Source organism: Dendropsophus ebraccatus, chromosome 12 (genome assembly GCF_027789765.1).
Source record: "Dendropsophus ebraccatus isolate aDenEbr1 chromosome 12, aDenEbr1.pat, whole genome shotgun sequence".
NCBI classification, from domain to species: Eukaryota; Metazoa; Chordata; class Amphibia; order Anura; family Hylidae; genus Dendropsophus; species Dendropsophus ebraccatus.
In genome coordinates this window covers 38,379,182-38,667,539 of record NC_091465.1, presented here as the reverse complement: position 1 = coordinate 38,667,539, position 288,358 = coordinate 38,379,182, and the positions used below count along the sequence as shown (strand labels likewise).

The window sequence follows — 288,358 nt, the reverse complement described above, 5'->3', positions numbered from 1 at the left end:
GAATCAACAAACTCCATACTGATTGTGGTCAGAACACAAGCTAAGCATATACGTCAATGGGGCTTACAATGTGTAGAAGAAACCAGCTATTTCCTCAACTTACATAACTGGGGTTTTTAAGAATCCATCTTAAAGGGAACCTGTCAGCTGTTTTAATAAATGATTGTATTCCCCAAGAATCAACAATGCTGGAAAACCTTTAAGGCCCTAATACACCAAGCAATTATCAGCCGTATTCAGCCGATAATTGCTATGTGTAATAACTCCTGTTAAAAGACAAAGATCAGCTGAAGATGTTGGCTGATCTTTGTCCTTCAACATGTTGAAAGATTCTTGAATGATAACAATGGTAATGACATTATCTCCTATGGGCTCCCTGGGAGATCTTTAGCCCCCCAGCTCTGACCCACTTGCTGCCAGCACAAGCAATAGCGGCGGCAGCGAGCAGGGAACGAGGAGCAAGCGAGCGCTGATCAGACAGGTCAGCACTAGCTTAAAGGGGTATTCCCCCCAAAAGAAAAAAAAATGTAATGCCCCCAAACCTAGCTATTCTTACTCACCAAGTCCCCCCGAGTATTTTGAGCCGTCTCCCATCTTTCTAGCTGCTGCCGTTCCTGAGTTACAAGTTTTTCTAAAACATGGTCTATAATCAAGATAGGAAACTACATTTCCCATCATGCAATGCTTATGTCTGATGATGAAGTAGCAGAGCTGAGATGGTGATGGCTTAGCAGAACTGAGATGATGATGGCGGCGTAGCAGAGCTGAGATGGTGATGGCATAGCAGAGCTGAGATGGTGAGACAGTGTAGCAGAGCTGAGATGGTGATGGCATAGCAAAGCTGAGATGGTGAGACTGTGTAGCAGAGCTGAGATGGTGAGACGGTGTAGCAGAGCTGAGATGGTGAGATGGCATAGCAGAGCTGAGATGGTGAGATGGCATAGCAGAGCTGAGATGGTGAGACGGCATAGCAGAGCTGAGATGGTGAGACGGCATAGCAGAGCTGAGATGGTGAGACGGCATAGCAGAGCTGAGATGGTGAGACGGTGTAGCAGAGCGGAGATGGTGAGATGGCGTAGCAGAGCTGAGACGGTGAGACGGTGTAGCAGAGCTGAGATGGTGAGACGGTGTAGCAGAGCTGAGATGGTGAGATGGCATAGCAGAGCTGAGATGGTGAGATGGCATAGCAGAGCTGAGATGGAGAGACTGTGTAGCAGAGCTGAAATGGTGATGGCATAGCAGAGCTGAGATGGTGAGATGGCATAGCAGAGCTGAGATGGTGATGGCATAGCAGAGCTGAGATGGTGATGGCATAGCAGAGCTGAGATGGTGATGGCATAGCAGAGCTGAGATGGTGAGACAGTGTAGCAGAGCTGAGATGGTGAGACAGTGTAGCAGAGCTGAGATGGTGAGACAGTGTAGCAGAGCTGAGATGGTGATGACATAGCAGAGCTGAGCTGAGATGGTGAGACGGTGTAGCAGAGCTGAGATGGTGATGGCATAGCAGAGCTGAGATGGTGATGGCATAGCAGAGCTGAGATGATGAGACAGTGTAGCAGAGCTGAGATGGTGATGGCATAGCAGAGCTGAGATGGTGAGACAGTGTAGCAGAGCTGAGATGGTGAGATGGCATAGCAGAGCTGAGATGGTGATGGCTTAGCAGAACTGAAATGATGATGATGGCGGCGGAGCAGAGCTGAGATGGTGATGGCATAGCAGAGCCGAGATGGTGAGACTGTGTAGCAGAGCTGAGATGGTGAGATTGTGCAGCAGAGCTGAGATGGTGAGACGGTGTAGCAGAGCTGAGATGGTGAGATGGCATAGCAGAGCTGAGATGGTGATGGCATAGCAGAGCTGAGATGGTGAGACAGTGTAGCAGAGCTGAGATGGTGAGATGGCATAGCAAAGCTGAGATGGTGAGACGGTGAGACGGTGAAGCAGAGCTGAGATGGTGAGACGGTGTAGTAGAGCTGAGATGGTGAGACGGTGTAGCAGAGCTGAGATGGTGAGACGGTGTAGCAGAGCTGAGATGGTGATGGCATAGCGCAGAGCTGAGATGGTGAGACAGTGTAGCAGAGCTGAGATGGTGATGGCATAGCAGAGCTGAGATGGTGATGGCATAGCAGAGCTGAGATGGTGAGACAGTGTAGCAGAGCTGAGATGGTGAGATGGCATAGCAGAGCTGGTGAGACTGTGTAGCAGAGCTGAGAAGGTGATGGCTTAGCAGAACTGAGATGGTGAGACAGTGTAGCAGAGCTGAGATGGTGATGGCATAGCAGAGCTGAGCTGAGATGGTGAGACAGTAGCAGAGCTGAGATGGTGATGGCATAGCAGAGCTGAGATGGTGATGGCATAGCAGAGCTGAGATGGTGATGGCATAGCAGAGCTGAGATGATGAGACAGTGTAGCAGAGCTGAGATGGTGATGGCATAGCAGAGCTGAGATGGTGAGACGGTGTAGCAGAGCTGAGATGGTGAGACGGTGTAGCAGAGCTGAGATGGTGAGATGGCATAGCAGAGCTGAGATGGTGAGATGGCATAGCAGAGCTGAGATGGAGAGACTGTGTAGCAGAGCTGAAATGGTGATGGCATAGCAGAGCTGAGATGGTGAGATGGCATAGCAGAGCTGAGATGGTGATGGCATAGCAGAGCTGAGATGGTGATGGCATAGCAGAGCTGAGATGGTGATGGCATAGCAGAGCTGAGATGGTGATGGCATAGCAGAGCTGAGATGGTGAGACAGTGTAGCAGAGCTGAGATGGTGAGACATTGTAGCAGAGCTGAGATGGTGATGACATAGCAGAGCTGAGCTGAGATGGTGAGACAGTGTAGCAGAGCTGAGATGGTGATGGCATAGCAGAGCTGAGATGGTGATGGCATAGCAGAGCTGAGATGATGAGACAGTGTAGCAGAGCTGAGATGGTGATGGCATAGCAGAGCTGAGATGGTGAGACAGTGTAGCAGAGCTGAGATGGTGAGATGGCATAGCAGAGCTGAGATGGTGAGACTGTGTAGCAGAGCTGAGATGGTGATGGCTTAGCAGAACTGAGATGATGATGATGGCGGCGGAGCAGAGCTGAGATGGTGATGGCATAGCAGAGCCGAGATGGTGAGACTGTGTAGCAGAGCTGAGATGGTGAGATTGTGCAGCAGAGCTGAGATGGTGAGACGGTGTAGCAGAGCTGAGATGGTGAGATGGCATAGCAGAGCTGAGATGGTGATGGCATAGCAGAGCTGAGATGGTGAGACAGTGTAGCAGAGCTGAGATGGTGAGATGGCATAGCAAAGCTGAGATGGTGAGACGGTGAGACGGTGAAGCAGAGCTGAGATGGTGAGACGGTGTAGCAGAGCTGAGATGGTGAGACGGTGTAGCAGAGCTGAGATGGTGAGACGGTGTAGCAGAGCTGAGATGGTGAGACGGTGTAGCAGAGCTGAGATGGTGATGGCATAGCGCAGAGCTGAGATGGTGAGACAGTGTAGCAGAGCTGAGATGGTGATGGCATAGCAGAGCTGAGATGGTGATGGCATAGCAGAGCTGAGATGGTGAGACAGTGTAGCAGAGCTGAGATGGTGAGATGGCATAGCAGAGCTGGTGAGACTGTGTAGCAGAGCTGAGAAGGTGATGGCTTAGCAGAACTGAGATGGTGAGACAGTGTAGCAGAGCTGAGATGGTGATGGCATAGCAGAGCTGAGCTGAGATGGTGAGACAGTAGCAGAGCTGAGATGGTGATGGCATAGCAGAGCTGAGATGGTGATGGCATAGCAGAGCTGAGATGGTGATGGCATAGCAGAGCTGAGATGATGAGACAGTGTAGCAGAGCTGAGATGGTGATGGCATAGCAGAGCTGAGATGGTGAGATGGCATAGCAGAGCTGAGATGGTGAGACTGTGTAGCAGAGCTGAGATGGTGATGGCTTAGCAGAACTGAGATGATGATGATGGCGGCGTAGCAGAGCTGAGATGGTGATGGCATAGCAGAGCTGAGATGGTGAGACTGTGTAGCAGAGCTGAGATGGTGATGGCTTAGCAGAACTGAGATGATGATGATGGCGGCGTAGCAGAGCTGAGATGGTGATGGCATAGCAGAGCTGAGATGGTGAGACTGTGTAGCAGAGCTGAGATGGTGAGATTGTGCAGCAGAGCTGAGATGGTGATGGCATAGCAGAGCTGAGATGGTGAGACAGTGTAGCAGAGCTGACATGGTGATGGCATAGCAGAGCTGAGATGGAGAGACTGTGTAGCAGAGCTGAAATGGTGATGGCATAGTAGAGCTGAGATTGTGAGATGGCATAGCAGAGCTGAGATGGTGAGACAGTGAAGCAGAACTGAGATGGTGATATGGCATAGCAGAGCTGAGATGGTGATGGCATAGCAGAGCTGAGATGGTGATGGCATAGCAGAGCTGAGATGGTGAGACGGTGTAGCAGAGCTGAGATGGTGATGGCATAGCAGAGCTGAGATGGTGAGACAGTGTAGCAGAGCTGAGATGGTGAGACAGTGTAGCAGAGCTGAGATGGTGAGATGGCATAGCAGAGCTGAGATGGTGAGACAGTGTAGCAGAGCTGAGATGGTGATGGCATAGCAGAGCTTAGATGGTGAGACAGTGTAGCAGAGCTGAGATGGTGATGGCATAGCAGAGCTGAGATGGTGACAGTGTAGCAGAGCTGAGATGGTGACAGTGTAGCAGAGCTGAGATGGTGAGACGGTGTAGCAGAGCTGAGATGGTGAGATGGCATAGCAGAGCTGAGATGGTGAGACAGTGTAGCAGAGCTGAGATGGTACCAGCCGCAGTGACTGCAGGTGATGAGGGACAGTGAGCCGCGGGCAACCGGGGGGGGAAACAATTGATGAACGGAGGGGGGGCCGCCGGTAAGCGCTGCGGGCGAACGCCCAGCAGCCGCAAGTGATGGGGGACAGTGAGCCGCGGGGCCGCCGGCAAGTGCCGCGGGCGAGCGGCTCAGAGAAATTGAAAACCGGGGGGGGGGGGGGGGTTGCTGCCGGGGAATCACCGCGAGCAATTGATGGACGGGGGGGGGGGGGGCGGGGGGGGGAGGGGGTAGATGGGGTAGGGGTGACAGTGAGTGACGGGACAGTGACGGGGGACAGTGAGCCGCGGGGCCGCCGGTGAGCGCTTACCGGCGGCCCCGCGGCTCTCAGCAATTGAAGGATGGGGGGCTGCCGGGAAGCGCCGCGGGCGAGCGGCTCGGAGCAGTTGACGGAGGGGGGGGAGGGAGGGGTGACGGGTCACAGTCAGGAGGTGAGCTCTGGGGCTGGGGGGGCACATGGTACCGGTGACTGGGGTGGCTGCTGTTAGAGAAGGAGTCAGTGACAGTTGCACTGATTGATCACCGTCTCCCTCTCTAACAGCAGCCACCGCCGTCCTCCTTCACTTCAGATTGGCTGGATTAGAAGCGCTAACCCGGCCCATTGAAGAGAAGGAGGACACGTGATGCCGTCTCGGAGGGTCGGGGCAGGAGCAGGGAGCGTGTCGGAGTGGACTTAGAGCTGATGATTATATGCAATCCGTGGGGGTGGGGGCACCTAGATAACAGCAAAACTGTGCAGAATCCTTAATAACTTTATATTGGAAAGATGGAAAGCTACGGGTGGGCAACGTATTAATGCAAAAATAATTTGGAGGGGGGGGGGAATACCCCTTTAAGGGGATTATCGGCCGTATTCGGCCTATAATTGTCTTGCGTAATAGAAGGCAACGATCAGCCGATATGTACGATGTTGGCTGATTGTTGTCTTTCAACAAATTGAAAAAAAAAAAAAATACCGCCGCTACCTTCTATGGGCTGCCCGGACAATGTAGCGATCACCCTGGCAGCCAACCTGGCTCTTACCTGCTCGCTGTCAGCTCGAGTATTAGCGCCGGCAGAGAGGGGGAACGAGAATCAAGCGAGAATCTTTACTCCTCACCATGGTCCCATGTAATAGGGGCTTTACTTATAGCTCTGTGATGTGCCGTTCCTGTGTTATTCTAACTATATAGTTATGACAGGATAACTATCTGGGTGTTACCAGTTTAGGGGGGGGGGTTCCTATACAGTCCTGCAGTGTAATACTCTATTCAGCCAATGTTTTTGTTTTAACATAAAATGAGATATAACCACTGGCAGACATCTCTCACATGGAAACAAAGGATCAGTCATGGATCAGAGGAGACCATGCCCAATCCTTGTCTCCTGTGTTGTCTGACTGCTCCCATACACAGATTAGCCATAGGATCGGCCCACATTTCTTATATGTATAAGGTCAGCTCTCTAACCTTGCCCCGCCACTGTGACAGCCGCATAGCATAAATCAGTGATATACAGCAATTGAACAATACATTCTCAGGGTAATCGTCTTTGCTAGGAATGACTAAAAATACCACTGAAAATCAAGCTGTGGACAAATATATGTAAAACATGAGTCAAGACAGGTACAGCAGGCTGGATAGCACATGGGTGTGTAACATAGCTTGCCTATAGGCACCGATGAGAAGTTGTCATGTGACATCAAATCAGATGCCGCCAGCTACACCCAGCCCAAGACAAAAGTTTGTCAGCCTCATTGAGTCCATACAAGTCCAATGCAAACATGTCCTAAGCAAAAAAAGGAGAGACATTGCCCTTCCATGATCTGCACAGTCATCTCCTGTGGTTGTGAACACTCAACCACCACCCTCGCTAATGTTGGTCATACACTTTAGATAAACCTCATCCAAATCCATCTTATGTGTATGGAGGCCTTTCATGACAGACACTGAGACGCTATATGAAATTTAAATACAAACAAAATGCCATTGATGGGCAATCCAGACTTCACCCCAGGTCTTGATGTGGTGACCTTCTTGTCCATACAGCCAGGCCTTGTTTTAGAGATGTGACAACGGCCCCAGCACCAAAGCCCTATGAAACCTTAGTCCCAACTACGGACAGGTCTCCGGCCACAGAATTACAGTACAAACAGCTTTTTCTTATTGCAACTGCATAGAGCACTTATGGATTTTGAGGAACTCTGTATAAGAAGCACACCACCACAACATACAATACTGAATATACACTATACTCCTTTTCTCCTCTAAACCTGCGGTTCCTGCTTATAAGAAAGGATGGGAAAAGGAACTTAATCGAATGTTCTTCACTCCAGAGTGGGATATATAAGTCCTCAATCTCTGTTAAGTATCAGAAGACAAATTACAAGGTATTATCTAGTTGATATTGGGTCCCAACTCTTTTACATTCTTTGTAACCCAGCCTACTAGAAAGGAATTGGCGTTGCGAGATAGCTCGAAGCTTTATGGCATATATTTGGTGGGAATGTTCAAGCTTGCAGCCATTTTGGGAAAAAGGTCATTGATCTCCTAAAACATATACTACTGTACAAGTGAGCAACGAACCAGGGGTACTGGTACTGTCCATCCTTCTGGAAAAAGTAAAGGTCCTTAATACGCTTTCGATTATCCACAGCTCGCTCAGTGATCCCTAGGCGGTGGACGAGCAAAGAGGCACCAACTGTTGTAGAATGGCTTAGAGAGGTTATGAAGATTCAACATGTGGAAGAGTTTAGGGCTGAGATACACAACAACCCCGGCCCTGTAGTGAAGCTGTGGCTGCCATGGTAAGCTTTCTTGGACACCCCCCTAGTACTGTAGTCTTAAGGTTTGAGGGCTCTACCAGAGTCGTTTTTCAATATCTTTATGTAATTAATGTTATCTCTTCTCACTTATCTCTTCTTGAGGACCGCTTTGGCATCCCCCTCCATACTCCCTTTCCCTCTCCCTTCCTAGTTAGACATTTTAATGCAGAGACTTTTGCGTTGGAGCTTCTTAGGCGCTTATGTGAGGTCTCATGATTTGAAACTTACAATACAATACAATACTTATATACCTTATTATATACTTAATGCTTAAATAAATAAAGAAAGAAAAAATACAAACAAAATGCAGTGCTTACCAAGAGCATACAAAGTGAATAAAAAAAAAAAAACACCCCATTCAACATAATGCACTATTAACAAATGTGAGCGTTAAACACACCATAACCAAGTGTAACAAAGCCTCATATTAGCTGTGCTGGAAAAAAAAAAACAGAGAAGAAAAATTTCACCTACGTAACAATGTTTATCACTGCTAAAAAAAAAAAAAAAAAACTAAACAAAGAAAAAAAACGTTCCTTCTGAAGGTTGACCAATTGTGATGTGCATGCATATCTGTGTCATTTGCACACCTCCCCGGGCTTAGCATTCACACCCCATTCTGGAATGAAGACCACAGGTCTTAAAGGCATTAAATGATAGAATTGATTGGGGGGGGGGGGGGGGGGGGGCAGAATTTGAGCGAAGCAATAATACTAAAAAGGGGCACCAAAAGGAAACCAGAAGCTGAGACAAACGCTGGCCTCATTCTTCACCAAGGGCAGCCGTATTAAACACTCAGTTATTTTGGCATTCATTATTACTTGAACTTGTCCCCCAGATTCAGGGAGAAAGGCATGACCGTAACTCCGCAGCTTCTGCCAACTTACACAGTCAAGCTTCCAGATGGCATCTGTAGGCTAGGCAACCAGGCTGGCAGCTGAACAAGAAAGCCTTACCTCACAGTAAGTGCTGTAATCCCAGAGATGGGGCAGGAAAATATCACAAGTTCATGGTCTACAAAGTGTGGGATTTTACAGGGGGCCTTAGGCGATGATATAAGTGACCAAATGACAGATTGCATTCGGTATAACCTGTCCTCACGAGACACGCACAGATGTGGGCGACACTGAGTAGGTTCTTATAAAGCAGATACTTAAGTGTCTACAGAATAGAAACCCTTTCATAAGATTCTCCTAATATAGTCTCCACTATGTTCACAGACAGACATAAATAAGTATTTTGGCATCAAAAACTCAGATGACAATCAAATAGCTCCTCTGAAGTAGTTTCCATCTAAAAAGGGCCCCTAGATGAGTTACCTGAGAAAACAGAGCTCTCTTTGATGGTGAAGTACTGCTGAGCTGACGCTACCCTGTCGGAGCAGTACCAAACCGACTTTCCTATGTCATTTCACTTTCCTGGTATACAGGGGTTATCCAGAATTAGAAAAGGCATGTCTTCTTTCTTGTAAAAACAGCACTAACCTAGTCCTCAGGTTGTGCGTGGTACTGCAATTCAGCTCCATTAACTTTAATAGAACCGAGCTGCAAAACCTACACAAAACCTACACCCAAACTGAGGTTAGGAGAGGGTCTGTTTCTGGAAGAAAGCAGCCATGTTTTTCTAAGCTTGGATAACCCCTTTAAGTGTATTGGATGTGGCCTCCTCCCACACCTCATTTATCATGCTCGCAGGCGCAAATCATGACGCAAATCTACACCTGCTGCCATCAATAGTATTTTTTTTACTCAGGTTCTTCGCAGTGGTATTAGTTTGTAGATCTCCTATAACATGCCTCATTGCAGCTATCTAGCCTATCTGCCTGCCCTGCAGAGTAACACATGGTGGGTCCAGTTGTACCGGCCTCCATGCAGGCTAACTGCACTCCCCAATTTCACCTCCAGGGGACTGTCTACACTCTCTAGGATCGGCACCAAACCTCTGCTAATTAAAGGGATACTCCACCTATGTCTACCTCTGCAGAAGCATATAGTGTTACTTACCCATCTGCCCAAGATCTGAAAGCACCAAACATCCATTTGTTTCGTGGGTATTTAATCCCATGCAACAGTCTTCAATCACACGGCTGTAAGAACCCCCGATGTGCACCAAAATGAGGTTGATGTCCATTATAGGAAAGCAGGCAAACTGTTCCAAAAACTTTTTTTTTCTGAAAGGCTTTCCGGATTTCTTCAGATGGGATCTAATCCTAGTAATCCCCTGTGCCAAGACCATCACCAATTGGCAGAACGAAAGGGCAACAGTGCTCGGCTGAGTGCAGTGCCTGTTCATGCCTGCTAGGAACACTATATAAGTTCATAGACAGTCCATAAACTTTCGATTGTTTTCCTTTGGATCTATACATTGCTCCATGCAGAGCTGAACAGTGATGAGCAGACACAAACAGGCACAGCGCTCCGCTTGGACCTCCAGCAATCAAAAACTCTGACATGACGTTCTGACGTCAGTAGTTTTTGAAAACTTTAGGTACCTTTAAAATGGGTTGTCTGTTATGAGAAAACTTCTTTGTCTAAAGTGTTTTTCTAGGACTTTTATATAAATGGTCTTTCCTTATGCTGCGTTTACACAAAGCGATTAATTCGCCCAATCAATCTTTTAACGATTTTAAAGCAACAATTTGGTTTTTATAACGATCAGCGTTTAGACAAGCAAATCATTAGAAAAGTCATTATTGCGATCGTTTTTAAGATCGCTTAAGCCCATCTCACACATAGGGTGAATCTTTTAAAGACTGAATTTTTAGCGAACGACCAACAACGATTTGAGAACATGTTGAAAGATCACTATGAACGATTTCTCGCTCGTCACTTGATCGTTCGCTGTTTTTACACGAGCCAATTATCGCTCAAATGCAATCGTTATTGCAAAAATTCAAACAATAATCATTCCATGTTAACGCACCATTAGAAGTAGAACCCTGGGGGCCAGACACCTGATAGCCCCACTCATCTAGTAACTGAATAGCCTGCAGCTCAACAGTGTCCAAGTCATCGTTTACCAGGCATAGCGCCATACACTTTTATGTGGCTGTTCCTGGTAAAGCACCACTGTCCCATTCAATTGATTAAAGGGGTTATCCAGCACTACAAAAACATGGCCCCTTTTCCCCCTCTGTTGTCTCCAGTTCAGGTGCGGTTTGCAATTAAGCTCCATTTACTTCAATGGAACTGAATCCCAAACCCCACCCAATCTGGAGACAAGAGGGGAAAAGTGGTCATGTTTTTGTGACGTTGGCCCTTTAAAACTAAGCTGAAAGTTGGACCCCATTAATCTAAAAAAAAAAGACCATTAATATATAAGTCCCAGAAACCCCCTTTAGATATTTTACCCTTTAGTGGTGCCATTCATAGTACTCTGACAAAGCTGAAAAAGAAAGTGGATGCCACAGTCGTAGTCACCGGATCAATATTTTTTAATAGTACAAGGAAGGAGAAGGTACTAAGGCTTAACCAGTCAGGAATTCACTAATGATTCATACAATTGGCATTGCTCAATAGCATAACACATTGTATAAGACATCATGCCACCTTATCTGATAATCTATGATGGTGGTAAAATTGTTATGAACATTGACTTGTTTAACCTGATATAAGTAGGATGTGCTCATCTTCCTCTCCCTGGGTCTATGATATTTTGCACGTATATAACCAATCTATGGTAATGATAAAGGGTAATGCATCAGGCAGCCTTAGGATGACATTCAGCGAATAGGTCATTTCCATAGTCAGAATAGGTGAGCAGTGAACTATGGCACTTCCCATTCATGCAGTGACCTGGCCTAGTCTAGAGTGTAACATCAGGTATTTAACCCCTTAAGGACCGGGCCAATTGTCACTTTTGCCTTTTCGTTTTTTCCTCCTCGCCTTCTGAGAGCCATAACTCTTTTACTTTTCCACCTACAGGGCAATGTGAGGTCTTGTTTTTTTTTAGGAACAGGTGTACTTTGTAATGGTATCTTTCAATCTGCCATAAAATGAATGACAGAACCCCCAAAATATCATTTATGGGGTGAATTTGGGTAAAAAAAAAATATGATTCCACAAATTTTGGGGGGTTCCATGTTTACGTATGAATTTTTATGGTAAAACTGGCATGTTTTTCTTTATTCTATAGGTCGGTCTGAACACAGCGGTATGCAGGTTTACTAGGTTTTCTAATGTTTTACTATTAGTATTAGCAATAAAACTTTTTTTTTATTGCAAATAGGTAATGTTTAAAATGGCCGCATTGTGACTCTTAGGGTGCCTTCACACCTACCGGATCCGTAGCAGATCTCACTTCTGTGGATTCGCAGCGAGATCAGCTGCGGATCCAGTACCATTGATGCCTATGTTAGCACATACCCGCAGCGGGATTGACATCCCGCTGTGACTATGTGCTTTAACCCCCTGGTGCCCACAGCCCCGCCGCTCGCATTAGCCCCGCCACAGGCATCCTCTATCCCCGCCTCTATCATCACCGCTGCCCGCATCCTCCATCCCGGCCCCCCCATCATCCCCGCCGCCCGCATCCTCCATTCTCCCCGCCGCCCGCATCCTCCATCCCTACCGCCCGCATCCTGCTGCCCGTCGCCGAGAGCATATACATTACCTGCTCGGCGGCGCGGCTTCAGTGAGGCTCCCGGCTCCAGTCCCGCTCAGCCAATCAGCGCACGGCAACACTGATCGGCTGAGCGGGATCGGGAGCCTCACTGCAGCCGCGCCGAGGAGCAGGTACTGTATGCTCTCGGCGACGGGCAGCAGGATGCGGCCAGCGGTGCTGATAGGGGGCCGGGATGGAGGATGCGGGCGGCGGTGCTGATGGGGGCGGGGATGGAGGGTGCGGGAGATGATGGGGGGCCGTGATGGAGCATGCGGGCGGCGGTACTAATGGGGGGCCGGGATGGAGGATGGCGGCAGCCGGGCTGATGGGGGGCCGGGATAAAGGATGCGGGCGGCGGTGAGGATAGAGGCGGGGATAGAGGATGCCGGTGGCGGGGCTAATGCGAGTGGCGGGGCTGTGGGCGCCAGGGGGTTAAAGTACATAGTCACAGCGGGATGTCAATCCCACTGCGAGTATGTGCTAACATAGGCATCAATGGTACTGGATCCGCAGCTGATCTCGCTGCGAATCCGCAGAAGTGAGATCAGCTACAGATCCGGTAGGTGTGAAGGCACCCTTATAGTGTTTTTATTTTGTCACCTACAGGGTTGTATAGGGCATCTAGATCAGACGTAGCATTTACTTTTTATTAATTTTTTTTTTTATACCTAAAGTGTAATTTAAAAAAGTAATCTCTGCGTTTTATATACCGCTTTTTGTTCACGACGTTCACTGTGCGGGAATAATATTGTTTTATTTTAATAGATCGGACAATTACGCACGCTTATTATATGCTAATTGACTATTATTTTTATGGGTTTTATGTATAAAATGGGAAGGGGGGTGATTTTCACTTTTATTGAGCGAGGAGCATTGGGACATTTTTGAAAACTTTTATTTATTTTTTTGTTTTTACATTTTTTAAATCCTCTTAGGGGACTTTTACATCAATTCATTAGATTTCATACACTGATCACTGCTATGCCAGCAGGGATCAGTGTTATCTGTGATCTTCTGATAGAGCCTGCCTGTGGCCTGTGGCAGACTATATCAGAAGATCGGACTGCACGGAGGTATGGAGTAGACCTCCGGCAGTCGGACAGTGTGATCATGACCCCCGCAGACACGCTGCAGGGGTCCCGATATGTAAGTGACAGGAGATGCCTAATCTGAAGGAGGCGGGACCCGTATGAAGTCCGTTCGGATCCCGCCTCCTTCACTGAGTGGCTGAGCAGCTCTGAGACGTAGCGTCTCGGGCGGCGTCAGACTCCAGGAAGCGGTCGGGAACCGGGCACCGGAGCGCCGTGATGCGGGACCCGCCGCTGGAACCGGGGAGGTAAGTGGACGTCTTTTATTTCAGCCACCTCCTCCCCGGTCTTCCAAAAAAAGTGCCCCCACACTGGAGTACCCCTTTAATGGTAGGCACCCGCAACATTGCGGTCGCCCGTCATTGAGGGTGAGGCCCTGGTTGCAAATAGCAGCCAGTCCTCACCTGCTATGGAGCGAGCTCAGCTCCTGAGCCGGCTCTATAGCCCGGGACCACGCCAGGGCGTACATTTACATCCTCCTGTCTTAAAGCCCAGGCAGCGGGAGTGTAAATGTACACCCGTGGTCCTCAAGGGGTTAAAGGAGGAGTCCAGGGTCAGATTTTTTATTTTTTAAGAGACAGGGAGGAGGGGAACTCTTTTGAAAAATAAGTCTGACCCCAGACTTTTGTTGTGAGGTTTGAACCTTAAAGCGTAACTGTCATTTCAGGGTCATTTTTCTGAAAACATTAAATATCAACAGTACAAGTGATTTTAAGAAATTCTGTTATACGTTTTATTTACTAAAAGAGTTTCCTTCTGTACTGAAAAAGCAATCTCCCAGCCTCCCCCCTCACATCAGAACAAGAAGGATTTCTGTCTACATTATGTGGCTATGGAGAGGGGAGGGGCTGTTAGGAGTGACTGAGCACGGAGCAGTCCTGCACAGCACAACACCCTGCAATCTTCTCTCAATAAGTTCATAGATAAGCACTGACCTTTCTGACACCTGAATCCTGCGGTTTAGGTGCCCCGAGAGTCTAGAAACAGCTGTCCTTCATGTCACCTCTTCCTGCTCCCTCATCTCCCTCAGCCCCTCCCCCCTTCATAGGCTTACAATGGAGAGAGCAGAGCCTGTCTTCACTGGCTTCTCTGTAATGAAGACGTGTTTGCCTGATAATGCACAGATAAGAAGTCAGGGGGGAGGCTGGGAGATTGCTTCTTGAGTACAGAAGGAGGCTTTTTTGGCTGATGAAACCTATTACAGAGTTTCTTAAAATCGCTTATACTACTGATTTCTGCAATAAAAAAAAACATGACAGTTACGCTTTAAAGGGAACCTGTCACCCCCCGTACCGGGGTGACAGGCTCCCGACCCCCCGTTAGAGACCCCTATACTTACCTCATCCCGCCGGGTCCCGCTTCTGGATTCGGTCGGGTCCCGGAGATCTCAGCCGCTGCAGCCCGGCGCGCGCGCTGAGAGATGAGTCCAACACCCATAGAGAATGACAGGAGAGTCCAGCGCTCCGTCATTCTCTATGAGCGTTGGACTCATCTGTCAGCGCGCGCGCCGGGCTGCAGCGGCTGAGATCTCCGGGACCCGACCGAATCCAGAAGCGGGACCCGGCGGGATGAGGTAAGTATAGGGGTCTCTAACGGGGGGTCGGGAGCCTGTCACCCCGGCACGGGGGGTGACAGGTTCCCTTTAAGGGTAGCTTCAAATGTACCGCTTCGCTGCCGATTTTACGCAACAAAATCGCAGATCCGCCCCGAGATTTTAGATGCAGAAAAATCGCATGAATTGACCTGCGTATTATGTGCGTAATTTACGCTGCGTTTTTTATATATACATAATACGCAGGTCAATTCATGCGATTTTTCTGCATCTAAAATCTCAGGGCTGTTCTGCGATTTTCTTGCATTTTGCGTGCATAAAAACAGCAGCGATACGGTACGTGTGAAGCTACCCTCAAAATGTACAGAACAACAAGCTACAAGGAAGACGATAGCCTGAAACTCAGAGCACTCAGAAACTCAGATCAACTTACAGTCAGACAAGGAAGCAGGCGGTGTTATTTATCACAGCTTTTGCATATTATAGAAAGGTAGCATGAAGCTAGACCTCACAGGTTGGAATGAACTAATGATACAATACAACTGTTAAACAAAATTAGCTCCAAGCACTTATGCGTTTCCCACAGTACATACTTTCTCTGGTTCCTTACATGTTCTGGGAGTGTGGTCGCGAAATCTTGCACAAAGGATCACCTTACATTACCATAAGCTAAGAGCTGTGTACGATGCCGTGCCTGCTGCTGGTAAAACTTATGCTCCGTTTACACGGACCGATAATTCGCCCGATCGTACGATTAGCGATTTCGGAGTATTTTTTTTTTTTATAACGATCAGCGTTTAGACGAAACGATATATCGTATGGAAAAATTCTTCGGCGTAATTCATTCGGCGGAATGCGGAATCAGCCGGCCCATAGAATGGAGTCTATGGAGCCGACGGAATTCCGTGGAATTTATCCGTGAGAATTCCTCAGTGTGAACCCACCCATACATTATATAGTAAAGTAGTTGTCAGGGGAGCAGAAGGTGGCTGAAGTTTCCTTCTCCTCGTCACTCACTTTCTCCATCTCAGAAGTCTTCTGGAATGTAGAGGGGGCAAGTGCGTATCCTAATTATTGTATGGGGGGCAAAACCATGCCTATATACCATGTCATCGCAACATCAGGGACATTGTGCAGCTATTGGACATGGCGTTTAGATTAAAGATGAGTGGACCGGATTAGTTTTGCTTCGTACAAAGCAAAACCGATCTGCGCTAGTATCCCTGAGGCTGGCGGCTCCGTGCAGAGGGAGGATACCGCCTTGAAAACACGGACACAGCCATAGCCATAACTGTATCTATGTTTTTCAAGCATTTTCCAGGCAGTATCCTCCCTCTGCACAGATTGTTTTAGCTTCTAACTAATCTGGTTCACTCATCTGTAATTATGATGATTGGCCCCATTATTTTTTACTTTAAGGGTATAAACACACACACCGTATACGCAGCGTATTTACTGCTGCGATACGCAGCAAATACGCAGCAAATACGCAGCAGATTGGATCTAAATAACTGAACACAGCATCAAATCTGCACCATCAAATCTGCTGCAGATCTGCTGCGTATACGGTGTGTGTGTTTGTACCCTCACGCTGCATGAATGACAAGTAATTGGGGGGGGGGGGGGGGGGGGGGGGGGGGGTTTCTCTGGTGGCTTCTGCCTTCCTTGCATTTGATTCTCCGCGGTAGCAGAAGTTGGATGCTGCCCTATAGAGTCCTGAAAAACACTGATACAGTCATACAGGCATATCGTATTTTTGCAGCCAAGGGGAACCAAATGCTGAGCGTTGGGAGAACATTGCCAAACCCAAACAGTTTGACAGGTCGACTCAACACTAAAGATAATCACTTTTCATGTGCCCTAATGGGACATATGGGAATCATAGAGGAGGGCTCTCCCTTTCAGGACTTCCTTCTACTATCCAGAATAAAAAGCCACTAACAGAGTGGTAGTCATAGTGGAGGACCTGCTGGCCATTCATTCCTTAGATCGGAAGGTCTGGCATGTAATACTCTGTATCCCTTTCAGTGCATTCTCCATGAGTACGGCTGGCCTCAGCTTCCTGCCAGTAAGAACAGCTGATGGCCTGGGATTTCAGAGATTGGAAGCAAACAGGAGCGACTAAACAACAAATGCTCAAAAACCCACACAGTGTTAGTGACTTTACATCTAGTATTACTCCCCGAGTCTAAAGTCTTAGATCAAATTCTGATTGATGGAAGCAACTGCTCCCTACAGTGATGGGTCATATAAGGGTCTGAAAAAAAAAATATTTTGCTAAACAGCATTTTTATCTCAATTTCCTAGTGGGTCAGATAGTATATGTGGGGGGGGGGGGGGGGTACCCATTGACATATTAGCCCTTGTACACTGCCTAATGCTGCGTTTACACGGAGCGATAATTTGCCCGATTGTACGATTAATGATATCGAAAGAACAATGTTTTTTAGAACAATCAGCGTTTAGACGGAACGATATATCCTACGGAAAAATCGTTTTGCGATCGCTTAAGCCTATCTCGCACATTGGTAAAATCGGTGAACGACTGAACGATTTTCGATTTTTTTTTTTACGAACAACGATTTTAGAACATGTTGTAAGATGAAAATGAACGATTTCTCGCTTGTCGTCTGATTGTTCGCTGCGTTTACACGTACGATTATCGTTCGAATTCGATGTTCCCTAGAGACGTAGGCAAAAACAGAACACCACACATGACCCTAGAGACATGTCCGAAGTCGTAATCAGTCAAAGCCTAGGTGTTCACTCCACAAATTTTTTATACAATGTTTATCAGTACGTAAATGGTGCTGTCAATAGGTTACATTTGTCTCACAAAAAACAAGCCCTCGTACAGCTAGGTCAACGGAAAAAATAAAAATGTTATTGGACAGTTATTGGATGGAAAAAAAAATAAAATGGACACACTAAGATTGTCTGCGTTCTTCAAGGGTCACTGTTAAAAAGAACTTTTGACGTGTCATCAGGCATGTTAAAAGTTTTTGATCGCAGCGGGTCTCAATGCTGACACCCACTGCAATCATGAGTTATAGATGGAGAGAGATGCAGTAGCCATGTCCTTCCCTCTCCAAAACGGCCAATTCTGACATTGTAAGTCTGTGAGGCTACATTGTTGGAAATTGTGGCCAGCCAGGGGGAGGATTTGGCTGTGGACACATTCTCTCCCCGGCTATATCTCCTGATCACAGCAGGTGTCAGCAGCGAGACCTGCTGCGATCAGTAACTTTTGACATGCCTGATGAAATAACCAAGCAAAAGAAGATCCAAGAGCACCTGGGTAACTAAGTACACATAGGCCTTTTATGTAGTCTGGGGGATGCACGTTGGAGAGTCCACTATCCCAGGAGGGGACACAGCAACAACTTGAGAAGCATCAGGAAATCTGGTGCATATGGAGAATACATCTACAGAGCCCAGTCAGGTGGTTACACTGTGGATTCGGGTTCTCCTGCTGGATAGACTCGCGTACACTTATTCCATAGAGAAGTGTCCAGTAAAGAAGAAAGCAATGAAACCTATCCCATCCGGTATGTGCAGCAGTGCACCCAGTCTATAGGAATACACAGACCTATCAGGGGAGATAACACAGCTAGAAGTAGTCACTCCCACACTGAGGAAACTCCCGGAATATCTACAGAGGCTTGTTCTTCAGGTGTTTCTATAACTGCACCCACAAGAGTTTCATATAACCAACCTCTTATTTAAAAGGACTGGTCAGCTACACAAAGCGTTCAATAGACGTCCCCACAACCGGAATCTCCACTTATCCAGAAGCCATAGAGGTCTAAGGCCGGGTGAGAGAAGTGGGAGCAAGGGTTCAACCATGTCCACAAAGCAGAAGATATCGGATTCAACAGTTTAAAGGGGTATTCCAGCATTAAGCATATGTTGCTGTGCCAGGATTAAAAAAAAAAAAAAAAAAAAAAAAAAAAAAGGAGTAAAATTTAAACTTTAATGGTGCGTTCACACCTACAGGATCTGCAGCTGATTTCATTTAAATAACTGAACACAGCATCAAGTCTGCTGCAGATCTGCTGCAGATCCTGTAGGTGTGAACGCACCCTAAGTGTGCGTTTACACCTACAGGATCCACAGCAGATTTGATGCTGTGTTCAGTTAATTAAATGAAATCTGCTGCGGATCTGCTGCGGATGCGCAGCAGAAAATCAGCTGCAGATCAGGTAAGTGTGAACGCACCATTAGGGTGCGTTCACACCTACAGGATCTGCAGCAGATTTGATGCTGTGTTCAGTTATTTAAATGAAATCTGCTGCAGAAAATCAGCTGCAGATCCTGTAGGTGTGAACGCACCATTAAAGGGAACCATTCACCCCGTGGCCCCCGGCAGAAACTGACATACAGTGACATAAAGGTCAACATACTTACCACATCGCTCCCGGTCCCGTCCCGGATCCCGTTGTTGACACGGAGAAATCGCCGATTCTTCTTCTCCCGCCCATTATGGTAATGAGCTGAGATGAGTCCAACGTCCATAGGAAACGACGGACGAGTCCAACTTATTCATGAGGTCCTCTTCTCGTCGCCGCCCATCCACGCCTCCTGGAACCTGATTGACGTCTTCAGTCTTCTGCCGAATTCCCGCGCAGGCGCCGCTGTGATGGTCTCGTCACCTCTTCTGCGCCCGCGCGGTAAACAGGATACGGTCTTCGAGTAAATCGGCGCACGCGCAGTAAACAGTGAAGCTGCGGAGCGGCTTCAATTGTGAACTGCGCATGCGCCGAAAACGACTGTCACGGCGCCTGCGCGGGATCCGGCGAGAAGAAAGAAGACGAGGAGGAAGAGGACCTGGAGTCAATCAAGTGTCGGAGGCGGGGAGAAGGCTGGACTTCGGACCCGGCGGCGCTCATTACCATAATGGGCGCGAGAAGAAGAATCGCCGATTTCTCCGTGTTAACAACGGGCTTCGGGACGGGACCGGGAGCGATGTGGTAAGTATATTGACCTTTATGTCACTGTATGTCAGTTTCTGCCGGGGGCCACGGGGTGAATGGTTCCCTTTAAGGGGTATTTTCATAATATTTTCAAATCAACTGGTGTGAGAAAGTTATATAGATCTGTAATGGTGCGTTTACACAAAACAATAATTGGCCCGATCGTACGATTAACGATGTCGGAGTAGCGATTTTTTTAGACGGTTTAGACGGTACGATATATCGTACGGAAAATCGTTTTGCGATCGCTTAAGCCTATCCCACCCATTGGTTAAATCGGCGAACGACTGTTCACACGGAACAATCTGCGAATTTTTTTGCGAACGACGATTTGATGACATGTTGAAAGATCAAAATGAACGATTTCTCGTTCGTCGTTTGATCGTTCGCTGCGCTTACACATACGATTATCGTTCAAATTTGAACGTTATCGCGCAAATTCGCACGATAATCATTATGTGTAAACGCACCTTAAATGACTTCTATAAATGCCGGGTATATACCATAATAACCAGAAGCCCCCCCCCCATGTCTGCCATCTAGTGATGGGATCACAGTTACAGCACAATAGGCACCTCCATAATACCATCTGTGTACCTTTTTTTTATTAGATTACACCCCACAAAAAAGGTTAAAAAATTCTCACTACATTGTATGGTGCTATAAAAAAAACCTGATAAAACGCAACTCATCCCTCAGAAAACGAGCCCCAAGTCAATGGAAGACTGAGAAACAGTTATGATTCTGCGACAATAGTGATCATAGATGGATATAAATGTCGGTTCTCAATTAATTAATTTTAATAGGAAAATGATAAATCTGCAGCGTGTGAACAGACCCAGCAGCATAGAAGTGTACAAAACGTTTTACACGCGTACAAGGTGCTGCCCAAGTGTCAGGAGCTCTCCGTCTTTTCCCCCATTAGAAGCAATGCAGTTTCCCAGAAGCGCAACAGGTGCACAACAAGTAACCGGAGCGGCAGCTGAGTGCCCCGTACACACACAGCCCCCGGTACCGGGCTATACTTACTGCGGGGCCCAGAAGTGTTTGCCGCTGCTGTTCCCCATCTCGTCCCGGACACCTCCATAGAGCGCCCAGCAGCAGCTTCCTGGTCTGTACTTGGCCCGGAGGGACAGGGGGCGGAGTCTGTCAGGTGAGACTGACAGATGCCCCACATTGTGCCGCTCAGTGATTGTACTGAGGGGCGTGACCTGGAAGGTAGGTGTGGGCGGGGACACGCAAATTAAACCCTGAGGTGGGCGGGGCCTCTTAGTTGGCTGTGGGCGGGGTGACGAAATTTACCGCTAATGTGCTGTTATTTGATTTTTGTGTGGGGCGGGGCGTTAGGTGGTGAGGGCGGGGCGTTAGGTGGTGAGGGCGGGGATAGGCAAATCTCTACTTATGTGTCGCTATTTGATTTTTTTCAGGTGGGGCGGGGCGTGTCAGGTGGTTGGGGGCGGGGTTTTACAGAGAACCGAGTGCTTAGTGTACACTGAGAAAGAAAACGGAAAGGAATGTACTAGAAATGTACACAGCAGGGTGAGCTGTAGTAGTGATAATACTATAGGATAATAGACATCAGCCAGGATTAGAAACAGCGCCACTCTTGTTCTCAGGCTGTTTGTGGTATTGCAGCTTAGTTCCATTGAAATTAATTGACAAGATTCTGAGGATAAAGCAGTGGCATCGCAGGCAAGTGATATCCATTACCCAGCTACAGCTCCCATCACCTGTTCATACTATAAGCAGATGATGGGAGCTGTAGTTCAGTGTATATGCGGCGGATCGGCGGGCTTACTGTGATATCCTAATGTATTGAATGAATACATTTATGCAATACTTTGGGAAGCAGGGACACTTGGTCCCCAAAGTATTTCATAGATGTATTTATTCAATAAAGCACTGTACACTACACTACATTACATTACATAGAAATCCATAGAAACAATAAAGTCCCATAGACTTCTATATAGAGAGCGCCCCCTGCTGGACACTCCATAGGAATTACACCTTTCGTCGTGACGTGACTGGATCTGAGAGAATTCTAACACTTCCTGATCTACTAAATTAAGGGAAATAGCCCTATATGTGCACTTCCCATAATTAATGTACATTAGAAATTTGTAACAACATATCAAAATTTAATTTTGGCCAGACTTCTCCTTTAAGCAGGTGGAGGTTTTTATGGACTGTGCAAAATTTTATGGTTGTTGCGCGAAAATCATCATTAGACGAAAGTGCTTTTATACATCTTGCAAAATTTATTGCACAATTTATGCGTTTTTTGCAGTCCGTTTTTTTTTCATCCTTTTTTGCAACAAAAAAATGAATTGAAAAACGGATCAAAACGCATCTCTTTTTAGTTTACACAAAAATGCGTTCAACCACTGTATTTGTGTACGCTAAAAAAAATGATGCATTTTTATCCGGGTTTTTTATTATGCCTCCATTTTGATCAGTTTTTCCCTTAGGGTAGCTTCACACGTACCGGATCTGCAGCGGATTTCAGGCTGCGAGTTTGCACCGAAATCCGCTGCAGATCCTGTACTGTGAAGCTGAATCGGTCCCATACATGCAGCGGATCCGCTGCATGTATGGGACCCGGCCCCTTTAACCCTCCCCGCCACCGCCCGCCCGCCCACAGCCCTCAGCCCCGGCCCCCTCGCTCCCCATCAGCCAATCAGTGCTGCCTGATTGGCTGATGGGGAGCGAGGGGAGCCGGGAGCGTTGCACACAGCCGCGGCACCTAGCAAGTTATGTATGCTCGGGCCGGGGCTGAGGGCTGTGGGCGGCCGGCGGCGAGGGGGTTAAAGGGGCCGGGGCTGCGGGCGGCCGGAGGCAGGGGGGTTAAAGGGGCCGGGTCCCATACACGCAGTGGATCCGCTGTGTGTATGGGACCCATTCAGCTCCACAGTACAGGATCCGCAGCGCATTTCGCTGCAAACTCGCAGCGTGAAATCCGCTGCGGGTCCGGTACGTGTGAAGCTACCCTAATGGAAAAACTGATCAAAATGGAGGAACACTAACGCTTGCTTTTTTCCTCATCCATTTTGCAAAAAACGAATGGGAAAAAAAAATGGACTGCAATAACACAGTGTGAATCCAGTCTAAAACAGCTTGGCTACAAAGCTACGCTAGGGGAGGATTTTGCGCACAAAAAAATGAAAATTTACACTTGACAAATCTAATGAAAACTAGTTATTAGAACAACCCCCTCCCCCTTGCATACATTGAAAAGTATTGATGTAAAGTAGTAGCGCAAAACCCCTAATAAGTCTTGGACAGGAATTTATGAAGTGCACAAAATCTCCTTATTAGCAAAAAAAAAAACAACAAAAAAAAACCTAATGATAAATTGATAAATCTCCCCCATGTTTGTTAAAGAGAACCTATCATCTAAATTTCACTGTCCCTAATATTAAAGTATATCTTTCCCTAAGTCTATCTATGAAGATACAGACTGCCTTTGCAGTCTGTATCTCATGCCTTACCTACTCTTTCGTATCTGTGTAAGCAAGGCCGGGCGCCGCCATCTTGATGACGTCATTTGCGTTCCACCGTTGGAACGCAAGTTACGTCATCAAGATGGCGGCGCCTGGCCTTGCTTGCACAGAAACAGAGGATTAGGTAAAGTAGAAGATACAGACTGTAAAGGCAGTCTGTATCTTCATGAAGTCTATTTATGAAGATACAGACTGCCTTTGCAGTCTGTATCTTATGCCTTACCTAATCCTCTGTTCTGTGCAGCAAGGCCGGCGCCGCCATCTTGATGACGTAACTTGCGTTCCAGCGGTGGAACGCAAAGACGTAATCAAGATGGCGGCGCCGGCCCTGCTGCACCGGCACAGAGTAGTAGGTAAGGCATAAGATACAGACTGCAAAGGCAGTCTGTATCTTCATAAATAGACTTCATGAAGATACAGACTGCCTTTACAGTCTTATACTTTACCTAATCCGCTTGTTTGGTGTAGCTAGGCCGGGGGGGGGCGCCATCTTGAAGACGTGACTTGCGTTCCAGCGGTGGAACGCAAGTGACGTCATCAAGATGGCGGGCCCCCACCGGCCTTGCTGCCGCTCTGCATGACGGGAGTTTCCTGTCTCGCGCCGGCTCTTTTGAAAAGAGCCGGCGCGAGGCAGGAAAGTAAAACAGAAATATTTAAAAAACGCAGCTTTAAAATTAATTAATTATATTTACAAATATTGTTAAAATTAGGATTTACATCTAATTAGGGAATAAAAAAAAAATTCATTTTCGCCCGTGATTGGTTCTCTTTAACCCTTTAAGGACATGGCCCATTTTCGTTTTTACGTTTTCGGTTTTTCCTCCTTGTGTTTAAAAGGCCATAGCACTTGCATTTTTCCACCTAGAAACCCACATGACCCCTTAATTTTTGCGTCACTAATTGTACTTTGCAATTACAGGCTGAATTTTTGCATAAAGTACACTGCGAAACCAGAAAAAAATTCGAAGTGTGGTGAAATTGAAAAAAAAAAACGCATTTCTTTTATTTGGGGGAAATGTGTTTTTACGCCATTCACCCTGGGGTAAAACTGACTTGTTATGCATGTTCCACTAGTCGTTACGATTAAAACGATATGTAACATGTATAACTTATATTGTATCTGATGGCCTGTAAAAAATTCAAACCGTTGTTAACCAATATACGTTCCTTAAAATCGCTCCATTCCCAGGCTTATAGCGCTTTTATCCTTTGGTCTATGGGGCTGTGCGAGGTGTCATTTTTTGCGCCATGATGTGATCTTTCTATCGGTACCTTGATTGCCCATATACGTCTTTTTGATCGCTTTTTATTACATTTTTTCTGGATTTGATGCGACCAAAAATGCGCAATTTTGCACTTTGGGATTTTTTTGCGCTGACGCCGTTTACCGTGCGAGATCAGGAATGTGATTAATTAATAGTTCGGGCGATTACGCACGCGGCGATAGCAAACATGTTTATTTATTTATTTATTTGTTTACTTTTATTTAAAACCTGGGAAAAGGGGGGTGATTCAGACTTTTATTAGGGGAGGGGGCTTTTTACTATTAACAACACTTTTTTTTTTTTTTTTACACATATACTAGAAGCCCCCCTGGGGGACTTCTAGTATATACACTTGGATCTCTCATTGAGATCTCTGCAGCATAGATATGCTGCAGAGATCCATGAGATCGGCACTCGTTTGCTTTCGGCTGCTGCAGCCGGAAGTAGACGAGTGCCGAGCCGAGGACGGCGCCATCTTGGACGCGTCCCCGGCCGGCATCAGTAACGGAGATCGCTCCTCCGGGACAAGGTCCCGGAGGAGCGATCTCCCCCACTAGACACCAGGGAAACGTTGCCTCCGGTAATCGGAGGCAGCTGTCAACTTTGACAGCTGCCTCCGATTAGCTAATTAGCGGGCACGGCGATCAGACCGTGCCCGCTAATAGCGGCGGTCCCGGGCTACACGCGGCACCCGGGATCGCGGCACTTCAAAGCGGGGCCGCCGCGCGGCCCCGCTTTGAAGTGCAAGTGAGGACATAGGACGTACCGGTACGTCCTATGTCCTTAAGAGGTTAAGTAAAACTGGTTCAGTCGCCCCTAGCAACCAATCAGATTCCACCTTTCATACCTCACCGACTCTTTGGGGGAAAAAAGGTGAATTGGTTGCTAGGGGCAACTGAGCCAGTCTCACTTTACACCATGTTTGATAAACCTCCCCTAATGTGTTTAGATTTTTCAGATTTCCATCAGCGGCTTCTCATTTAACTCAGCAGACAAAGCCGAATCCCCAATAACTTGGTTGAAAAATTTGGTATTTTTTGTGTCTATCACTCACTGCTGCTGAATTCATGGGGGTATGAATTGGCCTAGGCCGAAATATACCCCGGGGTATAAAATAGCCTAGGCCAAAATATACCCGGGTTATAATCTAGCCTAGGCCATTTTAACCCCGGGTATAGTCTGGGCTGGGGGTATACTCTGGTCTGTTACACCGGATTTGTCCTTTAAGTTATTCCTCTGCTTCAAAACAAAGCTATACTAACTTGTATCCAGGTCCAGTCCCCTAAAGGCAGCTTTTTAGTCTAAACACATGAAATCCTGGCATAGTGTCACAGCTCAATGTGTCCGTCAGTCAAATGACTGCCTTCTCTGTGACCTGGGAAACACAGGAACAGACAGAACACAAGAAAGGAAAAAAAAAGTTATAATGACAGGTAATCTCTCAGGCTGGGTTCAGACTACGTATATTTCAGACAGTATATTTCAGTCAGTATTGCAACCAAAACCAGGAGTGGATTAAAAACACAGAAAGGATCTGTTCACACAATGGTGAAATTGAGTGGATGGCCGCCATATAACAGTAAATAACGGCCATTATTTCAAAATAACAGCCGTTGTTCTAAAATAACAGCAAATATTTGCCATTAAATGGCGGCCATCCACTCAATTTCAACATTGTGTGAACAGATCCTTTCTGTGTTTTTAATCCACTCCTGGTTTTGGTTGCAATACTGACTGAAATACACGTAGTGTGAACCCAGCCTAAGTGTGGCAAACATAGAAGAATAATAGCAATATGTGATTTCATGCAGCACTTATGAGGAACATAAATACTTGTTCAATGGACAGAGAATTTAGTATATTATACACACAGATTTGTAGCAATCATGCTTTCATTTACCAATATGTAACATGCCAGAGCTCTGAAAGTGCAAATCAGGGGTGAAAATAAAGTGACAAATCTTATAGACTACTTCCTTGTTTAGTGACATTTACCATCACAACCTCTCCTGCCTAAAGTATGCATGACTAGGTAAACTAGAATGCACCATGGCCTACACCTGCTATTGTAATTGTACTGTATACTGTTATGTACACTATTAGGAGCTATAACAAGAGGTTTGGTGACCTCTAGTGGCAGCAAACCAGTATAACAGAAGCATGAGAATTTTTTTTATTAAATGTGTTTCCTAATAATGCTAGAAAGGTAGACTATGGATTACTTATGGGTGATGTTTGACCCCATGCAGATCCTAGAATAAAGGAGCCTTAAAGGGGTTTACCAACAATCTTTTTAAATTGGAGTCACTGTGCTTTACAGTATCAACTAGCATACTCACCAGCTCTGATCCCCCACAGCTGCACGCTGGCAGTTCTGGCTCCTTACTGCTTCACATTTTGGGCCCTTTTACACAGAAAGATTATCTGACAGATTATCTGCCAAAGATTTGAAGCCAAAACCAGGAACAGACTATGAACAGAGATCAAGTCATACATGAAAGCCTGAGATTTCTCCTCTTTTCAAATCCAGTCCTGGCTTTGGCTTCAAATCTTTGGCAGATAATCTGTCAGATAATCTTTCTGTGTAAAAGGGCCCTATCTCATCAACATCATTATCATTATCTCAACATATCTTATGATGTGCTGACACTGCAGGACAATCCAGCTTAGGCAATCACTGGCCACAGAAGTAAGAGCACTATGAGTATTTGAAATGCATTGTTTTTTGCTATGCAATCTAACTGGCTTTATATGTATGCAAATGAGCTAGAAGTCACCAGCCTGTTTGCAGCACTGGAGAGGTTAATGGCTATACTAAAGATGTGCCCAAAATCCTGTTTACACATCGTGTCTGCCCGTGGGCTTACTTTGATATGCAGATTTATACTGGCAGGTCCACTTTAGGGCTACGTTCCACAACAGGATTTCGCAGCCATCATCCATTTCGCAGCCATTATCTGCGGCCGCCGTTACCAATATTATAGAACAAAAGAAAAAATTGGTCAGCTCTCCTACAACACCATTCACACTAGGCAGGAGCACGTTGCTATGGCTGAAACTGCAAACACACAAAAACACACAAAAATGCAACAGTTCACTGCAATGGCAAGATACAGACCCACTACAGACATGAAAATAGTTAAAAGCAGACAACCCCCAACTACCAAAAAAATTTCCACTCATAATCTGCCATGCTGCAAGGGCTGCAGGGGACATGCTGTGCAGCCATTTCCGATGGGAGTGGCTAGTCAGCGTATTTTGTGAAAATGATGACTTCGGCGGACAGCAGGGAATCAGCAGTTTGGGGCAGATGAGTATACAACAATGTTATGTCCCCCGCAGCCCCAGCAGTGTTTATGTCAGATAACCTCTTTAATATCATCATGCATTTGATTCTGAGGAGCCCCGTGAAACCAGCCCAACAAGGTAGGCTGTAAATAATACATTATATATACAGTGGTACCTTGGTTTAAGAGTAACTTGGTTTAAGAGCGTTTTGGTTTAAGAGCTCACAGTTTTTCAAAATTGTGACTTGGTTTAAGAGCATTGCTTTGGTGTAAGAGCTCCCTGTACTGGGTGGGAGGGGGAGTGGAGGAGGGGCATAGCCTGCATAGCGGGGTCTACAGCACTGTACTCTGACCCTGGAAGTCTCCCTCACCTTCCAAATCATAGCAGATCCACTTCAGGCTGGGGCTCACATCAGGGGACAGGACTGTGGAGGTAATCTCTCCATAGCTGTAACCCCTCTCTCCCCAGACAGAGAGTGCTGTATGTATGTGCCCACATCTGCCCTGCTCATTGCTTCCTGCTCCCTGCAGTCTCTGTCAGCCCTTGTGTTTCCCATCCTCTCCATTACTGTACAGTAACTTATAATATCACATATTCTGCTGTTTATAAATGTTTGTTTCATTTGTTTAACATGTTATTCAGAATAATAAATCATTATATTTGGGGTGTGGAACCAATTGTTTGCATTTCTATAATTTCTTATGGGAAAATTTGCTTTGGTTTAAGAGTGGTTTTGGATTACAAGCGCGGTCCCGGAACGAATTATGCTCGTAATCCAAGGCACCACTATATATATATATATATATATATATATATATATATATATATATGTAGAATCACTGATAAATCACTGATAAATGTCTGATATATAAGCAGTATATATAGAGGTCATCCGACATGGAGAGAGAGGAGCGGCTGCACATCACACCTATGGCTGATACTAATGCTGCTAAGCCTATTTTAAAAACCAACTTCAGGATGTTGGAATATGAATTGATCAAGCCATATCGCCCCGTCTACCAACGTGCAGGTCTCCTTGTTCACACGGGTCCTTACGCTAACTCCACACCGTGTCGGTCAGTGACCGCCACCCCCGCAAAGCGTGCACATATATAGAGGTCATACCGTCTCACCTGTTGATACATCCAGCGGATGTATCTTATTTTGCTGTTAGAATCACAAATACGGTCGTGCACCCTCATGCCACCTCTCATTCATTCTCTGAGATGGGACCTGCAGCTGTCTGACATTCATAGTGTATCCTGTGAATATAAAAAGAACTTGGGGATCGTGATGGACAGTAAAGGTGTTCTTTTATTAATGCCAGGCAGCATCAGTATCCATCAAAATGATTCTAGAGGTGTGTCATCATCATATAGATTGGTCAAAGACAGATGGGCGTGAACTTAATTTTAATAATGGGAATGAATTGATTATACAGTCAGGGGGTGCGTATTAGGCATGTGTGGAGGGCCGCTGACGGCTCTACTACTTGGCCAGGGATGTTGTATGTCGTGACGCCAGTGCTAGTCCAGCACACAGGTGTGATGTTGATACCTGTTTGTTTTCTATGGCCAGTAGTGTTCCCCAAATGGTCGGTAACCTGCCAAGCTGTAATGGGTCCCTTAGGCTCTTGTCACAGCAGCTTACCCACCCGGAATGTCGGTACTGTCACCCACTGAAAGAGGATAAAAATAACCCAAGGTGTGTAGTTGTGTGTGTGTATAGGTGCAGGTGCGGACAGAGGATGACAGAGTCCCGTTAGTATAAAAATATAACAGCTTTACTGTAAGGCTTTTCAGTATAACAGTACACGTTTTCAGACAATAATCTTGACAAACTTAAATGCTTGACCTTAGTGCTTGAAGGAGGTGCTTGAGAGAAGTAAGAGATAGATGTAGTTAGTTGTAGCTGTGCTGGTAGAGTGAAGAGTAGCACAGAGGAGAGGAGTTTGCCAAAGGAGCCCAAACCCAGTGTAGCGGTGTAATCTGCAGTTCCTAGTGTGGGCTAGGGTGTTCCTTGGTGGCTTCTCTCCCTTACGGTTGCTTTCATAGAGAATATAGCTTTATCTGAGCTTGGTTGCTGTCAGGGGTCCTGGCATAAAGCCAGGCCCTGGATTAACTACAGCAGGAACTGTCTTGTGTGTCCTTTCTCACTGAGAATCTCACCAGAGAAAACTCCTCCTACAGGAGCCTTCTGTATGCCTGCCTGTGAGTGGTGGGCATGAGTGTACACAGGAGAAAGAAGATAGATGATAGGTAGAAAAGAAAAGGGCAACTCCTATTGGTCAGCATGGAACACTTGGTATATATAAAACATTAACCCATTACTCACTTCAGCTGTGCAACACATATAAGAATGCAAAATACTGGTTCCTAGTGGGGAAACTTAATACTCCATCCACCACTTAACCTGAGAGAGAAAGAAAATTTTTTGACAGGTGCATAGAAGAAGAGGAAACACCAGTGGTGGGATACCACACATGCACACTCCTCAACGTGTAGTCACGCCCCCAGCTAATATTCAACACCCATCTGACTATTAACTGAATTGTCAGACAAATTATAAACCCACATATCTCAGGAACCGAAGGGGGTATCAAGAAAGTGTAAAAGGTGTGTAATCAGGACACCCTAAGCCATTTCATGATAATAACTCCTAATATTTGTGGGGTTGGCTACTGGTCCTTTTAAACTGGACTGGGTTTAGGGTGGGTAACCTTAGTACTTAAAGGGGAACTCCGGGCAGCCTTGTTAAAAAAAAAATTCTTACTTATGTCCCTCCTGACCTTCTTCATGTGCTTTTACAGAAGTCCTGCTCCTTTGATGCAGTTTTTGGCCTTGCTCCAGATCTCTAGCTGATACTACATTTCCCAGTAGTCTTTGCGGTGCACGCACAGAACATTCTGTTCTTCCACCGACATAACCACGCCCCTAGTGCCAATGGCCCACCCCTCTTCCCATACCCTCCCGCCCCCTGAGACATCTTCATTCTCAGTCTGTGTTTAGCAAACAAACTGAATGTTAAACGGAGGTCACATTATAAGAGGAGGGGGGGGGGGGCACTGTTCCACCACAGCCACTGATTCGCTGAGCTGGACAGTAGTGACCCAGGAGCCAGAGAAGCAAGCGGGAGTGCAGATACCCTTACTTTAAAGTGTCACTGGTGTTTCATTTTTTTGTATTTGGGTTTATTAGGCAAATATGCCATTATCTGCATTTAAAAAGACTTTCCCCAGGTCTCCCCCCCCCTCTCCTCTCTCTTATTCACTGCTCATTATCAGGAAATCTCGACTCTTTTACATCAGTCGGGCCCTGTCTGTTCTGTGGAGGGGGGAGGAGGAAGGGAGGAGGGAGATTAGTCAGCAGCAGAGAGCAGAGAACAAAGGATTACACAGCGGGACCTGTAGGGAAGCTGCTATTCAGAGGTCAGACTGGTGATGTAGCTGTAAATTAACTCTTTGTTGTCCTATTTTGGTGCCTCATCTTCCTTCTCCCCTCTCCATAGAGAACAATGAAGACAGGGGGGAGAGCTTCAAACTGCTTTTTGATGATAAAAATGCATTTTTCGGCTAATAAACTCAAATACAAAGTTTCTTACCATTGCCTGTACAAGTTTATATGACTGAAACTTTAAATTTTTTTGACATGTATGTAGAAAAGTTTTGATACAGCAGAGACAGGTGTACACTAAAGGTGTTCCCTTTCAGCCCTGTCCATGAGACTGAGACAGACGTCTATAAAAAGTCTATGGAGTTTGCCTCTGATGCTTCTCCTAGCTCAACCTGAACACCACAACCAACATGATATTTGCTCTTGCTTCTTTTTGCTCATTTCAGTAGAAAACTTCTTCTTTTATAAGAAACATCTTCTCACCTAGCGTTGAACATTATGGGAACTGGCTGGTTCAACTAATATTGAAGGATTTACTTTAAGATTAAGTTAATCTATTCTCAGCGTTTCTGGCCATTAATTGCAGCCACAGAAATAATAAATTTAACCGGTTCTTTATCTAACTATTCAGGAAAGGAAAACAAAGAATCTCTTATAATCACATATGAAGAAGAAAATGAAAAGGGAACAACTCTGATCAGAGAAGATGTCCCCTGTGAGTCACTTGATATAACTGCACTGTAATCTATATGGTGTACAGAACCTGTGTAAGGCTGGGGCTTCCTCTATATGACCGTATTAGGTGATATCGATCTTTGTACAGTGGATTTTATTCAGTAGCAGTGGTGGCATCAGTCAGTATGTGGTGGTAATATTGTACTGTGTTTCATTGGTTTAGTATACAAGATGATGTGGTCATGATGTGGTGGTAACATTTGCCCCTTGAATACTGGTATTACTGGTAATATTGGTCTCAATGTACAGGATTTGGTCAGTAAGAGTATGGTGGTAATATGTATGGTGATAATATTCTCTTCCTATATACTATTATTAATAATATCGGTCTTGGTATACAGAATTTGGTCAATAACAGTATGGCTGTAATATGTGTGGGGATAATATTCACTCTCTATATACTGGTGTTATTTGTTTCTATATGACTTTTGTATGTAAGTATACAGTGTTATCATGCAAAGAAAATTGTTTTATGGCCGTTTACACAGGCCAATTATTGGTAACAAGCGCGCCTAGAAAGCCTATTCAGCCAATAATCGGTCCATGTAAAAGTGCCTGAGATTAGCCGACAAGGAAACATCCCTTGAATTTCCAGGGAATGTATCTTGAATTCCCTGGAAGATCCCGGCCGCAGATTCCCGGGAGCGCAACTATGCACCCGGGATCGCAGGCATCGCACTGGAGTGAGCGGCTTTCGGACCGAAAGCCTGAAAGTTCCGCTCATCTTTACCAGCGAGATCTTAGTGGCAAGTTGCCTCTCTATTAATATACATACAAAAATGTACATAATGTTGTGTGCACTTGTACTTGCACAGTGAGGATATTGTCATAGATTCGGTGTACATCACCCTTAGTTCTTGTTACTGCTTTAGTTCTCGTTACTGTGACATATCAAGTTATAAGCTTCATCCTCACCCATCACCGCCACACATTATTCATCATCCAATGTCGCCCATCATCCATTACCAATCATTCATCACCTATCATCAATCGACATCACCCGTCATCCATCACCAATCACCCATTGTTGGGACTAGAGATGAGCGAAGCAGCTGAAATATCGTTTTGTGAAGTTCACAAATTTTGGGTCTGATTCGCGAATCACATGCAAATGAATGCTGGTGGATCAGCAGCGTAAAATAACACTTTCTCCCTGGACAGCAGTAGACATTCTAAAGCGACAGCCCCAGCAGGGTCAATGTCTTAGTCTTAGCAGGCTCTAATACAGACACCTGGATGAGGCAGCGGTAGCACTCGGACTCTCTTTGACCCTGAGGGGCCAAGAACAGGCACGGGGAGGTGGCAGCGGCAGTACTCGGCAGCGCTCGTAGGCCCTGGGGGGCCTAGCACAGACAGTTGAGGGTGGTAACATTAGTGGGACTTTCCTTTTTTCTAGAAAATATACAAGAAAAGAATGAAAGCCCCAAATGAATAGACATACAGAACCTATATATATATATTTTAACATGTAAAATTACTATAATTCGACAGTTGAGCTGAATGGGCCAGCCAACTGAGAAAATAGAAATAAAAACCTAGTCAATTGCGATACACTAAAATAGACCAGAAAACCCCACCCGTAAAAGCATCGACCATGTGATGGAGAATGGAATTGAGAAGAGGTCTAATTTAAGAAGGCTTTACACTGATTATATTAAATAAAAGAGTGGCAAATGCTCCAGCAACCTTAAAGCGACTCTGTACCCACAATCTGCCTCCCCAAACCACTTCTAGCATTAGATAGCTGCTTTTAATCCAATATCTGTCCTGGAGTCTATGTCAAATTGGCGTGGCCAAGAGTATGTGTACCCTAGGATTGCAACGCCCCTCTGTCCCTCCACCCCACCCTCCTCATCATTAGGAATGCCCCATGGCAGGATTTTTCTCATCCACAGAATTTTGCCTGCTTTATTTTTTTTTTATTGTTCTATTGTGACCCATGTGAAGTGCTCTAATCATATGGCTGCAGAATTACAACCAATTAGATCCACTCTGAGCTGGAAATTGCCCTATTGTGACATGCCCACAGTGTCCAAATAAACTACTTTTGGCTGATCCTATTATGACATGCCTACAGTGTCTTGACCACAGGCATAGGTAATGAATCAGAAAGCCTTCTGCCCCCGACATCTCAGAAAGCTTTTTATTCTGAGATGTGGGATCTCAGAAAGTGAGCGTTGGCAAGCAGAAGGCTTTAGCTCTCTTCTGCTCGTTTGACAACCCCTTTAAGGAGAGGATTTGTCTCCCCTATGCTGCTTCAAATATTCTTGAAAACCAAAATTCACATTAATGGTGCGTTCACACCTACAGGATCTGCAGCTGATTTTCTGCAGCAGATTTCATTTAAATAACTGAACACCGCATCAAATCTGCTGCAGATCTGCTGCAGATCCTGTAGGTGTGAACGCACCCTAAAGGAGTTGGCCACTTTATGGTAAAATTGTTCAGTGTACAGTATAGGGCTGGGTTCACACTACGTATATTTCAGTCAGTATTGTAGCCTCATATTGCAACCAAAACCAGGAGTGGATTAAAAACACAGAAAGGCTCTGTTCACACAATGGTGAAATTGAGTGGATGGCCGCCATATAACAGTAAATAACGGCCATTATTTCAATACAACAGCCGTTGTTTTAAAATAACAGCAAATATTTGCCATTAAATGGCGGCCATCCACTCAATTTCACCATTGTGTGGACTGATCCTTTCTGTGTTTTTAATCCACTCCTGGTTTTGGTTGCAATATGAGGACCACAATACTGACTGAAATATACGTAGTGTGAACCCAGCCTAAGTAGGCATACCCACAGCACTTACTGACACCAGCTCTCTGTGTACCTTATAGAGCTAAAATCAGACTCCCCTCCTCCAGGCTGTGCTGTTCTGCTCTGTAGTGAGTGTGTCCAAAAGATGTCCGACATGGAGGAGCATGTGACCATGCTCCGCCCCCCAGTGTCTACTACTAAGCCTGTATATGCTCATGAAGGACACTGGGGGCGGGGCATGGTCACATGCTCTTCCTTGTCACCATCTTATGGACAAACTCATCACAGAGCAGGACAGCCTGGAGGAGCAGAGTCTAATTTTAGCTCTATGAGGTACACAGGGAGCTGCTGTTAATATATACAGTGAGTACACTTACTAATACTGTATACTGAACAATTTTAAAGTGGCCAACCCCTTTTTAAATCAGTGCAATGTGGGGTAAAGATTACTTCACGCTTGAAGTTATTATTCCCTTTGAACTACCTCCCACTGCTCAGGAAGACATTGGACATGCTGCAAGCTTACTTAAGAAAATATCTGTCCTGGTTTGGATGAATAAATGTACTCAAAGTGGACATGCTGCCACATTTTTTGTATATATTTCAGACAGTTCCAATCTATGTTTCATCAAGCTATTGCAAACAACTACAATGAGTCGTAGTTCACTAGGTACGTGTAGGGCAATGGAAGGGCTAGGCTTTGCATTCAGACACTCGCTAAACCAAAGACCAAGGGAAGCACAGGGTTACCAGACTTGAAGTTGTATCGTGAGGCAGTGTTGTTCTCAAGGATCATAGACTGGACTCACAATGGGGCATCTAAGTTATGGGTGCCTTTAGAATCCTCAGGTTCTCCAGCAATTCGAGCCACTCTCTATGGCTAGCATTCCTTTTTTTCCCCTCTCTCTTAACATTACCTACCCTTTCACTATTTAAACTGTCTTTCTACTATTTTATGTTAACTTTGTAACCGTTCCATTTCCAATATATTTCTTTATATAAACGCAAATACATTCGGTGCCATGGTACTTTTTTTTTTCGAACCGGTTCCTGCGCACGGCGCCAGCCTATTCCCGAGCGCATGGCGCCAGTCTATTTCCGGCCAGGCATGAAGCACTGGGGATGGGCCTACCTGCCCCAGTGTAATGATCTCCCCTTCCCTCTATTGATTCTAATGGAACTGCATCACAGCGGGGAGGGGGTTGGCGGGAATGATCTATTCCCGCCGTGCGTGGGAATAGGGCTGCGGTTAAAAAAAAGGACTGCGTCACCTGCATCCCCACACCGGCGCCAGTCTGTTTTTGTAAAAAAAAACAAAGCGATGTACCTGGCCGTACATTCGCTTTAAAGCATCATATATGACTGTTCATTTTCCCTGCCTAATATAAACTGCAGGAATGGCTTCTATATTCAGAATACACGTTTTGCTGTAAGGTAAGGTAACAATTCTTGACAGCACCTTGACTTTGCCATCTTCTATCTATTACCTTCAAGAACATCTTGATTATAAACCTCAAAGAGCAGGTTGTGTCATACGTGTTTCTATTGTTCACTTACAACTGAGAATTAGAGATGAGCGAACCTTGCCGGATTTCTGGTTTGTATGAACCAGAAATTTCGGCGTCTAATTCCCTCTTTCTGCTCGCTCCGTGCAGCGGGTGGATACAGCGTAAGGAACGCCTAGAAAACTGGGATACAGCCAATGCCAATGGCTGTATCCCAGTTTTCCAGGCGTTCCTTATGCTGTATCCACCCGCTGCACGGAGAGAGCAGACAGCGGGAATCAGACGCCGAGATTTCTGGTTCACACGAACCAGAAATCCGGCAAGTTCACTCATTTCTACTAAGAATATGCAGAAGTTTCTGAAGATTAAAAAAAATAAAAAATTGGACCTTCCGGACAGCCATCATTATGTATACTAGTCATACATCACTGTATGGTAAACAGATAAACTATATAAAATGTATGCCTGCTATGCAGGTACGCCTACTGGACATTTGGTAAGTCTGGGTTTGACAAAATTTATTAAAATCTCCTAACTTCTCATAGTTTGTCTGTATTTTGGTGTCTGGTTGGATAAATGGGAATCTGGGTGATCTGTGAGTCCCACCATCATTGCCAAAAAGGAAAAACAAAGGCAGATCAGTCATTTGTTTGAGCAGCACCAGGGACATAAAAGAGACTATATAAACTGGCAGGAAAAGCGGACATTTGGCCCGACACCTGCATTCCTACGATATACAGAAGAAAAGAGGGGCTCTAGTCTGGATCTCTAATATGCTCAGTCAATTATAATTTCTGCTTAGAAAGCATGGCACAGGAACATAGAGGTCTGCCACGTTGGCTCACATAGTTTGGACTTGGCACTCTGATGAAAGGCTGTAATATTAAATAACATTTCAACACTCGGGAGGTAATTGGTAAAATACAGCCTTATTACAGCTTACACCCCAATGTGTCAGTTTTGTAGCCGAATCTCCTATTAGCCTTTTTTTTCCTATTTTTGGCAGTACACACATCCATTCTTCTGACTATTATGGAGAACACAGGAGGCCACATTCTGCACCTAGGAGGGTGTTCACATGACATATTTTGCTTTCTTGTAACCTATATGCAGGGAAACTCTCCTGATATACATAAATTGTACTGTAGGTTGCAACAGAAGCCTAAGAATTAGAGTGTACAGTATGTTGTTAAAGCCCCTGAAATACAAGGTGAATCTTTCTGTGAGGGTCTATTGTTAGATAGTAGCTAAAAGAGTGTGCTCATGGATTCCATCTGGCTGGTATACATTGATATAGTGCAGATAAAGATGTTAGGAATAACATAGCAAACTCCTCTGGATACTATTTTAGCCTATGGATGACTAATGGCAAGGTTTGTGTAGACGTGTCACTGGAGAAGTGTTCGAGGGGGTGTACATCTCACCTAGGTTACTTCATAGTGTGAGATGGTAAGTCCAGGATGGATCTGTTACTCAGCAGTGCTATGCTGCTGAGCTATTATTTACTGTTGCCGGGCCTGGATTTACATGGAATCGCAGGTAGGTTTTGGTAGTGGGACTTGCCATCCCCTTCCCCTCGATCCAGTTCAGGTGTTGGGATCAGGTGAGCTCTGACCCTAATCAGCCTGAGAAGGTAAAAGCTCACACAGTGTGCAGGTGGTTGCTCTCAGCCAGTGAACAGCCTGTGTGTGTTTGGTGGAAGCTGTGAATGCAGCAACTGCTGGAGCTTATATACACCCTGCGATATCAAGGTGAAAGATGCACTGTGATCAAGTGTCAGATAGGTGAGAAGACCTGTTAGTAAGCGCCCAGACGGGCAAGACCTTTTGTTTGTTTTTGTTCTTAAAAAGCGCTGTGTTGCTGTATTTCTGTTTGCTGGACTGTTTATGCTGCAAATAAACGCCAAGCTGTTATTTTACAAGTCCAAGTCTGCTGTGAACTGTGTCCAAACACACCATCCCCCGGGAAGATCCCTACAATTTGGTATCTATCACAGGCATCCTTGAATGTTCAGATCTCCACTGATCGCTAGTTAGAGCCAGGAGAGGTGCGTGACCGAGCGCTGCTCTCCCAGCCTTATTGCAGATGGGCTCTGTAGATTTACTGATTAAAGACCCTATTACCCTCTGTGAAATAGGGGTGGCAGCAGCAGACCACCGCTATCCTCTATGGGCTGCCCAGATGATCTAGTGATCACCCGGGCAGCCCCCCAGCAGCTCCCCGCAGCCTCCCCTGCACTTGCCCGCTCGCTGCCGCCGTGTTTAATAGCAGTGGCAGCGAGAGGGGAACGAGGAGCAAACAAGCGCTTGTTTGCTCCTCAGGTTGCCCCATGTAGGGGCTTTAGGCTATGTTCACACGCAGTATTTTTGCTCAGTATTTTGGTCAGTATTTTTTAACCAAAATAAGGAGTGGATTGAAAACACAGAAAGGCTATGTTCACTATAAAATCTGTGTCCTGCTGCAAGATGAGGAGCACAGGAAGACAAGTGCTCAGCTGAGTGCATTTCCCATCTTGTTCTAGCAATCAGTGCAGTTCTATACTCTCAGACCCCGACTGATCCAAACTTTTGACATGTATGGACAAAATGCCAAACGTTTGTTTTTTTAGTAATGCTTTAATAGCAAATTTTAGACATTCAGCAACCCTCCAGGGCATTACTACCAGATCCTAGCAGCAGGTAAGGGGCTTATGATAATATATTTATTTATTTGTATAGTGCCAACAGATTCCTCAGCGCTTATAATAATGACTGTAGCTGATAATCATGACTATAGATGAACAGGGACCATGTAAAGGACATTGCACCTTGCACATTATGACTATATTCACACAATGTATATTTTCATAAAATCACAGCCGTGATTATTACAAAAATATGTTACCTCTCCATCAATGGAATCCCGGATGGAGCTCCGGCTCCAGTCGGGATCCCTAGCGGCGCTGCAAACAACTGACATCTTAGTTTTCGGCTGCAGCCCCAAGCTTCATAGCGTGCAGTGGGGAGTTCTGATGCATCAGAACTCTGCGGCCGAAAAGATCATCCAGCCAGTACTGCAGTACCAGCCGGGATGATCTTTTCAGAGACCGCCCGCTCTGTGACCCGGCCGGGTCACAGAATGGCCGGTCTCTTACAGCATGTGAACATAGCCTCTCTGCATTGTGGCAGCCATTCTTCCAATAACTTTATGCAGTGACATTTCTAGGTGCAATATCACTGCACTGTAATGTCTCTATTATATCATAGCATCCAAATACTCATACAACAAATAGTCATTTTTTTTTTTTTTTCTATAATGGAAGTCAATTGGAAAAATGGATGCACACTAATGCATACGTTTTTGCATGTATTTAAGTAAATAACTCAATTTATATAGCGCCAACATATAGTTGGCGCTATATAAACAGCGGGTCTGATCTGTGCCATACTGCGCAGGTGCAGAAAGCCTCAAACTCATTGCTGGAGGTCCGGCAATGAGTTCAAGGCTATTTTGTACCTGCGCGGACCGGACCCGCTGTACTGCGCATTAGCAGCACAGAAAGAAGGTAGGCGTGTTGATGTTAGGGACAGCATGCCTCTCGGTGACGTTGCCACAATTATGCAGGCTAATCATGCCCAGAGGAGTGTGATTACTGCTCCGGAACGCCCAGGGGACCGTGACTACTTGCCGAAGCTCACCGCCAACCGTGATTACTTGGGGGCAATTTACATACAGGGCGCCAACTTTATAAAGTAAGTTTTCGGACTCTACACTCCAGGGACGGGGGGTGTAGAAGCATGTTTGGGCAGTGTGCTGGGTGCTGCTACAGCACACTCCCATAGCGTTATAGCCGTTTTTTAAGTGATTGGTTCTCTTTAAGATGTCCCTTTTATTCTTCATTTATCTACAATTTGGAACATAATGTTCAATTCATACAGAAAGATATATATGATCAAAGTTCATACAGTGATACCACCTCCTGGCTGTTCTACATATTACTACCACTAGATGTAACTAAAGATCCTATAGAAGATCTATGGAATGGGGGACTGGTGTGTAAAGATACAGGACGGCTGTGATGTCGCTAGTGTTGTGTACGTGTCATATATAAAGAATGCAAAGTAATCTCAATAAAATGCCATGACCCCGGCCCTGTGTATGCCAGCAGACAATCAGAGCCCAAACAGCTGCCTGCTTATTTATACCCACTACGCAGCAGTAGGTACCAGGTCAACCGGACACAAATATGGCCTCTGATTTATGGCAATGCCAATAAAGTGTTTTTCAGAGAATTTAGAGGAATTATTAATTATTTATTAATTCATGAATAATTATTCTAAGATATACAGTAGTAGACCAAATGTCTGTGTAGTAAACTTTACTAAGCACAAGCAGTGGATATGCCTTTATAACTCATATTCCTCATGTATACATGACCTTAGGGCCGCTCCCATGTGCAACCGTTTCATCGTTTTTCCTTGTAAGAAACACTATGAATTTTATGTATTTTACATTATGTGTATACAAGCATTTTTTTATTTATTTTTTTAGAAGGGAAAAAAAAGAGGAAGAAGGAGAAGAATGCCACAAAAATATTGGACACACATATTAATGTATACTTATTCGGAGAACTCATTTTTCTTTAAAGAATGGAGACAAAGGGGTTGTCCAGAGAAAATCTTTTTCTTTCAAATCAACTGGTTTCAGAAGGTTATCTAGATTTGTAATTTACTTCTATTTTAAAAATCTCAAGTCTTCTCATACGTATCAGCTGCTGTATGTCCTGCAGGAAATGTTTCCTTTTCAGTCTGATACAGTGCTCTCTGCTGACATCTCTGTCTGAGGCTGGAATTGTCCAGAGCAGTAGCAGATCCGCATGGAAACCTTTCCTGCTCTGGACAGTTCCAGTCTCAGACAGAGGTGTCAGCAGAGAGCGCTGTGTCAGGCTGAAAAGAAAACATTTCCTGCAGGACATACAGCAGCTGATAAGTATGGGAAGACTTGAGATTTTGCAAATAGAAGTAAATTACAAATCCATATAACTTTCTGAAACCACTTGATTTGAAAGAAAAAGATTTTCATCGGAGTATCCGTTTAATGCAAAATTAAAACAAGTCAAGTCCAAGATTCATGGAAACTCTTAATCCAAATGATTCAATTTCACATAAATAGACTGCAGTGTCTATCCCCTTCCCAATCCTACCTTTCTTTCCTGACTTCCGAGGAAAGTAAAATTCCAATCACAGTAATAAAAGATGAGGCCCATGGAGAGCCTTGTTTAAAGGGGTTTCAAATCAAGCACTGTCAGAATGTTAGCTAGATTTGTAAAATATTGCTATTTAAAAATCTCAATTCTTCCAGTATTTTTTCAGTCTGATACAATGCTCTCTGTATGTGTCAGGAATTGTCCAGAGCAGGAGAGGTTTTCTATGGGCATTTGCTACTTCATTGGACAGGTCCTGTCACGGACAGAGGTGGCAGTAGAGAGCATGGTGTCAGATAGGAAAGTATACACCACTTTTTGCAGAGCATACATCAGCTGATAAGTACTGGAAGACTTGACATTTTTTTTTAAATAGAAGTATTTTACAAATCTGTATAACTTTCTGATACCAGCTGGCTTAAAAAACAAACATTCTTTTCCTGTGGAGTACCCCTTTATCATTATGTTCTAGAATTATTCAGTATCATTGAATATTATATGATGCTCAGATAAATTTATAGGAAAGTTACATGCCTCATGGGTGGAGTGGTATTGCTTTCAGCTTCCAGAAAACCAAGCTACAAGGTTATATCAACAAATGATGCTGAGGCAGATGTTAAAAGTGAAACCATTTCACACAGGTCTATTTTAAGTTAAACTAGAAATCCAGGTGTATGGCGGGATCCCAATAGTTATATATAAAGCGCCTTGGTGGGCAAACAACATTCCTGTCTCTTTATAGAACTGGCTGAGTGTCCGGTGTTTTGAGCCAGGGGTCGGGACACTGCCCACGTTTTTCTGGCTATTTATAAACCTAATGAAGAGAAGATAGAGGAGAGAGAATAAAAATAATCAGGACGATGTAGAATAACTTCAGGGAATTGCAGTTGGCTCCATTAGACCCCCAACAATCTAGCAAAGTGCTATCACTTTTTGTGATGAGAATACACCTTAAGGGTACAAACACACACAACGTATACGCAGCAGATCTGCAGCAGATTTGGTGGTGCAGATTTGATGCTGTGTTCAGTTATTTAGATCTAATCTGCTGCGTATCGCAGCAGTAAATACGCTGCGTATACGGTGTGTGTGTTTGTACCCTAAGGCTGGGTTCACACTATGTATATTTGAGGCTGTATTTGTGAGGCTGTATAGCAACCAAAACCAGGAGTGGATTGAAAACACAGAAAGGCTATGTTCACATAATGTTGTAATTGAGTGGATGGCCGTCATTTAATGGCAAATTTTTGCTGTTATTTTAAAACGGCTGTTATATTGAAATAATGGCAGTTATTTACCGTTATATGACGGCCATCCACTCAATTTCAACATTATGTGAACATAGCCTTTCTGTGTTTTCAATCCACTCCTGGTTTTGGTTGCTATGAGGACCTGACTTGAGGACCAAATACTGCCTGAAATATACAGTGTGTGAACCCAGCCTTTGGGTGCATTCACACCTACAGGATCTGCAGCAGATTTGATGCTGTGTTCAGTTATTCAAATGAAATCTGCTGCAGAAATTCAGCTGCAGATCCTGTAGGTGTGAACGCACCATTAATCTTTTCCGGACTCATGGTAAATGTATTGAGTATTATGTCAAGTAATATATCATTTTACTTCACTGTTTTATACAATTTCACATTACTTTCTATATTTTAGATTAGGATTTTGTCTTGCTTAAAGGAGAACTCCGGCCAAAATCAATTTTTTAATATGTTATTTCATAGGCAAAGTTATACAAATTTCTAATATACACTAATTATGGGAATTGCATGTATAGTAATATTTCCCTCAATTTAGTAGATCAGGCAGGTTTCAGCTTCTCTAAAAAAAGTGATGTCACGACCTGGTCCATACCAGAAGTGTCCAGCGGGGGGCACAGTATATGTAAACATTATTTGTAAAAAACTTTCGGCACAAAATTTAGCTACCCGCACCCCGCCCAGCTCGCCTCCCAACCTCCCCCCTCCCGGCCATGACAGGAGCCTGTAGTGCAACCATCCACCAAAGCCCCCCAAACCCTCCCCGGGCCACCCAATCACACCAGAAAGTGTTAACCCTGTCCTGTGCAGCGGGCTGAACACTCCTCTACCGTGTTCCCTCTGCCTTCTTCTGGTGTAAGGGTTTGAGGGTCTTTGGGGGATGGTTGCACTACAGCTCCTGTTAGGGCGGGGGGTTGTGTGGCGAGCTGGGGGAGCCGGGTAGCTGAATTTTGTGCCAAAAGCACAGGAAAGGCCCTGTTATTTTTTACATGTGATGTCTACATATCCTGCGCCCCCTGCTGGACACTTCTGGTATAGGCCGGTTCTTGAAGTCACGTTTGTTTTAGAGAAATTGAAGCCTGCCTGATCTAGTGCATTTCCCATAATTAGTGTATATTAGGGATTTTTCTAACTTTGCTTATGAAATAACATATTAAAAAATAGATCTTGGCTGAAGTTTTCCTTAAGTGTTGTGCTTCCTTGGCTTATGCTGCTCCCTTGTGTCTACTTTTATATAGATCTAATACATTATATCACCAAATACTTTGAACAGTACAACAGTACAAGAACAGGCCAGCATCTTTGTAGGAAACAATGTCTCCTCTGTTGCACGAGTTTGTTTATTTCTGTACCCACAGCGCATTCCATGTGGACAGACATCCCAATGTCATACGCAGCTTAACACTTGCAGGGCCACGTCCATGTAACAAAGCTTACTGTACAGGGCTCCAGATGGCGACCAAAATGGTCGCCAATGCGACCGACATTTTGCAAATGGCGCCCAGATTTATTAATCTGGGCGCCATTTGCGACTGGCCCCGGCGGCGGCGCGCTGTCTCTTTAAGATGCGCGGCTGCCGGGGGTGTCCCATCCTATCCCCGGCAGCGCGGCGCATCAGTGAGCTGCCTGGGGCCCTGACTTCCGGCACAGGAAGCGCACGTCAGAGACGCTTCCTGTGTCAGAAGTCACAGCCCCGGCGTACAGGGAGCTCACTGACGCGCCGCGCTGCCGGGGATAGGATGGGACACCCCCGGCAGCCGCGCATCAGCCGGGGACAGCGCCCGAAGAAGAAGAGGATCGCCGGGGGAGCGGGTTGTCAGGTGAGTTTGTGTGTTTGTTTTTTTTTAAATATTGCTTAGCATAGAGGAAAGGGGGGGGGGCATCTATAATGGGGGGAGAAGAGGGGCCATCTTCAAGGGGGGAGAGGGGGCCATCTTCAAGGGGGGAGAGGGGGCCATCTTCAAGGGGGGGAGAGGGGGCCATCTTCAAGGGGGGGAGAGGGGGCCATCTTCAAGGGAAGGGGGGGAGGAGAGGGGGCCATCTTCAAGGGAAGGGGGGGAGAAGAGGGGGCATCTATAATGGGGGGGGGGAAGGGGGCATCTATAAGGGGAGGGGGTATCTATAAGGGGGGGAGAAGAGGGGGCATCTATAATGGGGGGGGGAGAGGGGGCATCTATAATGGGGGGGGGAGAGGGGGCATCTATAATGGGGGGGGAGAAGAGGGGGCATCTATAATGGGGGGGGAGAGGGGGCATCTATAATGGGGGGGAGGAGGGGGCATCTATAATTCGGGGGAGGAGGGGGCATCTATAATAGGGGTAGAGGGGGTCATCTATAAGGGGAGGGGGCCATCTATAATGGGGGGGGAGAGGGGGCATCTATAATGGGGGGGGGGGGAGAGGGGGCATCTATAATGGGGGGGGGGAGAGGGGGCATCTATAATGGGGGGGGAGAAGAGGGGGCATCTATAATGGGGGGGGAGAGGGGGCATCTATAATGGGGGGGAGGAGGGGGCATCTATAATTCGGGGGAGGAGGGGGCATCTATAATAGGGGTAGAGGGGGTCATCTATAAGGGGAGGGGGCCATCTATAATGGGGGGGGAGAGGGGGCATCTATAATGGGGGGGGGAGGAGGGGGCATCTATAATGGGGGTAGAGAGGGTCATCTATAAGTGTAGGGCAAACTGGCTGCAGACACTGGGAGATAGATATATGCACAATTATTATTATCAGGGCCCCTCAGGTGTCTGTATTGTAGGGGGTCACTTGCATTAGTCACTAGGTGAGAGATATATCTATCTATATACACATCTTGTGGGGGGTGGTCACTATGGCTGCAGTCATAAGTCTAGCTCAGTATGTATAGACTGTTGCAAGCTTTTAAAGGGAACCTGTCACCCCCGGTGTCGGGGTGACAGGCTCCCAACCCCCCGTTAGAACCCCCTTTACTCACTTAATCCCGCCTGGTCCAGCTTCTGAAGATGGTCGGGTCACGGAGATCTCAGCCGCTGCAGCCCGGCGCGCACACTGAGAGATGAGTCCAACGCTCATAGAGAATGACAGAGCGCTGGACTCTCCTGTCATTCTCTATGAGCGTTGGACTCATCTCTCAGCGCACGCCGGGCTGCAGCGGCTGAGATCTCCGTGACCCGACCATCTTCAGAAGCGGGACCCGGCGCGATGAGGTGAGTATAGGGGGTTCTAACGGGGGGTTGGGAGCCTGTCACCCCGGCACGGGGGTCGACAGGTTCCCTTTAAGTTCAAGTTCAGAAGAGTAAGCCTCATTAAAAGGCTAGCCAAGTGCAGCTGAAGTACTGAGTCAGACTGTATATGGTTGTCAGACTGGATATGGTTGTCAGACTGGATATGGTTGTCAGACTGGATATGGTTGTCAGACTGGATATGGTTGTCAGACTGGATATGGTTGTCAGACTGGATATGGTTGTCAAGTTGCAAGTTTCCATGTTGAACGTTTTCAAACTAAGAAAAGAGAGAATCTAAAGGAGGAGGAGGCTGCTGCGGCCTCTGCACACAGTAAAGGAGGAGGAGGCTGCCGTGGCCTCTGCACACAGTAAGTCCCATAACATTAATTTTACATGGTTTCAAATGTTGGCGACCAAATATTCTATTTGGCGCCTAAATTTTTCAGGTTAGGAGCCAATGGCTCCTAGGTAAATTTTTTAGTCTGGAGCCCTGCTGTAATGACAAAGTTACTCATTCTAAACACAATACTATTAAAATCCCATCACTAGAGATCAATTCTATAAGGTTAAAGTAAGGAACTGTATATTTTACTTCAATTTGTTTTACTTCCCAGGAGGACTTATCTTACTAGCATTAAAGTGTACCTGTCAATTAAAAAAAAACAAAAAAACTTTTGACATGTCATAGAGACATGTCAAAAGTTTTAATAGATTGGGGTCTAGACCCTGACAGATTATAAGAATGAGTAGAGAGAAGTGCATGGTCAAGCGCTTCTCTCTCCGCTCTCTGTGCATGTGACATAAGATGGTCTGACTTTCATTAAGAGTCCATCTTGGTCACAGAAAACTTTGTGAGCACTAACCCACACATATCTTCTTAAGCAAAGTTTTTTGGCCAAACATCAGCCCAGATCTGACACTTCCCAAATAACTAATATTACCATTGAAGAGAAGGAAGAGATTTTATACCATCAGAGATTTTAGACTATATGAGACATCTGATGGTGATTCCATCAAAGGGTTTTGTAAAGTGTTTTCACCAGTGAGATGCTGGGAGAACTGTGTGAGGACCCAAGATTTGAGATGTCACTGGAATGATATCTACAGTGTTGGAGTCTATAGTATACTGTATATTTATGCTAACATTAAAGTGCTGAAGCTGCCACCTTTAAGGTACGTTCAAACCTACCGGATCCGCAGCGTATTTTCTGCTGCGAATCCGCAGCAGATCCGCGGCAGATTTCATTTAAATAATTGAACACAGCATCAAATCTGTGCGTTCACACCTAGAGGATCCGCAGCAGATCTGCAGCAGATTTGATGGTGCAGATTTGATGCTGTGTTCAGTTATTTAAATGAAATCTACTGCGGATCTGCTGCAGGAAATTAGCTGCGGATCCGGTAAGTGTGAACGTACCCTTATTATGGGGACTGTATGACTGAAGTTTATGGGGGGCTCTTGACTCTCTCCCAAAAGATGATGGAGAGAAGATGTGGGAGAAAATTGTATGATAGAATACTTTAACATAAAAGAAATGTCAGTGATAGGTGCTCTTTAGGTATTTTAAAGTGTAGTTAGGAGGATAGAATATTAAAGAGATATTAAACTTTGACTCTGTTGCTGCCCTGGTGGAGAACATACCAAATGGCTATACTACCTTTACACGCTCCCCCACTGTCCACCTACATCATCTTAAGGTCTCAAACAATTCCAAGACAGACTCGTCTTGGCGGTGGCTGAACCAATCACTGACTGAGACGGGATAGCGCCATGGACAGTGATTGAATGAGCGAGCTGTCACTGACAAGATAATTCTTTCCCAGGAGTGGAGGCAGGATCGTTAGCCAAGACCTGAAGATGACACAGGAGGACACCGGGGGAGCGCAGAAAGGTAAGTATAGCATGTCTGCTATGTTCTCTGCCAGGGAATCAACATATTAAAAGTTTAAATTGGGCGGAATACCCCTTTAACTTAATGCTTATCTACCATCAGAATATCTTGCATTGTGTAAAAGGAAAGTATTTTAACAAAATCCATCTATACTGGGAAAAGGGCAAATTCTTCCCAGTGGGTTACTTTCTGCCATCCTGATTTTTTTTTTTTTTTTGTATAATATATGGTAATATAAAAAAACTGAAAAATTTAATTACAGCCATGCATATTGCAGAGTGAGTACAAATCTCGATATACGAAATAATAACAGATATTCCAACACTCTCGAAGAGGAAGAAACTGGTAACTCTTACAATGTATAAGTATAGAGCAAGTATGTAATAGCAAAGCAACGCACTGAAACACAAAGCAACACACTGTGTGCAGGACAGACAGAGAGGTCACAGTACATTCCCCATCCCACTTTATATAATGTAGACCCACAGAAGGGACATGGGCCAGAGTGGGATTATTCAGGAGCAGTGCAGAAGGAATAGGCTGCTCTCTGTCTGGGATCACATTATCAGCTGTCGGATCTCGGAATGAACTCATCTCTTGTCATGTCGCAGTACAGTAGCTGAAATGATTCTCCTGTCTCTTAATCCAATGTGCACAGACCAGGGAGAGACAATCAGCACCTCTACTTGCTGATCCAATGACTTGCTAGCAGAACAGAAGATGTGTCATTGCTCATATCCTCTATCTATCTAGTGAATGGGATCAGGCAAGCGTGTTGGGATAATGAAACCATCTGACAGCATTTATTCCAGAAAGTTCAATGTTGGGGTGCCTGGGAGGAGCACAAGAGCCACTGCTCTGTATATAAGGCCTTATAGTTTGTTGGGTGAATCCAAACCTGAACAGTTCTGCCTGACAGCTAGCACAAGACACCTGAGGAAAATGGATGTGACTATCCAACATCCCTGGTTCCGCCGTCAATTTTTCTCCGTCTTTGGACCAAACAGGATGTTTGAACAAAGTTTTGGGGATCACCTTCAAGAGGGCGATCTGTTTCCAACGGTGCTGTCCCCATTTTACTTCAGATTTCCTTTCCTCAGACTTCCATCCTGGATAGAAAGCGGCTTATCAGAGGTAACTAACTAGCTGTGTGTTTCATTTGTCACTTCTTTAGGCTATGTTCACACATCGTATATTTTCGTAAAATCACGTCCGGGAAGATCTTTTCAGAGACCGTCCGTTTTGCGTGACCCAGCCGGGTCACGGAACGGTCAGTCTCTTACGCTACGTGAACATAACCTTATAGCGTCATATCTATAGAATTCACTCCCTTGTTACAGAACTACAACTCCCAGCATGCCCTCAAAGCCAAAGACTAGTTATAGTTGTGTAACATGCTGGATATGGTGCTGGTGGATGCAAAACCCATCACATCTACACTTTAAGGCAATGACAATGTGAAAAATATAAACTTGTTAGTCTTATTTCCATTCAGAAAAAAGGAATTTAATAATGAACAAAATTATAGGACAGTCTACTAAGTGTTTACTAGCGTAAAATAATGACACATACTGGAACATACCTTTGCCTACTGCGCCTAATAAATAACAATATTCCCTATAATAAGGTCATTTGGCGGATACATAGAATTAGAAATGCATTGGTTCTGCGTTGGCTATGTGACTGTGTTAGGCTAGGTTCACACAATGTAAAAATAAGGGCAAAATACAGCTGTATTTGGATAAGTACAGACATATTTTGCCTTTAGTTTTACATTGTGTGAACATAGCCTTAAAGTATAGTCAGAGAAAGATCTATGTATAGATGACATATATAGTCATCTATACATAGATCCCTACAGACATACATCATGTCTGTGGATGGTTTGTAAACAACAGTGACCTGACCCTACCTCCCCTAGTATAAAAATACTTTCCATTCTATTTGAGAAGGTTAAACTTTATATACCTTCTCCTTAACTATATTATAGCTTTTTATCTGTTGTATGTGAACTTGATAGCAAGCATTTAGCTTTGCATTACATATACTGTAAAACGTTTGTATTATTTATTATCAGTGTATGGTGGTTTGACTGTGACATTTCTTGCAATTCTTATATATATTGAAATCTCAGTATTATTGGAGACTGCATATTATTTGAGCACTATATGTGGACAGTGTATAGCACTATTATCTTGCCACTTTATGACAGTATGCCTAAATACTTTAATGAGAGTGACGGATTGCTATAAACTCCTCTAAAAGGCACCTATAGTTTAGGGAGACCACCCCATGTGTATCCTCTGGTGTCTCCACTAATTCCGGAAAGGTTGAGAGTGAGACTGGTTGGACACCCTATACTTGTAAAAATTCAAAAATCTATTATACTGGATTGCACATTTCTACTGGAAGTCAAGGAAAGTTTTTTTTTTTTTTTTGTTTTTTTTTTTAATACCTTGGAAAAGATTTGATATCTTTAGTAACCCCCTTGGCCTGACAGTCATGGGGTGTATCCCTCCATGCCCACTAACTCTTTAGAGTAGAGCCATATCTTCTGTATGAGGTGGAGTTGATGGGTGTATAGTCAACAATTGCTGAGCTTCAGTGGATTCCAAGAGACACAAGAACCCAAAAATATATACATTTAGTCTAACAATCATGAAAGACTGTATCGCCTGCTCCTAACCCCTAAGAGGTAACAAAATAATATAACCAGAGGCTGCAAAATAGGGGCAGCCCCACTTTTCTAGTTGCCCAGGGCCCCATTTATGTTACATTGGCCCTGAACATCCTTTAGCTGTTCACTAACCCATCTACCAGTTCTCTGCTTTCAATACTTTAGGTTATTTCTTTTTTTGTCTAGTTCTGATCAGTAAGACTTCTTATGACTTTATATCTGACCTCTTCACACCTGAGCCTTGTTCTGGTCCCAGTGTGGGCACAAAAGTACCATCTAATCCTACAGTAATAAATCTGTTGCCACCCAGAAAATCCCTTATTAATATGTACGTATCCCATTACGGCAAGCGGGTATAACCTTACACTGGCACTCAACAACACACCCAAAAATATAATTTGTTTTCCCGATTAAGCTGAGGAACATGATCTGCCCTACAGTAAGGTCACAGGATATTGTATTATGCAATAATCCTTGGTTTGGGATATAGTTATATCCTCTTGGAAACAGGAGGCGTGGGTTTAGGGGATAGTGCAATGTCCTCTAGCAATGTGCACAGTTGTTGGATGCAAATATTTTTTACTACTTTTTGTCTTTTTGGGGATTGAAGAAGAGTCCATGTTGGGGGAAGGGGGGGGGGAGCAGTGTTTCCTTTGGATAGATGTAAAGTGTTTCATTATAGAGCTCCTATAGTAAAATATGGTGATGTTGCTAGATCTATCACCAGGATATCCCTGTAGACAAATCATGAGACTGCTTATTACTGAACAAGTAATAATAGGCCAAAGGAATTCAGTCACTTTTTGCATTATGCAAATGTATTGGATGGGATTATATACAAGTAAGAGCTCTGATTCCTTTATTACATAATAAATATTCTTGTTCTTCCAGTTGTGTATTCAGTACCAAGCATAGCCAGCAGCCCCCGAGTCATCACATTACCAGTGCGCAAACAATGAAACAGTCATAACTCCTGGACAATGGCCTTTGTGTAACACACTAATGGTTTGTGCTACCACTGACAAATACCGGGCTTGTCTGATACCTATGGGGGTCTGGGGTAATGAAGGTGTAACACAGGGTATAGTGATGGGGGTTACTTAGATACAGGTGGCCTGGTCTGATAAATTAATGTGTTTATAACATAATCTGAGGAATGGCTAAGTGTGATAGAGGGAGCCCCATACCTGTCTTACCACTGCTGTCGCTACTGATAACTCTGATCCCAGCCACAGTGTCAGCTATAAAACAGATGGCGTCTACTGTTCTGTTCAGTGTCCCTGATCGTATTAAGAGCAGAGTGCCTCCCACATTCATAGTGCCCCCAAAATACCTGTGCCAATAATGCCCCCAATGTTAATAGTACACACATAGTACCACAGTACCCTCAGTAGGCTCCAACCAAAAACCCCTTACATACTTACCTTACCCAACCCCATGTGACACCTAACATTGATGACTTCAACAGTCTAGGTCTAGGAGATGTAATGATGTCATCATGTCTATGCTAGTTTCCAGCACCAGTTGGTTGATTCCTACGAAAGTGAATGGTGGGACTGGTCACAGTTAGGGAGAGGGTCTTCTACTATTCTTATCTGCATCCTAAAGATGTAGTTTAATTTGGAAATAGCGCTTGCTGGAGACTTTGGGCATCCAAAAAAATCTGAGGCATGAGTTTGGAATGCCCAGACACCCCTATATATGACTATAGCGACCACATTCATAATTTTATAGTGATTCATCTGCTGTTAATTAAACCTCTTCCATTGTTTTCAACAGCTGAGACTGGAAAAGGACAAGTTTTGTGTTAACCTTGATGTGAAACATTTCTCCCCTGAAGAACTGAAAGTGAAAGTGGTGGGAGATTTCATTGAAATCCAGGGAAAACATGAGGAGCGTCAGGTAATAATCATTGAAATGGTAAAGAAAACTATCCTACCAAGTTTGGAGGTGTAGGAATTCCCTGATTGTAAACTTCTTTATTAGGCTGCGTGCACATGTAGACTAGCAGAAGATGATTTATAAGTGCAATAGCAACCAACTGCCTTTCATTTTGTAGAAGCCATTTGGTTCATGAGATTAATTACGTGACTGGTTCCAGTTGCTCAATTGTTCCACCATAATCCGAGATACATGTTTCCTGAGATACATTTTCTATATACAGATTTTCTTGCCCTTATAGAAGGGTAGATACGGCTGATCTTTCTGGTTACATCCTAAGGCTGGGTTCACACTATGTATATTTGAGGCTGTATTTGTGAGGCTGTATAGCAACCAAAACCAGGAGTGGATTGAAAACACAGAAAGGCTCTGTTCACATAATGTTGTAATTGAGTGGATGGCCGCCATTTAATGGCAAATATTTGCTGTTATTTTAAAACAACGGCTGTTATATTGAAATAATGGCCGTTATTTACTGTTATATGGCGGCCATCCACTCAATTTCAACATTGTGTGAACAGAGCCTTTCTGTGTTTTCAATCCACTCCTGGTTTTGGTTGCTATGAGGACCTGACATGAGGACCAAATACAGCCTGAAATATACATAGTGTGAACCCAGCCTAAAGGAATTAAAATATAGTGATGCCTTGGATTACAAGCATAATTCATTCCGAGACCGTGCTTGTAATCCAAATACACTCTTAAACCAAAGCGAAATTTTCCCATAAGAAATCATTGAAATGCAGACAAATGGTTCCACACCCCAAAAATAATGATTTTATATTCTGAATAACATGTAGAACAGATGAAACAAAAAATGAGAAACAGCTGAATATGTGATATTATAAGTTACTGAACAATATAGCAATCAGCGTGTAAAGTATAATGTATAGTAAATGCGTAAACCTGATAACGTAATAGCAGTTTGTAAATACTGGATGGAACTGCAGGTCCCCATAATGCAGTAGCGTAGTACAACAGGCTAGAATAGAGAAGCAGGGCTGCTGTCAGAGGTCTGTGTGGTCACATGACAGCAATGGGGAAGGGGTATGTTCAGCATGGACCAAATCAGGACTGACAGAGACTGCAGGGAACATGCAGGAATGAGCAGGACATATGTGGGCACATACATGCAGCTCTCTGTCTGGGGAGAGAGGGGTTACAGCTATGAAGAGATTACCTCCACAGTCCTGTCCCCTGATGTAAGCCCCAGCCGGAAGTGGATCTGCTATGATTTAGAAGGTGAGGGAGACTTCCTGGGTCAGAGTACAGAGCTGTAGACCTCGCTATGCAGACCATGTCCCTCCCCCACTCGCCCTCCCACCCAGTACAGGGAGCTCTTAAACCAAAGCAATGCTCTTAAACCAAGTCACAATTTTGAAAAACTGTTAGCCCTTCTTCCAAAACGCTCTTAAACCAAGTTACCACTGTATATAGAAGTGTATATATAGAGCTTTACCAGTCGTCTAGGGCAGTAGTTATAGCCCAAGGCAATTATAAGTATTAATAGATATAACGTATTACAGTTAGCAAGCTGATGATTAAAGGGAACCTGTCACCCTAGATTCTGACGCTGAGCCCGCCCGACCCCCAGTGCAGCCCCGGATACTTACCCTTTGCTGCAAGTCACGCTCCTGGACCGGTCCCCGGCCGGAGATATCTGCGCCAGAGGGTGAGAGCGTGCTGTATGCAAATTACATGAGATGAGTCCGATGCCCATAGAGAATGACTGGAGCCGTCATTCTCTATTATCGTCGAACTCATCTCTGGAGCACGCGCGCATGGCTGCCGACAGCGATATCTCTGTCCCGGGACCGGGTCCAGGAGCGTGACTTGCAGGAAAGGGTAAGTATCTGGGGCTGCGCCAGGTGACAGGTTTCCTTTAAGGCTGGGTTCACACTGCATTTTGCAGTCTGTTTAACATATCTGTTTTATGGGAAAAAGCGGATGCAAAAACAGATTGTTTGGATCAATTTTCCTTTTGAATTCTATTATAACAAAAAAAATATATATTTTTCTGTACGTTAAGCGTAACAATTTAAAAACTGATCCACTAAATGGACTGCATAAACGCAGTTTGAACCCAGCCTAACTCAAAGGTTTTTAAAAAGCTTCAAAACTATTAACATTGCTACTGGTTATCCTCCCTTTTCCCAGGATGAGCATGGCTATGTTTCCAGAGACTTCCAACGAAAATATAAAATCCCAGCAGACGTCGATCCCCTCTCCATCACCTCATCCTTGTCCCCAGATGGAGTCCTGACTGTAACTGGACCAAGGAAAATGGCCGACGTTCCTGAACGCTCCATCCCCATCACCCGTGAAGAGAAGGTGGCCATTGGTGCTGCCATCAAGAAGTAGAATCTCTCAGCATTTTCCGCAAGAGAAGATACCTTTTCACCCTGCCAGAGAGAGTGCGCGCGTACTACACTGCTACATGTATTTATTTGTGCTGTCCTGTGACCAAATCAAATTACTAATGCAAATAAAAGCAAGGAGAAGCATCGGCATGTGTTTCAATGATAACCCTCTGTACTCATTTACTTACGGACGCAGAATGTTTTACGCTTAAAGGAGTTTTTCAGCATTAGAAAAACATGGCCACTTTCTTCCAGAGACAGCTCCACTCTTGTCCACCATTTGGGTGCAGGTTTTGCAACTCCAGTTACACTGAAGTGAATGGAGCTTAATTGGAAACCACACCTGAACTGAAGACAAGAGTCATATAGGGAAAGATTTATCAAACATGGTGTAAAGTGAAACTAGCTCAGTTGCCCCTAGCAACCAATCAGATTCCACTTTTCATTCCTTATAGACTCTTTGGGAAATGAAAGCTGGAATCTGATTGGTTGCTAGGGGCAACTGAGCTAGTTTCACTTTACACCAGGTTTGATAAATCTTCCCCATTGTCTCTAAAAGAAAGTAGGCATGTTTACCTAATGCTGGATAACCCCTTTAAATATCTTTTGCATTATCTTGTCCAATTCCGCTTTAGCTCACAATATGACAAGACAAATTTTGGGATTTCCATTCAACCAATAACAACTCAGAAGCCATAAAAGAGAGAGGAGAGGTGGCAATTTATTTTTTAGAGTGCCGTCAATCCGCTGCGGATCCATTGCCAGTTCTTTTCTATAAGAATACATACTGGCAGTGGTATTGAAATCCCGCCGCAAGTATGTAAGTTAAAGGACAAGTGCCTTGAAAAACTTTTTACCAGTAATTGAAGCACATTACAAAGTTATATAACTCTGTAATGTGCTTCAATCACCTATCTGCCTCCCTTTCCTGTCTTTTTCCCCCTCCACCCCCCAATTCCACTGTGATTGTGTATCCCCGTAGAAAAAAACTGGCAATGGACCCACAGCGGATTTCACAGTGAATTTGCAGTGTGAAATCTGCTGCAAATTTGGTATGTGTAAAGCTACCCTAAATCTAATCCCTACTATTCCAAGTACTTTGGGAGGATTTAAGGTGATTGTTTACCTTAAAGGCATCTCCTATAGAAACAATAGCACACCTATCTCTAGTTTGTGTGTGGTATTGCAGCTTAGTTGATTGACGTGAATCGAGCAGAGTTGCAATACCACACAAAAACTTAGGACAAGTGGGGCACTGTTTTGGGGGAAAAGCAGATATGTTTTTCTCATCATGGGTATCTAATTTAAAGGGGCTTTCTGTATAAACTGAAAACAAATGTTGCAAATAGGTTTGGACAGACCTCGAGATTCACTTATTTCTAATCACAACCGATTTAGGAGAGTTATTTAATCCAAAGTTATAATGTGTTTATATAATACACTAATTGTTTAATACAAGATCTAACATGAGTCTAGTAGAATACTGTACAAGAGTAGCTTGCAATTCATGGATGGCACAGATAGTCATAATGTTCCTTCCAGTACTGCAATACTACATAGGAACTTGATGCTTTAGTCTTCTGATAGAAAAGAGATATAATGTTGGTAACCTTGAGGCTGGTGTTAATATGCCCTAACAAGGGTAATATGTATGTTCTAAATTCCTGTTATTCTGGGTTGGTATTATAGAGCAATATAAACGAAATGATTCTATAAATTATAAGTAACAAGATTTCCATATTGTCTTCAATGAAGAAAATCAGGATGATGGCTAAGCGCTGCCATAGTCAATCATATAGCAGGATCTTTGCTGAGGTCTGTGTTGTGGTGGTATCAGCTCAGGTTGATGTCCAGGGAAAACATGCGGCTGTCTCTTTAAAACTTAAAAAAAAATGAAAAGAAATGAAAGTTTAGCTAGAGTTTTCATACCCATACACATTTATGTGATGTATAGTAGCTGTGTGTGCTGTATATTCTGCAGCCAAATATTCTGCAGCCATGGTTATTAGGATTAATGATGATGTGATTACTGCAAATGAAAAAAACATTATAAGTACAGTGCAGTGCTCCAAAGAGGAGTGAAAGTTATCATGGCATCTAACTATGGCAGGGCCTGTGGATGCAACACCATATTGCCATGCCATACCAAAAAAAGGCAGTCCGTTTCTGCAGATATGGTAAAGTTACCATTCTGTCCTATACATAGGTACACAACAATGTAAACCTTTGCAATAAGTAGAGCCCCTTTATGATCTCGGCCATATGGCCGTCCTTCTTTTCTCTATGTACACCATTGATCTCTATTAGTACAGTGATAGCTAGCGTGGTGTCCTTGTTCTGTACCTTGTCTCCCTTCAGAGCCACTGTTCCTTAGATACTCAGCGTTATATGATGTCTCAAAGTAGTGCGCATACTGAAAAAAAGAAACCAATTGATTAACAATTTTAAAAAAGTTGGATAAAGAAGAAAATCTGAGAAAACCTTATCTGATACTTCCAATGCAATGCTTACCTGATAACAAAACTGGCACTATATTTAGTCCAATTCAGTTTGATCTTTGATGCCACATGTGTAGTGATCAGATACAAATGTCATATAACACTTGCCAACTCAGTCACCCTAACGTGCAGTTAGACCATGGCGGCCATAAACGGGGCGCTGACAGATAGGGGGCGCTGGTGCACCCTCCGGACCTCACTCAGCCCCGTGCGTGCCTTTCGCCTGCACGCCCGCCCCATCATCTGCCCCTGCGCTCGGCCCATCACCTGCCACAATACCGCCCGCAGCTCTCTGGAAGATCCCCCAGGGCCCCCCCCCCCCTCCCCGGACCGCACCTCACCTCAGTGGCGTGCGCGCCAACCCCCCCCCGCGCCCCATCACCTGCTCAGATGACCCCTGCCTGCAGCTCTCCCCGGACCACGCTCAGCCGCCACCGCCAGGCCGCAGCCCCCGCACGCATCTTCTCTGCTGCGGGATCCTGTTCCGCGCAGGCTTGGGGAGAAGAGGAGAAGAGAGAAGGACCCCGCCGTATGCTAGGATGAGGTGAGTATAATGTGTTTTTATTTTCTTTTGTGTGTGTGTGTATTTAGCGGGGGCGGGGGGGGGGGGGGGGCAGTGTTGCTATAGGGGAAAACCACAAGGGGGTTTATTACTATTACTGTGGGGGGAGCCCTGGGGGGATTATTACTATTGGGGGGGGGGCAGTGGGGGGATTATTACTGTAAGGGGGAGCACTGGGGGATTATTTATTACTGTAAGGGGGAGCACTGGGGGGATTATTACTATTAGGGGGAGCCCTAGGGTATTATTTATTACTGTAAGGGGGAGCACTGGGGGGATTATTACTGTGAGGTGGAGCACTGGGGGGATTATTACTATTAGGGGGGAGCACTGGGGAGATTACTATTAGGTGGGAGCACTGGGGAGATTATTACTATTAGGGGGGAGCACTGGGGGAATTATTACTATTAGGGGGAGCACTGGGGGGATTATTACTATTAGGGGGAGCACTGGGGGGATTATTACTATTAGAGGGGAGCTCTGGGGGGGATTATTACTATAGGGACAGCACGGGGGGGGGGATAACTATTTGGGTACTGCACAGTGGGCATTATTATTATATAGAGGCAAAGAAGGGGGCATTATTACTATATGGAGGACACAGCAGGGGATCCTACCTACAGGGGGCAACCTACATACCTACTGACTTTACTGCATATGACACAAAGAAGTGGAAGTTGTTGTAAAAGTGCAGAGCCTAAGATGTTTGTCTGGCAGGTTCAGAAGAGAATTGTGACTGCAAGAAATCATCATGGGGGTCCGGGCCAGATGGAGGGGAAAAGTGACGCCCCACATCAAAGAAGACGTCACCTGTGAGTCACTGAATTACTTTTTTTTGCCTCAAGTAAAAAAAAAAGGTTGAATAACACGGCTCTATGCCATAATACACACACTGCTTCTCTATAGCAACAATCGCCTCCCCCCCCTTTACATTACTTAAAGGGGGGGGGGGGCGATTTTAGCAAGATTCGCCCTGTCGTCAAAATTACCTAGAAACGGCCCTGCGTATGGAGACTTATTTTCAACAAAGCTCCAGGGGGAAAAATACCCTGCCCTGTATTTATGAGGGATGAACCCGCCCGGCTGTCTACAGATGGGTGACTGCTCCCTTTTTGAGGAAATTCTGGTTTGGTTTATATGAGATACTTTTCTTCCTGTCGGAGGTGAGCCCATATGTAAGTTTCTGGAAACTAAAGCAAAATCTGTTTCAGGGCCGTCATATTCGAGCCATGGGATGTTCACTGGTAACAGTCTATTTGGGCCATGTTCTGGTCTATGTCTTCTTCCATAGAAATGCTTGGTACAGTTACAAATCAATCCATGCTATTTCACAGGTTTCTCTCAGTTTCTAATCATGCCCCCCACCCCAAAAAAAACAAACATAAAACCACTTTGGCAAAGAATAAATCATCAGTACCTGAGAAGGCAATGGTTTTCTTTCCTCCAGTTTACGCAGGTCATAACGTTCCTGATTCCAGTTTCCAATGAGAGTCTTGTTGCGGTAGGCGTCCTCTTTGGTTGTGCACCTCCATCCATACTGCTTGAACTTCGTCTCCGGTCTGAGATCTACCCACACCTCACCGTGTCCATCTGCTTTCAGATCAGAACCAAAATGTGACATTCTTCAAAAAGAACACAGGCTTAACGTTTTGGTATGTGTCTTTCTGACTATAGACATTACGGCATATACAGTACATATAACATAAAGGTCTGGTAAGTCATTGGACTTCCACATATCAGAGAAGTGGGGAGCACCAGGCTTGCATGCCATATGTGCAGCCGACTCTCCCTTCATTATTTACCTGGATACAGCCTCTTCCAATAAGTGGGGATCCCAGAGGTGACCCTAAGCATATGCCATAAATATTGATCATATACTGTAAGAATGAGGGTCTGCAGACTCATATACTGGAATGAGGGGCCCTATACTCTATATCAGGGGTAGGGAACCTTGGCTCTCCAGCTATTGCAAAACTACAACTCCCATCATGCCTAGACAGCCAAAGCTAAAGCTTTAAATAAAATAAAAGAGGATAGCGCTCCATAGCGCGGATCAAAGGTATAAAGACAGGGAGGAAACAGCGTATACGGAGACCCTCACCTGGTGGGGTTGTGCTATAGATAGAGGCACAACACTCATCAAAGCATGTATAAAAGACCGCAGCCACTCCCGCTATCCCAAGGGAATGATATACATAAAAAACCTCCAACACCACGAATCACGGATCAAGGGGCGCAGGTCCAGAAGGAAAAGACAAAGATGACGTGTAAAATAAATTTAATAAGACTCAACGCGTTTCGGAACCGCACCGTTTCCTTTCTTAAGAGTATGACTCTTGAGAAAGGAACCGGTGCGGTTCCGAAACGCATTGAGTCTTATTAAATTTATTTTACACGTCATCTTTATCTTTTTCTTCTGGACCTGCGCCCCTTGATCCGTGATGTTGGAGGTTTTTTATGTAAAGCTAAAGCTTTGGCTGTGCAGGCATGATGGGAGTTGTAGTTTTGCAACAGCTGGAAAGCCAAGGTTCCCTACCCCGGCTCCATATACTATGTCTGACCTATTCTGCTTTGCCAACAACCACCCACATGTCATGGGGCATTTCAGTGCTGATCAGGATACAGAACAGATGAAGGTTATATGACATATGGCTGGCTGCTCCGCCAGACCATCGATTGCATACAGTAAACTGGTTATGAACTATATTGTATCAGGAGTAGTTGTCCGGCTGTTCCCATCTGCATTGTGTTTTCTTTTTATCTTTTACATCAATAGTACCAGTCTCCCCAGTTTCCTGGCACTTTTTTTTTTAAACTGGGAAAAATAATTTTTTTATCTCCTAAGTTTCAATATATTCTAGCACCAGCTGATGGCTCATCATATGTTCTTATTATAATTATATATATATGTAACAAATATCTAATAACATAGAATCCCACAGACTAGTCATTCCCAATCTGTGTCCCTCCAGGTGGGGAGAGCTGCCATAGACTATGTACAGTATATAAGCGCTGGCTGAATAAATATACATACGCGAGTCTTTGCAGATGTTCGCAACTCCCGTTTGTTGATGCCCGTTGCTTAGTAACAGAACGTGACGTCACTAGTATGCGCCGCGGAACATGGGCGCTAGGCTGGGGAGAGTCACGTGGTTTTAGAAGTGAGCCGGCTCATGGTTGTCCTGCGATGGGGGCTTCACCGTGTGTCCGTGCCTGGAGCCGGGTGGATGGGAGATGGAATAATAACTGAGGACCTGAACACGTGATGGGTGAGTGACGTCACTGGGGAGCGGTGATCCCTGGGATCTGAGGACATTACAATTGACTTGTTGAATAGGAGGCAGCTGTGAGGGGCTGTGGTGTCCTGTATCAGAGCCTGGGTGTATGGGGCTGCTGGGAGGCAAGCACTGAGGTTACTGGACCAAATCACAGATCAGAAAGAAGAATGGTGTATTGTCTATGGGATTTAGCATTATACATTACACTATACCCCTGTATAGATATGGAGACAGTCAGTACAGACTTCAAACATATCCTTAAAGGGAACCTGACACATTGTTATAGAGCAGGAGGAGCCTAGAAGACAGGTATACTGAGATAGATAGATAGATAGATAGATAGATATATATATATATATATAGTTAAATAGTCAACTGGGTGGTTCTACTAAGTGATTGGCAGCTGTGTGTATAAGTGTGAAAGCTGTCAATCACTGAGCAGACCCACCCACTTGACTACTTAGCCCAGAATGAGCAGTGGTGTAAGTTCTACCTTTCTTTCTGTGGGTTTTCTCCAGGTACCCCAATTTCCATTTCCAAAATCATCCCTGTACAGCCCTGTAGCATATGTTGGATCTACATAAATGAATAAAATAAATGTTTTTTCAACCCGGATGCATAATCTGTAATATAAAGAATTCAAAAGGTATATACAAAAGACAACAAAATTCTCCTTAAAGTATATGTATATACTGTCACACAAACCCCACCAATATGATTGTGGGAAGCTCTGACTAATGAGACCAAAAAGTATTATCACCATAAGTCCCTGTTCGCACAGTCAGTCTTGTGTACAGTCATATAATGAATGGTAAATACGGTTTCCTAATGCCCAAAGATACCGACAGGCAGGTGCCTCAAAGGTATATATATCGGTAGGGCTATAACCAACCGTTTTCCACAATCTAGGACAAGAAAGTCACAACCATAATGCCAAATTGTCTGGCCCTGTCACCTGGCTATATATGACAATCGAGTCCCCTGTGCATATCACAACACCTAGCCCTACGCGTTTCACACACCCATATGGTGAGATCATCAGGGGCTGGACAGGTGGATATATACTCATATGCAAATAAAAATCAATGTGCAGTGCAAACATTTAATATGACACCACACATACATAACAAAAAAGGATGATGTAGGGCAGAGACCCCCGTAGCTGGGTACTCACTGAACCTTAAAAGTATAGCGTTCGCGGGTAAAGTCCTATGTTGGCAGTGGCTGACACAGGACGTTTATCCACGTAGTGCTATTGGTATATAGGTGAGAATTATTCCATCGATATCCCTACAGGTCTGGTCCTCCGCCCGGAGTTGTCATCCCCCGACTCTGCAGTGGCATTCTGCCACTGCAGAGTCGGGGGATGACAACTCCGGGCGGAGGACCAGACCTGTAGGGATATCGATGGAATAATTCTCACCTATATACCAATAGCACTACGTGGATAAACGTCCTGTGTCAGCCACTGCCAACATAGGACTTTACCCGCGAACGCTATACTTTTAAGGTTCAGTGAGTACCCAGCTACGGGGGTCTCTGCCCTACATCATCCTTTTTTGTTATGTATGTGTGGTGTCATATTAAATGTTTGCACTGCACATTGATTTTTATTTGCATATGAGTATATATCCACCTGTCCAGCCCCTGATGATCTCACCATATGGGTGTGTGAAACGCGTAGGGCTAGGTGTTGTGATATGCACAGGGGACTCGATTGTCATATATAGCCAGGTGACAGGGCCAGACAATTTGGCATTATGGTTGTGACTTTCTTGTCCTAGATTGTGGAAAACGGTTGGTTATAGCCCTACCGATATATATACCTTTGAGGCACCTGCCTGTCGGTATCTTTGGGCATTAGGAAACCGTATTTACCATTCATTATATGACTGTACACAAGACTGACTGTGCGAACAGGGACTTATGGTGATAATACTTTTTGGTCTCATTAGTCAGAGCTTCCCACAATCATATTGGTGGGGTTTGTGTGACAGTATATACATATACTTTAAGGAGAATTTTGTTGTCTTTTGTATATACCTTTTGAATTATTTTGGATACCTATTTTACTAATAGAAATAAAAGTTATATTTTAAAGCTTATCCTTCTTCAAATTTACACATTTATAGCGAAGGCTGCCTCTATATTGTGGTTGTGTACTTTAAATACACTACATCCCTTTAGTAATCTGTAATATAGCCACCTGAAAAGAACACCGGCAAGGTTTGTAACCCAGCTGTAGGCTATAGGAATACACAGCCACATTGGTCACACACACAAAGATGGAGCGACATCACACCTAATGTTAGTAAATGGGGTCGCATTGTGACAGCAACATAGCCTTACTAGGAATGGCACAGAGTATATGGGGCCCCCCTCCTGCACGGGCCCCATAGCAGCTGCTCACTCTGCCTCTATGGTAGCTACGCCACTGAGGAATGGTAGGAAGAAAAATCTGTTACTGGTCACATGCAACTTTGTTACCTGCGACCAAGCTATTTCAGTAACAGCCAAGTTGCAACTATAATAGAGTCATGTGACAGCAAGTTGCCGATATTTTGCACAAGATATTTGACAGTATAATATGTTCAAATGCAGCAAGCAATTTAAAAAAAATATCACATTAGATTCTTAACCCCTAAGTCTACACTACTGTATCCATTGATTTCTTTGTATATACTTTATACATGTTGCAGATCAAGATCCGCAGAAGAAGACCCTCACTATTCTGTTGGTGGGAGAGGGGAATTTCTCATTCTCTGCTTCCCTGTGTGACACCAGCCAGGACTGCCCTCTTATTACTGCCACCTGCTATGAGCCAGAAGATGTCGTGTGTAAACAGGATCTTACACGGGAAAATGTCCAGCACCTTAGAAGTAAAGGTAAGGTATATGGAACCTGGTTTATTGTCTGCTGGATTGCTTAGAGCAGGCATGGTTAACCTTGGCACTCCAGCTGTTACAAAACTACAATTCCCATCATTCCTTGACAGCCAAAGATATGGCTTGGGCTGCCAAGTTAGGATGGGAATTGTAGTTTTGCAACAGCTGGAGTGCCAAGGTCGCCATCACAGGCTTAGGCATTGTCCCGCCATAACATAATGCAGTGGTAAGGAACCTAGGCTCTCCAGCTGTTGCAAAACTACAACTTCCATCATGGCTGGACAGCCAAAGCTTTATGATGAAAGTAAGACTTCTTCTTGCTATATACTATAGGAGCTGTGGTTCACTTTGGGGTGGATGCTACAAAACTACATGAATACGTCTTTCTCACTCATCATCTTTATGACAAAATAATTTTCAACTTTCCTCATTGTGGGAGAAAGGCGGGAGTGAAGAAGAACAGAGATCTGCTGTCTAGTTTTTTTCACAGGTAAGTTACAAGGGTGATCTGCCTTTACAGGGAATTGTGTATTTGACTATCGCTTCTTTTCTCATTATGGTCAAAATTTATCTCCCCAATAATTGTGTATTTTAGATGCAGCATGAGAGTGTATCCACCATTATATATATATTGTTCCTGCTTTTTGTATTACAGCTGTGCAGATGTCCTTTCTTCGAAAGGAGAAATCCATGTGGCCTTATGCCAAGGACAAGGAGGCACTCCTGCTGATCAGCCTAAGAGGGAATGGCATAACAGCTGGCAAGTGGTTAACATGGCTGCGACAGCAGGGTTCATCCTGTCTTCAGTAGTACCGTTTGATTCTGATAGGCACTGCAGTTACCAAAGCACTGGGTACAGGTAATGGGATAGTCTGCTGCTTGTATACAGCATGTGTATCAACCTAAAGTTTCAGCAAATACAGAGTATTTATTACATACTAGTTCAACCATAGTGACTGGCACTATGGGTACAATGGATGTCTATGTGGGGTGACACGGTTTAACATTACTTCTCAAATAATCGTGGTGCTCCCTCTCGGGTGATTCTGCAGGACATGCACATAATCCGAGAGTAAATAGATGCATAGAGAGGGCACTCCCCCTAAGCTTGGCTTTATACGTACCGTATTGCAGCAGATTTTCTGCTGCAGATTAACAGCAGAAAATCTGCCGCGATACAGTACATGTAAAGCTATATGACTAAATGATTGAACTAATCATTAAATCCGCACTGTCAAATCTGCTGCGGATCCGCAGCATATTTGATGGTGCAGATTTAATGCTGTGTTCATTAATTTAGTCAAATCTGCTGCGGATCTGCTACGATACAGTACGTGTGAAGCTACGCTTAGTGTACAAACACACTGGGCGGATTCGTAGCGGATTTCTCTCTGCGAATTCACAGCGAGACCCCCTGCAGATCCCTGCCCTGTACACTTATGGGCAGACAAACTCGCAGCAGGATGGACATTCGGCTGCGAGTTTGTCAGCATCCCGCCCCGTTAACCCCCTGCCGCCGGAGCCTATACGTCACCTGGTCCCCACTCCAGCTTGCTTCGGGGCTCCCGGTGTCTTCATGTCCCGCTCAGCCAATCAGTGCGCTGCGGTGGGGCAGTGCACTGATTGGCAGAGCAGGACTTGCCAGGAACCCCCGAAGCAAGCCGGAGCGGGGAGCAGGGGATGTATAGGCTTCGGCGGCGGGGGTGTTTGTACCCTTATAGAACTATCTTTTATTTTCTTAGTTCATCACTTCATCTATAACATGCTGTAGAAGATGGCATGGACGCCAACACCTCTATAATTAAAACAATACAGCTTCTCTTTACCTGTTATGCTGAACTAAGTAGATAAAGGAATGTTCTATAAGGGTGAGTGCCCTCTCTATGCATCTATTTATTCTCAGATCATTACATACTAGCCTTCTCTCATTATAAAACACTTTCTTTATGTTTTCTTTTTGTTGTTGCTTTCTATTTTACTGCCTTCTGCTGTGTCCTGGCACCAGTGACGCCCATCACTGACGCTTTTCGGCAACTGATTTTTTATAACTGATTACAAGTCAGTCAGAACAGGCTCCAGGACACTGCAAGAGGCAGTAGAATAGAATCTAAACAACATTTTAATAAAAACCCACAGAAAAATAATAGAAATACATTTAAATATGTCCATAGCTCTTAAATATAATAATAAATATTATTTGTTTGCTGAAAACAGAATACCCCCAGTGTAAACATTTGTAAAATTATATATATATATATATATATATATATAGCTTTGATAAAGTTATGTTACTTTGTAATATAATGTCGTCATTAAAATAAATATATTTATATATTTAAATATATAATAAATATATTTGTGTGTATATATTTTTTATTTATATACTATTCTCCCATGAGTGGCAGCAGTAAGGGGCTCCCCAGGCTTCTCTACTGCCACCAACATTCGTGTTGAGAAGTGTAGGACTGTACAAGTCCTGGTTCCTGCTCCCCCGCTGTAATCAAGCACAGTTAGGAATAGAGCGCTCCCACATGTACTGTATATTCTTATGTATTAGAATATACAGTACGCTAGAGGCTGGCTGTCTGTAGCACTGTGTCCCTGGGAGTCTCTGCAGAGTGTATGGTCATTACTATGATTGCTCACCATAATAGAAGCACAAACAAGTGATAGTCATTCCTGTACCGGGGACACAGTGCTGCTGACAGTCAGCCTCCCTTAGGGCCCTATTCCACCGGACGATTATCGTTAGCATAATCGTTAACGATTAACGATCTCAAACGACCGCTATTGCGAAAGACCTGAAAACGTTCACTCATTTCCATGGAACGATAATCGTTACTTATGATCGTAATTGCGATCGTTTCTTCTTCCGTATTTATTCGCTATTGCGTTCGTATCTATTGCGAACGACCGAACGATGTCTTATTCAATGCGAACGATTTGCGAACGTTTTGCGAACGAGCAACGATAAAAATAGGTCCAGGTCTTATAAAGCGATCAACGATTTCTCGTTCGGTCGTTAATCGTTACTGCATTTCAACCGAACGATTATCGTTTAGATTCGAACGATTTAACGATAATCTGAACGATAATCGTCCGGTGGAATAGGGCCCTTAGTGTAATTAACTTATAACTATGGTTCTTTTATTCCTTTCAAGCCAAAACTAGCCTGGCCTTTGAGGGGTTAACGTTTCTTGCATCCTTTGTAGGAGCCAGGAGAAATCATTCCATGTGGTTGGAGCCTTGAATCACGTGTTCACCAGAAGTTTACCATTGGAGAACATTACAGCATTACAAGTAATCGATAGGTTAACGTCTGTCTCGGAGTCAACATACATTAATGCAGAAGTAAACAGGTGATGATATAAGCGGCTGTACTAAGGGATCTTCTCTAGTCACTAAAATGGATTGAGGGTGCACTTGTCACATGACCTGCATTGAAGTCAATGCTAACAAAGTTACATGTGACCTGCAACCAAAAATCAATCAAAGTTGACTTTTGTGTGACTGTCATTTTGCAGGTCTCATTGTGACCACAGAGTAGATTATTAGATGCAACATTGCAGTCTTCATGTAGCATCTTTAACGTTGTTCGCTGTGTAGCCCTGACCTAAGGAACTTTGGTGACTGTAACTAGTCGCTGCACAGTGTACCGTGTCCCTGAAAATAAGACCTAGTAGAGGTTTGGCTGAATTGCTAAATATAAGACCTCCTCCGAAAATAAGACCTAGCAAAGTATTTGGAAGCATGCCCACTAAACGGAGCCCCAGGGCATTCAGCTGTTATTCTTTTTAGCCCCGCGCTGTTGTCCCCTACATTCACTGTTCGTCGCAGAGCAGCTGCATGTAAGACACGAAGACCATCACCTGCCACCAACCTCGATGTTCCCTTCCGCAGCTGTCACTTGTAAATGTGCAGGCAAGGCATCAAGAGGCCTGCCTTCATCCATGTTTCCCCTATCGACAGGTCTGCCGTTATCCCATTGCCTGCCGCCATATCATACGCTGTCCCTGCTGTCCTGCATGGGTGTGCTGTGGTGAGCTCCCCCTCTTGGCTGCAAGCTGCCATACCATACGCTCTCCCTGCTGTGCTGTATGGGTGTGCTGTAGTGAGCTCGCCCTGGGGGCCGGAAGCCACCATACCATACGCTCTGTCCCTGCTGTGCATATGACAAGTGAATTCTTCTTCATGGAAAAATAAGACATCCCCTGGAAATAAAACCTAGCATATCTTTGGGAGCAAAAATTTATATCAGACTCAGACTGTAGTTTAGGAGATACGAGTTGAGCTTACTTGCCGTGAATAATGAGAACATTTGCTCTTAGATGTTGATAAATGAGACCCTTTTAAAATGTATCTTTTTCATCTTTCAGGGGTTTTCTAGGGAGAACATGTCATCCCATTAGTGTATTATATGAAGAACTGATAACCTATTGTGAACAGAGGCTTCGTGTGAACGTCTTACAAGACACCTTTCCCCTCATTTGTCATGGTGATCATGGTCCTCCATATTCAGCGTCTTGCTCCAACCTTTACTTTGTGACTCCTAATAAAGACCGAAGAGCAGCAGAAAGTGCTGGTGATTCCTGTAAGAAGCACCTATGTCCTCTTGAGAAAGACAATAGATCGGAAACTTCTTTGTCCAGTATCCATACCAATCATACCATGGGGCTGTATCACCTCAGACCGTCACTTACATGCTTCATAGATGATATTACTTGTGGTTTCAAACTGCGACCAGATCTTCTGACCATTGTGAGTGGACTTGTTTTCAGGAAGTGCTTAGTATCTCCCAGGACCATGCCGGTTTATCATGAGATGCTCATGTTGTTGGACTACAGCGGTGATACTCCTACAGCCCAGCTCCAGCTGTTAATGGACACTATTAAGTCTGCCATAGACACCATTACGGCAGCGGTCATCGCTGATACTACCAAAACTGTGACCATTCAGAAAATGGAGAAAAGTGAAGAAGAGTATACCATCACCATGTCACCTGCGGTTTGTGGTCAGATACTAGGGACTATTAAAGTGGTCGCTCCCAGGAATCAGTACACAAACTCTGGAGTTCTCGTAGCCGCTCTGAATTTAGATTTATTAGCCATGTGTCTTGTAGACATTGAAGACTGGCGCATGCTGTGGACGGAAGATATAAGATTCATTCAACAATTTCATCATCGGGTCTTAAAACCTTTCCAGAGCTTTTCTCTATATCCTCCATATTATGTTCACGATGTTAGTTTTTGGGTTGAGGATCACTCCATATTTAATGATCTGAAGTTTCACACCATAGCACAGCGAGTGTCCAAGGGAAACATTGTTGATATTCAATTACTGGACCAGTATAAAAATGTGGAAACTGGAAAAACTAGTCTGTGTTACCGGCTGAAATATCAGTCTTGTGATCGAGCCCTGAGTTATGGATCGGCACTGACAATGCAGCTACAGCTAAGAGACGAGCTGCACAGGAGATTACAGGTCATTCTCAGGTAGCATGATGAATGGAGCTGGTTCCACATCATGGACATACATTTCTTAAAGGGGTTATCCAGCGCTACAAAAACAGGGCTACTTTTCCCCCTCTCTTGTCTCTAGTTTGGGTGGGGTTTGGGACTCCAAAAGTTCCATTGAAGTAAATGGAGCTTAATTTCAAACCACACCTGACCTGGAGACAAGAGAGGGGGAAAAGTGGCCATGTTTTTGTAGCTCTGGATAACTCCTTTAAAGGGGTTTAACCTCTTTAAAGCTGTGAAAAAATCTGCTTAAAATAAACAGTAACTTATAATAAAAAAAGATCCCCCATTGTATCTATTAACCTTAGGCTCGGTTCACACTACGTTTTTGCAATCGTTTTTCTTTTGCATACGTTTTAGAAAAAAAACAGATGCATTTGTGTGCATCCGTTGTGATCCGTTTTTACACTGACTTCCATTCTAAAAAAAAGAAAGTGGATCAAAACGCATCCTTTTTTTTAACGTACACAAAAATGTGTCCAGCTACGTTTTTCGTACGTTAAAAAAAGATATGCGTTAGATCTGTTTTGATCCAGGACGACTCTGTTACAGGTATTCCATGCGAAACATGTAAATGCGGCCTTATACTACGTTTACACGGAACGAGGATTGGCTGAAGAGGCCGGGAATTTCGAACGCCCGCTACGCCGAGCAGGTAAGGTATGCTCGTGGCCCGAGCGGCGGGGGTGTCAATCGGAGCGGCTGGGGTGTCGATCGGAGCGGCTGGAGTGGCGATCGAGCCGACGCAGGGGGCTGCAGGATGCGTGGCCGGGCTGCGGGCGGCCGGACTTTTGCAACGACCGCTTACACGGAACGATCTGCAGATTTTTTGCAAACGATCAACGACGATTTGAGAACATGTTGAAAGATCAAAATGAACAATTTCTCGTTCGTCGTTTGATCGTTCGCTGCGTTTACACATACGATTATCGTTTGAATCCGACTGTTATTGTGCAAATTCGCACAATAATCGTTCCGTGTAAACGCAGCATTACTCATACGTTTTCAGCAGGAATAATAGAGGAACCTAACACAGGCTTCTGTGGGGTTGTACAATATATGAAAGATAAAAAAAAATGTACAGAATATGTAAATCATCTCTTTATAATAAAGATATTTTTAAACAGTTTTTGCTGTCTCTTTTTGTGAATCCATAGAAAAAGGAAATAAACATGAATCAGTCCAGTTTTCACAACAGTCACTTGATCAACTGTGCTAGGATACACATTTTTCTTGCGTTGTTTGGGTCAGTGCCACCTTCATATAATCATATATGTCATCATTTCAGAAAGTCCACCGACCTCTGTACCTCCAGCCGATCTCCATATCTGCCCCTGGCTTCTTTGTTATGAATACAGCTGCGGGTACGGCCATGACCTGCAGCTCTATTCATTCCTAATGAGCCACCGGAAAGAGCAAAGTAAGCACTATTCATAACACAAGATTTGTAAGAAAGATCACCGGCACTATTCCCTTTGTTGGCTTATGTGCAGTCAATTAGACATTTAATATGGGCTATGAGAATTGCAATGGAGGTGCTCCTCACAACAGAATCTTTTATCCAAACAGTCAAGTAGATAGAAAGCTGAGGCCACTCACCCATTAGTTGCAAAATACTTTATTCCAGAATGCGATTAAAATCTCCTTGATACATATCACTCTTGAGCAGACGCCATACCACTTCACAACATAGACATCAACATGATGACAATTTCACGCGCATGCGCGCTTCATCAGATGACTCCCTCTGATGAAGCGCGAAAGTGCGTGAAATGGCCATCATGCTGATGTCTATGCTGTGAAGTGGTATGGCGTCTGCTCAAGAGTGATATGTATCAAGGAGATTTTAATCGCATTCTGGAATAAAGTATTTTGCAACTAATGTGGATGAGTGCCCTCAGCTTTCTATCTACTTGACTGTCACTATTCATGACAAAGTCAGGCGTCCGATACAGAGATTGGCGGCAAGTTTATTTTGCCTTGCCAATCTCTTAAATTTAACTAGAGTCATTGTATTATAAGAAGCATTATATGGAACCCGATTCCCCTATGTAAGTTATCTTACAATAAATCAAATAAAGATGATTAAAGGAGAAGTCCGGGCAAATTGATTTTTTAACAAGTGCTGGGGAGGAAAAAGAAATAACATACTTTAACACTGGTGGCCATGTACCGCCGATTCCTGGTCTGAGCTGGACCCGGGTCCTGACATGTGCAGTCCACTACAGCAGCTGACTGGCTGAGCAGGTCGCACACATCATAACTCCACATGGTGCTGGAGTGGGGGAAGTAAGAGCATGTTATTTCTTTTATCCTCTCCATCCCCAGCACTTGTTAAAAAAATCGATTTGCCCGGGCTTCTCCTTTAAATGGGCACCATTACTTTGAAAAACTTTTCAGATGTCAAAAGTTTTAATCAGTTGTCACACATGTTCTAGTGATTTTTGACAAAAAAAAAAAAAGGAAAAATAAACACCCAGATAGAAAGGTCATATTGCTGCAAAACTCAGCATGCAGTTATGTCAGGCAAATATGGAAAGGATTACAGCTGTGGTTGCATAAAAAAACGAGGCGAGATTTAGTAACCAAAAAAGTGTTATTTTTTTGTGGAGAATAGACGTGAATAAATTTATTCGCAAATGGCTGTTTCGGAATTTTTTTTTTGCATCGGGACATTTTTGACCTGTTGCGCCAGGGGGGTGGAACGGGGGGGCGCTGATTCGGGGTCCGTTCAATTTATCATTTTTGTCACCGAAAAATGATAAGGAGACCTACGCCAGCTCTGAGTTGGCGTAGGTTTCCCTCCATGCGCACATGATTTATGTAGAGGCAGTGCGTCTCTACATAAATCAGTGTTGGTCAGTGCTGCAGGGACATATTTAAAGCGACTCTGTACCCACAATCTGACCCTCCCAAACCACTTGTACCTTCGGATAGCTGCTTTTAATCTAAGATCTGTCCTGGGGTCCGTTCCTCAGGTGATGCAGTTATTGTCCTAAAAAACAACTTTTAAACTTGCAGCCCCGTGCCCTACGACTGGGGCTCTAACTTTGCACAACCCCTGTGTCCCTCCTCCCCACCCTCTTCATCATTAGGAATGCCACTGAAACATTTTTTCCTGTCTGAACATTGCACAGGTGTCTTAACGATCCAGCCCATGTTCAGTATTCACACAGCTGATGAATAGGAGACAATCTGCCTGGAGCATTCCTAATGATGAGGAGGGCGGGGAGGAGGGACAGAGAGGTTGTGCCAGTATAATGCATATACAATCTAGGCCACGCCCGCTTGGCACGGGGCTGCCAGTTTAAAGTTGTTTTTTAGGACAATAACTGCATCACTGACTGAACGGACCCCAGGACAGATCTTGGTGTAAAAGCAGCTATCCGAAGGTACAAGCGGTTTGGGGGGGGGGGGTCAGATTGTAGGTACAGACAGGGCTGTATTTGCCACTAGGCACCCGTGGTCCGGTGCCTAGGGCGGCGCCCTGCAGGGGGCGGCACCCGCAGGACACATTTCTTTTATTTATTTAATTTTTTTTTTTTTTTTTTTTTTTTTTGCCGCCCCGCCGCTGACATCCGCGCCCGGGTGGTGCGGCGGGGGGGGTCTTGTGATCAGTCGGCCGGGGGATCAGTCGGGCGGCAGGTACAGAGGCAGGCTGGGAGGGAAGGTCCCCCTATGCAGGGCCGGCGTGAGCTTCCGGCATAGACTGTCACACAGGCCGGAAGCTCACAGTGCAGCCCCGCGATGCCCGAACTTCCCTGCTCAGCAGCGGCGTGATGACGTCACACGCTGGGACCTTCCTGGGACCTTCCTTCCCAGCCTGCCTTTGTCCCTGCCGGCCGGCTAATCCACCGCCCCCCCCCCCCCCCCCCCGCTGGTCCCTCTGCCCCCCTCCAGCTGATCCCTCTGCCATCCCCCCCCCCCCGCTGGTCCCTCTGCATCCCCCCCAGCTGGTCCCTCTGCCATCCCCCCCCCCCCACTGGTCCCTCTGCATCCCCCCCAGCTGGTCCCTCTGCCACCCCCCCCCCCCGCTGGTCCCTCTGCCCCCCCCCGGCTGCTCCCCTGCCACCCCAGCTGCCCTCCCATCTTCTCCCCCTGCTCCCCCTCCCCCTGTCGCCTCAGCTGCTCCCCCTGTTACCCAGCTTCTCCCCCTTTCCCTGCCACCCCTAGTTGCTCCCCCTCCCTGTCGCCCCAGCTGCTCCCCCTGTTACCCAGCTTCTCCGCCTTTCCCTGCCACCCCTAGCTGCTCCCCCTCCCCCTAGCTTCTCCCCCTGTTCCCCAGCTTCTCCCCTCCCTGTTAACCTGACTGCCCCCCCTGTCGCCCCAGCTGCTCCCCCTGTTCCCCAGCTTCTCCCCATTCCCCAGCTTCTCCCCCTGTCGCCCCAGCTTCTCTCCCTGTTCCCCAGCTTCTCCCCTCCCTGTTAACCCGACTGCCCCCCTGTCGCCCCAGCTGCTCCCCCTGTTCCCCAGCTTCTCCCCATTCCCCAGCTTCTCCCCCTGTCACCCCAGCTTCTCCCCCTGCCACCCCTAGCTGCTCCCCCTCCCCCTGTCGCCCCAGCTGCTCCCCCTGTTCCCCAGCTTCTCGCCCTCCCCCTGTCACCCCAGCTTATCCCCCTCCCCCTGCCACCCCATCTTCTCCCCCTGTCGCCCCAGCTTCTCCCCATTGCCCCAGCTTCCTTCATCGCCCCAGCTGCTCCCCCTGTTCCCCAGCTTCTCCTGCTCCCCCTGTCACTCCAGCTACTCCCCAGCTTCTCCCCCTCCCCCTATCACCCCAGCTGTTCCTCCTGCCATCCCCAGCTGCCTCCTTTCCCCAGTTACCCCCAGCTGCCTCCCTTCCCCAGTCACCCTGCTCTGCCCGCCTGCAGACCAGTTGTGGTCGGAGAAGTCTTCATGATGGCTGCGCCAGATGGAGAAGAAAGAAAAAAGTGAGCAACGGCAATCGGAGAAGACGTCACCTGTGAGTCATTAGTAACTGCACTGTAATCACTTCTATAGTGTGCAGAGCCTGTGTACCATTGGGGTCTAAATCGGTCAGTGTATGGTTTGCGGTAGTGTACTGACACAGCCCTGCGGTCACTACAGTACACTAGCACAAACTTTTAAACTAGAATGCAACTACAACAGCTGCAGGTACTAAAACTCCCAGCATATCCTGAGGGCTGCAGACTGTCAGTACATGCTGGGAGTTGTAGTGCCTGCAGCTGTTGTAGTTGGGCCCTAGGTGGCATATAAGAATACATAGATCTGTGGGGGCTCAGTGCAGGGAAGTGACCCCAGAACATCACTAATAGGGCATAGAACAACAACATCTCCCCCTATCCCCTATTAGTGATGTTCTGGGGTCACTTCCCTACACTGAGCCCCCACAGATCTATGTATTCTGATCTCCCACAAAGCATCCAGTGTATGATGCACCTAGGACCCAACTACAACAGCTGCAGGCACTACAACTCCCAGCATGTACTGAGTCTGCAGCCCTCGGGATATGCTGGGAGTTGTAGTGCCTGCAGCTGTTCTAGTTGGGTCCTAGGTGCATTATACGACATATAGGAATACATAGATCTGTGGGGGCTCAGTGCAGGGAAGTGACCCCAGAACATCACTAATAGGGGATAGGAGTAGATGTTGTTGTTCTATCCCCTATTAGTGATGTTCTGGGGTCACTTCCCTGCACTGAGCCCCCACAGATCTATGTATTCTGATCTTCCACCAAGCCTCCTAGGACCTAACAGCTGCATGCACTACAACTCCCAGCATGTACTGACAGTCTGCAGCCCTCAGGATATGCTAGGAGTTGTAGTACAGTGTAGACAGATGTATTGCTGGACCTTCAGGGCTGATGGTTGTCACCCACAGATTGCAGCCACCAGGAGACTCTGCACACAGTGATTTATTAAAGGGTTGTCCTCTCAGAGACTACAACTCCCAGCATACCCTGAGAGCTGTATAAATGGAGGGTGTTCTGAGATTTGTCACAGATACAGATAAATCCAGGAAAGGACGGGGTCAGCATGTCGCGTCTCACTGGTTCTATATTGGTGGGCCCCAGGTGCCCCAGTCCGACACTGGACAGAAGCTGTCCCCAAATTAAGTCCCCGCCCTCCTTCCTTCCTCCATCACGTCTGATGATGAGAAGAGCGGGCATCAAGCAAAAGGGCACCCCAGTACTACTGACAGTCGGGGGGTGCCGCTCAGTAGTACTGGGTGCTGGAGTGCCGGCCTGCCAGCTGTGCCAGGGTATACACCATGCATGTAACCTCGGCATGCAAAGTGCCTAGGGCAGCATGAACTCTAAATACAGGCCTGGGTACAGAGTCACTTTAAGCACAGCACAGAAAAAGCTGGACTATAAAAACACAGCACAGCCCTATAAAAAGTGCTCTCAGAGGCTACTTACGGGTAGTGTACCTCTTGGTATAAGAAGGGTGACTGCTAGACACTGGACTGAGAGAAGCAGAAGCCAGGGCTTGCTGGGAGTTGTAGTTTTACACCAGATCACAGGTCACAAAACACTGCCCTAATAGGACATAATATAGACAGGGTCTGTTCCACCCCTGCTAAGCATATATATAGGACTGCATCTTGGGATTTGTTAGACTAGCACTTGTTTTACATGTAAGCAAAGGGCTGCATGTAGAAATACAAAAAGTAGCATCCCTACATGCAGGAATCCATGTCTATTGTCTCCATACATAACATGCACACTGCTGTCTCCATCCAGCTGTCACCCACTCCGGGACACGTCATGCTACACAATCCTGACACACGCATGCGCACTAGGAAACGGTGGCGCCAGAAGTAAACATGGCGTCCGCCTGCTTCTCGGTGTTTACCCGTACGCGGAAGTGAGTTGTCTCGCCCTCACTAGCAATGGCGTCCAAGGGGGCTCGACAACGATGGAAAGGAACCGGTGGAGAGAGGGAGGAAAATAGCGGAAAACATAAAGAGGAGGGCCGGGGGACGGAGCACAGAGCTGAGTGAGGGCTGCTTCCTGTATAAACCGCATGTCTACTGTGGAGAGAGAGGAACTGCTGGCTGTAGTGTGTACGTGTGTACGATAGGGGGCGCCTCTCTGCATCCTGGTATATGGGCACTATGCCATAGTAATAGCAGTGCATGGCCCTGACAGCTGGGATAGGACCTGCATGGGGCAGGGATGGCTCCATGCCACTATGGCTGTACTCTCCATTGACATCAATGGCAGATGTGGTCATGTCAATTGGGCACATAATGAAAGAATGATGCCCATCTGCTGCGCGTGATGGGAGTTGTAGTTTTACTGCTATAAACTATGTTAGGATGAAGACCCCTGTAGCCTTAGTGCCCAGAAATCTCCAATTGGGCCTAATGTAATGTAATGTCTTAACTTAAAGAGCTACTCCAGCCATATATATATATATATATATATATATATATATATATATATATATATATGCCCCTGCATAGAAATTAAAGGGTTAGTTCACTAAAAATGTTTTCTTTTGAATCAACTTGTGCCAGCGATTTGTAATTTACTTCTATTAAAAACTCTCCAGTCTTCTAGTACTTATCAGCTGCTGGATGTCCTGCAGGAAGTGGTATATTCTCTTCACTTCTGACACAGTGCTCTCTGCTGCCACCCCTGTCAATGACAGGAACTGTCTAGAGTAGTAGCAAATCTCCATAGAAAAACCCTCCTGCTCTTCAGATTGGAAAGAGAACAGCACTTGCTGCAGGGCATACAGCAGGGCTTAGTACTGGAAAGCTTAAGATTTTTTAATAGCGGTAAAATACAAATCTCTGGCACTTTTTGTTACCAGTTGAGCGTAAAGAAATACTTTTTTGGTGAAATACCCCTTTAGGGTAGGTTCACACGTAATGGAATGGCAACAGATTTTATGCTGCGAGTTTGCAGCGAAATCTAATGCGATTCCTGTACTGTCAGTTTGAATAGGACTACATCATGGCATGGGTTTCCAAACTGTGGCCCTCTAGCTGTTGCAAAACCACAAATCCGCTGTGATTCCGTTATGTGTGAACCCAGCCTTAATAAAGATCCTATTCATACATAACCATGCTCCGTCTGGGTCTTCCTGCAGCACCTTTGGGTCCCCCGCTGACCCCCCTTTGCTTCATCATTGTGCTGTATGCCATTAATAAATCTGGCACATTTTAAATACCTGTTGTCTAGACACTTCACATAAAGTGGAACTGTCCAGAGCAGGAGAGGTTTTCTATGAGGATTAGATACGGCTCTGGACAGTTCCTGTCATGGACAGAGGTGGCAGCAGAGAGCACCATGTCAGACTAAAAACAGTACATCACTTCCTGCAAGACATACAGCAGCTGAAAAGTACTGGAAGACAAGTTGTTTTTTTTTTTGGAAGTAAATTACAAATCTATAAAACTTTCTAAAACCAGTTGATTTGAAAGAAAGAGATTTTTGCTGGAGTACCCAACATGCACACTTTAACCAAAACCTATTTTATAACGGTCACATGCCTCTTTGTGCTCTATTTTCTAGACCTACATGTAGCAAAGCTGGACAAGTGTGGGCACCTGAAGGAGCGACTGCATTTAAATGCCTGATATCTGCCCGATTCTGTGCCGCCCTGCTGAGCAACATCTCTGACTGTGATGAAGCCTTCAACTATTGGGAACCTGTGAGTTTTAGAGAAATGTAGTTACACTATTGGGTAGGGAAGGATCGGGCATGTTGGATTTCAAAAGCATGACTATTGTTCTTGGAGAGATAAGCGAATGCCAGAGCGGAAGCAGCTTACTCCCTCCTCACTCCATCAAATTCAGATACATGAATGTCTGTCATTCATGTATGTGGGAGGACTGAAAGAGCTGGTCACTATTGAAAGTGTATGGCTACGAGTGGGGTCACATGGCCTTTACTGTCATGTCTCACAGACTTATTCAAAGTTTTGACTGGTCGAGGTCTAGGTGTTCAGACCCCACAGTCACTAGGTAAAGCTTCAGTCCCCGGATTGCTGCTCACCCTGTCACAGGAGTTAGGAGCTCAACTCCTGCAGTGAGTCTGGTGGAACAGCAAGCCGTTCTATTGTAAATCTGTAGCGCTCGTCTCCTGCAACGAGCCACAGAAAACAAGGCCATCAGGCAAGACAATGCCCAATGCGGTCACCCAACTCATGCCACCACAGGATGATAAAACCTTTCCAGAATTATGAGGGGTCATCCAATTTCATGATCTCTTCAAGAATCCTCAGGACAGGCTACCTCCTGGCTCCCCCTTGCACCAGCTGCTTAAAGGGATGGGCCCATGTGAGCACTGCAGCCCCCATTATTTATTTCCGCTGGTTACAGTGGCAGCACAATCATTGGAAAAAAAAGGTGAATGCCGCTTTAGATTACGTTCACTCATTCGCAGTAAAATCCGCTGCAGTACGGATTACAATTAAAGTCTATGGCACTCCATTCTTGCAGTGGATTTTCATTCCGCTACTATAATATAGTGCCATAGGCTTGTAAGGGTTACCTATTTAGCGGCCGTGACGTTGGTAATAAATAGACCATGCTTACTGGTCTGCGCTTCCCTGACAGCCTGCTCAGCCAATCACTGGGTGTGGCGGAACAGTACAATGAGTGGCTGAGTGGGCTGTCGCTGAGCAGTGAAGCAAGCAGGAGTGCATCGGGGGAGTGTTGACAGGGAAGCATGGTCTCTTTATTATTTTCAACGTGACAGCAGCTAAATAGTCGACTTTTACACCAAATGAAAATCCACTGCGAGAATGGAGTGAAGACTATAATAGTAATTAGTATTGCAGAGAATTTTACTGCGAGAAACTCACACTGTGAGATTTTGCTGCAATATGGTGTGTCACAATGTACCCTTAAGATGTCAGGGTCACCATAAAAAACCTTTGACATGTCATAGAGACAAGTCAAAGTTTTGATCGATCCCGGTCTGAGTGTTCAGACCCGTACTGATCAGGAGAATGAGCCGCTAAGTGCGTCCCTCGCCTATCATGTGATTAGTTGGGATCATACTGTAAGTCGGTGGAGCCTACCTGATTATGCTGACGCAGATTGGGGAGTGGACACGCTGCAGCACTGTCATCTCCCGCTCGTTCTCCCAATTGGTATAGGTCTGAACACTCAAACCCGGACCTATCAAAACTTTTAACATATCTCTATGACATGTCAAAAGTTTTCTATGATGATAGTGAGACTTGAAGGTCTATTCTGTAATTCCTTTCACTACAATGTAATTACTGTCCAATATAATGGCAGCCTCTGTTACAATACCATTGCGACCAAAATACAGATAAAATGGTAGGTCGGAGCTACACCTTCTCTAGATGAGGAACTACTGGTGATCAGCTGATGACCAGCAGTTCCTGTGACTACTATTACTTCGGTTAGACTTTGTATTACATGGCCCCCTTTCAGAGAAAAAGGTCGTAGGCTGTATCCATGTTTTCCTGGATTCCCTAGGGCCCCATCCAACTTCTTCAGCCACTGGTAATAAAATGCCAAGTGATCCGACTTGAGCATGCTCATCTCTGAAAGGCACCAATGTAATCTGGTTGTGCTGTATCCTCCAGAACAGGAGCCACTGTTTACACTGGCTAAGGGAATTGTAGATCAGTGGTTATATGCTCATCCTATATAACTTACATTGATTGTTAAAAATGATGTTATATCACTTATTTTTAGACCCACTACCTCGTATATGGCAAAGGATTCCAGACCTGGGAGTATTCTCCGGCCTATGCGCTCCGCTCCTATGCCTACCTCTGGCTGCATGCTCTGCCTGCCTGGTTCCATGCTAACATCCTTCAGACAAACAAGGTAGGGCAGTATTAATGGCTTATTATTATTATTACTATTATTGAGGAATTGCTGCTTCCTTGTTTACTCCTCTCCCTTATCCCTCCGTGTGGTCTCCAATTTCTATTCGCTTACCATTTTAGTTGTTTGTGTAAAAGAAAAATAGTATTATTACAAAGTGCCTTTTGTTTTTGTTTATCTTCTAGGTCCTGGTCTTCTATTTCATACGATGCTTTCTGGCTTTCTGTAGCTGTGTGTGTGAACTTTACTTCTACAAGTAAGTGTCCCAGTTAGGACCCTGATTTTCTAAATGTAATTCTAGATTTTTTTGGCTATAAAACATGTTTAACATGTAACTATAATTTTACTAAACTTCATGTCATATTGACATGTCATAGTGTGTATCAGTGGGGGTCCAGGTACTGAGACCCCTGACGATCACTAGAACGAAGGGGCAGACATGCTTAGCTTAGAGCTACTATAACAAGCAGTCTACGGAATGAAATTGTAAGCCTGTTTTATATACCCGATGTCTTCCATTATAACCATAGACCACTTGTATTAACGGTTTAGAGCGGAGAAGAAAGAAGAAGCAGTAAAGCACACACTGCTGAGCACTTCTGCTCCTTCGTTTTAACGATTGTTGGGTATCTCAGCACTCGGACCCCCACCGATACAGACCAATACACCAATACAGTCGCTATGACATGTCAGAAGTTTGTTAAAATGATAGTTACACTTTAAATATATAGAAACAAAGTTGAGTGTTTCATGCAGGTCACAGTGCTCTGAAGAGACCTCAGATAGTCTTAATAATCTGCAGTCGGGAAAGGGGGGGGGGGGATATACTTTTTCCTGCTGCTGAAGAACCTCCTGAGCGCAATATGGAGCTTATTATAGTCTTTGCTTTGATGTGTATAGTTGAAATGTTTATTATGAATAAATCTTTTTATACATATCTTTTTTATATATATCTTTCATTTCTTTTAGGGCTGTATGCAAAAGATTTGGACTCCATGTTGGGCGGCTAATGTTGGCTTTTCTTGTCCTCAGCACAGGGATGTTTTGTTCGGCTGCTGGTAGGTGACTGTGATCTATAGGTACAGTACTGCGCATGTTAATTTCTTGGAGCTACAGTTGTAATACACATCATACAGGTGTTTAAAGAGAAGCAGTCACTAGTTTCTTGCCGCCTGAACCATAGCCGTCACAAAACACTGACAGACCTTCTTTTCACTTGATTCACTCTAAATGGCTCTACTCTCCTAATGTTGAGCAGGAATGGGACTCGCCTCTGTCACCCGACAGACCAAAGTTATAACTATGATTTCTCCGAAATGACACAGCTGATCAGAATGAAGTATGTATCGTTGTGAATAGGAAGGAGGTCAGTGTTTAATGCTGCCCATGGTTCGACAAGCATGAAAATAGTAACCTGTTCCCTTTAAGCTTGTAGCTTTTTGCACCTATTAGTTTCAGTACTACCTAGGGGCCCACATGACACCAAGAGGCAGGGGCAAAATTCAACTGAAGAAAAATATTAGAGGTTGTATAAAAGGGGTGAAAAAAAGCATGGATGTAACTTCCTGGGTCCTGCATCACTGCTGGTATTATGGAGCCCTGGTGCCTGCTGTGCAGTCACATTTGGGTTCAAGGTTGGGATGTCCCAGGCTCAGTGGCTGAGACAGGAAACTGCAGTAGCGGCTCACAAACTGCCCTATAGCCCCCAGGACACCCTGATCTAATGATCTGATGTTTGCCACAAGCTGCTCCAATGTCCCCCACTCTGCCACAAGCTGCCCCCATGTCCCCCACTCTGCCACAAGCTGCTCCCATGTCCCCTGCTCTGCCACAAGCTGCCCCCATGTCCCCCACTCTGCCACAAGCTTCTCCCATGTCCCCCACTCTGCCACAAGCTGCTCCCATGTCCCCCACTCTGCCACAAGCTGCCCCCATGTCCCCCCACTCTGCCACAAGCTTCTCCCATGTCCCCTACTCTGCCACAAGCTGCCCCCATGTCCCCTACTCTGCCACAAGCTGCCCCCATGTCCCCTACTCTGCCACAAGCTGCCCCCATGTCCCCCACTCTGCCACAAGCTGCTCCCATGTCCCCCACTCTGGCACAAGCTTCTCCCATGTCCCCCAATCTGCCACAAGCTGCCCCCATGTCCCCTACTCTGCCACAAGCTGCTCCCATGTCCCCTACTCTGCCACAAGCTGCCCCCATGTCCCCTACTCTGCCACAAGCTGCCCCCATGTCCCCTACTCTGCCACAAGCTGCCCCCATGTCCCCCACTCTGCCACAAGCTGCTCCCATGTCCCCCACTCTGGCACAAGCTTCTCCCATGTCCCCTACTCTGCCACAAGCTGCTCCCATGTCCCCCACTCTGCCACAAGCTGCCCCCATGTCCCCCACTCTGCCACAAGCTGCCCCATGTCCCCCACAAGCTGCCCCCATGTCCCCCACTCTGCCACAAGCTGCCCCCATGTCCCCCACTCTGCCACAAGCTGCCCCCATGTCCCCCACTCTGCCACAAGCTGCCCCATGTCCCCCACAAGCTGCCCCCATGTCCCCCACTCTGCCACAAGCTGCCCCCATGTCCCCCACTCTGCCACAAGCTGCCCGATGTCCCCCACTCTGCCACAAGCTGCCCCATGTCCCCCACTCTGCCACAAGCTGCCCCCATGTCCCCCACTCTGCCACAAGCTGCCCCATGTCCCCCACTCTGCCACAAGCTGCTCCCATGTCCCCCACTCTGCCACAAGCTGCCCCCATGTCCCCTACTCTGCCACAAGCTGCCCCCATGTCCCCTACTCTGCCACAAGCTGCTCCCATGTCCCCCACTGTGCCACAAGCTGCTCCCATGTCCCCCACTGTGCCACAAGCTGCTCCCATGTCCCCCACTGTGCCACAAGCTGGTCCCATGTCCCCCACTCTGCCACAAGCTGCCCCCATGTCCCTCGCTCTGCCACAAGCTGCTCCCATGTCCCCTGCTCTGCCACAAGCTGCCCCATGTCCCCTACTCTTCCACAAGCTGCCCCCATGTCCCACACTCTGCCACAAGCTTCTCCCATGTCCCCCACTCTGCCACAAGCTGCTCCCATATCCCCTACTCTGCCACAAGCTGCTCCCATATCCCCTACTCTGCCACAAGCTGCTCCCATATCCCCTACTCTGCCACAAGCTGCCGCCATGTCCCCCACTCTGCCACAAGCTTCTCCCATGTCCCCCACTCTGCCACAAGCTGCTCCCATATCCCCTACTCTGCCACAAGCTGCTCCCATATCCCCTACTCTGCCACAAGCTGCTCCCATATCCCCTACTCTGCCACAAGCTGCCCCCATGTCCCCTGCTCTTCCACAAGCTGCTCCCATGTACATTTTCTACCACAGACTGCCCCGTACCCCTCTTTCTACCATGATCTGCACCATGACCACCTCTCTGTTAGTCTGCCCAATGCCCCTGTCTCTGCCTCAAACTGCCCCAAAGCTTCCTTATCTTCCACAGACTGCTCCCATGCCCCCTGTATCTCAGACTTCCTTCACTCCTGACTCTCTCCTATAGACTGTTCCAATGCTTTCTGCCACAGACTAGTAACCCCTCTCTGACAGTTTGCCCCCACTCTTGTCACCGACTTCACCCCATGCCATCCTTTGTGTCATAGATTGTTCCCATAACAGGTATATCAGATAAGGAAAATTCTCCACTTGACATTGCATGATGGTACTCCAGGAGACTGATCACTTCTCCAATATAGTGCAGAAGGGTTTATACATGCCGAAAAATAACACATTTTAGGGGTACATTCCCCTTCAAAAGATTTAATACGAATTTACGAAAGGGATGTACCCCCTAAAATGCACTTCTGTAAGTAAACTCACTTGCACTATATTGAAGGGGTGGTTTATTCTCTGAGTGAGCGCTGAGCGGAGCTTTTCCCCTACCTAACAAAGTTGTCATACAACAGAACCTGCAGTGGATCACCTTACTAAGGTGTCTTGTTAAAGCTTCCTAGTCTTCTCCAGTATGCCTTTTGTGGGTGAAAAGCACACATTACTCACCCTAAGGGGAGATTCCAATCTAACAATGGGACCCCACTTTTGGGTTGGCCTTGGAAATTGTTCCCCTTTGAACAAGAGACTGCCTGCCTGCACTGCCCCCTTTCTACCACAGTGACCCCATGCCCCCTTATCTGTTATTGACTTGCCCCCATGCCCATCTCTTCACCACAGACTGCCTCTGTGCCCCTCTCTCCACCACAGACTACCACCGTGGCCCCCTCTCCACCACAGACTGCCCCTGTGGCCCTCTTTCCCCCACAGACTGCCTCCTTGGCCTTCTCTCCACTGCAGACTGCCTTAATGCCCCTTTTTCCACTGCAGACTGCCTTGATGCCCCTCTCTCCACTGCAGACTGCCTCTGTGTCCCTCCTTCCACCGCACACTGCCTCCATGGCCCTCTCTCGAACACAAACTACCTCCATAGCCCTCTCTCCACTTCAGACTGCCTCCATGGCCATCTCTCCTCTGCAGACTGCCTTCATGGCCATCTCTTCTCTGCAGACTGCCTCCTTGGCCCTCTCTCCACCGCAGACTGCCTCCTTGGCCCTCTACACTGCAGACTGCCTCCATGGTTCTCTCTCCGCAGTGGCCTGCCTCCGTACTCCTCTTAGTGTAAGGTACAGGAGGACAGAACAGCTCTGGGTATTTCAGCCTTTTCCTTCTGAGATGCCTACTTGTTTCTGCCTTATTACTGTAATAACTTTTTAACAAATGAAATAATTTTACCCCATTTATGACCATTATGCGCTGTTTCCAGAATTCCTTTTTGCTTGCGTATGATATCACTTGTATTCTGCATGTTCACTTTCTGATTGCTTTTGTGTCCAATATTATTCATCGTTCCTGACTTCATTTTCTTTGTTTCTTCCTGCAGCTTATCTCCCCAGCAGTTTCTGCATGTACACCACGCTGATAGCCATGACAGGCTGGTACATGGAAAAGGTGTCTGTGGCTGTGCTGGGTATTGCTGCTGGGGCTATCTGGGGCTGGCCTTTTAGTGTAGTACTCGGGTAAGAAGCACGGTTATATTTTTAGCATACATACACCCTTAATGCATAGATTACAACATTATGTATAGGTTCTCAGTTTTTATTCTTAATGAGACTCCTTTAATTCAGCCCAGGCTTTTAGTGTGTGTGTGTGTACTGCTGAAGCTTGCACATGTATATCCATATGGTCTGCACTTCTTGATGGAACAACTGCGTAAGTTCACTTTGAAGTCTACATCAAAGCCTGTATAAACACACAAAAGACTCACAGAGCTCAGCGGTGCATATATTAGCTGCAGCACTTGAACTGATGAATTAAACCATCCTGATTCTTTTTAAGGAACTGTAGAAGTCTCTAAATGTAATCCAACATTGAGTTTTCATTTATCATCTTATTTTCTTCCTTGCTGAGCAATGTATGACTTACCACTTTAAGTTCCAGACTAGTTTTTTTGCGAATGCCTATTCTACATTTCTGCCAGGATGGGTATTTCCATGAACAATGGTTTTTATAGTATACTGACTCTCATTTTCTTAATCAGTTCAGTGTTCAGAGTATGACCACAGTAAAGGTTTGTCTGTAGATACATCATGTAATGTGATTGTGTGGTGGTAGCAGGAATGCAGCAATTTTTGGAGAGACAAATTTTGGTGTGGATTTGTCACTGCATACTAGAGCAGGGAGACACATTTACTCACAGTTTCCTTGCCCCTGTACAGTAATGAGCGGCAATGTCTACAGCACTGTATGCATCGCTGCTCACTACTACTACTCACTAGGTCAGGTGCTCTCCCACCAGACTCAGCAGATGCATGAGCAGCAATGTCTGCAGCACTGTATGCATCGCTGCTCACTAGGCCAGGTGCTCTCCCACCAGACTCAGCAGATGCATGAGCAGCAATGTCTGCAGCACTGTATGCATCGCTGCTCACTAGGCCAGGTGCTCTCCCACCAGACTCAGCAGATGCATGAGCAGCTATGTCTGCAGCACTGTATGCATCGCTGTTCACTAGGCCAGGTGCTCTCCCACCAGACCATACTGTATACCATACTGTATGCATTGCCGCTCATCACTGTGCAGTACAGCACAATAAAAAGTTAAATGACATACGAGTCATGCCCACATGAGAAAAGAGATGGAGAAACTAGATGCAGTTTGCAAAATCAAATTTAAGGGCCTTTTACACGGGCTGATTATCGTGCAAAAAATCGTTAAATCTTTTGAATGGTGTAAATGCAACAACAAACTACGTTGTTGATGGCATCTTTTGAGCTGACCTTAAAATCATTGTTAATCGTTCTCAAATCTTTCAGTGTAAACACTCATCATTCACAGTATATATCAAGGAACTCAATTACGAATATTCACAGAATATATACTAAGGCAATTCCAATTGCATTGACGACCTTTCACAGTGATTTATCTTCTCCTCTAAATGGCTATCTTTAAAAAAAAAATTGTCAATTATTGTTCGCCAAACGAGCGATTGAGTGGTTTATCTGCGCGTGTAAAGGGACCCTTAGTACATCTTTTGTTATTATTATTTTTTTTTTTTAGCTCAAGCTCATGTTGAGACCTTCACTTTTCTCAGCTCATGCTAGTAATTATTGAAGGTCTCACCAACCAGACACTGACCAGAAAACATGTCCAAAGATTTTTTTCAATGACAGTGACACCTTATAGTTGTTCAGAGCACCTATTATAGATAATTTAATTTCCCGTTTGTCTTCAGGGTTCCCATCGCCTTTGATTTACTTTTTCTGAAACACAAGTGGAAGAGTTTTATCAACTGGTGTCTAGTGGCGCTAATATTATTGCTGGTAAGTTCATGCTACAAACTTGTATATTTATTCTCAGTTTTGCATATCATGCTTATAATAAACTCAGTCAGTCTATAGAAGAATGTGTACTATCTCTGTACAGTTCTGTCAGGCTTAACAGGGCTAGTGTATTTTGCCATCAGTTAATGCCCGGGCATCCACTGGCATGTCACCCTTACAATTTGTCAGATATTTGTATTTTCTTCTCAACGCATTTAAGGGGGTACTCTTTCTCTAAACTCCCCCTCCATACACATACATAAGTGCCTTAGACAAGCGTGCACACATTCGCAATAAGGAAAGTGGAGTAAGCCACTGCCAGACACCTCTATTGCTGTCTTATCTCCATTTAGATGACAAGGTCGGGCATGTTAAAATCTATTCGGCATCTTTCTTCGGTCTCCTGTCTGCTACTGGAGTTGGGGCGACCCCATACAATTTGAATGGCTGATGAGATTGTCTGACATCTATCAGTTATGTATGGCCACCTACAGACTCTTCTGTGTACTGACCTCTCATATATATGCAGAAATGCCTGATTTATATTGCATACCTGTATTGAAGTTGTGTTAGTTGGTGAATAATCTAGAAAATAACTTAGCACTTTGTATTTGCTCATTTGTTCATCAGTGGGTTTATGTGTGGTGATTTTTTTATGTGTAGTATTAATCAAGGACGCAGGACCATGCTGTAACCATACAGGGTAATTGTTTATACTTAAAAAAAACACTACTTTCTTTTTTTTTTTTTGTCACAGGTTCCCTTAGTGGCCATTGATAGTTATTATTATGGAAAGCTGGTACTAGCTCCTCTTAATATTGTCCTGTATAACGTCTTTACACCGCATGGTCCTGATTTGTACGGTACGTACCTAATACTTGTTTGTCTGTGTGTATTACAAGTAATATTGACCATGGGATAAACCAGCCAATGATTATCTATCTATCTATCTATCTATCTATCTATCTAGGTCTATATAGTGCATGTACACTGCTGGCACTATTACAATTACTTACTGTCTCCCTTGTTGTGACAGCACAGTAAAACCATGGACTCTATGTATTCCCTGTACCATGGTACCTGATACACAGCATTGTCTGTAATATTGTGCAAGCTATATAGAACATTGTCCAGTCACATTTCAACACACCATTAGTAACCAATTCAGTTTTGCTAACCAAACTGCCTCTATAATAGTGCCAGCAGGAGCAGAGTAGTGCCAGACACTCTGCTTCTTAACTAAAACTATCTGCGGCATTGTTCTTCGCTGCTCCCTACTGCCTCCCAGTCTGCTGGCTTTCAGCTATATCATAAACATGAAAAAATCTAATGTGTATGACATCGGTCATTGATGAAACAGGGGTTTGATATGTCGGACTTCATTTGTTCCCCCCAGGTCATAAGCACTCACAGCTGTAAAATGAAAAACTTATCTGAACTATATTCCCAGAATTATAATCAACTAAAGACGTTGTTTATTGTTCAAAACTCATTTTCATACGCTTTCTTAGGGAATTATGAGTTAAATGGTCACTGTCACTACAAACATGTGTGATTCCTAACATATTTAAAAATCATATAATAGCTCCTTACCTCAGGAAAAAGCTCTAAGGTCTTGGTCACTAAGCATTTCACTTCGCTGCAGTCTGTTATTCATTGCTCAGTCTATCTCTAGTAACAGAGAAACCAGGATTTAACTCGGGAAGAGGGGAGGAGGAGGTACAGCTTAGTTAGTGCTGTGTGCAGAAGTGAGCAAGCCTGGGTTTTGTACCTGCCATCTGCATGCCTGTATGCCTTTTCTAGAGGATTTACACTGGGAAGCAAAGCTAATTCAAGGCTTCCCTCTCATCTATCTAACCAGCCATAAAGTTCTGGGCAGCTGACCTTGTAGTCCTATTACTATATATGCACAGTGCTACCTTGTATAGAACTATCCCTTTGGCTTGTCGTCATCATTATTGGCAGCAGCTTGATGCTTATTGTACCTCCTTCCTTGCTGTGCTGCTACTGTTTCTTTCCCTTCTGCACATAGCATCTTGCAAACCAAGTGCATAAGTAACCTTTCTCACCCCACATGCCATCCATAGTCTGGTACTGTAAATCATCCCAGCACAGTGCCAGTCTGTTCAGTCCAGTATTCTTTCACCAATACCAATATGTAATAGCATGGAAGTGAGGTGTAGGTTGTGTACTGATTGGCGAAACACTACTACCCGCTAGATCTGGGAGAAGTGCAAGCTGGAGCACTTCACTTAGTTCCCAGCTTGATGCTCAGGCTAGTTTGTTTCAGACTCTGCTCTCTTCCGCTCTCCATCTATTCTTTGAGCGGAGGCGCACAACACATTACATTGAGACACTGAGGAAGACCGGATTCAGTGTGGAGTCTGCAGCACGGATTCCCATCCGCCTGTTTTACTTTTATAATTTTATTTTGATCACAGCCCTTATAGTATAGTAATTTAAAAAGAAAAATACTTTAAGATGTGCATGGTGTTCCCGATCAGCAGAGGTCACTCTTGTACCGTCTCAATCCAGTCCTGTGCCGCTTGCCTTGTGAAGCATTTATTTGTTGTATCCCTGCTGGCAGAAAACTCTGTTCTATATTAATTCCCATGTTTTAAATGATTACTGAACTATTAATGTTTATTCTTTCTTTCTTTCTTGAAGAGTCTTAGTTTACACAGTATTCATATCATTCATACCGTGCAAATGCAGCCCAGTGGTTGGTCCTTGTCCGTTATCTCTGTATGTAATTTATATAAAGAAGAGTCACTTTCATTTCATACAAATTTTCTCCAGTATGATCTGTCTGATATTTGTAAATCACCAAAAATTACTCCTTACCTTATACAATCGTGAGGTTTTCACCACTAGATGTCTCACTTCCTTGCAGTCTGCTATCGACTGCTTGTTGGTAGGCTGAGTCTGTCTCTAAAGTCCCTATTACACAGGACGACATAGAGTAGCAAACAAGTGCTGTCAGCGCTCGTTTGCTTCTCGTTCCCCGCTCGCTTCCGCCACTATTAAATGCGCTTGCAGCAAACGGTTGAGTACAGGAGGAGCCGCGGGGAGCTGCGGGCAGGCTGCCCGGGTGATCGCTAGATCGTCTGTGCAGCCCATAGAGGATAGCAGCGGTCTGCTGTTGCTGCTCATATTCCGCGGAGTGACAGCAGCAGATGGCTCCTGTCACACTCGTTTGTCTTTCAACATGTTGAAAGACAAATGACAGCAACGATCAGCCGACATCTTTCATGTCGTCTGATCGTTACTTTCTATTACACGAGAAGATTATGGACCCTAACGGCCGATATCGTCCAAATACGGCCGATAATCGTTACATTACGGGCTGTAAGCACAGAATCATTTGACCATCTTGCCACTAATAGATAACTTAAAGTGTCACGCTCGTCACAACTTTTAAAATCTCAATTAACAGTAGATGTGATATAAAGCAAGTTTGCCATATACATTCATTATTTCTTTGGTGTTATCATGCTGTAAAACAATGCTATACTTACCAGAAATCCAGGTCCACTCTCCTGAAGGCAGATTTTCTGACTCGTCCTGGTTGAAAAAAACAGACAGGAATTCCGGCCAGTACAGAGAGTCACGGCTCAATGTTTCCATCAGTCACATGACTGCCTTCTCTGTGAGCGCTCAGATGGCCTGGGAAACACTGGACTTCCTGTTTTCTGACTGTTTCCTGTTTCTTAAGAAAAAAAGAGTCAGAAAACAGGAAGTGCTGTGTTTTCCATGATAAGTAAGAAAAAAATAATGAATGTAAATTGCAAACTTGCTTTATATCACATCTACTGTTGATGTAGATTTTACGACAGTGACACTTTAAGAACAGCCAATAATGGAAGAAATAGCATCCTGACATTTTGCTGCATATCTATTTCAAGCTATGTTTATTCAGACTACTGTTACTGTGATTATGAGTCTCTCTCTCTCTCTCTCTAGTAACACAAGGATGGAAGGAAGTAGGGGCAGGGCTTAGCATGTGTCCCGTGCAGGAGAGGTATACAGATAATAAGAGAAAGTCTGCCTGCAGAAAATGATCTTCACTGTTCCAAAAATATAATTTAAAGTGTAATTGTTATTCCCAGTAACTTTTATCAGATGTCATCAGACATGTCAGAATTTGTTACTGCTGAAACCTGCTGCTATCCAGAGATACAGCCACAGTGTCCTCTCCATTTTCTGGCTGGCTGAATATCTGTATCCTTCGTTCCACAGCCTAAAAGAGGCATCTCGGGATCCCTGCTCGTCTCAGAAGTGAGAACATAGCCGGAAACATTTGGCTCTGTAATCAACGTAGCAGCAGCGCCAGGTTATTGGAGCATCGGCTCCTTTTGACATGAACAGGAACCGAATGTGCAGTAAACTTGCGCCCCCACTACATTAAGTACAAGCATCCAGCTCAGTTCTCACTGTAATGCAGTCGTCAAACAGGTGGGAATGCAGGGTGACGGCACCTCTAAGGGCAGCTCAGTTCAATGCGCAATGTAATCCTTTCATAGCTGCTGCTTGCTTTTCTGCTCATACAGCACCTTTCACACCCAGTGCATCAATAACCCCTCTCCCTTCACATGCCATCTATAGTAATGTATTGTAGTTATCCACAAGCACAGTGCAGCCTGTTCAGTGCACTTTCACCATTCATTATTCATGGCATAGCAGTAAGGACTATCAAACATGGTGTAAAGTGAAACTGGCTCAGTTGCCCCTAGCAACCAATCACATTCCACCTTTCATTTTCCAAAGTGTCTGTATGGCATAAAAAATGGAATCTGATTGGTTGCTAGGGGCAACTGAGCCAGTTTCACTTTATACCATGTTTGATAAATCTTCCCCTAAGTGTTGTGCTGTGAATGGCTAGGCAACTAAGGGAGGAGGTAACTATGTACGTACTACTGGCAGATAGCTGATCCCTGGTCCTGCCCCCTGAAATGGAGAGAATAAGAAATAGCTGTGCACCTTTAGGCTGCGTTTACACGTAACAGATCCGCAGCGGGTTTTTCGCTGGTGATCCCTGACTAGTACACCTTATGGGCAGACAAACTAGCAGCAGGATAGATATCCCTCTGCGAGTATGTCCGCAGCTCACCCCGTTAACCCCCCTGGCCGCCGGAGCGTATACTTCACCTGCTCCCCGCTCCAGCTTGCTTTGGGGGTTCCCGGGACGTCCTGTTCGGCCAATCAGTGCACTGCCCCGCTGCAGTGCACTGATTGGCTGAGTGGAACATGAAAACAGCAAGCCGGAAGCAAAGCCGAAGCAAGCCGGAGCGGGGAGCAGGTGAAGTATACGCTCCGACGGCTGGGGGGTCAACGGGGCGGGCTGCGGACATACAGCGGAGTATGTGCAGTGCACAGTACATTTGGCAGGATGGAAAGCCAAGGCTATGTATTTCCTGCTGCCCGGCTGCATGTTTTGTCCTGCACTTCAGCCATATTGCATAATGTAACTCAGAAAAATGCCTACAAACAGGGCTGTATCCATAGCTCAATGATTTGACTGCTAAAACAAATTCACTAGCCTATGGCAGTATCCATGTTTACCAGGACTCCTGGGGGCGGCATCCAACCTCTTCAGCCATTCACAGTGTAGTAGTGGTGGTGACCTGTAACCGCAGCTCAGCTCCATTTTAAGTGAACAGCAGCTGAGCTGCACTTACAGATTGCTCATCAGTCTATTTTGGCCAGAAAAACCCATTTAAAGAGTTCCTGTAAAGTTGAAATCTTGTCCATTCTTCAGATTGGTGGACCACACTGGTTGGTACAGATGCCAAGGTAACTGTACAAAGCCCAACTTCTGTGCAATTCCTATTTCATTCTCTTTTATGGAACCTGCTTAGTGTTGCATTGTTGCCTCAGTAATTCAACAGCCTAGCGTGTACTGTGTTTCTCCTCACATTACCAGAAGAACAGCTCAAGTCCAACTTCGCAGGTACCCTTTAAAGCAGCACAATGCCCAATGAACCTACTGATATGCCCCAGAAGCTCTCCTGACCGCTGGTAATAACGTCTTTCTTCTCTTCTACGTTCTCTTTAAATTTGCTTATTGCCTCTATGCTATTTTTGGGGCTTAGGAGCATTTGGGACGTCGCTGGCCGGCCCAGAGCACCACCACGGCCTGTTCAGCCCCCCCCCCTTGCATCTCGCCCACTATACATATTCATAGATGCATAGTGGGCTGGATGGGCCATGGTAGTGCTCTGGGCCGGGCTGCGACGCCCCAAAAATAGCATATGGGCAATTAGCAAATTAAAAGAGAATACAGAAGACAAGAAAGATGTTATTACCAGCTTCTGGGGCATATCAGCAGGTTCATTGGGCAGAACCTGCTGATAGTGCCGCTTTAAGATGCACTAACACTATAAAACCAAAAAGAATTATGTATGTCTTTTGACGTAGAAAAGTCACAAAATTTTTTCAATCTTTTCATTGCACAAAAGTTTGCAACTTTTCTAAAGGTGACAACACTCACATCTATTTTCAGAAAAGTTCTGTTTGTATGTACATTCTCAGTGCCACTTCTTATTTAACAAATTGCCAATCCAGTCCACACCACACTTACATGTGAATGAGAATGGAACAAATGCAAAGATGCACCATTTTAATGAGCTGGCGCAGCCACTGGTCCGCTCCAAATTTATACCGCGCGCCATTTTCATACATTTGACTTGGTGAGATAAAAGTTCTAAAAGCATAAGGCATAATATAAATCACTTTCCATTTAGAATCATTTTGATAAATTCCTCCCTAATCTGTAACCGATGTGTAAGAAGTTCTAAATCAGGATTGTTTAGTTTTTTATCTTCAACCGATCGCAGTCACTTATAGTTTTTATAACTTTCATCATTGTTGCTTCTTAGCCTTATTTTTTGCAGACTTGATACGTTGTTACTAGTCCGCTTGCCTTGTGCAGAGGATACCTGGGGAACTCTACATTGTACACGTAACGTGCAAATAACGGCTACATGCCTTTAAACATGACTCACGGTGAACTTGCCTGTACTTCTCTTTTTCCTCCTCTTCACAGACACCTTGCGTCAGCAGCTGACTGATCTGGTCTCCAGTGACGCATTGTGTCTATCCAGTTCAGCTGTGACACACGTAGGGAATAGCTCCTGATTACAGCCCCGTGCACAGATAAAGGCTGCTTCTGCTTTTTCCTAATGAGCACACTGGGGGAGTCGGTGAGCATGTTTATGCTGAAATGTAAAATCCTGTCCTCTGTACATGGCAAACAATCATCTGAAAACGGCTTTTAGCCGGGGCCTTTGTTCATACTAATTGCACATTTATTGAAGTCTTAGCTGCGTTATGTCCACTAGCTAAACATCCACTTATAAAAGATGTTGTGCAATGTAATTTATGGGATGTTATAAAAAAAAAAGTGCGTAATACAGTCAGCTGAAAAGTACGTAGTCTGAAAGGAAGAACGCCATGCAGACATTTATGGCTTTTTTTTTTCAAATATATTTATTGAATTTTGTTTTATGAAAGGTAATCTAAATCAATATAAGCGTATGTTACTAGGACAAACTGCAGCCGTTCACCAAGACTAACAGGAGGAGAGAAATGACAGACCTTATACTTTGTAATTATTTTATGATTTGTTTTCAGTTTTGTATTTATACACTTCACGGCTGACAGTTTACGCCTTTATGTGCTTGTGAAATGTCACGTTCTAAATCCTGTTCTCTGTGTGCCTTACGTGGCTCCTGCCTGGCATTGGGCAGAGTGATGCCAGACTGTATTTTTGCTCCACTATGAAAACCAATTCATGAATCTCCTATTGACCAGTTCTGGTGCTGATGTTATGTCTAGAGAAAATTTGGAATGGGGTAGTGTGTGTTGTAGACATGGGACACATACTTTATTACAACCCCTGGCAGATAAATTGAGAAATTGCTATACTTGGAGAAGGGTCACCCAGCATCTTTATTTTTGGCAATTTCATGGAACATACCACAAACACATGAAAGGAAATTATTTTAATGCCATATGTTTTTCCAGATCAAATAGAAAAAAAAAATATGGAATCACCTTGAAATTTGTATTTCTAGACCAGCAGTCTAAATAGTAGACCAGTAGTCTGCAGTTTATAGGGAATGTGCATAGAGGCCTAACCCAGCTGTGAACTTGGCTAATAGAAGAAAACATGGGACCCATAAACAGAGTTGTCAATTGTAAGGGGTATAAAACTCCTTCAAGCTGGAAGTGTGGCAAAAGATATATGGGGATCTCAACACCCATGTATAGGGACTCCTACACATGTTTTGGCGCTGCCCCAAGCTGTTCCGGTATTGGAGCGGAGTAACATCGGCCATACGTAAAGCTTATGCACTAGAGTGTCAGCAATCTCCACTGGTATATATATTGTGGTGTGTAGAGGACTTAGCTCTGGATGTCGTTCAGCAGATTGCTGTGGCTCGTATCTTATTCATGACACATAAACTGATCGCCAAGCATCGGCTTGATGAGGATCCTCCCACAGTGGCGGAGATTGTTGGAAAGGTCAATTGGTTGATAGGCAGTGTTACGGAAGGAAGGCTGGGGTGGGGGGAGTGAGGTGGGAAGGGATGAGAGGGTATGCTCTCTTAGGTTTGGTTTGTGTAAAAAAGTTGTTTTTTTTTTAAATAAACCAGTTTTTTTTTTTTTTTTTTGGAAAAGCTTCAATAAAAAATAGTTGAATTTAAAAAAGGGTAATTCCAAATTTATTGAAAATAAAATAAATAAAAAATGACCTTTTAAATAGATAGATGAGATGTCTGTTGCTTTTTTTTCTTCCTAAAAGGATTGGTAGCCTAATATTATGAGTCACTGAATAAAATTTTGTGACCAAGATATCTCTCATATATAAATGTTTTTTTTTTCTTTTTTTTTTTCATTTATTTGTCAGAAAGTTTTATAGATTTTTATTACTTCTGTTTTAAAATCTCAAGTTTTCCAGTACTTATCAGCTGGTGTATGTCTTGCAGTTAGTGGTGTATTCTTTCCAGTCTGAGACAGTGCTCTCTGCTGCCAGCTCTGTCCATGTCAGGAACTGTCTAGCGCGGTACCAGAGTACTACTTTAACAAACAAACTGTCAGTTCTGATTCTGTGTTTTGTAATGTATGGGTCAGATGCCATCTAATAGTTCCACTGCATTTATTTTTTTTTAATGTCTAATGTGCAGTTTTATTCAAAAACAACAAAAAGGCTCAAAACTCTAATGTTGAGTCCGGTTTCACTAAAGTGTATGCAACCGTATTATGACCACAAGTCCCAGCCTGGCCGCATGTCCCACAAACCACAGGGCACTTCCTATTTTCTAACTTTTTTTTTCTAAAAAAAAACAGGAAACGGTCAGAAAAAAAACCCAGGCCATCTGAGAGCTCACAGAGAGAAGCCAGTCATGTAATTGACTGACACAATGTTCTGTGACTCTCTGTATTGGCCGGAATTCCTGTGTTTAGTCTGTTTTTTTCGGCAATCACCGAAAAATCACTGTCCCTATTATCAAAGGTAATCTCTCCCTAAGTCTATCTATGAAGATACAAACTGCCTTTGCAGTCTGTATCTTATCCCTTTACCCAATTCTCTTGTTCGCTGCACGAAGGCCGGGCGCCGCCATCTTGATGACGTCACTTTGCGTTTCACCGCTGGAACGCAATTGACGTATTCAAGATGGCGGCGCCCGGCCTTGCTGCAGCGGACAAGAGGATCAGGTAAAGTATAAAATACAGACTGCAAAGGCAGTCTGTATTTTCATAAGTAGACAAAATGAAGATACAGACTGCCTTTGCCGTCTGTATCTTATACTTTACCTAATCCTCTTGTCCGCTGCAGCAAGGAAGTGGGCTGCCATCTTGATTACATTACTTGCGTTCCACCGTTGGAACGCAAGTGACGTAATCAAGATGGCGGCGCCTGGCCTTGCTGCCGCTCTGCATGACGGAAGCTTCCTGTCTCAAGCCGGCTCTTTTGAAAAGAGCCGGCGAGAGACAGGAAAGGAAAACGTCTGTTATTAAAAAACGCGGCAGTAAAAATGATTGATTGTATTTACAAACATTCTTAAAATTACAATATACATCCAATAAGGAAATTTTTTTTTTTTTTTCCGGCCGTGATTGGTTCTCTTTAAAGGGGTTATCCAGCGTGGGGGCTATTTTTAGATGTGGTCGGAGAGGAGGTGGCTGAAAGAGAAGACGTCCACTCACCTCCCGGTTCCAGCAGCGGGTCCCGGGTGTCTGATGCAGGCCCGAGACTTAGGTCCGCTCAGCCACTCAGTTAAGGAGGCGCCTGAGGATCCCGCCTCCTTCACTGAGTGGCTGAGCGGACCTGAGACATCATGTCTCGGGCCCGCGTCAGAGATCATGAAGCGGCCGGGAACCGGGCACCGGAGCGCCGCGATGCAGGACCCGCTGCTGGAACCGGGGAGGTGAGTGGACGTCTTTTTTTTTCAGCCACCTCCTCCCCGGCCACATCTAAAAATAGCCCCCACACTGGATAACCCCTTTAAGCAGCACAAGTCAGAAAATCTACCTTCAGGAGACTGGACCTGGATTTCTTGTAAATTCAGCTTTGTATTACAGCATGATAGCAACACCAAAAAATAATGAATGTATATTGCAAACTTTCTTTATTTCACATCTACTGTTGATTTAGATTTTAAAAGTTATAACGACAGTGACACTTAAAAAGAAAACAACATTTCCTGCAGGGCATACAGCAGCTAATAAGTACTAGAAGACTTGAGATTTTTAAATAGATGTAAATTACAAATCTATATAACTTTCTGAAACCGATTGATTGGAAAGAATTTTTTCCGCTTGACAACCCCTTTAATAACCCAAACCAACAGCTGTAAGTGCAGGTCATTATATCTACTGCCAGGCTGAGACTTGCAGCCATGCAATCTATATTTGCATCCATATTTTGCTAGTGTGAAGCCAGCCTTTAAGCACAATTTTGGGCCCCAAAAAGAAAGGGCCGCAGATAAACACCACTATACAGTACAGGCCCCAAGTGGAATTGTGCAGTGTGGATACAATAGACATTTTGGGGAAGATTTATCAAACAGGGTGTAAAGTTAAACTGGCTCAGTCACCCCTAGCAACCAATCAGATTCCACCTTTCATTTTCCATAGAGTCTGTGAGGAATGAAAGGTGGAATCTGATTGGTTGCTAGGGGCAACTGAGCCAGTTTCACTTTACACCAGTTTGATAAATCTCCCGCTTTGTTACCTGTAGTAGACTAATAAAGCCAAAGAGAGAAGATCACTTAAAAGTCAGTTTCAATATTTGACAACATTTTTTTTTTCTTTTGCTTCTGTTGTTTAGTTTATTATTATCAGTTTTTATATATTAGTGTTATTATATACAAGAATTCTCTTTTTTTCAATGCAGTATATAATGCAGCTTCCACTGGTTGAGTAGAATTATGTGCCACAGATAGCATTCAAGTGTCAATGTCTGGTCGAGCAGTAGTGGCTACAGTTTTATACAGTTTTTTTTTTCTCTTTTATGTTTAATGCAATGAATCAGTCTGTCTTATGACACTTGAAGATGTAAGCACTATATTCTTCACCATTTCCCCCCTACCTCAGTATCTCTCCCGTCTTCTCATTCCCCTCTGTTCTCCTGCTCCCCCTCCCCCACCACTCCGCTGTGCTGTACCCTTTTTAAGTGGCATTGATTGCAGCAAATTGCCGTAGCTGGTAGCAGCTGTCACAACAGTGCGGTGATTAAGAGCAGCGCTTGTGATTTCCCGGCTGATTGCATCGATCACATAGAAGGGGAGCAGGGGGAGCGGATGTATGAAGGAAGGTGAACTCCCGCAGCCAGCATCAGCATGGCAGCCTTGTCTTCTTAACTCTGTTTATGCCAGTGCTTGTGAAGGATTGTCAAGTGGGGAAGGTATTGCATCATGGCGCTCTCCTTAACACCAGGCCTCTTGAAATATATTCCTATGCACATGGAAAGCTGGATCCAATGGACCACTTATAAAAATGCCTTGGGACCTTGTAAAACCTACATGAAGTCTTTTCTCTTTTTCTCATTGAAATATAGTTAAAAGGAGACCTGTCACCCCCCGTAACGGGGTGAAGGCCGCCCGACCACCCACTAGAGACCCTTATACTAACCCCTTCTCTCCAAGTCCCGCGCCTGGAGACGGTCCTGGGACGGAGATATCTCCATCGGAAGCTGTGCGCGCGCGCTCCTGAGATGAGTCCGACGCCCATTGAGAATGAATGGAGCCATTTATTCTCTACGGGCGTTGGACTCATCTCAGGAGCACACGCGCACGGCTCCAGATGGAGATATCGCCGTCCCGGGACTTGCAGAGAAGGGGTAAGTATAAGGGTCTCTATCGGGGGTCGGGCGGCCTTAAACCCTGGCACGGGGGGGTGACAGGTTCCCTTTAAAGTAAAGTTTAAAGGAGGGGATTTATCAAACACGGTGTAAAGTGAAACTGGCTCAGTTGCTCCTAGCAACCAATCAGATTCCACCTTTCTGATTGGTTGCTAGGGGCAACTGAGCCAGTTTTACTTTACACCATGATTGATAAATCTACCCCATAGTGTTTGGTCTGTATGCAGGACTGTAGCTTCTTTGTTAAAGGGGTACTCCAGTGATTTTATTTTTCTTTCAAATCAACTGATTTTAAAAAGTTTATATAGATTTGTAAATTACTTCTATTTAAAAATCTCCAGTCTTTCAGTATCAGTCTTATCAGCTGCTGTGTGTCCTGCAGGAAGTGATATACTGTATTCTCTCCAGCCTAACACAGTGCTCTCTGCTGCCTCCTCTATTCATGTCAGGAACTGCCCAGAGCAATAGGAAATCCCCATAGGAGACCTTTCCTTCTCTGGAGAGTTCCTGTCTCGGACAGAGATGGCAGCAGAGAGCATTGTTGTAGACTGGGAAGAAAACACTACTACCTGCAGGACATACAGCAGCTGATAAGTATGAGAAGACTTGAGATTTTTTAAATAGAAGTAAATTACAAATCTCTATAACTTTCTGAAACCAGTTGATTTGAAATGGAAAAAAAAATTTGCCGGGGTACCATTTTAAGAAAACTGGTATGTTCTTGATCACTAGTAGTTTTACTACTAGATCACTAGTAGTAGCAGAGATGAGCAAATCGCTCATCTCTAATCACTAGTATACTGGTATAGAGGCATATTTCTTAATAGTTATATATAGTTCAGGACCAGAATTTTTTTTTTAATTTAAAAACATTTTTGTTACAAATTTTGGTTCAGCTATTGATTTAAGAAGAACCTGTCACCACTCCTGGACGGCTGTTATATCATATACGTGCAATGCCACGAGAGTGACTGGCATTACTGGCAGCCGATGCGTTCTTGTTCTTTCAGTGCTACATTATTTAACTGTGAGAGTTCTTACGTTAAAGGCCTATGAGCCTGTGGGCCCCCTCAGTGTATGGGTATGCGTTTTTGGTAGCTACGCCACTATAAACTATAAATCCATAACCAACTGGGTGTTACCAATTTTGGGGCGTGTCCCTACACTGTTTTACACTATCAACTTAGATGTAGGGATACCACCCAATTGGTTACACCCAGTTGGTTATTGAGTCATACATGGGGATTACATCAGACCGGAAAGAATACACCACTTTCTGCAGGACTAGAAGGCTTGAGATTTTTGAAAAAGCAAGGGAAATATTTAATAAAGATGTATGGAGAAAATAGGTTTTGCACCATAATAAGTAAATGCTTTTTAAAGGGGTGGTCCAGCGAAAATCTTTTTCTTTCAAATCCACTGGTGTCAGAAAGTTATATAGATTTGTAATTTACTTCTATTAAAAAATCTCAAGTCTTTCCATACTTATTAGCCACTGTATGTCATGCAGGAAATGTTGTTTTATTTTCAGTCTGACACAGTGCTCTCTGCTGACATCTCTGGCCGAGACAGGAACTGTCCAAAGCAGGAGAGGTTTTCTATGGGGATTCATAGAAAACCAAGACAGAGTTCCTGTCTCGGCCAGAGATGTCAGCAGAGAGCGCTGTGTCAGACTGTAAATAAAACAACATTTCCTGCATGACATATAGGAGCTAATAAGTAGGGGAAGACTTGAGATTTTTTAATAGAAGTAAATTACAAATCTATATATCTTTCTGATATCGGTTGATTTGAAAGAAAAAGATTTTCGCTGGACAACCCCTTTAGACATATCCATAGCCATTGAAGGGTTTTGTGCACGCTATTCACTATCTTTTTTTCCCCCTATACTGTATTCCACTGCAGATTTTACTTTCCTATATCCTAATATACAATGCACATTATTTTTTACTATGTGTCATCTTAGCCTTGTAGTGGCCCCTGATTATATGCCTTTAGAACATCAGCGGGGTGGCACCATTCTCACATCATACCAGAATATCAAGGATCCTTCTTGCCATCTGATAGCTGGTGTCTGGCCTAACCTACAGGACAGTCCAATGAGTCATGTGGCTCTCACCACCATTGTGTTTCCATGCCTGGTAATCTGTTAAATCATTGACTTTTCATTCCTGTAATTCGATACAAATAATTTCCTTTCCTTTTGAGTATGAAGCCATTACTTCTGCTTGTCCCATTGAGCAGGCACCATCATTCACATGGCGACAATTGTTCGGCAGAGAGAAATGACAGGTTTATGGCGGTATCTCGGTCATAAGTGTTTGTGTACTATTGGAATGTTAAGTGACTTGTGCATGTGTGACGCACATTGTCACTGGCACGTCGCGCTGTCCGCTTGGTGATGAGAGCTCCCCTTCTGCTCGCTCTTGTGTACACAGTAATCCATCTTTTGTTGTGCACTATAAGGAATTCAACAGGACGGACCATTACCTGCTGCCTCCTGAATCACAATGTTCATAAGGAGATTAAGCCGCCATCGACTGAGCTATGTGATATTAACTGCGTAATAAACTATAAGGCTTCATATTGCCACTAGATTTTCATTTGCAGCTAAACAGTAAACTATACGTTGATCTATTTCTCCCTGTGTTCTATAGTTGGTCTATTTTCCTTTGTATTTTTGCTCTAGTAAAGAATAATGGATGGGTAGCGCGTTTTTAGTGAGCACTTAAGGGCCTTTTACATTTTCAGATTATCAGCCAAGAATGTTCCTAGAGTGCTCCTTCAGCCAATTATTGACCTGTGTAAAAGTGACAGCAATCAGTTGACGACCGAGAAAAAGCCTGTTCTTGGCTGCTTGCATCCGTGTGACTGCTTTAAAATTTATTACTATCTGCCGCATATCTTTCTGTGCAAACAGCGCATGTGTGGCCAATAGCAAAGGGAAAGTGACATCTATATATTCATGCTGTCAGTTTCCAGATCACTAGAGATAAGCGAACCTCGAGCATGCTAGAGTCAATCCGAACCCGAACGATCGGCATTTGATTAGCGGTGGCTGCTGAAGTTGGATAAAGCCCTAAGGCTATATGGAAAACATGGATATAGTCATTGGCTGTCTCCATGTTTTCCAGACAACCTTAGAGCTTTATCCAAGTTTAGCAGCCGCCGCTAATCAAATGCCAATCGTTTGGGTTCGGATGGAGTCGAACCCGAACCCGGTTCGCTCATCTCTACAGATCACACATGCAGTGTATACTTACCTTCTGTGCTGCTGTGGGATCCGGCATCAGGTTCTCCCATCCTGCTTCAGCCACTGCTGTATCTTAAGGCCGCTGCCTCCTCCAGAAGGCCAGAGAGCAGGACGGAAGAGCCAAACAGTGGGATGCTGGATCACAGCAGCGCACTGGGTATGTCTGCACTGCACATGTGATCTGAAAACTGACAGCATGGATATATGCAAATTTGTGATGTCAGTTTCCATGACCAAACGATACAAGGATTATTTGTGCAGGTCTCAGAGATGGGACCAAGACGTTGATGGTATATCTTGTATATATGACTCAAAGGGGTTTTACAGGCATGTAACACTGAGTGGGTGCTGCCACCTGGCACCCTGCTGATGAGCTGTTTGGAAAAGCCAGAGCTCCGGCACATACAGAATGAACATTTAGAAGCCTTGTCCCCATTCATTGTGCAGTGCATCTCCCATTAAAATGAATATGATCTGCACTGCAGTAACCTAATGCCACCACTGCACAGTGAACAAAAATTTTAGGCAGTACACTGGGTATGTGTCTGAGCTGCAGCTCTGCCTACTAGCTGAGCGGTGGGGGAGTTGGGTGTCATGATCGACACCCTGCTGATCTTACATTGATGATCTACCCTGTTATAGTGTGATGGCTAGGATAAGCTATGACATTATGTTTAGTGGGTGGACAATCACTGATATTGAGGATAAAGCTGCAGCACTGTGGTAGTGTTATGTCTCCATAACTGTACCTCACAAAGGGAGAGACAACCAGTGTGGGACTGGGATATCTGGGGCCCACCAATGAAAAATTTGTGAGAAATGACATGTCAGTCAGTGTTAGTGTAGGTTCTAAAGCTGGGGGCCCACCGGAGGATTCTCCGGTCCTCTGGTGGGCCAGTCCAACACTGGAGACAGCACACCATTAGTTCTCTGTCCAGTTCATCGTCATGATCATTTAGGGTCCCAGGGGTCAGATCCCGACTAGTCACAAAGTGATTACACATCCTATTGATCATCCCTTTAAATGTCTGATAGAAATACCCCTTTAAATAAAAGTTATACATAAAATATATATATATATTTCTATGAATCTGTACACATTTTATTGTGAATAGTTTCCAAAATTTTAGAGTTGTCCAACAAGGTTTGATGAATGTATGAAAGCTCATGGGTGGAAGGCTGATGTATGGGATGTATGTTGTACATTCATCACGCCTATTCCACTTATACACGCTGCACATTCAGCCTTAACCCATAGAAATTTTTTTAGTTCCAAATCTGTTGTGAGTGACAATGATCAGGTTGCGCTTCTCCCGTCTCTTATTGTCTCTGAAGAATTGAAGTGATAGTTGAGAGCCCTTAGGCGCTAAACAGCAGCATTTGAAGTTAATGAAAACCTGCAGGCGTATAAATGGTACGTAATACAGATATACCCGTACTCTTAAATATGCTGCTTGCTGTCTAGCTCAAATAAGGACACTTGACATGTTCCATCACACATGGAGTGTTTAATCATTTTGTTACATGAGAAGCGTGCGGTACATTGTGAAGGGGCTTGTCGTGATTGGAATCAAATGGAAGAGCTATCCTTACACAAAAATGTCTCCAGCGCCGTCCAGACATCACTTCACTACTTCTTGCAATTTTTAATTATTTCGAGGAGAGAGATAACAGCATCTGCAATTTATTCTACCTGACAATGGCTTACAGTGAGGCTCGCATCCATTTTACCTTGACAAGATGATTCCAAGAGGCTTCGAACTTTGTTCTGAATCTTTCATAACATCACTGAGATTGGCAGCATTCCCATAATATACCATGTGGCTTCTCCAAGTCTCCCAGCCTGGTGTTATAAGGCTCCTCAGTCTTCCCATTATATACCATGTGGCTTCTCCAAGTCTCCCAGCCTGGTGTCATAAGGCTCCTCAGTCTTCCCATTATATACCATGTGGCTTCTCCAAGTCTCCCAGCCTGCTGTCATAAGGCTCCTCGGTCTTCCCATAATATACCATGTGGCTTCTCCAAGTCTCCCAGCCTGGTGTTATAAGGCTCCTCAGTCTTCTCATTATATACCATGTGGCTTCTCCAAGTCTCCCAGCCTGGTGTCATAAGGCTCCTCAGTCTTCCAATTATATACCATGTGGCTTCTCCAAGTCTCCCAGCCTGGTGTCATAAGGCTCCTCAGTCTTCCCATTATATACCATGTGGCTTCTCCAAGTCTCCCAGCCTGGTGTCATAAGGCTCCTCAGTCTTCCCATTATATACCATGTGGCTTCTCCAAGTCTCCCAGCCTGGTGTCATTAAAGGGAACCAATCACCCAGAAAATCAATGTAAAGACAAGGATATGTGCTGATAGATCACCCAGCACACTTCCCAAATATGCCCCTGTAACCTCTGTGCCCCCCTCAATTAGACAGTAATCTTACTTTGTTCAGGTCACGCGCTGTATGTAAATTTTTGCTAAGTAGTCCTGGTGGGCGTATGTAGTCCTGGTGGGCGTATGTAGTCACGGTCCGGGGGCGTATCTAGTCACGGTCCGGGGGCGTATGTAGTCACGGTCTGGGGCTGTAATCACGCCCAGAGGGGCGTGATTCGGAGGCTTGCGGTCCAGTGACGTCATCCGGCGGCTTGCGTTCCGCGTCGCGGCCGCGCCGACGTGTTCGGGAATCCGCGCATGCGCAGTACGTCAGCGTCGTCTCCCACCGTACTGTGCATGCGCGGGTTCCCGAACACGTCGGCGCGGCCGCGTCGCGGAACGCAAGCCGCCGGATGACGTCACTGGACCGCAAGCCTCCGAATTACGCCCCTCTGGGCGTGATTACAGCCCCAGACCGTGACTACATACGCCCCCGGACCGTGACTAGATACGCCCCCGGACCGTGACTACATACGCCCACCAGGACTACATACGCCCACCAGGACTACTTAGCAAAAATTTACATACAGCGCGTGACCTGAACAAAGTAAGATTACTGTCTAATTGAGGGGGGCACAGAGGTTACAGGGGCATATTTGGGAAGTGTGCTGGGTGATCTATCAGCACATATCCTTGTCTTTACATTGATTTTCTGGGTGATTGGTTCCCTTTAAGCTCCTCAGTCTCAGAATGCCTATCTAGTATAATCCTTGTTGTCGTCATAACACTCCAGTCATCCCAGAATCCCTGTACCTAAGTTTAACACATTTAACATTAGAGTGGAAACAGTCTTTTCTTGCCCTTTAAATGATTCTACTGGCTCGGAGATGTTGCTCTTTGGTCTCTAAATTATGGATTGTTCTTTTATATTGTGGATTACACTCCGCATTTCTGTCTTTTATATCATTTGCCTTTCTTCTCTGACCATAGTTGATTCCTAAAAAAATGTAATCCTATTTTCTTTTCCATTCAGGCACAGAACCTTGGCCTTTCTACTTCATCAATGGCTTCCTCAACTTTAACATTGTCTTCATTATGGCGTTGTTTGCTTTGCCCTTGACGTGGCTGATGGAGCATCTGCTACAGAAAATTAACAGTAAGGATTTACATATTAGAAAGTATAAGATCTACTCTTTCCTTGCTGACTACATTGCTGCATAGCTATTTCTAAGGTAGTCATTAAAGAGGACCTGTCACCCCCCCGTGCCGGGGTGACAGGCTCCCGACCACCTGTTACAGCCCCCTATACTCACCTGATCCCGCGCGCTCACAGGAGAGTCTGATGCCCATAGAGAATGACGGAGCATCGGACTCCCCATTCATTCTCTATGAGCGTCGGACTCTCCTATGAGTGCGCGCGCCGGGCTTCGGGCGCTCATATCTCCGTGACCCGACCGGATCAGGAAGCGGGATCAGGTGACAGGTCTCCTTTAAGTTACTAAAGATCCATCAGTCTGCACATAATTAGCTCCATCTACTCCATCTACTACTTGGAGATACTTCCTGACACGGACAGAGGTAGCAGCAGAGAGCACTGTGTCAGACTGGAGATTTTTAAATAGATCTAAATTACAAACACCAGTTGATTTGACTGGAAAAAAAATTGCCGGAGTTCCTTTTTAACAACCTAAACTTTTCCATTTATATGCATGGTGGGTAGAATACAAATGGCGGCTAGCTAGAAAGCCCAGTCTCTTTCTGTTAAATCAGCTAAGAGAAGAGTCAATAATATCATGCAGAGAAATTCAGATATCAGGTCATACAACTGGGATAGATTCCTGGTCACCTGATATCCTTGGACAGTTCTAAACCATTTATTAAGTCTTGTTTGTAAAGTAAGGTCATAATAGTCTGGTCTAGCCACAATAAAATTAACATTACAATATCTCTTTCACAATGTCTACATGGATAATCTTTATTCTTCTAAATAGCTAATGTCTACTGTTAATGTTTTTATCTGTCAAAGAAAATGTGTCGCCTAAAATATTTTTATTGATTAAATTCGGATAATTAAACATGTTCTTTTTCTGTAATTTGTTTCTACCTTCTAAATTATTTTTATTTATTTTATTTTTAGAACAGTATTACGGGGGGGGGGAGCCATCTTGATTGGGCTGTTTTATCAGCATTTCGTCATATGCTTTACAGCAAGCTCCATGGACATAAACACACTTAACGTCTCCAGACATGAGCACAGCTCGAGTCAGCTTGTGTCAGCATTAGGGCTGGTTAGGGCTTACCGCGATGGGGGCGGGGCTTACTGGGTCATACTGTTGGCAACTATGCAAGCCTGCACAAGAAGCTCCACGAGATTGGGTACTAAGGGGCATACTAAGGGGCATACTAAGAAGGTACTAAGGGATATACTAAGGGGCATACTAAGAAGGAGCTAAGGGGCATACTAAGGGGGCAATAAGAAGGTACTAAGGGGCATACTAAGGGGGTACTAAAGGGCATACTAAGGGGGTACTAAGGGCATACTAAGGGGGTACTAAGAAGGTACTAAGGAGCATACTAAGAAGGTACTAAGGGGGTACGAAGGGGCATACCAAGGGGGTACTAAGAAGGTACTAAGGGGGTACTAAGAGGCATACTAAGGGGGTACTAAGAAGGTACTAAAGGGGTACTAAGAAGGTACTAAGGGGCATACTAAGGGGGTACTAAGAGGCATACTAAGAAGGTACTAAAGGGCATACTAAGAAGATACTAAGGGGGTACGAAGGGGCATACTAAGGGGGTACTAAGGGCATACTAAGGAGGGTACTAAGAAGGTGCTAAGGGGCATACTGAGGGGGCAATAAGAAGGTACTAAGGGGGTACTAAAGGGCATACTAAGAAGGTACTAAGGTGGTACGAAGGGGCATACTAAGGGGGTACTAGTTTGCCGAGGACGAGGCAAAAACATTGCCGTGACTGTCCCTCTTTCCTCTGCGCAAAAGTTGGGAGGTATGCCAGTGGCTGAAGAAGTTGGATGTAGCCCCAGGGCCGGCTTCAGGTTTTTGCGGGCCCTCAGGCAGCAGAGCTTCAGCGGGCCCCTCATCCATCCCACTATGCACCCTTCATCCACACACTATGCACAATAATTTGAGAAACTACTAACATACACAAATACACATTATTGACACAGACACTGACATTGACAGACACTGACTGACTGAGTCTGATACACTCAGACACATACACACAGCACTTACAGCTCAGTCTTCTCTCTTTTCCTCTCTGCTGGGCCACTCTTCACACTGTAAGGATGAGGACCTTCAGGTCATGTGATCAGGTCCTTTACTCTTCTCAATCTGTGCAGGTCCTGCTGCGTCTCCTTTGTCTTCTGATATTTACTGCACTACAGTGAGTTGGCTGACCATTAGAACACCTGGCCCCTCTTCCTGTCTGTGCCCCTAGAGGCGCTGTGGGCCCCGGCATTTGCCCGGGTAAGCCCTCTGCTGACGCTGGCCCTGCGCAGCCCTAGGGAGTATGGGAAAATTTTGATACAGCCATAGGCAGCCTTAGGGCTGCATCCAACAACTTCAGTCACCAGTATTCAAATGCCGAATGATGGGACTCCAGTATGCTCAAGCTGGACTCATCTATACACCAGACTCTTTTTTTTTTTTTTTGTCTAAATATTAGACTTCCATATTTCTTGTGTGCATTTGCTGTGAAGCAGAATGTTATCTCTTGCAGAGTATAAAGCTGAAGAATGGCTGACTGTGTTCTTTGATAGAATTGTTCTCAAGACGTTGCCATGCTGTAACCTCTAACAGCATTGTTATGTTTGCTCCAGCAGTTCAGAATCTTGGTAGACCATATTGGCTTACGTTGGCTCCCATGTATATCTGGATTTTGATTTTCTTCACACGACCCCATAAAGAGGAGAGGTTTCTTTTTCCTGTCTACCCGCTGATCTGCTTGTGTGGGGCCGTAGCCCTGTCTGCTCTGCAGGTAATGTATGCATGGGTAGCTAGAAATACTGTATGACGTAACAGGGTTTGCTTACATCGAGCACCAGTACGGTTCTGTGTTTGCTTTAAAGGGCATCTAGTTACCTGGAAATTTTCCACATATTAAAGGATATCACCCAGGCAAGGTTTGTAAATGCCCTGTAGTGCACATTATCAATGTTGAGCTACAGTCCATTGAAGTTACAGACCCACAATCTTTTGAGACATTCTGATAACTCCAGTATATTCAGGGGTTTTCCAGGATTGAACAAAACATAGCCGCTGTCCTACAGAAACAGCACCTCTTTTGTCCTCCGTTTTTGAGTGGTATTATAACTCTGTTCTATTCACTTCAGTTGAAGCTGCAGTACAACACACTACCTTAAGACAAGAGTCTTCTGCTTCTGGAAGGAAAAAGGAGCTGTTTCCCCCCCCCCACACACACAGTCCTGAATAACACCCTTAAAGGGGCATCATTACCCCCCAAAAAATCTTTTTTTAGACCACAAACAATCAGAAGAACAAGCAATTTAGCATACTTTTACCTGACTTTGTGTGATTGAGACAGCCGCAAAATGTAAGTCTTCAGGGACAACACATAGACACAGAGTAGGCGTGCAGCATCATGTGTCTCTCCTCACTTGTGCTCCTGGTTAGTCTAAACAATTCGTCCCCGACCATCAAAAAACTTTTGATGTGTCAGGAATACTTTAAAATGGCATGCTTAACAAAGAAGGGCTTTTTTTTAATTATTATTAATTCTAGATACTATTGGAAATGTCCAAACATTACATGCACAACCTATTTTTTCACTGTAATGCTTCATTTCTCCTGTGGGGGCACTGTAGGAAAACTGAACATTTGCTGCTGTATTCATTCTGAGATTACAATTGATTCTCCAGGGTTACTGGTAGAACACACTGGGTCCAAATTATTGGCGGTGATCCCTTCTTATTTTTTAAAAGTGGACATGCCCTTTAATATTTTTTTAGTAACATAAAAATTGTATGAATTTTAATGTACAGAATTTACAAAGATAAAAAATAATATAATGTCCAATGTAGAAACGAATGCCATAGTAAACTGCTTACCATAGTTATCCCCTGTCTCTGCCATCCCAACTCGTCCGTTTTTTGTGCCAGATTCTTACATTCTACTGGTGATGACCATTATAGCCAGTCACTGGCTGTAGCTGATCTCTGTGGATCAGTATGGTAAATATAATGTCTTTTTTTTTCCTGTTCCATTTAGAATGTAATATAACCCTAATGTGAATTGCCGACAGACGCTTTAAGCAGAGGAGATGATCACTGGCCACATGCATAGAACAGTGAAAAAGTCTCTGTACATTTTGGATCGGCAAGTGTTTTTCTGCCCTGCCATTAGTTATCTTGCTGTGAGGATAATGATCCTAACGTGATGGGTAGACACAATGGTAATATGTTTTATAGACAAGACTCTTCATCCAGGATAGGTTGTAGCGAGTACTTCTATATAGGGCCCATTTCACAGTACATCAGGAAGCAATCTTAAATTGAAACCATTGTGATGAATTGAAGTGCTACAGACTTATGTACAAGTACCGGATCCGAGAGGTTTCCAGACAATAACCTTTCCAAAGTAAAAACGTAAGACGGCGTTCTGCCACTGTCTGTAGATTGTTTGTTGCTGTTTTCCATCTGCCCAATGAAATTGCTGTGAATTTTCTGAACAGAGGAAGCATTGAGCTGAACAATAAGATGTTTCTGCTTTACAATGGAAAATGTCTCGCAATAACAGACAGTGTCAGATACTCAATCATCTGTTACGTTGTGAGCCTTTTGATAGTCATAAAGAGCTTTCGTACTGTGGACGTTGAACACATCATTCGTTCTTTGCAGGAAAATAAACAATTGACTCCTTAGGCCTGATTTTTTTTAACCCCTCGAACACTCATGTATACTTTTTTTATGGCCACTGCTGCGGAGACGTCACCCACTTTACTGCCTTATTATAGTGGTAGTTCAGATGGTTATGTCCTGAGCAATCTTTACTCCTAGGCTGTTGCTTAAAGACCTTAACATCAGGGCACATTAGCACCCCAGGATCCAAAGTTTTTTTTAAGGCATCTGCCTATTAGACCATGCCTTTTTCATTTTTTTTTTTTTAAATATGTTTACCATAAATAATAATTAAAAAAAATTACACATTAGGTACTCGTGGAATATTGTTAACTTATTTATTTAACTTAATTATTTTAACTTAATTATTTATGTCACGCATAAAAAAGGCATATTTGCTTCCCTTTTCCTCCATCTAGCCACTTAAAAGTAAAGTCCATAAATTATTTGTATCCAGAAGTAGTTTACAAAAAAATTACAACCCAACCTGCAAAAAACGAGCATTACAATGATGTAAAAGTAACAGGTAGTGATGTGCCTAAAGATCTTATGTGATTTAATATTTTGAAAATGCTGCCCGGCTGCAGACTACCACACTGTGCCCGGCAACTTCAAGGTACTGATGCGGTTTACAGAGTACCAGAGATGTTACTGTTTCCCTTTTAGCATTTAAATGTCCCTGTGACTTTTACTATGTCTTTAGGCATTTCAAAGTTTTGTTTGGTGTTCAGACCACAACTGATCATAGGTACTGAGATGGGATAAGCACTTAGCTAAGTTGTGACCTCTGTCTCTCTGCAGGAGCTTGTCTCTAGATTTACAATGGAGACTGTCTCCTGCAGTGAGATGGAAGCTGGTGAATGAAGCGCTTAGCCGAGCACTTCTCCCTGCTGTATCTAATGATCAATGGGGGGCTGAACACCCTGACCCCAACTGATCAAAACTTTAATCATGTCTAGAGATGAGCGAACCTCGAGCATGCTCGAGTCCATCTGAACCCAATCATTCGGCATTTGATTAGCGGGGGCTGCTGAAGTTGGATAAAGCTCTAAGGTTGTCTGGAAAACATGGATACAGCTAATGACTCTTTATCCATGTTTTCCACAAAGCCTTAGGGCTTTATCCAACTTCAGCCAAACGATCGGGTTCTGATGGACTCGAGCATGCTTGAGGTTCACTCATCTCTAGTCATGTCTCTTTTTAAAGTGACAGTGCCTTTTTAAGGTAAAGTTTGTTATGATTTTATGGACGTGTACAATACCTAGTCCATTTGCTGTCACATGTAAATGATCCTATACCTTGATGTAGTAAACTGTGTAGATTTCACTCATATTGAGGACATATGTAATAGTCTTTGGCAATAAACTACCATACAGTATTCCACTCACTTTTATAACAAGTGCGTGAATTATTTTGTGCCTTCTACACAGCACAAAAAAGTAGGTGAAAGTTCCTAAATCTATATGCAAAATCTGTGCCGATACCTATGGCTGTTACCTACAATGCTGCTATAATAGGATTGGTCCTTTGTATGACTACAAATAACGTCAACATAGAATATATTGAAATATATTACATGTTCTATTTTTTTTTCTTGTTTTAGAAATGTTACCATTTTTTATTTCAACGGTACCGTCTGGAGCACTATACAGTCTCTTCCAACTGGCTTGCCATTGGTACTGTCCTGCTGTTCGGTCTCTTGTCGTTTTCCCGTTCCATAGCCTTGTTTAGAGGTGAGTTAATTCAAATCTTTTCTAGGATTGAGAGCTTGTAATGGGGAGCATCATATCTATGACGGTGACATCAGTGGATACAGATTCAAAATACACTCCATACATAAAGTAAAAGGCCTCTTAGTGTCTGGGCTGGTTGAGTCCATCGGTTCATGCTCTGTTTGAAGGCTCAAGCAGCCCTGTCCACCAAATGGCAAATTTGCATATCAATAAAATAAGGGCACATTAGAGCACCATGGTTAATGGACCATGTGCCTCTTAGTAGCGTTCCCTATTAGGATCAATCAGCGGGTTAGATTGCCCTAACCCGCTGGTAGAATAGCACTACATGGAACACTGATCTTTCAGTCAAAATGAGAGACCCAAGATGGGACTTTATGAGTCGGTGAAGTTCATAGGGAACCTGGGTTATCTGTCATATGACAAACCTGGTATTTTATGATGGAAACCACATTGGTGGTGTAAACAGAACCCACCACTGGAAGCTGTGACCGCTCCTTTTAAGAGAATGTCTTATGTTTTTAGTTATTGTTTGCTTAAAGCGACTCTGTACCCACAGTCTGCCCCCACAAACCACTTGTACTGTCAGATAGCTGCTTTTAATCCAAGATCTGTCCTTGGGTTTGTTTGGCAGGAGTTATTGTCCTACAAAACAACTTTTAAACTTGTAGGCCTGTGTCAAATTGGCGTGGCCTAGAGTACCCCATGCATTAGGCTTGCAATGCCTCTCCGTCCCACTGTAAAGCTGAGCTACAGGGTGCAGGAGTCATCATTCATCATAGTGGCCAGTATAAGAACTGCAGTAACTTAGAATTTATTGTGCAGATATTAACGAAAAATGTATAAATGAATATGTATAATAAAAAATATAATAGATATTTTTCTGATGATACATTCCCTTTAACAACTGTGTTTCAGGCTACCATACTCCATTAGATTTGTACCCTGAGTTTTACAGAATTGCCAAGGACCCGGCTATTCATACTGTACCGGAGAGTAAGACTGTGAATGTATGTGTGGGCAAAGAATGGTATCGGTTTCCAAGCAATTTTCTTCTTCCAGACAAGTGAGTTGAATGGTTACTTTGTGTTATTCGGACTAATGTGAATAAAGTCTCATAGTTAATGCCCTAATAAAAGAACAATTTCTCTGATATTGCAGTTTAGATATATTTCACATGTATTTGATTCAGTGATCTGAATAAGAATATAACTGTGGCACCATAGAGATACAAGGTTGTACTTTGGTTTTTATTCCCTTTTGAATCTAGCTTTTACACATAGGAATCAGAGCTCCAGACTTATTACCCAGAATCCTACGTTTCGGCTGCAGCTGATATGGTCTGGGTACATTACATGAACCTCTTTGTATGCATTGCATCAATGCAGATTGCTGTGTACATACATCAATAAGCCTATGCTTTGGTTCTACATTCACCCATGGGACTTGTGAGCTCATCTAATATTTCTTTTATTTTGATTCTTATGTGTAGTTGGCAGCTTCAGTTCATTGAATCAGAATTCAGAGGGCAGCTCCCGAAACCCTATGCGAAGGGGAGGCAAGCTACAAGAATTATCCCCAAGGACATGAACGATCAGAATCTGGAAGAGACATCTCGATATGTGAGTTAAACATACAAATATTAGTGTACAATGTAATATTCTGCTTCTGTTTAATGGGAATCTGTCACCAGTTTCATGCTGCCTGAACCAAGCAGCATAAAACACTGACAGCCCCCTCTTAAGAATCATCCATGACTCTGGACACCTGAACTGTTTTAGAAAAACCATAGTTGTATCTTAGGCTCTAAACTAGGCTCTTGAGCCATATGGTGGGGAAGGGGGTCCCTGGCTGTAAATGACAGATCTCCTCCTAGACACAAATAGGACAAGATCTGTTAATCTGTTAAGGTCCCCTGACGGCAAGAGTAATCGTTCAGTCATGCGTTATCTCTCCCACCGGCCACTTGTCCTCCCCATATACAAGACCATTTGCCACGGCTGAGTGTTCCTTTGTTCTATCTGGGAGGGGTAAGCCACAGTTGGAGCGCTTTGATTGTGGCTTATCTCTTCCTGAACAAAGGGGTCAGGCGGTGATTTTCCATCATCCCTGACATCATCCCTGACACCTATCACTATCGAGATCATCTGATAGCTTAGGAGAGCCCTCGAGTGGTGAATACAGCCAACTAAAGTCTAAAGGCCCTATTCCACGGGCCGACTGGGAGGAGCAAACGAGTGCTATTAGCGCTCATTTGCTCCTCGTTCCCCGCTCGCTGCTGCCGCTATTCCATACGGCTACAGTGAGCGGGTGAGTGCGGGAGGGGCCACGGGGGGCTGCCCGTGTGATCGCTAGTTCGACCGGGCAGCCCATAGTATACAGCAGCGGTCTGCTGCCGCCGATCCTATTACATGGAGCGACGGCAGCAGATCGTTGCTGTATGAGTCGTTTGTCTTTTAACATGAACAATGTCGGCTGATCATTGCCTTCTATTCCACGGGATGATTATTGGCCGTAACGGCCGATAATCGTTCCATGGAATAGGGCCTTAAGGTGTATGGTGACCTTTAGTGTTCTGTTAGAAATCTCTTAATCTGTGTTTGGGTCAGGCAGCATAACACTAATGACAGGTCCCTTTGATATTATTCTCTCTTTATGTATGTTGCATTGTAATTATTTAAAATGTAGGAAAATCCATGACTGAGTATTTGGTGTTGGAATGATTCTATAGTTATTGGTTAGGTACGCTATCGTAACAATTTGTCATGCATGCCTATCATAAACCATGTGACTGGTGACTTGGGGCAACTAAGCCTTGCTCCCAGCTAATCAACCTCAACAAACCTGCACACAGCCATATAGTAGTAATAATACGGCACCCATAGCTTGCTGTCTAGAGAATTTTTCTTTGTCTACCCAATGACAGCACAATACACACTCCAATCGCCCTGAGCAGGCTGACTCAGTACACTACTATAGATGGCATGTGGAGGGGAGAAGAGGGTTTCTGAGGCACTTGGTTTGTAAGGTGCTATGTGAGCAAAATACAAGACATAGAAGTGACGTTTTTACATTAGCTGCTGCTGAGAAGCTAAATGGAGGGGGAGATCACATTGCAGCACAGTGGACATGCAGCAGTAGAGACAATGATATTTGCACAAAGGACAGCTGCCCAGGGCCTTATGGGTTCAGATGACAAGAATTTACCTTTCATGTACGGCTTGGGTCATCTTTAGCAGACAACCTGTCTCAGTTCACCACACACACACACACATACACTTTCTCTATCTAGTAGCTCCCATCATTGATATTCCTAAAAGAATAACATTATAAGACTAGTAAGGTCTTATTAGCTGAATCTTAACAACCCATTCCTTTGCACTAAAGAAGATAAGCTCCTGCCAGAAATGTCTGTCAGCGGCGTATCTCCACTCTCTCCAGTCAAAAGACACAGACTAAGGGTACTATTACATGGAACGAGAATTGGCTGAATCGGCTTTATCTGGCCGATTATCGTTCCGTGTAATAAACACAACGATCAGCCGATGATCGTTGTCATTGGCTGATCATTAATATAGGTTTGGACCTATAATTGTCGGGTGCCGACCGCGCATCGCTACGCGCGTCCTGCGGCTGATGATATGCAAAGAAGAATACATTACCTATCCATGCTGCAGGACTCTCTTGCGCTGTGCTTGTCACCGGGTCCTGCGCGCTCCAGCTTCAGAGCGGCTTGTCTAAGCTGACAGGCAGCTCAGCCAATCACAGAATGGGACCGCCACGGCCAGTGATTGGCTGAGCGGCCTGTCAGCTGAGACAGGCCGCTCCGAAGCTGGAGCAAGGGACCGGGGAGAAGCAGAGCACAAGAGGAGCCCTGCAGCCTGGACAGGTAATGTATACAGTTTAAACAAGGGCTGCAAGGACATTGGTAACACAGCTGACAGCAATCCCATGTGGACATCAGGGGAACATTAATACTTTCCAATGTCTTAAAGCGACTCTGTATCCACTAATCAGCTAGTATCATCTGTTTGATGAGAGTAAATCCTTATCGGTCGTGTCTTTAAAATGTGACCCATGCCTTGTTTAGAGCAAAAAATTATCTTTTAAACTTGCAGCACTGTGTCATACTGGCGTGGCCTAGAGTGTCTTTGCCCTAGGTCTGCGACACCCCTTCTTTCTTCCCCAGGCAGAATTTTAATTGATTGCTTGTCTAAACAGCGCACCTGTGTCGCTATGCACTATTTAGACAGGCGATGAATAGAAATCCTGCCTGGGGGTTGTTCCTAATAAAGAGCATGGTGGGGAGGAAGCATGGAGAGGTGTCGCAGACCTGGGGCACAGACACTCTAGGCTACTCCAGTAGAACACAGTGCTGCAAGTTTAAAACATCATTTTTTGCTCTAACCAAGGCACCGGACGCATTTTAGAAGACACGACCGGTAAGGATTTACTCTCGTCAAACAGATGGTACTAGCAAATTTGTGGAATGGGTTGGGGGATACAGAGTTGCTTTAAAGCTGGGGCTCTTACTGACATCCCTAAAAGGTAAATGAATCCTTTTAGTTTTCTAGGGAAATCTACATCTGCCATACACCTGGTATAATTGAAGCATGAAAAGACTGACAGTGCCTGCATTGTGGCCCCGCATTATCCTGTGCAGTAATACTCACGACTTTATTGTTTTTCGTTGATTAAATGAGAATTTCAGTCCTGGCTGTTTCAGTCTATACATTTTATTATTATTTTTTCTTTTCCTTTCCCGCTACCTTTTTAGCAGCTTCATTATAGCGCAGCATGGAGCCATTTTTAGGGAGATCATGCAGAGGTTTGTGCTTTGTAAATAAAGACCTAATGGGTTGTCCCTGATGCATTGGAACAACTTTTATTATACACTTATGGTCGTGTTCACAATTGTCTTTGTAAACCTGAATGTTAATTTGCAGTGACGTCAGTGACTTTTTTAGCTTAAATGCTGCTGTGTTTCTCCCATGCTGGGTATGATTTCTTGGTAATCTGTCAGCCTTCAATCAGAATAGGACCCCACATTCTGCACTTCTATTTGCAGACCTGACTCAGAAACCAGTTCTATTTCTGCCTGCACGCAGCAAGCACTGAGCACCGGCTGATGTCATCGCACCGTGAACGCCATCTGTGCTTACGCGCTGGTTATTTGTACTAATATGAAAGTATAAATTTAATTTCAAGGTTTTTCAGGCATATAAAGACTCATGCATATTTTTAGTATAATTTGCATTGCACATAATCATGGTCCCCTGTGCTGAAGAAGTTCAGGTTTTATTCCTAAGACAGCTGTATATATCATTCAATCGCTATTTTCCCTAATCTCCCATAAACATGGAGGGTTCGCTTTGTTAATATCTCATTTTAACAGTTAGATGAAAGATTTGTCTCCTGCAGATAGCTGCTTGCAGGAGCTTAGGGCATCTCAACAGGAGATGCCTTTTTGAGCCAGATCTGGGGGTTGCCCTTTTTATTATATAGGTATATTGTGAATACTTTCTTTGCTATTAGATATAAGCGAATTAACAGCATTAATAAAGCAAAGCAGTTGCTTGTTAGCTGGCTGCCTTTAAACTCTGTGCTGCTTCAGGTGCCTGGAAAAGCTGGATCTAGTCCTGGAAAACTTCTCCCAGCTGGATCCAACTTGTCCAGGCACCCAGAGTGGAGTGGCACGGCGCTCAAAAGCAGTCGGCTAACCAGCGAGATGAAGTGATTCGCTTTTTTAATACTGTAAATTTGCTATCTAGCAGTACTGCCAGCTCAGTAAGTGGTCGCTGGGGAGGGGGCCATTCACTTTAAAAGGGGTACGCTGTCGCTGATAAAAAAAATAAAATCAATCATAAACATAGTTTTTACATTTACCATTCCTCCTGAGTCTGTCTCTTGAATTTCCTGCTGTTTGCAGGTCCCTGAAGCTCCAGTTGGTGGCTTCTTTTTTTTCTTTACTTCCTGGTTTTGGCTTTCCCATAATTCACTTTGTCTCCTGTGATGTCTAACGGACTGTTAAACTGTTAGATGGCTTACATCTTGTTCAGCCAATTAGAGCTGAGCAACCTGTGTCATCTGACAAAGGGAGGCTGGCTTACCAGGGTTTAGACCTGTCTTCCTCTTCATGATGTCATTGTCACAAAATGGCTGCCACAGAGAAGCCTGGGGTCAACAGTCATCAGGTAAGACTGAGTTTACTTCCTGGTGGAGGGTTGAGGGAGGAAAAGATAGGGAAGGGGGGAAGATAGGTGATAGAAACATATTACATAGCTATATAACTTTGTTGTGTGTTTCAATTACTGGGAAAAAGCTTTTTGCTGGAGTACCCCTTTAAAACATGTTCACTAACTTACATGATACCTTTTACTTATGAGAACTGTTTGTTGCAGGGGTGCAACAAGGCCAGGCATTGTCAAGTGAACGGGGCAGCACTACAGAACTTTGCACCACTGCTACAATTAGAACGACAAGGACGTGCAAGTAAACATGGAGGAGGCTTTTTAGCTCATGGGCTGGATGCTGGGAGTCAAGAGATTACGCCATGTTTAATTGCAGGCATTCCACCCATCATAATTTGATTTTTTGTGAACTTTCGGTGTAAAACAGTTTGGCAACTGAATGACTTTGACAGAAGAGTAGAAACTGTTGGTGATTTTACACTGTATTGTTGTCCGCATGAAGGGCACCTGGCATGTAAATGGTTACATTTCAGTTAATATATATAGATTTAACATCCTTACTTTTCATTTGCCAACCACTCACTTAGTTAATTGTAGTATGTTGTAACAAGAAGTACAGCTAATGAGTCTTTAATAAGCTTGCTGGTGGGGACAAAAGAAGGAAAAAAAGTACCAGTCTGATTTTTGGCCAGCAGTCCCTGCTTATAAACCAGGCTTTGTCTTTCTTCGATTGTCAGGGTAATAACGTTGCTCGTGTCCTATCTTCCAACAGCCCCATTTCCCAAAGGGTGGGTTGAACACAGGGAGAAGCAGAGCTTGTTACCATCCTATTCAGGACCCGTCTTGTGAGTTTAGAACGTAGCTCCACACGTTGCCATCAGCAGCATATTCAGGCAAAATCAGCACGGGCTTCGACTCTGAAAAGCTCGTCAGCTCTATTGTCAAAGGCTATTAGAGGAATGGTACAGATTGGATCAACAGGGAAGGAGAGAGGGGAGTAATAATAACGTGCGCTTTTTGGCTTGAAGTCTGCTGCGTGAATGCTACAGAACAAAAAATTTTCAGCAGGTTGAAATTTCAGAAAGAATTTAACTGTTTGTAGGAATTCTATACTTTTATCTGTTGCTCGTCCTCCTCATCGGGTATTATATTTGTCAATATTTACTAAATTGATTAAATAGATAGCAAACTCCTTTTATAAGTCGCTAAGTCTTTCTGTAGTAATGTGAACTGCTGAGTAAGGCTTCACCTTTAGCAGCTGCCTTTCCGGGGTCTTAGCTATGGCTCTCCTTTAATCAGATGCCCTGAGGACTAGTGATAGGGTAGAACAGGGAGATCCACCAACGAGAAACTCATACAAGCATGTATCTGATGTCAAAAGCAAAAGTTTATAGGCACTCACCAGGATGACTGCAGTAGATACTTGCCAGGTGAGTGAGTAATAACTTAACAAGGATGAAAACTGCAGACAAAAGTTGTAGTTCTTGCAAAATGACCCAGACAAACAAAAAAACAAGCAAAGGATCACACGGAACAGGTCAACACAATTCTACAGAAGGAAACTGACAGTGGAGACCAGAAAACCAGGCAAAAGAAGCAAAAAGTAAATACTAACCCTACACATAGCTACCAGCACTGCTTTTGGTCATCGCGTGGTTTTGCCCACAATAGAATGATTGGGAATTACATCCACCCCATCATGTCTCCAGAAGGTATTCTTCAGAGCCGTGAGAAAAGTGGCACTAGCTGTTTTCTGCTACCTGTACAAACGCTTTAACAGTATTATTGGCAGCTGGACAGAGGTAAATAGATACAACAAAAACCCGTCAGGAATCCATGCTACACCAAAGCAATCCTTTGGTAAAAACTAAAACTGCGGTCAGCAACTGGACTATTAAAAGTAATAAAACAGGACATAATGACCTGGCGGGTGTTGACCTGCTAATGCATAACAGCTCTGTGATCAAGAGACGGCTTGACGTCTCTTTTATAGAGATGAGCGAACCTGGAGCATGCTCGAGTCGATCCGAACCCGAACTTTCGGCATTTGATTAGCGGTGGCTGCTGAACTTGGATAAAGCCTTAAGGCTATCTGGAAAACATGGATATAGTCATTGGCTGTATCCATGTTTTCCAGACAACCTTAGAGCTTTATCCAAGTTTAGCAGCCCCAGCCAATCTAACACAGAACGTTCGGGTTCAGATCGACTCAAACCCGGTTTGCTCATTTCTACTCTTTTCTCCTTTGCAGACAGTAGATGGTGAGGTATGAACAAAAGGGAAGAGGTTGTCTCATCAGAGACATCCCCTTCTAAAATGCATCCAAAGAAATTTCCGCAACCATTTTACCATATAACCATAGGCTACATCTGTGTGGCTTAGGAGACACATGTGATGCGTGAACCACTATTGTGGCATAGGGGCTGTGCTGATCTTGGATCTTTATGGGTTTCTCATTTGTTCATTGATTGGGTTGCACTAAAAAATCATATATCATCCCTCCTGGTTCTAAATATAAGTTGTAGGTTTTGAGTGTTATTTGCTTTTATCCCTTTTAAGTTATGCTCATTCCGAATTCTCTAGTCCTTGGTGGCTCCACAATATATTACATTTATTGACTTATGATTAAGAAGTCCAGGATCCATCAGGTCCCAGAGCAACTATCTAAAGAATAAGAAAAACTAGTAAACAAGTAAAACATGGACTAAGATGTAGGCTGCCATATAAGTCTACTGAGCAACTATCCAAAGAATAAAGGAAAACTACAAAACAAAGAAAACATGGGCTAAGATGTAGGTTGTCATATAACTCTACTGAGCAACTATCCAAAGAATAAAGGAAAACTAGTAAAACATGGGCTAAGATGTAGGCTGCCATATAAGTCTACTGAGCAACTATCTAAAGAATAAAGGAAAACTACTAAACAAGTAAAACATGGACTGAGATGTAAGCTGCCATATAACTCTACTGACACATATTTAAATGGGTATTTGGGTGTAGTCCAGATCCCACATGTGTTTTTTTTTTTTTATATTTGTCCATATATATTGTAGCCGACAATTCTTCATGAATTTATTCTTCTTTAGTCTGACACGTATGGAAATGTTCTGCTAGCACAGGACTGGATTTTTTTTTTTTTGTGTTCGCTCACTCCGGCTGTTTAAAATTGCTAAAGCCATTAACAGAAGTCACCAGAAGCCAGAAAGCTTCAGGAGCTGCAAAATGGGCTGAAGGCTCGGCCCCCAAATAGACTCTAATTGCTTCTTCACGTCATGCAGGGTCTCCTTTGTGCCGGTCTCGGCTCGGTACAGCTGAGCAATTCAGGCATGTGATTTATTTCTTCTGAGCTCTGTGTGAAACATATTTATAAGGAAGATAATATCCCTGGCTGGAAGTGGCCTCCGTGACGTCAATGCTCAGTTTGTTTTGTTGTCCCCCGGAGAAACGTCCTGTTTGCACACACTGCTTTGCTTTATGTCTAACTAGCCGGTATGAAGATGCTGTTCTGGACACAGACCTCGGGAGGTAAAACAGTGACACAGCAAATCCAAGCTTATTTATTGGAGAATGAGATTCCTCTAGCATATCAAAACAGCAGATTCTAACCCAGGAATACATGTTCTGCTTGAAAAAATATTATCATTGCATCTGGTGCCAAAGTGGCTCTATCAGCACACATACAAGTGTAGCAGTGTCCTTGCATATATATATATATATATATATATATATATATATATACACACACTGGACGCTTAGTACATATAAGGTAGGTACAGTGGGGGCCAGATCAAGGCTGGTGGGCACAGAAATCTAGTGGGTATAAGGGGCAACCCCAGCAATGTTTGGTGAGGGGTATCTGGCAGCTGCTTATTACTTCTGACACCAAAGGTGCACATGTCACCCCAGGGTCCTTCTGAATAGCCAAATGGGGTGCTCAGTGCAAGTGAATATAATGAATTTTAAGAAAAGCTGCATTTTCCACTTACTAATTCTTATACTTCGTTGGTGGATTGATTTCATGATGCTTGGCAAGTATTCCTTTTGCCTTATCTGTATGCCAGCCCTGAATGTAGCACCAGGGCCTTGAGTTCACTCAGGGACAAAGTCTGCATGGAGTGCTCTTGTCCCACTCGTGGTAAATGTCTTTCCTCTTGGTAGGATATGCAGAGCAGCTCTCTGGCGCCACCTTTTGGAGCTTTTCCTTCATGTCAGTGTTTATACTCCTTTAAGAAGCTTCAGGTATAAGGCTTGGAATTTGAATGGTTATTCTTATCTTTTAAAAATGGCGTCCTGGCCTCCCTTCCTGGTGGTTGAGAATCTGAATACAGACAAAGAGCAGGAGATTTGCAATTTGCGTAACCCCTGTTGACTTTAATGTGATTTGCACTTCCGAGGCCACGTGAAGAGTGTAGCTCTCAGGGATACGCAGTTTGCACAACTCCAATAAAGTCAATGCAAGCTATGCAGATTGTGTAAGTCTTGCACTTTGTCTGTTTTCGACTTCTGAACCACCTCTGGCAGCCAGAAACCGGCTGGAGGTGGCCAGGAAGCCATCTTTATAGGGTGAGAATACTCCTTAAACAAGTCAAGGCAGAACTTCCTCAGAAAGAGAAGGATCCCATCTGTAGACTGCTGTTTTGGGGTCCTTGCTCCTTATCAGTACAAAACCGGGTTCTGGCTGCCTGCAGAAAGGCCTGTGCCCGAGGACCAAAAGGGTAATATTTATACCTGAGAAGAACGCCATAAAATATGTATGGAGACTTATAGGTCATTTAACCTCTTAAGGACGGAGCCAATTTTCGTTTTTGCATTTTTGTTTTTTTTCCTCCTTCTGTTTAAAAGACCATAGCAGTTGCATTTTTTCACCTAGAAACCCACAAGCCCTTATTTTTTGCATCACTAATTGTACTTTGCAATAGCAGACTTAATTTTTGCATAAAATATGCTGCGAAACCAGAAAGAAATTATATGCGTGGTGAAATTGAAAAAAAAAACGCAATTCTTTTTCTTTGGGGTTTTTTCATTTTTATGCCGTTTGTTCTTCTAAAAAAACTGACACGTTCCTCAAGTTGGTACGATTAAAACGATATGCAACTTGCATAACTTTTATATTATTTGATGGCTTTTAAAAAAATAAAACCTTCTACAGAAAAAAAAAACATTCCTTAAAATTGCTCTATTCCCAGGCTTATAACGCTTTTTTCCTTTTGTCTATGGGGCTGATTGAAGTGTCATTTTTTGCGCCATAATGTGTTCTTTCTATTGGTACCTTGATTGCGTATATGCGAGTTTTTGATCGCTTTTAATTACAATGTTTCTGGATTTGATGCGACCAAAAATGCAAAATTTTTGCACTTTGGCCGGTCTTTGCGCTTACACCGTTTACAGTGCGAGATCATAAATGTGATAACATGGGAAAAGGGGGGTGATTCAGACTTTATTGATGAAAACACTTTTTTTTCACTTATACATTAATTAAAAGTCCCCCTGGGGGACTTCTAATACAACTACACTAATCTCCATAGAGATCAGTGTAGCTGTATTATACAGCACCGATACAGACCATTACAATACAATACCGAGCTGGGATCAGCGTCATTCCGACGCTGAGGCCCGGCCCAGTAAGACCAAGTGATCCCCCCTCCTCGATGCGATCGCGGGGGGGATCCCGCCACTAGACACCAGAGATGCGCTGCAAATAACACTTGTTAGATGCAGCTGTCATGTTTGACAATCGGCCCGCTCCCGCTAGTAGTCGCGGGTCCCATGCTGCAGATAGCAGTCGGGATTGCGGCAGTTCAGAGCAGGGTCGTGGCGCGGCCCCCCTCTGAACACCTCTTGCAGACATATGCCGTCCTTAAGGGACTCACAATCCCACAATCTGCCCCTCCTGAGCGCTTGTACCTTCGGATAGCTGCTTTTAATCCGAGGTCTGTCCTGGGGTCTGTTCGGCAGGTGATGCAGTTATTGTCCTAAAAAACAACTTTTAAACTTGCAGCTGTGTCAAATTGGTGTGGCCTAGAGTACCCCAGCCCTAGGCTTGCAACGTCCCTCCTCCCCGTCCTCCGCATCATTAGGAATGCCTCTGGGTAGTAGAGATGAGCGAATACGATTCGATCAAGTAGGTATTGGATCGAATATTGCGGTATTCGAAAGATTCAAATTCAATCGAGTAGTAAGGCGAATACGCGGGAAACATTCGAAAGCCCTCCCATCAAAGTTTCCGCTTTTTTTAATCCAATGACCATGCAGGGAGGCCGTGAGGGACCCAGGGAGTACGCATGCAGCGCGAAAACCGCGTCTACCCTCATTGGATAGCTGAACCACATGACCTTGACTCTTAAATACTTTGCTCCCGCCTCTCGACCGCAGATGAACTTTCAACCTATCCAGAGAAAGATCTTGCAGCAGGGAGAGAGGTTTTAGTAGGGTTTTGGTTAGGCAGGCTTACTACAGAACCCAAAAGTCCTTTTCAGGGCTAAGATCAAGCGAAAAAGTAATCTCTGAATCCAAAGCACTTCTCAGTGCTAAGAAATAGATGATATAACAGCAGCATCAGCATCAGCAGGTGTATTCATTCCAGTACCCTGTGTGTACAAGTGACTTATAGTGTCCCTGTTTAACACCACTAAGGACACGTTATACATATTGTTCCAGTAGCCCACTAAGGGCACCTGATATATACTGTTTCAGTAGCCCAGTAAAAGGCACGTGATACATATTGTTCCAGTTGCCCAGAAAAAGGCACGTCATACATACTGTTCCAGTAACATTCGTACAGCATTACGCGTGATACGCGCAAATAACATGACGCTCTGCGGACGCACATTGGAATCATGTATGTAACACTGCTCAAAAAATACGAACGAAATGTGTAAACATTGGCATAAATGTTTGTAAAGTGTTCGCAAATATTTTTCCTTCGCAACTGCAGAGAGTGGCATTATACTGCAATTTTGGGGTGTTTGGTGCACCCAGGCATGCTCCCCCTAATGTCCTAGTGTCATTCTGGAGGTGTTTGCGTCATTTTGGGAGGTTTCATGGGGGACTTGGTGACCTCCAATGGTCGAATTTTGATTTCCAAGTGCCGCAATTTTTTTTCCCATAGACTATAATGGGATCGAATACTCGTTCGAATAGTCGAATATCTGTGCCTATTAGTTTCGAATTCTCGAAAGTCGAATATTTCACTACTCGCTCATCTCTACTGGGTAGTATTTCACATAATCACTACTTGTCTGAACACTGCACATATGCCTTAATGATCCAGCACATGTGCAGTGTTCAGACAGGTGATGATTAGGAGAAATTCCTGCCCAGTGGCATTTCTAATGATGAGGAGGTTGGGGAGGAGGGACGAAGGGGTGGTGCAAAGTTAGGGCACAGATACTTTAGGCCACTCTAATTTGACACAGGACTGCAAGTTTAAAAGTGTTTTTTAGGACAATAACTGCATCACCCTCCAGACGGACCCCAGGACAGATCTTGGATTAAATGCAGCTATCTGACGGTACAAGCGATGGGAGGGGGGCACATTGTGGGTAGAGAGTCACTTTAACTGAGAAATCTGGTCCAGTCCTCATTTTTGTCTGGGCAAGACCCAGAGGTGGACTGAGAATTAGACTGGTCGCTGACCTTTAACTATACTGTAAGCAGATTTTTTTTGTGCATTTTAATTTGTCTTTTTACTATCCACAGCTTCTATATAAGGAGGTTTTAAGATATGCCAGATTTTATTAAAAAAAAAAAAAGCTTGCCAATGTGCAAAAGTGGAAAAATAAATTTTAGTATGCCTTCTCTGCTGCCTTCCACTGCCAGGCTCAGCTTTCTGATGCAAGGAATAAGATGTAGCGTATGATGTCTATAGCGATATCTTGTCCAACAGTGAGCAGCTCATATGACATGTCATCACTATGGATGCTGTGCACAATCGAGCGCAGATGACTAGTCACAAATTGTACAGCTCCATGTAAGGAAATCTATTTTCTGAGCCCTTTTAAAGATGTAAGGTGCAGTGTCTGGTTTTTATTCCTTGTGTGGGTCCCTCCTAAGGTTCACGACCTGTAGACAATACAGAGTAGAAAAAGATTTACCAAACCTGAATCTATTCTTTTAGTCTTGTAAATGCCACTTTCCAAGTGTTTCAATTCCCCTAGAGAAATCTCGAATTAGACAGCCCACAGTCTCCAGACTTTTCCCGGGAATCCAAAAACTTGAAAAGCAGAACAACTTCTTCAAGACAAAACTAATTGACTGCCGATTTATTAGATTGGGGTTCAGTGAACTTTACCCTTTTTTTCTTTAATAATTGTTCCCTTTGTAGTACAATATCTTGCTGTAAACCGAAACCTGCTTAACCCTACAGGATGTGTAGAGTCAGAAAACTGATCCTGCATAGTTGTCATGGTTTCTTTTTAGAATGGAGGCCATGATACAAATTTGAGCAAAGTCTAAGAGCCCTATTACACGGGAGGATTTTTGTTGCGGAAAATCATTATACTGTTCCAATTTAAACAATAATCGTTCCATGTAATTGCAGGCAATGATCAAAAAATCGTTCATGTGTCGTTGATCGTTGATTTGGATCTAACCCTAAAATCATTGTTAATCGCTAATTGTTCGCTAATTGTTCGCTGTAATTCTACATTCATTCACTGTAATTCTGCATATATTACTAATCGTTCAGTATAATTCCAAATTGCTTCTTCTTTTGCTGGGATTAGATGTAGTAAACGATCGTAGTAACAATCGTTACAATGATCGTTACTAACGACTATCATTCTGTGTAATACTGAAATCCAACAAGTGGCATGTTATTAAAGTGATGTTCTAGTCCCTGAAAAATATATCCCCTATCCACATAAGACACCTGATATCTTCAGTTTTTTTCATGGAGCGGGGCCCTGTTCTGGAGATTGCAGGGTTCCCAGAGGTTGAACCCCATGCTATCAGACACTTATGCCTATCCTATGTGCTGAAATACCCCTTTAAGGTGTAATTGTCACTTCAGGTAACTTTTCAGGACAAGCTGTTCTGTGTATGTACATGAGGAGCAGCACTATTTCTGGCCATTTTATCACTAGTATGTGGCATTTTCCTCCCCTCTGGTTACCAACCTGCAATCCCCATCCCTGTGGCTGCTTTGCCTTCTATATAAAGGGAACCTTTCCCCCCCCCAGTGCCCGGTCAGAGCCTGGCCGACCCCCCGCTAGAGCCCCTTATACTCACCCCGTTCCTGGAGCCGGTCCGGGGACAGAGACATCACCGTGGGAAGTCCGGCGCTCGCGCGCACTGCTGAGATGAGTCCAACGCTCATAAAGAATGAATGGAGCTGTCGTTCTCTATGGGCGTTGGACTCATCTCAGCAGCGTCAGACTCACCTCATCAGCGTGCACTGGGCTTCACACAGTGATATCTCCGTCCTGGGATCGGCTGAAGAAGCTGGACCTCGGGAACAAGGTGAGTATAGGGGGCTCTAGCAGGGGGGGTCAGCCGGGGGGGGGGGGGGGGGTTGGGGGGCAGTGACAGGTCCTCTTAAGGCTAATTTAGCCACTTATAGAAAAGAGTGTCAGTTTTGAAGGTGGTCCAGGGGATCCAAATGCTTTCTTCTTTGTATTACTGATCATTGTCCTGAGCCATAAGGGATTCTACACAGTATAGGAAGTTCATGGAGGACTAGTTAGTTAGTAAGTTTGTCTGTGATTTAAGTATAGATTTCAAAGATGGAGCACTAGAAAGGCGTTAAGACTGGGCAGTCCCACCAAATGTGTAGCATGGTACCAGTGTTCATCCCGCACTGCCAGCAAAGATATGATACACCTGACATGCCTTGAGGCAGTTTTATAAGGGGGTTTTCATAAGAAAAGAGACAAGCATTTTTCACTAATAAGATATATTATAAAGTTTCTTCTTGATTGATTGATTTATCCTAATTTTGTTGCCTTTTGTAATCTTCTGCAGCTGTATCTTGGTTTCAGTGGTGAACATATTACACGTTTGTTTCATATTAAATATACATCACATCATGGCATATTATGCCAGGGTTTGCCCAAGGAAATTGTAAGGAGATAACAAGCAATTTATTGTTTCAGACTAAACTGTTTATTCTGGACCCTCATGGTAACAGGAAGGATCATGAATTCTTCCATCTCGATTGCTCTTTCTACCCGCAAGTTATCTGTTGCCTTCCATATACCAGCACGCCAATTATTTTGTTGTATTGTACCAGTTATCACTAGCGCTCTGTCTTTCCCCAGAAGCTTCCTTGTAGGTTAAGATTTACCTGTTTAGCAGCAGCCATGTGCTTACATATGTCTACAGTTCAGCTGTGCGGAGCCTTTGATCATAAGATCGCTTGGATATGTAGCACATCTGTGCCCTGCGTTTCATGAATCTTGCATTTTCTTCTGCCTGGAGCGGATGGTTTGCTGTATGGCTTCTGCCAGTGATCATACCCTGGGAGCTGCAGCAGGTTTCTTTTCTGGTGGCAGGAAATATAATAAGCTAATAGAAGAGGCTAGCTGCTTATTTGTCTCAAACAGTTAAAGCGACTTTGTACCCACAATCTGACCCCTCCAAACCACTTGTACCTTCGGATAACTGCTTTTAATCCAAGATCTGTCCTGGGGTCCGTTCGGCAGGTGATGCAGTTATTGTCCTAAAAAACAACTTTTAAACTTGCAGCACCGTCCATGAATTTCCATCATTTAAAAGGGGGACTTGCAGGTGGCCCGGCCAAGAAGGGTGCTTTGTGGGGCCGAGAAATGCCTCCAATGCTGCTAACAGGCACAAGGGCAAAATAACGGTACCAGTGGTTTGGGGCAGGGGGCTCATAGGGCTTGTCAAGTTAAATATTTTTTATAATTCATTTACTTGCCTCCTTCTCCTGATATGCCGCTCTTTCCCTCCCCTTATTGACAGCTTGTTGCCTAGGTCAGAGACCACCACTCATTTCTTTACTTATTACATTTAATTTTTTTTTTTCCGTCTTGAGTATTTTTTTGTCTCTAGGTTCACCACTACAGGCCTCTTTTTTCCCTCTGTGGCTTTGACTTCTTCATGCCAGACTGTTCTGCCTCTTGGCACCTGATAATATATATGGTGCACTCCAGTCTTGACAGTAAGAGCTCATACGTCTTGAAGATGACAGACCTGTCTTTATCAGAAATCTTTATCCTACAAGCCAAAATCAACAAATAATATGTTATCAGGGAAAAGCTGACGTTCTGTCTCCCATCGACTGAGAATGATGCTCGGAGAATGAGCTTTGGCTATATTTTCCTCTTCGTGCACATTTGTCTGGAGAACCAACCTGAAGACAGAGATGGCGAGAGAGCATTTAGCTCGGCCACGCTTCATTACGGGGATAATTTGTCGCTGCATCTAGTTATTTTCCTCAGGTTTATAGACATCATACTCCTCGTCTTCAGTAGTCGCTCTGATTAATCCCAGGAACCTGTAATCATTTGTCCTGTTCCTTGGAGACCCTATTACGCTGCTCCGATAGATCCTTGTTTCCTAGGATTTACGACGACAGTGGAACAACATCATTGTCTTAATTGATATTCCTGTTTTTTAAACCCTCATCAAAGAATGAAATATTGGCGGAATTTACCGATGAAGTGATAATGAACGACTTCTTCTTTTCTTCATTGACTCACATTAAAATATAACGTGAGATGTATATATTCCTGTGGGATAGGCAGCAGCTGTTTCCTCCAGGCCCCCTGAGTGCTGGTGATATGGCCATCACCTGTTACTCTAAAGTATACACCTCACAAGATATTTTAAAACCAAGAAGAAAAGTTTTTTTTATGATTACATGTGGGATTGTCACAGATACTTGATTCCTTGATGATGCTTCATGAATGGACCGATAACCTGTTTCACTGCTGAGCACCATGTCCTATAAAACTAAAAAGGATGGCTTTTTCCTTTTCAAATTTTCCATTTTACTGTCTATCCTGAGAGTTTTCATACTGGCCACTAGGCCTAATAGTAAGCTGTCTCTTACCAACTAAGGCTATGTTCACACTAGGTAAAATAACGGCCGTTGTTTTAACAGACCGGACTTTTGCGACCAATACTACGGCCGTAGAATTACGATCGTACGGGGTAAACGTGAAACTACGGCTGTTGTTTAATTTTGATTTTGATGTTTATAAACGGGATGAAGCAGGTCATTTACTTTAAATACTGCGCCCAGCCCGAGAAACCACTCAGAAATTTTTTTACATCAAAATCAAGTTTAATTCGTCAGATATAAGTTTTACGTTCGCGGACGCATTGAAATCCACGGATTGCCTGTAACACTCCTTCCCTTCTGAGCCCTGCTGTGTGCCCATACAGTGATTTATGCCCACATATGGGGTACCATTGTACTCAGGAGAAGGTCCGTTACAAATGTTAGGGTGCTTTTTTCTCCCCTGTTCCTAGTGAAATTGAAAAATTTAAAACTAAACAAACATGTTATTGGAAAAATTCAATTTTTTCTTTTTTACTGTCTAGTTTTGAATACTTTCCTCCAATACCTGTGGGGTCAAAATGCTCACCACACCCCAAGATGAATTCTTTGAGGGGTACACTTTCCTAAATGGGGTGACTTTTGGGGGGGTTCTATTCTGCAGACATTACAGGGGCACTGCAAACGCACCTGGTGCTCAGATACTTCTTCAGAAAAATCATGCACTGAAAATGCTAATTGGCGCTCCTTCCCTTCTGAGCCCTGCTGTGTGCCCATACAGTGGTTTACGCCCACATATGGGGTACCGTTGTACTCAGGAGAACCTGCGTTACAAAATCTGGGGTGCATTTTCTCTCATGTTTATTATGAAAATGAGATACTTTAATCTTAACAAATATATTATTGGAAAATTTCTATTTTCCCTTTTTTTCCGGCCTAATTGTGAATACTTTCCTCCAGCCCTTGTAGGGATAAAATCAGTTTTGGAAATTTTATGAAAATTTCATAATTTGCTGATACACTTCTGAACCCCATAACACCCTAAAAAAGTGAAATATGTTTACGAAATGAAGCCAGAATAAAGAGGACATATTGATAATGTAACTTACTAACTAATTTATGTGATATGACTTTCTTTTTTTAGAAGCAAAGAATTTCAAAGTTCGTAAAGTGCAAATTTTTCAAATTTTTCATGATATTTTGATGTTTTTCACAAAAAACACAAGACAGTGACCAAATTTTGCCACTAGCATAAAGTACCATTTGTTAGGAAAAAACAATCTCAGAATCGCTAGCATACGATAAAGCATCACTGAGTTATAAGCGTATAAAGTGAGACAGGTCAGATTTTGAAAAAGGAGCCTGGTCATTAAAGTCCAAATAGGCTTGATCCCTAAGGGGTTAAGGATTGTAGCTTGGAAGGTCTTACAGCCCTTTTACAAGGGACAACCGCAGATCAGAGATCGGTGCTTTTTTACTAAATTTTTACATGGGTAAACATATGGCTGGCCTGTACAAATGATCACTTAGTTGTCGACACAGGGACATGTGCAGCCAATAATAATTTTACAGGCCACGCAAAAAATCCAGTCAGCAGATGAACAGATTAGCTCACTTATTAGCTGATCACTTTGCCTTTTTATACCACTCATTTATTGTGAAGAAGAGATCCTATGGACACTCTTCAAATCCTATGAATCGAGCTTTACATTTTTGTCACCATAGAATTGCTTGATGGGGGCCATATCATTATTTGCATCATTCTTTCTGTACCTGCCTTAAAGGAGAAGTTTAGCCAAGTCCTCTTCAGTGCCGGATCACCGGGACCACCTTCGGGCTCAGGGATTTCAACCAGAGACAATGTCACGTCCTGGTTGATTGACTGGCCGTTCAGCCAGTCAGTGACTGAGGCGGGACCCATTGCAGTCACTGATTGGTAGAGTGGCCAGCTCATCACCCGGGATGGGCATTTCCCAAGTCTTGGCATCATCACAAATACCTTGTGGTGGGGGTCCCAGGTTCGGTCATGCGGCGGATGGCAGGCACGGGGAGAGGTAAGTATGGACTGGTTATTATGTTCTGCCTCTGCCTTTAAAAAAAAAAATAAAGTACTTGGCCAGACTTGAATTTTTTACACAGTCCGGCATGTTGGTCCTGTAATCCCATGTTTTTAGCTGCTTCAACTGTACCACTCATCTATGATTCCACAAAGCACCTCTCTTTGTAAGAGAGTTTACTTTTCTATATGAATAGTCCATAAAACATCATATAATGTAAAAATGTAAAGACCTATGGAGAAAGTAATAAGTAATTCTGGTTAGTTACCTGTGTTCTTATGCTGATATTGGATGAAATATTGTACATTGTTTTGTGACCATTGTCCCACAATTCTTCAAGATATATTGGGCATCTGGATTTCTACTTTGTACTATTAGGGCATAAACCCACACACCGTATATGCAGCGTATTTACTGCTGCGATACGCAGCAAATACGCAGCAGATTAGATCTAAATAACTGAACACAGCATCAAATCTGCACCATCAAATCTGCTGCGTATTTGTTGCGTATCTGCTGCGTATACGGTGTGTGGGTTTGTACACTTAGAAAGTTTTTATATTACCCAAAAGTACATGAAAGGTGTTTCTGAAATTGATAGCCTATCCTTAGGATTAGTGGGGGGCCTTGCTGCAGTTTGGGCAAATATAGGCGCCAAGGAAATTGCTCATTGTGGTGGTGCCTGGCAACTCATAGCAGACTACGTATTTCCACAAATCAGATATTGATGACCTGTCCTAAATAATAAGCCATCAATATTACAGCCCCTTTAAGTAGCCATAATAAATGTATAGGTATAAGTTCCTATAATGAACAAATTAACATTAGAAACCTAAATTACCCAAAGATATCACAAAGTGAAAAAAAAAATCACTTCTGTCCTGTGAGAGTAATCGGTTGTCATGCTGTCACTAAAAACATTAGATTTGTCACTGCAGTCTAAAATATGTTGTCTTGTTGTCTTGTAGGTGGACATTGCTAAGTGTCACTATTTGGTTGATTTTGATACCGTCACCAAGACACCTCGGGAGCCACGTTACTCAGCCAAGGACGAATGGATGGTTATAGCTTATAAACCGTTCCTGGATGCCTCAAGGTATGATCATTGGGATTTGCTACCATGTCTGAAGTAACACTCTCTATGATACAAAATGGAATATTAACCAAAGAAACCAATACCTATCATATAGGAAAGGATTTGCATTTTCTTTTTTTTTTTTTTTTTGCAAAACTTGAAGTAACAGAATAACAGCAAAAAAAAAATATAACAGCTTCCATAGACATCAATAATTTTGGGTCATACCATTAGACTTCCATTTTATAGCCATCTATTAAAGATTTGTACAATAAAAATGTGATAATTAGCCTGTCTAACATCTGTGCCAATCTGCAGGAAGAACTCTCTATGGCTGACATTTGGGTACATACCACCCTTACTCGTGCCATGAGGAAGGGTGCCATCTACGTGGAAAGTGTTGGCATTACCCAACCTCTGTGACCTATACTGTGTACATGCTCCGAATAAAGTCCGATGAACAGGATGAAGCACTTCAGTAGTTCCGATGCTTCTCGGATGCAAGTTGCGATGTTGCCCTGCACGTCAGTGTAATCCCGGGTGCTGAGTGTGGTTTATGCTAAGCTGATTTAAAGGGGTTATCCAGCGCTACTAAAACATGGCCACTTTCTTCCAGAGACAGCACTACTCTTGTCTCAGGTTCAGTTGTGGTTTGCAATTAAGCTCCATTCACTTCAAGGAACTGACAAGAACGGCGCTGTCTCTGGAAGAAAGTGGCCATGTTTTTGTAGCACTGGATAACTTCTTTAATTTAGATAGATGGAGATGTCAGGGTAATATTAGGAGCCCTGGGAAGCATTCACATGATACTGATCATATCCAGGTGGCATCTGAGCTTGCAGTAAGTCAAGGAACTAGCCACAGCCACTAGCGCTGCATGTAATAACACCCCAAGGAGATCAAATGCTCAGATAGGAATATCGCTAAGTTAAAAATCCCTCTCGAAGGGAGCAGGGGAGCTACAAGATGAGCAATAAGTTTCTGTTTGGTGGATCTTGACCACATGAACACTTGCTTTTGATGAGAACAGGAGTCCCAGGAGTCAATCGAGTCAATGGAGCAGCAGCATGTATATCCGACTGCTGCTTCATTCATTCATTATGGGACTGCTGACAATAGCCAAGCACTGTGGCATCAGTCCAATATAAAAGTTTCCGTAGCACTCAAGCTCGTAAAATCATGATCCTTTATTTTTCCTGAACACAAATACATCCAAAAGATACACAAGGAGTGTGCAGCAACGCGTTTCAACGTGACCGTCTTTTTCACAGCTTATACACCAAATACATAAAAAGCTCATATATATATGAAAAAGTAAAAACAAAAAGGAAGTTGACCACTTACCCCCTCTTCCAACTGAGCGTCTAGGTGAATGGAATGCGCATGTGTCAAATCAAATCAAGACGCGCTTGTAACACCTGTATGCAGACGCTGTGGTGGTGGGGTTAGGTGATCCTCCTAGTGGATGAACATAAACATTACACACTGCATTAACCCCTTAACGACATCGGGCGTAAACTTACGCCCTCGCGCCCTGGTACTTGGCGCATCAGGGCGTAAATTTACGCCCGATGTTTCCCCGATCGCTGCGTGTTCACACACAGCGGTCGGGTAAGATGGCCTGCTATAAATCATAGCAGGCCATCTTAGCTTCACGGCACGGGGGGTGGTTAACACCCCCCGTGCTTACGATCGCTGCTATAGGCTGATCAATTCAGATCAGCCAATAGCGGCGATCGGAACCTTTCCGGGTCATCGGCGACCCGATGACCCGGAAAAAAATGGCGGTCGGTGCTGTCCGAGGACGGCACCGACCGCCATTACTGTAAAAAGTAATGGTGATCGCCGTGCCACCGGCCCGATCGCCGTGAACGGCCGGCCGGCCGTTCACGGCGATCGGGCCGGTGGCACGGCGATCAGAGTCCCACAAAATAGTAAATACCTGCCCTGGACCCCTCAGCTAGGTAGCCGAGGGGTCCAGAGCAGGTATTTGTACATTACTCACCTGTCCCGGGCTCCTGATCGGCGTCTTCCGGGTTCGCGGCGTTCTCGTCTTCGTTCGGGTCTTCGGCTTCTTCCGTGACGTCACGTTCGGCTTCTCTCGGCTATTTTCGGCTCCAGCGTCGGCTCTTTCCGTATTTTGCGCTCTGCTGCCCCCTAGCGGCTGATATGTGTAATACACTTATCAGCAGCTACAGGGATATTCAGAATGTAGAATTTTTTTTTTTTTTTTTTTTCAAATTTTTTTTTTTCTATTTTCCGCACCCTATCGCCGCTGAGTGTTGATCAGCATCGCACGAAAGTGCGCTGCTAATCAGCAACTCCTCCTTTTTGGCGTAGGGTGTTTTTTTTTCTATATCCTACTGCCACGGTCTGCTTATAAGTGCCGCACATAAGTGCGGCATTTAGCAGCAACTCCTTTGTTGGCGTAGGTTTTTTTTTTATACTTACTGTAAAAAAACACGTAAAAAACACTACATTACACCACACTACATTGAATAAAGTTTGACACTACACCACTATATACCCCATATACCAATCCCCGTATAAAGACGGCCCCCAGGGTGTTTTCGGCGTCAGAGGGATACGTTATTATTACCTCCGACACCGAAACAGCCAGTGAGGATGAATGGGGGGGATCGTTCTTTCCTCCATTCATCCTCATCATCCTGTGACGTGTCTGGGGGGTAGCATAGCGTACGCTGCCCCCCAGACACGTCTTTTCCGCCAGTACCGTCCCAATAAGAGATGACGGTATGGTGTGAAATTCTACAAACTGTGTGAGCGTACCTCTGGGTACACTTACAGATCCAGGGTACGTGCACACTGCGGAATGGCGAAGGATAACCCTTTGTGCATTCCGCAGCTGGCACCCACCGGCGGACTGATGCGGGCGCATGTCTCCACCCGTGTCATAGACTCCATTCTATGCACGGGCGGAATCCGTCGTCCATCCAAAGAATGAACACATTGGACGGAGAGCGGAATCCGCCCGTGCATAGAATGGAGTCTATGACACGTGTGGAGACGTGCGCCTGCATCAGTCCGCCGGTGGGTGCCAGCTGCGGAATGCACGAAGGGTTATCTGTTGCGATTCCGCAGTGTGCACGTACCCTTAGAGTGTATGTAGGAAGGGACACCCGAATCCAGCCCCCAGATGCCCACTCCCCCCCCCCCATCCTCGGAGTTAGTGGGGACATCGTCCGGGAACTGATCTTCCCACTGCTGGATAAAGGTTACCACCTGTACGGGGATAACTTTTATCCCAGCACCCCCTCTTCTGGTCCCTCGCTGCCCGAGCTACTGTAGCTTGCGGCACGATCCGAACATATCAGAAGTAGTAATAGAGCCCTAATATTTAGCAGCCATGGAGCGGACCCAGCGCTTCTGGATATGAAGGACCCCGTATCGCACCAGGGCAACATTTTCCAGGTGACGTCCCCCACACTGGAGAAAGGGAGACCCCAGAAGAAGTGGAGAGTGTGGCGTAACAGGGGGATCAGGAAGGACAACATTTTCCAGTGTGACGCCTGTCCTGATCACCCCGGGCCTCTGCATACTGGATCGCTTCAAGGCGCACCACACGTCACTGGGGTTCTACATTATCTAAATTCTGTCCCTTATTCCTATTTTAGGGGTCACGTTGGTCCGGGGATTATTCTAATCGCCATTATGGAGTCGGGAAGGAATTTTTCCCCTGTGATGAGGCTACTGTCGTCTGCCTTACGAGGGTTTTTGCCTTCCTCTGGATCAACACAGGTTGAGTTTGATGGACACCTGTCATTCTCAACCTTATAATCTAATAATTGGCCTAATACCCCCAAATAAATTAGAATTGTCCCTTTTCCCCAGCTAAATAGGTATGGCCGCCATTCCCATTAGAGGATGCCATGATGCAATTACAAAGCCTCTGTGCGGCCAGGACAGTAGAAACCCCCCACAAGTGACCCCATTCTGGAAACTACACCCCATAAGGAATCTAACAAGGGGGGCAGCGGGGATATGGCCCCCTGGTGACGGCCACATTTGGGACGTGAAAATGAAAAAAATTGTATTTTTTATTTTCTCGGCACATGTTCTACGTAAGTGCCCGTCACCAGTGGGGTCCATATGCTCACTGCACCCCTTGTTAGATTCCTTATGGGGTGTAGTTTCCAGAATGGGGTCACTTGTCGGGGGTTTCTACTGTTCTGGCAGCACAGGAGCTTTGTAATTGCGACATGGCCTCCATCCTCCATTCCAGCCTCTAAATGGCGCTCTGTCCCTTTGGTGACTTGCCCTGTGCCCATATGGCACATTATGCCCACATGTGGGGTATTTTCGTACTCAGGGGACACTACCCTACACGTTTTGTGTTCATTTTCTTTTTTAACCCCTTGTGGAAATGGAAAAAAATCAAGGCTAGACCAACATTTAGTGTAATTTTTGTAAAATTTTTACTCTAAATCATTAATCTTGTCATGTTTTTTCATTTTCACAAGGGGTTAAAAGATAAAAAAAAACATTTAATGTGTAGAGCAATTTCCCCTGAGTACGGAAATACCCCACATGTGGACATAAAGCGCCATGCGGGTGCAGGGTAAGCCTCCAAAGGGAAGAAGCGCCATTTGGTTTTTGAAGGCTGGATTTGGATGGAATGGATTTCGAGGGGCCATGTTGCATTCAAAAGGCCCCTGTGTTGCCAAGACAGTTGAAACCCCCCACAAGTGACCCCATTATGGAAACTACACCCCTCAAGGAATGTAACAAGGGGTGTAGTGAGCATATGGACCCCACTGGTGACGGGCACAAATGTGGAACAATGTGGCGTGAAAATGAAATATTACATTTTTTACACTATAATGTTGGTTTAGCCTTGAATTTATCATTTTCACAAGGGGTTAAAAGAGAAAAAAACACACAATATGTGTAGAGCAATTTCCCCCGAGTCCGTAAATACCCCACATGTGGACATAAAGCGCCATGTGGGCGCAGGGCAAGCCTCCGAAGGGAAGGAGCGCCATTTGGATTTTGGAGGTTGGATTTGGCTGGAATGGATGATGAACGCCATGTCGCATTTACAGAGCCCTCGTGCTGCCAAAACACTGGAAACCCCCCACAAGTGACCCCATTCTGGAAACTACACCCCTCAAGGAATCTAACAAGGGGTGCAGTGAGGATATGGACCCCTTGATGACGGGCACATTTGTGCCATGAAAGTGAAAAAATGAAATTTTTCCCTTTCACGTCACATTGTTCCACATTTGTGCCCGTCACCAGTGGGGTCCATATGCTCACTGCACCCCTTGTTAGATTCCGTGAGGGGTGTAGTTTCCAGAATGGAATCACTTGTGGGGGGTTTCCAGTGTCTTGGCAGCACGAGGGCTCTGTAAATGCGACATGGCCCTTGAAATCCTTTTCAGTGAAATTCAGCTTCCAAAAGCCAATTGGCGCTCCTTCCCTTTGGAGGCTCGTCCTGCGCCCCCTTGGCACTCTATCGCCACATGTGGGGTATTTCTGTACTCGGGAGAAACTGCGCTACACATTTTTTGTCTTTTTTTGCCTCTTATCCCTTTAAGAAAATGAAAAATTGAAGGCTAGAACAACGTTTTAGTGTAAAAAATAAATTTTTCTTTTTTCACGCCATATTGTTCGGAAAATCTGTGAAGCACCTGTGGGGTCCAGATGCTCACCGCACCCCTTGTTACATTCCTTGAGGGGTGTAGTTTTCTAAATGGTGTCACTTTAGGGGTGTTTTTGCCTCTGCCAACCTGAAGTGGTACAGTCAAAAATGACCAAATATAACGGAGGCGTTGAAATTCACTAGGCGCTCCCTTATATCTGAGGCTTGTGGTTGCGTCAAATAGCGCAATAGGGCCACATATGGGGTATTTCTATAAACTGCAGAAACGGGGCAATAATTATTGGGGTGCATTTCTCTGGTAATAGGTTTATAATTATGAAAAATATTGGATTACAATAAAATCTCTGCACAGAAAATTAAAATTTTCAAATTCCTTACACACTTAGCTTTTATTTCTGTGACTCCCCTAAAGGGTTAAAACACTTTCTGGATATGCTTTTGCAGAGTTTGGGGGGTGCAGTTTCTGAAATGGGGTGCTTTGTGGGGCTTTCTAACATACAGGCCCCTCAAATACACTTTAAACCTGAACAGGTCCCTAAAAATATCTGATTTTGAAATTTTACTGAAAATTTGGAAATTTGCTGCTAATGTTTTAAGCTTCCTATCGTCTAAAAAAAATGAAAGATAGTTTAATAAATGCCGCCAACATAAAGTAGACATGTTGCTAATGCTATTTAATATATAATTTATGTGGTATAACCACTTTCTGTATACGCAAAAAAGTTTCAAAGTTGGAAAAATGCATTTTTTCACATTTTTTCACATTATTTGGGTTTTTTTCATAAAGATTTGTTATGAGTATCGACTCCAATTTACCAGAAATGTAAAGTACAATATGTCACGAGAAAACAATCTCAGAATCAGCCGGATAGGTAAAAGCATCCCGAAGTTATTAATGACTAAAGTGACACTGGTCATATTCATAAAATTTGTCTCTGTCATTAAGGCCATTTCAGGCTCTGTCCTTAAGGGGTTAAAGACAGAAAAACACACAGAGATAAGTATTATCATAATCTGATTTCACATTATAATTTAGCTAATAAATATACATCAAATCTGTTTTATAGTTGAGTCCTTTGGGGAAGCGAGTGTCCATATTCAGTATCCAGAAGGCTTCTCGGTTGAGAACCTTCTGTGACCAGTTCCCTCCTCTGCAATCTTTATAAACTTTTTCCAAACCAAAAAATGAAAAATATTGCAAGTCGCCATTATGCACAGTTATAAAATGTTTTGCTGCACCTGATACATTTTCGCCTTTACGGCTAATATCATAAATATGTTCCGCGATGCAGGTTTTTAATCTTCTTGTAGTACAGCCTACATATGATTTACTGCAAAAAGAACATGAAATAACGTAAATCACATGGTCTGTATTACAGTTTAAAAAGGACTTAATACAAAAACTTTTTTTGGTCGTCTATATTAAAATTAACTGTCCTTTTTGCATATTTGCATATATTACACCGGGGTCCTCCACATGGGAAGAAACCCTTCTGGGACAACCATGTTTTGCCCTTGTTCACATTATGTTTTGGTACTGTGGGGGAAATGATGTTACCAATCGTAATCCCCTTTCTCGCAACTACATCACACCCTCCTTCCAAGATCTTACTTAATTTCTCATCTTGATACAGGATTGGTAAATGTTTATTAAAAATCCTTTTTATTTCAGAAAATTGTAGACTATACGGTGTACTGAAGGTTATTCTTCTATTGGATCTATCATCTCCACTGTTGTCTCCATGGGTGTTTGAAGAAAACAGTAGAGACCAACGATCCCTGTCGGCCGATAGCCGTTTAGCTCTATCTAGCATCCAGGGGGCGTATTTCCTTTTCCGTAATCTCTCATCTATTCTTTTGACCTCTCTAGCATAGTCCTCTTCTCTGGAGCATGCTCTTTTTGTCCTGAGATACTCTCCTTTTGGAATTGCAGAAATCACATGTTTAGGGTGACAGCTAGTGGCCTCCAGAATGCTGTTGCAAGCGATCGACTTCCTGTATATAGAAGTTATAACCGTACCATTCGCCACATCTCCCGTGAGAGTAAGATCAAGGAAGTCGACCGTCTCCAACAGACTTGTACTGGTAAACCTAATATTATAGTTGTCCTCTATGGGCGGTACATTGCGATCCCAAATGAACAGGAGATCGTCAATGTACCGTCCATACCACACAATACATTCTTTGAACGGATTTTCATCCCCAAAGAGGAACATGTCCTCCCACCACAACATGTATAAATTTGCAAGCGTGGGGGAGAAGCACGACCCCATTGGGGCTCCAGTAAGCTGGAAGAAGTATTCACCTTCAAATAGAAAATAATTATTTTTAAGGAGGTAATTCACAGCTGACAAAATAAATTCATTAATTTCATTAGAGTATAAATTTGCTTTCTTGAGATGATATTCAAGCGAGACTAATGCTAAGTCATGAGGAATACATGAGTAAAGACCCACTACATTGCATGAAAACCACCTGTATGATTTTTTCCATTTCAGATTGCACATTGATTTCAGAACCTCCTTACTGTCTTTCAGGTAGGCTACTCAGTTCTTGACTATGGGTTGTAACAGTTCATCTACCCAAATGCTGATTTTCTCAGAAAGTGAGCCTATACTTGAAATTAGAGATCTAATATGGCTTTGTGGACCTTTGGCAGTCCATGGAAGGCAGGGGTTATAGGGTCCTCAACCATCAGAAATTTACAATCATTTTCAGTGAGGATACCCAGACCCCTGCCCTCCTGGAGCAGCCTCTGTAGTGACGCTTTACATATTTTCTCCGGGTTTTGATCTATCTTTCTATATGTATGATTGTCACGTATGCTTGTTGCAGATAGAGGTCAAGATCCATCACGACCACTGCCCCCCCTTTGTCCGCCTTTCTGACAATTAATCTGCTTGTATTTAGTTCAGATAGGACTTTGGACATATGGGAAAGCGCATTATTCTTGGGGGCAAGGTCGCATAAGGATCTAAGTTCTTTCTCTACTGCATACTGAAAAATATCGAGGGCGGGTACCCTCGATTTTTTGGGGTAAAACCCAGGATTACTTTTGACTCGGGATGGTAAAGGAGCTGCGGAGGAAAAATCATTATTACATTCAGACTGATGATCTTTTAAATGTGACACTATCATCTGTTCATTAAAATCACATATAGCCATAATAGGTACATCTTCTCTATTATGAGGTTGTTGTATATTCTCACCTCTATTGGCCTCATTTTCAAAAAAATGTCTTTTCACCGTTAGTAGCCTTGTAAATTTATTTATGTCTAATAATGTATGAAACAGGTGAAAATCATCTCAAGAAAGCAAATTTATACTCTAATGAAATTAATGAATTATTTTGTCAGCTGTGAATTACCTCCTTAAAAATAATTATTTTTTATTTGAAGGGGAATACTTCTTCCAGGTTACTGGAGCCCCGATGGGGTTGTGCTTCTCCCCCACGCTTGCAAATTTATACATGTCGTGGTGGGAGGACATGTTCCTCTTTGGGGATGAAAATCCGTTCAAAGAATGTATTGTGTGGTATGAACGGTACATTGACGATCTCCTGTTCATTTGGGATCGCAATGTACCGCCCATAGAGGATTTCATTGAATACATCAATGGGAACAACTATAATATTAGGTTTACCAGTACAAGTCTGTTGGAGACGGTCGACTTCCTTGATCTTACTCTCACGGGAGATGTGGCAAATGGTACGGTTATAACTTCTATATACAGGAAGTCGATCGCTTGCAACAGCATTCTGGAGGCCACTAGCTGTCACCCTAAACATATGATTTCTGCAATTCCAAAAGGAGAGTATCTCAGGACAAAAAGAGCATGCTCCAGAGAAGAGGACTATGCTAGAGAGGTCAAAAGAATAGATGAGAGATTACGGAAAAGGAAATACGCCCCCTGGATGCTAGATAGAGCTAAACGGCTATCGTCCGACAGAGTTTTTGTATTAAGTCCTTTTTAAACTGTAATACAGACCATGTGATTTACGTTATTTCATGTTCTTTTTGCAGTAAATCATATGTAGGCTGTACTACAAGAAGATTAAAAACCCGCATCGCGGAACATATTTATGATATTAGCCGTAAAGGCGAAAATGTATCAGGTGCAGCAAAACATTTTATAACTGTGCATAATGGCGACTTGCAATATTTTTCATTTTTTGGTTTGGAAAAAGTTTATAAAGATTGCAGAGGAGGGAACTGGTCACAGAAGGTTCTCAACCGAGAAGCCTTCTGGATACTGAATATGGACACTCGCTTCCCCAAAGGACTCAACTATAAAACAGATTTGATGTATATTTATTAGCTAAATTATAATGTGAAATCAGATTATGATAATACTTATCTCCGTGTGTTTTTCTGTCTTTAATGCAGTGTGTAATGTTTATGTTCATCCACTAGGAGGATCACCTAACCCCACCACCACAGCGTCTGCATACAGGTGTTACAAGCGCGTCTTGATTTGATTTGACACATGCGCATTACATTCACCTAGACGCTCAGTTGGAGGAGGGGGTAAGTGGTCAACTTCCTTTTTGTTTTTACTTTTTGATATATATATATATATATATATATATATATATATATATATATATATGAGCTTTTTATGTATTTGGTGTATAAGCTGTGAAAAAGACGGTCACGTTGAAACGCTGCTCACTCCTTGTGTATCTTTTGGATGTATTTGTGTTCGTGAAAAATAAAGGATCATGATTTTACGAGCTTGAGTGCTACGGAAAATTTTATATTGGACTGATGTACTGAATGTCCAGCAAGCTCCTGGACTTTGTTTGCACCACTCCGGATCCTATAAGACACTTTCTTTACAAGGTAAGAACCACAATTATTGAATGAGCATAATTATAGTTGAGAGGTGAACCTACTCGTTTACTTTTGGATAAGCACTGTGGCAGCCTATCTTCAGCTATTCTAAGGTGAATAAGTGGAGTGTAGCATGCACATTGCTGCTCCATTCACTTAAAGGAGAAGTCCGGCAAAATTTTTTATTAAAGTATTGTATTGCCCCCAAAAGTTATACAAATCACCAATATACACTTATTACAGGAAATGCTTATAAAGTGCTTTTTTCCCTGCATTTACTACTGCATCAAAGCTTCACTTCCTGGATAAAATGGTGATGTCACGACCCGACTCCTAGAGCTGTGCGGGCTGTGGCTGCTGGAGAGGATGATGGCAGGGGGACACTGAGGGACACAGGGCACTGGAGGGACACTGAGCATCCCTCTACCATCATCCTCTCCAGCAGCCACAGCCCGCACAGCTCTGGGAGTCGGGTCGTGACATCACCATGTTATCCAGGAAGTGAAGCCTTGATGCAGTAGAAAGTGCAGGGAAAAAGCACTTTATAAGCATTTTCCATAATAAGTGTATATTGGTAATTTGTATAATTTTTGGGGGACAATACAATACTTAAATAAAAAAAAAATATATTGCCGGATTTCTCCTTTAAAGATGTAAAGGATAGGTAAATCATTTTTTTTTTAAAGTATAAGCCCATTATTGAGTCCAATGTATAGCCTTGTGTAAGAAGCTTCAAAGCTAACATGATATCTTACATCTATGCCTCCGAGCATTTGGGGCTCTGTACCCAAGCCCTGTAAAGATATATAATGCAGTGAATTATCACAGAAGGTTCTATATATATATATATATATATATATATATATATATATATATATATATATATTAGATTTAGGGTTAATTTTAAAAAAGAAATCACATAGTGGAGGAAGATAAAAAAAAGTTCTTGTACGGTTGTGAATTTCATTTGCCTAGAAATGATAATGGAGGATGCTGTTATCCCTTATCCGCTCCAGCATCTGTTTTATAATAGCTCCTGAAACTGATATAGCAGTGTCTGCATGGCTGACTGCTTCTGACGTAGACAAAACCTGTTTTCCTCATAAAGGGCACCTTAACTTATCTCTGCACTCATGAAGTGTGGAGATAGCCGCCGAAAGTTATCACGCTTTACTGTCACAGTAACAGGATCTGTCCCCCCCCCCCCAAGGACGCCATTAAAAGCAAAGCCGTCACTTTCCCTCTATCTTAGATTTTTTTTTCTGTCTTCACTTGCGTCATTAGCAGCCCCTCAGGTGGAGAGGACAGCATTCACTGTCCCAAGGTTAGGGCATTATCATTCATTACATGTGTGCGTCCCAATACGCAGACAGCGCCGCGCTCCCCTCCAGAGATCAGACACTCATTTTTGCTTTCTAGTCCCAAGGGCTCATGGAAATAAAAAAAGAGCTTGGCTCAGCACGGTCCTCATTGTTCTCCTGCCATTTGTCAGGTTAAGTCACACAGCATTGACGTAAAAGCCCACGTCTTCACTTAGGTTAGAATGCAAGGCGGACAGATTTTCAGCTGCAAGGATTCCATCAGTTCCCCTGCTTCAATCCATACTCCCGCATGCAGAGCTAACTAGCCGCATTAATTCATTTTCTTTGCCTTGTTGCAGCCTTGGGCCTTTGTTACCACAATAGAATAAAGTTTATGACCGGAATAATATGTGCCATATTTGTAGACACCCCGCAGTGCTCTTCCATGTATTGTGAATATGTGTCTCATACTGGATTTTAATGAATGCAAAGCTTTATGTAACCCTCTAGGAAAAAACACATTTCTACTTGTTCAACGGTAACAAAAAACATTGGCAGATGAATGCAATATTATATTTTCTATATGTGATTGTTACATAAGCCGAAAGTACTGTGATTCTTAGTAGGCTTCAAAGTTATTAGTCATGGCTTCCATTTTGTAGAGGACCGCTAAAGCCCCTATTACACGGCCCGAACTTCAACGCGAGTGACCTCCGACCTGTCAGGTCAACAATCGCTTGCTCCTCGTTCCCCTGCCCGCTGCCGGCACTATTACACATGCCAACAGTGAGCGGGGGGGGCAAGAGGTACTGCCGGGGCAATTGTTAGATTGTCCGGGCAGCCCATAGAGGATAGCGGTGGTCTGCTGCCTCTGCTCCTATTACACAGGGCGACGGCAGCAGATTGTTGCTATTGTGGTCGTTTGTCTTTCAACATATTGAAAGACAACGATCAGCCGACATCATGCATGTCAGCCTTTTATTGCACAAAGCAGATATAGGGAGTAATGGCCAATAATCGGCCAAATATGGCTAATACTCGCTTTGTGCAATGCGGCCTTAAGAAAGAATAGCTGTATTCTGCTTTGGTCAACAACATCACTTTCAGTCTCCCCATTGACTTCTTCTCCATATGTTATAACACTTTGGGCACTGCTTACACTGGCACCTATAGGGAAAAAAAACATATAACTAATGGTTTAAAATATACCTACATGTTAAAATTTCATCCACACTCCACAAATTACAGTATGATGCTGATGAATGGGTTTCCAAAACAGAATTCATCTGTGATATTGTTACCTCATCCAGCGCGAATGTGTCAAGTGCTGATAAGGAAGGGGTAGCTAGCAAGTGATGTGTACAGCGGAAGGTGACACAAGTAGTTAGCAAACACAATAGAAAATGCTTACAAATATGTCCCATATAAAGAATAGGAGATGTTCATTGTGTCTATGTCCATGAGGCTTGCTGTAAAGCATGTCACTAATTGCTGTTCAGGTTCTAGGTGATACATTTCCTATAATCGACTTCAGTAGTAGTATTATCACTCCATTATATCTATGAGGACCTTGAAAAATCGAGTAATATAAGGCCATCACAGACTGAATAAGTCAGATGATCCTTTTCTGCCCATTTTCTATGTTATTATGCTGTATTGCCAGTTTTTACACTGCGCTCAGAACAGCCATTTATGTGTTTTGTTTTCTTTTTGCTTTTGATTTGTCTCTGTTCATTTGTGTTATGTAACAGCTTTTATAGACACCGCTGTCTAATGTGCTGTGACCTATCTATGTCTGTACTTCAAAGCAAGGGTAACATGACAGAAAATCGTTTGCAGCACAACATCCAGCTGCATTACCACTACCATCCGAACCCGAACTTTCGGCATTTGATTAGTGGTGGCTGCTGAACTTGGATAAAGCCCTAAGGCTATGTGGAAAACATGGATATAGTCATTGGCTGTATCCATGTTTTCCAGACAACCTTAGAGCTTTATCCAAGTTCAGCAGCCCCCGCTAATCAAATACTGAACGTTCGGGTTCGGATCGACTCGAACCCGAACCTGGTTCACTCATCTCTAATCTGCTTACATCCTACCTTGCAGTGTCGGAGCATTAGGGCCATATTAGACAGCCCAATATTTAGGCGCAAGCGAGTGCCAACCTGTCAGGTCAGTGCCCACTTGCTCTTCGTTCCCCGCTCGCTGCCTGTGCTATTACAAGCACTGTTGGCAAGCGCAGGGAGCTGCGGGAGGGGCTACCCGGACATAGTGCCAGTGGTTCAGTCCAGTGCAACTTCATCAGCACTTCAGCATAGTATAGCAAGGTGTATGTGTTCTGCTGTGATGGTCCAGACAAGTAAGAGAAGGGAAGTCCTGTGTGTGCACTACTGGCAGACTGCCGCTCTGAAATGGAGAGAATGAGAAATATCTGTCCACAATGGAGGGGCTCTTGGAGGGTTAAAAATGACCCTGTCAACAAACTGAAGGGTTAATCTAACAAAACTATGCAGGTGTGTAAGAAACTTTAGAAATGAAAGGTATACTGACTATACACATTAGCTAAATGCCATCTGAAATCAGAAGTTTTGTTGCAGTTGTCTTACAATCCGCCTGCGGGGGCAGCCAGACACTATCCTTTATCCCTTAGGAGAAAAGCTCTGTAAGGGATGTCTGCCCTCTCTATAGTGGAAGAAAACAATCACGTCTGGATCATCTGAGCGCGTCTGTTTCTGTAGGAGCTGGGAGAGATGGCTATTTGGCTGACAGCTATCTCATGTGTAAGAGCCGTTTAAATGCTGAATACCTCCAAAGGATTTATAGTGACTATACTAGTGAATGTAGACTGAAACCACAACACGTGCTGTCTCCTGACCAGGGGTCTAATGTGAAATGTAATGTTCCCGTATTTCTTTATCGGCAGCTGCAAGTCGAGCAGTAAAGGGAGAAGTCAGTGAGGTTTCCCAGGTAACGGGGTGATTAGAGAGCCTGGCGTTCACCTTCCCAGCTGGCGCTGTCAGGGCATACGCTATCGCTAATAGGATTGTACCGAAGACTATGCCAGTCTGGTCAAAACAGAAACAAGCAGATATTAATATGTGAAAGTGGGATTAGCACACATTCCAGGCGTGCAGCGATTGCGGATAATGAGCATGACTGTAAGCTCTGCCAGGCCATGCTGTAATAAGGTGTGAAGGGGAGAGGCGTCTGGGCTATCACCGTTATTAGTATTCCCACTATAAGACCAAATCTATTGATATAAACAGGACAAATTTTACATGTGGTTGAATAAATAATGTAAATAATAGGAGTGGTAGGTGACATGGGTGTAGTATACTAACCAGAAAAAAAACAACAACTCTAGCACCTTTTTCTGTGTCTTGGGCCCACTCCTGACCAATACTAACTAAAGTAAAGTGTGAACCCAGCCTAATTCCCCACTCAACATATGGGCTGAGTAGGGGAAAGCAAATATAAACTCATGTAAAGGGAACCTGTGGTGCAGTCTGATCTGCCACCAGAAGGGGCCCTGCAGTTTGATGTATAATTTAGTGGGAAAACAAGGTGTAGAACTTTTAATTTACTCATGAATCATCTGTTCATTCTGGGCTTAGGAGTCCATGTATACTTACACAGGATAGGTTAATCCTAAAAGATTTATATGAGAAACTTGCAGTAAATGCTGCCTGCTTAGCCAATCACTGTGTGAGGTGGGTCACAGATGCAGCCAGTGATAGCTTAGGGGGCATTTCCTTTAGAGTTGACATGACAGCAACAGGGAATTGGGGCAGGTGAGTATGCTGTAATTTTTATTTTTGCAGCACACAGGGTCCCCTATGCAAAGTAAATAAAAATAAGGGAAAACCTCTTTGAAATGAGACGTTATAAATGAAAAATCACGTTCTGCAGTCCTTCAGGCTGGCTAGGAGACAGAGCTTATGTCTGGTGACTGCTGCTGGAGCTCAGAAAGAAGGACTGCTAATGAACGACTTTGTACAGTTACAGATTATATTAAGCACTACAGAGTTTTATTTTTTTCTTATAGCTGGAGGTTCGTTTTAAGGTGAATCTCTAGAACTATCTGTACCATGGCTCATTTTCTATGTATGGTAGTAATTTAATAAAATGTTCTCTATCTCCTCGTTTAGTTTCTGTACTTTGAAATGATTCTGTACTTATGGTCATTGAAATCTGTTGATGCACTGACCTAAGGTAGCAGAACTTTATTATAAAGCACGGGGGGATTGTTTATACAGCAGTTTGGATCAAAAGTAGATTTTAAGGTCATCTTGAAACATTGCGTCTAAGCTGCTGTCACTGGTCATAGCTGTGCTCTACTGCAACTGCTAGAAATGCAGCCAACACTGTGCTCACACATGCAGTAATGCAATGTGAATGCGTTGTTTCATTGCAGTGTTGCATCATTTTCTGCACAGCATTTAGAGTTATGTTTTACAGCACACTCATGGACAAATGAAACAATAGACTGGAGGGGACCCTATTTACTTATACTATTTCTATATTATTTACTTTACTTAAAGGGGTTGTCCGGCGATAAAAAATTATTCACAGAATAACACACATTACAAAGTTATACAACTTTGTAATGTATGTTATGTCTGTGAATGGCCCCCTTCCCCGTGTCCCACCACCCCCACCCGTGTACCCGGAAGTGTGGTGCGCTATACATTACCTGTCACGTGCCGGCCACGGTCTCCGATCCTCAACAGTGACGTCTTCTTCGGGAGGCCGGCGCATCTTCCCGAGTGCAGGCCGCCCTCTGCAGCGTCATCCGAAGCTCAGCCGCGATTGGCTGAGCATAACTGTGCTCAGCCAATCGCGGCTGAGCGGCTGATGACGTGGCCGCCGGCCTCCCGAAGAAGACGTCACTGCTGAGGATCGGAGACCGTGGACAACACGAGATGCGGTGAGTATAATGCACCACACTTCCGGGTCTAGCGTGGGTGGGGGGAAACACGGGGAAGGGGGCCATTCACAGACATAACATACATTACAAAGTTGTATAACTTTGTAATGTGTGTTATTCTGTGAATAATTTTTTATCGCCGGACAACCCCTTTAAACATACTACTACTACTACACAGATTATGCCTATGGTTAGACCCTATGGTCACAAGACTAATCACTGAGCCACCATGCAGTTAAAGAGGTTATCCCAAAATATATAATATAACATATCACTTGTCTATAGTATAGGTCATGGGTTTCCAAACTGCGGCCCTCCAGCAGTAGCAATACTACATTTCCCATCATGCTTGGACAGCCAAATCCAAAGCTTTAGTTGTCCAGGTATGATGGGAATTGTGGTTTTGCAACGGCTGGAGGGCCGCAGTTTGGAGACCCATGGCATAGGTGATAAGTACCTGATCGTCTTCTGCTGAGATATTCACCAGTCACAAGAGCAGAGGTCCCCTGTCTAGTTAATGGAGTGGCTGCATGCATACTCAACCATCACTCCAGTTACAATGGGATTGCAGATTGCCATGTTTTGTAGATCACCTATTTTCCGCAGTGCCATGGTGAGTAAATGAAGCACAGGTGGGCAGGCACATTCTTCATTCACATAGGAGACCGATATTCTCATGACTGCTGGTAAGACCGCCAATGATCAGATACTTATAAATTGTCCTGCGGGTAAGTTATAATCTTGGGATAAACCCCTTTAATGCCTCCTCCTTTTTTCCATACATGCACTTTTAGAATCAATATACCATTTAGGGGTTTATTGTACAAGAGATTTATTGTACAAGTGATTGTGTCACTATCAATATATACAATGCTATTGTGGATTTCTTTTTATTTCCCCTTCTGCCACAGGATAGGCTCGGCACATCCCACCATGTAACTATGTTGCATTATATTGAAATAATCCTAAATCATTCAGCAATTGTCTTTTGTTGCTGAAGCTAATGAACATCCCCCACCCTAGTAGTGTAAAACAAAGTGAAGCTGACGCGTATGGCTGGTGTCTGCGAGTTTAATCAACCAGAGAGAGAGCAGCTATCAGGGAAAATTGAGCTGTAAAAACTGTGTGAAGTGCGTCCCATAGCTGTGCACCCGAGTCATTAAGTGCACTTCAACGCCACTTTGATGATGACTTTTATAGCTCCAGCTCAATGCTGGGGGATCATTGTCAATAAACGGAAAAGTTTAACACATGAAAATTGAAGCAGCCCTGTTCCCCGGAGGCCCCTGAACATAAAATCATCCACTACAACTTTGTTTTGCATTATCTGTGGCCATGAGTTTACGTAGGCTTGGTTCACATCTACGTGGGAGGCTCCGTCACATATTCCTTCTAAAAGACAAGACAAAATAACCCAGCATGCAGAATTTTTTGGCCTGGTCAAATGATGGACACCATGCCGGAATCCCAGAGTCCAATAAAGTTTATGGGTTCCATTGGGCGCCATTGGTGTCTGGTATGCAGTGGATTTGTTGACTTTTTTTTTTTTTCATTCTTCTGCTCCGATGATGTAAAGGATGAATGGAATGGGATGGAAGACAATGCATATGTGAACCTAGATTTATTGGTATGTTTATAAAGAATAAAGAGTTCTTGTATTATGCTGTTCACAACCATTCTATCTTTTGGGGCTATATTTGGGATGCATACCCCACCATCAGAGGTATATACAGAGAGTAAAACAGTAAATCCTCCATACAGGTTTGGAGTCAGAGCAGGGGACTTATCCACAAGCCCTTAAAGGACACCTTTCATTACTTTTATGTTGTCCAGACCATGAATTATCTGGGCAATCTTCGGCAGCCACACTTCACCCCACCAGCCTTGATTGATGGATCTCTCCCTGTACGACTCAGTCAAGGTTGGTCGGGTAGGAACCGCCCTGATCACTCATGGTTCAGGCAGCATGAAAATGATGATAGGTTCCCTTTAAATAGCTTGTCTGAAATCATAGACAACTTTTTGTAGATTTTTGTTATATTCCTTAAAGGGGGTGGAGAGGTAGCCGTCTCACCTGGGCCCTGGTTTCTGAGGCTGCTGAAGAGAAATTGGGGTGCAGTTTTCACCGCATTCAGATCGCATTCTAAACACATATGTGGAAACCCAGCCCGGAGGCCATTCTGTTCCATGAAGAGGCATTGTAGCTGGAGGACTTTTTACAGATTTTTGCACTGGGACCCTGGGGCTTCACAATACACCTTTTGCGCCACTAAGCCATGTCTGATATTGCAGTTCAGCCCCATAGTAAATACAATACATTAACAAGACTGGTACTGTTTCTGGACAAAACAAACAGACCAATCTATAAAGACTATCTGCTCAGGTTTTAGTAAGTACTTGCATTTCCCATAAAATAACATTTCTGAAGCTTCTTTTCCTAGAACTCTGCATTGTGGTGTTTCTTTGTTGTAGCTCCTGGAAATGTATTGAACAGTTTTCGTGTGTAGTTATGTGCTGTATTGACCAGTGCATTGGTAACATCCAGCTGTCAATTTATTAGTCATAGGAAGAACCACAGAATGCCTGAAGATATTCATGTCATGGGAAATACAAGTATAGAATTTAGTAGAGAAGACGCATGAGGGAAACTGACACCTCCTTTTTAAGTGAATGTTGGCATTTTCTTATATTGCCCATCATAGCCTATTTTATACTCTTCTGGATGTGCTGGAGGATACTCTGTGAAACTGCATCTTTTTGCATTCTGATATATATATAAAAAAGAGAAAAAGACTCAGCTTTGAGTCGAAACGTCGCTGTACGTATACGGGTGAATAAACCTGCACCTATTCACTTTATTGGAGTGCCGTCTTCCTGCTTTATTCTATATATATATATATATATATATATATATATATATATATATGTGTATATATATATATATATATATATATAAATTATGACATAGTTTATTGAAAAATTTTCAATTTTACAGGAAAATGTAACAGGGTCAGCAAACCACTGACCAAACAATGACCAAAGAAAACATAAAACAACATACATAAACATCCAATGGTTCCTCTATTGCCCGCAATATGTATAGTCTAATAATAAGGTCACTTAGATTACTCACACTCTTCTTGAGTAGGTAAAGGTTGGTCACATACAGAATCCTAATTCACAGAGACTCCTGATAGCTCCTCCTTTTGTGCCAGAGTTTTTCAGTATATATATCTTTTAACACTTTTGATGATATGGCATATGTAGCTACCCAGGGGTGTGTGTGTGTGTGGGGGGGGGGGGGGGGGGGGGGGTTTCAAGTAGTTCATCCCTACCCTAGTTGGGTAGGGATGTGTAGGGGCACAGTATAAGGGTGTCTACAGATCCTACCCCAGCTGTCATAAATGAACGCAGTAACAATCGTTGTAACAATCATAACTAACAACTATCTTTCTGTGTAATATGCTGAATAATTTCAGGTTAACGAAAAACGATCTAGTTTACAATCGTTAATCATGAAAAATTGCATTGTCTAATAGGACCCTTAGGGTCTGAGTGTTCAGGCCCTCACCAATTGCTTAAACAAGGTGGAAGAAGAGGGCTGCTAAGTGCTTAGTTCTTGTTGATGCACAAGCCAGGCTCCTTAGACTTACTAGGAAATGCATAGAGACAAGGAGAGAGGCACTTAGCTAAACGCTCCTCCTGTCTCGTTTGGTGGGAATCTGATGTGCAAACCCCAATCAATTAAAATTTACGACTGATCTCTTTGAGTGGTTACCCACAAGCCCTTGGTTACCCACAAGTCTTCTTTGACTGAGTGGTTACCCAAAAGTTCAAAAACAAACCTACTTGCTTGCTGAAACGGCACCACTCTTGTCCTCAGGTTCTGTATGATATTGCAGCTCAGTTCCATTAAAGTGAGTTGTAAGATAACACGCACTGTTTTTGGAAGAAGGCAGCCATGTTGGGCTTTTTTGTTAAATCCTGGATAACCCCTTTGTCACTGAACTCCCTGAGCTCAGTGATTGTTGTGTTTTTTATGTTACAACAGTCAAAAGTTTTTTACCTGCTATACATAGTAAGTGTTATGTGTGTCACTGTAACATAATCTGTATGTGGTATTTGTGTATATGTGTTTGTGATTGGTATTGGTGCTGTATGTATGTGTAGTGTGTGTGCATATATATATATATATATATATATATATATATATATATATATTCTGTATGGGTGTATAATATGTGTATGTCAATCTGTGTCATTTAGCTGTATCATGTATGTGTGGTGTATAGCACAATGTATGGTAATTACATGTATTACAGTGCATAATAGGTTTTAGGTATATGTGCTCTGAGTGAAGGATGCCTAGCTGCACCCCTACCTTACAGCAAGATTCTGATAACTATATATAAATATATATATTCTGTATAAATGTTACTCATATCCCCTTCAGCAGTAAAGCATAAGACACACGTCTGCAGCAGGCCTATGCTTCATTAATCACTTGTCACAGCCAGGCTCCCTTGTAGGCTTTGTGCTGCAGCACCACAAGATGCCCCAGTGTTCTCCGGCCTCTGCAGGCAGCTGCGCTTCCTAATCCCTTCTGACGCACTTGCTTACGTACACTATCTTTCCATGGAGGAGACATACACTTACTCCAGGCTGCTTTTAGCAGAAAAAGCAATCCTGACTTCAGACAGATTTAACCTCTAGTTCTTCTCCCCAGCTATATTTTAGTGCTGGAATTTAGCCTTAGTTTCCATAAACTGTTTCCTGCAGAGGATGGCTGACAGGTGACCTCCGTTTTTCATCATTTCGCTCTATTTTTAACAAAAACTTGAATTTAAAGCCATGAAGCATGACATGACTTAGATACTTTAGTAAAATGTAATATGGAAAACTCAGATTTTACTATCCTAACATGTATATATATGTATATATCCATATATATATATATATATATATATATATATATATATAATATGTTTGTCTGCCTAACCTTACCGTAATATACAGATGGCATTTTGCAGCAGCATGTGTCCTTTCAGTGCACTGTAAGTTCAAATGTCGGCACTCACCATTTTCATGCTTCAAGAAATCTTCTATTGTAGAAAATTCATCAGGTTTTTTTTACAGCGGTAAAAACAGGACGTTTCGGCGTCAAGCCTTCCTCAACTGGAAGGCTTGACGCCGAAACGGCCTGTTTTTTACCACTGTAAAAAAAACCTGATGAATTTTCTACAATAAAAGATTTCTTGAAGCATGAAAATGGTGAGTGCCGAGATTCGAACTTTCATGATGCTATAGGAATCCTTTCCTACTACGAGCACCACCCTCGACACAGACGTGCCGCCCAAAAATAATTTCTTTTCAGTGCACAGTAGACATGGTGAACTTCTGAGTGGCTTTATTGCAGCCATGGCAGACCGTGCCTGCATAACAATGAGAATTCTGTCAATAGTTCTGTCAAAATAGTCATTTTTGTACTGGTTTGCTATTCTTTGGTTTATGTTATACATGGAGATGAGCAAGTCAATTCAGTCCAAATTTCCCCCCAAAATTTAGATTTGTTAGAATCTGAACTTTTCATGATTCATTTCGGACGATTCACTTATACAGGAAAGAGAGACCGCTATCCAAGGCAGAGTCTCTGCTTCTGTACATTGAGTAGCGTGGAGGTAATGGCAATGTTGTATGTGTCTCAGCTTCAAAGTGAAGATTCACTCATCGGAGGCAGGATGTGTGGAGTACTGCGCCAGACGTCCGAGTACTCCACACATCCTGCCTCCGATGAGTGAATCTTCACTTTGATTTCCTGACCGATTTCTTCGGATCCTCGGACGGGCAGCGAGCGTAAAGAGCAAAACTTCTACAAAGCATCAGGCGGTGTCGGGCTCGGAGCACTACCCCCCCAAGGTGAGCAACACCTATTCATAGATACTCACAAATCCAGCTCTGCAGTATCACGCTATGTGCGCCGTTCCTTTTCTTTTTTGCAGCTATGTGTCTCAGCTTATATATATAACATTCAGTCCACTAAATGTGTACCACTGCTCTGTGTACTATACAGAAGCAGGGACTCCTCCTTTTGACAGGAGTCCCTGATTCATTATTTACTTTACAAGGGCAATCAGGATACTGCCAAATGTGAATGAAACAAATGTGATTTATCAAACCAGACTTGAAATACATTTTGGATTCACTTATCTCTACTTATGTAATAAATTCAGTTACAGTACATGTCATTTATTGTAATTTTCTCTGATAAATGGGTTATGGTAGGTCATGATTTCTAAATAAAATCCTTCCTAGGTAAAAATTAAAAAAAACAAAACCAAAGTTATGGTTATGTATGTAAAAGAAACTTCCAGTATGCCATGACAACCGGACCACTAGTGTAGAATAATGCATCATTTTGGTGCCAAGATTACTATGAAACAATAGACAACCATGTCAGCACTCCCATGGCCTGCAAGCTGCAATTGTATGCTTATTTCATTCCTCTTATAGTGTGACACACATTACAGCCCCTTTCAGAATTACTTCATTGATAAAATTGAAATCACATGCCGTCACGCTGATCATTGACTTTTGCTTAGATTCACAATACAACTCCCACACAGATCGATCACAATGCTATAATACCATATTAATTTTCGTTCTAGGTAGTAGATCTCCTTTTCCTGAACCATCAGGATTTGGTCTTTTGCTTTTGCCATGTTACGTCTTCCATGGTGGTTCACAGTCATTTGGGGGTGAGTGGTCTTCCATCATGGTTCATTGTCATTGGGGGGTGAGCAGCCTTCCATGGTGGTTCACAGTCATTGGGGGGTAAGTGGTCTTGCATGGTGGTTCACAGTCATTGGGGTGTGAGTGGTTTTCCATCATGGTTCACTGTCATTGGGGGGTGAGCAGATTTCCATGGTGGTTCACTGTCATTGGGGGGTGAGCAGATTTCCATGGTGGTTCACTGTCATTGGGGGGTGAGCAGATTTCCATGGTGGTTAACTGTCATTGGGGGGTGAGCAGATTTCCATGGTGATTCACTGTCATTGGGGGCTGAGCAGATTTCCATGGTGGTTCACAGTCATTGGGGGTGAGCAAATTTCCATGGTGGTTCACTGTCATTGGGGGCTGAGCAGATTTCCATAGTGATTCACTGTCATTGGGGGGTGAGCAGATTTCCATGGTGGTTCACAGTCATGGGGAGGTGAGCGGTCTTCCATGGTGGTTCAGTCATTGGGGGTAAGCAGATTTCCATGGTGATTCACTGTCATTGGGGGTGAGCAGATTTCCATGGTGATTCACTGTCATTGGGGGGTGAGCAGATTTCCATGGTGGTTCACAGTCATGGGGAGGTGAGCGGTCTTCCATGGTGGTTCAGTCATTGGGGGTGAGCAGATTTCCATGGTGATTCACTGTCATTGGGGGGTGAGCAGATTTCCATGGTGGTTCACAGTCATTGAGAGGTGAGCGGTCTTCCATGGTGGTTCACAGTTGTTGGGGGGAGAGAGGTCTTCCATTGGGGTTTTACAGTTGTTAGATGGTGGGGGTTCACTCTTTAGAAGGCTCATCACTGTCCATCCACATTAACCTAGTTAGCGCTGGATAAATTATATACAGTATGATGATATTGTAATGATCTTTGGTGTTGTCTGTGGGGGGAGGTTTCTTCTTTAACAGTGCTTTTTGTGTTAACTACATATACATTTTCTCATTTCTCATATATAAGCTTTAGTTTTTTTTATGATGCATTTCTTGTGTGATTTAGGCCAAAAGTAGTGAAATGTTAAATGTCATCCCTTGGCCTAAAGCTGTGCAGCATAGAAAAGGTTAAGGATGAAGACGATTTGAGAGGCATGACAGCCCAACTTGATCCTCTGGGGGTTTCAGCTCAATTGACGTCAGGTCCTGTACAGTCAGCGATGAGCTCCTGATACATGGAGATGGTAATTGAATTAGAGAGCAGCCACCTAATTACACCGAGCAGACACTTCATTGTCAGGAACCATTTCATTACAGATAAGGCGAGAGCTAGGATTTCAGCATATCAGGGAGCAGACGTTTCTGCTCCCGGCTATGACACACTCTTCCCTTGCGTAATTGGTCTCATGAGATGCAGCTACTCTACCCATCCCTGCTACTCAGTGATGTATAGACATTACTGGAGATATATCAATTTTCATTTACCTTATTGCTGTGATTGGAGCAGCATACAGTTAATGGGATGGTTAGGCGATAATGTGAGGTTAACACCCTTATTTACCGCTTAACTAATAAGCGTAAAATAGATGGTGCTCACCAAAACTTTTCATATAAAAGAACAGCTTTGAAAAATTGGCTAGTGAATATGATCATATTTTTTTTTCTACCATCATAAGAAACAAAAAATATAGTGCTACCCTAGAATATTGTTCCTTTACTTTTATATAATTGGTAAGCAAAATTCAGGTGATAGAAGCTTCCCAAATGGACACTAGTTGTCCCGATTATTATGGAAGGTCTGGTTGCTGAATCCATTTGCAGCTTTTTTCGGCTGCTCGGTACAGAGAGTAGTACATCATAGTACACCGTTCTTCTATATTTCTGCCTGTGTACACACCTGGTATAATAGTGTGTACTATTTATTTTCTTTGCATCTCTCTACTTGGGCTAATGAAAGGGGTTGATAAGTGGGGGACCCCAAAGATAATGATAAATGATTGAATGACTAAATGTTAGACCCTTTTACCCATGCATAGTCGCTACAGATCCATAAAAGGGCCGTAGTCACCTATACCTATGAATGAGTCTGTGCAGCTGTGGACAGCTCTCCGAATGTGTGAATGCGGCCTAAGGCCTGGACTTGGGTCTATATTAGTGATGCAAAAATGTGCATGTAAAACTGTCCTTATGGCTGAAGAGTATTGTTGCTATGCGGACCACATTTAAAAAAAAATAATTCTCTCTAGTCCACTATGATGGATGCCTGTTTGAGATGACCACCCAAAACAGTGAAAATGGTCTTCTAGCAGGGTAGCCCCCTTGAAGCATGTTTATTAGAGATGAGTGAACCCTGAGCATTTTTTGGTTTGTCTGAACCCGAACACTGCATTTTATTACCGGTGGCTGAAGAAGTTGGATGCAGCCCTAGGGAGTCCAGGAAAACATGGATACAGCTTATGGCCTATGGCTGTATCCATACTTTCCAGGCACCCTTAGGGCTGCATCTAACTTCTTCAGCCTCCAGTAATAAAATGTAGAGAGTTCAGGTTAAGACAAACCAGAGCTTGCTTGAGGTTTGCTCATCTCTCTTGTTTTAAATTTAAAGAATTTTTAGTCCGTAAAATTGTCCATAAGAATTGAGAGTCCAATAAAAAACAATTTGTTCTAGATCAGGGGTGTTGTTTTGAGGTGGTGTCACTTTACACCTTTATTTGTTCCTCTAATGCACTGATCCCATTTTTTTCCATGGATGATGTAGACTAAAACAGGCCTTTTCAGTGACATCCAGCAAGTTATTTATGTCATGTTCTGTTGACCTGTCATGAAATATATTTGGAAAATCACTTTAGATTCCATATAGCCTTAGTCGATTTTTTGCTGTTTGCTAATACTTATCATAGCAGTATCACTTGTCACAGGGGGTATTTTTTTATATTACACTGGAATTTCCTTTGTCTAGACAGTTTCACTTATTTTTTCCTATGGTTTTATTTCACATTGTATTAACCTTCTCTGCATCTCTTTCAGGTCATCTAAGCTGTTTCGAGCATTTTATGTCCCCTTCGTATCCAGTTGGCACACAACATACTCAAATTACACTATTCTGAAAGCCCGTCGGCCCAAACAGATGAAAAAGAAGAACATAGGATGAGGAAGGACCCTGTAACAAAGCTGAGAACCCACTTGGTCTTGCTGTGAGATCTCCTAACAATCTTCTGTTCCCGCCGGAGGGGCCTTTCATAGAACATCTGTTTTGGCAGTAACTTTTTGATGATATACAACAGTCTTGTAAGATGTTCAGGTCAACCCTGCTTTTACTATGACCAATACAAATAAGTTGCTCAAAGTTGTAAATTTCAGTATCTCCATCAAGTATTAGCTGTATAACGGCGTTATCATATTCTGTTCCCATTCAGGATTCTGAGAAATGATGTATATTTAATGTTGTGTCCATCCGTTCATATGTATATAATGGCTGCTATCTATCCATGGGTGCAGGATAGCTTTTGCATCTACTTGGAATGGGATTTTTTTTTTTTTTTATAATGTACAGCATTCGTTCTAGCCACAATGCGGGAGTTTAGTTCTTCTATTTCTCTTTGGATTAGGGTTGTAACTTATATACAGATTGCGATCATTACAGACATGTGGAAGTCGATACCAGAAATGATTCTAATCCTATTAGACCTGATAGAGTCTGAAAGGTACCTAGTTGTACTGTCACTAGGTACCATAGTCTACCAAAATTGTTTGCACAGAGGACAGGTATGGGTTTATCGGGTAGTACGTTTCTTCACTATTTTATGCCCAAACATGGATAATCCCTTTTAAGATCCATAGAGAATGATTGCTGCCACTTTCAACATGTGCTACATATGTCACTATATTATGAGATACTATATCTCACATACCGTTTAGGCTGGGTTCACAATGGGTTTTTTTGCAGTCGTTTTTTTCATCCTTTGGTTTTTTTTTTTGTTTTTTTTTTTAATGGATAAAAAAAACGGATGAAAAATTTGATGTATTGATGTCCATCCAATTTGATCAGTTTTTCCATTGTCTTTCATTCTAAAAAAAAAAAGGATCAAAAAGCGGATCAAAACGCATCTGTGTTTTTAGCATACACAAAGTGTGGTCGACCGCATTTTTGTGTATGCTAAAAAAAAAAAAAAAAAAAAAAAAAAAAAAAGCATTTTGATCAGTTTTATGTTCCCTTTTTTTATAATAAAAGTCAGTGAAAAAACAAATGCACACAAATACATCTGTTTTTTGCAAAAAAAAATAGTATGAACTCAGCCTTAGGTGAATATTAATTTTACCCTACTGGTTAACAATATACTGACATTGCATGGAAGGGAAATACAATATCTTTTTAGTCCACAAGAAGGTCCTTTCCATTCTTCTCCATCCCTGGCTTTGGGCCCATTTGCTTTTTAGATTTTTTTTTTTTTTTTTTTGAGACCAAAGATGAGTATGATGGTTTGTCACGGCTTGGCTCAGCTGCTGATGGTAAAGCCATCCTATTGTCCACATATACAAACAACTGAATTTACAGGCATAGTCTTTCAGTCCAGAAACCACCTCAAAAATATTAATAGTAGTGTATTACAATTTGGGTACAAGTGCAAGATATATAGGATGCAACCATTAACTTGGGGTTAAAAAAATTATGCTAAAATTGCATAATTTCTTAAATTGTTTGATTGATAAAATGATTGTATTGCACTGAAATATTGAACTAAAAGGAAACCACTTTGTTGTTGTTGTTGTAGTAGCAAAAGTCTGTGTTTCTTTGGTTATTGTCAGATCAAGAATTATGTTAGTAGGGCTAGGGTTAATTTACATATTCTTACCCATTAAGTCCATACTGTTCATGGTTGATTACTGTAGAAGTGCGTTGGATAATGTGTTAATATTTTTCAAAATGAATGTCTCGCTGTAGTGAAGATGGATAATGGCTGATGAAATATGTATGGCGCTCACCATTATGGAACCAATGTTCCACTGTCATCTAATTCTATTAAACCATGGGATCAGCAAATGTCTTGAAATCATAAATCATTGAGGATTTATGAGTGAAGTGGAAAATAATATGTAGCCATCTTCTATATGTAGACTTCAGGCTGCTCTACCTTAGGATGCCAACTAACAGCTCTGAGTAAACTGGACAGTAATCTTCCAAAGTCTGGTAATATTACAACAAATGTATTATATTTATATCAGAAATGATAACTTTACCAAATAATTATATTTGGTATTATAAAATTAAAATTATATAATTATAAAATTATAAAATGACATTTGGACCTGCATAATGGACCTATCAATATAATGGACATATGTTTTACTTAGGTGGTATATTGGTTGTTTGTGGTTTATAGTGTTTGAAGTATAAAGATGTTGACTAGCGTTTGAAATGGAAGTATGACTTGAGTTCCAATATATTATTTCCAATAATACCTGAATAAGGGGCATTTGAATCCCACTGCCTAGAGAAGGTGGATGCCACCCGAGGACCGTCTGGATAAAATGGATATAGCATAAGGCTGTATCCATGTTTTCCAGGCAGTCCTCAGGCTGTATCCATGTTTTCCAGGCAATGGGATTTAAATGCAGATCGTTCGCCTTTTGGCAAGTTTGTCATCTCCGTAGTAGGCTAGTCTGGGCCAAGTTAGGGTCTGTCGAAAATATTAGTCAAAATTCGGCCTTACATTGGAGAAGATGAGGAGTTTGTTCAGCCATCTGTGAGGTCTTACTCGCAGTGCATAGGTGATTCAAGAATCTGCTGATATCAGTAGTGGGGTATCCTTAGGCCCTCTTGCACTAAACAAAAGGACCAGGCTCATTCTTAAGATGTTAAGAGTCAATCGTTCTTATCATGTTTGTCCGTTTTCGTGTATTTTGTAATAAAATGTTACAAATCGCATCTCTCTGATCTGAGATTCTTGTTACAAAAATACAGTTAACTCTACTGCCTCTTCTACTCTCAGGCTCCTTTCCCACTTACCCTTCATCCTAAGCTCATCAGTCAATCTGAAAAACTGCTCAAGGGTGTGTCCACACGTACAGGATCTGGAGCAGATTTGAAGCTGCAGATTTGCTTTGAATATGCAACTTCAAATCTGCGCCATCAAATCTGCTGCAGATCCTGTACATATGAACGCACCCAAAGTCTGTATCAGCTCACTGAGAGATCAGAAGATTACAGGGGCTTACAGAAGTCTATTGGGTGGGAAGCGTCGAAGAGGAGAGTGACCAGTGAGAGACAGAGATAGACAGAGACCACAGGAGCTTGTAGTAAGTATTAAATATACCCAAGTGCTGATTTCACAGCTTACATTGCTCCATAATGTTCTCCATGCTGCTGTTGCTTCTGGAGATGTGCTTGACTTATTGTTTACTTCATAGCTCCATAGCTACACATATTGCAGTGATGGCTTATATTACACTGTCCTGAAGACATATATGAGGTAATACACATTATATTAGAGACAGCCAAATCTGTTTAAAAAACATAACAAGTAGCCACGCTTTTGGGAAGATGTTTGCAAATGTGCCAAACAGTCCTACTTTACACTAGGGTCAGCACTTTGAAATGAATGGATCTGCTTAGGCATGCATACCCGATGCCTGCATTTCAGACATATATACAACAATTGCAAAGCTAGTTTCAGGTGTGCCTAGATGCCTAGGTGCCCATATATTTTTGTATAACTGACTGTTTTCTTTACCGGCATCCCTTTTTGGCTGTGCCAAACATTGATGTGTTTCCTACGGGGAGTGGTAAGCCACCACCAGACAACATTTCTATCAGCACTTACATAGAACAAACCCTTGTTGAAAATCTATTATGACCGACCCTTTCCACCAACTTAAAGGGGAACTATAAGCAGGTTAGACTAATCTAACCTGCTGATAGCCCCCTGTAGCGCCAGGGACACTGAGGAGTAATGTATGCATCTTACCTTCCTCCTCGGCGCCGTTCCCGTGCCGTTAGGGTAAATTTTGCTCCGGAACATGGTTAGGAGCACTGCCACATCTTCCAACCCTCCCCTTCTAATCATAATCAATGGAGGGGGCAGAACGGATGATGCTGCAGTTCTCCAAAGGGTCCTCCAGAGCGGAGTTTACCCCACTAGCAGTGCGGGACTGGCGCTGAGGAGGAAGGTAAGACACATGCCTTCCTCCTTAGTATCCCTGGCGCTATAGGGGGGCTATCAGCAGAGTCAGATACCCCCTACTGTCAAACCCACTGAAGGTGGCGGCTTGGGACAACTTAAGTATAAGGCGATTGGGCATCTTATGGTTCAAGAGTCTCATTGAGAGGCTTTAGGTTGGTAAGTTAAATCAATTTTTCCCTGTCCCCTTAAAAATCCAGCTGGCACCTAGGTTTTGCTGCCCGACTCTTGGATTTTGTATTGTTTTGTCTGTTCCCATTTTTATTTTAAACAGTGGCTTAATATGTAATGTGGACAAAGGACAAAACTGCTAATTGTAATCAAACGTGCTTTCATTTTCTACATTACAAAGACTTTTCGAATCTACCAGCACCAGGATTACAGTACAGTCGATTACAATGACTTATTCACTGGTTTCCCATTTGCTGTACAATAGGCTGATTTCAATGTACAAAGCAGAAGACAGAAAATAGTGGAGTTGTTTCTACAGTATTATCCCCAGTGCCTAGCAATCAATGGATATGTAGAAGACCGTGGCTCAAGGATGACTCTTGACAGCTCGTCTCAACTTAGGTGTTGTGTGATTTTTTTTTTTTATATACAAACTGTGCACAAAAAAAATACATGTAGATAAAGTTATCACTTAAAATCAACTGCTCAGAATACCCCTTTTGTCAAAAATTGTGCCCAGGCAGGTGGAAAAAAACCCAAAAAACATATACTCTCTTCCCTCACTGCCACCATTCTCCCAGAGCCAGTCCAGGAGCACAGATGTTTCAGGCAAATCAAGGACAGTAACAATGAGACTCTGTCATGCAATGACTGTCCTCAAAAAAGTGCACTGTGCAGGGAGTTGATTTATAGTACACTGCTAAAATTCACATGTGTGGACTGGGGAAGTTATTGATGCACTGACTTTTCTAGTAGCTATGTGAGCAGGAAGGAAAACCACAAGAGGATCAGAGCAAGGAAAAATTTACATCACAATAGCAGCCCTGATCTAAGCAGTGAATTGCTTGTAATGATAATGAAGAATAATGGAAGGGGAAGGAGGGAATTACATTCAGGATACAGCCCTGTGCACATAGTAAGAACACTAGTATTTATACACAAGAGAACCCTCTCCAGAACTTTGAGTGGTAAAACATGAGGGAAATCTTGATTTACCTTTTAGGGACAGTGTACACACTCTGGGAAGGGAGGTTTTCTTTCCTGAATGGAAGGATCACAAAGCCTTTTTGTCATACAAATCATGATACGGCAAAACTTCTAGGGGAGAATACCTCCATATAACAGCATCCTTTGGAGCATTGCAGCTCCGTATTACAGCTCCGTAATGGGGTTGTAATACCTTTATATGTATGAGCTATAATGGTAAGAATATCAAGAGCTCTAGAGTAAAAAATAAACTATGAAAATCCATACCCCGGAACATTCTGTGTACTGGATTTACTACATTTGGCGGTGTATACAGTATGCCACATTTTATTGATCTCACTAGCCAGCGGTAAATAAAATGAAATGTTCTTTCTAGTAGTTACAGGCAGTGATAACATAGGAATATCAAAGTTGACTTTTTCTTTGGGAACACTTCATTCGATTAACATTTGCAGAAAATGTCTGTGCCGGAGCCATGTGACATTGTGATGTGTGACGTATGTATCGGGTACACGTCACGTACAAATTGCACAATTTTTGTAAACAACTCGGTAACATGATCCTTTATATAAAATGTGCCCAGTTTCTACATTGAGTCCAGCAATGAAGCGGTTAATAATCAGCAGCGTTGAGTTTGTAAGAAGCCCCCATTGTGCATTCATCCAGGAAATCCATGTAAACCCTGTGTGTAATAATTAGATTCACACCTCACAAATCATCTTGCCCTTGTCATTGCCTCCTTATTTATTTAACTATTTATTTAGACAGTTGCACTGATGGTTGGTTCCCTCATTTGGACAGTAATGACTGCCATAAGCTCAATAATTAGAGCACAATGACAGCTAAACTAAATTATACACTTACAACAATAGGGTTACACAGGCTTTGCTGGAGGAAAAGGTTGTACAAGGACATCTGTGCTAACAATCTGGGCTTCTAAGCACAGGCTGTTACAATGACAGCCTTGTATCTTGTTTAATATAAAGCGGACATGGCTGCAAATAGTTTGCTTTGCATGTGATGGATTATTACAAGCTGTAGTACATATATACAATGGTGCTTACGCACGTTGCCTTCTAAGGCTGATAAAATCTGGAGGCTTTTTTTCTTTGTATCTTTAAAGGAGTAGTAGTTCACCCAACAAAAATTCTTTCAGATCAACTGGTCCCAGCATGTGTCAGAGATTTGTAATTTATATCTATTAAAAAATATCAAGTTTTCCTGTACTTATCAGCTGCTGTATGTCCTGCAGGAAGTGATGTATTCTTTCCAGTCTGAAACAGTACTCTCTGCTGCCACCTCTGTCCATGTCAGGAACTGTCCAGAGCAGTAGCAATTCCCTAAAGAAAACCTCTGGATGTTGGTCTTTTATCAGTAGGACAGTACCCTGGGTGTATGGCGGTGCATGTATTTTACACACCCACAGGAGAGCTGCACCTTCACTGAGGGCAACTGAATAAGGTTAGTGGTTACCCATCTCTCTCAGGGAAGGAACTACATATGTTGATGCACTAGGGGGCGCCCCTCTCTTTTGTCCTTCTGCCTGGATAATAGTATTTCCAAATGTACAGCAGAACAGTACAGATAAAATCAGCACAGTGCTGTTAATTCCCCCCCCCCCCTTCTTTCTCACCTAAGACCCTTTCAACATTATATATCTTTCTAGATGAGACTGCTACAGGACTGTAACTTGTATCTTCATTGTGTACTATATTTTTGTGCAGTTTTAGGCTGGGTTCACACTATGTAAAAAAACATGGCCATATTTCATAACAACGGCCGTATTTGCGCAAACAACGTCCATTATTTGTAGAGGACAGTACAGTACTTGTAGCACAAGCAAATAACCCAATATGTATAGTACGGGATGGCAGCAGTAGAGAGTAGCTCAGTGTTTGTAGTACAGGATGACAGAGATGTACAGTACATATAACCTAAGAAAATAACAGCGTGGTCCATATAGTACAGAGTGATGACAGTAAGTACAGCACAGTTACAGATCAGCTCAGTAAATGTACAAGTAAGGATCAGTGCATGATGTACAATAGTACAATATATCTAGCACAGTCAATTAGCAGTACACAAAGCAGCAAAGTAATTACAATACAGGATGACATCAGTACAGCAATTGCAGCACAGGTAAAGCGCAGTATAATACATGAACAGCTAAAGAGTAATACAGGCAGAGAACAGAATACAGCACTTGTAGCACAGGCAAACAGCAGGAAAGTACATGTAGATGGCAGTACAGTACACAAAGTGCAGATAAACAGCAGGAAAGAACATGTAGTACAGGTAGCACAGATAAACAGCAGGATAGTACAGGGAGATGGTAGTACAGTACATGTAGTGCAGATAAACAGCAGGATAGTACAGGAAGATGGCAGTACAGTACATGTAGTGCAGATAAACAGCAGGATAGTACAGGGAGATGGTAGTACAGTACATGTAGTGCAGATAAACAGCAGGATAGTACAGGTAGATGGCAGTACAGTACATGTAGTGCAGATAAACAGCAGGATAGTACAGGTAGATGGTAGTACAGTACATGTAGTGCAGATAAACAGCAGGATAGTACAGGGAGATGATAGTACAGTACATGTAGTGCAGATAAACAGCAGGATAGTACAGGGAGATGGTAGTACAGTACATGTAGTGCAGATAAACAGCAGGATAGTACAGGGAGATGGTAGTACAGTACATGTAGTGCAGATAAACAGCAGGATAGTACAGGGAGATGGTAGTACAGTACATGTAGTGCAGATAAACAGCAGGATAGTACAGGGAGATGGTAGTACAGTACATGTAGTGCAGATAAACAGCAGGATAGTACAGGTAGATGGTAGTACAGTACATGTAGTGCAGATAAACAGCAGGATAGTACAGGGAGATGGTAGTACAGTACATGTAGTGCAGATAAACAGCAGGATAGTACAGGGAGATGGTAGTACAGTACATGTAGTGCAGATAAACAGCAGGATAGTACAGGGAGATGGTAGTACAGTACATGTAGTGCAGATAAACAGCAGGATAGTACAGGGAGATGGCAGTACAGTACATGTAGTGCAGATAAACAGCAGGATAGTACAGGAAGATGGCAGTACAGTACATGTAGTGCAGATAAACAGCAGGATAGTACAGGAAGATGGCAGTACAGTACATGTAGTGCAGATAAACAGCAGGATAGTACAGGGAGATGGTAGTACAGTACATGTAGTACAAGTAGAGGGCAGTACTGTACATGCAGCACTGTCCTATACCTTATAAATGCCTTCCTGGAGGAACAGTACATGCCCATCAGTAATATAACAATGCCTGATTGGCTCTAGATGCCCTCAGCATGGTTATTAACAGGTGTGTTACCTGTGAAATGCCCATGCTGGTTGGTTTTATCTTCCAGACAATTGTATATATATCACAGACTGGCACTGCCTGTCATGATTAAAAGGGAGACTTTTCTTTTGCTAATACATTGCTTTAATAAAGTTATATTGCTTTGTAATATAACTTTATAAAATATATATATATTTGTTTTATTTCTATTTACCTTCAGTGTCAGGCAGCAGTAAGGGGCAGCAAGGCCACTCTGCTGCCACCACTGTTTGTGTTAGGAGCTGCAGGGCTTTAAGCAATCATCACTCACTGTCCATAGGTTGCTGGACACCAGAATAATTTCAGGCAGCCTCTTCCCCCTGTGTACGGTATATAAGAATATACAGTACACAGGGACGGAATCCTGCTCTGTTTAGCACTGTGCAGCAGCGCTGGAACATAACAGGAGATCTGCAGCAGCAGAGGGGCCGGGACACCCCTTACTGCTGCCAGGCAACGGAAGTACATAAAGAAATAATAATAATAATAATAATATATATATATATATATATAATTATATTACAAAGTAATATAACTTTTTAAAGTAATGTATTAGAGATGAGCTAATCTACAGTAATAGCAAAGCAAATCACTTTGTTAGCTCAGCAATCAGCTTATCAGCCTGCTGCGTTTACAGCCTGTGTAACTCCTCTCCGGGTGCCTGGAAAAGCTGGATCCATCCCTGGAAAACTGGGAGACATTTCCCAGGACTTGATCCAGCTTTACCAGGCACCTGGAGTGAAGCAGCACAGACTTAAGAGGCGGCAGGCTGATAAGCCAATTGCTGAGCTAATGAAACACTTTGCTTTGTTACTACTACATTCGCTCATCTCTACAATCTATCAAAAATGATATTTTTCTTCCTTCAGGAGTACCCCTTTAATGTTATTGCAAATCAGAAATATTGTAACTAGTGATGAGCGAACGTGCTCGTCCGAGCTTGGTACTCAATCGAGTATTAGGGTACTCGATGGTACTCGTTACTCGGACGAGCATCTTGCGATACTCGAGGAAATCTCGTCATCCGTTTCCTGTAAGTTTGGGCGCTGTTTCGCAGCCAAGAAACATGCAGGAGACTCTTTGGTACATCCTGCGATGACGTGGGACCCATACATGTCGATAGCAGCGATTGGTTGGCCAGATCAGATGACCCTGCCATATAAAACTCAGCGCCGGCAGTGCTCGCTTCAGACGCATGCTGTGAGAGATCAGGGACAGAGCTGCTGCTGGTCAGGGAGAGTGTCAGTGTAGGATTTAGAGTTCCAGTAGGCAGGGTATATACCAGCAGCACAAACACACAGACCTCATCAGGGCTTCAAAGCTTTTATTAATACTATTACTAGAGACTGCTGGCTGGGAGTTGCAGTGCTGCTACAGCGATTTAACCAGCACACTGTGGTGACCGGCTTCTGGCAGAAAGGGGACATTAGGTGTTGCATACACACCCCTAAGAAGTGCTCAGTGTACTCCTTTTTGATTTTAGGGCTGGTGGTGCAGCTATATTACACGATATTGCTGGGATTTATAGTACATCCTGCATACAACTACTTCACTGCTGATTTGGAAGGGGGTGTCATAGTGTGTATAGTTCACGTCAATAACAGATTTAACCGTCCAGCCCCCCCTAAACTTGTGGGCACTACACGGTATTGCTGGGATTTATAGTACATCCTGCATACAACTACTTCACTGCTGATGTTGAAGGGGGTGTCAGTGTGTGTATAGTTCACGTCAATAACAGATTTAACCGTCCACCCCCTAAACTTGTGGGCATTACACTGTATTGCTTCTGTATCACTTCTAATGGTTCTCTATGTCCTCACTGCCATGCTCTGACGCCACACTACGTCTGCGGAGGAGTGGGACTGGTTGCCAGGGGCCCGCCGATCGCGGCCCCGCCAACAAGCCAGCTGTTTTATTTTATTTATTTTTTTGTCTAGCCGTGGCCGGGGCCTCACCACCCCCGGTCGAGAGGCATCAAGGGTACTCTTGATGGTGAGTGGTGAGTGAGAGCAGGCCTAGCCAGTTAGCTGTCAGCACCTGGGTTCATGTCCACTACATATCCCAGCCCCTGGACTCACTCGAATTTTTGGGTGGCCTCACTTGCTTCCTCACTCACTTGTAATAGCTCTCTGTGTGCTGAATGCCATGCAGTGTCTGGCCTAGTTTTGGGGAGGCTCAGTTGCTTCCTCACTCACTGGTAATGGCTCTCTGTGTGCTGAATGCCATGCAGTGTCTGGCCTAGTTTTGGGGAGGCTCAGTTGCTTCCTCACTCACTTGTAATGGTGAGACAATTGCCAGATCCTCAAGGATCAAAGTCAATTTCAAAATCAAAAAAGCGGTGGGGAGAGAGTTGGTGAGTCACATTATGCAGGGAATGTTACCCCAACTGCTACATTCAAATTGAAAATCGAAAGGGTGGTGGGGGTAGGAGTGGAGAGCCACGTGATACAGGGAATGTTACCCCAACTGCTACAGGAGCGGGACTGTTGCCGGGGGCCCACCGATCGCGCCCCCGCCAACCAGCCAGCTGTTTTATTTTATTTTTTCTTGTCTAGCCGTGGCCGGGGCCTCACCACCCCCGGTCGAGGGGCATCAGGTGTACCCTTGATGGTGACTGACAGCTGGCCTAGCCGGATTGTACCGTACAGCCCCCCCAAAACTAGTGGGTACTACACTGTATTGCTGGGATTTGTAGTACATCCTGCATAGAACTTCACTGCTGGCCCACGTGTTCAACCTAGTGTTGCAGCGGTTTCTTAAGACCTACCCCAATTTGGTAAAATGTAACTTTTATTATAATATAATATAAATAATAATTTTGTAAAGTGAGAATGTGAGTTAAAAACACTACTCCACAGTCATCCCTATAGTTATATAAGTCCACTGACAGTGGTACTAGTTAAAGTCTGACTTAGCTGCAGTCTAACCAGACCAATTTGACTGTGGTAGTAGAACTTTAAAATCTGATCACCGCCTCCACAACTAGTTTCGCTCCTAAACGGAGCGTCTTCAGGTGTAGGGCAAATGGCCATTGCCTCCTTTTTGCTGGGCCTTAACTGGCATCCATGTTGACTACTGCTGGGCCTTTACTGGCGTCCCTAATTTAGCATCCTTGTTTTGTCCATTTTGTACCAAATGATTTGTGGTCCATATGCCTACCTCTGGCATCCATGTTGACTACTGGTGTGCCTGCCCTTGCCTCCTTTTTGCTGGGCCTTTACTGGTGTGCCTGCCCTTGCCTCCTTTTTGCTGGGCCTTAACTGGCATCCATGTTGACTACTGCTGTGCCTGCCCTTGCCTCCTTTTTGCTGAGCCTTAACTGGCATCCATGTTGACTACTGGTGTGCCTGCCCTTGCCTCCTTTTTGCTGGGCCTTAACTGGCATCCATGTTGACTACTGGTGTGCCTGCCCTTGCCTCCTTTTTGCTGGGCCTTAACTGGCATCCATGTTGACTACTGCTGTGCCTGCCCTTGCCTCCTTTTTGCTGGACCTTAACTGGCATCCATGTTGACTACTGGTGTGCCTGCCCTTGCCTCCATGTTGACTACTGCTGGGCCTTAACTGGCATCCCGGGTTCGTGTGTAATTAGCAGTGAGCTTGGTTGCGTGTGACAAGGGGCGGAACCTGGTGGCGGCTTTTCAACTCGGCAGCCTCACACATGTACCATGCCATGTCTTCAACCTAGTGTTGCTGCGGTACCTTAAAACATACCCCAATGTGGCTGACTTGCTCACCAAGGTGCACCGCATCTGTGTGCATTTCCGCAAGTTAACCAGTTAAACTAACCCCAACTGCTAAAGTCAAATTCAAACTAAAAACAACGGTGGGGGCTGAGGAGTGGGGAGTCACATGATGCAGGGAATGTTACCCCAACTGCTAGAGTCAAATTCATAGTCAAATTCAATTTACCTTCCTTGTCTTGTTTATTTCGAACCATATAATCTGTGGATGTCATCTTCTCTTAGGGGTGTCCTCTGCCATCCTTTCACCAGTACCTTTTACCTTCTTTTGAAGTTGTAGCCGTTGTGAAGGCAGGATTGACCAGGCCTTTCACCAGTAGCTTCTATCCTCCCTGGGATGTTGTAGTAGCCTTTTTGAAGGCGGGATTGACCGGGCCTTTCAACAGTACCGTCTACCTTCCTTGGATGTTGTAGCCTTTTCGAAGGCAGGATTGACCAGGTCTTTTTAATAGACACTTGCACTCTCTTAGACACTCTTTAAAGGACTGAAAGTGTATTCATTTGTTCAAATCAAATTCCTCTTAAAAAGACTGTATTGTTATTCTTCGTCCCTACCTCCAAAGATACCCCTCTCACGCACAACTGCATGTGGGTGTGAGGCTAAATCTAGACATAATTGTATTGTCCATCTTGGTCTGGGCCTGTGGTGTCAGGCTAAGTTTTTGGGTTGTCCATATGCTACTAGTGTTTGAATGGTTCCATGTGTTCTCACTGTCATGCTGTGTCAGGCTAAATTTCGGGTTGGTTCAAATGGTAACTCTGCTTCAATGAAACTCTGTGTCCTCACCGCCATGCTGTGTCAGGCCTAATTTTTGGGAGGCTCACTTGCTTCCTCACTTTTAATGGTTCTCTGTGTCCTCACTGCCATGCTCTGACGTCACACAACGTCTGTGGAGGAGTGGGACCAGCCAGCTGTTTTATTGTATTTTTTCTACTCTTACTCTACTGTGTCAGGCCTATTTTTTGTGAGGTTCCACGCCTGCCTCATCTAAAGGCCGGTAATGGCCACTTTATGTTTTCTTATTTTCTAACCTTCAATTTAAATTTTAAAATTAAATCGATTTCAATTCAAGTGCAATTTTGCAGGGCTTTCTGGTCATCTATTGTATCTCCAAGATACACGCCACTGTTTAAAGGAACAGATAGTTATAATGGTGGATCCTAATTTAGCATCCTTGTGTTGTCCATTTCGTACCATATAATCTGTGGATGTCAACTTGCGGGTGTTCTCTGCCGTCCTTTTATTTTTTAGCTCGGGGCCTCTTAAGAAGACTGTATTGTTATTCTTCGTCCCTACCTCCAAAGAGATGCCTCTCATGCACAACTGCATGAGGGTGTGAGGCTAAATATAGCCATAATCCGGCTAGATTATGCACCTTCTACCTTCCTTGGATGTTTTAGCCGTTTTGAAGGCAGGATTGACCAGGCCTGTTACCAGTAGCTTCTTTCCTTCCTTGGATGTTGTAGTAGCCTTTTTGAAGGCAGGATTGACCAGGTCTTTTTAATACACAGGCTAACGCACCGTCTCTTAGAGACTCTTTAAAGGATTGAAAATGCATTCGTTCAAATTCCGGGGCCTCTTAAGAAGACTGTATTGTTCTCTGTGTCCTCACTGCCATGCTCTGACGTCACACTACGTCTGCGGAGGAGCAGGACTGGTTGACACGTCAATAACATATTTAACCGCCCAGCCCCCCCCCCCCCTTAAACTTGTGGGCACTACACTGTATTGCTTCTGTATCACTTCTAATAGTTCTCTGTGTCCTCACTGCCATGTTCTGATGTCACACTACGTCTGCAGAGGAGCGGGACTGGTTGCCGGGGGCCCGCCGATCACGGCCCCGCCAACCAGACAGCTAGCTATTTTATTTTATTTTTGTGGTCTAGCTGTGGCCAGGGCCTCACCACCCCCAGTCGAGAGATATCAAGTGCACTCCCTAGCTTCTTTGCCCAACTTACGGGGTCTCAAGGTAGACCGATAATGAAACCTCAGCAGTGTGAACAGGTGATCACGTGGATAGCCGATAATGTGTCCAGTAACTTATCCACCACCCAGTCTTCCACGCAGTCCACCCACGCTACCCAAGGGAGTGGAACCCTTTCTCCATTAGCTCTGCCTCCTTCCCCACAGCCTGGCCCCTCCAGGGAAAGAAGGGATTCAGATCCACCACCATGCTCCCAGGAACTCTTTTCTGGACCCTTCCCTGAGTCAGAGCAACCAGAGCAGTTGATCTGCCCCGATGCCCAAACTATGCAGGTCCTGCAGTCAGTGGTTGATGAGAGTGGGGACTTGCAAGCGGGGTTGGAAGAGGTGTCTGATGATGACGATGAGACCCAGTTGTCAGACAGTGAGGTTGTTGTCATGGATGTAACTCAAAGTGGGGAGGAGAGTGAGGAAATGGAGTTGACAAAAATGACGTTTAGGATACACACCGCCACAGTTAATAGTTTGTTAATGCTGTTTGTGCCTTAAAGGCGAGGGTAACTATCACTTCATAGAATGATTTTCATTGGTGGTTGTTTGATTGCAAAGTTTGTGTTCACTTTTACTACTTTGATGGTTTAGAAGGATGTGTGCTTTCCCCCAAAAAACATTTGCACTATAATGTACCACACCACCCCTTACTAAGACCCCATGTATAGATATATTGTACTTTTTTCTTAATTTAATATTTTCTTTCTTTTTTCTTAAAGGGGAACTCCGGATCAAGACAAGAAAAAAAAGAAACTTCTGCAGAAGCATATAGCATTATTAGATAGATAGATAGATAGATAGATAGATAGATAGATAGAAGATAGGTAATAATTTATTACCTATCCCAGTTTTAAAAACTACCAAAAATCCATTTGTTTTGTGGTTTTTTGTTCTGTTTTGCTGTTGCACAGAATTTGGCATAATTGTGCGATTAGGCAGCCTCAGAGGCCTCCATACATGCTGCCCCTGCTGTTTCCTGTCCATTTCCGTGGTGTTTCCATCAATTTCTGAGGTTGACAGGTTTTCACACGACCTTCCCTCTACCGAACTTGGGTCCCCTGCAAAAATGCTCGAGTCTCCCTTTGACTTCAATGGGGTTCGTTACTCGAAACGAGCACTCGAGTATCGGGAGATATTCGTTTCGAGTAACGAGCACCCGAGCATTTTAGTACTCGCTCATCGCTAATTGTAACCTGAAGGCCCCATGTATACACAAGCCTGATAGTACATAGCGTAAGAATGAACAAAATAAATAGAAATCATCAGAGTTTGTCTTCCATAGATTAAGACTTATTACAAGAAATAAAAGAAATTCCAAGCACTGAGGATTTCCTATTTGCACTTTGTTACTTACTAATAAGCTGTGTTGTGTTGGGTGCCATTTGTGCCGCCTCCATAATCACAACATGGATTTTGTTTGGTGAATGAAATGTCTGAATTCCCATTGATAGACTTGATGTCAGTGTACAGTCTGCGGCATAAATAATAATATGACTTGTGAGCCTGGGTGCCTCGGCCTGCGGAGCTGCTAATGGTGACTCATCTGTCACTGTCATCGGCCACAGCTGTGTCTTCATTCTACAGTCACCCCAGAAAGACACCGGATCACTGCGGGGATATGTCTGATGGCTGGAGAGCACAGTCTACATGGGGGGGGGGGGGTATAAACTCTGCAGGTTCATCAAAATGATTACAGAAAGAATAATTCTATACTTGATAAGAGTTTCTATACAAATGTAGTCCGTGTAAAAAGCTGAGTAACTTTGTCAATATATTCTGGCTTGTATTATAGTCCGGGGCTGCATTCACAATTGGTCAGCTGGTCAATACTGAAACTGATCAGCAAACCTGACTACAGACAGATCCCTTGTGAACCCTACACACTCGGAAATGCAGATCGGCACAGAAAGCTGGATAGACATTGGGCCGGAAAGAAATACTGTGAGCTTTTAGCGCTGTTATCTGCATGTGTGTGATAGCATCTCAGAATTATAACTTGGGATCAGCTCAACATAAGTAATACTGCAAAGGTAGCATTTGCAGAGTACGGGTCATTTTCAATGAAAAACCACATGAAAGACCACACTATTGAAATCAGCGCAGTGGTGCCAATCTGTCAGTGCATGTACTGTATATATACCGTGTACTGTACACATATATATATATATAATTTTTTTTCCATTTTGTTGACTTTGATAAAGACAGAGTTAATGTTAGGTTAAGGCAAAGGAAAAGCCTAGAAAGATAACACTGGTATCAGTTAGAGATAGTCTGCAACTATCGTTCTACAATATGGAATCAAATATCTATGGACAGTGAGACAGTCAACTGTTGACAGCTAGCCATGTATCGCAAGATTTTGGCTAACAACCTCCTTCCTTTAGTAAGAGCATTGAAGATGGGTCGTGGCTGGGATTTCAGCATGGAAATGACCCGAAACACACAGCCAGGGCAGCTAAGGAGTGGCTCCGTAAGAAGCATTTCAGGGTCCTGGAGTGGCCTAGCCAGTCTCCAGACCTGAACCCGATGGAAAATCTTTGGAGGAAGCTGAAACTCAATGTTGCCCAGTGACCGCCCCGAAACCTGAAAGATCTGGAGAATAGAGATGAGTGAACCTCGAGCATGCTCAAGTCCATCCGAACCCGAACTTTCGGCATTTAAATAGCGGTGGCTGCTGAACTTGGATAAAGCCCTAATGCTATGTGGAAAACATGGATATAGTCATTGGCTGTATCCATGTTTTCCAGACAACCTTAGAGCTTCATCCAAGTTCTGCAGCCCCAGCTTATCAAATACCGAACGTTCGGGTTCGGATCGACTCGAACCCAAACCCGGTTCGCTCATCTCTACTGGAGAAGATCTGTATGGAGGAGTGGGATAAAATCCCTGCTGCAGTTTATGGAAACCTGGTCAAGATCCACAGGAAACGTCCGACTTCTTTAACTGCAAAGGTTTCCATATCAAATATTAAATTCTGTTTTTTTTTATTTATTTTATGCAATTAAATGCAAAAATTTAATTAATTTTAATTTACTTTAATTTACATTTTATATAGATTTTGTCTCTCACAGGTGAAGTGTACCCACAATAAAAATTAGAGACCCCTTCATTCTTTATAGGTAAGAAAATTAGCAAAACTGACACTGTATCAAATACTCATTTTTCCCACTGTCTGTCACATCCATTCCTTCACTCCCATTGACAGATTATGCAATTTGCATTATAGGGGGCGACAATGAGCACAAGTCTGTTAGAAGCCCTAAGAGAAAGGCGTCTGTCCTGGTGCGTTAGGTAAAACCTATTGTTTTGGATGTCTCTACCATCCCACTTTGGTATGTTTGAGCTACCACTGATGGTACATTAGATCTGACTGTAATATGGCTTTGAAGCTAAATAACATCTGACTAATCTCTGCATTCAGCGTTTTTATGCCTATGTCTCCTGATAAGAAGACATAATTTCTCTGTCAGCAGAGTAACGGAGTTACTGAGCCAAGCAGCCACATGTGTGGATAAATCACGACCGGCTGTGACAAGAAGAGAGTTAATTCTGACAGTCATTGACAGCCATTAACAGCTGCATATTGTGCTCATTTTGCACTTTGCTAAAAACTGGTTGCATTGTCAGATCTGAATTGGGTTCAATTTGGTAGTGAAGGAAAGCTTAATTGTCTTAGCCGTCTGACCGGGGAAAATTTCACGAATCTGAAGTCTGTTTGCAAACAGGCTCTGTAGCTGGTGGATTGCGGAGCGAGAGGTTACCATATACACTTAGCAGGATTTTATTCTTTAATCAGCTCTGTACATACTCATAAGAAACTGCTAAAAAGATACATAGACCCACGAAAGACCAAAGTAATTGGTGTCCTGATAGGGGACAATGCATTCTTGTGTACCTGTTATACGATGATAAAGTTTGGGGGAAGTGGCTTTGTTAAAGGGAAAGTTCACCATTGAAGTTGATATATATGTATGAGATGTACATTATATCATTTATTTTGAAGGAGCAGACAACACCAGAGCCCGAGAGAAACTGCAACCTGGCGGCAGTCAGTGATCCTGCAGAGGCACGAGGACAGGTAAGTATTGATTCTTTATTATGTTCCCACTCCCCCCTGTCTGTACTGTAATTATTGTTTTTGCCAGACTTTTCCTTTAGAATTGGGGGAGTGGAACACATCCTCTGGATAGGGGATAACTTTTCATGTTTGGAATACCCCTTTAAATCCAAATATTAGAGCTGATTAATTTTATGATATATCTTCATAGAAGTCAGAGCCCAGGGGGGCGTGGCGAACCGCCGATGAGAGCAGCAGCTTAGGAGGAGAGCTCCCGGCCATCCAGCTACATCTGCAGCCAGAACACAGGCTATTACCGGCGACTTACCCCCGTGTATGGAGAGGAGGATCAGGGAGACCCCCGGACCATCCTGTAAGTCCCAGGAGACGGACCCCGACTCCCCAACGGTCCCCCCGGACACCGCGCGTTCAGCAGTGGTGCTGCGGCCCAGGCCCGTTCCCCGTGTCCGCAACCTCCGGGGAACGGAGCGGTCCGGCAGTAGCCGCCCCAGCTTGCACAGGGCCGCAAGTGCGACTGGGAGAAGAAGTGAGGCGCCGCCATCTTGCGGCCTACACCGCATACCTCTACTACGCCACAGCTCCACCGGTGTCCCCCCTGGGTCTTCTCCTACTACCGCAGGTACTCACTCCGGCACATTGGAGATCTATAGGGACCTCAGCCCACATATACCTCTCCATCCCCCCACCATATCTGGGTCACTGCCTAGAGACCCTTCAGTCTTAAAGGGCCAGCAGCGTATATCACAGTACATGATGGCTGCCACTACTAAATCTCAGAAAGGGGACAGGGTGAAGAGGGGGGGACAGACAATGGCGTCTAAGTCATCTGAGCCCAATACCCGCTCTGCCTCACAAAGAGAAGCTGACTGGCCTCACACTGACTCTGACTCCGAGACTTCTGTGGTGGGCTCCAGGTCCCAGGGAGAGATACAGGACATTTTATCTCAACTGCCGACTAAACAGGACTTTCAGTCCCTGATTTCTGAGGTGAAGGAGGCCTGTAGGGTGGAAATTGCGGAGGTCCGGAAAGATTTACAGCATATATCCCTGAGAGTGGATACTCTTGAAAATGACCATGACTCCACCAGGGACTACATCGGTGCCTTATGCTCCACTGTTTCTACCCAGGCTCTTGCTCTTGATGACATGCAGCGCCATATTGAAGATCTGGATAATAGGGGCAGGCGCAACAACATCCGCATACGGGGTCTCCCTGAGGCGACCCAAGATACAGACCTGATGGACACTCTAGAAGGTCTATTTAACACCATACTAGGCGAATCACCCAGTCACAAAATTAAATTTGATAGGGCTCACAGAGCTCTTCGGCCTAAGCCTACCAATGGGTCACCGAGAGATGTCATTTGTTGCCTACATGACTATACCATCAAAGATGCAATTATGGCAAAGGCACGCTCTCTCCGCGAATTAGACTTTGATGGTGCGTCACTACAACTTTACCCCGATCTGTCATGGATAACCTTGCAGAAGCGCCGCCTCCTCCGCCCACTCCTAACCACTCTACGGGATTATGACGCTTCATACCGGTGGAACTTTCCCTTTGCCCTATCTGCTCGTAGGGATGGCAGATCCGCTGTCCTACGTAACCTAGCAGACCTCCAGAAGTTTTGTGATCTACTTGATATCCCGGTTCCCAAGATCTCGGACTGGACTGTTGCGCCCCCACCCCCACCTCCTCCGCCTGTGTGGCAGTCTACACGTCAGAAGAGGAGACGTCCTCGTTCTGGAAATTCTGGACCCGACCCAGGGGCAGAACTGCCTAATGCTCCCTGAGACCCCTGCAAGGACCTGACGTGCCATCTGTGGTCCCCTGCTGGTCCTCTCACACTGTTGCCGAGAAGCTTTGTTACTTTCACCTGGCTTATTTTAGAGTTATAGAGTTCCTCCATAGCTGGATGGCCTGAGTTCCGTACCTGATGTTGTGTATCATCATATATATCATCATATATCTTTTATTGGTGATTCCTTCCCCCCCCTTAAGGGGATCCTGTTGCTCAACCTATTGGTTGTGTCTTATCTTCTGTTCCACACCGAGTTTCCGCTCCTTTTTCTGTTTTTCCCCACTTCCTGGCACCATATACCCAGGACCTGAGCCGAGTGCTCTGAACCCTATGGGGTTCATGTTTTGTTTGTCTTGTGTTCATGTTGTCTTTGTCGATTCTCCCCCTCCCTTTTGTCTCCTTCCCTTCCTCTCTAGGGTTCCTGCCGAAGAGACTACGTTACAGGTCATGACACAGACAGGACTTACCAGCCGTAAGATACCTTCTGGATGGGTAAGCTACCACATTCGCTTGGTCGTGACAGCATACTATCCTTATGGCTAAGTGTGTGACACTGAATGTGAAAGGCCTTAATTCTAATGTAAAGCGTAGATTAGCTTTAAGGGAAATACAACAAGCAAAGGCTGACGTAGCGTTCCTCCAGGAAACCCACTTTGATAGGGATGCTACATTTGCTTTTGCTAAGCATACCTTCCCCACAGTCATAGCCGCATCTAGTGGCTCTAAGCGAGCTGGTGTAGCGATTCTCTTTTCCCGCTCATTTCCCATCCAAATCTCCTCCTCCTTCTCGGATCCGGGAGGTCGCTTTGTTATAGTGGAAGGTCAATTACATGGGAAACCCCTTATATTTTGTAATGTTTACGCCCCCAATAAATACCAAATCCCCTTCCTCCGCAGGGTGCTCAATAAACTCACAAAATACCCGCCAGCCCCCAGAGTACTGGGAGGCGATTTCAACTTGTCCTTTTCTGAGAAGTTGGATAGACATTCAATTTTGAGTCGTCCAGTACCTGCTGATCAGGCAAGGCTGTCAGCTGAATTCCGTAAGCTTATCCGCAGACACCATCTATTTGATCTCTGGCGTATTGACCACCCTGCGGAGAGGGAGTACACGTTTTATTCACACCCACACCGCGTACACTCTAGAATTGACTACTTCTTTGGCAATGTCCCTACTGTGCGCCTCCTCGAAAGTGCTTCTATCGACCCGATTTCCTGGTCGGATCACGGCCCGGTGTTGATATGCCTCAAAAGTCTGAAATCTCCCACCCGCCAATGTCATTGGCGCTTGAATGAGAGCTTACTAAAATATCCACTTTCCCGCGATTCGATCAAATCATGCCTTGCCACATATTTTCTAGAAAATAGTGGAACAGTCACCGCTGAATCGACCCTGTGGGAAGCCCATAAGGCTGTCATCAGGGGACATTGCATAGCCCTTAGCTCACGACAGAAGAAAGACTCCCAGCTGGCAATGTGCAATGCTAAACGAGACATTCAGACCCTAGAACGCTCCCTTGCCCAATCCCCCTCCCTTCGGACACTGAGGAAACTTGTAGCGGCGAGAGCCCGTCTGAAGGAACTGTCACTCTCTAAAGTTGAAAAGCTACTTGTTTACTCTAAACAGCGATTCTATGAGAAGGGCAACAAAGCACACACGCTACTGGCGAAAATGCTAAATGATAGGGCGTTAGCTCAGTCTCCTCAGGTCCTTAGGGATTCCGGTGGGCGACTCCACTATAACCCTGCTGATATTTCCTCCCTCTTCCTACAATACTACACTGATCTCTATTCTTTACCCTCTACCCTACCCTCTGACCCGGTTGCTCGATCTCAGCGCATCGTAGAGTTCCTGTCTGACTGCAACTTACCGACCCTACCTGCAGATGCCTTGGAGACTTTAAATGCGCCTATTACGGAAGAGGAGCTCTCGGAAGTACTGAAATCTCTCCCGTCGGGACGAGCACCTGGGCCAGATGGATTTACTTACCTTTACTACAAAACCTTTTCCTCTGAGTTATCCCCCCGGCTTCTCTCACTCTTTAACTCCTTTATGCAGGGTTCTGCTATTCCCACAACACTGTCCCACTCGTACATTACACTTATCCCCAAGCCTGGAAAGGACCCCTTAGAATGTGCCAATTACAGGCCTATTTCCCTTTTAAACTCAGACTTTAAAATCTTTACTAAACTACTTGCCACCCGCCTAGGCTATTGGCTACCTTCGCTTATCAATGCTGACCAGGTAGGTTTTGTGCCTGGACGACAGGGGGGGGACAACACTCGACGTGCCATTGACATCATTGATGCAGTCAATCAGCAGTCAGAGAGGGCCCTGATACTTAGTTTAGATGCTGAGAAAGCATTTGACCGCCTAGGGTGGCCATTCATGTTCGAGACCCTCCGTTGCTGTGGTTTTCGGGGACCCTTTCTGGCTGCGATTGAGGCCTTGTATGCACGACCCACTGCTGCCATTAAATTCCCACATATGATGTCTGGGACCTTTCCAATTCGGAATGGCACCCGCCAGGGCTGCCCGCTCTCCCCTCTTTTGTTCGTCCTTTGTATCGAACCCCTGGCGGCGGCCATCCGGAATTGCCCAGACATCCGTGGTGTATCGGTCCGAGGCAAGGAGTCCAAAATCATGCTCTTCGCAGATGATGTCCTTCTCACCCTGTCGTCCCCTCATACGACCTTGCCAACGCTTAGGGCCTTACTCTCCCGCTTTGGGGTACTCTCTGGTTATAAAGTAAATACCTCTAAATCCGAAATCATGCCCCTTAACCTCCCCAAATCCACAATAACACACCTTCGATCTGTTTTTCGGTTTAAATGGTCTGAGTCTTCTATAAAATATCTAGGAATTCATCTTACACCTACGTACTCTTCTCTATATGCAGCCAACTATCCTGCTCTTTTTAGAGAACTCAGGGCCCTTTTGTCCAAATGGAACTCCCATTTCATCTCCCTCATGGGTAGAGTAGCTTCGGTCAAGATGACGATACTCCCAAAGTTGCTTTACTTCTTTGAGACCCTTCCAGTTCGCATACCCCTCTCCGAGATAAAAACATTACAACGGGACATTTTTAAATTCATCTGGGCAACAAGGCGCCATCGTATCCCAGCTTCGGTTATGATGAGTAGTAAAACACAAGGAGGTCTTGCGGTCCCAAATATCCTACATTACTATTATGCTACTCACTTACGACAAATTACTGCATGGTCTAAGTACCTGGCCTATAAGAAGTGGGCCGAGATTGAAAAAATATGGCTAGCGCCCTTTCATCCTAACTCCTTTCTTTGGCATCCCTCTCCGCCTTCCTCTTCCCATTTAAATCTACTTGGCCCCATTAACTTCACTTTGCATATTTGGTCCACTTGCTCCTCTAAATTCAAACTTTACTCCAAGACGTCCCCCCTAAATTCTTTCCTTCTTTATCCCGACTTCCAGCCTGGTTTACAGTCCCACATAGTTAGGCTATGGGGTTCCAAAAAGCTGTTCCAGTTCGCTGACGTTGTAAACCCGCTTACACGCACCCTTCTCCCCTTCCATAAGATCGTGGATAGATTTGAACTACCGTCCTCAGAGCAATATACCTATTTACAGATCCGCCATTTTATGCTGTCTCGCCTGGGATCCCTCATAGTCTCGAAACCATCTGCCTTTGAACAATTAGTGAGAGGGGGCACTTCTACATCTGGTTTGATATCAGATATTTATCGAATTCTTAATTCACCCTCTGATGGCTCCCAGGCTAGACATCGCTACATGGATAAGTGGGAAGCAGCACTGGGCAGACAGCTCCCACCAGAATGTTGGGCTGTGATATGGGAGAGGGCGGCAAAATCCTCTATCTGCACCACATATAAGGAATCCCACTATAAGCTGTTAATGCTGTGGTACCATACACCGGAACTCCTCCATAAGCTAAATAATAATATCTCTCCACTTTGGAGGTGTACAGGTAGTGTGGGGTCGCTCCTCCATATATTTTGGGATTGCCCCCTTATCCGTCCATTTTGGGTGGAGGTTTGCGGGTTGGCCTCGACAGTCTTGGGCACTACCATTGATAGGGACCCAGGAATTTGTCTCTTGAATTTGTTCCCGAAGACCCTCCGGAAGAAGCAGGCAAAGTTATTACTTACTATCCTAACGGCGGCCAAGTCCTTGATTGCTCGTGCATGGAAGCAAACGTCCCCTCCTTCCCGGCCATGTTTGCTTACCAGAATTCGGGAGTTGCGATCCCTAGAAAAGCTTACTGCTTCTCTTAATAATGCCATTGATAAATTTGAATCCGTATGGCTTCCGTGGGATACCTTTGATATGACCTCCTCTTCTGGCAGTAGACCCTAGTCTCCCCGTCTCCCCCACCTCCCCTCCCGTCCCTTTCCTCACCTCCTTTGTATTGAGTCCTGTGTCAGTCTATCTGTGTTGTATGTGTGTCAAAGGGTTTCATTATTGGGCTACAGTTAGGATATAATCCCATACCTGGGCCATGAGTAACAGTAATTTCCCCTCTGCTGACAGCTGTTGCATTATCCTCATATGCTACCTTTCTCTGTAGAAATACGCTGTACCATTATGATCATGTCAGAGCTAATTGTTACCACTGTTACCTTATACCCGTGCCTGATATGTTTTCTACTACTGATGCCCCATTGTCCTATTGTTTTGTATATTATTCTATACATGTTTTGTAATCCTTTGTTATGTCTTTGCTAAAAATTTGCAAAATCTTTTCAATAAAAATACAGTTATATAAAAAAAAAAGAAGTCAGAGCCCAAATCCCCTGCTTCTTTTCCATTGTACAACAGAAGTAATTAAAATTCTGGCAGTCTGCAGCCACCACTAGAGGGCACTTAGTGACAATGTATTTATACAGTTACCCGGTAAGGCTGGGTTCACACTACGCATTTGCAATCTGTTTTTTTCCTCCCTTTTTTTTGGATAAAATGGATAAAAACAGATGCATTTGTGTGCATCTGTTTTTCCATTGACTTCCATTATAAAAAAAAACAAAAAAAACAAAAAAAACGGATCCTTTTTTTTCTTTTAAACATACACAAAAACGTAGTAAATCTCATTTTTGTGTCCGTTAAAAAAAACGGATGGTTTGACCCTTTTTTTTTTTTATAATGGAAGTCAATGGAAAAACAGATCAAAACAGATGCACACAAATGCACCCATTTTTTGCAAAAAAATAAAAAAATAGGTTGAAAAAAACGTATTGAAAAAATGTAGTGTGAACCCAGCCTAATCTGTATGCAGTAAGCCTACGGCTGCCCATAATGATATCTGCAGGCAACAAGAAAATTATAGTCTAAAGGCCCTGGACACTTTTTTTTAGGGTTCCATTGCTTCTTGAATTTTTCTTCTGCAAAATGTAGTACATCTTGCTATCTCACCTCCCATATGGAAAAAAAAATTCTTTCTGAAAACAGCTTTTTTTTCTGATGGGTTCTCCACAGACCCCTTCCCTTTCCTCAACGTTAGAGAAAGCAACAGGAAATGAGGTTATACACAACAGTTGGAGTGTGGAGAGTAGGGAGAGCATACATGGAGGAGGGCAGCTCACACAGGCTGTAGATATGGAGGAAAGCAAACACAATGGGGGAGATTTATCAAACATGGTGTAAAGTGAAACTGGTTCAGTTGCCCCTAGCAACCAATCAGATTCCACCTTTCATTTTCCAAAGAGTCTGTGAGGAATGAAAAGTGGAATCTGATTGGTTGCTAGGGGCAACTGAGCCAGTGTCACTTTACACCATGTTTGATCAATCCCCCCCAATGTGTTTTTCAGGGGAGAATAATATTTTGTGTGTAAAGTGTAGAATAGAAGAATAGAGCTCCCACAGCAAACTCTTCATGTCGGAATGCACAGACCTCATCTGGAATAAATTTAAAGCGAGGACTGAAACCTGGTGCAATATTTTTAACTCAAGGTAAATACTACCATATGTTAAATCAAATCACAAAATATTTTACCTAGAAACCCTGACATGCCATCAGTTTACCATATAAGCAGTTCTAGAATCATCTAATCAAACTTAGCAAAAAAAAACTATGATCCCAGCACAACTGTGTCCCCCAAGATGCAGCGGTGGTGCTGACCCTACCGGGCCTGAACTTGCTATGAATTATTTTTGACAGATAATAATACGTTCCCAATTACCATCCTTTACATTTAGTTCAGGCAGCGTAATGTGACACATTATGCACAGATCAGTAGAAAGATTACTTTGTGTTTATATAATTAACCAGCGGCAATATTTCCCACAGAGCGGGAGACTGGGGGAGGAAATTACACAACAATTAGTTACTAAACGATTAGTGTAAGGGATGCCCAACCCCAAAATATGGCTTATGGTACTCAGTGTTACTAGATAGAAACATATGGGAGAAGATAGATGTAAGTGTGAAACCTGGGATCACAAGCATAATTCGTTCCGGGAGCGAGCTTGTGATCCAAATCACTCATATATCAAATTTTCCGTAAGAAATCATTGAAACGCAGACAATTTGTTTCACAACCCAAAAATAAGGTAGGTAAGATGTTTTGTATCAGTAAAGAAGACTGTATCAGTAAAGAAGGGGTTAACCAGTTAACTCTCTCGCCACACACAACTCCCAGGGGGCTGCAAACCTGCTGGTGCCGCTGTCTCCTGGAACTAGTGTTGGCACCTGGAGCAGCTATTGGTGAAGGTTTTTATGCAGGGGTCCGAGGAAAGCAGCGTTCATATATCATCAAACGCCACGTGTAGACAAGATGGCGTAGACATGTGCCCAGCAGTGACCGGAGATGTCCACACGAGGCCCTGGGAAGTTGAAACAACCACCACTTGGGTTATGACCATGCACGCAGGATCTAGGCTGCCTGAACACCGAAGTAGGAGGGTGCCGCAGCCTCACTCACACTCAGTCCTCCGGCAGCAGGGAGAGGAGATAAGGCCAAGTTGCTCGCTTCCACAGGAGGATCTTTGCAGTTTTACAGGGTCCTTGACTTGGACAGGCATCAGAGGAGAACCAGTAGGGGGAGTCTGAGTTGAGGAAGGTAGCGGTGGGTTAAAAATCAGAGGGCTTTGTACCCAGTACAGTATCAGGATGGGGACACAGGGGTGCTTGGAATGTTGGTCTATTACTAAGTTACAATTTTTAACAATTGTTAGCTTGTCTTGCAAAACGCTCCCAGACTTACTAGTAATCCAAGGTTTCACTATACATGGATTTAAATGGACACTGTCATACAAAAAAAGAAAGCTTTAGACATGTTACAGGGACATATGAAAAGTTGTGATTGGTGGAGGTCTGAAACCCCCACTGATCAGGAGAAGGTAACACATTCCCCAGCTCGCAGCAATCTCTGTCCAGGAGGCTCCAATATAAGTCTATGAGGCTGCGGGACAGAGATAATTGACAGTGGGAATGCAGTGTCCCAGAACAGCCCTTCTTATGTTCACACTTGTATTATAACCAGTTCTGTTCTGGAAAGCTATGGTCCACTGCAAACTGCGTGTATTGTGTTACCCTTCTCAGTATTCAGGTCTGCTATTCCATTCATTTATTGCATGTATATTCAGGTATCAGTGTCTAATGGGATTATGTCGCCCCCCAGTGTTCAAGTATGGTACTTCTCATGTATATTTCTCTGTATATGCCTAATGGTGTGATGATGCAATGGCTGGATGTCACGTGACTGTGCCCTGCTTCCATGGTAACACCAATGGTCATCAAGTTTTTGGCTGGGGTTTACTATGTAACTTCCTGTTCTACCTCAGTCTATCTCCTGCCCCAGAGGGGATAGGGTGTGTTGCTCTGCTGCTCCTGTCAATCAAGTCTTGTCCTCCACCTTCAGGAGACAAGTTCTGTGTTTTTCCTCTCTCCCTGCTAAGAGAGAGGCCTGCGTGTGCTCTGCTGCTCCAGTCCACTGGCTATGTTCCTGTCTCAAGTCTCAAGATTCTTATCTGGGTGTCGATTCTTCAGTCATTCTTCTCCTCATCTTCTCTAATCATCAACAGCAAGTATTTCATTCAAGTCTCATTCCACCCAGCATCTCAACTTCAGTTTCACTACTACTCCCATCATTCAGCACGCTACTCTCACAGCCTATTGCAGCATCACCCATTACTCTGCTTTATTTAAGATTGCCTTATTCCCGGTTGCATCCGGAGAGACTGTTGCTACTAGTTACCACAGTTACAATAAATACACAACTACCGTTGTTTCTGAACCTTGGCATTGGTGTGATAATTGGTGCCCTGACTAAGGACAACGAGGAATCGCATGCCCAGTATTCCCGCATGGTCAGGAGCCCGGTTTCCAGCTGTATCACCCTCGTGCCTACACTGTAACAACCCTATACCCTACAGCTGCCCCGGTTCCTGCCTGTTAGCACCATCTACACTGCGGAGTGGCCCCTAGGAGCCAGGGCATCGCAGGGAAGTGCAGCGCGCTGCCACACACATCTCCCTGCTTCTTCTCCTGATCAGTGGGGGTCAGTGAGATCTTCATCACGTACCTCTGACATATTAAATATCTTTTACAGGTATGCTTTTAGAGTGCCTTCACACCTACCGGATCCACAGCTGATTTCACGCTGCAGATTCGCATTGAAATCCGCTGCGGATCCAGTGCCATTCATCCCTATGCTAGCACATACTCGCAGCAGGATTGACATCCCGGCGTGAGTATGTAAGTTAACCCCCGCAGCCCGCCGCCGAGAGCATACGTTACCTGCTTGGTGACGCGGCTCCATGTGAGGCTCCCGGCTTCGGTCCCAATCCCGCTGCGAGTATGTGCTATCATAGGGATGAACAGCACTGGATATGCAGTGGATTTCGCTACGTATCCCCTGCGGATCCGGTAGGTCTGAAGGCACCCTTAAGGGGTATTCCAGTCATATTTCAGTCATATACAATGACAAAATATACAAAAAAAAAAAAATCTTCTGCCCTGATCCTCCACAGATGGCACTGCGATAGCTCCTGTTCTGTCCAATATAAATAAATTTTGTGTGCCCAAAATAAGGAGAAAAGTAAGAGAACTAGATAGATAAATGGATAGATATGAAATAGATGGATATAGACTCAGATAAGGGTCTATTTACACAGAAAGATTATCTGACAGATTATCTGCCAAAGATTTGAAGCCAAAGCCAGGAATGGATTTGAAAAGAGGAGAAATCATAGGCTTTGCTTTATGACCTGTTTATAGTCTGTTTCTGGCTTTGGCTTCAAATCTTTGGCAGATAATCTGTCAGATAATGTTTCTGTGTAAATGGACCCTAAGAGACTGATAGATAATAGGAGAGAGAGAGATAGGAGATAGATATTAGATAGATACATAGGAGATAGATAGATGATAGATGATAGATAGATAGATAGAAGATAGATAGATAGATAGATAGATAGATAGATAGATAGATAGATAGGAGATAGATAGATAGATAGATAGATAATAGATGATAGATAGATAGATAGATAGATAGATAGATAGATAGATAGATAGATAGATAGATAGATAGATAGACTAATATATTGGATGTGAAAGAGATAAATAAAAAAGATAAAGGATATGTATTTCAATACACAGGCAAAAGATGCTATACTATTAGTTATGTGTCCATAGTTGACAGGGGTTATATTACCGCAGGAGGATCCTCCCAGGGGTTCAGACAATGGTTTCCTGGTCTCCATCATCCAGCATTAGTGTCTGTCTGCCAACTATATTACCATCTCCTTATTCTTAGCCAGCAGATTACCCTGGGATACCCGTCTGCTACTAGAGAACATCTGTGTCTAAGTGTTTAGCTGTTAACTGTTTGTGACCCATCTGTTATATCAGGTTTGTCAGTCTGATTTCCACAACAAATCTGCCATGTGTGAACATACCCTTATATTCAGAGCACTCCAAGCAAAGCGTTTTCTGTAGATTATTATCAGGAGGCACCCCAGGCTAAAGCTCTAAAATATGCTATTGCATCAATGTGGTTGTCATCGGTCAGTATAGACATATGAATATGGTTACACTAGAGAAAAGTTCCCTTACAGTGTCTCCCCATATAGGTCACAGTATAACCCTGCAATTAAACTTCAGGATTATACTTTTTAAAAATGTTTGCATGCAATACCAGGAACTACCACTAGGTGCCTCACATCATCTGTGAGAAAAGGGAAGGACAAATTGCTTCACAGGTGTAATGCTGTACATCATGTAACCGGGGCATTGTGTGTAATGACATAGATGTGATCTCACTCTGTTTGCACAATTCAGGTTATTGACGTCTTCCATAGCAGATTTATAATTATTAAACCCCATTGATATATTACACTAGAGTCATCATGAACTGACAGTCTCTAATTCACATTCAGTAGTGAAAGCATGCATTATAGAGTAAACAAAATCTATGTGGCCTATTGTTAGCGGAGGAATCCTGTGTAATAGAACTTGTGTTATCGAATGTCATTGTCATATATAACACCCCCTACCACATCTGACCCCCTCCCCAGCGATCATTGCTCTACATCTTTCTCTTTATAGAATATGGGTTATGAGTGTCCATGGTAACATCTCCCCGTAGTGACTGACAGCTATGATTTTTCTGATAGATCTGCCATCCAGTTGCAATTTTCTATAAGCGTCATATCATTTTATTGTGGGATAAATCATCTTGGCTGTGATTATCTCCATTCAGTAACACACCTACAGCCATAAAATTGCTATGTATAGTTTATGTAGATTTTTAATGTTCAGTTTTTGTTTTTTTAATACAGGCGAGGCACTATTCTATGAGGTGTAAATTCTACAAATGTATTTTTGCGTAATGGGTTATCCTGAGATGGAATAACAACCAGCTCATCGTTCTCGGACTCCCACCAATAATGAAAGTTTTGGTCAGTTCTCTAACTGAGTTGGAGCAGCACCTAACATGGCTGTGCACTATCCTATAGATATATAGTGGGACAAACCCCTTAAGGGTGCCTTCACACCTACCGGATCCACAGCGGATCTCACTTCTGCGGATTCGAAGCAAGAACCGCCGCGGATCCGGTACCATTCACCCCTATGATAGCACATATTCGCAGCGGGATTAACATCCCACTGTGAATATGTGATTTAACCCCCCGCTGTCCACAGCCCCGCTGCCGCATTAGCCCATCCTCGGCCGCATCCCCATCTCCGGCCGCATCTCCCCATCCCCCGGCGCATCCCACATCCCCGCATCCCCTATCCCTGGCCGCATCCTGCAGCCCCCCGCAGAGAGCATAAAGTACCTGCTCGGCGGCGCGGCTGCAGTGAGGCTCCCGGCTCCGGTCCCACTCATTAGCGGGACCGGAGCCGGGAGCCTCACTGCAGCCACGCCGCTGAGCAGGTATTTTATGCTCTCGGCGGTGGGCTGCAGGATGCGGCCGGGGATGCGGGCTGCTCGATGCAGCGGGGGATGGGGGGATGCGGCCGAGGATGGGCTAATGCGGCGGCGGGGCTGCAGACAGCGGGGGGGTTAAAGCACATATTCACAGCGGGATGTTAATCCCGCTGCGAATATGAGTTATCATAGGGGTGAATGGTACCGGATCTGCAGCGGTTCTCGCTTCGAATCCGCAGAAGTGAGATCCGCTGTGGATGCGGTAGGTGTGAAGGCACCCTAAATGTATTTCCACCTATGAAACTTACCAAGAAATGTATATGCCAGAGTTTTCCTATTGTGTGAAGGCTTCAGGGTTTATGTAATGGCCCAGAACCAATGTTTCGCTTATGGGTTCCTTTCCTAGACCACTCGGCCCCTGAAAGGTATTTTTATATGGGTTGCCCATGTCCTTTTGTATTATATTTTCAGAGATGTCTTACTACTGTTTGGCCACAAGATGCCGCCACTAAGGATTGTCATATGTGATGTTTTACATGCCCACGAGTGTAATTGCATGACAGTTCCAATTGCCTGGCCTATCAAAGGTTTATTCTAAGGAGTTCCCACCAATGGGGTGTCCTATCACCTCACAGTTTCTCCGTTCCTCTAATGGGCTATTAGTCTTATTGTAACCCTATATATAGAAAGATTGGTAAGCTTTTGTCAGATTAAGATAGATTGTGTAATGTGTATCCTGATAGTGTTTCTGACAAGAGAAAATACATCACAGGGCCTGACCCGTGGCCAGGTGCCTGCTCCTGACAGAGACTGATTCTTTCCTTACAAGTTCCAGCCTACAAGCCTTCGAAAACCCAGAGAGGGGCAACTACCACCCAAGGGACCTAACCTGTCTACATCTGGGGTGACCATGTCCTACAAAGTTGTCGTCAGGAAGTCCTTCGGGTATTTGGACTATCCCTAATTGTGGCAAAGAGCAGTTAAAGCCGAAGTACCCCTCTGAACCTTCACTCTATCTCCTTAGGTAGTCTTGAGGAATTAGCTACACCCGGTTGTTCAAGCCTCGGGCCCCAGTTCCTGGATCTGGCACTCTATGATCTCCTCCGACATGAGGCAGTATTCTGGACTCTGTGTTTGGGACCCAGGGAGGGCGTACACCACTCAGGCCCTTTGACAAGTGCCGCAGCGTTACTGCAACCAGCCCAAGCTAACACCACCTAGCTACCCAAGGGGTCCTGCATTTATACTGTGGTTTACAGCCTGCAGCACTCCAGTTGATAGAAAATCACAACTCCCAACATGTCCTGATATGAATCCTGTAAATGCATTCTAAGAGTTGTGGCCCATCTTTATCTCAGTGCAACACTTAATAATTTTCACCAGCTTTAGGTTGGTATAAACTTCTATAATTTATGTAAATATGTTGGGCCATGGAGGCCCCATCCCTTCCAGCTAGGACCCACCTACATTTTGTGGCTGGTCCCCCACTGATTAGCTGGCTATCCTCTCTAAATGAGCAATACACAAACATACTGTATTTTTCCCAGATAACTTACATGTGTAACATGACTAAGTGTCCTCCACCTGATACAACGTAAAAGCAGGTGATACTTTTCAAAGTTCCCTAAGGGGGAATATTCCATCACATAAGAAATTAGCACAGCAAGCCCTGGCCTGCAAGTCTTGTTTAAGTAAAAACATTTGGGTTGTTCAAGAGAAACCTAGTATTCTTTTCTGCATTCCTATCTTATAGGCCATACATAGTCTTTATAAGCTTTCAACATGTCAGAAGTTTAAAGCGGTGCGGTTGCTGATGCTGAAACCCAAACTGACTGCTATGACATCTCAGAAGTTTTTAAAAAGAATAGGCCAGGCATAAGTTATCACTACGTGTAGAATCCATAGACTGCTGTGGGCCTATACTGTATACTGCACCTATATGTAGTCCACCAATTTAGATGGTAGGACAGTTCCTTAGGGCCTATAGCTAAAGGGTCCCAACCCCCAGGGCCTGAAATAATAATTGAAAGAGCAAAGTGCACATGTACTATTTGTAAATGAAATGTTGGAGTCTGAGGGCATTTCCTATATAAATGGGCAGGGTGTGAGGGCAAAAAGTTTGTCACTTGTAATAATGTCCCCAAAAGTAGCAACAATATATAATACTGGAATAGTTTCTCAGTTTTTGTTTCAAGTGTCTTAAAGGCTGGCTTCACATTCCCTTAGGCTGGCTTCACACTGCCTTAAAGTCCTGGAAAAATGCCAACAAAAACGCCAGTAGCCAGATGTTAGCTGGAACTGGAAGTCAACGGAAGTTAAAGGGATGCTCCGTCGAAAATATTTTTCCCAGTAATTGAAACACATTACAAACTTATATAATTTTGTAATATGCTTCAATCACCTATCTCTCCCCCCTTCCCTTTCTTTTCCCCCCTTAACCTCCCACCAGAAAGTGAAGTAAACTCATTCTTACCTAATGACCCCAGCTTGTTCTGTGGCAGCCATTTTGTGTCAATGACATCATCAAGAGGGAGGCGGGTCTAAGCCTTTTTAGGCCAGGCTCCCTTTGTCAGATGACTCAGGTAACTCAGCTCTTATTGGCTGAGCAAGCTGTAAGCCATCTAACAGTTCTACAGAGTCAGTTAGACATCACAGGAAACAAAGTGCATCATGGGAAAGAAAAGAAGAAAAATGAAGACACCAACTGGAGCTTCAGTTAAGTTTTTTTTATTTGATCAGCGCCGGAGTTGTCCTTTAAAGCGACTCTGTACCCCCCAAACTGCTTGAACCTTCAGATAGCTGCTTTTAATCCAAGATCTGTCCTGGGGTCCGTTTGGCAGGTGATGGAGTTATTGTAATAAAAACAACTTTTAAACTGGCAGCCCCGTGCCCAACGGCAGGGGCTTAGATTGTGTATGCATTAGGCTGGCACAACCTCTCTGTCCCTCCTCCCCGCCCTCCTCATCATTAGGAATGCTCCAGGCAGATTGTCTTCTATTCATCAGCTGTGTCAGCACGGCACATGGGCTGGATCGCTAAGGCACCTGTGCAATGTTCAGACAGGAGAAAATGTTCCAGTGGCATTCCTAATGATGAAGAGGGCGGGGAGGAGGGACGGAGGGGTGGTGCAAGCCTAATTCATAGACATTCCAAGTCCCGGCAGTTTGGCACAGGGCTGCAAGTTTAAAAATTGTTTTTTAGGACAATAACTGCATCACCTGCCGAACAGACTCCAGGAGAGATCTTGGATTAAAAGCAGCTATCTGAAGGTACAAGCGGTTTGGGTCAGTAGTCAGTGGGGGGGGGGGGGGGGAAGATTGTGGGTACGGAGTTGCTTTAATGATATCCCTCACAGCAGGGTTTTTTTTTTTTTTGGTGAGGGGGGGAGGGGTTTTGTGCTGGTATTTTTCTCTCTTTTCTTGTGTTTTTGAGGCTCTTTAGCACTTTTACCAAAACGCAGTATGCTGAGGGAGTGGAATTTTTGCCGAACTGGGGCGTAGACTCCAATGGGATTGTTCTGGTTGTCTCAAAAACGCCATTTCTGTGTGTATGGCGTTTCTTTTCTGGCGTTTTTGTCACCTTTTGTGGTCTAGCAGCTAGGTCATGTGATGGTAGAGGAAAAAAAATCAGCACACAAAACCACAAACCACATGTCAGGATGGGAGGTATGAGAAAAAACTCGACAGTAGGCCCTGAAGCTGAACCCACCCACTGTCCCTACCTACTTGCCTCAGTCGGTCCTAGGCAGCCGCGCACAACCATGAAGACGTTCCCTACACTCAATAAGTGTAACACTGAAGTAGACAGACAGACAAAATACAATAAAGCAGAGTCAACAAGCCAAGTCAGAACCAAACAGACATCGCAGTCGGATAGTCCAAAAGTCAAGCGGGAGGTCAGGTAACAAGTAGCAAACAGAGGGGTTAGGAACAGGGATCGCAGGAATAGACAGGGGGAGCTGGGATCAGAGAATGAAACCTAATTGCCAGCAGTAACTGAAAGGCTGCTGGCACATTATATACAGGACCAGAACATCATTGGTCCGGACTCTTGAGTCTTGATCCACAACACCTGCTGCGCTGCAGGCTGGGTGGCAGCGGCGTCTGTCACTCAAGGGTAGATGCCGCTCAGCTGAGCGACCACACGTCAGGGGCGCCGTCGGATATCCGTGATGTCACGGGACCCCAGCTGGGAAGGCAGCACTGCGCTCCAGCCAGGGAAGACGTCGCTGGAGAGCGGTCAGGTAAGTTCCTGACACCACAAACCACATTCACACATAAAGTCAAAAATGCTAGAAAAAATGCCAGAAAAAATGCAAACGCCAGACAAAAAGTGTGTGTGAGGACTCCCTAACCACTGCTTTGCTTCTTAAAAGGCGTATTCTGGGGTAGTTATGCACTATCCAAAGTATGCATTGGATGAGACATAACTAAGAGATTGTGGAGGGTCCAATCGCTGGGGTGGTCTCTTAGGGCCCTATTACACAGAGCGATAATCAGCCGAATCGTTGGTTTAGGATTGGACCTAAAACCGTTGAGTGCCGACCTCGCATCACTACGTGTAATAGTGTTGCGCGCCCGTTGATTGCCAAACACCTGATCCCTTACCTCTCCCCACTCCTGGTCTTCTCTCCTGTGCTCCGCAGCTTCCTGTTCCCGGTCTGTCATTGGCTGAGCGGTCAGCTGACAGGACGCTCAGATGCTGCAGCCGCCGGGATCGGGAAGCTGTGGAGCACAGGGGAGAAGACCGGGAGCGGGGAGAGGTAAGAGATCAGGTGTTTGGGCAAGGGCTGCATGGACATTGCTAACGATGTCCATGCAGCCCTTACTGCCTGATTATCGGGCTGTCTAATAGGTCCAGTAAACGAGCATCGATCTAGCAGATCAGCGCTCGCTTACTAAAATGATCAGGCCGTAGTTGGCCCGTGTAATAGTACCCTTAGTTACTTAGTGCTCACTCCGGATAGGGCATAACTACCCCAGGTGGGAATGCCCCTTTAAGGTGAATTTAATTTGCACCAAGCCACACCAAGCATACTAGATTTCAGGCTTATTTCCTCTGCCGTGAAAAATGGGGGCAAAATCAGCAAGACAGAGGGTGGCACATCGGATTTTTTCATTTTACACTGGAGAACCATTATGGAGGACTATGGGAATGTTTTCGATACTTTGTAGAGTTTCCTTCCCCTTTAAGCCATGAGACCAGTGGAAATATTTAACCTTCCTGCACTCCACAGGCTTGCAACCCAATGATTGCGGCTTGGCATCTTTGAGCTCTATAGCTCCCAAGTGTTCTCGAGATACACCTGGCATTGATTTATCTAGAGATAGACTACGTCAGTGGGTAATAGTTTTGCACAGAGAGTTTTTTTATAGGCAGTCGAGATAGGAAATCAGTTGTAATTATATGCTGCTGGCGTCAGCAGAGCTGAATCTGAGCAGAAAAAGCGCATTATCTCCAGTCCAATTTAACACCGTGCACTGAAAATGCTATAAAAGACGGTACATTGAAGCTGCACCTAATTGCATAAAATGGGAGGTATGTACAGATAGCATCAGCGGGTGAAGGGAAAGCGTCTTCCAAGCCACATGTGAAATGGAGCCATTTAATTCTACAGTGAAAGACTTTTACTTTCTCGTACTTATGTAGTATAAAGCTGGCTGAAAACCCAATGAAGCAGACCCAGGTGTATGTTACTGTGCCTGCAACCAGAATGAAGCTCACAGACAGTTTTTGTAAAGAAAAAAACTCTGTTTAACCCCTCGAGGTCTGAGCCAATTTTTATTTTTGCACTTTCGTTTTTTCCTCGTGTTTAAAAGGCCATAGTGCTTTTTTCTTCACCTACAGACCCACTTTGGCCCTTATTTTTTGCGTCACTAATTGTACTTTGCAATGTCAGACATAATTTTTGTATAAAAACAACCTGTGAAATCGGGGGAAAAAATTATATGCGTGGTGAAATTAAAAATAAAATGCATTTTCTTTTATTTTGGGGGGGGGGGGGTTATTGTGTTTACGCCATCTGCCCTATGGTAAAACTGACATTATATATTATATATGTTCCTCAAGTTGTTATGATTACAACAATATGTTACTTGCATAACTTTTATTTTATTTGATGGCTTTTGAAAAATGTTGATCTTTTACAAAAACTAAATGTTCCTTAAAATCGCTCTATTCCCGTGCCTCTAACTCTTTTATCCTTTGGTCTATGGGGCTATGTGAGGTGTCATTTGTTGTCATCTGTTTTTCTATCGGTACCTTGTTTGCATATATGCGACTTTTTGATCAATCTTTATTACAATTTTTCTGGATTTGATGCAACCAAAAATGCTCATCACGCCCCTTGAGAAAGCGACCTAGCGCGAAACGTGCGTCGGGGTAGTGGACGCCAGATACCACGATGGGTAAGCTTGCCTTATAATTTTTTGGATACCGCATTGTTTGGGTATAGTCAGATGTAGGTTATCTAGGAGGCCATGTGGATACACTGCATGACCATATGTAAATGATTTGGACGCTTACATAATACATGTTAGTATTATCATGTGACTTTCTACAATCTTGGGTTTTTTGGCTGTCTTTAATTACTGAATACCTTTTTGCACAAAAAACTTTTTTATGTAATTTTTAATCATGTTAATAAAAATTGTAATATTTAAGAATCTAGCTTTGTGTTGTGTAATTGTTTGATGGTAAATCTATTTTGATATATTGTGGGACGTAATGGTGGTGAATTAACTCTGCTAGGCAGAGACCAAGGCTAACGTAAATGTTGAGTGTCCCTTGGAACTATTGTATATAAATAGTATATATGATGTAAAATATCAGTGTGAACACTTTTCTTCGTTTCTGAGCCAGAGATGTGTGTGGTATGACCTGATTGCCTTGTGCGGCCCGCCTGGCCATTATAGATGGTTAGGGAGATCGGTCAGGGGAGTCGGGGTGGTGTGAGTGGCCTCGCAAAAGCTTGGTTTACGGGCACCATGGAAAATTTAAATATAGTAGATCTGAGGGTGCTGAGGTTCCCCAACAGGGTGCAAGAAGCCCAAAAGCTCTGCTGGTATGGTTGTGTTCGGTTGTGCTGGCTCTTAAGTTGATGTCATAATAAACATAGTGTAAATATTAAAAAAATTAAGAAATAATGGAAATAGATATAACATTCAGGAAAGGGGTGGTCATGGAGTCGTAGTAAGGTTATTCTGAAGGTGGGCGTGAGTAAGGGGTGAACATAGTTGTAAACAGTAATAGATAGTGATATGAAGGTGCCTAGTGGGATAGGTCCTCTGGCGTAAATGATTATCTGGATGAAATTTGTTTTGCCCTTTGACCCCTGTGTTGTGAGCTGTTTATGGAAGTATTAGGAAAATAGTTTAGTGACCTGATAATATTGCCAAGGAGGTTGACTGATGCTCGGTTCTTTTGGCGTTGAGGACTATGGGGGGCACTTATTAACTTAAAAATGCCCCCGCAGCTCCGGCGCTACGGAGATTTATGTAGAGGCGGACACGGGACTCTACATAAATCCCGTGCCTGCCGGTGCGCACCGCCGAAAACCTACGCCAGCTGAGGACTGGAGTAGGTTTTCGGCATATATTTGGGCAGAACGGATGGTAAATCGAGCGGACTCTGAGTCCGCCCACTACATGCCCCCTTTCTGCCCCCCTTGCGTACTCGGCGGAAAGTGACGATTTGCGAATATTTTATTTGCAAATCGGCCATTTGCGTATAAAAAAATACGCAAATCGTCACTTTCCACAGAAAATCATCTGTTCGCAGGATGATACATGTGGCCCTATGTGTCTTTTTTAAGAATGTATTGAAAATAAAATATTTTTTTAAATAAAAAAAAAATAAAATGTTGCACTTTGGAATTTTTTTGCGCTTATGACATTTACCTTGCGAGATCAGGAATGGGATAACTTAATAATTTGGGTGATTACGCACACGGCGATACCAAACATGTTTATTTACTTTTATTTATTAAATGAGAAAAGGGGGGTTATTTTTACTTTTATTAGAGGAGGGGATTTTTTTATTAATAAAAACACTTTAAAAAAAAACTTTTACATTAATTAGAAGCCCCCTGGGGGACTTCTATATACACAGCACTGATCTCCCATTGAGATCAATGCTGTGTATATAATAGAGCACTGATCCTTTGGATCGGTGCTCTGTTACTTTGGTCTGCTGCAAACCACATCTATAGAATATAGACCACATCTATAGAGTATTTTTGCAATAGGTCAAAGGCTGCTGGTTGGACACCCATGTATTAAGGGACTAGGTGCAAATATATGTGGTACACAGAGAACTAAGAATTTGTTTACATGCTCTCAGTGTCACCATAATGACAGCACTGACTCTTTGGTTAGCTGTTGGACAAACATTGGAGCAGCCCCCCATACATGTGCACACTTGGTTTGGCTGTGAGTGCGTGTGTTCTATGGGAGTAAGCCATTGCCAGATACCACTCCCTGTTGGCTATCTCCCTTGAAAACAAAAGGCTCATGTATAATGAGATGCTGAGCAAATGTCAAGGGTAATGCTAAGTTTACACGGAGCGATAATTGGCCCGATCGTACGAAAAATGTTGGAAGGTGAGGGACAAAGTCTGGAGACAATAATACAAATGCACTGAGATCGGCACAGGGGATTGGGTAAAGACAAAGTGAGAACTGGCTACTAGAGATGGACACAACTCAAGCATGCTCAACCAGAATGTCTATGGCCTTTGGTTGTATCTCTGTTTTTCAGGACTCCCTAGGGTGGCATCCAACTTGATCAGTAGGGATGAGCAAATTTAGGCTTCTCCCCAAGGGCTAGGAAAAGCTGTATCCAGTCCTGGGAAACTTCTCCCAGTTTCCCAGGACTGGATCCAGTTTTTCCGGCACCTGTAGCAGAGCGGTGTTTACTTCAAAGCCCGAAGCCTGTCAAGCTGCCAGCTGATCCTAACGAATCAATTTGCTAAAAACCTACTGTACATTTACTCATCCCGATTCTTCAGCCACCAGTAATCAAATGCCAAGACTTTCGGGTTTGGACAAACCTGATCATGTTTGAGTTGTGCTTATCCCTCTATCCAACAAATTCAGTTTAGGGTGCGTTCGCACATACAGGATCTGCAGCAGATCTGCAGCAGATTTGATGGCACAGCATATGCTATGTTCAGTTGATTTAGATCAAATCTGCTGCGGATCCACAGCATAAAATCTGCTGCGATACGGTGTGTGTGAAGCTACCCTAAACTGTTAACCATGATATACAATGTCCTCCACAACCTGTCCCCTCCATACATCTCCGACCTAATCTCCCGATACCGCTGGTCAATCTTTCATCCTCATACGACCTCTATCTGTGCTTAACATCCCATCTCCTCAGACTAGACTACAACCTACAATAACTCTGCTGCCATCTGACTGCACTGTGACTAGTTGCCCCCCCCTTACCTTCTGTCTCCCTACCCTTACCCTGAAAACAGGCCCTTCTTCTTCTTCTTCCCCTATGTACCAGTCTATCATTTACTGTGATTTGTGTTGTTTTCTTTGTTTTGAAGGGTAGGTTCACACTACGGAATCCACGCAGATAAGTTCCGGTGGATTCCGTCACTCGTACCTGCAGTGTCCCGAAACAGAGTTCCTTCTCTTATTGTTTCCTTCAAAGTGTATCCTTATATCTGAGTCAGTCAGTATTTTATTTCCTCTGTTCTGGAAAGCTATGGTTCACTGCAAACTGTGTGTGTTGTGTCACCCCTCTCAGTGTTCAGGTCTGCTATTCCATTAATTTCTTGTATGCCTATTCAGTTATCAGTGCCTAAGGGTATTATGTCGCCCCCCAGTGTTCAAGTATGATACTTCTCATATATATTTTACTGTATATGCCTAGTGGTGTGATGATGCAATGGCTGGATGTCACGTGACTGCCCCTGCTTTCATGGTAACTCCAATGGCCATCGAGCTTTGGTTGAGAAAACCATGTGACTTCCTCTCTGCCTGAGTCTTGTCTTCCACCATCAGGGGAACAAGTTCTGTGTGTTCTCTCTCCCCTGTCAGGAGAGAGATACGTGTGCTCTGCTGCTCCAGTTCCACCAGAAGTGTTCCTGGCTGTGTTCTATTCTCGGGTCCTCGAGATTCTCATCTATTCTCAAGATCTGGGTGCCGTTCTTCAGTCATTCCTCTCATCATCTTCTCTAATCATCAACAGCTAGTATTTACCTCAGTTCCATTCCGCCCAGCATCTCAACTTCAGTCTCACTACTACTCCCATCATTCAGTACGCTACCATCACAGCCTATTGCAGCATCACCCATTACTCTGCCTTATTCAAGTTTGCCTTATACCTGGTTGCATCCAGAGAGACTGTTGCTACTAGTTACCACCGTTACAATAAATATACAACTACCGTTGTTTCTGAACCTTGGCATTGGTGTGATAATTGGTGCCCTGACTAAGGACAACGAAGAATCTCATGCCCAGCCTCTGCATGGTCAGAAGCCCGCTTCTCAACTGCGTTACCCTCGTGCCAAAACCGTGACAATCCTCTGTTCAGCAGCTGCTCCGGCTCCTGCCAGTAACAACACCTCTCAGCGGAGTGGCCCCTAGGGGCCCTGGCATCGCATACCCGTTCACGGCGGCCTGCCTATCCGGCGGCTCCATAGACACCATTCTATGGGCAGTCTGATTCCGCTATCCGCTGAAAGAATTGACAAGTCAGTTCTTTTTCGGAATACGGAATCGACCAGGCCACGGAATGATGCCAATGGCACGGGTGGATATGCTGGCCGCCGTGAGCTGGTACGAGCCACGGAATCCTCCGGAACTTATCCGCGCAGATTTCGTAGTGTGAACCTACCCTCATGTTAAATTCTGTAAGTTTACCTCTTATACTATGGACCCCACTCTGCAATGAAGGGCGCTTTAAAAATAAGTAATAATAACTTTTAATTGTAAATTAGAATACTAGAGATTTCTAAGGATTGAGGGCCACCTAAAAAAATCTAATACAATTGCATAATTTAAATGGGCACTGTCACTTTAAAAAAAAGCTTTTGACATACTGTACCCAGCCACTAGGACAAGCCAGGAGATGTGCACCCTAGGGCTGGGTTCACACTACGTATATTTCAGTCAGTATTGTGGTCCTGATATTGCAACCAAAGCCAGGAGTGGATTAAAAACACATAAAGGCTCTGTTCACACAATGTTGTAATTGAGTGGATGGCCGCCATTTAACCCCTTAACGACATCGGGCGTAAACTTACGCCCTCGCGCCCTGGTACTTAGCGCATCAGGGCGTAAATCATAGCAGGCCATCATAGCTTCTCGGCACGGGGGGTGGTTAACACCCCCCCGTGCTTACGATCGCCGCTATAGGCTGATCAATTCAGATCAGCCAATAGCGGCGATCGGAATTGTCCGAGGACGGCACCGACCGCCATTACTGTAAAAAGTAATGGTGGTCACTGTGCCACCTGCCCGATCGCCGTGAACGATCGGCGATCAGGCCGGAGGCACGGCGATCATAGTCCAGCAAAATAATAAATACCTGCCCTGGACCCCTCAGCTAGGTAGCTGAGGGGTCCAGAGCAGGTATTTGTACATCACTCACCTGTCCCGGGGTCCTGATCGGCGTCTTCCGGGTTCGCGGCGTCCTCCGTCTTTCCGGCGCGTCTTCGGGTCTTTCCGGCGGTCCCCATCGGCTTCTTTCGGCTATTTTTGGCTCCAGCCTTGTGATTTTCCGGATTTTGCGCTCTGCTGCCCTCTAGCGGCTGATATGTGTAATACACTTATCAGCAGCTACAGGGATGTTCAGAATGTAGAAAAAGTTTTTTTTTTTTCCAAATTTTTTTTTTTCTATTTTCCGCACCCTATCGCCGCTGAGTGTTGATCAGCATCGCACGAAAGTGTGCTGCTAATCAGCAACTCCTCCTTTTTGGCGTAGGGTGTTTTTTTTCTATATTCTACTGCCACGGTCTGCTGATAAGTGCCGCACATAAGTGCGGCATTTATCAGCAACTCCATTGTTGGCGTAGGTTTTTTTTTTATACTTACTGTAAAAAAACACGTAAAAAAAACTACATTACACCACACTACATTGAATAAAGTTTGACACTACACCACTACATACCCCATATACCAATCCCCGTATAAAGATGGCCCCCAGGGTGTTTTCGGCGTCAGACGCATACGTTATTATTGCCTCCGACACCGAAACAGCCAGTGAGGATGAATGGGGGGATCCTTCTTTCCTCCATTCATCCTCATCATCCTCATCATCCAGTGACGTGTCTGGGGGTAGCGTACGCTGCCCCCCAGACACGTCTTTTCCGCCAGTACCGTCCCAATAAGAGATCACGGTATGGAGTGAAATTCTACAAACTCTGTGAGCGTACCTCAGGGTACACTTAGATTTAGGGTACGTGCACACTGCGGAATGGTGAAGGATAACCCTTCGTGCATTCCGCAGCTGGCACCCGCCGGCGGACTGATGCAGGCGCATGTCTCTATTCGTGTCATAGACTCCATTCTATGCACGGGCGTATTGCGTCGTCCATCCAAAGAATGAATACGTTGGACGGAGAGCGGAATCCGCCCGTGCATAGAATGGAGTCTATGACACGTGTGGAGACGTGCGCCTGCATCAGTCCGCCGGCGGGTGCCAACTGCGGAATGCATGAAGGGTTATCTGTCGCGATTCCGCAGTGTGCATGTACCCTTAGAGTGTATGTAGGAAGGGACACCCGAATGCAGCCCCCAGATGCCCCCTCCCCCCCCTCCTATCCTCGAAACAAGTGGGAAGATCATCTGGGAACTGATCTTCCCACTGCTGGATAAAGGTCACCACCTGTACGGGGATAACTTTTATACCAGCGCCCCCTCTTCCGGTCCCTCGCTGCCCTGTAGCTTGCGGCACGATACGAAAATATCAGAAGTAGTAATAGCGCCCTAATATTTAGCAGCCATTGAGCGGACCCCGCGCTTCTGGATATGAAGGACCCCGTATCGCACCAGGACAACATTTTCCAGGTGACGTCCCGCACACTGGAGAACAGGAGACCCCAGAAGAAGGGCAGAGTGTGGCGTAACAGGGGGATCAGGAAGGACACCATTTTCCAGTGTGACACCTGTCCTGATCCCCCCGGCCTCTGCATACTGGATCGCTCCAAGGCGCACCACACGTCATTGGGGTTCTACATTATCTAAATTCTGTCCCCAGGGCCGATTCTAGCTTTTCTGCTGCCTGAGGCGAAAATTAAAATGGCGCCCCCCCCCCCCATGCTAGAATAAATTGTGTAGCAACTATTCACACGTCGATACCTCAGCTATAAGTAAACTTATTTTCTCATTGTGTATTATGATGTTCTGCAGAACCTCATAATACACCTCAGCTGCTGCAGAACCTCATTATACACCTCAGCTGCTGCAGAACCTCATCATACACCTCAGCTGCTGCAGAACCTCATCATACACCTCAGCTGCTGCAGAACGTCATCATACACCTCAGCTGCTGCAGAACTTCATTATACACCTCAGCTGCTGCAGAACCTCATCATACACCTCAGCTGCTGCAGAACCTCATCATACACCTCAGCTGCTGCAGAACCTCATCATACACCTCAGCTGCTGCAGAACCTCATAATACACCTCAGCTGCTGCAGAACCTCATAATACACCTCAGCTGCTGCAGAACCTCATCATACACCTCAGCTGCTGCAGAACCTCATAATACACCTCAGCTGCTGCAGAACCACATAAGCCTCCTACTTTATAAAGAACCAGTGTATGAACCTCTTATGTACTGCAGGGTGTAAGTGACAAAAACTTCACTTACAGGCTGCAGCACAAATATAATTAAAGGGCATAAGAGAAGGAGAGGTCTTCTTCACTGCGCTGCACTGGTGACCCCTGACCTCTGCACGGAGCCCGCACATTTTTCTACCTACTGGCAGCTGGAGATCGGAGGTCAGGGGTTATCACTGTACAAGAAGTGAAGAAGCAGACCTCTAATTCTCTGAAGCTCTTTAACCCTTTGTGCTGCAGCCTGTAAGTGAAGTCTGTGTGACTTACACACTGCAGTACATGAAGGGGTTAAGTACTCTGACAGGCTCTGGCATGGTCGCTCCAGCACAGGGTCCAGGAAACGCTGCAGCCGTACTGAGACCCTGTCTGTGAGGTAAGGCAGAGAGGCAGGGGGTGAAGGAGGGGTACGGATCGTGCCACAGTGAGACACTGTCTCTGTGGGGCAGGAGGGGTGAGCGGAGCTAGGCCATGCTGTGCTTGGGTGGGGGGAGGGGGCCCCATTGCCACTCACTCTGCAGTATCCCCCCTGCCCACCCGCTCACTGTGCAGCCTCCAAGTGGACACAATAATAAATTAAAGAACACTTACTCTTCTCCTCAGCTGTGTCTTCCTTCTTCTGGGGCCTGGATTCCCTCATCTCCTTCTCCTTCCCCTTTCGGCTCCTCTGAGGTTGTTCGGAAAAGTGACGTCAGCCATCAGAAGTGTGCTGTAACAGACGTGCCTGCGCATGGCACGTCTGCTAAATGGATGTGATTGTAAAGGGGCTGAGCTGGGGGGAGCTGGACCCAGCCCCGGAGTGCAAATGCCAGATGCAGACGCCACTGGTGTGAGGGAAGGTTCTGCCGCCCCCTGCAGGACCCCAAGAGCTGCCGCCTGAGGCGGAAGCCTCAGCCTGCCTCATGGCAGAAGCGGGCCTGTCTGTCCCTTATTCCTATTTCAGGGGTCACGTTGGTCCAGGGATTATTCTGATCGCCATTATGAAGTCGGGAAGGAATTTTTCCCCTGTGATGAGGCTACTGTCGTCTGCCTCACGAGGGTTTTTTGCCTTCCTCTGGATCAACACAGGTTGAATTTGATGGACACCTGTCATTTTCAACCTTAACTAATAATTGGCCTAATACCCCCAAATAAATTAGAATTGTCCCTTTTCCCCAGCTAAGTAGGTATGGCCGCCATTCCCATTAGAGGATGCCATGATGCAATTACAAGGCCTCTGTGCTGCCAGGACAGTAGAAACCCCCCCACAAGTGACCCCATTCTGGAAACTACACCCGATAAGGAATCTAACAAGGGGGGCAGCGGGGATATAGCCCCCTGGTGACGGCCACATTTGGGACGTGAAAATGAAAAAAATGGTATTTTTTATTTTCTCGGCACATGTTCTACGTAAGTGCCTGTCACCAGTGGGGTCCATATGCTCACTGTACCCCTTGTTAGATTCCTTATGGGGTGTAGTTTCCAGAATAGGGTCACTTGTCGGGGGTTTCTACTGTCTTGGCAGAACAGGAGCTTTGTAATTGCGACATGGCCTCCATCCTGCATTCCAGCCTCTAAATGGCGCTCTGTCCCTTTGGTGGCGTGCCCTGTGCCCATATGGCACATTATGCCCACATGTGGGGTATTTTCGTACTCAGGGGAAACTACCCTACACGTTTTGTATTCATTTTCTTTTTTAACCCCTTGTGGAAATCTAAATCATTAATCTTGTCATGATTTTTTCATTTTCACAAGGGGCTAAAAGATAAAAAAAAACACTAAATGTGTAGCGCAATTTCCCCTGAGTACGGAAATACCCCACATGTGGACATAAAGCGCCGTGCGGGTGCAGGGTAAGCCTCCGAAGGGAAGGAGCGCCATTTGGTTTTTGAGGCTGGATTTGGATGGAATGGATTTCGAGGGGCCATGTTGCATTCAAAAGGCCCCTGTGTTGCCAAGACAGTTGAAACCCCCCACAAGTGACCCCATTATGGAAACTACACCCCTCAAGGAATGTAACAAGGGGTGTAGTGAGCATATGGACCCCACTGGTGATGGGCACAAATGTGGAACAATGTGGCGTGAAAATGAAATATTACATTTTTTACACTATAATGTTGGTTTAGCCTTGAATTTATCATTTTCACAAGGGGTTAGAAGAGGGAAAAAAAAACAAAATGTGTAGAGCAATTTCCCCCGAGTCCGAAAATACCCCACATGTGGACATAAAGCGCCATGTGGGCGCAGGGCAAGCCTCCGAAGGGAAGGAGCGCCATTTGGATTTTGGAGGTTGGATTTGGCTAGAATGGATGATGAACGCCATGTCGCATTTACAGAGCCCTCGTGCTGCCAAAACACTGGAAACCCCCCACAAGTGACCCCATTCTGGAAACTGCACCCCTCAGGGAATCTAACAAGGGGTGCACCGAGGATATGGACCCCTTGATGACGGGCACATTTGTGCCATGAAAGTGAAAAAATGAAATTTTTTACTTTTACGTCACATTGTTCCACATTTGTGCCCGTCACCAGTGGGGTCCATATGCTCACTGCCCCCCTTGTTAGATTCCTTGAGGGGTGTAGTTTCCAGAATGGGGTCACTTGTGGGGGGTTTTCAGTGTCTTGGCAGCACGAGGGCTCTGTAAATGCGACATGGCCCTTGAAATCCATTCCAGTGAAATTCAGCTTCCAAAAGCCAATTGGCGCTCCTTCCCTTTGGAGGCTCATCCTGCGCCCGCTTGGCACTTTATGTCCACATGTGGGGTATTTCCATACTCAGGAGAAACTGCGCTACACATTTTGTGTTTTTTTTTTCCTCTTATCCCTTTAAGAAAATGAAAAATTGAAGGCTAGAACAACGTTTTAGTGTAAAAAATAAATGTTTCTTTTTTCACGTCATATTGTTCGGAAAATCTGTGAAGCACCTGTGGGGTCCAGATGCTCACCGCACCCCTTGTTACATTCCTTGAGGGGTGTAGTTTTCTAAATGGTGTCCCTTTAGGGGTGTTTTTTTAGGTTTTGGCACCCCAGAGCCTCTGCCAACCTGAAGTGGTACAGTCAGAAATGACCAAATATAACGGAGGCGTTGAAATTCACTAGGCGCTCCTTTGTATCTGAGGCTTGTGGTTGCGTCAAATAGCGCAATAGGGCCACATATGGGGTATTTCTATAAACTGCAGAAACGGGGCAATAATTATTGGGGTGCATTTCTCTGGTAATAGGTTTATAATTATGAAAAATATTGGATTACAATAAAATCTCTGCACAGAAAATTAAAATTTTCAAATTTCTTACACACTTAGCTTTTATTTCTGTGACTCCCCTAAAGGGTTAAAACACTTTCTGGATGTGCTTTTGCAGAGTGTGGGGGGGGGGGGTGCAGTTTCTGAAATGGGGTGCTTTGTGGGGCTTTCTAACATACAGGCCCCTCAAATACACTTTAAACCTGAACAGGTCCCTAAAAATATCTGATTTTGAAATTTTACTGAAAATTTGGAAATTTGCTGCTAATGTTTTAAGCTTCCTATTGTCTAAAAAAAATGAAAGATCGTTTAATAAATGCTGCCAACATAAAGTAGACATGTTGCTAATGCTATTTAATATATAATTTATGTGGTATAACCACTTTCTGTATACGCAAAAAAGTTTCAAAGTTGGAAAAATGCAGTTTTTCAAATTTTTTCACATTATTTGGGGTTTTTTTCATAAAGATTCGTTATGAGTATCGACTCCAATTTACCAGAAATGTAAAGTACAATATGTCACGAGAAAACAATCTCAGAATCAGCCGCATAGGTAAAAGCATCCCGAAGTTATTAATGAATAAAGTGACACTGGTCATATTCATAAAATTTGTCTCTGTCATTAAGGCCATTTCAGGCTCTGTCCTTAAGGGGTTAATGGCAAATATTTGCTGTTATTTTAAAACAACGGCTGTTATATTGAAATAATGGCCATTATTTACTGTTATATGGCGGCCATCCACTCAATTTCAACATTGTGTGAACAGATCCTTTCTGTGTTTTTAATCCACTCCTGGTTTTGGTTGCAATATGAGGACCACAATACTGACTGAAATATACGTAGTGTGAACCCAGCCCAATGGCGTGTTCGGGGTCATACAGTATGACTGAGATGCTTCTCTCCCCTCTCATCCTAGCGTTTCAATTTGAGTGTTTAGACCCCGACGAATCCAACCTTCTGACATGTCTCATGAGTATCAGTAAAATCCTCAAAATACATGTAAATCTCTCTCTATGTATCAGTAATAATGTTGACTGTACACATCGATAGAGATTTAGTAGTGTAATGTTGTTTAGCCAGTTGGCTGGGTTGCATGACTTGAATAAAATAATGACAAAGCTTCAATGATTTACGGGCACTGGATATACGTCATTGGCTTTATTGTGGTCACAGCAGATATTGTAATCATTCTGTGACTTCCTCATCTTTAGAAATTCACTTATCTCTGTACATCTCTCCGGAGGAGACTATGATAGCAATATTCTGTCCTGGCGATGGTTATCCTTATGTGCCCGTCCCTTCCACAAGATGTTCTCAGTTTGCAACCTATTAAAGGTCCAGCAGATACATTTCTTCTATTGACCAGCTGCCAATCTAACATGTTTAATGTTCTCTGTAGACATTTGGAGGCATTGCCAAATATAGTGGTAAGTATTTGTGATTACATGGGCGGTATAGGTGATAAATGCAGTAATAATGTAAAATGGCATATACTGTGCTTCGTGTCTCGAACCGTCAATTTTTAGAGATAAGCAATAAATATGAAATAATGGGAAACACTGATGAATAGGGATCTAAAGAATGTAGTTATTGCTGAGCGACAAAGGGTTTCTAAGTTCCCATATGGTTTGGTTTTGCCTAGCTTTATACCATACTGTTGGAAATAAATATCTGATCACAATATACAACTATATGAATAGCACAATATGGACAGTGCAGGGGTCTTTCTAGTATTTTTTTATACCTAGATCTGTAACCATGACAAGGCGGCACCCTCTACATCTAGAGGAAAGAAGGTTTCACCATCAGCACAGATGATGATTCTTTACTGTAAGAGCAGAGAGACTATGAAACTCTCTGCCACATGATGTTGTCTTTATTACACAAGTATAAGGGGCTTGGATGAAAAATATTATATTACAAATATTACAAACTATCTTGTAGAACGGGGATAACTTTTTGAGTTGGCAATGCACCTTAGGCCGGGCTCACACAGCACATGACACTGGCTTTTCATCCCAGCCAGTACTGTAGTACCAGCCGGAGGGCCTTCATTTCTTTTGAATTGGAATGCGGGCACATATGGGTGCGCCCACGTTCCAATTCACCATAGCCGACAATGTAAAGTGCGGCCAGAGCCGCAGTTTACATTGTCTGCTCTGTCAGTCTTGTGGCTGCTATTCAATGAATAGTGGCCGCACAAAACTGACATATCAGTTTTTGTGCGGCCACTAGGAGTCCCGGCCGGAGTGTATACATTTACATTGTCTGCTATGGATAATTGGAATGCGGGCACACTGGAATGCGCCCACATCCCAATTAAAAAGAAATTAAGTTCCTGGCTGGGATGAACTTCACTGACATCGGCTGTTCTGTGACACGGCCATGTCACAGAACGGCCGGTGTCATACGTTGTGTGAACCCGGCAACTCAACATACATCTTGGGGAAGATTTATTAAAGGGTGTAAAATTTAGACTGGTGCAAACTGCCCACAGCAACCAATCACAGCTCAGCTTTCAGCTCTGTTGAAAGGAAAGAAGAGCTGTGATTGGTTGCTGTGGCCAGTTGGCCAGTTGTGACCTATTTAGTGGGTCATCATGGGGACCTGATAAAATCAATGGAGAGGTGGGCTCAGAATTCCTAGAAGCTGGAGCCAAACCTATCCTGTGGTTGTCATGAATGCCTAAAATGTGACCCTCCCTTTAAGAATAGAGATTACACAGTATCAGCTACAACGCATACTTCCATGATAGTTATTCTCCTGAATCTATTCCCCTAAACAGACATGTAATAAGTCATTAGTTCTGGGCTGTGCATGGAATAAACCAATCCATGAGACAAGGATAAGAGAAATGACAATAGTTCAGAGATTTTAGCTCCCCCACCCCATGAACGTCTCATTGTATGACCACCCCTGCTGGAGTATAAATAGGTATGATGGTTTACAGAACATAAAGTACCAACTATTCCTTTTTAAGTCTTTATTTTTTTCCTTTGCGCGGAGATACTTATGAAAAAATGTAGCCAGAAAGCCGGAGTTCACTAAAGAAAACACTCTGCGTATCCTATTGCCAAGCATGCTTTGTAAAAATAGTGATCTGACAGCTCTAAACATGAACCTGTTATCACCGCTCACTATGTTCTGTGGAATGGGAGGACTGCACTTTCCCCATGCTAGAAATATTTACAGTGAGTGCTCTTACTTTCCACCATCCTCTGGTATTAGACATCACAGTGTAAACTTAGTTGCGGCGCTAAGGTCAATATTATCTTTCTGGACGTAGCTGTTCCCATAGAAACCTCAGCTTTCTTGGAAAGTGGACGGGAGTAGCGCGTTTAACCTTCCGGCAAGAAGGTTTTTGGTGAATTTATCCACATTTTATAAACTCCAAAATGAAAATGATTGTAATCATTACAAACCACTTTAAGAAGTGCAGAGGTGTCATAGGAAACCATTCATAACATCTATAATGGATGATTTAGAGGAACATTAAAGGAGAAGTCCGGGCAAACAGATTTTTTTAACAAGTGCTGGAAAGCACTTCCGCGCTGATGGCCACGTACCCCCACTCTGGTCCCCGGCCACTTTCTGTTCTGTGTCAGACCTGGGTCGTGACATGTGCGGTCCGCTTGGCCAGTCAGCGGCCAAGGCGGTACCCGGCTACGGCCGCTGACTGGCTGAGCGGACCATACACGTCACAATCCGATCTCCACTCATACCAGGAGGCAGCTGAGGACCCGAGGACCAGAGCGGTGGTATGTGGCCACCAGCGCTGGAGCGGGGAAGGTAAGAGTACGTTATTTCTTTTATCCTCCCCCTCACCAGCACTTCCTAAAGGGGTTATCCAGCGCTACAAAAACATGGCCACTTTTCCCCCTACTGTCTCCAGTTCAGGTGCAGTTTGCAAGTTTAAGCTCCATTTACTTCAATGGAACTGAGTTTCAAAACCCCACCCAAACTGAAGACAACAGTAGGGGGGAAGTGGCCATGTTTTTAGAGCATTGGATAACCCCTTTAAAAAAATCAATTTGCCTCAATGTCTCCTTTAAAGAGACATTTTAGCTCTCAACAGAAATCTTATTGACTCCCTCCTTTGTCTAACTACGTTTGGTAGATTCCCTTCTCGGGCTTGGCATAGCAGACATGCAGATGTGATATTTCTGACCCTTTTGATGACGGGGCTTACAAGAGTTATACTGCTATATAGTACATTAGTATTATTGTTATGTACCCATTAGTATTGTAGTATTGTGACACCATTTGCTTATGTCTTGTACAGAAAAGTATGATGATGTGTGCCCCTTGAAGTCCAGGCTTCTTATTCCCCCAAAATGTTCCAGCTATTAGGGGTCTCACTCACTGACTATTGTTAGGCTCAGCTTGTCTCTAGTAACAGAGACTCCTAGACAGACTGCAGGAAGTGGAGGAGAATTTTTGCTTACCGAACATTGCATTTGTCTGGTCATATATCCAGTGCCTCAGCTCCACGCTATATGATCTTCCCGGAGCCACTGCTAAAGCTCAGTGATTGGCTGAGCGGCCTGTCAGTTCAGAGACCATCTCTGAAGCTGCAGTGGCAGCTCCAGCAAGCGAGCAGAGGGAAGACCGGGGACTGTGGAGAGGTAATGTATACAATTTAAGGGCAAGGGCTGCACGGACATCGCTGATGATGTCCAAGCAGCCCTTGCTAAACGATTATTGAGCTGTTTAATTGGCTCGGTAAGCAAGTGCCAATCTAGCAGATTGGCGCTCGGTTACAGGAGGCATCAGGCCCTAAGAAGTCACCAGAAGATCCTTTGAGTCGTATGAGGAACAAAAGTCAGCTAGTTTCATTACTCATTGGGCCCCCCTCTGCTCAGAGCTCATATACAGTATATACTGTAAATTATACACTATATAGAGAATTTACCAAATTCACCAAAAAACTAATGCAAAAAGAGTCACTTTTTTGCACAAAAAAACGGAAGTAATACATTTTTCAGTAAATAAGCGATTGCATATCTCTCCTATATCCCTAGAGGGATTTATCAATGCTTTCACCAGAAAAGTAGTGTGGAAAAAATAGCCTGTTTTATAGCAAACACTATCAATTTTCAAGCAATGATTTTTTTTTTCTTTTTTTTTAATAATTTTTCAAACAAAAGAGAAAATACTTTTTACAGTAAGGCTTGAAATAGAATATGCTTCTTCACACCTGTACATTTATTTATTTATTTATTTATCCACCGATCACTAGAATGAAGAGGCAGAAGAGCTCAGCAGCGCGCGTTCTGCCCCTTCATCTCCGCAATGTCTTCCACCGATCACTAGAATGAAGGGGCAGCAGAGCTCAGCAGAGCACGTTCTGCCCCTTCATCTCCGCAATGTCTTCCACCGATCACTAGAATGAAGAAGCAGAAGAGCTCAGCAGCGTGCGCTCTGCCCCTTCATCTCCGCAATGTCTTCCGACGATCACTAGAATGAAGAGGCAGAAGAGCTCAGCAGCGTGCGCTCTGCCCCTTCATCTCCGCAATGTCTTCCGCCGATCACTAGAATGACCGACCAGAAGAGCTTAGCAGCGCGCGTTCTGCCCCTTCATCTCCGCAATGTCTTCCGCCGATCACTAGAGTGAAGGGGCAGAAGAGCTCAGCAGTGCGCGCTCTGCCCCTTCATCTCCGCAATGTCTTCCGCCGATCACTAGAATGACCGACCAGAAGAGCTCAGCAGCGCGAGTTCTGCCCCTTCATCTCCGCAATGTCTTCCGCCGATCACTAGAATGAAGGGGCAGAAGAGCTCAGCAGCGCGCGTTCTGCCCCTTCATCTCCGCAATGTCTTCCGCCGATCACTAGAATGAAGGGGCAGAAGAGCTCAGCAGCGCGCGTTCTGCCGTTTCATCTCCGCAATGTCTTCCGCCGATCACTAGAATGAAGGGGCAGAAGAGCTCAGCAGCGCGTGTTCTGCCGTTTCATCTCCGCAATGTCTTCCGCCGATCACTAGAATGAAGGGGCAGAAGAGCTCAGCAGCGCGCGTTCTGCCCCTTCATCTCCGCAATGTCTTCCGCCGATCACTAGAATGAAGGGGCAGAAGAGCTCAGCAGCGCGCGTTCTGCCCCTTCATCTCCGCAATGTCTTCCGCCGATCACTAGAATGAAGGGGCAGAAGAGCTCAGCAGCGCGCGTTCTGCCCCTTCATCTCCGCAATGTCTTCCGCCGATCACTAGAATGAAGGGGCAGAAGAGCTCAGCAGCGCGCGTTCTGCCGTTTCATCTCCACAATGTCTTCCGCCGATCACTAGAATGAAGGGGCAGAAGAGCTCAGCAGCGCGCGTTCTGCCCCTTCATCTCCGCAATGTCTTCCGCCGATAACTAGAATGAAGGGGCAGAAGAGCTCAGCAGTGCGCGTTCTGCCCCTTCATCTCCGCAATGTCTTCCGCCGATAACTAGAATGAAGGGGCAGAAGAGCTCAGCAGCGCGCGTTCTGCCCCTTCATCTCCGCAATGTCTTCCGCCGATCACTAGAATGAAGGGGCAGAAGAGCTCAGCAGCGCGCGTTCTGCCCCTTCATCTCCGCAATGTCTTCCGCCGATCACTAGAATGAAGGGGCAGAAGAGCTCAGCAGCATGCACTCTGCCCCTTTTGTCTCTGGTCAGAAGTTCCATAGGTTCCCATTATAATATGGGAGCCAATCATAATAATCTCCATATAGCGGAGATGAAGGGTCATAGTGTACATTGCTGAGCACTTCTGCCCCTTCATCTTACCGATTAACAGAGTCTCAGCACTCAGACCCCGCCGATACGCACTTCTGTCATGTTGCTATGATTTATCAGAAGTTTTTACAAATGATAGCTACACTTTAAGGCTATGTTCACACTACGTATATCTTCGTAAAACTACAGCCGTTGTTGCCGATTGCCGTGATTAATTCGAAAATATATGTAATGTTGCCGCCAATGGAATCCCGGCCGGAGTGTATACACATTAGGGGGAAAGTTATCAAGCAAAAAAGGTTGAATTTTTTTGGCGTAAAACGGCCAGATGCGACTTAATTTATTCGCAAATGGCCATTTTGTGAATAAAATATTTGCATCTAGCCATTTTACGCCACCTTCACCAGTGGGGTGGGGACAGGGCCGCTTTAACCAGAGGGCACATGGTGCACGTGCACCGGGCCCACTGGTTAAAGGGGCCCCCCGAGCAGGCCGGCCGTTGCTATGTGCGACCAATGCGGTCGCACAGGGCTCCGGCCACCAGCCTGTCAGGGGGGAGCGCCATGGATGGGTAATCTACTTACCCCTCCATGGCGCCCCCTGCCGGCCCCCCCCGCCCGCCGCCGCCCCCGCCCGCTGCTGCTGCGGCGCTCCCGCGCTGCAGCAGCAGCGACACTGACAGAGAGAGAGCCATTGGCTCCCTCCCTGTCAGTCACTCTTGTGGCCGCACTTCCTGCAGTCACAAGAGGCCGCACTCTCCCTCTAGCGCCCGACGTCACTGGAGCGTCGGCGCGAGGGTAAGGGGAGTGCAGCCTCTTGTGACCGCAGGAAGTGCGGCCACAAGAGGGAAGAGAAGAGGAACGCGTGGACCCAGGTGAGTAACAGTGTTTTTTTTTTTTTCAATGTTATATGGGAGGGGGGGCTATATACTATTCGGGAGCACAGGGGGCTATATACTATGGGGGGCACAGGGGGCTATATACTATGGGGGAGGACAGGGGGCTATATACTATGGGGGAGCACGATGGGCTATATACTATGGGGGAGCACAGGGGGCTATATACTACTGGGGAGCACAGGGGAGCTATATACTATGGGGGTGCACAGGGGGCTATATACTACTGGGGAGCACAGGGAAGCTATATACTATGGGGGAGCACAGGGGAGCTATAAAATACTGGGGAGCACAGGGGAGCTATATACTACTGGGGAGCACAGGGGGCTATATACTACTGGGGAGCACAGGGGGCTATATACTATGGGGGAGCACCGGGGGCTATATACTATGGGGGAGCACAGGGGGCTATATACTGTGGGGGAGCACAGGGGAGCTATATACTATTGGGGAGCACAGGGGGCTATATACTGTTGGGGAGCACAGGGGAGCTATATACTATTGGGGAGCACAGGGGTCTATATACTATTGGGGAGCACAGGGGTCTATATACTATGGGGGAGAGCACAGGGGGGCTATATACTATGGGGGAGCACAGGGGACTATATACTACTGGGGAGCACAGGGGTCTATATACTATGGGGAGCACAGGGGTCTATATACTATGGGGAGCACAGGGAAGCTATATACTATGGGGAGCACAGGGGAGCTATATACTATGGGGGAGCACAGGGGGCTATATACTATGGGGGAGCACAGGGGGCTATATACTATTGGGGGAGAGCACAGGGGGCTATATACTATGGGGGAGCACCGGGGGCTATATACTATGGGGGAGAGCACAGGGGGGCTATATACTATTGGGGAGCACAGGGGGCTATATACTATTGGGGAGCACAGGGGAGCTATATACTATGGGGGAGCACAGGGGAGCTATATACTTTGGGGGAGCACAGGGGGCTATATACTATTGGGGAGCACAGGGGAGCTATATACTATGGGGGAGCACAGGGGACTATATACTACTGGGGAGCACAGGGGTCTATATACTATGGGGAGCACAGGGAAGCTATATACTATGGGGGAGTACAGAGGAGCTATATAATACTGGGGAGCACAGGGGAGCTATATACTACTGAGGAGCACAGGGGGCTATATACTACTGGGGAGCACAGGGGGCTATATACTATGGGGGAGCACAGGGGGCTATATACTATGGGGGAGCACAGGGGGCTATATACTATGGGGGAGCACAGGGGAGCTATATACTATTGGGGAGCACAGGGGTCTATATACTATGGGGGAGAGCACAGGGGGGCTATATATATTATGGAGAGCACAGGGAGGCTATATACTATTGGGGAGAGCACAGGGGGCTATATACTATTGGGGAGAGCACAGGGGGGCTATATACTATTGGGGGAGAGCACAGGGGGGCTATATACTATTGTGGGAGAGCATAGCGGTCTATATACTATTGGAGAGCACAGGGGGGCTATATACTATTGGGGGAGAGCACAGGGGGGCTATATACTATTGTGGCAGAGCACAGGGGGGGCTATATACTACTGGGGAGAGTGCACAGGGGGGCTATATACTAATGGAGGAGCGCACAGGAGGGCTGTATATAACTGGAGGAGCACATGAGGGGCTATATACTACAGGGACACCTTAAAACTATGGAGGCACAGAGGGGTGTAACTATGTAGGGGCACGGAGGGGTGTAACTACTATATAGGGGTACAGGGGACCTAACTACTGTATGTGTTGGAGCCTAAAATATTTCTCTGGCAGATTCTGGAGAGAAGATTCACAGCCAGGAGAAGACTTCAAGGTGGCCCACGCTGGATGGAGAGAGAGAAAAGGTGACAGACTCTGATCGGAGAAGACGCCTCCGGTGAGTCACTGGATGTAACTGCACTCTGTTATAGGGTTGTAGTGTTAGGGGTCATGATGTGGCGGTATTATGTAATGGTATCATTGATGATAGCTTTCTGTTTTGTTTAGTGCAGTTTTTATGTAATATGTAATCACTGTATGGTGGAAATAGTGTTATAAGGTAACTACTGTATGTATTGGGGCTCTTTATACAGTGTGGGGGCAAATTCAGTACATTATACAATGTGCCGAAAGGGAAGGGGGGGCCCACTCTTGAGGGCTGTGCACCGGGCCCACCAATGTATTAAAACGGCCTGGGTGGGGAGGGGGTGTGGAGGGGGCAGGACAGGGGGGGGGGGGGCGCGGACTCTGGGTCCATTGCATTTATCATTTTTCGCGACAAAAAAATTATAAGGAAACCTACATCAGCTCATAGCAGGTTTCAAAATTTTCGCATGGAGAGGCTCTGTGAAATCGGCAATGCGCCTCTACATAACTCCCCTGAGCTCCGAGGAAATTTTTACTCCCCGGCGCAAAAAAAGTCCGGACTTAATAAATGTCCCCCATGGTATACACTCCAGCCGGGATCCCTAGTGACAATGTGAGAAACTGACATGTTATTCACTGAAAAGCGGCTGCAGAAAACCCTGTCAGTGCACACAATGGAGAGAGCGGCTCCGGCCACACGCTCTATAGTGTGCTGTGGGGAGTTCTCATGTGGGCGCGCACGGATGTGCCCGCGTCAGAACTAAGCGGCGCTAAAGATCTGCTGCAGTACCGGCTGGGATGATCTTTTCTGAGACCGGCCGTTCCGTGACCTTGCTGGGTCACGAAATGTACCGGTACGTCATATGTCCCGGAGAGATGTTCAGAGCGGGTCCGCGCGGCGACCCCGCTCTGAACCGCCGCGGTCCCGGGTGCCACGTGTAACCCGGGGCCGCGGCTATTAGCGGGCACGGTTTGATCGCCGTGCCCGCTAATACAGTAATTAGATGACAGTTGCATCCGATTACCGGATCCAGCACTTCCCTAGTGTCTAGTGCTCCTGCTCCTGCCGGGGTCTCCGCCAAAATGGCGCTGATCCCGCCTCGGCACTCGGATGCTTTCGGCTGCAGCAGCCAAAAGCATCCGAGTGCCAATCTCATTGATCTTTACATATCTTTACATATCTATACAGCATAGATCTCAATGAGACATCAATGCACTTATATTAGAAGTCCCCCAGAGGGGCTTCTAGTATAAGGGTATAAACCCACACACCGTATAAGCAGCGTATTTACTGCTGCGATACGCAGCAAACACGCAGCAAACACGCAGCAGATTATATCTAAATAACTGAACACAGCATCAAATCTGTACTAACAAATCTGCTGCGTATTTGCTGCGTATTTGTTGCGTATCTGCTGTGTATACGGTGTGTGGGTTTGTACCCTAAGTGTAAAAAAAAAAAAAAAGTGTTGTAATTAGCAAAAATCCCCTCCCCTAATAAAAGTCAGAATCACCCCCCTTTTCCCATCTTTTAAATAAAAGTAAATAAATAAACATGTTTGGTATCGCCGCGTGCGTAATCGCCCAAACTATTAATTTATCACATTCCTGATCTCGCACGGTAAACAGCGTCAGCGCAAAAAAATCCCAAAGTGCAAAATTGCGCATTTTTGGTTGCATCAAATCCAGAAAAAATTTAATAAAAAGTGATCAAAAAGTCGCATGTGCGCAATCAAGGTACCAATAGAAAAAACACATCATGGCGCAAAAAATGACACCTGACACAGCCCCATAGACCAAAGGATAAAAGCGCTATAAGCCTGGGAATAGAGCGATTTTAAGTGACGTATATTTGTTAGCAATGGTTTGAATTTGTTACAGGCCATCAGATACAATATAAGTTATACATGTTATATATCATTGTAATCGTACCAACTTGAGGAACATGCATAACAAGTCAGGGCGAATGGCGTAAAAACTAAAAAACCCTAAATAAACAAAATGCGTTTTTTTGTTCAATTTCACCACACTTTGAATTTTTCCTGGTTTCGCAGTGTACTTTATGCAAAAATTCAGCCTGTTATTGCAAAGTACAATTAGTGACGCAAAAAATAAGGGCTCATGTGGGTCTCTAGGTAGAAAAATGCAAGTGCTATGGCCTTTTAAGCACAAGGAGGAAAAAACGAAAATGCAAAAACGAAAATTGGCCCCGTCCTTAAAGGGTTAACGCTTCAAAATACGCTCCGAAAACAGCTGTGTGTACATTAGTGCGTTTTTAATGATTACTGTGTGGCTATAGTGAGAAACCGCCGGTAGTTGCAGCTAAATTAAAAAGCGCACTGCTTTGCGGGTCAGGTAATACTGTAATAGGCCACTATTTCCCAGCCTGCGGCTCTCCAGCTTTTGCAAAACTACAATTCCCAGCATGCCCACACCGCGGAAGACTGTCAGGGCACGCTGGGAATTGTAGTTTTGCAACGGCTGCGGGTAGAATGCGGCACAGCCCGCGCGCCCTCCCTCCTGAGCTGGGCGTGGCTAAGTACTGCTTTACGTCACTTCCGGTGTTCGGCGTTCCTCTCCTTCCCTGGGTGTTCCACACCGGAAGTAGGCCGAGAAGTGGGCGAGGAAGACGGAGCTGAAGCCGGTATCACCATGGCAGGAGCTGATGGAGACGACTCGTTGTATCCTATCGCCGTCCTTATTGACGAGCTGAGGAATGAGGACGTGCAGGTGAGGCTCGAATGAATGAGCGAGCCGGTGCCCCCTCCCAGTCTCCGTGCGCGGCCGGCCCCGTCACACTGTATGAGGCGCCATGTCGTGATAGATGAAGCTTGGCGATAGTGAGGTGGGGATGAGGCGGCTCTGTGTACACCGCGGTATACACAGGGATGACCTCTCTGGGCTCCCGTCACTAAGGGGCTTTGTTGCGCAACTACAACTCCCAGCATGCCCTGCTGTGGTTTAGCAGCAGTCACCGGCCGGGAATTACTGCTACAGAATATAACTCTGTCCCAGTCCCAGCATGCCCTGACAATGCCAAACAGGTACAGACTACAAGTCCCAGCATGCCCTGACAATGCCAAACAGGTACAGACTACAAGTCCCAGCATGCCCTGACAATGCCAAACAGGTACAGACTACAAGTCCCAGCATGCCCTGACAATGCCAAACAGGTACAGACTACAAGTCCCAGCATGCCCTGACAATGCCATACAGGTACAGACTACAAGTCCCAGCATGCCCTGACACTCCCATACAGGTATAGACTACAAGTCCCAGCATGCCCTGACACTCCCATACAGGTATAGACTACAAGTCCCAGCATGCCCTGACACTCCCATACAGGTATAGACTACAAGTCCCAGCATGCCCTGACACTCCCATACAGGTATAGACTACAAGTCCCAGCATGCCCTGACACTCCCATACAGGTATAGACTACAAGTCCCAGCATGCCCTGACAATGCCAAACAGGTACAGACTACAAGTCCCAGCATGCCCTGACACTGCCATACAGGTACAGACTACAAGTCCCAGCATGCCCTGACACTGCCATACAGGTACAGACTACAAGTCCCAGCATGCCCTGACACTCCCATACAGGTACAGACTACAAGTCCCAGCATGCCCTGACACTCCCATACAGGTATAGACTACAAGTCCCAGCATGCCCTGACACTGCCATACAGGTACAGACTACAAGTCCCAGCATGCCCTGACACTCCCATACAGGTATAGACTACAAGTCCCAGCATGCCCTGACACTCCCATACAGGTACAGACTACAAGTCCCAGCATGCCCTGACACTGCCATACAGGTACAGACTACAAGTCCCAGCATGCCCTGACACTGCCATACAGGTACAGACTACAAGTCCCAGCATGCCCTGACACTCCCATACAGGTACAGACTACAAGTCCCAGCATGCCCTGACACTGCCATACAGGTACAGACTACAAGTCCCAGCATGCCCTGACACTCCCATACAGGTATAGACTACAAGTCCCAGCATGCCCTGACACTCCCATACAGGTACAGACTACAAGTCCCAGCATGCCCTGACGATGCCGTACAGGTGACAGGTATTTGCTCTGCCAGTCACATGACCCTGACATTAGCACCATGTGACCAATTCAAGGAGGCTCCTGTGTGCCAGGGAGGCTAGAGATTTTTTTTTTTTTTTGGGGGGGGGGGGGCGCACGTCACGTCACCATACCATCAAAACAATTGTCTATTGTAGCTAAATAAAAAAAATATCAAAATCCCGTAGAGTCCCCACCAGGTCACATGTCCCTGGTGTTATGGAAGCCCAGATAGGACAAGATGGCACACAGCACCTATCATCTATCGTGCTGTATTATAGCTGCCTGCTAATCACTGTGTAAGGGCCAGTTACACAGCGGATTCTGTGCACTTAGGGCGCACGAGGAGTCCAGTAATAGTGTCGTCCTGCCTGCCCTATACCCAACCATGTAACAGTGATCGGCCATCAGAGCCTGTGTCTGGCTGTGTAATACAACCCTAATGGGTAACACAGGCCCACTGGGGATTTGGACTGATGACATCCAATGCGCTATGCTTTTGTATGAGTCAGTGTTCTCACTCTGTAGGTGTGACTGTGGTGTAGTGTTTGATATACACTGTGTAAGGACTCGCTGATGTCCTTACAGAATTGATAGCCAGCTGTCAGGATTGGACCAGTCCCAGCACCCCCCATCATGCAGCAGCCTCTTTGCACTGACATACTATTAGTAGCCGCTGTGCCATGGTACTGCATACTTGTCCTATTCAAATAAACATGGCATGGTTGCAGTACCATACACCATTATGCATCAGTATTGAAGGCAGGACAACCTCTTTAACCTCTTAAGGACATATGACGTACCCGTACGTCATATGTCCTCATTAGCACTTCAAAGCGGGGCCGCGCGGCAACCCCGCTTTGAAGCGCCGCGGTTCCGAGTGCCGCATGTAGCCCAGGACCGCCGCTATTAGCGGGCACGGTCTGATCGCCCTGCCTGCTAATTAGCTAATCGGAGGCAGCTGTCAAAGTTGACAGCTGCCTCCGATTACCGGAGGCAACCTTTCCCTGGGGTCTAGTCCAAGATGGCGCCGTCCCCGTCTCGGCACTTGTTTACTTTCGGCTGCAGCAGCCAAAAGCAAACGAGTGCCTATCTCATTGATCTTTGCTGTATATCTATACAGCAAAGATCTCAATGAGAGATCAAAGTGTATATACTAGAAGTCCCCCAGGGGGCTTCTAGTATATGTGTAAAAAAAAAAAAAAAGTGTTAATAAAAGTCTGAATCACCCCCCTTTTCCCAGGTTTTAAATAAAAGTAAACAAATAAATAAATACACATGTTTGGTATCGCCGCGTGCGTATTCGCCCAAAATATTAATTAATCACATTACTGATCTCGCACGGTAAACGGTGTCAGCGCAAAAAAATCCCAAAGTGCAAGATTGCGCATTTTTGGTCGCATCAAATCCAGAAAAAATGTTATAAAAAGCGATCAAAAAGTCGCATATGCGCAATCAAGGTACCGATAGAAAGAACACATCATGGCGCAAAAAATGACACCTGACACAGCCCCATAGACCCAAGAATAAAAGCGCTATAAGCCTGGGAATGGAGCGGTTTTAAGGAACGTGTATTTGTTAACAATGGTTTGAATTTTTTACAGGCCATCAGATACAATATAAGTTATATATGTTATATATCATAGTAATCGTAACGACTTGTGGAACATGCATAAGAAGTCAGTTTTACCCCAGGGCGTATGGCGTAAAAACACAGTTCCCCCAAATAAAAGAAATGCGTTTTTTTTTTCAATTTCACCACACATTGAATTTTTTTCTGATTTCGTAGTGTACCAAGTGCAAAAATTCAGCCTGTCATTGCAAAGTACAATTAGTGACGCAAAATATAAGGGCTCATGTGGGTTTCTAGGTGGAAAAATGCAAGTGCTATGGCCTTTTAAACACAAGGAGGAAAAAACGAAAACGCAAAAACGAAAATGGGCCCTGTCCTTAAAAGGGTTAAAGGAATCTGGGGAACAGTCTAAAGAGAAGGAATAATGTAGGGAAAAACACTTCACTATGTTCTCACGGAGGGTTTCATACAGAAGCACATGGATTTTACCCCATTTACACTGCAGACCTGAAGTAGGAATCCAAGCTTTGGTTTTCTGTCTTGCAAATCCACAATATAGTCTTTAAAATGACAAATTCCTTATTGGACCATACATTTAGAGGTGTATTCACACGCACCAGATTCATGCTACAGACATCTGTGTCCAGTCCATCTGAACGGTAATGCAGAAATAGCCTCCATAAAGAATTCTGCAACAATTCTGCCACATAGGAATTTACTTTATGCTTTCGGTTTATAAGCTGATACTGCAGTTTTCAGATACTACTTAATGGTGCGTTCACACCTACAGTATCTGCAGCTGATTTTCTGCAGCAGATTTCATTTAAATAACTGAACACAGCATCAAATCTGCTGCAGATCCTGTAGGTGTGAACGCACCATTAAGGGATTTTCTGGGCAAAATGGACTGATGAGTTATCCACAGGATAGGGGTGCAGACATCCAGCACCTGCACAGATCATCTGTTTGGCACCCCTATTACATAGTCAACGGGGCCAGAATTCTCCATAGCCATGGGGACCTTTAACTGGAGATCAGCTGCTGTTCACTTGAATGGGACCTGAGCCACAGTTACATAATACTACTACACCGTGAATTGAGAGAAACAGCTTCCGGCCATATACACTGTATAATGCTGGCACCAAACAGCTGATCAGCAGGGGTTCAGCCACATGACACCGCACTGATCAGTGACTGAGCAGTCCTGTACATAAAGCATCAGTATGTTCAGGCTAAAAGACCCCTTTAAAGGCTTTCGCAGTAGTATTTGTAGTGTAGGTTCCAAAAATTTCTTTCCCTGAGGATTCCAACTTCCCCTTCATAGATGAACGATGGGCGAGACCAGTGATGATCACACATGAGTTGGTTCATCCTGTACCCAGGTGTTCCAGCTGCAATGTAAATCATGCCCCAGCCCTCCCCCTATTGCTGTGGGATATTGCCTGAATTATATCAGCTATTGGGGGAGGTATGAGGTGGTGTTTCCTAAAGCTGTGTCCCCAGGTATGTGTATCCTTGGGCCCACATGCTTTGGTCAGGAGCTGCATGATGATCTAGATACTCCCGGTAACATCCCATAGCATTGGCTGACGCTTGAGGAAATGGCTTTAGATACATACGTTTGGCAGCTTGTGTGGACGCAGCCTAAAGCTGACCAGACAGATGGACCAACATTCACAAATGCAACTGATGGTTTCCGGACTACTCTCCCCTCTGGTAGCATTGCAAACCTTCACTATCAGAATAGAAAAAAATCTGAACAGACTATATCTCCTAGCACCAGGTGTATGCATAGGGAGGCTCTCCCACTCCACTCATACATACTAAAAAAAACTACACCCAGCAGTGTATTAAAGTGTTCTTAATCCAGACACAAAACCTACAATAAGAATAAGAAGCTGTAATGGCAGCCAACGTGTTATTATGTTTGTAACTGTAAAAGCTATGTTCACCTTTGGACACACGTTACAGTTGACATAAAAGCGACATAGAGTATATTGCTGTAGTTTATATAGTGGCACACCCCTGCCAGCTGAGCTTCTCTATTACAGCAGTATAGCTTCATGTACACCTGTATATTGTACTGCACCTGGTGGATATACTACAAATCCTTACACCATGATGTGTGCAGAGGATTGGGGAGAGGGGAGAAAGGCAATGGCCGATACCTCTGGTGGCGGCTGATCTTCCTGGGAACAATGTCATTGGGTAAGTTGAAATCCAAAGTTTCTGACCCTTCTTCCTCTCACCTGACATCTGCTATAGGGGAATGATGTGAGGTTCCCCATATACACATTAGATGGTTGACTTAATCTGCAGATCAATTACTTATGTCTGTAGACGTTCACTGGGATGGGACCTGCATAAATCAGAGAGCTTTAACAGTAAGTAGAGCTGCCAGGAGCTTGCTGTCTCCATAAGAATCATTATTTAACCAAATATAAGAATTCTTGTGGCTGGAGCCATGATGGAGGCCCATGCAGACAAATCACTAGTCTTTAGCTCCCGGTGCAGTGCAGAAATACATTTATCATGCATGGTTATTCAAGTTTCGTCCCCCGGTGCCTGAGGATTGTGCATATACATCAGCATCTATCTGTTATGTCTTGCCTTGGCATATCGCCATTCGGTAAGTCGCTCGTGTTGATATTCATAGCTGGAATTGACATATTTTCCAGCGATCTGTGGAGTGTTCCTGTATAATGACTTGCTGCTTGGGAGCCAGTGACGCCCACAGTGAATGAGTGTTCTTGGTCCCGGACCCAGAAAGTGACATGATGATGATATCGGAATCGTCATCCCGGGAAATGAAGGTTCTGCATCTCTGCGGGCTTGAGGGCTAGAGACCCTCTAAATGGGATGAGGGGGCTACATAACAGCCCCTATGTGGAAGGGTTGTCCCGTCTTATTTCCTGATGTTGGGGAAATAGTACATGGAGTTAGTTATGAGTATGAAACTGGCATGTTATGTGGCTTATAATACCTATTTTCAGATTCCTATTCAGACGGTCTGCATTTTTCTAGGACTTTGTCTACAGGTGATATCAACAAAGTCCTGATTGTACTATATGGATAGATGCCCATGATTTATTGGGGCATGTAGAAGGCTTTTCAGTCCTGATAAGATATTATACGTCTTACTAGTCACCTGCTTACTGTGCAGCCATAGTAATTCTCTTCTCATTCCACAGCTACGTCTTAACAGCATCAAGAAGTTGTCCACCATAGCTCTTGCTCTTGGCGTGGAGAGGACCAGGACAGAGCTGCTTCCATTTCTCACTGGTAAGTGTAATTGTCATCTCCAGAAAGAACCATCTCCACCACAAGAGAAGAGCTTTCTGAGTGGTGAAAGCAGCCGTAGGATTCTATGGAGAAGACAGTATTGTTTAGATACAGCCACACATCTGAATGATATCTGCTACTGTTATGTAACTACCATTAAAGGGGTATTCTATACTCCCTACCCCCCGCTGCCACCGTTCTCATTGTGCCTGGTCCTGCTTTGTTGTGTCATTGCTCATTCAGCCAATCACCGGCTGAGGTGGGGCACTGTTGTGGCCGATGATTTGTTGAGTAGGTAATTCGTTGTGTTGATTCCATCACCAGGATAGCACTCGGTGAGGAGGGTGGCAGGGAGCGAGGGACCCATGCCATCAGACATTTAGGATGTAGCCTGTGGACATACTATAGATGTCCAGATTGCAATGCCCCATTTATTGCCTTCTTTATGTATGTGTAGAATCATGTCAGCAGAGCTGTACTGTGACAGCGGACTGTACATTTACATACTTCTGCTCCCGTGTCTATAAACTATATAAAAGGCTTTATTAAATATATAGGTATAAATTTTTGGTATTTACCAAACTTGGGACCCCTGTGGCTTTTGGGTGGGGTCTCCTTACCATATTACAGAGAGATTCTCTCCTTGCAGTGCATTTGCTTGGATTTCTAATTAAATAAAAGGCATGTAGAAGTACATGAGCACTAAACCTCGCTGCCATAAGTTCTGCCATCATCTTTGCTTTATACACAGCACCTGTAGTCTCCTCTGCTGCAGCCATTTTAAGGTGGGATTTACATCTCAACTTTGTATCCCGTCTCCATAGAATAGAGGAGACCTAGCTGATTGGTGGGGATCTGCTTCTGCTTGCTGGGACCACCACCTATCCAGAGAATGGTTGCAAAATTGTCCCAGGAATGCTTGGGGCACAGCCAGCACTTAATTTATTCATTGTGTGGTCGCAGACCATTCACTCCAGTGACAACTTTGTCCTCATTTTTAGGTTTGTAGTGGTCCCAGCAGTCACCCCTTCCCCCCCATCAGCTAGTTATTCCCTTTCCTGTATATAGGTGATAACTTTTAATAATTACTTATGAAAAAAAGCTTTTGACATTTCAGAGAGACATGTCAAAGGTTGTGATCAGTCCATGTCTGAGTGTTCAGGACAAGCCGGGAGAAGTCTGCATGCAGCACATTTACTCCCAGTGTTGGGTGATCTGAACCACTGCATGATATAAGCCTATGGTGCGACCAGTTTGGAAAATGACACAAAGCTGGGAGTGAACACATGGGGGGAGATTTATGAAAGGTGTAAATATACACCTGGTATAAACTGCCCACAGCAACCAATCACAGCTCCTCTTATATTTTACCAGAGCCGAAAGCTGAGCTGTGATTGGTTGCTGGGGGCAGTTTACACCCAGTGTATATTTACACCCTTTCATTGATCTCCCCCATGGTGCGTAGACCTCTCGACTCGTTCTGCCAATTGGTCGAGGTTTGAGCACTCGGACCCCAACCGATCAATACTTTTGACATGCCAGTTTTTTTGGGGGGTTTTTATGACTGTGCCCACTTATCCTGTTATAACCTGTTTGACATTGTAAGCAGGAATATGAATATAATATACCTTTATGGACCTTGCTTTTTGCACTGGGGTACAGCCATGCTGGTCCAGAAACTAAAATGTCCCTGCAACACTGGAAGCATACAATTGCCCAAAATGTCCTGGTATGGGAAGTATTAAGATCTCAATGGAACGAAGGAGCTGAGGCCAACCCATGAAAAATATGCCCATAGCATTATCCCTCCTCCATTAAACTTTACATTTGGTACTATGCAGACAGGCAGGTGATGTTCTCCTGGCATTTATAAACTTTGGGTCCATTTACACAGAAAGAATATCTGACAGATTATCTGCCAAAGATTTGAAGCTAAAGCCAGAAACAGACTATAAACAGAGATCAGGTCATAAAGGAAAGCCTGTGATTTCTCCATTTTTCCTGTCAGCAGGGCTGTGGAGTCGGTAAGCCGCAGCTCCGACTCCTGAATTTTATCAGGACCGACTCCGACTCCTGCTCCTTCATAAATGGCCAGTCATATACCAGGGGAGTTATTTATCACACTGGCTCAGCAGCTTCTCCCTAATGTCCTACATGATCCTGGGGCGAATTCTAAAACACATAAAGCAGCTTCTCCTATGTGTGCAGTGGATGCAATGGATGCAAGCAGTCTCCAGCCTCCATGTCCTGAACAACTCAGAACTAGATTAGAAGGAGCAGGTGGTCTTTTCCTGCTCACAGTCTTCTATGTTTCTAACTAAATATTCACCATACACACAGAAACACTGCTAACAATGCCAGATACCTGTAATATAGAGGTCAGCCATAGTGATATACAGGGGGTCATACATAGTGATATAGAAGGTCACTGTGGGGGCATGCAATAGCACGCACACACACAGCCTGCTGCAGCCATAGCATACACACAGCTTGCGGCAGCTATAGCGCACACACACAGCTTGCGGCAGCTATAGCGCATACACACAGCTTGCGGCAGCTATAGCGCACACACACAGCTTGCGGCAGCTATAGCGCACACACACAGCTTGCGGCAGCCATAGCGCACACACAGCTTGCGGCAGCCATAGCGCACACACAGCTTGCGGCAGCCATAGCGCACACACAGCTTGCGGCAGCCATAGCGCACACACAGCTTGCGGCAGCCATAGCGCACACACAGCTTGCTGCAGCCATAGCGCACACACAGCTTGCTGCAGCCATAGCGCACACACAGCTTACTGCAGCCATAGCGCACACACAGCCTGCTGCAGCCATAGCGCACACACAGCCTGCTGCAGCTATAACACACACACACACACACACACCCTGCTGCAGCCATAGCGCACACCACACACACACACACACACACACACACACACACACAGCCTGCTGCGGCCATAGCACACATACACACAGCCTGCTGCAGCCATAGTGTGCGCGCGCGCACACACACACACACACTGCTTGCTGCAGCCATAGCACACACACACACACACAGCCTGTTGTAGTCATAGCACACACAAGCTGCTGCAGCCATAACACACACACACACACAGCCTGTTGTAGTCATAGCACACACAAGCTGCTGCAGCCATAACACACACACAGAGCCTGTTGTAGTCATAGCACACACAAGCTGCTGCAGCCATAGCACACACACACAGCCTGCTGCAGCCATAGCACACACACACAGCCTGCTGCAGCCATAGCACACACACACAGCCTGCTGCGGCCATAGCACACATACACAACCTGCTGCGGCCATAGCACACACAAACACAGCCTGCTGCAGCCATAGTGTGCACACACACACACACAGCTTGCTGCAGCCATAGCACGCATACACAGCCTGCTGTTGTCACAGCACACACAGCCTAATGCAGCCATAGTGCGCGCACACACACACACACACACACACACACACACAGCTGCAGCCATAGAACACTGAAGAAAAACACACAATCTTCTCCCAGAGAGAGAACACCACACTGAGGACAGAGGTTACTGCTACACTACTTATGTCTTCTCCTCCTCTGTTACACAGGATCTCTTCATATTACACTGCTGCTCATATGCAGTCATCCAGCATCCTGGAAGAGAACAGCACAGATCTCCCCCCACACAATGGACTCTTCAGCTCAGAAACAAACTGCAAATTAGTGACCGACAACTTTAACATGACCACCCTTATGTAATAGGACCAGTGTCCTATTAGAATGTTGCTCATAATATATATTCATGAGCAAAACTTGTAAAATTCATATCGAAACTCAATTCTACATTTTTTTAAAAATTTTTTAAAGCTGGAGTCGGGACTCCAGCTCCGACTCCAGGCAAAACTAGCTCCAACTCCGACTCCACAGCCCTGCCTGTCAGATAATCTTTTTGTGTAAATACACCCATAGACTAGTCCATCAGACCACCAGATAAAGAAGTGTTCTCCATCACTCCACAGAACATGTTTCCTCTGCTCCAGAGCCCAGTGGTGTCTTTATACCACTCAATCCAACACTTTGGCATTATGCGTGGCAATGAAAATGTTGCATGCAGCTGCTCAGCCATGAACACACTTGCCCTGAAGCCAACAGTGGGCCCAATTTTTGTACAGATCTTAAAGGGGTAGTCCACCCAAAAAAATTTTCTTTCAAATCAACTGGTGCCATAAAGTGCCAGAGATTTGTAATTCACTTCTATTAAAAAATCTTAAATCTTCCAGTACTTATTAGCTGCTGTATGTCCAGCAGGAAGTGGTGTTTTCTTTCCTGTCTGACCCAGTGCTCTCTGTTGCCTCCTCTGTCCATGTCAGGAACTGTCCAAAGCAGGAGCAAATCCCCATAGAAAACCCCTCCTGCTCTCCAGACTGGAAATAATACAACTTCCTGTTGGGCATACAGCAGCTGATAAGTACTGGAAGGCTTGAGATTTTTTAATAGAAGTAAATTACAAATCTCTGTCACTTCATGGCAGCAGTTGATTTGAAAGAAAAAAATTTTGGGTGGACTACCCCTTTAATGCCAGTTGAAACAGTTGTAGATCTGCAGTTACTGAGTCAGCAAAGCATTGGTGTCTTAGCACCTGGTAACCCTCTATGCGATTTGTGGCTGAGTTGCTGTGATTTCCTAGATGCCTCTACCTCTTAATGGTGATGGTGGAAGATCAGGTAGGGAAAACATTTCAAGAATTGGCTAGTTTCTGAGGAGCATGCTACTGCTTGGCACTTTATAATGACCCATTCACAGGTGTTTGTAAAGGCAGACTGCGTCACCTGTGACAACAGTGGCAATGACGCAGGTGCCTGAATCACTGACTAAGAGATGGGGCCTAATACTTTAGTCTACATAGTGTAGAGAAGAAATAAACTTGTGGCCCGATGTATTTTGAGCAGGCAGCAGAGTTTCTGAACAATGTCTCCAGGTTGTGTTACAGGATTTTTCGCTGTCTGGAATACTTAGCACTGTGGCCATGTAATTCTCTCATTCTTACCAGCGTGATCTATTGTCCTGTAAACCCTCACATGTACATTCAGAAATGACTTCTAGGAATAATTAAATCTTAAAGTGGATTGCGTGGGAGTCAAAAATGGTCTGCTCTTCTATTTTTCAGAAAATGCTACTTTTATCAGTCTGCCTTCCCTCGGTAGTCACTCTGTTCCATTGAATAAGGCTGAGCGGTAGTATCAGACGCACAATACGATTCTGTTTCTGAGGGTATGAGATTGTCTCATCTCATACATCTCAAGAATACTTAAAGGGCTTATATCCTGTAGGTAGCATTTGTGTGGGCCTTTGAAGTCGCACTACAACCAATTGAAAAGCTCCACAGATGGCATGCTGCTCCTCATTCTGTAGCCAGACCACTTCAATACTGTTTACAGGCCATGACCACCCACCAGGGTTGTCTTCTGTAACATTAACAGATGGGCAGGTATGTTATCAGCATTATACGTATGTGACTATGGTAATAACCTATAGGGGGATAAGATATGCAATATTTGCTGTCATTACCCTGCCCCTCTCTCCGCTGGCAGATGCGCATTCACAACCTGTGGTCTGATGATAGACGCTGTGGCTGTCCCTGTTAAAAAAACAATTCTCATAACCTTTCCCAGTCATGTAGATTCCCAAAAGAAAACCTGATATTTGCCGCTTATTGCTTTTTTTTTTTAGTCATTTATGAACACACATATTTCTTGTGCCCTAATGATAGATAGATGATATACAGTATATAGATAGAGAGATAATTTATATGTATATGTGTGTGTGTGTGTGTGTATATATATATATGTATGTATATGTGTATATATATATATATATATATATATATATTATACATACTACACTACCGTTCAAAAGTTTGGGGTCACATTGAAATGTCCTTATTTTTGAAGGAAAAGCACTGTACTTCTCAATGAAGATAACTTTAAACTAGTCCTAACTTTTAACAAATACACTCTATACATTACTGAAAACAGTCTAGCTTGTTACAGAAGCTACAAAACTGACCTTCCTTTGAGCAGATTGTGTTTCTGGAGCATCACATTTGTGGGGTCAATTAAACGCTCAAAATGGCCAGAAAAAGAGAACTTTCATCTAAAACTCGACAGTCTATTCTTGTTCTTAGAAATGAAGGCTAGATTTCCTACAACTGTGTGTACTACTCCCTTCAGAGGACCGTACAAACAGGCTCTAACCAGAGTAGAAAAAGATGTGGGAGGCCGCGTTGCACAACTAAGCAAGAAGATAAGCACATTAGAGTCTCTTGTTTGAGAAACAGACGCCTCACAGGTCCCCAACTGGCATCTTCATTAAATAGTACCCGCAAAACACCAGTGTCAACATCTACAGTGAAGAGGCGGCTGAGGGATTTTGGGCTTCAGGGCAGAGTGGCAAAGAAAAAGCCATATCTGAGACTGGCCAATAAAAGAAAAAGATTAAGATGGGCAAAAGAACACAGACATTGGACAGAGGAAGACTGGAAAAAAGTGTTGTGAACGGATGAATCCCAAGTTTGAGGTGTTTGGATCACAAAGAACATTTGTGAGACGCAGAACAAATGAAAAGATGCTGGAAGAATGCCTGACGCCATCTGTTAAGCATGGTGGAGGTAATGTGATGGTCTGGGGTTGCCTTGGTGCTGGTAAGGTGAGAGATTTGTACAGGGTAAAAGGGATTCTGAATAAGGAAGGCTATTACTCAAATTTGCAACGCCATGCCATACCCAGTGGACAGCGCTTGGTTGGAGCCAATTTCATCCTACAACAGGACAATGACCCTAAACACACCTCCAAAATGTGCAAGAACTATTTACAGCAGAAGCAGGCAGCTGGTACTCTATCGGTAATGGAGTGGCCAGCGCAGTCACCAGATCTGAACCCCATTAAGCTGTTGTGGCAGCAGCTTGACTGTATGGTACGCCAGAAGTGCCCATCCAACCAATCCAACTTGTGGGAGCTGCTTCTAGAAGCGTGGGGTGCAATTTCTCCATCTTACCTCAACAGATTAATAGCTAGAATGCCAAAGGTGTGCAATGCTGGAATTGCTGCAAAAGGAGGATTCTTTGACGAAAGCAAAGTTTGATGTAAAAACAATGTTGTTTCAAATACAAATCATTATTTCTAACCTTGTCAATGTCTTTACTCTATTTTCTATTCATTTCACAACGTATGGTGGTGAAGTGTGACTTTTCATGGAAAACACTAAATTGTTTGGGTGACCCCAAACTTTTGAACGGTAGTGGGTGATAGCAACAAGAGAGTCCACGGCACTCCCAGGGTTAACAGTGAATTCGGTGATTTATTCAAGTATACATGGTACAGCACTCCAACACACGCGACGTTTCTGTAGCCTCACGCTACCATTTTCAAGCGCTACAGAGGCTACAGAAACGTCGCGTGTGTTGGAGTGCTGTACCATGTATACTTGAATAAATCACTAAATTCACCGTTAACCCTGGGAGTGCCGTGGACTATCTCGTCGCTAATTATTTCAGCCTGTGGTCAAGACTTAGGTCTGCTGGCACCCACTACATCACAGAGCAGTGCTGCTTTACCTTTCTGTGTGTGTGTATATATATAATATATGTTTTTTTGATATATACAATTTTATATATATATATATATATATATATATATATATATATATATATATATATATATATATATATATATATATATATAAAAAAAATTTTTTTTTTTTTTTCTATCTTTCAGATACCATTTATGATGAAGATGAGGTGCTCCTTGCACTGGCTGAGCAGCTGGGAAGTTTCACCACCCTGGTTGGCGGACCTGAGTTTGTGCATTGCTTGCTTGTAAGTGCGTCTTGCGTGTCTTATTGCCAGTGTTATATAAAAGTAAATTTGTTTTTATAAAGTATTTATTTTTAGCTTTGACTGACTTAGACTAATAATCTATATTGGATTTTAATGAGACTGTCTGTACTTAGTATATGTATTAAAGTTCCTGATAATTATGTACTTTTCCATTCTGTAGCAAGACATTACCAGCTGCTGAGATGCTGTGACGATTTGTAGGGTTTTTTCTACAAACGACATAAAAATCTCATAGACTTACATTGTTATGGAGTTACAGTGCTTCCGTGCTCTCTCCCCGGCTATATCTCCGCTTCACAGCAGGTCTCAGCAGTAAAACCCTCTGTGATCAATAACTTGGTTAATTTTAGTGACAGGTACTCTTCAAGGGATTTTGCCAGCACACCAAAAGATTTAACATCCTCGCTTGATTTTTAAAGGAGTAGATTGGGTTAGTAAAATAATTATCTGTTAACTTCCCCAATTTCTTCCTGCGGCTATTCGGACACTCGTTGCCCCTTGCTGATGTTTATATCCTCCTCCCATCTTGACACACAGAGGAAATAAAATGAAATACTTCTTTTTTTCAATCACTGGCCACAGTGTTGACCTGTAACCTACGTGATGGGCCGAGTGGGTATGTTCTGTAGCTAATATAACAGGTTTGCACAGGGTGGTCCTCCTTTCAGAATCCTTTTCTTTTATCATTTGATTTACCAGCAGAAAATCTATTCAGTATGTACGCCTGTTAATGTGGATTTTATGCTGTGGATCACTGTATTTTGTAGATTTTCCCCTTGGTTAAGTAAAAAGAAAGTGAAGTTTGTTTTTATGGAAGGTTTTGTGTGGATATTTTTTTTTTTTTTACTATGGATTTACTTGCAGAAACACTTTGAATTTTCCATCTGCAAATCAGGATAAAAAATCCACACCATGTCTGTCCCGTGTGACCTGGCAATAGAGAGCTGTGGTCTGTGTAGATATACATGTGCATCTTTAGATTCTGTTGGCCATGTCACAGACTTAGGGCCATATTACATGGAACAGCTATTGAGAGAACAGACCAGTGATCACCTGACTAACTGTCTGGTTATTGGCAAATCGCTTCATTCTGGTCTTATTTGTCAACTGCACTTCTCCCTGTGTAAGGGTACGTTCACACTTACCGGATCCGCAGCAGATCTGCAGCCGATTTGATGGTGCAGATTTGATGCTGTGTTCAGTTATTTAAATGAAATCTGCTGCGGATCCGCAGCTGAAAATACGCTGCGGATCCGGTAAGTGTGAACGTACCCTAATAGTGGATATGCTACCTGTGAATTATGAAATTCAGCATAAGGCTTAATAAGTGAGTGACAACCTGCGAGACCTGTGCTTGTTCACATTGCGTATCTGTGTATGTAATAGGGCCCTTACCTGTGGTGGTATTGGGGTATGAAGATTTTGTTAGTATTCTCATTTAGAGCTGATAATTTATATCCCGGGTACCCTAATGATGGTATGTTTTCTGACATCACCTTGTACCTGTGTTGACGCTTCCATCGTGTGGGGTGTTCTATGCTTTCAGTTGGCCAATCTCATATTGAGAGTCCGTGCTTTGTTCAATACATTATTTTCACTGTATTTCTTGGAGTTTAGGCACTGAATAGTTTTATCCTCGACTCCTATGTTCTTCTTAGTCTTAATTCCATCAAACATTAAAGTTGTTAATAGGCTGTTGCCTTGTCCCTTTTTGTCCTCTATTGGCTTCAGCTACAAAGCTCGCATCTGGCTCCCCACTTCCCTGCCAATCTACTTTGTGCGTCAGCAAGTAAAGCTGCCAAAGTCTTAGATCTCTTCTGAGCCTTTTCCGCCTTCTGGAACGAGAGGCTTGCAAGCGTTGCGGGTATTGAGACATTAGGTGCCATCTGGGGGGCCCTACTCTCCTGGCTCCCGGCCCAAACTTGTGTTCAGCTTGGCAGCTCTTAAATATTTTTATCAACGTCACCAGCTCCGATGAAACTAATTTATGTATGTGGGGAGCAGATGCTGCACGAACAAAACAGGCAGCTCCAGGTGGTCTTGTAAGTATACACATAATAAGCTTATGGTGCTGCAGGATTAATAGTAATCTCTGGCTGCTCAGACGCCGTGGACAGTGCAGGAAAGTGCCTGTAATCCCTATAGTGAAACTGTACTTAATTGGCCTTCCCTAAAGCTGTCCCTGTATTCCCCATGTCAGGCGGATTCTCCTGACCTGCATCCTAACACTTGTCTCATTGGCTGCCAGGTCATCACACAATGGCTCCCAGATCCAGCGATCAGACAGAGAGCCTAGTGATCAAAAGAACGGAGCATACGCCCTTACTACTTAATACTACAGGTGCTAAAAGCTTCTCTAAACGCCAAGATTATGTGCCTCTCATTTAGGTGTAACATCTGGATACTGTGTTTGTTAGTAGCTTTCAATTGCCACAAAGCAAAACTTGGTAAAAAAGTTGGTTGAAATCATCATGAAGATAGCATTTAACAGTGATAAGTGGTGTGCACTGCCCTGGTGTTACCTGCTTGCCAAGAGCTGCCAAATAATGTCACTGTTGGCTAAGGCTCGGTTCACACTACGTTTTTGCAAAAAATGGATGCATTTGTTTGGTCCTGTTTTTCCACTGACTTCCATTATAAAAAAATAAAAAGGATCAAAATGCATCTACAATTCACTGCTGTACAAATCTATTGGAGTAAAGTACTATAAGGCTTTAACCCGGCCTCATCTACAATATAGTGCTGGGATGGGGGAATATTCATGTCACTGTAATGGAAGCTGCCGCAAATATTCTAACTTTTTCTCCGCTTGTACGGCACGTCTTTGAAACACGGAACATGTGAATAAGGCCTGAGTGCTTGCACTGATAAGACTTTGTAAGGTACTGTGGTGCGGCTTACAACCGTCTATAGGTCACTGTCACCATTGACAGCGCATCTAGATGGATAAATAACTGGCAACAAAGCTCTGATGCTGGATATTGATAGCAGGTGTCAGCTGCGGAAAGCTGTCGACAGTCACTGTGTATAGAGTGCTCTGTTCCAGAGCCTGCTCTGTATGTATTTAATGCCACGTTGATGTCCATGTAGGTCCGGGGGCATTAAGGGGGATGAAGCAGATTTCATCATGCTCAAGTCCGATTGTTCACCATTTAATTATCAGTGGCTGAAGAAGTCAACAGTTATTAAATGCTGACCGATCGGACTCGAGCATGCTCAAGTTGCGCTCTTCTCTCGTATACAGCTCGTGTGCAGACCTACGTGTCTCCATACAGATGCAGTCATGTGCGTCTCCATTGCATCTGCCATTGTGTTTTCCTAGACTGCAGACACTAAAGGGGACAGATGGAAGGAATTGCACTGACTGCAGACACCACAAAGATTATATCTGTTACTACAGACAAAGCAGAAACTAGGCCAAACTGGATTGTGCTTTATATATCCTTAACTTTCTCCCTTTATAGAAATGTTCTTTACTGGTTATAAATTATTCTTTTGGATGTTAGTATTTTGAGATTTCTTGTGATATATAACCTTGGTGTTTTTATTGGGATGTGCTGATCTAGTAGTGTCTTCTGTGTTTACAGCCTCCCCTGGAAAGCTTGGCTACGGTTGAGGAGACGGTCGTCCGTGACAAAGCTGTGGAGTCCTTGAGGAAGATCTCTCATGAACATTCTCCCGTTGATCTTGAAGCTCACTTTGTGCCACTGGTGAAACGCCTGGCCAGCGGAGACTGGTTCACATCCCGCACGTCTGCATGCGGCCTCTTCAGTGTGTGCTATCCCAGGGTGTCTAGTACTGTCAAGGCAGAGATAAGGCAGTAAGTGTTCTCAGCTCTCCAGCAGTCACATCAAAGCTTCAGTCTGATGATGTAGTGCCATCAAAGCACTTGGAAATTGTAATGTAACAGCAATAAAGGACAGGAAGTTAAGTAGATGAGTGAATTGTTTCTTGGCCAGAATTAAAGGCTGGAACGAAGAACAAAAAATGGTTATAAAAAGATGAGAAGTTAGCGAAAGTATAGTCTTTAATTTTGCTTGTTAACCTGTTCCCTAAGGGTTCAGTAATCTAATATCTACAGAATAGGCGATAACTAGCTGATTGATAGAGGAGTAGCTGCTAGGACCTCCAATGATCAATGATAGTCCTTTACAGTACTGGAACATAAGCCATTTTCTTAACCTGTAAATAAGCCTAAGTGTCAACGTATGCAAGCGGGTAAAGAGGAAATGATAAGGATGACATGGGCTGGACTTAGCTGGGCCCTTGCTGTGCTCTGGAACGCCCCTTAGGCACTTGAGCCTCATTCACATATTAACAAAAGCTATTAACAAAAGCTATATCTCAGTGCTAAAAAGATTAAAAAAGTATCATGATGTCTTCCCCTATGTATGAATTTATTTACACTTGTTTTCCCGACTTAAAAGGAGTATTGTAAAGGTGTATACTATGCTGTAGACTTCTCATATTATACTGTTTTTCAGCAATCTTTCCTTGATTTAATAAGAATACTTGGGTATTTTTGTTTTTCCCAGACATTTCCGCAACTTGTGCTCTGATGACACTCCCATGGTACGCCGTGCTGCTGCTTCCAAGCTTGGGGAGTTTGCTAAAGTACTTGAACTGGAATATGTGAAAAATGATATAATTCCCCTGTTTACAAACCTGGCGTCAGACGAACAGGTAAGCTTGGTAGGCTTTGCTTTTTAGCTTAAAGTAAAGCTATCAGCTGGATAGAAGTAGCTAACCTGCTGTTAGCTCCCTATAGGGCATGCGGCACTGAGGAAGAAGGTAAGTTTCTTACTTTCATCCACCGCGCCGTTTCCGAGATATTAAGAGTTTAATCCCTATGCTTATAGTTTGTTTAGGTGCCCCTGGTAAGCAAAGGCTACATTTAATTTTCTGTCTTCCCAGGACTCTGTACGCTTGTTGGCAGTAGAAGCTTGTGTAAGCATTGCACAGCTTCTTCCTGAAGAAGACCTTGAAGCTCTGGTGATGCCTACACTCCGCCAAGCTACTGAAGACAAGTCCTGGCGGGTCCGCTATATGGTAGCAGACAAATTCTCTGAAGTAAGAAGCTCCCTACTGCCACACATTGTTTGTTTGTTTTTTTTTGCCTGTATTTTGTTTGTTCTTGTCCGTAAGGGTTTTTTTAAAAAAATATTTTTCACTTCTAAATTTCAATAATGTGCAGAAAACACATGAAGCTTACATGATTGCTTCAGATATTCGTATCTTATTATATTGCAGGGTCACTTGTATAATGTACATGTACAAGTCCTTACATCCTGTGGCAAGAGAAAATCATGCTCTGTCAACATACACAAGCATTATGTCACTTAAAGGAGCTCTCCAGGCTTGGGAAAACATGGCTACTTTCTTCCATACACAGCTCCTCTTCTGTCCTCAGTTTGGGTGTGGATAGCTGAATTGTAATTCCACACACAGCCTAAGGATTTTATTTTTTGTAATCCTAAATAACCCGTTATAACTATATAAGCTCATAACTATATGGAAAACTTATTATTGCTTCTAACGCCCCAATGAATTCCGTATAGAACCCTTGTCCTTGCACAGGTAGGGCACCACACATGTGTTGATTCTTTTGGCTTATACTGTATATTTTAGCCATGTTATCTGTAATATTGTGTGTGAATTACGTTTGTGGAATTCAAAATGCAAATCCAAAAATAGAAAGTCACCATTAAATAATGACCACGTTGTATTTCAGCTCCAGAAAGCTGTCGGACCAGAGATTACAAAGAACGACCTTGTCCCCGCCTTTCAGAACCTGCTGAAAGATTGTGAAGCGGAGGTTCGTGCTGCAGGGGCGCATAAAGTAAAAGGTGAGGCTAAGGTCCTGGGGTTTGCGGTTTATTTCTGTGTTAACCTTGTCCCAAACATTTAATTTTAAAACTAAGGGCGCTATTACACAGGGTGAATATTGGCCCTGTGTAGTGGGGGCAACAAATAGGCAAACGCATAATTTTATCTTGGTAAAATATCCTCATTTCTTGACCATGTGGTTTCCTGTGTAATAAAGCATGTAGGTCTGACGAATGATTGAAAGAAAAGCCTGAATAATCCTTCCAGCAATTGTTCGGACAAGCCTGTCTGCAAATTGATGCAGTCTTGTAAATGCTCATTAGACGAGTGCCAATCTATGAGATACAGACCTTTTAGACTAGACAGTCTAAAGATGCATTAGAGTTATTGCTCTGTGTACATATGTTTTCTTTAGAGATGAGTGATTTTACAGTTACAATAAAAGACAATTCATTGCGCTTGGCCGCCGGCTTGGCAGGCTTCTGTTATTTGAATCCACTGCTACATACCTGGAAAAGCTGGATGCAGCCCTGGGAGAAGTCTCCCAAGTCTGCGTCTCTATTTTTCATCAAAGTGGATTGTCTCTTTACTGGAGTCATGGCTTCCATTTTTACAGGCTCATGTGTGTATTGAGCTTTATTTTGGAGATTTTTTTTTTTCTACTTTAATTTTAATCTCTTGTTTGTCTTAGAATTTTGTGAGAATCTTCCTGCTGATGGAAGGGAGGCCATCATCATGAATCACATTCTACCCTATGTAAAGGTGAGTTCACACCATGGTGGAAACCGGGCGCATTAATAATATCTTTATAATATGTTACACCATGAAAATGTTATGTAACGGCGGTAAGATCTAGCTTATCTTTGATGCACAATAAAGGAGAAGTCCGGGGTTAAAAAAAAAAAAAAAAGCGAGGTGGTAAAGTAAGAGTATTAACTGGCCTCTCCTCGTGCCTCTTCAGCCCCAGATCGCCGCTCTGGGATCTCCAGTGGCTGGGGCAGGATACCGCTCCAGTCACTGATTGGCGGAGCAGACAGTCCATCAACTGAGATGGGCAACACAACTGGAGGGTGGGGGTGGGGGTTTGGGGGGGTGTCAATGCCTTCCGGTGGGAGTCCAGAGACTGGTTCCACCACTTGCACGGAGAGAGGTAAGTTAGGACCCATTATTATATCCCCGCTTTTTTTTTTTTTTTTTTTTTTTTTTTTTAAATGGCCGAACTAACTGCTTAAAAGTCACATATTTACTGGTATTAGGATTGGCCATGTAGGGTTCACCTGTTTGATGGTTTCATGTACTGGAGTGTACAATGCAATGCTCCGTAAGAGAGCATAGTATGCATTGTAGATATCCAGCAGAAGAAGCTTTCTCACTCCAGCAATTGGAGCTAGCATCCCTTCAAGTTAAAGGGGTTATCCAGTCCTACAAAAACATGGCCACTTTTGCACCACTCTTGTCTCCAGATTGGGTGGGGTTTGAAACTCCGTTCCATTGAAGTGAATGGAGCTTAATTGCAAATGACGCCTGACCTGGAGACAAGAGCGGGGCAAAAGTGGCCCTGTTTTTGTAGCACCGGATAACCCCTTTAATGTTTCCCCCTAAAGAGAACCTGTCAGCAGAGCCCAGCCAACCTCAGGTGCAGAACCATATACTTCCACGAAGTCCCGCTTCTGTACCGGGTCCTGCCGCCGTGATACCCCCGTCTAAAGCTGTGCGCGCGCTTCCAGAGATGAGTCAGACGCTCATAGAGAATGACTGAGCCGTCATTCTCTTTGGGCATTGGATTCATCTCTGGGAGCGCTCGCACGTTTTCGGACGGGGATATCGCGGCAGTACCGGGTACAGAAGCGGGACTTCGTGGAAGCGGTAAGTATATGGGTCGGCCGGGCTCTGCCCCGGCACGGCGGGTGACAGGTTCCCTTTAAAGAGCAATGAAACATGACTAATGTTCATCCAGAGCTTCCATCAGAGGGGAAAAGTACCCACCAGTAGTTTTCGAGTTCTTACCGACCCTCACTACATAGCAGAGAGTTGGAGAGATGCCTGTTATGTGGTTCTAAGTGGGTAGTGAGTCGTCTTCAAGAGACTGGGAAACTGGAGAGGTAACCATGTGATACAGTAATCTCTTGACCAATAATTGCTTTTTAACATTGTAACCTATCACCTGTTACCCTGGTAATAAGCCCGACGTGTTGGTGACAATGTCATTGACCTATTTTGTGGTCTGAACTGATGACTTTGCAAAAGAGGTTTTTAACATGGGGGCAGATGTTTGGAGCAAATGACCTTTCAAGCTTGCATTAGACTTGTGAAAACATTATAAGAAAATTATATTCGGAAACTAACGTAAAGAGATCGTATACAGACCCAGAGCAGGTTGCGTTATATATACAAATCTCTTGCGTAAACCCTACAACTTTTATTTTCTTCAGGAGCTGGTGTCAGACTCAAATCAACATGTGAAATCCGCTCTGGCCTCTGTAATCATGGGATTATCCACAATTCTAGGCAAGGATAATACAATTGAGCACCTTCTACCTCTCTTCTTGGCGCAGCTGAAAGATGAGGTAATGTTTCCATTGTGCTCTTTGTATATAAATGATACACCATTATACCTGCAGGCTGTCAGTCGTTTAGGGGAGAATAGTGTTCGCTTACTTCTGTCGTGGGTTTTTGGACACTGACCTCCTATCCCTCTATTCTGGCTATGAATGCATATGTTACTGTACAGCTCTTGCAGCATGTTTTACCGTTCGCAAGTGTTCATAATTCCATAGTTTCTCTGCAGTATAAAAGGTCTTCTTGCTTTTTGTGAAAATCTGCACTTCCTAAATACTATTTTTTTTTTTCTTCTTTTCAACAGTGTCCTGAAGTGCGGCTGAATATTATATCTAACCTAGACTGTGTAAATGAGGTGATTGGAATCCGCCAGCTTTCTCAGTCACTTCTGCCAGCTATCGTGGAGCTGGCAGAAGATACCAAGTGGAGAGTGAGGCTTGCCATCATTGAATATATGCCTCTGCTTGCTGGTCAGCTGGTAAGAGTATATATTACCAATTGTATAAAAAAAAAACCTCTTGGGCAATGTTTAACCCAAAGCTTAAAAGTTAGGCCATGCATTTGGTCGGATTATCTTAGTTGCCATCTTAGACATGTTATTATAAAGCTAAATGTAGCTATTATATTTATATATGTAATTTTGCGTTCTCTTTTTCTGCTTTAAGCATTCCATTACTTGTGTTTTTATAGGGTGTGGAGTTTTTTGATGAAAAGCTGAATTCTCTGTGCATGGCTTGGCTGGTTGACCATGGTAAGTGCCTCATACGTGCCAAGATAGTGTTATTAATTGTCTCAGTCTGGGTTCCTGGGGCTGGTGTAATCAGTCAGCAATTCTCTTATCGTAATTGGGCTTAGCGGGAACTGCAGTTGACATCAATGTGTTGGTTTGGATTCCACAAAAGCGCATTGATTTTGGCAGTTTTCTGTGATAACATTGTATGGCCGATGGAGATTTGCTTCTAACTCTAATGGCTGGAGACTTCCTCTTCTATAATGTTGTGCTGAATTATTAAACTTTATAAATAAACCAAGGACTAAAATGTGCCCGTAAAGTCCCATGTCTGGCACAGCAGGGTGCCATTTATGTGTCAGAATTTAACATTTTCTTATTAAACCTTTGTGTTTGTCATTGTTAAATCTAATTTTTCACAAAAAGCTGTGACTGGTCACAGATTGTGCTTGGTAAACTTGGGAATAGTCAGTGTGTCAGCTCAAGTCTGTTGTCTTTGTCCATTGGCCTGCTGTAAAGCATGTTTCTCAATGCTGTTAAAGCTAGGTTCACACTGCTTTCTTGTTGTCCGGTTAACTTATATATTTAAATAGGGCTGGGCAATTAATCAGATTTAATTAATTTGCCTCGGGGGGGCTCACAATTTGATTTTTTTATCTTTTGAAAATTGCAAGTTCAATTTTCTAAAAACAAAAAAATTCTCTCCTGCTGGGATAGCCAGTTGGAGAGTCTGCTCCACAACATCAACCTCCCTGTGGCCACAGCAAAGGCGGGGTGGGGGTGGTTAAGGCTGAGGCTCCTCTGCTTGGTGGCCAGGCTGTCTGCACTCTGGCCACCATGGACCAGGCATCAACTGAAGAGGGCATAAGAGAACTGTTTCCTACTAGTGTGAGGCTCCACAGAGTCATGTACAGACAGCTGTTGCGGACATGCATGCCTCTGCTGTACTGTATGTGCCCCAGCAGTTCTATACTATGTTGTTGTGGTGGTGGTGTTAGTGTGGAGAGTCATGTCGGGCAACCACTGCTTACTGCAACTGCTGCTTGAATATGGCTGGCCTGATGTCATTGCTGCTCCCAAGGGACATGACAGGAACATGTGGCTGGGCTCTCTCCACTGACTGTCATGTTCAGACACAAGGGTCTGCTCCAAAGGCAGAAATACTGCTGTAGCCATGTTTTTTTTTTTTTTTTTTTTAATAGAGATTGGGAAAAGTGTTCTGAAAAAGCAAGAGCACTATTGTTTTGTACGATTTACCCATGAAAGCTGGCACCACTGCACTGGAAAATACTTCCCATGTCTCTTCCCATTCCACACTGTTACCTTGCATGATAACCTTACTACGGGCCTACTATGCCAAGCAGTAGAGTTGCTGCCTCAAACACCATTAAAGTAGTGTCTGAGGGGGCTACAAGGACAAAAATTCTGTTTATTTAGAAAGAAAATCAAGATTTAAAACAAGCATTGCCTATAATGTTAAAAAAAAACAAAAAAAAACCTTTTTATATTTTTTTTGGCCATATCGCCCATATCCCTTTTAAGGGATAAAAACAGATGCTGTTGTATGCCATACTGCAGGATTAGCTTTCCATTGACTTGCAATATTAAAAAAAAAAAAAAAAAAAAAAAATTAAATGGAATTTTTTTTTTAGAACGTACACAGTAGATGTGATAAAAAGCAACACAAATAAAACCCTGTAAATTGCAAACTTGGTGTATTTCACATCCCCTGCTGATTTTGAAGGTTAGAACTAGAGATGAGCAAACCTCAAGCATGCTCGAGTCCATCCGAATGTGAACGATCGGCATTTGATTAGCGGTGGCTGCTGAACTTGGATAAAGCTCTAAGGTTGTCTGGAAAACATGGATACAGCCAATGACTATATCCATGTTTTCCACATAGCCTTAGAGCTTTATCCAACTTCAGCAGCCACCGCTAATCAAATGCCGAAAGTTCTGGTTCGGATGGACTAGAGCATGCTCCAGGTTCGCTCATCTCTAGTTAGAACCACTGTGACGCTTTAAGGTCTTGCATTGTACATGGTGGCAGGGTTATGCTAAAAACGGAACACAACACAAAAGGATCCTATACAATTAGCATGAAGTTGGAAGTGCACCATCTTTTACACTATTGTAGCATTAGGGTTTCCCAGTATATACGGATGTGCATAGGATCTAGGAGCAATTTTACATCAGTTGGTGAGCGGCTGCACAAGGAGGTGGCGTGGCCTCCAAGCACACCACTCAAGGGCAGAAATGGTAGCTAAAAATCTAGTCAGGTGAATATATGGAGAGGCATGTGTCCCCAGCGCATGCCCTTTAGTTGGCAGGAGACCAGCGTGTGACATAAATATATGTATATATGTAGCGATATTGTTGTTTTGGGGACAGAAAGCAATGAGCGATGCATACATATGAGTCATTGTAAAGTAAGGTGAAAGTTATCTATAATTAAAGGATTTATACTGCTGAGCACAGGCTACACATTACATATTTATTACAAGCAGTAAATGTATGCATTTTCTTTTCAGTTTATGCAATCCGAGAAGCAGCCACCAATAATCTAATGAAGCTGGTGGAGAAGTTTGGAGCAGAGTGGGCCCAAAATACCATTGTCCCAAAGGTCCTGGCTATGGCGAATGATCCCAACTACCTGCACCGAATGACAACTCTGTTTTGTGTTAATGTATGTATTTTGTACAATTGAGCCACTTGCTGCTTTATTTATATGGCTTGTCTAGGCGAAAAAGTTTTAGGACTAATAACTTATTTATTTTTTTTTTTATTCTCTACAGGCCCTCTCTGAAGCATGTGGAAAGGAAATCACCACTAAACTGATGCTGCCTATTGTTTTAAAGATGGCAGCCGATCAAGTGGCTAATGTTCGTTTCAATGTAGCCAAATCACTACAAAGGATAGGACCAGTCCTGGATAGCAAGTATGTCTTTCTGGTTGAATAAGCCTACAGTACAGTAACGACTGAATGGTTGGTTGTCTGCATATAAAAAGCTAAGCATCAGTACTTTCTACAATCTCCTTTAAATGAGTTAGTGGAGTTGTGGGATGTTTTTATTGCTAGCCTATCCTCTGGGTATGCCAGAGCTCTGTCACCTGCAACACAGTAAACAGAACCAGAAAGCTCTATGCATTGTGCAGTGGCTGAGTTACTGCAACTTGGCTTCTATTGATGTGAATGGGAGCAGTGCTGCAGTAACCCAACGCCCCCACAACACAAGGCTTCCGGCTCCTGTACACTGTTTCCAGAGTTGTGGCTCTCCTGGACAGATGGTCAATGACTTGCAGTAATTTTCCCCCAGAAAACTACTTTAAGTATATAAAATAGATAAGAGTATTAGGAAATTGGCACTGAATAAAAGGTGTTTTTCTTTTTCTTATTACAACTGAGCTCAAAAGTGTATGTATGTGCTTAGGATATATATTATATTTTCTGTACCTAAATTTGAGGCAGATTTATTAAAGCAAACATTGATGTATATTGCAGTACATTACAATCAGATGTCAAGGCTGTACTTCAGAAGCTGGGCCAGGATGAAGACATGGATGTGAAATATTTTGCCCAGGAAGCCATGACTGGTATGTCTGTATGAATTTATAATACATGATTTTAAATGTTTAGTTTCTGAAATGATCACCTTGTTCAGCATTGTTACTTATAGACTTGTTACAATGGCCTTTACCCTTTTCCCATATGTTTGCCTAAGGTTGTTGGCTCACATAGCAGTCGACAGTCACATCTGGAAACAATTATTCTCCTGCATCAAACGTGTTGTAGATGAAATGTGGATATTTTTTCTGCCTATAGAATCCAGTCTGTCCTATATCCCAACAAACTTATGAAAGTACATTCGAACTCTAATGAGCAACAAGAACACACGTTCCTGATTTAAAGTTACTCTTGTAGTCTATTTTTATTAAAATAACAAAGTATCTTAAAAAAAAATAAATAAATAAAAAAATACACAACTAAATTGTTAAACGAGTGCAAGAATCCAGTATGAAGCCACATGTCATGTGCGATAAGACCTATGATGCAAAACACTGTGACTTTATTCTCACTACAGCTTGTTTTTTCTGTTCTTTCTCTGCAGTCCTTTCCTTGGCATAAAAAGTTGCAGAAAACCCGTCCCCTTATTGTATGTTCAGTATGTAGTAGAATGATGTTTTGAACCTCTGCGGAACAACCTTTCAAGACCTCACAGGAACAAATGGCAACTACTGTTGGAAGACCACATTCCCTGCATATGTGCCTCTTCTAAAAGACTTTTTTTTTTGTTCATTTACTATGTTATTTATGCATTTTCAGTCTCATTATTTTTATTTGCAGTAGAAAGGAGTCTTACTTGTTACTGGTGGTGGTCAGTGTATTGTTGGCTAGTGGTGTTTTTGACTATGAGTTGGGGACCAGAGGAAACCCTTGTCGGAGAGAGCAGTGTTCTGTGCTAGATGTGGGATTAACACGTGGCACTGACCTACGAAATGATGTGAATCTGACCCGTCTGGCATCAGATTTTTTTTATTTTATATTGTAACCTGCTTCAGTGCCTGAGGAAGTGAAAGTGGTTCTTGGTGAATTAAAGATTGTGAATATTTCCCAAAAATTCAGGTGCCAACACTAAATGCCTTTTGATGGCTACATGTGTCTTAGACTCGGCTCATTCTTCACCTCCTTGGGCATCGGGTATCGGTTTATTCAGCCTATACTGGATCTGTAGAAGACCGATTTCTGACCTTAAAGCGTAAGTCCTGCCCGTTTTGCAAAGTTTGTTATCGAGAGTTGCTGCACGGTTGGGTTGGCCAGACAGCCATACCATGTTCATCCTGTTCCATGCACAAGTTCTATAAATTAGAAAAGGGCTTGTGCGTGAAACTGACGTTGTATAGGTGCCTCACCTTTTGTACTGTCCAGCTTGTACAACGTCTCTACACAGCAAACATTGCAGAACAGAGACCAACGATGGACTTTCCCTTTAAGCTCTTGCAGAATGCCAGTGGTTAGCTAGAAGGGAGTGAGGAGACCCAGGAAGTTAACTGTTACTGATACGATCCCTTACTTTTATATTACATTCTCATCATATTTCCCCGTCTGACAGCTGTATCCTTCCTCCCCTGTAGCTTGATGTCTGATTGAAGACCACAGAAACTTTCCACTCTTTCACTTTTACTTTTTGCTTTGACATTTTCCCCATTGCTGTGGGCACTGGAATGAAATAGCAACTGTGCGGTGGTCAATGTTTTTGCATGTCGGGCATGATTAGGGACAGTGCTTATCTACTGACGTTTGCTGGACTCTTGTGCTGTGTCCTTGGTGGTAGACATAGCATTCCATCTTTGTTTTTTATTTTGTTTTTTAGCTGGTTGGCTTTGCACGCCAATGCCTGGAGAAAAGGTGCTCTCTTATAAAATAACCACCTCCATATCTGTAGGCAGAGCGTCCATCTGAATTAATGACAGCCTTTTAATCCAATGCAAAAATTAGGTCCCCTCGCTACGGGACATTCCTTGAAGGGTAACTCAATATTGACTGTAGAAATTGTCATGTAAGTGCTTGATAAAGGAAATAAACGTAACTCAAATAGCGTTTGTAGAGTTTGTATTTTTTTTTTCTTTTATATTTTGCATGAATGTAGCCTTCTGAAACACTTTAGTTATTGGAAGTGTAAATCTTCCTTATATATTTTGAGAACATTTGTTTTTTTGCACCATGATCAGTAGTTTAAAATTTCCTGTACAGTCTTATATGGCTTGTAGTAATTCCATGGAGAAATAAACCCAGACATGACCGCACATCCACATGGCTCACACTGACCGTCTGCTTCTCAGCACTATTTAATACGGACATCAGGTGTTAACATTTCGATTAAAGTGTATGAGCCCTCACACCACTTCAAGGTTCCTGATTCGGGTAGGTCCCTAACCTAAAATGGCACAGTGCCAAACTATGAACCCAATCTTCACAACAGCAGTGCCTGAGGAGGGAGCGACTCAGCAGTCCCCTACTGCCAGACAACCTTCTGCACACCACAGACACCGCCAGGGAGCAAAAATGGCCGCCACACAGCACTAAGCCACATATGACACCTTATTTGATAAAGTGGTGGAACTTTAATGCGCAAAAAATGATCAGCTGTGATGTAGTCAGAGCACTGTACCTGTATAATAGGGTTGAAAGGCCCAAACTATGCAGGTTGCATACGACTGGCTGTATAACAGCTACTGTATAATATACTGGGTGGGTGTTTGGTGATTGGGTGTGATTTAAAGGGAATCAAATAACATACACTTTTGATCACACCGGGTGAGTCCTGTCCGATATAGGGGGCCGCCTTCCTCCCCTTGTAACAATCACAGAAATAAATAAAAATACTGACATGACAAACTTGCTCTTTCTCCTTATGTATTCATTTCTTTGTAATAGTAAAAACCGTTTTTACAAAATTCATTTAGTGTTTCATAAATCACCCCTGTGTGTAGATGGATACTCAATGGAACTCCATCTTGGAACTCCATCTTGGCGTCCTGCTCAGGGCGCTGTCAAAGTTCACGTGTCAGTTGTATAGCAGAGACCTCCACAGCCAGTGGGAGGCCAAATGGTAGCGTCTTCACATTTCAGAGTAGTAATCTCCTTTCTCAGGTGTACCCAGTTCAGTGAAACCCTCCACCATAAATAGTCCATGTGACGTCATCATACTTCAAATCATATCAAATTCTTGACTAAAATACATTAAAATCAGGTTTCATCTATACTGACACCTTAAAGGACAACTCCCGCGGGACCCCCCAAAAAAAAAAAACACAGACACACACAGACACCATACTCACCATCTCTCCGGTGACGATCGCCACTCGATTCGCCCGCCGTCCGCCTCTCCGTCGCCGCCTTCCGCCATCCAGCGATGTCTCCAACTTCCGGGTCATTGGCTGGAGCGCATCACATGGCTTCCAGCAAGCTCAGCCAATCAGGGCTGAGCAAGCTGGAAGCCATGTGATGCGCTCCAGCCAATGAAAAGGCTGCTGGTGCGCATGTGCACCAGCAGCCTTTTCATCCCCATTCACTTTGCATGAAGACGCCGAGGAGGAAGAAGACCCGGACCGCCCCTCGGCTCTGACGTCGTCGTCACCAGATGCCGCCCCGGAGAAGAGGACCGTGACGATCGTAATAGGTAATGTATACATTCCTTAACTTCCGGGGTGGGGGGTTGGGGGTCCGAAAGTGGGGGAAGGGGGCCAGGCCGGGTATTTAACCACATTACAAAGTTATATAACTTTGTAATGTGTGTTAAATGAGCAAAAAAAAATTTTTGTGGGAGTTGTCCTTTAAAGGAGAAGTCTGGCCAAAACTATTTTTTAATATGTTATTACTTATGGAAAGTTAGACAAATTTCTAATGTACATTAATTATGGGAAATGCACATATAGGGCTATTTCCCTTAATTTAGTAGATCAGGGAGACTTCAGATTCTCTAAAAAAAAAAAGTGACGTCACGTATCGGGGTTTTAATTAAAATGTGGTGTCCAGCAGGGGCGCACTATATATAGAAGTCAATGAGTACCATTGACTTCTATATATAGTGCGCCCCTGCTGCACACTCCATTGGAACTACAATGGATGTGTATGTAAATGTAATATACAATGTTTTTGATTGAATACATTTATGGAGTTCTTTGGGGAGCAAGTGTCCTTGCTCCCCAAAGAATTCCATAAATGTAATCAATCAGTACATCACGGTAAGCCCGCCGAACGTCCGCTGCTACCGAACGCTCGCCGCCGCCGCTCTGGACTACAATCAACTACTACTCTCATCACCTGGCTCATAGCATGAGCAGGTGATAGGAGGTAGTAGCTGGGTTATATGGCTGAGATCGCTGCTGATGCTGCCGCGCAGGGGAGCCGTTCATCACTGTGCAGCCATCATCCCCCTCCGCTCCCCCCTCCTGCTTCTTCCGGGATCTGGGCAAACTTTACACTATCTGATGGCTGACTCCCCGCCAGGCCGCCGCTCTCCGATCACACGTTCAGCGGTCGGGCGGGGAGTCCGCCATCAGAGGCTATGTGCACACTGAGCAATTCTCGAGGAATTGTAGCTGAAAGTTTTCAGGCAGAATTCAAGCAGAATTTAAGCCCCCCATTGACTTCTATAGGATTCCTCTAGCAGATCTACAGCAGAAAATTCTGCTCGGAAATTCTGCAGTGTGAACAACAGAGCAGAAAACCCATTGAACACAATGGGACTTTGCTCTGTACATTTTTTACGGGAGGAATTTCAAGCTGAATTTCAAGCTGAATTCCTCGCCTTTTCCTCAGTGTGCACATACCCTCATAGTGTAAAGTTTGGCCGGATCCCGGAAGAAGCAGAAGGGGGGAGCGGAGGGGGATGATAGCTGCTGCACAGTGATGAGCGGCTCCCCTGCACGGCAGTGGCGATCTCAGCCATATAACCCAGCTGCTACCTCCCATCACCTGCTCATGCTATGAGCCAGGTGATGAGAGTAGTTGTGATGGCTTACTGTGATGTACTGATTGATTACATTAATGGAATTCTTTGGGGAGCAAGGACACTTGCTCCCCAAAGTATTCCATAAATGTATTCAATCAAAAACACTATATTACATTTACATACACATCCATTGTAATTCCAATGGAGTGTCCAGCAGGGGCGCACTATATATAGAAGCCAATGGTACTCATTGACTTCTATATATAGTGCGCCCCTGCTGGACATTCCATTGTAATTACACCCCGGGTTCGTGACGTCACTTTTTTTTTTTTTTAGAAAATCTGAAGTCTCCCTGATCTACTAAATTAGGGGAAATGGCCCTATATGTGCATTTCCCATAATTAATGGACATTAGAAATTTGCCTAACTTTCCATAAGTAATATATTAAAAAATAGTTTTGGCCGGAGTTGTCCTTTTAAAGCATTTATTCTCTTCATTACCTTATGTTACTAATAACAGTTTGTGCAATTGTGCAGTTCTGCCAGTCTGTCTTAGATTGACAGCATTCTCTGTATTCCTGTACATAGGGAAAACAATTCTGTCAGGCTCACAGTGTGGCGCATTAAATGTAATGTATGCTTGCCTAGATTACAGCATATCCATGTGTCCCTATCACTACTGCATGGAGCTCCCAGAGAGAGAAACTCGAGGTAGGTGGCAGATTACTTTAAAAAAAGATATAGCAGCACATATAATAAACTTTCTTCCATTTAACATGACCATAAACTGTTGTTGTTTTGCTGGCAATCTTACATTGTTGACTCAATACTAGAAAGGACTGATCAGTTTTAAGGTTACAAAGAAAAGTAAGTGAACCCTGTAGGCTGAGATTCTACCTTTCATTTTCCAAAGAGTCTGTGAGGAATGAAAAGTGGAATCTGATTGGTTTTGGTTGCAAAAAATGGAGCAAAAATACTGTGTGTGAACATAGCCTTACAGTGCAGAAACTATTGATATTTGCAGGTTTGACTATCCATGTGGTAAATGTGCAGTTCTGGCATTTGTTTTAACTTAATACTGAACCTATAATTATTAGATTTTCTCTGCACTGACACAATAACACTGAACCTCCTCTTCCACAAGCAATTGGCAGCGCAGAAGTAGCCTGCTGCCAGCCAATGAATCAAAACATAAATATCATTTTGATAAGGTACATAAAAAAACATACCAAGTGAGAAATGCAAAATAGCCATTACTCTCTACAGGAAAGCACCTTCTTTTGGCTTGGATTATGTGGTCAGGTTGCAAATATACAATATAACACAAACAGCTGTACCTTGCCTGTCTTACAGAGCACACTGGGTAAACGCAATATGAACAGAAAAGGTGGGAGCTGCTATATCAATTGTATACGGGATGCTGCCTGTGTTCCAACCATTGTCACTGATGTATCAAAAAAACACAAGAAAGAATGGACACACATTTTAAAAACCACAAAAGGGTACACCATCACATGGAAAACGCATGAGTATATACATGTCGCTCCCACCGGAGCCCCAACACAATTGTAACCACAGTCCCTGTGTATTAAAGTGGCCAGCTACATCCCGTATACTCTATCCCAAAAATGGCAACCTATTTGAAAGTGCAAATGCTCACAGAAATATATAAATAAATCAATGAATAAATAAATAAGAAATTATCATGAACGCATACATACAGTGACTACATGCTATTGCACCCTGAAGTATCGGAGATCTAGTAGCTGCAAAAAAAGAAAGGATGGAATAATGATATGTCACCCAGGGCTCTGAGATGGGGCTCCGACGCGTATCGTCAAATCACGTGACTTCGTCAGGGGTAATGGTTAAACCATGTGTACAGCATTTTATATCCATTCTACCGGAAAATAAATCAATATTAACATACTAAATCACATACAGGTGTCCGTTACCTAGTCAGCTGAGGCAAAGTGTCTGCATGTCTCTATCATGGCGGATCCCGGCGTGCGTATCACCCAATGCGCATGACCGGATATGCGTTCCAACCCAGTGTATACCGGAAACGCTCAAGCGTTCCATTTGATATCACGTGCCTGCGTTCCAAGCAGGGACTTACCAAACATGATTACTGAGTCACATGATCGTTTACCATGTCATTATGCCACATTATACCACATTATGAATATATGATAACTTCACTATTTCATATTACCGATAGAGTCAGCTGAACAAGCATATCCTCCCTAATTTCTCTCATTAACATTACACGTGTGTCGGTATAACAATGTTACCATCGGACCTAAGTCCGCAGTATCCCATATGCGCACTCGTACTTATGCAATGCTGTTATGGAGGCCATCAGTCCACCTATTTATTACATCCTAACATGACAAGCCATATACACCCATACCTCCATCACCCCATGTTGGGGCTCCAGTGGGAGCGACATGTATATACTCATGCGTTTTACATGTGATGGTGTACCCTTTTGTGGTTTTTAAGTGTTTTTAAAATGTGTGTTCATTCTTTCCTTGTGTTTTTTTGATACATTAGTGACAATAAAGATATGATCATTAACGATTAGATTTGTCATATGTTTGTGGGTGCGCCATTTTTGGTTTCCCTCTTTTCCTGTGTGTGTTCACACTGGGTAAACATCTACAGTGCAGGGAAAAAATGTAAGCGTTAATAGTTTCTCCACAAGGTAGTTGGCAAAAAAAGGTGTTAAGGAGATTTTTATAGCTTGGAAGTGCAGATTTCATAGGTACTTAGCCTGGTTAATGACACATTTCTTCTGAAATAAGACTGACACATGGATCATATTAGCAAAAATTAAACAAAACTTTAAAGACGTGTTACACAGGGACATAAAGCAGGAAAACGCTATGGCATTGTTTCTTACAGTGATATTCTAGGAAACCAAACATATTTGCCAGTTAAAGTGGCCCTGTTGCAATTTTTTTTTCTTTTAAGAAATCAACTAGTGATCTCAAGCAGTTCTCTGTTTAAATCAGGGGTACAGATTTGGCCACTAGGTGTCTCATTTCCTCTCAAACTGCAGTCCATGCTCTGTAAGTGCTGATATTTGGTCTTTTCTCTGCTCAAAATGAGACCAAACACGGGAAGCCCGGTCCTTTGCGCACTCACGAATGTGGCTTGGTATTAATTGACAACAATTCCTAAATGCGCATGGAGTGGGACTAGCCTTCACTGCACATGTGTACAGCTGCTGCATGTCCACATTCAGTAGCAGAAAATCCTATCGGGAGGAGGGGTGCTTGCATTGTATGGTCAACTCTCTTGTCTCAAAGCACCTGTAACCGCACAGTGACATTATACTTGACTGAATTGTTGCATAATAAAGAGCATCGTCTCCTGGTAAGCTTGTAGAGCTGATAATATAATTATCAAGTGTTAATTGCCCTCAGTTGATCTACAACCTGCACGATGAACAGGTGTCTTTCCTTGCGTGAGCATACAAAGGACTGTGACTTCTTGTGTTTGATCAAATATTGGCACGGATCACAGTTTGGCTGGAGTACCCCTTTAATGATTCCATTATCCTTTGCATTAACCGTTAGAATTGAATGGGTCCTATATTAGCCGCAGCTTCAGACAGTATATAACCGATTTTGCGTGGCCGTGTGCATGAGAAGTTCTTCACCCTCCACTCTTTTGTATCTTGAGGCAGGAGACTGCCTATTGACAGTTTATGGAACCGTTTCCTGCAGCTTGACAGAGACCACAGGGAGTGAAGTGCTTAGCCAAGCACTTCTCCTAGCTTTATCTACTGATAGAGTACCTCTGTTTTATACAGATGCAAATGGTTTTCACAGCTGTTGAATTTCTACAGACTACAGCACTATTTGTACCTATAAGGAGAAGAAAAGAACTTGGCATGGCTATTGAATTATAAAAGTAAACTACATAAAAAAAGCAATTTCATGTTATTCGTGTGCCATACACTATTGATATGCAGATGGTGATACAATTTCCGAGCAACTTTCTATTAACAAATTCTGATGCCAGAAAAAGGAGACTGAGGGAATGTTCCTTCACCAGTGACAAGCAGCATAGACACGTAATGAGAACAACCAGTACCTGATTTGGTTTCATTGTTGAGCTATTCCAATTGTAAATGTACCCACTGTACTGAACTGTTAGTGAGTGGCAATGATTTTCTGTTAACCACTGTGGTGACAGCCATAGTGATTTTATCCATAGCTACAGGAATATTTTATGGTATATTCCATATTCTGGGTTAACTTAAAGTGTCACTGTTGTTAAAAAATTTTTTTTGCAGAAATCAATAGTCCAGTCGATTTTAACAAACTTTGTAATTGGATTTATTAGGCAAATATGCCATTATCTGCATTCAAAAAGCCTTTCCCCAGGTACCCCTTCCCTCCTCTCTCTCATCCACTGCTCATTATCAGGAAATCTTGGGGAGGGGGGAGGAGGGAGATTAGTTGGCAGCAGAGAACAAAGGATTACACAGTGGGAGCTGTATGAAAGACACTATTCAGAGGTCAGAGAGGTCGGAGGAGATAGCCCTGTGATGTAGCTGTAAATTAACTCTTTGTTGTCCTGTTTTGGTGCCTCCTCTCCCTCCACCCCTCCCCTCTCCATAGACAATCATGAAGACAGGGGGGAGAGCTTCAAACTGCTTTTTCATGATAAAAATGCATTTTTCGACTAATAAACCCAATTACAAAGTTTCTTAAAATCGCCTGTACTATTGATTTCTGCAAAAAATCAATGACACTTTAACCCTTTCCCGCACGAGGACGTAACTACGTCCTCGCGCGGGTGCGGGCGTTCAGAGCAGGGCCGCGTGGCGACCCTGCTCTGAACCGCCGCGGTCCTGGGTGCCGCTTGTAGCCCGGGACCGCGGGTATTAGCGGGCACGGTCCGATCGCCGTGCCCGCTAATACAGTAATCAGATGCAGCTGTCAAACATGACAGCTGCATCCGATTACCGGACGCAGCATTTCCCTGGTGTCTAGTGGGTGAGATCGCTCCTCCGGGACGTTGTCCCGGAGGAGCAATCTCCGTTACTGAAGCCGGCCGGGGACAGCTCCAAGGTGGCGCCGTCCCCGGCTCGGCACTCGTTTGTTTTCGTCTGCAGCAGCCGAAAGCAAGCGAGTGCCGTTCTCATTGATCTTTGCTGTATAACTATACAGCAAAGATCTCAATGAGAGATCAAAGTGTATATACTAGAAGTCCCCCAGGGGGGCTTCTAGTATATGTGTAAAAAAAAAAAGAGAAAAAGTATTGTTATTAGTAAAAAGCCCCCTCCCCTAATAAAAGTTTGAATCACCCTCCTTTTCCCAGGTTTTAAATACAAGTAAATAAACAAATAAATAAATAAACATGTTTGCTATCGCTGCGTGCGTAATCGCCCGATCTATTAATCACATTCCTGATCTCGTACGGTAAATGGCGTCAGCGCAAAAAAAATCCCAAAGTGCAAAATTGCCTATTTTTGGTCGCATCAAATCCAGAAAAAATTTAATAAAAAGCGATCAAAAAGTCGTATATGTGCAATCACGGTACCGATAGAAAGTAAACAACATGGCGCAAAACGAAAACGCAAAAACGAAAATTAGCCTGGTCCCGAAGGGGTTAAAGGGTACCTATCATTTGGCAAGCTCCACAGAATCCTGCAGGTGGTTGGTACCACAAACTGTGCTATGGAAGGGACTATATTGTAACTTACAGCTTCCGATGCTTGCGTATTACGTGTCGTGTCAGAAGAAGACCACCCGTGTGCAGGACTCCTTTTCGGAGGATCCTGCCACACTCGCCAAGTGATAGGTATTATTTTAACGGATTTTGTGGGACTTGTTTTATTTTAAATCTATTAGAGATGAGCGATCCTTGAGCATGCTCGAGTCCATCCGAACCCGAACTTTCGGCATTTGATTAGTGGTGGAAAACATGGATATAGTCATTGGCTGTATCCATGTTTTCCAGACAACCTTAGAGCTTTATCCAAGTTCAGCAGCCGCCGCTAATCAAATGCCGAACCTTCAGGTTCAGATGGATTCGAACCCAGTTCGCTCATCTCTTTTAAAGATATTGTGTATTTTTCCCCCAAATATTCTATTTTACGATTTAAAGCTCAGTGGTTAGCGCTGTAGCCTTGCAGGCTGGAGTCCTGGGTTCAAATCCCACCGAGGGCAACATCTGCAAAGAGTTTGTATGTTCTCTTCGTGTTTGCATGGGTTTCCTCCGGGTACTCCGGTTTCCTCCCACACCCCCTAAAAAAACAAAAACAAAAAAACACACAGATAGGTGAAGTGCTGCGGAATCTGTGTGCGCTATACAAAAAAAAATAAGAAATTTTAATTTTGAAGTTTTCATTCAGACCACTAAGCCTAAAACTGAGCTGAGACTTTCTGTTTTGTCCATGATAAGGAGGAGGCTGATGGTAAGTGATCTGTACAACATAAGGGTGGAAGGTGACACCAGTAAGTAAAGAAGACAATAGATGATGATCACAGCTCAGCCTCAATGTGGTATGACCTCTGCAATGGTCATCTTTTCCATTCATGTCAATGGGACAGCTCCTGTCTGTTGTTGCCTATGTTCATGGATGGTTCATCCCCCAGGGATCCTCACTGATCTGCAAAATGAAAGGGATGCTACTAGAGATGAGCAAATTTTCAGTAATAACAAAGCAAAGCCTTATCTCTGAAGTCCTCTCACCAGCCTGCTGCCATTTAACTGACTGACACTCCTCTCCGGGTGCTGGAAAAAAAAAATCCAGTCCTGGGAAACTTCACCTAGTTTCCCAGGACTGGATCCAGCTTTTTCCAGCACCTTGGGAGGAGTGGCCTGGAGCAGTCAGTTAAATTTGGGAAAATTAGGGTATTACTGCCACATAGTGTTTACAGATAATATAGTGTCTGATATATTGAACTAGTAATTCTTAGTGGATCTGTTAAAATGTTTGGGTCTTCAATGTTTTCCGAACCCCAATGCTTGGCATTCTATTCCCTGTGGCTGTAGATGTTGAATGCCACCCTAGGGCTGCCAGGATACAAGCTATGGCTATATCCATGTTTTCCAGAACTCCCTAGGGCTGCATCCAACTTCTATAGCAGCGGGAAACAAATGCCAAGCATTGGGGTTCGGATAACATTGAAGACCCGAACATTTTGACAGATCCGCTCAACACTAATTATTAATGTATAAAAAATGTGGAGTGTCTGATAGATAGAGGTCCTACTGCGGGAACAGATGTTCCTGACAGAATGAAAAGGCTGTCTATTCATGTGAAATTATTGTATAGAAATGTAGGAACACGGCCTAAGAGTTCACGCAGAGGAAATTAAAGGGACAGACCCTGAACTAGTCGGCGTGGAGCAATTTTAATAAAAAATATAATAGAAAATGAACCACTCAATACATTGTACTGTCACATACTAGTCCATATGTTAACTAAAAAGCTACGCAGGTGTCCATTTAAAGCCAGCTACAAGAAAGCGTTCCATGGGTCACATAGGCCTATTTTATCCCCAGCTGCTCGCTATATAAATCTGTATATATGTGCTAATCTCATTGTCTACACCCTCCCCCGGTTCCCATGTTGCTCACTACTTTGGACAGGTTGTACAGCCTTGGTCGGCTTTTTACAGACCTCATGCAGGAGAACTGGGGATTTAAATATCACCAATAGAAACCATGACGCATTCTTCCATTCCTGCACACTGTTCCCCCTCAGCACCTGTCTGAATTATTATTTGTCTCTTGTTCCAGGTCGTGCTCCTTACAGCAAGGGAACAACATGCTCATTGTTCCCATACAATAGAGCCAGGGGTGAGGCAGCAGGCTACGGAACAATGTCACATTTACCTGGGCTCTTTAGATCAGCACTATTCAATTTCTATAAGCTACTTGTCAAAGGGGAAGCCAAGGGCAATCTTAAAGGAGACCCATCACCTTGTGTCACATCTATTATCGGAGGAAGGTTAGAGATTTTAAATTGACAAATCTGTAAATATAAAGAAATGTAATTTTTGGGGGGCTTTTTTCGATATATTTATGGGGTGTATACTGCTTTTTGGTTGCATTTTTTTTACCCATTGCAGATCATTTTATTTAAAGAGGAAATTATATTCACAGATTTGAAAATTTACCTTTTTTTTAATAAAATAAAATCAAGCTTTCCAGTTTTTATCAGCTGCTGTATGCCCCAGAGGTTGGGGGCAGGTTGTATAGTTATTAACAGTCCAAAAACAGTGCTCTCTACTGCCACATGTGTCTGTGTCAGGAACTATCCAGACACATGTGGACAGTTCCTGACATGGACAGAGGTAGTAGCAGAGAGCACTGTGTTGGACTGGAAAGAATACACTACTTCCTGCAGAAAATACAGCAGCTGATAAGTACTGGAAGACTCTATAGATTTTTTAGTAGAAGTAGTTTATAAATCTATATAACTTTCTGACACCAGTTGATTTGAAAGAAATTATTTTGTGCTGGACAACCCCTTTAAGGTTAGATTAGGGCTACAGGACAATACACAATTTTCAAGCAAAAAGGGTCAGTCTGGGTAGTATAATATTTTCCTTCTGTCCTTTCTGTCCTTCTGTCCCCTGGACCCCATGACCACTACTCGTATATATGCACAGTCCTCAATGGTGTGTAAGCCGGTAATCATGAGTAATCTTCATGCAGGAACAAATGCAGTATATATTTAACAGAAAGGGGTTCCACTTTTTTTTTTAAAGACAATTTGGCTTTGACTACAAAAAAATGTAATTTAAAAACTATCCTTTTTCCCTTTTCTTATGACACCTCCAGTGCTTCTCTTCATTATCTTAATGCAAAGCTTTCATGGATAATACTACTGACTAAAAGTAAACCCGAAAAGTGAGACCTGGTACTTTATGTTTTCTGAAAATTATAAATATATATATTTTTTTTCTTAAAAAAGCTGAAATGTTGTGCATGATTACAAAGCTCCTACTGCCGTACTCAATTGTGATTTAATAGTAGCAGACGCTGTATTAGACGCTCTCCCCACGCTGTCTTCTAAACTGCAGATATTATGGGCTTTTTGCTGTTTTGTGTAATCTTTTTTTTATTTTCATTGAAGTTGTCCTGGAGTTTTGAGTTTCACAGATTTAGTTTTTGGTTCATACAAGGTAAACTGAGCTGAGCAGGTGGTTTTCTTTTTATGCTTTTTAGTTGTGTAATGTTCCTTGAACTGTGTCGTTTTCATGCTGAAGTGTGCAATAGTCTACAGTACTAGAACTAAGAAGGGTTTATTATTATTATTATTATTATTATTATTATTATTATTATTTTTTCCTCCTCTTATCTATACCCACATACTGTAGTTTTTTTGTTATTACTCATCCTCTTCATTTCACCCTTATATGCTCCTCTACCCAGCATTACCGCCAGATCTTTTACCTGGTCCATCATCTTATCCGCCATGAGAACATTTTGTATATATCGTCATTTAAAGGGATCACAGCCAGCTGGATTGTTGCTGACGCTTTTTGTAACAAAGCCAATGACTTTAATTTTCTTCTCACAGAGAGGCACAAAAGCTTGGTGATTACTGTCACTGTAAGTGGTGCAGAAAACATGGTGGTTGCACATACATTGGATAAGAAATATAGTGGTACCTTGGTTTAAGAGTAACTTGGTTTAAGAGCTCCCTGTACTGGGTGGGAGGGGGAGTGGAAGAGGGGCATGGTCTGCATAGCGGGGTCTACAGCCCTGTACTCTGACCCAGGAAGTCTTCCTCACGTTCTATATCATAGCAGATCCACTTCAGGCTGGGACTTGCATCAGGGGACAGGACTGTGGAGGTAATCTCTCCATAGCTGTAACCCCTCTCTCCCCAGACAGAGAGTGCTGCATGTATGTGCCCACATCTGTCCTGCTCATTCCTTCATGCTCCCTGCAGTCTCTGTCCGCCCTTGTGTTTCCCATCCTCTCCATTACTGTACAGTAACTTTTAGGGGGAGATTTATCAAAGGGTGTAAAATTTAGACTGGTGCAAACTTGCCAAAGCAACCAATCACAGCTCCTCTTTCCTTTCAGCACTGCCTAAAGCTGAGCTGTGATTGGTTGCTGTGGCCAGTTTGCACCAGTCTAAATTTTACACCCTTTGATAAATCTCCCCCATAATATCACATATTCTGCTGTTTCTGACTGTTCGTTTAATTTGTTTTACATGTTGTTCAGAATAATAAATCATTATTTTTGGGGTGTGGAACCAATTGTCTGCATTTCTATGATTTCTTATGGGAAAATTTGCTTTGGTTTAAGAGTGAATTTGGATTACAAGCGCGGTCCTGGAACGAATTATTCTTGTAATCCAAGGCACCACTGTACTCCTGTATACTGAAAAAGTCACTGGCGTGTTGTGTGCTACAGCAGAATAAATCAATTGTTCAAGGAAACTGACCGATATCCATCATCCGGTGAAGACAATGGGGGAGATTTGTGTGGCGGAATTCCATGGCAGAGAGTTCCCGCCTGCCTCATTGTGACACTGTTTCTCTATGGAAGGGCTCACGCGCCTCCACCTGCGTCACTCTCTGGTCAAAGGATTGACAAGTAAATTCTTTGTGCAAAGAGCGGCGGAAATGGAGGCGCACAAGCCCTTCCATAGAGAAACAGTGTCACACTGAGGCAGGCAGGATTCCTCCTTCTCAGTGTGAACATACCCTTACTCATGCATGCAGTAGGAAGGTACCTAGTTAGCTCAATACCGGTAGAAGTCCCTCCCATGTATACGTCACACTTCATAAAGTACATTTTTATACAAGTATATATCATTTAGTAATTGTATAAAATATTATAACATTCATACCAAATACAGTAGACATATACTATCTCAAAGGGAAGTATTTATATACATATTAAAAAAAAAAAAAAAGCTTTAAAGCTACAATGCTCGTTCATACCCTTAGGTTCTGAACTTTCCAGTTTTCTAATCCAGTACAGCTTCCTCTGTCTAATCTTGGCTTCAGGTCCTATAGTGTCTATTTCTTTTAGGATCAGCCATTTTTATTCATAAACACTATGTCCTACTTGCGTAAAAAAACCTAGCCACACCTGTTTCCTCATAATTTATTTTGTCATCATCTGTTAGATCTTTCTGAAACATCTTAAGAAATTAGACGTTTAACTTACCCTCCAGCAAATATGAACACTCAGCCTCATGTTACATGTCTACTTTTGAAAATAAAAGAAGTCGAGATGAATGACGCCTTACTGTGAGTTCTTGCATGGTTCTAGTATACTCATAAACATTGTAGAACACTAGGGCTATGGTCCCAACGCACTTTGTCTATAGCACTTACTATAACCCCCAAGGCTATGTTTACACAATGTCTTTTTATGCAAAATAACGGCCATTGTTTTACAATGGCGGTCGTCAATTATAATAATAATTAACAAAGGTCATTATTTTACCTTAAAAAGACATTGTGAGAAAATAGCTATGAAAAACTCTTCATCTTAGGGCTATGTTCACACTACGTAAATTTACGGCCGTAGTTCTCACCGCAGAACTACAGCCGTAGATTTGCGGGGTGGAACATAGCATTATTTGCTATGGGATCCCGGCCGGAGCGTACACACATCGTATACGCTCCGGCTGGTTTCCATATGGCGCCGCAAACAACTGACAGGTCCATTATTTGTGGACGGAATTCAATGAATTCCGCCCACAGAAAGACCTGTCAGTTCACACAGTGAAGCGAGCGGCTCCGGCCGCTTGCTTCACTCTGTGCTATGGGAAGCTCTGATGCTGGTGCGTGCTGATGTGCCCGCATCAGAGCTCCACGGAGGAAAGATCATCCGGCCGTGATGATCCGGGCTGAGACCGTCCATTCCGTGACCCGGCTGGAGTCACGGAACGGCCGGTCTCATACTTAGTGTGAACATAGCCTAAAACTGATTTTAACAGATTTTTCAGCCTCAAAATCTGACTGATAAACTGTGTGGGAAACACGGCCCATGGATAAATAGGTATCCCATAGAGGTTTCAGGGTGGGGGTCTGGCGCATCACCAGGAGGACAGGTTGTGTCCAAGGTGGCTGGTGGCTCCTACGCCTAACCAACAGCCTTGGGAGACTGCCATGGTCTATCCGATCTAGGTGTATTTGCGAAGCCCACACTTAACTACATTCACCCAAAGCCTCAACCCCACAACCACTGGGACAATTTCCTCCTGACCTCCTACAGCTGTGAACCTACAAACATGTACAACTAGAGAACTGCCCATGGCGACTATGTGACCACATCCTTTGGATCTATTTTTTATTTTCTTTTTGCCTCTTGAAGAGTAAGACCTATATTAAACTTTACAATAGATAAGCAATGCAATAAACGTGTCCTTAGCACAAATGATGACACTTCCTTTGATCTGATCACTATGTATGTGGTGTCCCACCACGGGTGTTTCTAGTCTTTACACCCCTCGTAAAAGTCTGTACTTTAAAGTGAAAGTGGTAATGAAGTAGTACCTAAGTTTTGCCACTAGAAGTTGCTAGGATGTATATTGTGTACCTAAGTATTGCACAGCTGTATGCAACTAAAGGGTTATTGTTTTTAGGATCTGTGCATCAATGGGAGTTCTTTCTCTTTTCTACCTATCTCTACCCTTCTCTTTCTTTCCCCTCTTTTCACCCACTTACAGCACACCTTACAAATGCTGTAGAAGTAACTCACATGGGGAGAGGAAGTGTTGCCATACCTTAGTGAGTCTTACTCTGACCTTTGTAGAGGAAGGACGCAAGCCAGAACACTCCCCGTAGAAGCCAAGAAGGACAGTTCCGGTTGGTCTCTGTATAGAATGGACGCACATGAGACACCTTAGCACTTGTTTCTTGAAAGCAGTACTTCTACACACTATGCAGTGCTGAATACCTACTTAGAGAGGACAAGTCAGGGATCACCCCAACCCACGACGAAAACCAGGCTAAAAGTGCAGGATAGTATCCTGAAGAAAGAGCAACTGATCCGGATAGAGCAAAGTTGCTAGAAGCCTATGTACTCTATCTCGCAGCGTGGGTGTCATCAGAGAACTCTAACCACTCTGCTCATCCCAGGTAACAAGGTCTGGGGCTTGTGTCACCCTCTAGGACGGATCGCCCGACACTGGTGGTTAATAGGTGGTGCAAAGACCTAAGAGTCAAAACTTGGGCACAAGTATTGTTTCTACTCTCAAGTATTCTACTTATTCTCTTTCAACCTCTGCAGTAGCATCCTTTGGTTTTCCAACCACAGAACACATGCTCAGGTTGAGTATCCTCCTGTGGATTTCTGCAATACATCATCATAACATGGTACACAAATACATCAAAATTATGTCAGGGGGGTTACCTGAGGTTCAACCCGTTACAGGCAAACCTGTGTGCCAAAACAGGTCACAGAGCATGCCCACAACACGCTCCCATAGCCAAAAACTCATTTTCTGACTGAGGTTAGAAAAATAATGTTTCAGTGTATGTTCATTTTAAAAAAAAAATAAGGTGATAAAATCCCTCTATATTTTGTCTGTGAGGGCAAATTATTTCTGCACAGTAATGGATTATTCCTGGTGTATAATGCTATAAAAAATCCTGCTGATTTGCACTTCTGAGTATAATCAAGTGATATATATATATATATATATATATATATATATATATATTAACACTTTCTATTCCAGGACCCCTTATGGCTGAAGGGGAGCTCGGGGAAAAAAAGGACCCAAGAGCCCAAAACGTGGAAGAATGAAATCGTATCTGCAGGAGACACAGGGAATACTAGAGAGTGGATAGAGAGTTCAAAGTCTTAATCTTGTTGTAAGGATAAATATGGAGGTGAATGGATGGGATTGTCTGTGTAATACGTGTGCAGTTAAAACAAACATGGTTAAAGCCCATTTGTTTATTGAATTACCAAAAAGTAAAATCAGTGACATGACTGATTTTTTTTTTCTAAATCATAACACCGTCTCCACGGCAACAAAAGACGTCATACTTGTTATTGCAGGAAAGAGCATCTGCGAGGACATTGCATTTAGCACACAGTGGAAACTGACAGCCAGGGAAATATAAATACATTGATTTTTCTTTCTGCAGCGCTCTGTGTATAGGAAAATTCACACAGCATTCCATTTCACTTTACATGGCTTGCCCCAAAGTCATCGGTGTAGTCTATTGCCTGATCCCCAGTGTGTCAGCACCTCAATGCTGACAGTGACACTCCTTCAGTCTATGACCACAGTGAAGTGCATTTAAAGGGGTTATCCAGTGTAATACAATTATATATTTTTTTTATATCAAGAATTTTTTATTAAGGTTTTGTCAAACAACGACAACAGGGATGGAAAATAAACACAGAGTCCATCCCTGGAAGAGAAAACATGCACAAACCAAACAAGAACAAATAAAAAACAGAAAACCCCAAACCATTTGGCAATGTCCTGTATGTTGCAATAAAGTCCATCCTGAATAGTGTAAGCGAAGCTTAATAAAGAGTCAATGCAAAATAATAATTGTGGCGTCTTCTGTGACGGCGATCTCAGTACAGGCCGGGCCACTGCCAATTTCTCACGGGCTACTAAATTTATGTCTTCAACATAACCCAACATGCAGACTAAGGGGGATTGTTCTGACTGAACAGCGAATACCTTCTGAATTGTGGAGGCCACATTTTGCCAGTATCTAGTTAATTTAGGGCATCGCCAGAACATATGCAGGAGTCCCCCCTCATCCCTCTGACATCTAGGACACAACGCATCAGGTCGAATCCCTACTGCAAATAGGAAAGCAGGGGTCCTATACACACGGTGTAGTAAATATAATGGCGATAAATGATGCTGTTCACCCACCGTTAAATGGGGGGTCATAGTGAAACCCTCCTGCCATAGATTATCCTCCAGTGGGCCCAGATCAGCCTCCCACTTCTCCTTTATGGTTAAAGGGTGACGTTCCAGGAACTTCTCATGAATGTGAAGGTATAGTGTAGATATAAGACCTGAGGTGGATGTGGAAGTGCCCACTATGTGTATGGGTGGTATAGCAGTCCGTTCACGACTAAGGATGTCTCCCTCCCCCTCACAGGCATGGCGCAGTTGCAAGTACTTATAAAACTGGGAATGCGGTATAGAGTATTCCTCTCCCAGCTGTTGAAAACTCTTCAGATGTCCGTCCCTATATAGCTGTCCCACCCTCCTGAGGCCCCATGACTTCCATTGGGAAGCCGAACAACCCTTCAATCCATACATATCCCGGATCTTCCACCAGACCCTATGATATAATTGTAGAGTGGGCTGACCTGACGCGGCAATAGAGAATCTCTTCGCCTCCAAGACCTCAAATAGCTGAGAAGATTGAAAGTGTGATTGTAGTAGTATTGTGGTCAGATACCACATCTGTCTCACAACCCTTAAGATGTTGGAGCTGGGAGGCCAGAAAATATATCATAGCATTAGGAACCGCTAACCCACCCGCTGCTTTTGCCCTCTGTAGGGTCTCTAATTTTATACGAGGGTGTTGGGAGCCCCATATCAGGTCTCTGAATAGGCTATGCACCTTACGAAAAAATCGCAGGGGAACCCACAGGGGTGAGTTATGTAGCACATATAATAATTGGGGCATTCATACCATTTTAAGTAAGTTTGTGCGTCCCACTACCGATATCGGTAACTTCCACCATACGCCCAACTTAGATTGGAATTTAGAGAGGATAGGGGTAAGATTAAGTCGCTCATACGCTCTAATGTCTTTATGTACAGTGATGCCAAGGTATTTGAATTCCCCTACGACGTTCAAGGGAATAGAGGGGTCCAACAATCGGACAGAGTTATCATCAATCGGCATGAGTACAGATTTGTCCCAGCCAATAGATAAGCCAGAGTACAGACCATAGTAACTTATAAGAGAAATAGCAGTGGATAGAGATTTGTCTGTGTCATTTAAGTACAGTAAGACATCGTCTGGATATATTGCAATTTTTTCGCTCATGCGGACCCCTCTTAAACCCGTGAACCTCTGGATGGTTTCTAATGAGGGTGGCAAGTGGCTCTATGGCCAATGCGAATAAAAGTAGGGAAAGCGGGCAGCCCTGCCTGGTTCCCCTATGTAGGGAAATATTTTGGGACACTCCCCCATTAATCTTTAATCTAGCACAGGACGAGGAATATAATAACTGGACCCACGCAATGAATTGAGGTCCGAAGCACATCCTCTCCAATACCGCCCAAAGGAATGGCCACTCGACGCTGTCAAAACCCTTGACAGAGTCGAGTGAGCAAACCGCCCGCGCATCCAGCCACTCCGGATGCGCGGATGGCAACTGTAAATTAACAAATAACCGATGAACATTCATCTCTGTAGATCGTTCAGGGATAAATCCCGTTTGGTTGGGGTGTACAAGGGAGGACATATACCAGGACAGTCTAGTGGCAATAGCCTTAGCTAGGATTTTAATATCTGCAGGCAATAAAGATATAGGCCTATATGAGCTGGGTAAGGATGGGTCCTTGCCAGGTTTGGGTAAAACTACAATCAACGCCTCCCGCATTGTGTCAGGCAGGGAGCCTTCTCCAATGAGGCCTACCAAACCTCTAGTAGTTTAGGCAGTAAGACATCTCCAACCTTTTTGTATAGTTCCCCAGGTAGTCCGTCTATCCTGGAAGCTTTGCCATTGGCCATGGATGTGGCCAGTAGTTCTAGCTCCTCCAGCGTCAGGGGGGAGTCCAAGGAGTCTCTAACCTCAACAGCAAGGGCGGGAAGGGGGATGGACGCAAAAAATTCTGAAATTTGAATGGGAGTGACCTCCAACTTAGAACTATAGAGGTTCTCATAGTAGGAGAGGAATACCCCAAGGATGGCCGGGGTGGAAGTAACCAAGGTGCCATTATCGTCTTGAATGTGAGTGAGAAACGCAGGACCCTTCTGGGCTTTAGAAATTACAGACAATAGATGTCCTGTGTGTTCGCCCTCCACAAAAAACATATGTCTGGCGAAGTTCCTCTTATGGGCAGCTGATTCTAGGTCGAAATCAGTAAGGGCCTGTTGGGCTTCCGTCTATTGGCGGTATGTGTAGTGCATCTTTCAGTGTGAAGAGTTTCTGCCTGTAAAAAGTGAGTCTTGCAGCGCTGACCGAAGGCGGCCTCTCTCTCTTTTAGTGCGGCAGATTTGTTGGATGAAGTAACCTCACAAGCATGCCTTCTTCGCATCCCATTTTATTAGTGATGTGGCCGTGTCCTCATTTAGTCTAAAGTAATCTTCTATTGCCGCCTGTATACCAGGAATATCTAGAATGGCCAACCAGTGGGGGTTCAATCACCAAACCGGGACCGTGGTACGCCACACCCCCAGATGGGCTAATACTAGGGTCAAAGGGGAGTGGTCGGATAGTGTGCAAGGAAGATATTCCACTTCCAGTACCTGTGGAAGAATACGGGCATCCCCAAGCACTAAATCTATGCGGGATAAACTGCCATGTGAGGCAGAGTGACAGGAGTAAGCTCGCACACCAGGATGCCCTGCCCGCCAGATATCAAACAAGGCTACCTCTAACATAAGAGCTCCTAGGGAGCTGTGTCTATCCATAGCTACTCCTGATGTCACGGATATCCTGTCCAGGGAGTTATCCACAACAGTATTAAAATCGCCTATGAGGAGCAGTGGGGCATCTGGGTGTGTGGCACTGAATGTTAACACCTCTTTTAATACAGAACTATTATACGGTGGTGGTATATATACCGAGCAAAGCACATATCTCACAGCATATATTGAACAGTACAGGCATATAAACTGGCCCTGAGAATCAACTTTAACCTCTATGCAGTCAAATTGGATATTTTTGTGTATTAGTATGCTGACTCCTCTGGAATACTGGGAGGAGTATGAGTGATAATACCAGCCGACCCATGCTCTCTGCAAAGACTAGGCCGTATCTTTGGTCAGGTGTGTCTCCTGTAAACACAAGATGAGGGGCTGATAAGTGCGTAACCTGAGGGACAAGGAGAATATGTAACAGCGAGTATACCAACATTAGTTGTGAGAATGTAGCAGAGCACAATAAGGAAACAGTGAAGAAAGGTACGGAAGACATAATGTACAGGAATTGCCAACAAAACACAGGCCATTCAGACCTGACAAAAACTGGTCCCATAAGAACAGAAAAATTTAGAGCAAATAAAAAGAAAAGTTGTGAAAAGAAAAACCACAACGGGGAACAATGATCCCTCCACTAAGTGTGGGTGGACGGGGCTATCAGTTCTCCACACTACCAAGCGATGTCTCGTAACTAGAGAGGAGCGAACCGGGTTCGGGTTTGATGCGATCCGAACCCGAACGATCGGCATTTGATTAGTGGCGGCTGCTGAACTTGGATAAAGCTCTAAGGTTGTCTGGAAAACATGGATACAGCCAATGACTATATCCATGTTTTCCACATAGCCTTAGGGCTTTATCCAACTTCAGCAGCCACCGCTAATCAAATGCCGAATGTTCGGGTTAGGATCGACTTGAGCATGCTCGTGGTTCGCTAATCTCTACTCGTAAAGTGTGGACCATACGCATAGCCCCTGCTATAACAGGATACTTGTATGCAACTGTGGGTTCCATCTTCAAAAATGTAAATACAGAACGAGTGAGAATGGTGCACCTATCCTACAGAGGACTGCAGCGGCGACTACTTCATGCTGGGTGTGCCTACTGACGTAGCTGCTGGCGGTGCAGTTCTAGCCACTGTGCGGCATCCTTAGGCTCTGTAAAGAAGTGCGTGTCACCCATGGCTACAACTCGCAGCTTTGCAGGGTACAGCATTGCGTAGGAAACTTGAAGCTGTGGCAGCGAGCGTTTCACCTCTGTGAATCTGGCGCGTCTCTTCTGGATCTCAGCGGAGTAGTCCGGGTAGAATGAGATGCGTTGTCCATTAAAGGATATGTCAGGCTTTTTGCGTGCAGCTTGCAGTATAATATCCCTGTCTCTGTAGTGGGGGAGTTTCACTAACACAGGGCGTGAGGGTGTCCCTGGTGGCAATGGGCGAGTGGGGACATGGTGGGCACGCTTCACGGCATACATGGGTGACAGTGTGTTCTCCCCAAAAATATCTTGGATCCAATGTTCAAAGAATCGTGTGGGGTCTGTACCCTCGGCTTTCTCAGGGACCCCTAAAATGCGCACATTATTGTGCCAAAGTCTGTTTTCCAGATCATCAGCTTTGAGGAGAAGTGCCAATATTTGCTGCGTGTATCTCTAACAGGGGCTAGCTTGTCTAGCTCTAACAGTGTAACAGGGGCTAGCTTGTCTTCCAGGTCATTGATCCTGCCTTTTGCTGCCACCATTTTCTCATTTACTTTCTGCACATTCTGTCTCATAAAGGACAGTTCCTCCTGCATTGTGCCTACTTGCTGTTGCAGGGCAGCTATAGCAAGATTCCCCTTGGTGACAGCTTGAAATACCTCCCGGAGTGTAGGTTCTGGCAGTTCATCCCCATCATCCTCCTCCACCCTGTGTACCTGTACAACGTGTTGCTGCGCCATTACTGCTGGAGGGCTTTGGGTCTGGCAGTCTGCAAAGCCTCGTGACTGTGAGTAGGGGCTTCGGGGTTGGGATGTTGGTGTTGCGGGGTTACGCTCCTGACCCTCCGAGTGCGGTCTGGCAAATGCCGCCACCTTGGCAGCTGCACTTACTGGGGTGTTCTTTGCGGCCTGTCCTGGTAGCGCCGTGGAGGAGCCGGCGCCATTTTTGAATATCTCTGGCCCCGCACCCTGCCAGATCCTTGGCGTCCGGGGTCCCTTTTCGGGTGGTACCACCTCCCATATCTGCCGTCCTGCTACTGCTGGGAGCCTCCGGTACAGGGTAAGAGTGTGTACACCGACTGGGGAGCCCGCAGTAGCCCAGTAAAACAGCTGGTATGCAGGAGCTGTAATGGCGTGCGTCCAGCTACATACTCGGTCAGGCTCTGCCTCGTAATACAATTATATTTAAATAAAACTATCACCCCTCTGATGTCACAGGAGACTTAGCTGATTTCTGACCAGTCCATCTAGACTAACCTGTCTACTATCTGCACAAATACATGTTTATCTTTATTGGGTCATTTAGGGAGAGTGAAGTGTGTTTACAGCATGCTGCCTTGTGATGAATGTTGCAGCAGGTGCTGCAACCTCACTGATGCAATAGTCTGCAGTGAAATAATATGTTTGGCAACAGCTTTGGGTAGAGAGTAGACAGGGTGAGATGACTATGATAGAGAGAGCTGAGGGAAAGCAGTGCCCTCTGGGACTTGCAGTACAGAACAGAACCAGGAATTATAACCACAAAATACTGAACTAAGACCCCCCAAACAAATGGGTTTTTGGTAGTTTCAGAACCAAGGCAGATAGGTAAGCAATACTGAATGGTTCTGGAGCATGTTAGGATTTTTTTTACCTGATGTCAGAGTTCCCCTTTAATGTAGACGTACAGACATTTTGTGGCATTTTTATTTTGGCTATGGGTGGAATTTGGCTAGTGTTTCACTGATTCTCTGGAACCAGAAGGTAGAACAACGAATGGGTTTCTAATCCAGTTTTCCTTAATTCAGTGGGACTTGTGTACTTACTTAAAGGGGTTATCCAGGCTTAGAAAAACATGGCCACTTTCTTCTAGAAACAGCTACATTCACTGCCTCTGTTATGGTTTGGTATTTTACAGCTCTGCTTTATTGAAGTGAATGGAGCTTAATTGTAATACCACATACAACCTGGGAACAGGAGCGGTGTCATTTATGCAAGAAACTAGCAGTATTTTTTCTAATCCTGGATAACCCCTTTAAGATGCACATACAGTGAAATTACTGCGCACAGCTGGGAACAAAGGAGTCTTAAACTCATTAACTAGCCATTTAACACTTTCTCCTGTAAATCAGATGACAAAGTTGTGTCCTTTCCTAGGAGCCAGACCTTTGCAGTGTGTTAAAATTAATTTCAGGGGACACTGTGTCTCAAAAACTTTACCAAAATCATTAATGCAAGCTTACACTGCCCAGTACTGCTCTATAAAGGATCTATGAAAGCTGCTGCCATCCAGCTTCTTGGGATGCCCCGCTGTGGTTATGTTCAGCATGCTCACTATGTCTGGCTAATGCTAGGAGTCTGTGCACCCTCCATCTAGATCACCTGTTGCTACAAAGCATCATCTACCTACTTATATTTTTTGCAATGATTTGACGTCATTACCAGGGGGCAATATTAATATGGGTGCGGGCTGTATACAGCAGGGGGCAATATTTATGTGGGTGGGGGCTGTATACAGCTGGGGGCAATATTACTGTGGGGCAGCTGTACAAAACTGGGCATTATTACTGTTGGTTGGGCTGTACACAACAGGTGGCATACTATGGGTGGGAGGGTGCATAGCATGGGGAGTATTACTATGGTTGGGGAGTTGCATGGCAGGACCATCATTACTTGGGGGGGGGGTGCTGTACACAGACTGTTAACAATAGGAAAAAAAGGAGCAGCATAGGAGGAGAGGGAGGCAAGTTTGATAAATTTGCTAAAATATTTAAAGCGACTCTGTACCCACAATCTGACTCCTCCAAACCGCTTGTATTTTCGGATAACTGCTTTTAATCCAAGATCTGTCCTGGGGTCCGTTCGGCAGGTGATGCAGTTATTGTCCTAAAAAACTACTTTTAAACTTGCAGCCCTGTTTCAAATTAGTGTGGCCCAGAGTACCCATGTCCTAGGATTGCGACACCCCTCCGTCCCTCCTCCCCACCCTCTTTATCATTAGGAATGCTCCTTGAACAATTTCTCCTATTCATCACCTGTGTGAACACTGCACATGAGATGGATCGTTAAAGCACCTGTGCAGTCTTCATACAGGTGATGAATAGGAAAAATGCTTGGGGGCGTTACTAGTAAAGAAGAGGGACGGAGGTGTGTTGCAACCCTAGGGCGGACACACTGTAGGCCACGCCAATTTGACTCAGGGCTGCAAGTTTAAAAGTTGTTTTTTAGAACAATAATTGCATCACCTGCCAAACGGATCCCAGGACAGATCTTGGATCAAAAGCAGCTATCCAAAGGTACAAGCGGTTTGGGGAGGCAGATTGTGGGTACAGAGTCGCTTTAACTCAACAAGTTCTACAAATGTAACTATATTAGTTGAGATGAAACAACCCCTTTAATTGTATGCCCTTAATTGTAACAGACTTAAAATAAAGTGCCAGGGACTGTTTGGCTGTTCATGTGCTAAATACTTCACATATTTTAGGACTTTTTGGGCACCTAATTGGCCCAAAAAGTCTTATTTGTAAAAAAAAAAAAAAAATTGAGGGGTTATAGCTTTTACTGTAGCCCAAAAATAAAAGAAAATACTAAGCAAAAAAAGTCTGAAAACAGGCTATAAAAGGGGCAAAAAAATATGCATGTAAATTTCAAAACAGTTTTGTCTAAAAAACTGATTTTTTTTCCACTTAAAAGGGACAAGAAATGTCTGATAATTCCTCTCGACACTGGGGGTTGGTGGGGGACTATACAGATTTCAAAATATCTCTCATTGATGGATCACTATATGCAATGAGACCATAATGTACGCAACCCCCATTGGATGGAGGTCGCGCACATTATGGTCTCATTGCATGTCCATTTCTTTGGAGACCCAAACTTCTGAATTAACAGAGGAACTCACCACTGATCCAGAAGCAGGCTTTCATGACAGGTACACTTTAAAAAATAGAGCATATGCTACTTTCATTGCAGATGCAAAACACCCATTAAAGTCCATGTAGCAGGATTAAAGTATGGATGCATCCATGCTTTCCAGTTTTAATAAGTACTATATCAGAGCACCATCAGTATTGCATCTTTACTGCATCAGTTTTTCTTAGTGTAGTTTAATCTCCTGCCTAGAAGACAATCCTGTCAGTATGGATGCATTGCTGATAAACCAGTGCTTCTCAACTCCAGCCCTCATGGACCACCAACAGGTCATGTTTCGATTATTTCCTTAGTATTTTACAGATGATATAATTATACTCAGTGCATTAGGTATTATCAAAGGTGTTCTCAGTATTGGATATCCTTAAAGCGACTCTGTACCCACAATCTGACCCCCCCCCCCCCCAAATCACTTGTACCTTCGGATAGCTGCTTTCAATCCAAGATCTGTCCTGCGGTCCGTTCAGCAGGTGATGTAGTTATTGTCCTAAAAAAATACTTTTAAACGTGAAGCCCGTGCCAAACGGGAGTATCTGTGCCCTAACTTTGCACCACCCCTCCCCACCCTCCTCATCTTTAGTAATGATCCAGGCAGATTGCCTCCTGTTTCCCACCTGTGTCAGCCCGGCACATGAGCTGGATTGGTAAGCAATGCAATGTTCAGCATGGAGAAAATGTTCCAGTGGCATTCCTAATGATGAAGAGGGTGGGGAGGAGGGATGGAGGGGTGGTGCAAAGTTAGGGCACAGATACTTTTAACTTTTAAGTTTAAACTTTTAGGTTTAAAAGTTGTTTTTAGGACAATAACTGCATCACCTGCCGAAAGGACCCCAGGACAGATCTTGGATTAAAAGCAGCTATCCAAAGGTACAAGTGGTTTGGGGGGGGGGGGGGGGTCAGATTGTGGGTACAGAGTCACTTAAAAGGGGTTATCCAGTGCTTCAAAAACATGGCCACTTTTTTTTTTTAGAGACAACACGACTCTTGTCTCCAGTTCAGGTGCGGTTTGCAATTAAGCTCCATTCACTTCAATGGAACTGAGCAGCAAAACCCCGCCCAAGCTGGGGACAAGAGTGGGGCTGTCTCTGGAAGAAAGTGGCCATGTTTTTGTAGCGCTGGATAACCCCTTTCAAACATGATCTGTTGGGGGGCCAATAATTGCCAATAGAAAGTATTTGCCATTAGATGACTGCCTTTCTGTTTTTTTTCAATCCACTTCTGGTTTTGGTTGCAGGAGTATGAATCCATATTATAGAAGTATACCAATATACTTGTGTTAAACAAGCCTTAAGAAGAAATTATTCAAAGTATCCGGCAGCCAATCACTGTACAAGTTTGCTAGCAAATGTGTCGCAAATTTTATAACAAAACAGAAAAAAATTGTTGTTGGTGGTGGTGCAGGGTTAGTGTACCAGTCCTGAAATCACCATTTGTTTTAGGGGTCTTTGTTTTGTATTTTTTGCTTGTACTTTGTAACTTTTGCTTAGTACTATAGTCCCCAGAAGGCATTGCTTTCACTCAGCTCTCCATAATAGTCCATTCAACCTGCATACTCCCCTGCTCCCCCACAGCACTCCTGCCAGTCCAGTGCCCAAAGCTGCAGAGCGCAGGGATGGGGAATCTTCGGCCCTCCAGCTGCTGCAAAACTACAATTTCCAACATGCCTGGACAGCCAAAGCTTTAGCTTTCACAGCATGAAATCACTAGAAGCTACACATTTTAAGCACTATAGCTTTTCAAGGTAACAATAGTATATGGTGTATGGGGTATATAGGGACCCTTGGAGTTGTCACACTTTGGAATGTTCAAGCACATGACATTGTAATGGTAAAAACATCACAAAAAGATTAAGCTGATTATATAATTGCTAAGGGTAATTTAAGGACATTGATCACCAATGACGTGGCACTAAAAAGATTGCAGAGAAGTACTAGAATATGTATAGAAAGCCAAGGCCAGGAACAGACTATAAACAGAGAACAGATCATAAAGGAAAGACTGAGATTCCTCCTCTTTTCAAATCCATTCCTGATTTTGCTTAGTTTGGGTGGCTCCATGTTCGAGCACCCTTAGTCTACGTTCACACAGAGCAAAAGGGGCGGATTACGTGAGGAAATATTTCCGCCTGAAATCAACTGACGCTGAATTCCGAGCAGAATATAAGCAGAATGTAAGCAGAATCCCTGTGTATTCAGCTAGGAAAGTGTTCAGCTCGTAATCAGCTCTTAACAAATTCAGCGCGGAATACTCGAGGAATCCGCGCTGAATCCGCATGCATTCAGCGCTGAAATTCAGCGAGTATTTGGCGAGTAAACTAGACTATACCAGAATATATACTAGAATCCTCCTCCCCCTTTTTTCCCCATTTCCGCACTGATTCAGCGCATAATTTCCGCTTGTATTCCGCTTGTATTCCGCGCTGAAACAGAAAATTAGAGCCCCATTGGTTTGTATAGGCTTCCGCTAGCAGAAGAATGAACATGTTCATTCTTCTGGCGGAAAGCGGATTAGTTCAGTGCGGAAATTCCACTGTGTGAACTGCAGAGCAGAATTTCCATTCAACACAATGGAAATTTTAACGGCTGAAATTTCAGCGCTGATTCAGCGCAGAAATTCAGCTGCTTTTGCTCTGTGTGAACGAGCCCTTATGGTGTGTTTGGATCACACCTGTCAAACTCAGGCCCTCCAGCTGTTACAAAACTGCAATTCCCATCATGCCTGGACAGCAAAAGCTAAAGCTTTGGCTGCCCAGGCATGATGGGAATTGTAGTTTTGCAACAGCTGGAGGGCCTGAGTTTGACACCCCTGGTTTAGACAAAGAGATTTATCTGACAGATTTTTGAAGCCAAAGCCAGACGATAAACAGAGAACAGTTCATTAAGGAAAGAGTGAGATTTCTCTTTTCAAATCCATTGGCTTCAAAAATCTGTCAGATAAATCTGTCTAAACACACCATTAGGATAGTCCGTGTCTTATAATTCACTGATAATCGTAGGCTGCACCTGTACCTGACACTGTTTTAGGCTGGGTTCACACACAGTATTTTTGGTCACTATTTTGGTCAGTATTTTGCAACCAAAACAAGGAGTGGATTGAGAACAGAGAAGGGCTATGTTTGCACACTGTTGAAATTTAGTGGATGTCCGTCATTTAATGGCAAAGGGCAATGTTTTAAAATGACGCCAATTATTTGCCATTAAATAACGTCCACTAAATTTCAACATTGTGTGAACATAGCCTTTCTGTGTTTTCAATCCACTCCTGGATTTGGTGGCAATATGAGAACCAAAATACTGAACAAAAATACTTTGTGTGAACATAGCCTCAAAGCGGTATTTAAGGACCCGTCTTTAATTCAGGATGACGACCGCTGCCAGCACCATATAGCACTTTGTGTTTAAGAGCAGCTGGATAATTCTTCAATGTTGCAGCATCCTTAACCTTAATAACTTCTTGCTAAAGATCATTGCTAATAAAATCCATCTTTTCCTATGCCAATCAATAGGCAACCCAAACTAAGTCTCAACCATTACCCCTGAATACATATTCTAGGGCTTCCATGCAATTCTTTAGATAAAAAATATTTTGGACTCTTCATTTTCTTATGCCACGTCATTGGTCAGACCAAGTTTCCAGCTATACAAGTTACAAAGTCCAAATAGTGCAATATGCAGTTTTTATTATGGACAAGAATAGGGTAATAGCACAATATCATATTATGAGACATCCAACCATTATCCCCAAAGACATGTAACTGGGATGAAAAGTTTTGTTACGGACATAAAACTGAAGATTTGGACAATATTTCCAGTAAAGCCGTGATTGAATGGTGTATTTGTTCTTGCCACAAGTAATAGAATTTTATACTACTTTTCTTCTCTAGTTCTTGAGGATTTCGTTACCTGGCCGGTGCGGATTTCTGCCTGCCTGCACCCTGCACATTAATCATGCTACCTGAAGCATGACAGGTAATTAGCAGGTTGTCGTGCTCATGTGACTCAGGTAATTTCAAAGTGCAGGCAAGTAGAATTGAGTAGTGGAATTAGAGCCCTGGATGCCTGTAATTATTACAGTGGATACACTTGCTAAGTACCAGTGTTCTGCTTCTTGAGAACATGTTTTCAAGGTCAAACTGTGCTCTTTCCTTCGGAACTAATCCCGGGAAGAAGGTATTCTTTTATCTTCTAAAACTCTCTTTATAAAATGTAAAGATTATAGTGTAATGTTCAAGACGGGCTGGCTTTACACCAAAATCAGTCATCTGGTTGGCGAAAATGACATGTTTAAATTCGCTTTTTAGATAGAAAAAAAAAGATGCAACAAAGGACGGCAGGAAGCCGGATTCAGAGAGATCATCTTGAAGAAGAGGTCGTGCCCAGAAACTAGAGGGAGACGGGCTTCAGGACGGTATGCTCTACAAGTTTTAATTTCTTTCATAAAATTAAAAATGGACATGGATAATATGTTTGGATATATTAGAGGATGCATATGCCTCCGCGTCTCCTACCCAACCACAGGTGCCACTTGGGGCAGCCTGACCATTCTTACATCATGGTGGTACCTGGGCCTAAATGCAGTTTTCTAATCCAAGGGAGGCCTGGATGCTTTTCTTGAAAAATATAATATTACAAGCTATGGGGATTAGATTTCCAGTGATACGTTGATCCAGCGATTATTCTGATTGCCATTGGAGTCGGGAAGGAATTTTCTCCCTGTGATGGGGCAATTGTCATCTGCCTCATAGGGGTTTTCGCCTTCCCCTAGGTCAACACAGTAGGGTTTCCCTGGGTTGAACCTGATTGTCTTCTTTCAACCTTATTAACTATCTTACTATGTTAACATGGGCCAACTTTTGTCAATGTTGGCCTGCACATGGAGAACAGACATTACCCAGTATGTTTATTGTCTGGGTGCTGGTGGGGAATGCCTGTAATGGTGGTGCAAATAATAGTAGCCACACAATTGTGAGGCTGGGTTCACACTACATATATTTCGGTCAGTATTGTGGTCCTCATATTGCAACCAAAACCAGGAGTGGATTAAAAACACAGAAAGGATCTGTTCACACAATGTTAAAATTGAGTGGATGGCCGCCATTTAATGGCAAATATTTGCAGTTTTTTTAAAACAACGGCTGTTATATTGAAAAAATGAAAGTTATTTACCGTTATATGGCGGCCATCCACTCAATTTCAACACTGTATGAACAGAGCCTTTCTGTGTTTTTAATCCACTCCTGGTTTTGGTTGCAATATGAGGACCACAATACTGACTGAAATATACATAGTGTGAACCCAGCCTGAAAGGTAACAAATACTGATGTAATTTCTCTGTTTAGAGGCAGCATACAGTCTTTTGATAGCACCGAAAAGGAAGTTCACACAGATTTTTTCTTTAGCATATGAGAGCAGGTAGGATTCACATTTCTAGCTTGAATACAGAGTAAAAGAGTCTCTAGGGGTGACTATGACTGGATTCACCAACAAAAAGATAATAGAAACATGGCACTCACCGCTCGTAGTCTTCTCAGTTTCTTTATTAATTCATACAAACAATGTGCATAGACAGGTATATGGGAGGACGCCCTAGCGTTAGCAGCTGCTATTGCTAGGGCGTCCTCCCGTATACCTGTCTATGCACATTGTTTGTATGAATTAATAAAGAAACTGAGAAGACTATGAGAGGTGAGTGCCATGTTTCTATTATCTTTTTGTTGCTGTATGCATCTGGAACTATTGTAACATAGAGCACCACCCGTATAGTCTGATCACGAAATTATTGCCTATCATCCAGCGTGCCTTACGTCCAGTTTGGACATACATGTAGTGCTGTACTCATCAAACTCTCTCTGCACGATGACAGGATTCACTCCTTTAGTACTTTGATGGTTCAACCTCTAAATAAAGACTGTCACCTGTTTGCTCCCCATAGTAATTGACAATTTACAAGACTTTTGTGCAGGATATAGCAGGGTCTCTCCCTCTTTAGGGTGAAGACTGACTAGAATTAAAGTTAACTTGGATTATTTCACTGGAACAGCCAGGACTAATATTCTGTGCAGTAGGTGTGCTGACAAAGAAAAGGTCAGAGGAGCTCCCTCACTGGCCAAGGTCATACTTACCAGTTTCTTCCAGCTCTTTAGGGTGAGAGAGGGTGAGAGTGGGTGAGTACAGGGGGAGGAGCTGCCCAGGTGATCGCTAGATTGTCCGGGCAGCCCATAGCAGATAGCAGCGGTCTGCTGCCGCCGCTCCATATTCCACGAAGCAATGGCAGCAGGTCACTGCTATCACAGTCGCTTGTCTTTCAACATGTTGAAAGACAAACGACAGCAACAATCAGCCGACATAGTTCATGTCGACTGATCGTTGCCTTCTATTACACAGGGCGATTATCGGCCGTGATGAATGCGGCCAATAATCGTTATGTGTAATAGGCCCTTTAGAAAGTGAGAAAACAGAAAAAAAAACACCTGGCTGACCCCTATAAAGTGATATTTCAAAGAATTGTTTTCAATTTAGCTGCGTTCAGGATGCAGTTCAATAGAAAAACAATCCATACTTCACACCTCCTCTGCTGTCTCCATATCCTTTCCCGTTCTTTGGGTCTGTGTCAGCACAAGGACCTTCCAGCTCAGCCAGTTAGTGGTGGAGGCAGGACAATTCTGCAGCTACTGATTTTAAAATGTCCTTGTGTCCACAACAACAAAAGGAAGTGCAGTGCAGTGGGGACTGACAGAGACAGCAGAGGTGATGAGGGATTGAGGAGGGTAAGTATACTTTTTTTTTTCTATTTGTGCCTTGCACACTGTTAGTTATAAGAGAAAATTCTCTAAAATACCCCTATATTTAATGTAGCTAATACATTAATTAAAAAAACAAAACTCTTACCTCTTTGTTTCAAATACCTCATGGCTGGCCACATCCACAGTTCAGCTCATGCATTGGCTCTCTATAGGGGTCACATGACCTCACAATTTTAAACATCATCAGTTTTTGTGTCTTCATCCAAAAATATACAATATTTCACACAATTCTTCTTCTTTTATACCTTATTTTGAGTCTTATTAACCACCTTTTATCCACCAACACATGACATGTGTAAATCTTGGTTAACCTACAAGTTGTGTATTACATTGTTAAACAATGTGCTGCTGACTGTAGCGCTGCTCAGTGGTTGCCTGAAGGTATCTTATAGAATATAAACCAGTATACTTTATAAATGCTGTGTGAGCACATTGGCTGTACCTTTCCTCCCGCTTCCCTTTATAGCCTCACATCCTTCCATTGTGTCTGAGGAGCTGAGAACTCAAGCCATTAACCTTGAGGTTTCTCGGTGCTCTGGAGCACTGCCCTGCTGGGATAAAAGCTTCGCTCTGAAGCACTGCCGGCGGGCGATAATTCTAACCTTCCGTGTTGTGATCAGCTGACACCTTGCAGCTCAAAAGCTGAATTACTTATGCTATAAGGGACTTTAAGATGTGGCAGCTTTAAACCCCTACACATTTCTCTTTGTCAACCTTGTAACCTTTCCACAGTTTTCTTATTATGTTTATCTGCCCATAAACCTGCAGAAATGCAGTATAAAATAGCTTCTCACTGCAAAGCTTTAATTTCCATCTACAATGAAACTGCTAGTTCTGAGAAATAAGCAATTGGAATATATTCAATTTGTGCTGCACATCTACATTCATGCCTGAATCCGACAAGATAGGAGCCTGCTATAGTATATGACTATGAATACAGACTTTTTCTATACTCCAAGCTAAGCCACATATTTAAATGGCTGTTCTTAAAGGGGTAATCCTACATTAGGTAAAAGAAGGAGCATGCTGCAGAAGCATATAGCATTGCTTACCTCTCTGTTCCAGCTCTAATGGTGCGTTTACACAGACAGATTTATTTGAGAGATTTTGGAAGCCAAAGCAAGGAATGAAGTTGAGAAGAGGAGAGATCCCAGTCTTTTCTTTATGACCTGTTCCCTCTCTAAAGTCTGCTTCTGGCTTTGGCCTCAAAAATCAGTCAAATAAATCTCTCTGTGTAAACGCACCATAAAACTACCAAAAATCCTTTTGTCTTGGGGATCTTAGTTAAGTCTCAGAATACATTGTTTTCTCTCAACTCTTCATGACAGTCCTCCCACCCTGCCTACTCCCCTCCCCCAGCACTACTGCCAATTCCTCTGCTCATAGATTTTTCAGAATATCTGACTGCAAATTATTTCATCAGTGAGGTAGCAGCACCTGCTACATCATTTAGCACAAGGCATCATGCTGTTAACTCAACTCACTCTCCCAAAATGCCCCCCCCCCCCCAAATAAATAAATAAAAGGAAGATGGTGATGTACACTGGGAGGGCTAGTCACAGATGGTGACATCATTCTAGAGCGCAGAGACAACATCCAGCCAAACATCTTGTGTCATTAGAAGATGGTGTTGTGTGTCGATTACAGTAAGAGGGATGAGCCGATGAACTGTTTACAAGACACATTTTGTAGCTCTTCTATTTTCTCTTTCCTGTCAGGAGTGAATCCACACTGAAGCCAGTACAGTTAGTGACAACACTATGGAGTGGTGCCTCAACTTACAATGGCCTCAGGTTACAATATTTTCAACATACAATGTTCCTTTCTGGACCATGGAGACCAGACTCAACACACAATGCTACAGACTGTCAGGAACAGATGACCGACCAATAAAAGTGGCCATTTTACTGATAAAACCCCAGTATTGACTTCCAGTTCCAGCGCGCACAGGATGGCAGCACTGTGAAGGAGCTCCCACAGTAACTCACTATAGACTCGGCTCCCAGCTGTTACCTGTTACCACGGTAAATATCAGAACACCTGACATACTCCGCTACCCGTTAGGGAAATGGAGAAACAACAGCAGCGCGCTGGGAAGCAACACAGAGCCCCCTCTTCCTCTATACCTCTCCCACAGAGGGAGAAAACAAAATCCAAGATGGCTGTGTCTCCTCACACAGCAGCGCAGCACATCACCTCAGGAGACACAAATATAAATCATTCACCTCCTGCTTCTTCTGAAATGGTCACAAATGACCCCAACACTGAATTTTTTATTCCTGGACTGTCTATTTCCTGTAAATCACTAGCCATAGAAGTGGCCAAAATAATAATACCAGACATTATTGCTTCCTTGGAAGCCACTATAATGACCTCACTATCTGCTATACAGGGAGACATTTCTCATCATACCTCCCAAATACATGAATTAGAAGAGCGCCTAGGGTTAGTGGAGGATGAACTAGCCACGACTAAATCTAAGCTACAAACAACTATGAAACTTACAGCAACATTAAGGGACAAGACAGATGATCTAGAAAATAGATCAAGACAGAGTAACCTTCGCATAATAGGTCTGCCTGAAAGCATAGCATTGTCACAATTATCCATCATCTGCACCTCAGAATTACCACAGACCCTAGGTTTACAAGGCTCTTGTCAAGTAGAAAGGGCACATCGTATAGGCCCTCCAGCAAACACTTTAACCCCTTCCAAAAAGACGACTACTAACAAACTGAGACAAGTAATAGTCAAATATCTTAATTATGCAGATAAAGCTGCTATTTTACAGGCGTTTAGGAAAATGAAAACTGAAGTTCTTATAAGAGGTCACAAAATTCTGATATTCAATGACTATTCTGCTACAGTAGTCCAAAAACGAAAAGCATTTGCACCAATATGTACGGCTCTAGTACATCAGCAAATTAGATTTGCACTCCTCTTCCCTGCTATTCTAAAAGTCTTCAAATCAGATGGATCTACAAGTGTATACCAGACCCCTGAAGAAGCTTCGTCTCTCCTAGAGAATTTGAGAGACCCGACTTCTGCTACTCCTCCTGGGGATAAGAACAAGAGACGACGTCTTGATAGTCCTACATCTCCTTCAGCAGATATGGAGTGATGAACTATACTGACTAACATGTCTAACAAGAGTCATCATCTTACTTCAGATATTTATTTATATCTCCTATTCCTTTATATTCCATCATTTTCTCCCTTTACTTATGCTCCTCCTATTCTACTATGACTTCCTAAGGTTTCACCTTAAAGAAAGAGTTTTCCTTTACCAAATTAGTCATGGCATTTGTTTACTTGTACAAATCCTGCTTGAATAGGAAAATGTATAGGAAGAGATATTGCTATGTAGTATTATTGATATTAGCGAGTTACGTTTTCTCGCCATGTTTCTATTTGTTTTCTATTTCTTCTTTTTCTTGTATCTTTCTATTTTCTCACCAGGCTATATGCCCGCTCGGAGTCAGCGAATACTCCGTATGTTTCTGTGTGAAAAAAGTGAAGTCTTATGCCAACTTTCTTTCGCTTATTTAGTTGTTAGATTTAGATATATTGCAATATTATTGCTATACTGCTCTCTGTATATATTATGTAAGGTTTTTTTCAGTTTTTATGCTCTCAGGTGTAATTGTAACATGAATCTCTCATCTATATTTTTCTTATCCCTACTACTGCTGTGTGCTCTTGGGGTGCCTGCCTCTTATCACTTCATCCGCTCCTGGCTTTTATGAAAATCGTTTCTTGGAATGTAAAAGGTTTGCGCTCTCCTTCCAAAAGAGCGCTCATCCTTAAACACCTTAGAAGACTGGGAGCGGATGTAGCGTTATTACAGGAATCTCATTTGTCTGAATCAGATTATGTTAGAATGAAAAGGTTTTGGGTAGGTGAAGTGTTTGGATCTCCTGCTCAAAATAGGAAGCGTGGTGTGGTAACTCTTATTCATAGAAATTTTGTCCACTCTATTGTTTCTCAAACCTCAGACTCAGAAGGGAGATTTCACCACATGGTTTTGGATACTCCATCTGGACATATAAGCTTATATAATGTTTATGGCCCTAATAACAGACGAGCTCCATTTTTCCAACACTTAGAATCGTCCCTTCTTCAAGATGGTGAATCCAAAATAATAGTAGGAGGTGACCTCAATACAGTTTTACACCCGCATGAAGATAGGAAACGTTCCACTCCTCTGACAAGGGATTCTCCTCCTCCTGAATTATTTTTAACAAATTTGTTATCTAGTACTCATCTAGTGGATTCCTGGCTTCATCTTCATCCTGAAGAAAGAGAATTTTCTTTTTTCTCACATTCTCAGATGGCTTGGTCCAGACTTGACTATATGTTAGTCTCACAGGGAGCCTTGAGCCTACTAGATGACTCTGTTATAAATGATATGGTTATATCTGACCATTCTCCGATTACTTTAACCCTACGTGATTCTTACCCTAAAGGAACACACATTATTTGGAGATACCCAGCAGTTTTAGCTTCAGATGAAGTCTTCAAAAATCTTCTTAAAAAATGGTGGTCACAGTTTTGCGACACTAATTCGCAACATACCACAACTCCTATACTGTTCTGGGAAACTGCCAAAGCTGTACTAAGCGGCAATATAATTTCTTATTTCTCTGCACGTAAAAAAGAAGCGACCACCTCTTACAATACTCTTACTACTAAACTTCGTAAAGCATACACTACCTTCTTATCTTTACCTTCTGAACAAAATAAATCCCTTTGGTGTATAGCAAAAAAGGAATTTGAATTAGCTCAAGAAAAACTTAATAATTTATATGAAGATCACTATTTTGCTCGTCTTTATAAATATGGTAATAAAACAGGAAAATTATTAGCTAACTTAGCAAAGAGTAAACGCCCTATTTCCCATATCAAAAATATGAAAGATCATAATGGTTTATTACATTCTGATCCAAAAACTATTTCTAATATTCTTCAAAAATTTTACCGATCCCTTTACTCTTCTGATCTTATAGATCCTTTAGCGGGTCAACAGTTTCTCCAGTCTCTGAATCTTCCCAAATTGGATGAATCTTCTCTGGCATCATTAAATGCCCCCATCTCTCCTGAGGATATCTCTAAAACAATATCTTCCCTTCATAATAATAAAACACCAGGGCCAGATGGATTTAGTGGAGAATTTTATAAAGTTCTAAATACTGATCTGGTTCCAACTCTCCAAAAAGTATATCAACATATAATAGATAATAAATGCATGTTACCTTCAGGGGAAATGGCCTATATTAGATTACTCCATAAACAAGGGAAAGACCCACAACTTCCATCCTCATATCGGCCTATTTCTCTTATAAATCAAGATTTAAAAATTCTTACGAAAATTATGGCTGACCGGCTTGCTTTATTTCTCCCTAAGTTGATTAGTAGCCACCAAGTTGGCTTTATAAAGGGCCGCTCAGCGATAACTCATATTAGGACAGTTCTAACCGTACAGGAAGTAGTACGACGAAGGGAAAATCCAAACCATTCACCAGGACTGCTTGCCTTAGACGCTGAAAAGGCATTTGATAATCTTAACTGGGAATGGATGGATATGACCCTTTCTCGTTATGGCATTACAGGACCTTTTAAAGATCTTATCTCTACCATATACAATAACCCAATAGCTCGCATTCATACACCTGGATTCTTGTCTGACACTTTCCCAATCCTTAAAGGAACCAGACAAGGTTGCCCAATGTCCCCCCTTCTTTTTGATTTAGCATTAGAGCCCTTAATTAGATTTCTTCTCCTCACACCTGAATTTAAAGGCATTCAAGTAGGCAATGAAGAAGTACGTATAGCTTGCTTCGCTGATGACACCTTA

At 44.0% G+C, this 288,358-nt stretch overlaps 5 protein-coding genes and 1 long non-coding RNA gene across 9 annotated transcripts in view; 4 read left to right on the top strand and 2 right to left on the bottom strand.

The window, feature by feature from the left end:
* LOC138769667 (uncharacterized) overlaps positions 1 to 21,020 on the bottom strand; it is a 27,907-nt gene extending 6,887 nt beyond the window's left edge. Inside the window, exon 1 of the long non-coding RNA XR_011359280.1 lies at positions 20,873 to 21,020. This is a non-coding gene — a long non-coding RNA (uncharacterized lncRNA). The remainder of the gene's footprint in view (positions 1 to 20,872) is intronic.
* Positions 21,021 to 48,349: 27,329 nt separating this feature from the next.
* CRYAB (crystallin alpha B) lies at positions 48,350 to 54,984 on the top strand. The gene is made up of 3 exons (XM_069948274.1): positions 48,350 to 48,973; positions 52,296 to 52,418; positions 54,615 to 54,984. The coding sequence occupies exons 1-3, from the start codon at positions 48,596 to 48,598 to the stop codon at positions 54,816 to 54,818; spliced, it is 705 nt and encodes a 234-aa protein (XP_069804375.1). The 5' UTR covers positions 48,350 to 48,595; the 3' UTR covers positions 54,819 to 54,984.
* Positions 54,985 to 55,775: 791 nt separating this feature from the next.
* CFAP68 (cilia and flagella associated protein 68) lies at positions 55,776 to 61,097 on the bottom strand. 2 transcript variants are annotated; one of them, XM_069948330.1, is made up of 4 exons: positions 60,912 to 61,097; positions 59,295 to 59,499; positions 57,161 to 57,230; positions 55,776 to 56,698 (listed from the first exon to the last, which is right to left on the bottom strand). In XM_069948330.1, exons 2-4 carry the CDS (start codon positions 59,496 to 59,498, stop codon positions 56,589 to 56,591), a joined length of 384 nt encoding a protein of 127 aa, XP_069804431.1. In that variant the 5' UTR covers position 59,499; positions 60,912 to 61,097; the 3' UTR covers positions 55,776 to 56,588. The 2 variants fall into 2 exon arrangements, with proteins under 2 accessions (XP_069804431.1, XP_069804432.1); XM_069948331.1 differs by lacking the exon at positions 60,912 to 61,097 and adding an exon at positions 60,822 to 60,894.
* Positions 60,996 to 70,670, top strand: FDXACB1 (ferredoxin-fold anticodon binding domain containing 1). Its single transcript, XM_069948329.1, has 6 exons — positions 60,996 to 61,146; positions 63,855 to 64,040; positions 64,374 to 64,530; positions 64,696 to 64,899; positions 67,253 to 67,399; positions 68,417 to 70,670. Exons 1-6 carry the CDS (start codon positions 61,143 to 61,145, stop codon positions 69,534 to 69,536), a joined length of 1,818 nt encoding a protein of 605 aa, XP_069804430.1. The 5' UTR covers positions 60,996 to 61,142; the 3' UTR covers positions 69,537 to 70,670.
* A 5,679-nt stretch (positions 70,671 to 76,349) lies between these two features.
* On the top strand, positions 76,350 to 161,655 carry ALG9 (ALG9 alpha-1,2-mannosyltransferase). 3 transcript variants are annotated; one of them, XM_069949057.1, is made up of 15 exons: positions 76,350 to 76,536; positions 78,063 to 78,201; positions 80,225 to 80,359; positions 80,545 to 80,615; positions 81,329 to 81,417; positions 85,275 to 85,410; positions 87,124 to 87,211; positions 87,969 to 88,074; positions 106,222 to 106,344; positions 109,030 to 109,187; positions 112,670 to 112,799; positions 113,718 to 113,865; positions 114,292 to 114,421; positions 133,978 to 134,105; positions 157,433 to 157,512. In XM_069949057.1, exons 1-15 carry the CDS (start codon positions 76,430 to 76,432, stop codon positions 157,434 to 157,436), a joined length of 1,692 nt encoding a protein of 563 aa, XP_069805158.1. In that variant the 5' UTR covers positions 76,350 to 76,429; the 3' UTR covers positions 157,437 to 157,512. The 3 variants fall into 3 exon arrangements, with proteins under 3 accessions (XP_069805158.1, XP_069805156.1, XP_069805157.1); XM_069949055.1 differs by lacking the exon at positions 157,433 to 157,512 and adding an exon at positions 160,500 to 161,655 and having other exon boundaries at positions 76,351 to 76,536; XM_069949056.1 differs by lacking the exon at positions 157,433 to 157,512 and adding an exon at positions 160,500 to 161,655 and having other exon boundaries at positions 76,352 to 76,536; positions 109,033 to 109,187.
* A 59,519-nt stretch (positions 161,656 to 221,174) lies between these two features.
* Positions 221,175 to 250,151, top strand: PPP2R1B (protein phosphatase 2 scaffold subunit Abeta). Its single transcript, XM_069947735.1, has 15 exons — positions 221,175 to 221,340; positions 227,458 to 227,548; positions 235,317 to 235,417; positions 239,026 to 239,258; positions 239,974 to 240,121; positions 240,353 to 240,508; positions 241,170 to 241,284; positions 241,956 to 242,026; positions 243,697 to 243,831; positions 244,128 to 244,301; positions 244,514 to 244,574; positions 247,085 to 247,239; positions 247,349 to 247,491; positions 248,056 to 248,147; positions 248,663 to 250,151. The coding sequence occupies exons 1-15, from the start codon at positions 221,263 to 221,265 to the stop codon at positions 248,677 to 248,679; spliced, it is 1,770 nt and encodes a 589-aa protein (XP_069803836.1). The 5' UTR covers positions 221,175 to 221,262; the 3' UTR covers positions 248,680 to 250,151.
* Positions 250,152 to 288,358: the final 38,207 nt, after the last annotated feature.

Coding starts and splice junctions, on each gene's coding strand:
- ALG9 (XM_069949055.1), top strand. CDS start 76,430: ATGGCGTCCAAGGGGGCTCGACAACGATGGAAAGGAACCGGTGGAGAG. Junction 80,360..80,544: donor ACATCCTTCAGACAAACAAG/GTAGGGCAGTAT, acceptor TTTATCTTCTAG/GTCCTGGTCTTCTATTTCAT. Junction 88,075..106,221: donor GCATGGTCCTGATTTGTACG/GTACGTACCTAA, acceptor TTTTCCATTCAG/GCACAGAACCTTGGCCTTTC.
- FDXACB1 (XM_069948329.1), top strand. Junction 64,041..64,373: donor CCAGCACCTTAGAAGTAAAG/GTAAGGTATATG, acceptor TATATACTATAG/GAGCTGTGGTTCACTTTGGG. Junction 64,531..64,695: donor CTGTCTAGTTTTTTTCACAG/GTAAGTTACAAG, acceptor TTTGTATTACAG/CTGTGCAGATGTCCTTTCTT.
- CRYAB (XM_069948274.1), top strand. CDS start 48,596: ATGGGATCAGGCAAGCGTGTTGGGATAATGAAACCATCTGACAGCATT. Junction 48,974..52,295: donor TAGAAAGCGGCTTATCAGAG/GTAACTAACTAG, acceptor TGTTTTCAACAG/CTGAGACTGGAAAAGGACAA. Junction 52,419..54,614: donor GAAAACATGAGGAGCGTCAG/GTAATAATCATT, acceptor CCCTTTTCCCAG/GATGAGCATGGCTATGTTTC.
- PPP2R1B (XM_069947735.1), top strand. CDS start 221,263: ATGGCAGGAGCTGATGGAGACGACTCGTTGTATCCTATCGCCGTCCTT. Junction 235,418..239,025: donor AGTTTGTGCATTGCTTGCTT/GTAAGTGCGTCT, acceptor CTGTGTTTACAG/CCTCCCCTGGAAAGCTTGGC. Junction 240,509..241,169: donor TAGCAGACAAATTCTCTGAA/GTAAGAAGCTCC, acceptor GTTGTATTTCAG/CTCCAGAAAGCTGTCGGACC.
- CFAP68 (XM_069948330.1), bottom strand. CDS start 59,498: ATGTCACATTTTGGTTCTGATCTGAAAGCAGATGGACACGGTGAGGTG. Junction 57,231..59,294: donor GAAAACCATTGCCTTCTCAG/GTACTGATGATT, acceptor TCTTTTTTTCAG/TATGCGCACTACTTTGAGAC. Junction 56,699..57,160: donor TGGCTCTGAAGGGAGACAAG/GTACAGAACAAG, acceptor TTTTTTTTTAAG/TTTTAAAGAGACAGCCGCAT.